Genomic DNA, 288,358 nt, shown 5'->3' on the forward strand with positions numbered 1-288,358 from the left:
CACAGGAACCACTTTGAAATTTGTACATTGACAAAGAAGGGCTTGCTATTCATAAATCCACTGAAATGGAATTCACATGGATTGAATTAAGGCAGAAACATTAGTAAACGTCATTTCAATAAACTAGGGAAATTGAGGTGTAAGAACAATGTCCCAGAACAACAGTTGGTAACAGCTTAGTTGCTAAACTCAAGTCTATTAACTCTAAGCACAGAATGCTGATACATTGTTAATATGCACAAAAAAATGTTTTTTTTTTTTGAAATAGGTGTGGTAGTGCAACTTGAAATCCCAGGACTCAGGAGGTAGATACAAAAGGATCACCCACATGTGTGTTGAAAACCTGGTCTATACAGTGAGTTCTCAGATATCTGAGGGCTACATAGTTAGGCCTTGTCTCAAAACGATTTTAAAAATGTTATTTTAAAGCTGCCTGAAAGTGATTTTATTGAAAATACACTTAAAATTTCTTTGTGGTTGGTTGTAGGTTGATGCTATAAAGTAATCTCACACTAGCTCAGAACTGAGTATAATAAAGGGTTCTTTATTTAGGGGAAGACTCACAGATCACAGTACTCTGAACAAGTGGGTACCAAATACAGCAGCTGAGAAAGAGAGAGAGAGAGAGAGAGAGAGAGAGAGAGAGAGAGAGAGAGAGAGAACAAGCATTAAGGCTGCATTTATAGTATAAGAGACCACGCGGGCTGATACCTTAAAGGCTATTTGTTGAAGGAGTTCCCACAGCACCTCCCCCTTTTGTCTAAATAAGAGTTCTATGCCTAAAACAAAATTATATGCAATAAGAACAAATATCAAATATAAAAATTAGAATTACAACCAGCATAAACAATATCAAGCAAGGAACATGCCAAATGTTTCAATAACTATCTTATCCTAAGGAGTCTAAGTCTTGTATTAGAAATGGCTTGACCAAGTCATGAGAGAAAAATAACTATGACTATTTATTCTTCAACCCTAACAAAGACCTGAGAAGGGAAATAATATTACTTGAGTAAACAAGAAATACAACCAAACAACTTCCAAAAATGTGCAATAAATGACAGAGACAACAGGATACCTGAGCAATTACCCAAAGTCTCATTTGCAATGCTGTAGCAACCAACTTTGACTAAGGCCTAGAGTAACTGACAGACCATTTTCAGAGGCAGGAAAATTTTCTAAATCATCTTACCCTGTCTTAGCAAGGTTTGGCAGTCTTTCTTCTTGTATCCTGCTTGTCCTGTCCAGAGACCATGCATTTTGTCAGTGGTCGAGGCATGGGCAGTTCTTTGCCCAAGGCCAGGTTGCCCAAGAAGAAAACAAGCTCCAAGTAGAGTGTCTTTGGTGCCCAACATTCTCATGGGAATAGTAAATGGTCATTGTTTGGAGTTCTAAAAGATCAAAGTGTCAGCCAGTTTAGTTTTGGATAGAAAGTCCTGTTTTTCGCTGGTGTACTCTTTGCCGCCTTTAGCTATTGTAGTTTGGTTGATAAATTGTCTAGTCATCCTACCAAAGGTCATCCTCTGCCCTACAACTCCTGAATCTCTCTGCACTTGATCCCTTGGCTAGGTTAGTGCCAGTAAAGTCAGTACTTACAAGGGAACATTGCCTAGCAGGAAGGCTGCTGTCTCTGCTTTATCAGTTTGTAACTCTTTTGAATATCACTCTTATTGATTTGGCTCTTTCCAGAGTCAAATTCTCTAGGAGGCTGCAAATGATTCTCCTGCAGCCTGTGGCTTTGACCATGCCTGCTGCCTATTCAGAATCACCCTGTGCCTTCTTTCGCTCTTGGAGTGCTAGCTTAGCCTTGTGTCCACACCTCTCTCTAGTCTTGCCCTTACCTGGCAAATTCTCCTCATAGGGGCCTTCTTTGCATTTCCTGAGAGCACCCCTTTCCCTCTTACTCCTGCTTACAGTGCTCCTTCTGCCTTTGTATCAACATGAGATTATCCCGTGGGCCCCATCTCCATCCCCACTTAGTAGATAAGCTTTTTCTGACTGACTGTGCTGGGAAAATTCTAAAACACCTATCTCACAACCTAGTTATTCAGTGGAACCAAGACAGTTGCTCCCATAAATCGTGAGGTTTTACACAGGTAATTAAAGTTCTACCTAATCCTTATGTCCTGACCTAACCAGGAAAACCTAAATAGAATTGAACTCTTCTGAAAGAAAAAAAACAAAAAGCCCTTTGAAAGATATTGAGGGCAAGGGAGATTGTGGGTGCTGTCTTGGATGTTGGAGAATGAAATGCAGCAGAGATTGTGGATGGCCTCGAAGAGTGGATCACAGCCTGCAGAAGTATCTCAAGCACGAGTCTCTGTGTTGCTGAAGTAAAACACTGTGTGTTGGTGGCTTACACAGAGGACACTGGCTTTCTCACATCTCTGGGGAGGAGCACATTAGAGATGATGGTTTATGATGTGTCCTTTCTTTGCTCACATAGGGAGATGCTCTCTTCTATCCTTGTATCGTCTCCAATTATGTCACAGTAGGATCGTTTTCTTATTATTTCATTAAGCTGCAATTATCTCCACGAAGCATTTCCTTACAATCTCGGCATATGAATTTAAGAGAAATTAAATTAAATTCAAAACCATAATGTCCAGCAAGGACACAGATTCAGGATTTTGGCAAGAAGAGGATTATTTTTTCCCAACAATCAGAATTTTGGAATGGACTCCCCAGCACCGTTGCCTCCATACAAGAAGTGTTAATTTAGAAATGTAATGTAAATTCTGAGTTTCTGGGGGAAGAATTCACTTCTACTCTTGTCTATCTGACCTACAGGACCTTGAGAGAATAACAAGATGCTGCTGAAGCTGCTGAGCTTTATACTAAGTATGAGAAAACTCCTCTACCCAGGGGCTAGCTCAGATTCCTCTCTGAGTCACAACAAAAATCATGTGAGATTTTTTTGATACTCTCATTCAGTTTGTAATTGCATATTATTCGATGGACTCAATGGTGCTGGCCAAAAATTCATAGCTACTGGGATGTCAGAATGTGTTGAATTAGAACTGTTGTGGGCATAATTTTTATATGAACTCATCCTGGATTTAGAATATGACTTAGTGCAATAACTGGAATCCTCATAACCACAGGGAGCACACAGACATGCAGAAAAAAGGTGTGATAAAAAAGACATGTCTCTAGAGAGGGTTCTTTTGGAGAAAGTTCAGAGGATACATCTTTGGTGGAATCTTGGTTTTAGATAGTGGCTCTCTAGAATTATGACAGAATGACTTTCTGTTGTTTTATGACAACAGTTTCCAAATTTCTTAAATCATGACGTCCCTAGGAAATTTAATACTGGCTTTTGTTGTCTGTCCGTTTCTCTGTTTTTGGATTCTTTCTGTCAAACCACTGGACCCAAGGATGTGTTTATCTTAGCTCATGATGCTGTCTCCAAGGTTGTTAAATGTGTGACATAAAGTCAATTCTTTAGAAATGACTTTTTTTTTCCGAGATAAGGGTCTCTATGTGTAGCATGGCCTGCCCTAGAACTTGCTCTGTAGACCAAGCTGGTCTCATACTCACAGATCCACCTGTCTTTGCCTTCATATGAGCTCAAAGAGAGTGAATAGGCAAGTAGGGAGTCTGAGTGAGACTGACCTAGACCCTCTGCATATATGTTATGGTTGTATAGCTTTATCCTCTGTTGGACTCCTAACAGGGGAAACAGTGGCTGTCTCTAGCTCTTTTACTGACTTTTGGGACCCTACTCCTCATACTGGGTCACCTTGCCCTGCCTTAATACATGGGGAGATTCTTAGTCTTATTGCAACTTGATATACCATGTTCTGTCGATATTCATGGGAGAACTGCTCTTATCTATACAGAAACAGAGGAGGAATGGATTGCAGGGTAGGAACAGGGGTGGAGGGTGTTGGGAAGGGCTGGGAGGAAAAGAGGAAGGGGCAACTGTGGCCAAGATGTGAAATAAATAAACAAATTTATAAAAAAAAAACAAAAAGGGAAAAGAAATAAACAAATCATTGCCAATAAAAGCATGTTTTGATGAGCAAGAAAATGAGTGAGAGCTATGCTTTTGGCTTATTAAGAAATGGATATTTAAGGAGAATATGGCATTGGTGTAGTTTAAGGGCAGTTCACAGGCTGTGTGTTCAGAGACCCTAAACTTCTCACAGTCCTTTATCTTACACAGAAATAGCAGTGTTGCCTTTACCACACATCTTCTCCAGTGTAAGTTGTCATCAGTGTTTTTGATCTTGGCCATTCTTACAGGTGTAAGATGGAATCTCAGAGTTGTTTTGATTTGCATTTCTCTGATGACTAAGAATGTTGAGCATTTTTTTCAGTCATTTCCAGTCATTCAGTCTGTTGAAAGTTCTCTGTTTATGTCTTTACTCAATTTTTTTTTGTTCTTTTGATGACCAATTTCTTAATTTCTTTGTATATTTTGGAGATCAGAGCTCTGTCTGATGTGGGGTTGGTGAAGATCTTTTCCCACTCTATAGGCTGCTGTTTTGTCTTGTTGACCTTGTCATTTGCTTTACAGAAGCTTTTCAGTTTCAGGAGGTCCCATTTATTAATTGTTTCACTCAGTGTCTTTGATACTGGGGTTATATTTAGCTGCTGGGAGTGCAAGCTAGTACAACCCCTTTGAATATCAGTATAGTGATTTCTCCGAAAATTAGGAAACAGCCTTCCTCAAGATCCAGCAATATCACCATCACCTTTGGGTATATACCCAAAGGATACTCAGTAATACCACAAGGATATGTGCTCAACTATGTTCATAGCAGCATTGTTTGTCATAGCCAGAACCTGGAAACAACCTAAATGCCCCTTGACTGAAGAATGGATAAGGAAAATGTGGCACATTTACACAATGGAGTTCTGCACAGAAGAAAAAGTAACGACATCTTGAAATTTGCAGGCAAATACAGGGAGCTAGAAAACATCATATTGAATGAGGCAACTTAGACCCAGAAAGACAATTATCATATGTACTCACCCATTAGTGGTTTTTACACACAAAGCAAAGAAAACCAGCCTACAAATCACAATCCCAGAGAACCTAGAAAACAATGAGGACTCTAAGTGAGTCATACATGAATCTAATCTACATGGGAAGTAGAAAAAGACAAGATCTCCTGAGTAAATTGGAATCATGGGGACCATGGGAGAGGATTGAAGGGGAGGGGAGAGAAAGGGAAGGAAACAGAGAAAAACTTATAGCTCAATAAAATCAATTTTAAAAAAATGAAATAGCAATGTCTATTTGTTTCTTCTCAAGGTCAGACCAGATCTTAGTAAAAACATGACTTTAGTCATGTATATCTAAGGCGATATGTCTTATTATGAGAACCTGTAATATTAGCCAGGATATAGTCAGAATTCCAAGGCCCATTCATAAATAATGTGCAGAAAAGAAACTCTCTGCATGTACTGAATAAAGCATGGAGTAGAGGGAGGAGCTTGGACAAGAGGACGGACCAAACCAAGACAGAACCAGACATCTCGAACATGAGAATTACTCTCCGCAAGTTATCCTTTTGGAGGTCAGCTTTTGGGTAACCCAACTGCAATTATGTTTAGTATCTCAGAGTTGAAAACTACATTTTCCAGAACAATTAGCTGTTGGCGGAGACTGCTTGTTTGTTCCAGGCTTCTCCGACCACAAAATAATCACTCAGGAACTATATTATTTGCAGTACTGTTTGGCCAATAGCTTAAGCATATTTCTGGATAACTCTTTTTATCTTAAATTAACCCTATTCTATTAATCTGTGTATTGCCATGTGGCTGTGGCATACCGGCAAGGTTTCATCCACTGGCTGTCTCTAGAGGGGCTTTCTCTCTGACTCAGCCTACTCTCTCCTATCTGCTTGGAACTCCCGCCTTGCCCTATTCTGCTAAGCCACTGGCTGAAACAGATTTATTCATTAACCAATATAAGCAACACATAGACAGAAGGAGGTCCCACACCAATGAGCTGATTGGCTAACTCACGTCACATGCTTATGTGTAGGGTCTTATGATTGGTTTGTCTTTTGACTTATCGGAAGGTCCATAGATAAAGCTAGTGCTGGTTGGCTGGACATGGTATTGTACACCTTTAATCCCAGCACTAGGGAGATAGCTCAAGGCAGATCTCTGAGTTCAAGGCAAACCTGGTCTATAAGAGCTGGTTCCAGGACAGGCAGGATGGCAAAACAGGGAAAGGAAAATAGAAAGGAAAAGGAGGAAGAAAAGAGATTAGGTGTGTAGGGAGAACAACGTTGGCTTAAGCCATTTTCTTTTCCCCTTTTGGCTAGGATGAATCTAAATTGTAGTTTTCCCTTTTTTTGGAGTATAAACAATGTTGACTAGGTAAATTGAAGGAGAGAGTGGACCATGGTTAAATGTGGAGACTAATGGAGTACTTTGTCACAGCACATGGAGTGCCTCTGCCTAGCGAGGTTTTCCTCCTTCTCCTGGACCAGTTGCTGTTTGTGTTTAATCTGGAGCCGTCTTTACCATGCTTCTTAGACCCATCTCCTTGCTCTTTCTGGGTCTGCTTTCATGGTCGCTCTCAGTCTGGGTAAAACTACAAACATTTCTCACCATTGCTCTGAAAAAGTGGGGTCCTTGGAGAGAGAGGAGACATCTGTCAGGGGAGCATCTTTGTAGAATTGATTTGTAAGCTTGTGAGACCCTTCAAATTGCTTCTCCCAGGTCACAGAGCTTTGAGATGGTCTCTTTTATTCACCTTGTAAAGCACTCAAAACATGAAGGCACAGATGCTTGCCCTGTGTGCAGACAGCACCTGTCTGGAGCAGCCTATGGTATAAGCTGGGCTTTTGTGAGGCCCCAAGCATCAGCTGTCATTTTAAGCACCTCTTGCTCCTTGCTTTGGAAGATGTGATTTTTAAGCAAAGACCATGTCTCCAGGCACGGCTGAGCTAAGAATAAAGATCTTGAGAGACTGAGTTTCTCAGTGTTTCCTTGTTTATCCTGAACTAGCTCTTGGTTGACATTTCTGACTTTGCCCTGACATAATAGCTGGGCACCTTAGAGAAATTGCTGATCAAATGCAGTGGAGTTATTTGAGAATAATGCAGGGCCCTGCACATATGGACCTCCATATATAGATTCAACACCAGTCTAAGTCCAAATCCCTCCCTGTAAATGAGAGGATTTTGTGTGTCCACTCATGTGGTTGCCAATGCTGCACGGTGTCTTTAGTTTTATTACAATACCATCCCTTGTCTGCCTTGATAGAACTGTTTAGATTGTTAACCTGAAGATAGCAGCTGCCTTTTGTTTACAGGAATACTGCATTTTTATGGACAAATTGCTAAATCTCTCATGAAGATATGACATAATTACAAACCAGAGCTCTGAACATCCATTTACTTACAAACTTCCTTTTGCAAAAGGTGTTCTGATGATGTTCTCAGGGAAAACATGTAATATGGTTTAGGAGAGTTTGTGGAGGCAATGACAACAAAATATTTCTGAGAAAAGTAACAGAACTTAAGCTAAAGCCAGTGAAAATTGTATATCAGGATCTTTATAGGAAAGAGGAGTGGGAAAACCAATTCCATGGGAAGAATCACCTCAGTATAGAAAGTCAAAGAGCTCAGACATACTGAAGCCCCCCCCCCCCCGTGTGTGTGTGTGTGTGTGTGTGTGTGTGTATGCATATCTGTGTATTTGAGGGAAGGTATGGTTACAGAGCTGTAAAGATGCACAAGACAAATTCACAGTGCTTTGGGAGCCAGGCTAAAGAACTGGCATTTCCTTTTGTAAATGACGCAAACAAAATCTTAAATTATAACAGTAGAAAAATGCGAGAGGGGAAAGAATAAGAAGTAAAACTGAAATACTCATAGTACTAAAGCAAATCTGTCTTGAGTATAAAGAGAAAATGATGTCGGCAGAATTTGATGGTATTTGAAGGCATTAGTTGCAATGCACGGTGGAAAAGTATGCAGCCACTAAAAAGAATGAAGTCCTATCACTTGTAAGAATGTCGATGGATGGGATTGAGATAACTGCAAGTATTGATCACTTTTCTTATTGTTGCTAACCAATATCTGACAAGAATCAGCTAAGCAGAGGAAGGATTTATTTAAGCTTGCTGTTTGAGGGAACAGTTCACCATGACAGGGATGATGCTGCGACAGGGGCATGGCTCTATGTTCTTACATTTTAACAAATCAGGAAACTGAAAGCTGGGATACTATCGTTGTCTGGATTTCTCCTTTCGCCTTCCTATGGGATGGTGCTGCCCACATTCAGGGCATCTCTTTCCTGCTTCAGCTCATCCTCCCTGGAAATGCCCTCATGGACATAGCCAAATGTGTGCCTCACTGATGCCCTGCGGATTTCCCAACCCATTTGAGTTGACAGTGAAGATTCGCCAACACACTATGTTAAGTGAAACAGCCAGGTGCAGAAAGACAAGAACCATGTGACCTCACTCAACTGCAGAATATAAAAAAAAAAATGATGAGCTCATAGGAATAGAGTGTCAGGTGGGAAGCCCCAAATGGGGAGAGGTTGAATCTTACAGTTTGATAAGAATAAGCAGTTTTAGGACATAGGAGGGTGACTATGGATAATGACAATACACTGTGTATTTCAAAACACTGGTAGAGAAGATTTTGAATGTGTTCACTCAAAAGAAAAATGATGAATATTTGAGAAGATAACTATGTTTATCCCAACTTGAGCATTATACTCTGTGTTTATGTATTAAAACACCAAACAAAACTGCTACAGATATGCACAATTTTGGCTTTTTGTTTATTAGTTTAAAATAAATTAAATAGAACATAACCCAGAAGAAAGAAAACTGCAGGAAAAGGTTCTGATTTTTAGTGGATGCAGCCTCATACCTGGTCAAAGGAGAGAAAAACTCTGTGGCGTGCTTGGTCTTAACTGTTGTCATCTTTATCACCCTCTGTCCCCAAAGGCTCTGGGAACATGGCGGGAGAGAGGTCAGAAAGCATGTAAGAGCAAGAGGTTGGGAAGGAGTGCTGTGGAACAATGTCTTCTGGACATGGTACAGCAGATGCATTCATGGCCTCCCTTTAAAGGTGGTTGACTGAAAAAGACCTGCACACTGTTTAGCCCATCAACATTTTATCATTCAAGATGGAGTATAGAGAGCTAAGGTTGGCTGGGGGAAGAAATGTCACTCTCTTCAGTAGTGTAACCACTGATAGTTTTCCCATGCTAGAGAAAACAACATTTCTATCAGGTAACATTAGTTAAATTTAGCAGTATATGCACACACACACACATGCACGCACGCATGCGCACGCATGCACACTGTATAAAAGAAGGGAGAACAGTAAACCTGTTGGGAAGAATAAGGATTTTAGTAGAGGGGCATGTGATAGGATGATAAGGATGAAGGGCTAAAATTTCTTATAAATATGAAACTCTCAAAAGATGAAGTATGAACGATTGTGTTTTAATTTACAGGCATAGGTATATGCTTGTGCATGTCAAAGATGCTCACATACAATGGAGTGGCATAAATAAAGTGAGTTTGATTTTTTTCTATGATTTTTACTAAATTATATAACCCCTATTTTGTGTAGTAAGAATATATTGCTTAGTATTTGAAATTATCAAGTTTCCTTTTCAAAATATGCCTTAACATGGACATTATTTATGGAAATAACTAAAATCACCATTTCTCACCTTTTCTGCTATTACCTTCCCTCTCTCCCTCTCCCTTCTATTCTTCTCTTGCCCTGTTTATGACAGTTTGCTACACTGGATAAAATCCAAGAATTCTTGCACAAACAGCAGTTGTCATGAGGAAACTTTTATGGACAGAGATTATTGTTTCTCAAAACTCATTAAGGCTCTCTTTGGAGGGGAAAGTTGAACATGCCATTCAGGTCAGCTCTACCCAAATCTTCCTCACATAAATTTTCCTTTTTAACTGTGTTGATTATATGGGTAGTCAACTATTCTCAAATGTCTCATGGCTATATGTTCTCCCAACTTACCTTCAGAGTAGTTTTCCATATGCTGGCAGAATTTGGTCACATTTGCATTAATTTAAACAGAACCTGCACACTTGGTGTTATTATTATTTTAAACCCAGCTTCACTTTTGAGCTCCTTGTGGTCTTAGGAAATCAGAATGGGACATTTTAATTCCGTTGACAGCCTTTACTTTTTTTAGTTTCCCATAGCAGCCAGAGGAAAACTCTAGCTTCTAAAAGTTGCGTAAATATTTTACAGCGAAAACATGTTTTTCTATACCTTCTTTGATATCGCATATTTAAGGTTTTTGTTTTTGCTGTTTCTTCTTTCTGCAAAAGAGCAAGGGAATCTAAGATGGGAAGAAACACTGAGAGCCGCTGTACTCCTTGGGCTGACTCAAGAAAAGCACACCATCTTACTGTGCAGTTGCTTTCTCTTCTGTAAATGGAGAAGTTTATTTGCGTAAATTCTCTCTGGTTGTTTTGGGAGAATTAAGTAGCCAATGTCTGGAAGCAACATGAGCAGATCTGAAAATGAGGCTCTGTGAATCTGTGATTTTTCTTTCTCAGAAGGATTTATTGCTTCTGCATTGGCGTTTGCGTGTGTTGTGTACACGGCTAGGAGTGACGCGCGTGTCTTGAGGTGGGAATTTGTGGACGTAACGAACACATATGCAGTGCTTACTATGTGCCAGGCTCCAGTCTCAGCTCTTGACAGACTTTAACTCATTTAATCCTTGTGCTAACCCTATTGGAATAGATGCTCTTATTACTTTCATTTTATAAGGCCCCAAGGGATGGCTAAGTAATTCACCCCAAATACTACAATCACTAAATAAAAGAGCCAAAATTTAAAGTAGGCTTTCTGTGTCTAGGTCCTGTGATCATTTGCATGAGTTTCTAGATCCTAAATGAGAGTCGTTCCTATTTTGTATTCCTGTGTCGGATTTGCTTTAATCCCAGCCTTACTCACAGTGCTTACTGCTCAATTGCTAGACCAATGTTTAGCCTACTGAAGAAATGGATACCGATGAATCATTGGTAGGTGATTCTCCCTCCCCAGTCCCTTCAGTGAAATACAATAAAGCCTCTGTGTCACATTTTCTTGTCTCTATGAAATACAGGTTGAGAACGACCAGGAGAGGCGTTCTTTTACATCCAAAGGATTGTCATTTTAGCACACAGAGATGCACACTGAGGAAAGCTTCTAAATAGACAGATGTTGTCTTAAGAATTTAAAATCTATGACATTAGTAGATTCCCCACAGTGTTAATAGACAAGATGTGATCTTTCCCATGGTCTTATCTCAAGTCTTGGACTTCATGGATATGAGCTTGGCTATATGTGTCACTCATGATTGATCTAAGTTAGTGCGAGAGAGCTGAAGTTCTATATAAGAGGAATCAATTCCATAAATGACACTTTGTTATCTATCACAAATGTTTGGATGGTCATGTTTTGTTTAATTAATTAATTAATTAATTAAGTTTCTGATATCAAGTAATGCAAATGCTAAGTATCTATGTTTTTTATCCAGCAAGGGGAAAATCTCAAATTATCTATCATATGATCAATCAAGCCATTTCATTTCTTCCAAATACATGCCTAAAATTAAATATCATCCACCTTAAAATTGTCTGAAAAGTTCTGAAGAAAAGAGTCTCCTTGAGATAACTGCCGTCTATAAGAGCAATAAGACAGCATCTCTCCAGAACTGACTGAAGCAGGAAGGGTAGACTTAGAATTTTGGTGACTCTTTGCAAGGGAAATTATTCTTTAATAAACTCTCCTGAACATTCAATAATTAATTTTACCATCCATTTAAGGAATAAGTACTATTATCTTGCAACCCAAAGGTAAGTATAGGACAGTGTCAAATTTGCAAAGTAGTTGTTGAAATTGGGCAGAATAATTAAGGATGAGAATACTGATATCAAAAACAAGACCCAGAAGAGAGGGGGTAGGAGGCAGTCTAAAACTTTCTTCTTGGTAATGGGCCATTCTTCCTATTTTCATTTTTAAAGACTTAGACAATTATGAAACATGTCTAGTTAAATTTATATATTTTCCTTCCTTATTTTTTTTTTTTTTTTTTTTTTTTTTTTTTTTTTTTTTTTTTTTTTGGTTTTTCGAGACAGGGTTTCTCTGTGGCTTTGGAGCCTGTCCTGGAACTAGCTCTTGTAGACCAGGCTGGTCTCGAACTCACAGAGATCCGCCTGCCTCTGCCTCCCGAGTGCTGGAATTAAAGGCGTGCACCACCACCGCCCGGCTCCTTCCTTATTTTTTGCTGGTATATCTGGTTTGTACAGGTCACTTAGTGTATCAAACCCAAACTTGGTGGAATGAGAGGCTGGTGTGCAGTCCGGCTGTGGCAGAAGCCTGGGGAGCATTGCCTTTACAGATGAGAGTTCATGTCTTCTCAACCCCCCTCTCTCTCTGGACCTTTTCCTGAAGTTCAACAGCACATTTATGTCATGAGTTCCAATCTGTGGGCAGGGTAGCGCTTCTGATCCCAGTTTCTTGGATGTCAGTCCTATATTTGCTTGCTTCTTTATCACTTCTTTGTTCTTTTAAAAACTGGATCCCTTCTGAACAACCTGTGTTACTACTGCCCTATTTAAACCATGTAGAAGATTCTGTTTTCCTTAATGGAATGTAAACTTAATAAAGACTCACAGAAAGTTAATATTCCTTAGAGCTCCATAACATAACCTAGAAGCCATTCTACTAGCAAGTACTCAAAGAAGGGCTTTATACCAGTTAGTTGATGACTGCGTGAAAGATTTTACTAAAGCCAGAAACTGTGTTTGTTATATACACACTATGGTTATTTTTAGCTTTAAAACAATTTTTTTTTTACTATATCCTTATCTGAGCAGAAACAAATACTTTTGAAAAGATCTAAAACCCCCAATTAACAGGAAGAAAGACCCTTCTAACCATTCTAAACAAGGCAGGAAGGAAAGTGAAAGATTCAGAACTGTAGAAGAAGTTTGAAACAACTAGGAAGTTGCCACATGCTTACAAACTTCTAAAGCTTATCCTGAAACATCCCTGAAGAAAGTAAACTTGAATCCTACAGCAGATGCTGTGGTCTGCTACCAGTACTTTATGCTTGCAGAAAGTCTTGTTTTATCTTCTGGAAGGTTAAAAGAAATCTCAGAAAATAATTAAATTTATTACTAATCAGCTTGGAGAGAGAGGTGAAGTTGGCACCGCTGCCAGCCATTCATTACCTTTGTAGATTTCTCAAGTCTGAAGGTGTTGAAGATGATGGAGTTATGATTACAGAACAGAACTCAGAGACTGGAGAGCATTGCACCTCAAGTGCTTACAATGACATCTAAGATGCAGTAATCATGAAGGAAATGTAAAATTTCACAACTGTGGTTGGTGTGATCAGGGTCCAGGCGTCCTGTACTCCAGTGAGTAATATGCTTCTGATAATGATAGCAACTACAAACTGAATACTGCACACATCTGTTCACTTGGCCCCTTTTCTTTCCTTTTTCTTGCCTTTCAACTTTCCCAACATCCCTTTCCCTCTCCTCCCTTCCTTTCCCCTCTATTTCTTTCTCCTGTTTCTATTTCTCATCTCCTTACCCTTCCCTTTATCCATACCCCCTTCCTTCTCTTTCCATTTTCCCTCTCTCCCTCCATCCTTTGCTCCATCCTCTTCTTACCTCCCATTCCATCTCTCCATTCCTCTTTCCTTCCTCCCCTTTCCCCTTTTCTTTCCTCTCCTTCTTCCCCGTTTTCTCTCTTCTTTCTTCCCACTCACTGTCCTTCCTCCCTGATTATTTCTTCCTCCCAACCACTCTTCCTCCCAATCCTCCCTCTTTCCCTTACATTCTCTTGCCATTTTCTCTTCTATCTTCCTTCTCTCCTGTATTATTTTCTTTTTCTCCTTTTTATTGGTACTCTTATTACTATACTTATTGACAGTAGATTTTTCCATACAGTATAGTCCGATTATAGTTTGCCTTCCCCAACTCTTCCCACTTTCCTAATCACACAAATCTATATAATTTTTCTCTCACACATTAGAATACAAACAGATATCTAAATCTCCACCTCTCTATTTCTCTTCCCTCCCCATGCATTTGCTTTCAATCTCTACCAGTTTCTCCCATTCCCACTAGTCTTATGAGTGTGTTTCCTTCACTTATCATGGTTTGCCTAAAATGCACGTTTCCGTTTCCTTACTTTCTGTTTTTGAATAATTCAAACCTTTCTTTTTTTCATATGTCTCATTTAAAAAGTGAACCAAGTAAATATTTTACTTCTTTGAAAACAGTACCTCTTGAACAAATTATTGATTCAGGTAATTACTTTAATTGGATGTTTTAATTTGCAAGGGAATATTAAACAATGCTTTCCTTTTTCCTTCCATTGTGGTCAAACATCGATTGCTTCTGGGGAGAGAGAAAAAGAGGGATGTTAAGACAAAATTAAGCAGCAGCTTAACTTGACTTCTGTAGTTTTGCCTTCCTTAAATGTCATGCAAGGTTGATCAACACAGAGGTCTCTGGGTGCAGTGCCCCAGGCAAGTAAAACTGCTGAGCAAAGACTCAGTAGAAACGAACTTGGATAGTAGTCATATCCAAACACATTGCTGGTGGAACTGCTCCCCTACAGAATGAAGGTGGTTACTTCTTTGGGATTTATGATGGCAGAATTCCTGCATCTACTAAGTTGGTACCATTACAGTGATATCTTTTAATCTTCTAATCAATATGTGTGAGCAAATGAGATTTTAAGCATGAATGGAGAGGAGCTGGTCAAGAAAACTTTGAATATATTTCAAATGCTTGTGCTTGACAAGGATGGATGTGTTATGCATTTATGCACATAATATTTATCATGCGCCTCCAAAGTAATGTGGGAAAAACTTAACTTGTAAACAGGAAATGTCTAAGAGAGGATATGTTTGATGAAGCTAGTTTGTGGAAAGTCAGTATTGCTTTTCTGTTACATGTTTAATCACTTTTATGTAACTTTTTACGACTCATAATCATTGCTATTACAATATAAACAAAAGCTAAATCTAAATGAGATTTCACAGGGAGATGCCTTCTATTTGGTACCCACTTTCCTTAGGGATGTTATACATGACTTCCCATGCAAATATGCAGATGTTTGTCTGGGTAACAACTACTAGGGCTGATGTCATTGCCAGGGCATCATTGTCACACAGCTGAGGTCCCTCACTTCCTTATGATTTCATCAGAATTAGTAATGAGATAGTGACCGAAGAAGGTGGCTGCAAAGCTGCCATTGGCAGGAGCACCTGAGCCTGGATCCCACCGCATACCTGACATGTCAGTCGCTGCTCATGGCATGCTTTCACCTAGCCTATCAGTTTGCAACTGGAGACCACATTTCACTTTTGAAAAGCCGTTTGCATGTTTCACAGTAGTCTGCGTTTGTAGAATACATAGTTGTTGATGAAGTTCACCCAAATCATAACTCCTTTAGATTTCACAATAACCTTGGGATATGGCAGAAGGAAGAAGTTAAAGAATAGGCCTTAAGGGTCCTTCCCAGATTTCACAAGGAAGAGGCTACTTGGTTTCCTAGTAAGGTTTTAGTAAAACCCAGGACTTCTGATTCATTTTCTTTGCAAGAAGTCATGGGCCAGTACAAAAGACCTTATTTAAAGCACCTTTATTTACTAGGCCTACAATATCTGCCCAAAACAAATTATGGGAAGAAAGATGTACTGTAGCTCATGTTTTTTTTCAGTGCTCAGTCCATCATAGTGGGGAAGGCATGGCTGAGTGTCTCAGTTCGTGGTAGAGGGAACATTTGGTGGAGATCATTTAAAACATGATGAACCAGGGAACAGAGGAAGTGAGTGAAACCGGAGCCAGGGGCCAGGCACTACGTTCACAGACTGGCCTTCGATGACCTCCTTTCTCCAGCTAGGCCCCATTTCCCACAGGGTCCTCAGCTTACAAAAATAGTGGCCCTCGTAGGGACACAACTATTCAAAGCACGAGTCTATGGGTCATTTGAGGTTCAAACCATGAAATATCCACAAGTCTTGTAGAATTATGCAAAGAAAGGAGAATATGAGAAGTTGTGATATATACAGCCCACAGGATAGTAAAAGGCTAAGTATGAAGTGGGGCGGTGTGTCCTTTTCTTCGCTACATCATTCCAGTTCCATGAAACACATCTAAAAGACACCAGCAGGGAGAGCGGCACTGAGTTGACTTAGAACTGGGTCACACACCTGTTATTCTAAATATAAGCAACTTCGCAACCCAAACTCCTGGCAATCACTAAAAGTTAAGCAAGTGAACACTGGGGCCAGTGCCTGCTGCAGCCTGGCCCAGAGCTTCCCAAATGCAACAGGCCAAGGAGGCCTTGGGTATTTGGCACTGCATGATGTGGTCACAGTGACCTCTCTCAGTGCAGATTTTGACTGCGATCCTTCTTATCCATATTGTTATTTTTAAGTGTGCTTAGTTTGCTCCCCTGGTTCAGCCTGTACCCAGCTTGTTGAGCGTTCCAGGTCCTCTTGGTTCATGGATGTGCAACTAGCTTGAATTTCTGTGTTTGGAAAAAAACTTTCCCTGAGGGAAATTGTTACGCTTCAGAACACTAAATCTATGTTTTGATTATCCGTAGGGAAAGCAGTATTATTCTAAACTCCAGAGTTCCTGGATATCAGCACACAACTCTTTCTTGGTAATTCACATACTTCTTTCTATCTTTTTCTCAGAGGGAAATAGACTCTTGGGAAGCTCTTGGAGCATTCCATACTACCTTTTACAGGTGACATGCTGCAGATGGTATCAATGCACACGACATAGGGTAGAGCTTTCATAGCACACATGGTAATCCTGAGCCAGTCTGGGGGAATTGGTTGATCTGGCTGGCCAAAGTTCTTCAAAGAGAGGAGATAGTGATCGTGAATTCTTAATGCACTATTTCTAGATGCCAAGAATTGACAGGGATATTTCTTAATTCTCTTTTGAAATAGCTACTAAGTCTTTTTTATGCAATAGAGAAAGATTGGAATATTGAGACTTTTTATTTTCCAGAAACTTTGCAAAGAAAATGAAAATTTTATGTAACGGCACACGGTGAGAGAATTAAGCTAGCCTTGAGAGCAAACTTATATACGGCTCTGCTCCACAGTAACCAGGCAATTCGGTGAAACTTCACTAATAATATTCTATAATGTGCAGAAATATCTTTGAGCTTTGGTGAAAAATTCTATTTAAGAACTATGATGTGCTAAATATTGTGTACATGCACACATATAGCACATGTATATGTATGTGTGTGCACGTGGATACTCTTACAGGCATACACATGTGGCATAGAGCTCGGAAATTAATTTTGGGTGTCTTCCTCAATCCCTTTCGTTACTAAGTTATAAAAATTTTTAACTTTTATTCTTTAAGTTTTGGGCCCTTTTCTGTGTTGGGAGCTTTGGCTTTTTTTTCTTTACTTATAAGGTTTTGTTGGTTTGTTATTCATTTTAAGTTGCTTCCCGATTCACAACTGGAAAAATTTTATCTCTCTGTGGACTCAAAAGGTGACCCCAGAGTGAAGCTATAATGAAGCCTTTCCTTTATTTTCTGTACAAATATACCAAAATAAGCCAGGAAACTTGCCCCATAATGTGAATCTAGGGCCTATATTGAGGGGAAAAAGTGGTAGTGAGAGTTGAGAATAGTCGTATCAGTCCCCTTTCCTGTTTATATGATGAAATTTCCCAAGCAGAGCAACTTCAGCGAGGTAGAGTTTGTTCTGCTGCATAGGTCTAGGATGCATTCCATCATGGTGGGGAAGTTTAGCAAGCAGGAGCTCAGGGCAGATGCTCACTCTGCCTCCAGTCAGAGAGCACAGAGGGATGCATGCCGGTGCTCAGCTAGCTGCCTCTTTTGTGTGCAGTCCAGAAGCCAAGTCCAGGAAAGGGCAATGCCCACTTTTAGGGTGAAGCTTCCTATCTCCATCTAGATCATCTCTCAAAGACTGTATCACAGCTTCTCTTCTAGGTGAGTCCAGATCTTGTCAAATGTGCAGTCAACTGTATCTATCACAGTAGTCAAATGAGGAGACCGTAGAGAAAAAAAGACTGGGAGACAGGGAGGTTCAGAATAGAGGATATAGCTGATGATCAGGGAATGGATATCTAGTGAGATATGTATCATCAAAATGTACAACTCCTCTGAACACCCCCAAGAAAGCAGACATAGGTATTGGCAAGTTCATGGTAATCAATTAACACTGATTGGCAGAGAAGCACATGAACTCATGGTAGAGATGGAGACTACAGAAGGATTCTCACTCCCTACAGCTCTGAGTATATCTGCTAGTAGGAGACTAGATGCTATGTACCAGTGGATCACTTCCTTCAGCAACCTCCATGGCTTCTTAGTGACAAGCTGATAACTACTTTGGGCCTCCTCTGTTTGGAGAGCCAGGGGATAAACCTAACGGGTACAACAGCCCTTCTGGAAGACGTTCACCTTTCTCACCCTTGGAACCTCACTCAGGACCACGTGTGAAGAGTGTAGGAAAAGGACATAGATTTTCATATAGCAAAGCACTCAGTCAGGGCACCCATATCCCAAAGGTGCAGGAATGGGCTTGTGACCATGGATCTATTGATGATATTGAGTACCACTCCCAAGAGGTAGTCCAATCAGATATTAGAATCTCTCATTGAAGGCAGCCTCAAAAAGGTGGCCATGATTTGTAAGATGAGATGCTATCTTTTATAACTCCATGTGTCCTGTATCAGAGACTATGTGGGGTTGCGCCTCTAGGAAGATGAACACATTGACCTGTAGTCCTATGAGGGAAATAGAGGCTGTCCCATTTGTCATTCCTTTCTATGACCTAGTAAGATTTTGCATACTGTCTTAATTTGGGTTTCGATTCCTGTGAAGAGACATCACAACCAGACAACTCTAATAAAGGAAAGCATTTAATTGGGGTGGCTCACTTACAGTTCAGAGGTTTAGTCCATTATCATCATTGTGAGATATGGTAGCATTCGGCAGACATGGTACTAGAGTGGTTGCTGAGAATCCTAAATCTTTCAGGCAACAGAAAGTTGACTGAGATACTTGGTGGTATCCTGAGCATAAGAAACCTCAAATCCTGCCCCGACAGTAATACACTCACTCCAACAAAGCCAAGCCCTCTAATAGTGCCACATCTTATGAGATTATGGGGTCCAGATACATTAAAACTGCCACCTAGAAGTTCCATTCTTCAAGGATGTCCATTCCCTATTGCTAGATGTACAATCATGTATCTTGAACTAAATCTAAACTAACTCTATAGGTTCTCAGGGGGCCTTAGACTGCATACCAGAGACCAGGAGGTAAGAAAAGGTGCTTCTGTCATGGCTGTCATGAGGAGGCAGAAATGAAGCTTTTTAACAATGTTGAAAGAAAAAATGTGTCTGTCGTTCAATTAATTCACTTGGGTGCACATTGGTGCCTTCCCCCTTTTTAAATTAAAACCACGAACAGACCTGTTCAGCACTCAGAGTCAGAATGAGAGGATGATATAAAGGTTTAGGTCTCACCTCCAGGTGCGCCATTAAGGTAACCTAAGGAAATACAGCAGATGATGAAAGAGATTTTTATATTGGTAACAAGTACCCAAAGTATGTGAGTTGGGTGTTTTGGTACATACCCAAGTCCCAGAGTAGAGATGAAGGATGCAGGTTATCCAACCAACCTCTTCCTTCTAAGTTCATCATAAGGGAGATATTAGGCAAACTAAATAAACAGGTCTCTAGACTTAGGATGGGAGTATCTCTAACAAATTAATGTTGGCAACTATTAAATTATATTACTTATGTTATACTTTGAGAGAAGGGATGGGTCCAGTGTAGTGGCAGAAACTCCCCAGCTACCACCCTTGGAAGCCTTCCCCAGTATTCAAGAGGTGGATTATTCTATTCTTATTGTTCCTGGCCAGTCATGGAGTAGGGCAGGTAGCCTTGAGCTGGGACTTTTCTACCTCACAGGAAGTTCCTTTGCCTTCTTTGCTCTGGAGCTCATCTTTAGTCTGGCAAGGACTTTATCTTTGCTATTCTGCACTCTTGCGTCTCCAGTCCAGTCTTCTCTTCCTTCTCCTTACTGTTCTCCAAGTGTCAGGTTAGCAATGAAGACAGGACAGCCCCTGGCCTCAGTACTCCCTGCCCATCCCTTACCCTACAGAGCTATTTTTCCTAATACTTCTACCATCTTTGCACCTTTGAGACCAGATGTGACACTAGATTAAACCTTGGTTTTAAAAGTCTGGTGTAACTTCTGCTACCCCTTATTCTGGTCTCCTACCCCATTTCTACCTGGTGTCATGAGCAGCTGCAAGCAGGAGGAACCTCAGGTATATAACCTGAGCACTGAGACAGAGCCCACAGTGCTAACTGCTCAGTCCTTGGTATTCTGTCTTTATGTTATTTTGCTGGAGGGCCACAAAGAGCATTGTATGCTTGGGTCATCCAGCTGTGTAAGCTGATTGTCTCACAAACCTAGAGGCTTGTGTAACACAAAGGTTATCATTAGGGATTTTTTTTCCTGAGGCTTTGAGAGAGAATGGACTCCAACCAAGTGTTACTCCTGGCTTCTAGCAATTGTTTGGGTGGTAAAATGCTTTACTCCAAACCTTGACTGCCTGTTCAGATGTCATTGTGTCCAACTTTTCCATTTTCATAAGGACACAAGTCATATTGAATTAGCATCCATCCTCATGACCTCTTTGTAAGTTAACAGCTGATATCTTCAATGAAATATCATATGCAGAGGTACTTTGGGCTAGGGTTTCAATACATGAATTTCACTGGAGGTTGGTGAACACAATTATTTCTTTCCAGTGCAACCAGTATCTTTAAGTTTCAAAGAGACTTCATCTTCTTGGATCCTACAAAATCATTCAGTGTTCCTGTCTCTGGACAGCTCCTTCTAGGCTTTGTTAAAAAAAAAATGTATCTCAGAGTATCGCTTTATCTTTGAAAAATAATTAATGAAGGCATTTCTCAGGGAGGCTTGATTGGTCTAGCCTTGTTCATTATTTCTAATCAATTCTCATAGCCAATGAAGAACAGGGCCTTTACATAGTTGGAGTTAATGCTTGAGATTCTCTAACGACATTATCTGTGCCCAACAAGGGCAGCCCAGAGTTCAGTCTAACCTGGCTAATTTTTACAGGACAAACTTCATTCTTAGCTTTCCTACTCATTCTGTGGTCACAAAGGGCTTCTTCTGGTTATGGCTTATCTGTGACTTGAAAATCAAAATATAGTAATAAGAGAAACACCAGCAAAGTTTTAGTAAATTTTTAAAACTTGATAATTTAACATCATTCTTAATTTCAACCTACTTTTCTTTTCTTTTCCTTTGAAGAGGTAAATATTTAACACATACTGATGTGGCATTCCCTTCTGTTCATGTGTTGCTTTTGTTGGTTAATGAATAAAGAATCTACATTGGCCTGTGATAGGATAGAGTAGAGCTAGGTGGGGAAAACTAAACTGAATGCTGGGAGAAAGAAGGCAGAGTCAGGGAGAAGCCCATGTAGCCCCACCAAAGACAGATGCCAGAACTTTACCCGGCAAGCCACAGCCACGTGGCAATACACAGATTAATAGAAATGGGTTAAATTAAGATGTAAGAATTAGCCAATAAGAAGCTAGAGCTAATGGGCCAAGCAGGGATTTAATTAATATAGTTTATGTATGGTTATTTTGGGAGTCTGGGTAGCCAGGAATACACAAGCTGACTCCTACTAACAACATAGAGCTTTTGTTAATAGTCATGACTGAAATGGCATTTCTTACATTGTCCCACTCATGGTTGGTTGTTTATGTCTGGGATGGGCTAACTGTATCCTTCTGCCCCAAAACTGATCTGAAATCTAACTTTTAGTAGGTCAGAATGTAAATGTATTTTAGGGATAAGGTCTTCATTGGGATGGTTTAATTGAAATGATATTTTAATGGTGGGCTTAAATCGGAGTGACTGGGGTTTGCATAAGAAAAGATCTCATCTTAGACTTTCTTACCAAGTAAACAGGACAAAACAAAGAACCAAACAAAGCACACAAGGAAACCCTTGGAGAGCAGAAAGAATGTTCATTACTTTAACTGTAACCATGGATGTATGCATAGGTCCAGACTCATTTAGCTATACACATTAATCATGATGCTTTTAACATATTAATCGTGCTTCAAAATGATTAGTTAAAATAAAGGGCACCAGCTACACAAAAGGAAGGCCACATGATGACACAGGGAGAGTTGGGCATCCATCAATTAAAAGGAGGCACCTCAGGAAAAAAAAAAAAAAAACTATTCTTGCAGTCTCCTGTTTGCAATGTTCAGGTTTTAGGACCAAATAAGGATAAATTTCTGTCATTAAAGCCATTCAGTCTATGTACCTGTGTTATATAAAGGCTAGCAAATTAACACAATATTGGTGTTTATGCTTTACGTTTTTAAGGTAATTGGAATCATTGTATTTTTTCCTTCAGAAAATGTAGCTGGTTGAAATACTTCTAAGACTTTCAATGTTTGATAATATCTTTCTGTTTCTCTTCCCTCAAATTCAATAAATCTCTCATTTCACAGCCTTTTTTTTCATCAAAACTCTGTGAACATTGCTTCATTGCCTCCTGTCATTTTGTGTTATGAAAAGAATATTAATATAACATGAAGGCTTTATCTTGCAGATAATCTCTTTATTTTTCTGCCTTCATCTTGTAGATTTTTGTTCCCTTTATCTTTGAAATACAAATATATTGTATTTGTTGGTATACTCCAGATAAATAGAATCAGTAGTGTGTGCCTATGTGTGTGTGTGAGAGAGAGTGGGGAGTGGGGAGGTGGAGGGAGAGAGGGAGGGATGGAGGGACGGAGGGAAGGAGAGAGAGAGAGAGAGAGAGAGAGAGAGAGAGAGAGAGAGAGAGAGAGAGAGAGAGAGGATGGAAACTGGCTCATATGCTCATATGGTTACAAGGTCCACAATCTGGATAACAAAGAGGCTTGTAGAGTTATTCAATCCATGTCCAAAGATTTGAGAACCATAGACTGGTGTTCATGTCAGAATACAAAAGCCCCAAAACCAGGAATACCAGTGTCTGAGGCCAGGAGAACATAGATGTCTCAGTCGAGGCGAGGGTGGGGGCAGTACCAACGAACTGGTTAGTACCTACCCACATTGAGTAAGACTATCTGCTTTCCTCAGTTACAGAAAGTGCTATTTTCTCCCAGAAACACTGTCATTCCTTTGGAAATCATGTATTACTAGCTACCAGGGCAATGTTTATGTCATCAAGCTGACATAACCTTGACCACCCTGAACATAATAAGAATATATGATTCTTATTCATTCTGTCTTCTACCGAGAGTCCCTTTGAAACTTCCCACTTGTGTGCCATTCGAGATGTTTGCTTATGACTTTGAATGTTGCTTCTCTCTTCCTCCTTTTGAAACTGCTATCATGGTTATTACTGTCCCAAAATATCTTTTCCAAATCTTTTTCTTTCTCATAATTTTTATATTCTTAGTCTTATTTCACACATACTGATCAATCTCTGTAGCATGTTTTGCTTCAGTAGACAAGAGTTCCAGATGATTCTAATGAAAGATTCACTGTTTTCCTTGTAATTCTAAGTGTGGACATTCGTTTTCTGTCCAGATCATTGATGGTTGTTTCTTAGTGCTACCCTGCAGCTCATCTCTCTAACTTTTTGCTACATATTTACCCTGTTATTGCAAGAAGTTTCGTTTGTAGTGAAGCTGAGAGATAATTTAGCCCATTTCTTGGTCTATTTGCAAAATTATTTTCTCTTTCACTTTCTCATCCCCAAATCATCTTTACTGGTGCAAGTCTGTTTAACATTAAAAGTCCTCGTGAATTTTAAGATACTTTGTGGTACCCTCTTAGCCACTTCAGGCTCATGGGAGAGGAAAGGACGCTTCTACATTGGTTCTGTATTTACTGATTGAGGATGCAGGGCAGGGTAGAGGAGAGTGGAGCATGCTGCCAGTCTGCCAAGGAGTTTGTTCTGCTTTATTTTCCTTCTTTACTGAGACAGTTGAAGCATATTCTGCCACAGCTCTGGTCATTGGGAAGCATAGCTCTAGTGCCTGAGCTAACAATCACCTCATTGAACAACTATTTTAAAGGGAATCTCTATTTGTGTTTTAAGTTTTGCACTCATAGAATACTACCTTTTCCCAACAGTGCACAACTGTGACTTACTAATAACCTTTTCTTCTCTAAATTCTATGTTCAACATAGTCTGCCCCCTCCTCTTATCTGTGAGAGAGGCTGAGAAGTCCACCACTGTTGTTTTTGTTTGTATTACAGCGTGTTAAAGCATCACACGTTGGTATGGTGGCTAGACATCTCTCTGGCTTCCATTTCTCACACAGGATCCTTTCAATTTTGCATTCCTTGCACTGTTCAAACACAAGCCCAATCTCTCTGTAACTCTGTGACAAATCTTTCCCAAACTTTATGTTTGTGAAAATATTTACAGCAAGAGTCACTTTCTCTTTACTAATAACAAGACTAAGAAATACATCTCATCACTATAATACTATTAGCCATATTGATAGCATTTATGGCGAGATGAGAAGGACTTACTGTGTGGTTTCAGATGTATCTGATTTAATTCCATGAAGTCCATTACCATCTGCGAACCCTCAAGGAACCCAGCAAGAGTCTCAGAGTCTCAGCATTGCCAGAATTAATACAGAATTATTATCCCTTTCAGTATACTACTAAGAATTTAATAACTGTATTTATACAACACACTGCATTTACTGTTCAAATATATGTGTGTGTGTGTGTGTGTGTGTCCTTCTGTGAATTTATATATTATATGTAATAGAAACTCATATATAGTGCTCTAAACACAATATAAGACTACATTTAGGTGCTGCGTGAACTATATGATTACCCACATCTCAAGAAAATCATCCTACTATAAGTCACACATGCATTTAATACACACAACCTGGCAAACACCAGAGCTCAGCAGCACAGTTCACTATTGAGCATGTTAGACTTAAAGATGGGAGGACAAGCCGCACTCCCAATCTCCGTTGGGAACTCTCTGTACATTGCTAGCCAAGAGAAATACTGGAACTTAAAATATGCTTTGTGAGTTTTTTTATCTGAAGCATAGGAAGCACATTTGGCTTTTGGTATGTACATTGAAAATAAAAGGAGCGAAACAGTGCAGCTGTTGAGTGATGGAGCCAAAAAATGAGCTAAGATGGGCTGATTTGGTTTGTAAACACCTGCTTGCTGCCTCTCTCATGACATCAGCCACCAAACACTGTGTGTGTGCGTCTTTCAAATGTTAAATGTTCCCAATGACAAAGGAGTTACTAGTATGCTTTTGTATAATCATAAACATGCACCCAGAATGTATTAAAAAAACATGCCAGCCGGGCAGTGGTGGCGCACGCCTTTAATCCCAGCACTCGGGAGGCAGAGGCAGGCGGATCTCTGTGAGTTCGAGGCCAGCCTGGTCTACAAGAGCTAGTTCCAGGACAGGCTCTAAAAAAGCTGCAGAGAAACCCTGTCTCGAAAAACCAAAAAAAAAAAAAAAAAAAAGAAAGAAAGAAAGAAAAAAAACCCTGCAATTACGATAGATACAAATTTAAAATAGTTTCTTGGGCATGAGCATGTCTATTAAAGAAATCATAGTTCAAATTAGAAGGAATACTAGAAACCAGCTTTGGGGAGAGAAAGAAATAGCCAGTAAACTTGTGGCTTTGGGTTTTTTATGTGTCTTTCTCCATAAAGACAACGAGAAAGAGTATAACGTGTTGCTACTATTAGTTTTCAAATGTTGCCTAGGAATGGAACATTGATTTTCTTCAGTGGCTTACTATTTCTTTCACTTAGTGCAAGTTCATTGCTTGATATTTATTATAGGCCAAATTCTCTTGAAAATAGTTTTTCATAGTACTTCTTTTCTCTCTTTCTATTTACTTCTCTGTCTTTCCTTCTTCATTCTAATTCTTCTTTTTGATATTTCCTTGTGTGCTGTTATTCTTAGGACTGTTGGGGTGCTTTCTTTAATCCATTTGGCTATAAAATTAATAGGTAATAATTTGTATTTTTGCATCTCATAACTTTTTCTTAGCTTACAAATTTTTTTCTTAGAGGGTATTTGCTTTGAAGTTTTCATTGCTTTAAAATTATTTTTGTCAGTGCTGTTATTGTGAAGTTTCTAGTAAATATAAGTATGTGCATTTTGGTACAGCCTAATCATGAAGCAAAAGAAAGCATTTCAAAATTTGACCCAAAATTGTACTCCTTGAAATGCTCCTAGAGAGTTAATCATGACATGCCAACAATTTTAGTAGTAAACTGCAATAATGTTTATCAAATGGTTGCTGACAGTATAAATTTCACACAGCGGTATGACAGATTACGGTACCTTACAATGAAATGCTAATTCATAGCCATAATTATTGACATGTGAAACATGGAAAAGAAGGAGTATATGTAGAAACACAACTTCTGTGGAAAAGATAAATATGTTTATATGTAGACAAGTCACATGCATGTATCAAAGTGTTGGTAGTGCATTTTTTTAGTGTTTTGTAATGTATCAAATCCAGAACTTTGTACATGCTTACTAAACATTCTACCATTGACCTACACCCCAGCCCAGTCATTCTTAAAGATGTGGCTACTAAATAATATGCTACCATATTAAAATATAATGCTTTATTAATGTTTGAGAATTTCATACGGTATATTCTGATTATTTTCATCCCCACTGTAGCACCTTCCAGATCCACCTTCACATCTCCACCTTTTTCCAACTTCTTGTCCTCTTTTTTTAATTTTTGTTAACCCACTGAGTCCCATTTGCATTTCCAACACACTCATGCATGTGGAGAGTGATCAACCTACCAGGGGCCTCACCCTTGACTAGAATTAACTTTCTCTCCCAGAAGTCATCGCCTGTTGATAGGCTCCTCATTAAGGGGGAGACTTGCAAGCTGCTCTTCTACTGAAGTGTTGACTGGCTTTATCTTGTTCAGGCGACCACAGTGGCTGTTGAGTTCATGTGTGCATCAGACCCGTTATCTCTGTAAGACACTATTTCCCATCAATCCTCTCTGACCTCTGGCTCTTCATATTTTTTCTAGCCCCTCTTCTGAGATGATTGCTGAGACTGGAGGGATTAGGGTGTGATTAGATGCCCCACTGTAGGTGAGCGTTACCCTACACTACTACGGGTTAAGCTATAGTTTTAAATTCACAGAAAAATTATCAGGATGGTATGTTAATTCTCATATATGCCATCTCAGAAGTGACACCTTATTATGGAGTGTTCTGATTCACAAATCGTCTCTCCAATCATTTGGCTCTTTTTTTGAGCTGTTTCTTTAATAAAGTCCCAGTTATTTCTTATGGACTTGGATTTGAGCTTTGCTAAGCACTCCTCCTTAGACCATTTGCACCTTGAACTCATATTATCCCAGACGCTGTTATCCTGGTGGTTAGGGATGAAAACTTGGAGAATTTACCTTATAATTTTATCATGAAACCTCAGCTTTTCAGCTGATTCCTGTCTGTTGTCTGAGATATTACCAAGGATTTTTTAAGTCCTCTCCCTTCCATCCCAAGGTGAGACAGGAAAAAGCTAGTGAGAGGCATGCGGGCTCAAGAGGAAGAGATGTGTCCTTCCTAGCTGGGCTAATGTGTTCATCATGTGACTGAATGTTTGTTTCTGAGTAAAATCACCCTATTACTTCCTCCTCTGGTTCTTGGCAGCACTGTTATGCTCTCCTTCTGAGTCCACATAAATGAAATCATTGGACGTTTTGTGCCTGGTTTACTTCACTTAGTAAAATGTCCTATCCTTCAGGTTGATCTAAATTGTCATGAACAGTGGGTTTTCCTTCTTTGTTAGTAGTTGAATTGTACACATTTTTGTACAGATAGTTGTGTGTGTGCCCACATGTGAACATGTGTGTGTGTGTGTGTGTGTGTGTGTTTATGGTATCATGGGTTGTTAGTGTAGCTCCTGTATATAGCACTTGTCAGCATGTGTCAACAATTCTCTTTGATCCCTAGTGCTACCAAAAATGTATATTGTATCTCACAATTTCTTTATCATTGACCCACTGAGAAATCCTTAGATTATCTCTATAGTGAATATAATTATAATAAATTTGGGGCAGATATTCTCACAAGATATTGATTTGACTTCCTTTAGAATATTCAGAAAGGGGCATCATAGGTCATGGGTAGTTCTAGCTTTGACTTTTTGGTCAGCTCTATGCTGTTTTCCATGATGAATATAATAATATGTATCACTACTAAAAGTATTCTCTTTCCTTTTATCTAATACATTTAATAAAAATCCCAAGACAAATATTTGGGTTCAACCTGAAGACAGAAAGCAAAGCAACCAGCCACTGGCTCTTACCTCTACCTTAGTCCAATAATGGAGATCCTGCCTCCAGGAATCCTCAGAATGAGACTGAGCCTAAAACCTGTCTCCTCCCATTTTATATTCCTCTCTAGTGCTAGGATTAAAGGTGTGCACCACTACCACCTGGTTTCCATAGCAGACTAGTGCCCCTCCTGGGATTAAAGGTGTGTGCCAATACTGCCTGGTGTGTATGGCTGATCAGTGGGGCTGTTTTACTCTCTGATCTTCAGGCAATCATTATTTATTAAAGTACAAATGAAATATCACTACACTTTTCATTATCAATAATCCCAGTTATCTCTTGTCTTTTTTACTAATATCCCTCTGAAATTATACAAAGTAGCTTCATATTGTGGTTTTGATTTAGATTTCTTTGCTCAGTATGATGCTTAACACCTTTGCATATACCCATTGGTTACTTGTGTGTCTTCTTCAAAATAATTCATTTATTTTGCTAATTCTAAGATTGAGTTATTTTATATTTCTATAGAGTTAAGTGAGTTCTTTATGTAGTTTAGATACTAACCTGTTATCAAATGTGTTATTTGCAAATATTTTCTCCAATTATGTAGATTGACATTTTAATTCATTAATTTTTTTGTGAAAAATTTGGGACAAGAGAGTAGGAGGTGGGTTAACCAAAACTAAAGATACATGAAGAAGCCTAGGAAACCTCCTACTTTAAACTGAGCTTCTTTCAAAGTGAAGATGAACATCTGATACAATCCTCCTGGACCCTTACATGTGTGTCCTAAGAAGACTTGCTATTCAAAGGTCATTTATTGAGTTTGTGTGCAAAAGATACTGCTAGGTTGATACAATGCAGAGTCATGGATGAGGAACGGATATTCAGCTTGTATCGGATTTTTGAATATTTAGTGGTCGATAAATGTACTCAATATTTTACATATTTTACATACCAAGAGTATGACACATCCCATGAGTAACCCAGTCGTCAGATGTTCCCCATTTCCCCCTCCTTGTCCTCTCCAGTTAAAAAAGCAATCAGGGGTGAGTATAGAAATCCTACTTAACAGGTGCTAGAAAGAGTGGAGGACTGGCTTATTTAGAACATAGAACATTTCACATACGAGTCTTCTTCTTTTCTCTTCTCCTCCATTCCTCTTGTCTCTTTTCATCTTTCTTTCCATAAAGTGCCTGGTTCCCTCTAAATCCATCGCAGGGACATTTCCTGCCCTCAAACACTTCCAAGTTACAAGTCCATCATCCCTTTAATATATGCAGAATTTGCCTCTCTGAACTTATTTCAGTGCTCAGCAAAATTCCCTCTGGTTAGTAGCATCCAACTTCCTTGAAATGTATTGGAAGATTAAATAGATTTAATAATTCAAAAGGAGCTTTATTAAAATGATTAAATGTTGTTAATAATTAATGTATTAACAAAAATTAACATTTTCTGATAATAGGCCTGGCCTAGAAATGACACACTGTAAAGTCCCATCATATACATCAAACCATGGAACTATGTAGGACTTGTTTTCTAGATGATAAAAAACAAGTTAGCTCAAAGACAGTGCAAGTAAGGGCCTGTTGCAGGAATCTTCCTGTTGTGACTTCTAGGTAGACGCATCATTGGCGCTCTAGATTCGAGGCAGATAATCACTTTCAGGGTATTCAGAGTCCCCTTCATACTTTCTGATGGCCACTGGAAATAAGTTTTCTGGATGTCACAAGGGTAGTAGAGAATTACTGAATACCTTGAAGGCATTTAAAGTTAGAATGAATAGGACAACATGGGGAAGGTTTTCTTACCATTGGTTTCTCTTTTTTTTTTTACATTTTCATCATAAATTCTTAAGTTTCCTTTTCTCCCTTTGCTGAAATCTAATGTTATGACCCTGAAAGACTATCCCATAGCACCCACTTATGTAATTTTACATCGATTAGTGTTAAGAACTAGCAATTTCAACACTCTTTAGAACTAACGATTAAGTAGATATTATCATTATTACTATTATCATGTTAAATGCAGCTCAACTCAAAATTTCCCAGAAATTTTGTCTTGCCTCAAATGATAAGCTACTACACACTGGTTTCCAATAGATTTTTGTAATCTTTGAGAAACTATGGATGGTTTTGGCCAAGATTCTTTTACACATTAGCTACACATTCTTTAATTTCATTTTCATACCCAGAACATTTGAGATCATCAATATTTTTGTTTATTTAATATTAACCTACCTTTGATCAGGGAACTAACAGTATGGTGATGGAGATATTGGCCCAAGAAATTCTATTCACTTAATCAGAATAAACAAATGGTTCTATGGTGTGAAGAAATAACATCTGCTATTGGAGAACTCCTCCCATAAGTGTAGTTATTGTGGGGACCTCCTCGCTCTCATTTTGGGAAAACCAATGACAAGTTTATAGTCCCAAAAATTATTAAAAGGCTGGGTGGTGATGGTGCATGCCTTTAATCCCAACACTCTGGAGGCAGAGAAAGAGGCAGGCAGATCTCTGTGAGCTCGAAGCCAATCTGCTCTACAAGAGCTAGTTCCAGGACAGGCTTCAAAGCTACAGATAAACCTTGTCCTGAAAAAAAATTATTAAAAGAACATAGGTTAGATTCAGATAAATGACTGAAAATGAGCCACCCTTCAAAACTGTTCCTTTTCCGAAGTCCCGAGCTGTGTTGGATAATCACAAGGAGAGTACATAGTCCTACCCATGAAGCAAGGGCTAGAGTTACGAAAAGCCAAACCAACCCAAACCACATAGAGGCTATGGCAATAGTTGCTTTGCTGAATCCCCTGTCTATGGATATTCTCCATGAGTGTTTCCATTCAGGAGGCTTATTGGTCTACCACACATTTAATTTAGAAGAAATTATTCTCTTACTTTCCTAGATTCAATAAGATTATTTTTCATAGAGACACGACTGTTAAAAATATATTTAAGACAGATCTTTCCCCACACTTTTTGTGAACAACCCTAATGTATGATCTCACTACGTGTGAGGGGAAGAGTCGTCTCTATTTTAAGAAATAAGTATTTGAAAACTTATCTCATCCATCTGATGATCGCAACATGAGTAGCAGCTACATTTTGTGTATGTTTTTGAATAGATAGAGTCTATTGCTAAACCATCATGGTTGCTTTTATAATGGTCCATTTTATTAAATGAATTGAAGCATGTTGGAACATTTTTTGCACATTTTTATTCAAATAATTGATTAATTTGTAGTGAGGGGCTGTGGGCCAGCCTGCTTTTCATCCTGCCCAGCTCCCGGCCACCAGCTAGCTTATGCCCCGAAATAACATCACACAAATTGTATTCTTTTAAACACTGCCTGGCCCATTAATTTCAGACTCTTATTCACATCTTGCTTTAACCCATTTCTAATAATCTGTGTAGCACCACGAAGTGGTGTCCTACCGGAAAGATTCTAGCATACGTCCATCTTGGGCTGGAGCTTCATCGCGTCTGGCTTCTCTCTCTCTCTCAGGAGAGGCATGGTGGTCTGACTGAGCCATCTACCTCACTTCCTTCTTCCTGTTCTGTCTACTCCACCCACCTAAGGGCTGGCCAAGGCAGTTATTTTATTAATTATCCAATGAAATCATCAGATAGATAGAAGACACACCTACATCATTAATTTATTAATATCTAGAGGTAGGAAAATTTTAAATTACAGAACAGAGTGTTAGATCAGCCGGGCGGTGGTGACACACGCCTTTAATCCCAGCACTCAGGAGGCAGAGGCAGGTGGATCTCTGTGAGTTTGAGACCAGCCTGGTCTACAAGAGCTAGTTCCAGGACAGGTTCCAAAGCCACAGAGAAACCCTGTTTCGGAAAAAAAAAAAAAAAAAAAAAAAAAAACAGAGTGTTAGATCAATAAGAACTCCCTGGGTCAACGTAAGGGCCATTGAGATATCAGTGTTAACAGGGTCTGCAGATTACTGAGGTGCCACCGGTGTTAGCAGGTAAGTGGTACATTGGCATGTTGGTCCTTTTTTTTCACTACATGGGTGATTGTGGCACCAAGGCGTCTGTAAAACTGGAGTCTTTGTTGGAAGTCTCTCAAGGAAGATGCTGAAATAATGGATAAAGATAGGTCACCATCTTCCCTCCCAGGGTCAGACCACAGAAGGACAAGGAGAAAGAAAACTGGAATGTTCTAGCCTAGGCAGCCACTGGCTGTGCACTCTTCACATGGTATTCAGTTCAACTTTTGTCCGTGCTAATGCAGGGAACTGGACTGACTCAGTTGCTCATATTCTCTGTGAATAGGGTATCGTGTCCATGAGTCATGCTTCCTTTTGTTTCTCTCTCTTCCTTCCTTCTCCACCTTTGTGTGTGTAGTATATGTGCACATTTGTGTGTTGGTGTGCATGCCACACACTCAAAGAGAGGCCAGAGGTGACGTCAGGTGTCCTTCTCCAGCATTCCTCACTTAGTTCCCTTGAGACAGGGAACTTGGAACTGTGTTCGTGTCCAGAGAGCACTTGTCGTCTTCCTCTTCCCCCTTTCCAAATCCGGAAATCGCAGGTATACATAGACACAGTCTGAATTTTATGTTGGTGTTGGAGATTGAACTCAGGTTCTTGTGTCTGAACAGCGAGCATTTTGCTGACTGAACTATTTGCCTCTGCTACTAGAAATGTTGTAGAATTATTAACTTTCTTGTCAGTAATAATGTGCATATTCTCTGCGACTTTGTGCTAGACTTCTTATGGATTAACTAGAAAGAATCACAATCCATAAAGCTGAAAGTATGAGTATGTTCAAATGGATTTTTCAGAATGGTGTTTCAACTTCTTCCCTTTTAAGTATGGGAGAGATTCTAAATAAATTAACATGCAAACGAAACAAAAATAGTCCCTTTAAAGACAACAGAGATAAGAATGTATCACCTAAGGGTACATTTTTGACACAACTTTTCCTTGGGATTAATGTGAGGGTCAATGAGGAAGCTTTTGTAGGTGATCACGTCAAAGTCAAGGCAGAAATAATCACAAAACCTGTCACTAACTTGTGCCTTATTTGTTTGTTCTTCAATCGTATTAGGAAGCCAATGGGATCTGACTTTTAGATTATACAGTAACTTTACACCAACTTTTAGGTCCCCATTCATAACTTTTAGATCCCCGCTCATAACCCAACCACTCCTTCCAACAAGTTTGAGGCCGTGCGAGGTTCTTTCCTTTCGACAACTTGCTGAAGTCAGCGGCCACCTTTGCCAGAATGCTTGAATTAAGCAGCTCCACAGAAGAGAGCTGCGAAAGATTCATCAATCACAGGATATCTATTATTGGAATGAAAACACCTCCTAACTGTGGCATAGATTTGCATTGATTGCTCTGGGCTGTGACACCCTGCGTGCATTCTGATTTTAGATAGGGAGCTTGTACGTTTGGACTGACATCTTTTCATCCTTTCTTTCTGTGTTGCAGAGCCACAGGGTGTTAGGTGGCATTCAAATACGTTAGTTGACCTGGCTTGGTGTGCAGTCATTGAACTTAATAAAATGGCCAACAGTTTCCTTGACAATTAGAAACTGGTGTGCTTGATCTGGCAAAAGCATTTTATGCTAATTCAATGTCTGAGACAAGATGAGAGATACTTGTCATATTAAAATATACTGTTTAGGAACAAAGAAGGACAATGTCTTAGATCAGTATATTTAGGGTGAATGATCATGATGATATTTACCATGTCTTAACAATTATCTGTTTTATTGCTGTTCTTACAGGGATGGGAGCCAACCTGTATCCTGGCATAGACAAATAAGGACAGTTATTCTAAAGATGGTCTTATGATTTGCTTGTTCTTCACTATGACATACATTCCAAAGTTCGTTGGGGAGCTCTGAATCACATAAATAGTAATTACTGATAATAGACAGTATTTATGGACTACTTATCACAATGTTTGATTTTTGATGCTTATTTTAAATCACTGACTCTTTTCCGCAATTTACAATATCACTATTTCTCGTATGTAAAGTTATGTTTAGGATGAGCCTAATTTGTCTGTATTAATGTGATCAGTTTGAAAATGTCTTTTACAAGTAGAAATAAGTTATTCACAACTTGTCAGGCTCACCTAAGAAGGTTGGAAAATGGGAAGCAGACACTTAGACTTATTAATTTGAATGTAAAGATGTTTTTGATTCTAAGATGCCCTTCAGTGCACCTCCCATTTACTCTTCATTTTTACTGAGGCTCTTCTTGCCTTGAGTGTCTCATCCTTTTATTATTATGATGATGATGGTTATCATTATTATTATTATTATCATCCTCATGATATCATCATTATGATCATACCACATTGTCAGTTTTGAGGCATGTTGGTTAAATGGTCCCTACTTGAGATTTGTGTGGTATTTTTTCTCATCATACGTGGGTAGTGTGTTTTTAGGTCAAAATCTACAAGTGCCATTCCCATTACTTCAGACCAAGGACACACACATTCAGTACCACATGTCTGTACTGATAATCATTTTGATCTCATGTATGAAATGTTTTTTCTTTCTTTTTCTATTTTTTTTTTAGAATTCTCTGTGGAAAACTACACTTTCTTTTACTTCTTTGCAAGCTTCTTTCTTAGATGGAAATCAGCATCCTGAGCTCATGCATAAGGAGGGGAGACCTATGCTTTTCTTCTTTAGCAACAGATTCACAAATCATTTCAAATTCTGCTTGATGATTTTATCCCCTAGTTACTGATTCCTTTATATGTTAGCAACAGTATAGAGACATTTACATGTATTGTACATTCTGGGTTTTCATCCTGTATTATATCTCTTAATGGTTGCTTATCTTTCATACTAGAGCCACTCACAGCTTCTTCAGTTGGCCCTGTATGTCTTTGAGATACACGTAATATTTTGCATGCATATGACTACTTAGCACCAGTATTATTCTGATTTTCATTACTGAAATAAAATATCTGATATCAGATACTTTATAGAGAAAAATGACTTGTTTTGGTGAAAAGTTCTATTTGAGGGCTGAAGCTGATGAAAGCTTTTTTACCATCAAAGTTAGAAGGGTTTGAACATCATGAGACATGAAATAAGGATCTTGTGTGTATGCATGCACATGTATGTGCTGTGGTCTTTCTCTTCTTACAAAGTCACTATAATTCCATCATGACTTTATTGTTGTCATTTTGATGCTCACTGGATTTAACTAGGACGAGCTGTATGATAATGAATTTGGAACTACTCATGAGTCTGGTGGAATCCTCTGTAGGTATGCAACTGAAGGCAATGGTCCTAGCATTTTGGCAGAGAGGGGTAGAGCCCTGTAAGTTCCTGCCTCAATGGTGCTTGACTGTTGATTGGGCTAGTCTGGTATAGACCAATTGCAGACAGCCACATTGCTCTAAGGTCATGATTGCATTGACTGTGTCATACACTTAATCCCTTTTCCCAAGCCACGCTTTCCAATGAAAGGTCAAACAAAATGTAGAGACCTTAGAAAGTGGGAAGGGGAAGTTAGACAACAGTAAGAAGAAGTCAGAGCATGGTCTGAACATTGACCTGTGTGAGCAGAACCTTATCTCTTAGCACTTTTAAACTTCCAAGTCTGGCTATGTGTGATAGAGATAAAGGAGCATGGTCTCAGGGCATCAACCAGAGATCACTGTTGATGGGCTCCTTTGAGCAGTCTATTAAAAATAAAACCTACCAGAAGATGGGCAACTTCTTAACTTTCTTTCCAAATAATTTCTTTTCAATAGTATAGAGAGAGTGCTAACCTGGGTGGAACAGAAGAGCCCTGAATTAGCAGTATCAGTTTGGGTGGGTAATGGATACCGCTCCCTGTGAAGGGGAAGACTTCATAGCCGGGGAAGCATCATTTTCTATTTTAAAACTTCACGGGAATATCCATCAGGCAGTTTGACAGGTAAATTAAGTAGGGTTGCAGCTTCCAAGGAACTTGACTCATATCCCTACCAGGCAGCAACAAATTACAGCCCGTACCACCCACTCGGGTGTCCCCTTCAGGAGCTAAAATGGCCCTCAAACCAACTTCCGAGCCAAGTCATTGAGAGCCACCCACAGCTGCTGCCACTTCTCCAGGAGGTGGCTATTCCTGGAGCAGGCAAGCTTTTTTTCTTACACAATCCACCAAAAAAGCCATTCATTCATTCCTATTGCTTGGTAGAAAGCTGGGGTACTTACAATGGATAATTTGGTCTGTACAGACCATGACATTGAAGTGAATGGTTTCCTTTTAGGGACAGAGACATGAAATGGTTGACTTTGTACTTACTTGTACTATAATTGGAGAAAAAATGGCTCCGGTTAAAGGGCATGGGGTTGAGGATGAGAACTACAGAGGTTATCTTACTATACAGAAACACTCTGTAACCTGCAGGAAAGAACTAAGTAAATTAACTTACATCAGATAATTACTAGAACATAAATTATATCTGTGTACCTGAGCTACATTGGTAACTTGTATCTCTCTATACAAGAAATAAAATTCTTATATCCATGTACACATTTTAATGTGCTATGGGTGAGTTTAATTAGATTGCTATCTAATATATATAATATAGATACAATCTTGCCTGTTCTTTTTTTTTTTAAATAAGTCTAGCCCCCAATCTAAGCACCATAGTCAGATGTAAGTCCTTCCAGCTCTCTGTGACCAGGCTGATTTCACAGGTGAGTGGATTGATAGTTAGGATGTTTCTTCTTCTCTCTTGTGTTCTCAGTTGATATTGAATGTCACCTATGTGCCAGACCCTCTCCAGGGACCCCTCCATGGAGCTGAGGACATTTCTACTGTGCATCAATGTTAAGACAATCTTTCTGTTCATCTAACACCCTAACACCCTCCTGGTGGAGTTGCATCTCATGTTGAAGGAGCCTTATTAGTTATAATAGGAATGTATCTCTTAAAGCTGAGAGATTCTTAGCTAATGATCCAGGGTATTAAGACAAAAACATAAATATAGACAATAACTCTTGGGATGAGTCTTTGCAACTCCTTAGTAAACTTAAAGTATTTCCAAAAGGCCTTCAAACATCAATAATCAATATTAATATCGATTAAATAAAAGTTAGTGTATTGTTTTTCTCCCAAAAATAACTGGAAGCTAAGATTAGATTTACAAACAAGTTCCAAATGCATATATTTTCTAAATACTCGTTGCTCAGTGTTCCCTGACATGAACAGCCCACATTACTGAGATACATTTGTCAAAACTGACACATTACCAGTGGTGTGTTACCAACAAAAACCTCTAGACTTTGTTTTGTCTTCTTCTGGCATTTTCACCAACGGACTACCCGCCTTTACGTTGTTACTCTGCTGTCTTGTCAAGGACTATGAATTAATCAATTTGGTTTTTGGTGAATGCGACATCCAACTTGATATGTTTTGGGGAAAGGGGCAGTACTTTGCTATTACCCATGGCATCAGATTTAGACCAGCACTGTACAAGGTCGCTCTCTCTAATATGTCCAGCAGGGTGATGATCCCCTACCGCTAGTCTCAGAATCACCCTGCCAGCTTCTTTCATTCTGTATACCGTTTTCTTGCTATCATCCCTCTGCACCCCTTTTTTAAAAATATGTTTTATTATCTTTTTATTGATTTTTATTGAGTTCTACATTTTTCTCTGTTCCCCTCCTTGCTTCTCCCTGTTCCCTTCAACCCTCTCCCAAGGTCTCCATGCTCCCAATTTACTCGGGAGATCTTGACAATTTACTCGGGAGATCTTGTCCTTTTTTGAACTCATCTTTTCTTATCCTAATGGTAAAAGACAATTTTTTTCTAGAAATGTTTTCTAACATTCCACATTGGGTCAATACCTGTGTTCACTTCTCATAGCTTCACAGGTTTGCCTTCTCTACTATGTCAATATGAGTTTTTTTCATTTTTGAGATAGATTTATTGATATATATCTTCTTTTTTAGACACTATCTCCATCTAGGAAGGGGCAAATACTCTTTGTACCTTCCAATCTCACTCTGTGCCATGAGGGTATTGTTAATTATCTTTCAAATAATTGAATGATTACATATCCCTGACATTATAGATCTATTTAACACATGCCTTATTCTCTGCCTTGCAAGGGTGGTTTGCTTAGCCAGCATCCTTTCTCCTGAGTCCTTTGCTAGGCATTTGCCCCATTTTAATGTAAAGAACTAAACTTTAGTCTGTGAAAATCGCAACAGTTGGATGTGCAGTTGCTCAAGAGTGATGTCTTCTCATTTCTCTTTCCTCTCTTCTTCAGTTGAGGCCTGCAAACACTAGAATCAACCAGAACTATTCCAACAATTGCAGAGGACAAGGTACATGAGCAGAGAAAAGACTCAGGGGAAAAGAAGCTAGAGTACTTGTACACTAAATAAAAAAAATAAGGCAGATGGAATACAGTCCATAGAGCAATTAAAATTTATAGAAAATTGAAATTGAAGGAATGTTTCCTGGTACTCATTCTCTGGCTCTTCATTGGCGCTGGGTCTGTTATTGTCTGTAATACAGTGGACTGGCAAATGAGGGCAAAGTTGTGATAGACTTTGCTAGGAACTGTGTCAGTATTCAAGCAAAGCACCGATGTCCAAAGTTCCTCAGTGTTTAAGAATTATCTATGAAGAGTTTGACTTTAGAGTACTTACATTAATTCCTGTTGGAAAATTCAAAATTAGTCCAAACTTGTGTTCAGCAGAGGTTTTAATTAGCATTTTAAAAAACATAGCTGTATTTTAAGAGAAAGAAGCTTATAGAAAAATCCACACGCGTTCAAGACTTACTTTGAAACCTTGACATCTCCTAGGCCACCACCAGGGATAAGCCCCAATCCCCGTCTGTCAGGCTTTTAATCGGAGGATCCAGCACTGAACTGGAGGATCCCTTTCTTGGGTTCTTGAGAATCTGGAGGTAGCATGAGGTCCAGACTGGAGACGGAGTACTGGTGGCTGTGGTCATCAGAGCCCAGCTCCCCTGCCAGTCTCTGTGCGGAAGTTACAGAGCAGACTATCTTTCAGTATTAGAGAAAACAGCAATGCCTACTGGCTGTCTTTTGCTTTCTAGAACATTTGAATATATCCTATACATTCAGGTCCTAAAGCCCCTTGTCATGTAACTGAAATATTCCTCCTTGCATGTACATGCCTCTCAGCAAGGCTGAGTGATCCGCAGTGATCCCATTATGGAAAGAACTTCTTGGGCCATTATAGTAACTGTACAGAGTTACAGGGAGAGGCGTGTTGTTAACCTTCATGTTCATATTCATCCCTCCTATTTGGATTCTTTTGTCAGACCCCGCCACTGCTCTGTACTTTGTGACTCACTCTCCACCATATCCCATACTTAATCTAGCACACCCGACAAAGTTTTGGCTCCAGCGGATCCTCTTCAGAGTGAACGAACACATTTCCTCACAGATATAGGGAAAAATCTACAGAGTGCGCGGCATGGGTGCGTGCGAACAGGAGTCCAGGGATAGACAACCATGTTGGTGGAGTGACCGCTCAGACTGGGTTTCTGTCTCTTGTTTAGATGGAAACTGGGCTTTCAATACTCCAACCATGCTTTCTTCCTTCTTGTAGACAGAGAACGAGAGCTGCTGTGGAAAGAGGTTTGTGAAGAGAATGCATATGTCAAGGTCTAAAATATGCAGCGCCACGAGTCATGAGGATTGACACACCGACAGGATCTATGCAAATGAATTAGTGATCAAAGATAAACTTGTTAGGAACGCAGCCTTCCCCTGGCACCGCTCTATACATTCTTGAGATCCTCGCTGCATTATTCATGGAGAGGAAGTGTTCACGGGGCTCGGTGTTCACATATATTTTTATAGCCTACAATAGTCTTTGGGGTATCTTTTTAACGTATTCTTAAGGGCATGGTTTAGAACATTTTGTGATAAGACAATTTGACATACAGCATTTAAAGCGATGAGTTAAGGACTCAGACTGCTTTTTTTTTTTTTTTTTTTTTTTTTTTTTTTTTTTTTTTTTTTTTTTTTTTTTTTGGTTTTTGCGTTTCAAATTCAAGGGTGGACTCATGAGAGCAGCTCTCCAAGCCTTAATTTTCAGTGATCAGTACTTAAGTCATATAACTGTAAGCAATGCTAAACAGAAATCTGTGTTTATATATTTATGTACAGTTATAAATTTTATGCACATTCATATTTATATATTTATGATTTATATACATATAAAGATATATGTGCGTGTATATATATATATATATATATATATATATATATACACGCACATATACTGATTTACGGATATGTCCCTATAATATATCTGGCTAGACTGTATGTGTGTGTGTGTGTGTGTGTGTATGATATATACATACATCCTATCTCTATGATATGCATATAAGACTCATGAGATCGACAGGATCTACCAAAGTAGAACCATGTCAGCGGGAGTGTTAAGCACGAATAATACAAACTCAGAGACAGAAAGTGGAATTCAACCTCAAGATCAGAAAAGCAAAAGAGCCAGCCACTGGCTCCTACCTCTACCTCCGTCCAAAATGGCGATCTTGCCTCCAGAATTCTCAGAATGAGACTGAGAGCTGTCTGCTTCCATTTTATAATCTTTTCTAGTTCTGGGACTAAGGGTGTGCACCACTACTGCCTGGTTTCTAGTGTGGCTACTGGGATTAAAAGTGTGTGTCATTGCTGCCTGTTCTGTAAGGCTGTCCAGCGTGGTGTTTTTCTTTTCTGATCTCCAGGCAAGCTTCATTTATTAAAATTCAAATGAAATGCCCCTGCAGGAGTGCACACTAGAGAGATCCCACATGGACAGCTACAAGACTCTTCATGTCCTACTCAGTATCAGCCCACCAAAATGAGAGCCACCAGCCCCACACACCATGCCTCAACACAGCACTTCTTCATTCTCAATCTCAAGAAACCTTTGGTAAATGATTTAGGCTGGAATAAGAAGCATGTTCTCCTTTGGCAGTTTTCTCTGATATGTCTGTGGGTCAGTTGGAGAGAGAGGGGGGGAGAGAGAGAGAGAGACAGAGACAGAGACACAGAGAGAGATTCGTATATATCAGTAATAAGCAAAGAAAAAGAATCCATTAATTTGAAAGGTGGAAAAGGGGTTTATGGGAGAGGTTGGAGGGTTGAAAGGAAAGGGAGAAAGATTGTAATTATATTTGATTTTTAAAAATTCTTTAAAAAGAGTGAAATAGGAAGGAGTTTTTGATACTAGTGTTTATCTTCTGTATTAGTCAGGGTTCTCTAGAATGACAGAACTTACAGAATGACTATCTCTATATAAACAAAGGGAATTATCAAATGTGTACCAGGCTTTTTCTTTTGGGCAACTCACCAGCTCCCAAATCATGACACAGAGACTTATTATTAGTTATGAATGTTTGGCCTAGCTTAGGCTACTTTCTGGCTAGTTCTTTTAGTTTGAATTAATTTGTTTATCTTTATCTACCTTTTGCCTCAGGACTTTTTTCTCAACCTTTTCTTTCTGAATCACTTACTTTCACTATTTCTTGTGTCTATCTGTCCTGCTGCTGCCTGGTTTCTGGCCTTGGGCAAGTTCTTTTTTCTTTCCCATTCTCCTCTCTTTCTTCTCTTCCTAGATTTCTCCTCCTTATTCTCTCTGCCTGCCAGATCTGCCAATCCGTCTCCTACCTAGCTATTGGCTGCTCATCTCTTTATTAAACCAATCAGGTAACTTAGGCAGGCGAAGTGAAACAGCAGCAGCATAAACAAATGTAACACATCTTTATATAGTTAAAATAATATTCCACAACAAGAATGACTTATAGCCTGTGGTCCTAATCCAACAATGGCTATCGATGAATGAGAAGTTTACAAATTCAGAAGTTGCTCTGTCCATGAGGCTGGATGACTCAGCTGGTCTTCAGTATACAATGGAATCTCTAAGTAGGTTCTCATACCAGCAAAGTACTGGACTGGTTAGGGAGGTGAGAGCAAGCAGACAAAGAACAAAATCTTCCTTTTTCCGTGTCCTTTATATAGACTTCAAGCAGAAGGCATGGCCCAGATAAGATGTGGATTCTCCTAGTTCAAATAAAGTGGATTAAAGGTGTGTCTTACCACCTCTTAGATCTGGATTAGAAGTAGATTTTCCTACTTCGAATTAGTCACACCTTACAGGTGTGCCCTCCATTTTTGGGGTTTTATTTAATTCCAGATGTACTCATCAACCAAGAATATCCACCACACCCACCTTATGTGTGTTTGCTATATTACAACATTTTACACAGGTTTACTTACATGAAAGGTTTTCTTAAAGTTCCTTAGTATATATTTATTTATTCAGGGGTGTGTGTGTGTGTGTGTGTGTGTGTGTGTGTGTGTGTGTGTGTTAAGACTGGGCCTCATTGTGTGGCCTCGACTGGCCTGAATCGTGGTATTTGGACCGGTGTGTCTTCCAACTAACAGAAGTCCACCCATCGAGAGTACTGTGATTAAAAGCTTGTGCCACAGCACCTAGCCATTGTTGTCTTTTACAATACTCCAGACTTGGCTCAGCACCTGGCAGGAGTTCAGCATGTGAGCAATAACCTGTAATAAGTGTCATGTTATATCAGCAGGCACTGACACCTCTCCCAAAACAGGTGGTTTGTCTCCCTCTGAATTCTGAGAAAGCCATGGGTCTTATTTTATACAATGAAATTCTTTTACAGAAGACTCTTCTAGAAACTTGAAGGAGTTCTTTCATGTTTTTGTATCTCCTCTACCTCAGTTGTCCCATCCAAAAGTCACACTGAATCAGCTGATAGTGGCCAATTGACCCTCAGACATACTAGAGAAAACCGCCGAAGGAGAATGTGCTGTTTATGACAGCCAAAATCATCTACCTAAAGGCTTCTTCAGATTTATGATGAGCAAGTGCTGCGTTAAGTCACAGAGCCCTGGGGCTGGTGGCTGTCATTATGGAGGGTGTTACACTATACCATAGCTGAGAGTGAGTATCCTCTGAAGAGTCTCATAAACACCTAAGAGGATCTCTCTAGCACGCACTACCGCTCAAATGGTTCTGATTTGGTAGACGCTGCCTGACTCACCAGCTTTGTGACTTTCCCCTGTTTACTCCAGTCAGTCTCCCCAGCAACTGAACTTATGCTTTACAAATCGACTGTGCCATTTCAGTCTTGAGATTTCATCTATTTTTTATTCTTTTAAAGGAAAGTGCCCTTGTTGTCACTACAAATAAAGTTTCTCGTCTTATTTTGGTTCTCATTTTAGAAACATCACCTTGGAAAATGTATTTAGTGGCACTAAGGGAAGGCTAGTTGACACCTCTTTGGGTACCCATGATACTCTGGCCCCATTTTTTGTGATACTTACAGCTGCTGTTTATTTATATTATTACAGCTGGCTTTGTTTCTTGGGCTCATGTTCTTAGAGGCCTGAGAACGTGTCTGTGTTTTGTGAGCTAATGTGTCCCTAACAGGAAGCGTTATATCTGGTTTATCATATGCTCAGTCAACAGCTGTCATTGAAGTGAATGTGGATGTTGGGTTCATGGGCGAATCTGGAAGCCATGGTAATGTGAGGACCAGATGCTCCAGAACCAAGAAGAGTATAGGCAGAAAGCTGACTCTGAGGGGCATCTGTACCACGGCCATTCTTTGCAGATGAACCTCCCTGTCTGTGGACAGGGAGAATTTAGGGAAAAATAAACCAGTAGTATCAGCTAGTCCAGGGCATGCAGCATACTGGTGGAGCCTGTGTTGGATGAGAAGGGTCCCCTGGACCCCTATGCACATCTGCCTTAGAATTCAATCCTTTGGAAGTATTCTTCAGATTACCACACATTTTTGTCTCCCACAGAATTTGGGCTAGCAAAGTGTTTTTTCTTTCGACTTTCTGGTGGAATTTCCCCTTTATAACTTTTAAGGAAGTGTCTTCCCCAGAATCTGTGAAATGCACTTGTGGCAACTTGCAGCGCCTTTGGTGGCTTTCCCTGCGGTGCCCTCCCTCTGACCTCTTTCCTCACACATTCCACTGGGTTTGTGCAGAATCTGCATGGCTGCAATGAATACAAGTTGAAGGGGAAGTTAAATCCATCTAACTTTTAAAACCCAGGGGAGATTTACCATCCTGTGTCCTTTGGGAAGCACACTGTTCACACAGTCAGCAAACTGTAGGTTGGTCTATAGCTGGTATTCAGCATAAAGCACATTGTCTCACTGACAGGCTAAGTTTATATCATAATGCTGAAATAGTAACATAAATATATATCCGTGCTGGTCTTGACAAACGTATGCACTGGAAGAGTTACCATCAGGTTTTGAGTTAGCAGTTACTTGCCCATATGTTGCCAATGGCAGTTTTTCTAAAATATAATTATTTGGCACTTGGTGCTGCAATTTTTTTTTAAAAAAAACTACAAAGTAACATGCTTAATACTGATAGCCCTTGATTTCTGGTATGCATTATTGAGAGGAAAAAAGAAACCTGTCTTTTTCTTCTTTTCAAGCATTTGCTTTCATTGTTTTAAAGTATGTATATGTGTTTATAATATGGGTATGCGCACATGAGTGCAGTTAGCTGGAGAGGGTAGAGGCACTGATGCCCTAGAGCTGGACTTACAGAGTACTAGGAGCCATTGGGTATCAGTTCTGGATATAGAACTCGGGGTCTCTGAAAAGAGCTGTAAATGCTCTTACTCAGTGAGTCATCTCCACGGCCTCAAGGGCCTGCCTGTCAATAAACTATCCAATCAGTTTTATTAGAATCCTGCTCAACAAGTCTTCCAGGCTACAGGAACACAAACATCATTCTTTACTTTCTGATTTCTCACAGAAAGCATGACATGGACAAAGGTTTCGGATCTCCAGATGTGCAGAATTCCTTCCTCAGCTTTGTGTCCACATTTCCTTGTCTCTTAAGCATGGTGTCTCCAGGTTCTTCCCGCAGGACTGGATCCCTATTCTGATATATTTTTTCATGTCTCCATAACAAATGAAAAGGTTGTTAACATTTATCCCCATTAAAAAGAGCTGTCCAGGATAGAGCTGTCCCTGCTGGTGTGAGTGCAGGAGAGCTGTCTCTGAAGATTCCAGAGTGGGAGAGCTAACCCCAAAGTCTGTTGAATCATGGTGACATGGGTAAAGGAGAGATAACCCTGCTTGCTCCTCAACCTACTCCTTGCCACCCACTGCATGTGGGAGATTCTGGTCCCATGGTCTCACGAGTGGGAGAGATGACCCTGTCTCTCACTGGCTACAGCACTCAGGAGAGTGGGTCCTGCACCTAGCCTGGGCAGCACTCAGGAGAGTGGGCTCTGCACCTAGCCTAGGCACTCAGGAGAGTGGGCCCTGCACCTAGCCTGGGCAGCACTCAGGAGAGTGGGCTCTGCACCTAGCCTGGGCACTCAGGAGAGTGGGCCCTGCACCTAGCCTGGGCAGCATAGTAGAACCTACCCTATTGATGGAGGTACAGGTGATTGGGTGCAAGAATGTGCATGGGAGATCTGGCCCCACCCCTTCACCTGCCATATGCTGGAGTGGGTGAGGGAGAGAGATGACCCCTCCCTATTTCCCCACCCCTTACTGCCTGTATTGGGTAGGATAGTTTGGGAGAATTGACACTGTCTCCCCACCCACAATGATAGCTGCACTCAAAGGAGACGACCCTGTACCTCCTGGATGGTGCACTAGAGCTGGCCCTATTGGCATGGGTGCAGGTGAACAGAGCCTGCGGGTGTGAGGAGAGCTGACCCTGCCCCTTCCCTCTTACACCATGGGATGATAAGGGGAAGGAAAATATGCCCCCTTCTCACCCCTCTCACCACCAGAGGCAAGCAGTAGAACAGACTTCTGCAGCATAAGACACTGAGCTGGCCCTGCCCCTCACCAAGTGCAACAATCTGGAGAACAGGCCCTGCACCTCACCTGGGCAAAAGGTTAGAGCTGGCCCCGGTGCCGTGAGTGTGGATGAGCTGGCCCTGGTGCTGTGAGTGTGAGTCAGCTGGACCCTGGGGCATGAGAGCAGGAGAACTGGCCATGCTCCTTGCTGTCTGCAGCAGTGGCTGATCTACCTGGGGCAATGCTCAAGAGCTTGCCTGGGTAGTGATGACGAGAAAGCTGGTAGGCTGGACCAACCCAGCTACCACCCAGGCCTAGAACCAGGACTATGAGGTACCCACTGCTGGAGCACGGGTCCAGCTACAGGATCTCCATGACATGGGGATTACAATGGGATATCCAGCAAGAGTCCCAGTGAGGTTCCAGTATTGAGGGTGTAACAAAAGCCAGAGACCTCGAACTAAACCAGTGTTTCATTGCAATGAACAATTACAAGTAAATATGTATGGACTAAAGTGTACCTATGCAACTCACTGAGTCACACTACAGCTTCCAAGCTGAGATTTTATTTATTGTTTGTTTGTTTGTTTTTTATTGGTTTTATTTATTTTTTATTTTTTAATTTTTTTAATTAAAAATTTCCACCTCCTCCCATTTCCCTCCCCTACTCCCCTCCCCCTCCTTCTCCAGTCCAAAGAGCAGTCAGGGTTCCCTGCCCTGTGGGAAGTTCAAGGTCCTCCCCCCTCCATCCAGGTCTAGGAAGGTGAGCATCCAAACAGACTAGGCTCCCACAAAGCCAGTTCATGCAGTAGAATCAAAACCCAGTGCCATTGTCCTTGGCTTCTCAGTCAGCCCTCATTGTCAGCCACGTTCAGAGAGTCCTGTTTACTTTCGAATTTTGTTTTGGAGTGAGGTTGCAAGGCCAGAAGAGGTTTTAAGTGAATAAACTGAGAAGATTGGAATTGGATACATGATGTGAAATCCACAAAGAATCAATAAACATTAGGAACAATGAAAACTGAGCTGTTAAGAAAGAGGAATTACCTCTCTGAATGGAGCATCTTCCAGTTTGGTGGTAGGATTGCTTCATCTTAAAATGTTTGCTGTCTTCTAGCTGGTGTGTGTCCAAGCTCTTTGAGGGGCAGTGGTGCAACAGAATAGATAGACGTGGCGGCCATCCAGGGCTGCTCCGCTGGACACCACACCATGGGCTGCATACCATGCAATAATATTCTCTTAGTCCTTCTCACCCTTTTGGCATCCCCTCTATGAAAGCCTCACCAGAAGCATAGTTTCATGAGCCTCATCTCTCCTTTACATTAAGTCTTAACTTGCCTTTTCCCAAACAGCTGAGGCCTTTTTGTGCAAACCGAGCCTTTGGCACCAATCGTTAATATCCAAGGGCTTCTGAAATCCCTCTCCCAATTCTTCTGACTGTTTGCCTCAGGTCAAGTACTTGCAGTTGTGGTTTTGCAATTGTTAATAGAAATGGTGCTGAAATAAGGTGTAGATATCTGGTTATACACCGGGACTATATAGGCTAGCATAGGGGCAGTATATATTTTAGTATGGTTTCCATCTTCAGACGTAGCAAGAGATTTAAAGTCACCATCTAAAGGACTCACGGGTGCCTGTATCAACAGCTTCCTAGTCTGCCTTTCCAGTCTAATAGCCTGTAGCCCCCCATTTATTTCCCTATCTAATCTCTACTATTTCATCTACAAATTGCAGAGTGCTTTTCTTTATGTTTATTCATGGTGCTCCCACGCTGAAACGCATTTTCTGTTCTCTACTTATTAAAATTCGTTCAAATGACAGGACCCAGGGCAGAAGTCTTCAGGAGATATGAGCAAGCACTCCCATATGTCTTATTCAGAAGCCGTGATTTCCTTCTTTCTAGTCCACAGACATTGCTCACATTTCTAAAAGGTAATCAGTCTCATCATTTGCTGTTACTTGTGCTGTGTATACATGTATATATAAAATAAACAAGTGCATATGTGCATATAATATTTACTTGTCTCATATTCCTTTATATAATGATAGATTCCTGCAAGGCCTTGAAAATAGGAGTCTTTCCATCTATATAATAAGACTAGATATTTTGTGGTTGGAAATCGGATGCATTATTTTGTGTAACACCAAATTATTTATTGAGCTGGGGAAATGTATTAGTTGTTGAATCGTCTCAAGAATGAGATTTTGCATTTGATCCTCCAGGGCACACATACAAATCTAGGGTGTGTGTATACCCTAGGTGACGACAGTGCTGGGGAGGTTGAGACAAGGTGGATCCATGGTGTTTGCTGGCCAGCCAGCTTAGGGTGCTTGTGAGTGCTCGACCAATAAGAAAATACAAGAGAAACAACAAAGACCCACTTTATCTTCTCTCAAGTCACACATTTCATCATGTTACTAAAATACAAAGTGACTACAGCATCTTTGCATAATTGAAAAGATACTAAAGCAATTAAAGAAAATCACTGACATTTTACATAGCATGGGAATCTATTCATTTATACATGCTATTAAAATTACACTACAACTGGGTCATAACATACGTGTTTAGTAACAACCTTTCCGTGCTTCAAAACATCTGAGAATATCTCGGTTAGAAACTACATTAATATCAATTAATATTAAGATATTAAAATTCCACATCAATAAATTCTGATTTTCAAACTATTATTATTAGTTTAATGGTATTTCAACAGCATGCTGTCATGTATTTTATAAATCTCTCACCATTAGTAACCATGCATACTGTGATGAAGATGCCTAACTGTCATTAATGCTTTATGATTTAAATATATTTGCATGTTAATCCTAATATCCCTTTAAAATGGTTTTTAAAAAGTAGAATGGAAAAGAAAAGGTATGAACATTTGAGTTTTTATGGGAGTTGTTTATTTGTCTGGGAGAACACTTGCATGCCTACCAGCATTTTTTGATGGAAACTTTTGGTTTTGTTTTTAACATTTCTAACACTGAATATTTTGTTTTCATTTTCACTACTGTTAAGCTGAAAGGCAAATATTTGTTCCTGATTATTTCAATGAGAATTTGATTGTCCATGTGGTCTGATGCCTTTCTGTTCAATTAATGTGCAGTCTGTTCTGTAAAAGGCTTGTTTGCAGTCACCATTCAAAGCCTTTTTAGTTTGTGTAAGTTATTTGTGTTGCCATATCACTGAATATTGAATACATATTTCATGTGCTTTACACAGGTCAATGCCTTCTTTGATATTTCCTGTGTTCTTACAGTTTAAAATGTTTTAAAATAAATATGCAAGCCGTTTATACACTCTGACTTTGATATAATGAATATAAATTCTTTCTCATCTCATTTTGAGATTAAGAAATAGAAATTTATATTGCTTAAGTTAATATGCAGACTAGTTTTTCTGAATACTTCGGAGTCTTTTTGAAGGATTTTTGGTAGAGAATAATGTTAAGAAACCACTTTATGTTTCTCTCACTTGACTAGCCTTCACAACTTCAGAACATTTCCCCTCATTTTGAAATGCCTTTTAGTGCAAAAGATTTAATGATTTATACCGTGGCATCTATTAGTATTTTACTTTGCAGTTTAAATTCTTAATTAAAATTGTTGCTACAAAACTATTCTACTTTATGAAAAATATTTTTGTTTTGTTAACAACAATTCAAGAGACTGTATGAGCAAGAAATGCACATTTTTTTTTTTGTTTGCTAAATCTCTTTTTTTTCCAGGCAGGTTTTCTCTGTAGCTTTTTAGAGCCTGTCCTGGAACTAGCTCTTGTAGACCTCGAACTCACAGAGATCCGCCTGCCTCTGCCTCCCGAGTGCTGGGATTAAAGGCGTGCGCCACCACCACCCGGCTCTGCTAAATCTCTTAAATCCTATTTTTTATTGTTAACTTATTTATTTATTGAGACAGGGTCTCATGTACCCTGGTCTGGTCTCAAGCACATGGCCTTGAACTCCTGATCTTCCTGCCCTCTCTCAAAGTGTTGGGACTTTAGGTGTGTGTCATCCAGCCAAGCCACGGCTTATACACATCTCCTAAATGTTGCTACTGTCAGCCCAGAGTGATCAGTAAATATTTATATGTTAGTGGATGGGTAACTGTGACGTTATTAGGAGCCAATGAATCCTTGAGAGGGACTGGAAATCAGCCTGTGTTTGTCTATGACATTCGCCATTCTGTTAGAACAGCACATCCACTACAGAACAACACACTCTTTTATGGTCAAGGAGATGACTCAGTTGGTAATGTGTTGACTATAGGAGCATGAAGATCAGACTTTAATCCTCCAAACCCGTGTAAAAATCCAGAGGTAGAAAGGTGGGTTTACATTCCCATCACAGGAGGAATTGGCCGTAGATCCCTAGAGCTGGCTGACTAGGTAGATTAGCCTAAATCAATGGCCTCTAGGTTGAGTGAGAGACCGTTTCCTCAAAAAATATAATGGAATGGGGTTGAAGAGGTCATCTGATGTTCACCTCTGTCCTCTATGCGTACATATGTGCACATGTACATGAACATGCATGTAGTCATACACACAAAATCTATACATCATAAAAATAACACAAAACATTACTAACAGTTTAGAAGGTATCAAGATGCCTTACCTATCTGCACACCGTTCTCTTTAGGCTTCTTTGTGATGGGTAACTCTTTTTGGTGACAACAGGTTTAAATAGAAGACGGAAATACTGGGTGGGAATATATTATGTAACTAAAATAAAATATAGGATCCCACATAGTCTAGTATTAGCATACATTTTCTGGAACAAATATTGATCATGAACATTGGTAATTCTTGATTTTAATGGCCAGCTAAGGAATTTAAATGTTTTATTAAAAATTCCTTATACATAATATATTTTCATAACATTCTTTCCCCTTATCCAACTCCTCCCACATTTTTTCCCACCTCCCTACACACACAATTTATTCTTTCTTTATATCTCTCTTAAAAACCAAAGGTTAAAATAAAGAGTACCAATAAGACAAAAAAATATACAAACTAAACAGTTGGTACACAAACAACCAAGCACACACACACACACACACACACACAAACACTAACTAAAAAAGCCTATTTTCTTTGAGTTACTCCTGGGTTTTGGGCTGCCACGTAGCATGGTTGATACATTCTTGGTTGATATACTTCATTGTAGAAAACTGATTTCCCTTTCCCATCAGGTAAAAATTTCAAATAGCTTATTGGTTAGAGTGAGGCTTTATGCTTGTTCCCTCTTCTCAGTGCTGATTCTTTGTCTGTTTTCAACTTGTTCAGAATCCTGTGTTTGCTGCCAGAGTCTCCGTGTGATGTGTGTGTGTGAGCTCTGTTGTGTATAGAAGATGCTGCTTCCTGTTATCACCTCTGACTCGTACAATCTTTCTGCCTCCTTGTCCACTTTGATCCCTGCACCTCAAGCGGAGGGGCTTGATAGAGACGTTCCTTTTAAGCAATGCCTGGAAACTTTTCTTAGCAAATATCTCTCAAAATTTCGAAGTCAGTGCTCTATCACAAAGCTGCACACCCAGCTGTATTTCTCAGAAAAAAACCCACAAAACTATAGACTGCTAAGTTCCCTGTTAGAATGTCAGCATGTATTATTCATAATATGTCCAAATATAACAATAAATTCATATTTGTTTGATGTCTGGTCTGAGTGTGATCTATGGTGTCCATATTTGTTTGAATGTTTCAGCAAAGTCTGCTTTCTCCAGTCAGCATCTAGTCACCATCTGTGACCAACACAAGCCAGAAATGTAATGCTTAAGGAGCCAGGTTTCAGGGAAGGGTGTATTCCCATCTTGTTTGCACACCACAGAAAGATTAACAGCCACAGGAAGAATAATGACATCAGCATGAGAAATCATTTTGTCCACAGAAGGCTGGACTTGCCGTTCATCAGCTCAGTACATATGATTTCTAAGCATCAGCCCCCACGATTTCCTGATTAGCAATATCAATTGCTTCTCCCTGTTTGGAAAACCTTGATTAAATGATACCCCCTTCTGGTTACTTTATCAAGTCTAGCTACCATGGATTATTGGCAGCTTTGTGTTAACTGAGTGCCGGTGTTTCTTTGGCAAACTGCCAGGCAGATGGGAAAGCAGCTGTTTCTTAAGATGGGAAAACAGAATTGCCAATTGATACAGTCTTGATGGCTCTTGCGAGATGACAGATCATTAGCTGACCCTGAAATCGTTTTGTTGCGTGGTATCTCTTTGGAGTCTCACAGACTGAAAATTAGATGGTGGAGGTCATTGATTGCTTCATACAAAACCTTCACAGCTTGAAGTAAGGAAGTGTGCTGTGGAGTCCGCAGACCTGTCTGGGGGAGGAAGTGAGTGATTTCAGCCTGTTCCTCACAGAACTGGACTGCTCAGGTGACAGAGCCACAGAACTTACATGGGACTTGATGTTCTGCTTTGCCGAGCTGAAATCACATCAAGAGTCCACTGAACATACTGTTCATCAAGGACTGTACACAACACAGTGACTGATTCTTACTTAAAAATGTGAAGACATTCCAATTCATGTCTAAAGAGATTTAAAACAGATCACAATCATTTTTTGACTATGGTAATAAAAAATATCTCACTTGTGTTTTTTGCTCCCTTTTCAAAATATCATTAATTTCCCCTCTTTCTCACCTCTAACTACCTTTCAATTTGAACCTGGAGATAGATAGTTGAGCAGTATGTTGAGAGAAAAAAAAAACAAGGCCAATGAATATTATTTAATTATGAAATTAGTATTTGTACTTAGTGAGTTTTTAAAAAAGTGTGTAATGTTGACTGTGTAGGTAAGATGTTTGGATCTTTGAGGATTTGGGAGAGGGAATGAATATGATTAAAATACATTGTGCAAAATTCTCAAAGAATGAATATTACACTGAAAAAATATTTATTTTTCCTTATATATAACTTTGGCACTTCCCTTCACTTTAAAAAGAACATTTTATTACTGCATATTAGTTATACATAATGATGGGTTTTATTATGACATTTCATATGTTTTAAGTAATGTATTTCAGTCACATTCATCCAAACATAGCAATGGGAAAATGTCATATGATAACTGAATGAAGGTGGAAAATACGCATAATTATTTAGAGCACCCTAAACTGTATGGTTTAGTAGAACTAAATGTATCAGTATTATCATATACCTATACTGTGGGATAATGCTCTTTTATACTGTAAAGATTTGTCACTCATATTGGTTTAATACAATGATGATTGGCCAGTAGCAAGGCAGAAAGTAAAGATGGGGCAACCAGAAGAGAAGAATTCTGGGGAGAGAAAAGGAAGAGTCAGAGTCACAAGCCAGAAGTCGAGGAAGCAAGATGAGAATGCCTCAAGAATAAAAAGTACCAAGCCACATGGCTAAACATAGATAAGAATTATGGGTTAATTTAAGTTGTAAGAGCTAGTTAATAATAAGCCTGTGCTAATAGGCCAAACAGTTTATAATTAATATAAGCCTCTGTGTGTTTCTTTGGGGCTGGATGTCTGTGGGATTGAGCAAAACAGAAACTTCTGTATACAAATATAATCTTAAGAACTTTTTTAATTTACAAAACTCAAAACTCCTTATCCATTCAAACAACTTCTTTCCCTTCTCTCTGCAGATTCTTGCAACCACCATTTCACTTTAAATTGTTGAACCTTTGCTTTCTTAGACATGTCGTGTAAGTGGAAACTCAGGATACTTTTCATTTCAGCTTGGCATTTTCATTTGTAACTGTGTTCTCAGGGACCATACATGCTGGAGCATTTGTGAATTTCCTTCCTTTTCTAAGCTTCAGGAACATTCCATTGTGTACATAACATATTTTGTTTATGATTTGACACTTGGTTTATATCTTTTGCATACTTAAAATGATTTTACATTGTATGATGCTGGCATTGTTGTGTTGTAGGAATTATTTATAAGTTCTTGATAGTAACCATTTATATGTAATTTGCAATTTTTTTTATTATTCCTCATGTTCCTTTGTCCCATTGTGTATCATGTACTTTGATATATAAAAAATTAACTTTGGTGTAACCTAATTCATATACATTTATTTTAGTTGTTTAATACAAGAAATCATTGCAAACCTACTGTTATGCATGATTCTCAATATTTTCTTCTAAGTTTCATGGTTTTAACTCTTTGATCCATATTTCAGTTAGTTTCATACATCATACACATTAAAGGTTCACATTACTTTTGCATCTGTGTATCCATTCCCTCACCATTTGTCAAAACATTTGTCTCTTCTCATTACATATGTTGACTATTCTATCAGGGAAAGCATCATTGGGATTTTAAAAGGTGCTGAGTCTCTATCATCAGCATTTGTTTGTTTCACTTATAACCTGGGGGAGAAACTTTGTGAATCTTAGAACTTCCTGAGTTATAGGAGTTTCCTTACACTGTCTGAGTCTAAGGAGCCTCTCTATTCTTCCCATGAGGGAATGTTTCATTCTAAAGAAAATGGGTTAGACTCTCAGAAGATCAAGCTTATTATTTCTACCCCTTAGATGGAAGGGGGTGCATAAGTCTCACAAGACTCAAAAGGCCCACCCACTCACTTTGTGAATGTAATCAATAAACAATGAAGAATTATTTGAGACTCTTTGGTGGTATTGGTGCCCAAACATTCATTACATTGGGGACTCTTCAGGGGTGGAACTTTTCTTGAGTTGTTCCTATTATGAATGAGACTATTTTCAGCTCTTTAAAGACAACTGGAAAAATAATGAAAGAATGAGAGTGTCACAATACAGAAGTTATCCTGTGTGGGTGAAAATGGACAGGCTCAGAAGCTATAGACTGTTGGGTAGAATCTTTAGTGCAGAGGTGAGCTTTCTCCCAACAAGTTATTTTGCCCAGCAAGGCCCCTGATACTTCTACATACGCAGAATAAAAGCTATTTTCACTACTGCTGTTTGCATGCCAGAACTGTATATTGATGGAAACACTTCATAGTTTGGTTTCAGAACATGGAGTGATCAGACTGGAACTAACCACAAAGCCCCCTCACTAATGGCTATTGTTTGTAATGCAGCGAAGTGCTACGACGATTTTTGGGACACACGTGTTCACAAAAGTCCTTTGTGGCTATGACCCCATGTGTAATGTGCTACTAGCATGACAGGCAAAATATACTTACTGATGTATATCTTGTATGTATATCAGTGGCACCATTGATACCGGTGAAAACATTTTTCAGCCAAGAGTATTGTAAGCCAGGGCAAATGCTGTGGATGAGGTCATGGGCCACAGTAGGGAAGCTACTATTTTGTTTTATCAAATGAATATTATATGTCTGTTAAATTATATTCTAAGCATTTGTGTGGTTTTATTTTTTGAGATTATAATATAATTAAAACATTTTCCCTGTAACCTATATTTCTGCTCTCCTTCAAATTCATTGCTCCTTTTCTCACTGACTGTTATTGTATGCATATGTGTATACTAGAACGTTCCTAATATATGGCCTCTTTCGTGTTCATGTTACGCGTATGTACATTTTCAGGGATGTTTGGTGTTGACCAACCAATTAGTGAGCTCTTCACAGGGGGAAGATCACCTTTCTTGCTTCCAGACTTCCTCAGTTGTCTACAGTTCTTTATGAATTGAGGTCTTGTGGGCTTTCCACCATCCCTTCGGCAAGTCCACTGGAGTCCCTGCTGTTTAGCTCAGGTTTGGGTAATCATGTTGGTGAGACCTTATGAGTGTAGCTTCTGGTATTACCAGGAGACACAATCCCACAGTTACTCCTTAATTCTCTGGCTCTGACAATCCTTGAACATTCTTTTTCACCATGTTCCCTGAGCCTTAGGTACCAGGGTATTTTATTGATGTATCCGCTGTGACTGGACACCACAATTCTGCATTTTGGTTGGTTGTGGTTTTCTGTAGTGGTCTCTGTCTGTTGAAAAGAAAATTGTCCTTGACAAAGCTTCAGCTTTGGACAATGCTTATATTTGTGTTTATAGCTGTATATTTCTGCTACTCTCAGCCATGGTTTCAGCAAAGAAAAATTTTTTTCTTGCAGTGGGCAATAGTTACTGAGGATATTCATAACTGCTTAACATGGTGGGAATAAATAACTGTTTCTGTGGCCTATACTGTTATTGTGGCTCAGCGAGCCACTGCTTAACCAACTGGATGGAAAGAAGTCATATACCTTTTAAAGCTCATGGCAGAAAAAAGAACATTGCAGAAAAGGAGACTGAAAATTGTAGACGCTGGAGTGGAGGGGAGAAGTTTGTATAGCTGCTCCTTCTGAATAAGAAATGATCATCGGGATCTTAAATTAGAACAGCTGTGATCACTTGCGTGAGACCCTGAAGATACCGGAGCTATTACCCCCTATTGTGGGGGAAGGGAAAATTAAGAAGGCTGTCAGGGTCCCGCAGCTCCCATAGGTGACATGAATGGTAAATGATGAGTGGCTTCTGAAACTCAGTGGTGGAGCTGGGAATCTTGAGTGCTGGAATTTGTCTCTATCATCCTTGCCATGGTGAAGATTTTTTCAGTATGTAGTTGCCTATAAGTTGCCCAGGAGATTTCCTTGTGGTATAGTTTACCTTTTGAGTTATTCTTGCTCCTGTAAGAATTTCCAATAAACCCACCGGTATACCATGCTGAACTTGGATGAAACCTTCTTTTTGGCCTCTGCTTCTCTCTCTCTCTAACTGTGATGAATAGAAACACACATCTCCTTAGCTCTCCTAGGAAAAGTCAAGTAGCAGCTTTCTTGCAGAGAGAATTTGTATCAGAGAGTGGGGGTGACCAGATAGCAATACTTCTAGGTGTATGGTTGGCTGTTGATTCGTTTGTTTGATTGTTTTTTTCTGTTGGGAAGTTGATTAAGGGAGATAAATCTGTGGCAAACTGCTTGGCAATGATAGCATATGTGTGCCAGGGGAAGAATGTGATACGTGGTATAGAATTTATAATCTAGGATGATTAGAAATTCAGATACTAAATTTCACACACTGGCTCCATTCCAGCACTCCTGAATGTGAGTCTGAATCCGAATAGCATCGTTAAAGAGAAAAGAACAGCAAAACTGTGAAATGTACAATTAATGAACTCCCCAAATACAGGAATGAAAACTGTCTCTAAATGAAATAGATAAAGGCTTTCTAAATGAAATTCTATCTCGTACTCTGAAAGTCATGAGTCCAGAAGGCCTCCTACACCAAATATGCTTGGGATTTTCTTAGCAAATGTGTATCACATCAGACAAAAATAGTTACATGTAAAACAAATGGGTAAAAAATAGAAATGAACAGATGGTACGTAAGGGTAATAATATCCAATTGTATCATATTATACATGAGCTATTATTGCATCTCAGGGCAGCCTCTGGCCAAACATCTGAACATAGTAGAAGAAAGTCTTACCCTGCCAATTTTCTTTCTTTGAGAAAACTGCAAGCCAGAGAAACAACTTATCATCCAGTGTGATATAGAACACCTACTCCCACAACACATTTCTTAGTCATCCTATGGAAAGTGTAAACAACCTGTTAGTACTTGTTCAGATTGCAGCGTCCAAGCACTGCTGCCGTGGTCTCAAAACACACAGAGCTGACCATTGCAGGGACTTCTGAGAAATGCATGAGCAACGCTCTCACTTCTCCAGTCGTTGGGGAAGCTAGAGATGTTTGGATCATCTACTGCAGTGTGGGTTGATGGTATCTTTCCGAATTCACTGGAGACAGTGTTGGGACTGGCTTAAAACTTTTCTTTCCCTCTCAGATGTTCTCTCTGAATCTGAAATAGATGTGTCATCTGCAGTCACTTAGCAGTCTTTAAAACGCACTTCTGTTAAGATTTCACACCATGATTTTGCATTTAGCTGTGCCCTTTCTTCAATGTGATACCAATAGCAGAGATATACCACTTGAATATCAAATTGCTTTCACTATCTCCAGAACATCTCAGTCAGCATAGGACAGTATTGGTCAAAAGATCCCCACATTCTTGAGGGAGTGTTGAAATTCCCATGCATAAAATGTGGTTTACATTAATAAAGCATTTGAGGACACTGGCTGTTTACAGATGAATCCAGTGCCAATAAGGCCTGAACGATACAATTTGTGGGATTGCAGTTAAAGAATTTGTCTAAATAGCACCATTGATCTTTAAGGCACAGAAAATACTTTGTTCAAAAGTGTATTGTGCTTTGAGGGATGATCCATTAGATAGCAGAAGTGTTTTCTCATCCTGAATTGAGACTATGAAAGATGTCTCTAGACTGTATTAGTCAGGGTTCTCTAAAGTCACAGAATTTATGGAATGAATCTCTCTCTCTCTCTCTCTCTCTCTCTCTCTCTCTGTATGTATAAATATATGTATATGTATATTTGTGTTTAATATATATATATATATATATATATATATATATATATATATATATATATATATAATTTATTGGAGTGACTTACAGGCTGCAGTCCAGCTAATCCAACAATGACTAACTGCAAACATAAAGTCCAAGAATCTAGTAGTTGTTGAGTCCCACAAGGCTGGATGTCTCAGCTAATCTTCTGCATATTCTGGTATCCTGAAGAAATAGGCTCCAAAGCCAGCAAAGGAATAGATGTGCTAGCAAGGTGAGGGCAAGCAGGCAAAGAGCAAAACTTCCTTCTTCTATGTCCTCATATAGACTTCCAGAAGAAGGTATGGCCCATATTAAAGGTATGCCTTCCTGCCTTAAAATCTGGATTAAAGTCCTGAGTCTTCCAGCCTTAAGTTCATATCAAAAGTGTGTGTCTTCCTACCTAGAAGAGGATTTACCTACTTCAAACCAAGTAGAAAATCTGTCATATGTGTGTTCTTCATTTCTGGATTGTAGTTCATTTCAGATATAGTCAAGTTGACAACCAAGAACAGCCATCACAAAGACTGTTTCAAACAGCACTTGAGGAAAAACATCACCATTGACTGAAATGTAGCTGTTAAAGATCCATCTTTTGTCTTCAAAGAGTTGTCTGATAAGCATAGAAGAAAAGAGTATGTATATTAGGCATTAACCCATTAATGGTGGGAGCAGAGAGTAAGTGTTGATTATAATGGCCTCTCATATAGCAGGGTTTAGTATACTAAATGTCTCTAGGCATTTTTTTTCATTTGTAACAATATCTTACTTCACTCTTAGTTTTTCTTAATTTTTTGTTTATTTTTTCTAAGTAATTCTAAATTTAGAATTCTAAGTTGGTGCTTATGTCAACAATTCTTTGGAAACTGTGATGTCAAATACCCAGCAGTAAAGAAGTAATTGGAACCCTGTATGCTGTGTAGAAACCACAGGTAATTGTTGGTTCACTGACTTTGCCTCATTATGATTAAGCACCATTCATCTAAAGAACATTCCAGAGAATTTATTCGGAAGATATTATCCTTTCATTTCTCTTATTAGAGGACAGAAATTCTCTTCTGTATTTACAATGAAAACTGCAAGAGAATGCCTCATCGTCCTTAACAGTTATGACTGAGAGACAGTCCTGACTTCCTGGAAATGAAGCTAGGAGAAGCAGGTGGATTTATGGTAGCTCAAAAAGATTTGACTCAAAATTGTAAAATAAATAGAGAACGTCTTTCCACGTGCCAACCTTCACAATAGTATGAGAGTGTATCACTAAATTTAAAACTATAAACATATTCTAGGCATAGGCACTCTTATTCTTCATCATAAGGTGTAGGAGGCTGGGGCAGGAAAATATTTGGATTTGGAGCCTGTATGGGTTATGTAGTGATATCCAGAAAAGCTACAAAATGGTTCTTGTCTCAAAAAACAAAACAAAACAAAAACAAACATAGAATTATGAACATATTTAAAATGTACTGCGATCTTAGAGTTTAAAACTAAAAATACTTGGCTCATAATTAAGTGATGCAATCCATGACAACATGGATCAACGTGGCAGCCAATGTTACTTTGTTGATGCCCTTTTTTCTTACTAGACTTGTTTCCAGGTCCAAGTGTTTGATAATTACATGTATGTAACTACCAACCAATAATCTCCAATATTTTCCTTGTTTGTTTGATCTTGAGATGGTATCTCAGGTATCTTAGTTGGCCTCATGCTTTTTTGGCAGCTATGGATGGCCTTAAGCTCCTGATACTCCTGCTTCCACAGTTGCTTGTCACCATGCTCAGCTTAGTCCTGGTACTTCTTGTTGCAAATAACAGGTTTTCATCAAAACAACAAGGGTTGTCTTGTTGCTACATAGTGTTTTTGTTGCTATTGGTTTTTCTGTCTCTAGGGAGTGGGAGAGAGAAAGGAAAATAAATTTTCTTATATTTTGAATAATAAAATTTATTTGAGATTCTTTTATGAGTGAAATCTACCTCCCATTGACTTCTACAGGAACAGATAACATGTCAGCTATAATAAAGTCACCCTTCAGCCAAAAACTATTGCCCAGGGATCCATGTAACTATGATTCCTTCTCACTGATATTGTGACCACAAATGTGAAAATGTATCCATCCAATTAGCCTGTAGACAAGCCCGTTCAGCATTTTCTTAATTAGTGATTGAGGTGTATAAGAAAGCAGGGTGAACGAGCCATGAGGAACAAGCCCGTAAGCCACACCCCTCCTGGACCTCTGCTTTAGTTTCTTGCTCCAGGTTCCTGACTTGAATTCTGTCCTAACTTCCTCTGATAATGATAGTCTGTGATGTGGACGTGTAAGCAAAATAAATCCTTTCCTCTCCAAGGTACGTATGCTCATGTTGTTTATCACAGCAATAGAAACCTATATCATTATAGAACTTTCTTGAAAAGAGCTATGTTAGAGAATATGGCTGTGTCCTAAGAATCAAGTGACTCCTCCAAGTCACTTTTCTATGAACTGATTGTAGGTGAATACAGTTGGCTCGGTGGCTGTCATCATCATCTGTAAGTTGACTTTAAAAGAAAGAAAAAGGTATTGGTTCAGTTTTTAAGCAGTATGGAAGCAGGAAGCACAGACTTATAGTCAATGGGTATAAGCAATGCTTTCCCATGCCAGAGCGCAGGAAGCCAGGAACTTAGAGAACAGGGTCCTCCTTAGGTGCGCTATGGCTCCTTGCATTGAGGTAATGTGCCTGAACACACCATATTCCTCCCCTAGGGCTGATTCTTTTCTGAGAGACATGAAGGGAGATTTGCATTTCTCTCAGAATGCATTTGACATACTAAGGAGGAGGAAGGAGTGCACTTGATTTTGTTTCTTTGGGTAGAAAATAAAAACGGAGCAAAGAATGAAAGTGAAAGAGATTCTCCTATAAAAATTAGCAGTGGTGAAGATAATTATAAACTCATAACTATATAGAATACATTTTACTAAGAGCTTTAGGTTTCCGCTGAACCTAAGAATAACCCCATAGACCTTCTTCTTTGATTTGCCTCAGTATTCTGAAGAATGCTGAGTTCAGTATGCTGAATTTCTCCAGCTGTAGTATTAATCTCACACACATGTTCATAGTCTCATGGGGTACAAAGTTCTATTCCATTGAGGAACTTCCTCTTCATGGTTTCCTGTGTATGGCAAAGAAAGGATTCGCCTGACAATCAGCATATAGAGTGGCTCTGATGGAAGGGTATCCATTCTTTCTTCCAGTTACTTTGGGTTTGGGAACAGTTTTATTTATGTCATGTATTTTTAGACACAAAAATAGTTGATGAGGCATTACATGCAAGCCACACTGGATCATTTATTAGAAGAAATGTTTTCTGTAGTGATTGAAGTTAGAAGTACAGGTGAGAGTAGAAATAAGTTGATCTGAGTATCTAATTCCCTGAGATATTAGATGATTTTTGGAAAGAAGTTCTTCAGACATGTTCATTAGGTCATTGAGAAAAGCTCTATATTTAACAATTAAAAAAAAATTACCTCTCTGTCCTGCCTGGAGGCCAGAGTCTGACCCCTTTGGGTGGATGGCCTTAGTACAGGAGCAGGACACCTGAATACACTAGAGAAGGCTTGGGAAGGCAGGGACATGAGAAACAAAGACAAGCCTGCAGCGGGAGCTGAGCTCCCAAGGTTCTGATGAGGAGCAGAAGGAGGGAGAACATGAGAAAGAAAGTCAGGACCGTGAGGGGTGCATTCACCCATGGAGATGGTGGGACAGAACTAATGGGAGATCACCAACTCCAGTTGGAATGGGACTGATGGAACATGCGACCAAACCGGACTCTCTGAATGTGGCCGATGGTGGAAGCTGCTGAGAAGCCAAGGACAATGGCGCTGGGCTTTGATTCTTCTGCATGGACGGGCTCTGTGGGAGCCTTCTCAGCTTGGTTGATCACCTTCCTGGACCTGGGGGGGAGTTGGGAGGACCTTGGTCTTAACATAGAGTAGGGAACCCCGATGGCTCCTTGGCCTGGAGAGGAAGGGAGGGGGGGTATGAGTGGAGGGGAGGGGAGAGAAGGGGGAGGAGGAGGGGAGGAGATGGAAATTTTTAAATATAAAAAAAAAACCATTAAAAAAATTTACCTCCTTAGGGAACCTTGAGAATTTTAACACACCAACCTTACCCACAACTTTGCAAGATTGAGATAGAGCAGAGTTTCTCAGCGCTCCAGGCACAAGTCCTGTTAGATCTGAGGAGGATTGCTAACTTCTGTAGGGTGGGAGTGAAGAAAGCTTGAAAGTGCTTCTTAGTTTTTTATTTTCTATTTTTTTCACTTATTGAGCTAGTGCATGACTTGTTTACTATGCTATGATGTATTCCTTTGCCATCAACAAAAGTTTCACGCAGCAACAGGGAAAGGTGTCTCAGATATGCACTTGATTTTGATTTGCTCTCACTTTTTCTCGGGTGTTTCTCCTTTGTTTTGGACCTCAAGATGAACTAAACTAAATACATAAAAATATGGTTCAGCATAGATAAGACAGTAAGTATATGTGATTTAAGCTTCACTACATCAAAGAGAAACACTACAAACAACAAAATAAATATAAATCAATCTGCTTTGGATAACAAGGAACTAACATTTCTCTGATAATTGTTCAAGAATTCTTAATCCTTATCACTGAGTGATAGGTGGATTAGGACTGAAAGTTCCCAACAGAAAAACCCAATTAAAAAAAAACTTTAGGCTTATGAATTGAATAATAATTCATGTAACTGATATATTCCTCATTAAATTCCACCACCAATGCCAGACTGAATAAGTTTTAGTGTTATGAAATAAAAAATAATTTAACTGATTAAATCATAATTCATATAAAAGGTTCTAATATCAATACCCCGTTGAATATATTTTGGTTTTATGCAAAATTATATAATATTTATGTCATTAATTTATGATAATTTATATAATCAAAATAAAGATGGTTTCATCATTTGTTCTTATTGCTAACTTATTAAATTAATAGACTTTATTAGACCAGAAGTTCTAAATACAGAATTTCCATAACACTGTTTGTTCCAAGTTTTTTTACCAAGTAAATAAATTTAAAATGTAAAAGAGAACACTGAAATATACATAAGAAATTGAAAAATACACACTATATCTGATAGAGTGTGAGTGATGGTTTTCTTTCTTCAGAGTGATTTGATAAATATTCTCTGGAGTTATACTAATAATGTATGCATTTCATATGAAAAAGTCAGAGTAAAACAGTAGCTACGTAGTTACGTGGAAATAAGTCGAAAGGCAAGAGGCTCAAGAAACACTGTGGCACTTGAGACAGAAAGGAAGAAAGCACTGGATAAGAGGTCAAGAGAAGACTATTATAAATGACATTGTCGTGGAGGGAGCTGTGCTTTCTTTTCTACATTATATAAAGGTCATTTGTACTTTTAGATGTATGTTGTTATCCCCTTAAGGGCACTGGCAGATTACTTACTTGGTATCAAATATCTAAGCATTCATAACTTTGCCATTTATATTTATTTCGACTCTCTGGAAAATGACTTCTATGATGACTTATTAAACACACTTTATTAGATAACGAGTGACTGCAGAGGAAGTAAGATCAAAGATGAAGTGGCTATCATTTCATGGTTTGTGATTTTTTCCATAGTGACTTAGTCGCGTCTTTGTTTTCTACTTTGTGTGTCTGTCCATTTGTTCTAATATTTTTGTTTCACTCTGCAAAGAAGTGATTTGTTCCAGCTTGTTTTGAGTTGAGTTAATGTAGAAGTTGATGGACTATGGCCATTGGGAAGGACTCTCTTGCTGCCCATATTTCACTTGTCTTGGTTAGTATAGCTACCTTACCATTTCCTGTTGGGACTGAATTTGTCTCAAAGAAATTAAATATTTACCTCCTCTTCAAATCCCTTCAGAAGCAATATCTGGAATGAAGGTCAGTAGTTTATTTTCTTTTCAAATACCCAATTATTTCTATTTTATTCATAAACATTCTTAAAATGGAATTTTAGAAGACATAATGAATGCATTGTGGTTATGTAAGGGATACAGATGCACCAGTGGAACAGCTTATTGACCATTTCTTATCTCATGGCTTCCTTGGGTCAGACGTTCAGGCAGTGTAGCCTAGTGGATCTGCTGCTTAGAGTCTCACAGGATAACTACATTTATCTGTGGGGACTCTAGAGTGGACTCCCTCTTAGCCTAATTTTGTCAGTCAGTTGAGTTGAATTTTTGGTGCTTGTGGCTGCAAGACTGAGGTTCCTCTTTTCCGGTTGGCTATACGCTGGAGATCATTCTCAGCCTTAAGCCATCTGCATTCAAAAGGCTAGTGATTCCCCCTTCTAGTCAGCAAGGCAAGCCCAGAAGTCTTCACACTTAATGTTTCTGATTCCCCCTCCCTCACGTCTGCCTCCTCTCTCCCTCCTCTACAACAGCATATCACTTCTGACTCAAGCAGACAAGTTTTCTGCTTATAGAGAATGAGATGATCAGATTGGGATAGTAATGCCTCCCTGTCTTAAGATTCACGATCATCTTAATTACATTATCAAAGTCTTTCTATAAATTGAGGAGATAGCTCGGTGAGTAAGTGTGTTTGTTGCACAAGTGCATGAGTCTGAGCTCAAATCTTTGCTACCCACGTAAAAAGCCTTGCAGGATCAATGGTGCCTATGCTTTAGCATTGATGGAGGTCAGAGATAGGCAGATCCATTCTCAGAGGGCCTAGTCAAAAGGGCCAAGCTTCAATGCAGTGAGAGACCCTGTAGAATGAGAGAGCAGGGCACTTGATGTCTGCCTCTGGCTACCATGCACACATTGGCACATACATACATGCACACACTGGCACATACATACACACACCAGAACACATGTGTATACCCACAGTGGCATACCTTTTAGACATTCCAAATACACACACACACACACACACATACACACACACATGCACACACACACACATACACCTTCTTGCAGTTCCTAGGTTAATCATATGTGCCATATAATTACATAAACAACGGGGCCATAGTTTGGAATCTGACTGAATGTGAACCATTTATATGTGCAGAAAATTGTTGCTCTTTCCTGATTCTCATATTTATTAATTTAACAATTTTCCCTGGAAATCCAATTTATTCTTTGCCCTGTGCTAATCCAGAAAGTAAATGCACAGTGATAAGATTAGATCCATTTTATCAGGAAAATATTCCCTAACTAAGAGGAATGCAAACTTGGACTGTGGACAAGGAACTGAGACATTTATTTTATTTGATTGTAATTAATTTTAATTTTAGTAGTGACATATCTTTAGTAGCTAGCATATTGATAGCCTAGATACATATTATTTTGCTAATTACCAAAGTACTTATTGATCATATGGTGCTAAGGAGATAAAAACAGCTGCTATTTTATAGTTTACGGTGTAGTATAGAGTATTCAGAATTTCTACAAAACTGTCAGATTGTAAATTACTGGGTCTTACCAAATGGGTTTTTGTCTCAGTGTTTAACATTGCCATCATTTCTAAAAGCAGGTGTAAACCTTAGAAATTAAAGGAGTATAACTGCATTTACTTTTTATTTTTTTTTTATTTTTTGTGTTTTGAGACAGGGTTTATCTGTAGCTTTGGAACCTGTCCTGGAACTCACTCTGTAGACCAAACTGACCTCATACTCATAGAGAACCTCCTGTCTCTGCCTCCTGAGTGCCAAGGCCTATGGAATTTGGCCTAATTGAACACCCCAGTTTCAGTGGATAATCCCTAATTAATTTATTTTTTGAATGTTGGTTTTTCACTTGGACCATGACCAACTTCTTTGCTAAGTAGCCATACACCTTAATATCACTGTCTTTACCTGCGTGTAGGATTTTGCTTTGTCATAGCTTGTTAAAGTTGTCATCACAAAGCAACCTGTAGTATTTAAGACTGTATAGCTTAGAACCTGAAAAAGCCTAGATGCCTCTCAACCGAAGAATGGATAAGGAAAATGTGGCACATTTACACAATGGAGTACTACACAGCAGAAAAAAATGACATCTTGAAATTTGCAGGCAAATGGGTGGATCTAGAAAACATACTGAGTGACATAACCTAGACTAAGAAAGACAAATATATGTACTCACTCATAAGAGGCTGTTAGACAAAGCCTACAATTCACAATCCCAGAGAACCTAGGCAACAACAAAGAGGACCCTAGAGAATCATACATGGATCCAAAGTACACGGGAAGTAGAAAAAGACAAGATCTCCTGAGTAACATGGGAGCATGGGGACCATGGAAGAAGGGAGGAGAGAGGAAGAGAGGGGAGCAGAGAAAAATATATAACTTAATAAAAAACAAAAATGTAATGATAAAAAGAACACAAAAGTGCTTATACAGGGATATTCAATGTGCAATCATCACCAAAATAAGGAACAGTTGTATATTAAAAAAGACTGTATGCTTAAACCATGGAAATTTATTTTCACATGGTCTTGAAGATGTACCAATAAGACTGACTTCCTCAGACATCTCTTTCACCTTAAAATAGACCCTTTCTCTGAGTTCACATGGCATTCATTCTTCCATCTGCTTACATCCCTAGTGGTTCAGAAACATTTATCTATCAATATTTTGCTATCAGAAAGATACCACTCATATTAGGGACTATCCTACTAGCTTCTTGTGAATAACCTCTAAGGGATTCATTTATCAATGTGGTTGCATTTTGAAGTACTGGGAGTTAGGAGTTCAATAGATCAACTGGGAAGAAACTATATCAGTTCATATCAAGTATTAAGTCTAGTGCAGTGCTTTCTAAACTTGCTCAAAATTAGAATCCCTAATTCCTAGCTACCATATAAGAGCATCCTTGAGTCATTGAGTAGGTTTGGAGTATGGACTGGGAATTAAAGAGTTTTAGAGATACCCAGATGGATCAAAAAGGTGATCAATCAGTTTAGGAACTGTTGCTCTAATATACATCCTAGCCAGATTGGCACATGTGCACCATTTATCACTTGTCCACGGCATGGTGTGTATATCTACAGATATTCTAAATGCTAATCTACTTTAAATTAAATTTCTACTTGTCCCACTCCTTGATTTTGAGGATTTTTCATGAAGTAAGATGAGGTTGGGCAAGAACTAATTCTTCCATTAGTTCCATGTACCTCAGGGTGGAGCAGGATTGCTCTGGCTGTGCATTGTTGAGGAGGCTGCACTGACATAGTCTAGACTATATATATATGTGTGTGTGTGTGTGTGTGTGTGTGTGTGTCTTTATATATATGCATATACTAATACTAATACATATATATGTGCACTAATATATTAGTGCATATGTATTAATATATAATATGTATAAATACATTATATATATTTTTATGTGAAATGTCATACTGTTAATTTAAATGAATTGCAAAAGCTTCATGTTATTGATCTTTTGTATGTAACATGAGGGTCCTGCTTGTCGGGGTTTCTCTCCCACCCAATACCCCACAGCCGGCAAGCCCCAAAGAAAATCACACAGAGATCTCTATAAGTTATATAGCTGATTGGCCCATTAGCTCAGGCTACATATTAGCTCTTGTAGCTTATATTAACCCATTGTTCTTATCTATGCTAGCCACATGGTTCAGTACCTTTCTCAGCAGGGCAGCTCACATCTTGCTTCTTCAGAGTCTATGTAGAACTGGGAGGAATCAACTTCCTCCTTCCCAGAATCCTCCTGTTCTCATTGCATCATTTCTACTCCCTGTCTGGTTTTCCCACCTATACTTCTTGCCTGGTCAATCAGTGTTAATTTAACACATGATTGACAGATTACAGACAATTCTCCCATACCATTTGTATGCTGCACTTTTACATGGGAATGGCGATGGAGACTCAGATAAAAACACGAAAGTTACAGGCATTGAAATATAAAGACAATTATTAGAATCATGGCGTGATTTGGATTCTTAGTGCCCCTTTAAAATATAAAGAGTTTAAATACTTTAGTGTATGGTGTAAGGTCCAAGGACAGGGTGCCTGCTACCCCTCAATTCCTGCCAACAGTATCTAGAATCCCTATGTCACAACAGCCCAATGAAAAAACTGCTTTTTACCTTGATCATACACATACTTTGATCATGTTGTAAAGTCCTTTTTCTCCCTTAATGGTTATTTTATTTAAACACCTTTGAGGTTTTAGGGTCTCTCCGACACTCCCATATTATTTATGCTCTTTCCTTAGAGCTTTTAAAAATATGCTTATGTTGCTCAAAAGATCAAAGCTGTCGTCTACCACCCCTCACCTCTAGGTTCATTTATTTTCAGCTCAGCATTATGTTTTTAATGCTCATGGGAATTCCTCCCAGACCTGGGATTACATTAGAGGATTATAATGTCTGGATGACTAGGGTCAAATGTTTTCAGGATTCGTGTTTGTAATAATCAAAAATTTGTATGTGGAAGCACATTGATGACTATTAGGAGTTGGGGCTCCAAATAGGTGATGTATGGTTTCAACACACTGATAAAAAAAAAATCACTATTACTAGGACGGCTGTCTGTGAACTAAGAACCAGCCCTCCTCTGACATTGAATCTGAGGGTGCACTTGATTGTGCACTTCCCACTCTGTAGAACCATGAGCAGTAAGTTTCTGCTGTTGGTGAACCACACAGCCCATGGGCTTATGGCATCCTGGACTAAGAAATCCAGAAGACTACAATCATTTTAAAATCTATATATCTGTCTGTCTATCTATCTATCTATCTATCGATCTATCTATCTATCATCTATCTATATCTTTTTGCATATTATTTGTTTTCATGTGAAGGGTCTATTTGTGTTATATTGCTAGTTTAAATAAAATATAGAAACTTTATTTTATTGGCCTTTCTAATAAGTTTCATAAATATAAGCATATATATACATATATGTATATACATTTAAAATCAGATAGTGCTGCAATTTGTTTCTACAAACATCAAACTTAATTCAGAAACCTCAAGAGAACTGAAAAATACATTTAAATAGAGCACACATGCACATTCATGTACGTTACCCAAAGTAAGGCATTTATCTTTATTCAGACTTTCATATTGGCATTAAGTAAATATGTTTTATTTGCAGTTAGATTATTTATGAACTTATTTTTTCCCAGTGTTTTAGGAGACAATCTGTGGAAGTGGTAATAAATCATGAGAAGAATTGTGAAATTCTCAGTGCATTTAAACCTCCTCATTCTAAGCTGTGATTTATTACCATGGGAACTTGATGGCATCGTTTGTTTGCTTCATGTTATTAGCTGTTTTATTCATGTTTGTCCTTCTGCTTGGCTGCACTGTCTTTGACACTGGTTTCCTTGGTGAAGAAGGCTCCTCATAGGAAAAAAAATGTAAAGAGGCAGTAACACAAATAGAAACTCTTCATATGTCTCATAAAAAATGCCTTGTGTGCATGTATGAAAACATTTTAGGTGACAACTTTTTTGTTCCATGAAAATTAAATAAATGCATCATAGATGCTGGGTTCTCATGAAGGCTTTGTTGACATTTGGGCTAGGACCTTCATTCCAGAGAGGATGGTCTGATGTATTGCACAATGTTAGGTGACAACCCTATTTCTACTAAGAGACACCGGTGGTATGTCCTACCATACTAAAACTGTTGCAACAAGCAAACTGTTTACATATTTTTTAAGTGTCTCCTGGGGACAAGGTGTATGCCCTGACCAAGAGCTGCTGCTGTAAACATGGGGCATCTGAAATTTGTTCTTCTCTCTCTCTTCTCTAACATTTCCCTTGTCTCTGTGATGGACTGGTACACATAACTGAAATGTATTCCTATCTTTGCTACCACCATTCAGTTCTAGATAGATATTCCATTTTTGATTCTTCTCTTCAGTAAACAGTTTTCACTATCTGGACATGGACATCACTCTCAGTTAAAGATGTGCTCATTCACCAAGCAGGCCATCCTCACCAGTGAAGAACAATGCTTAGCTACAGCTCCTAAATCAACTGGCCAGTTTTGGAGACAGAAAAAAGACAGTATCCTACCATCTGAGCAAACTTGTTCTTTTGAGAGACAGTCTCCTAACACAGCCAGTTGTGTAACTTGCTTCTTCTGTGGGTTTTGGGGGAGCAGTGCAAGCCTGCTGAAACTATGTGGATTACTTGTCATCAGAATGAAAAGAAAATAAAGGAATATAACAGAAAAAGGGGCAATTTGTTGGAAAAAAATTTGAAAAAATAAGTTAATTAGCATATGGTGTAAGGGTAGATGGGGTCTAGATCTTTTTGATTCCATGGGAAGAAAACATGTTAACTTTACATCTTAATGCATATTTGCTAAATAGGTACATGAATGGGTATATGGATGAATTAGGTACAAAGCTAGAGTCTGGTTATGATTTTTTTCTAATAATTAACCTCAATGCTTTAAACCTCTGATAGTGAAGTTAAATTTGATACTATATCATCTATCTCTCTATCTCTCTATCTCTCTCTCTCTCTCTATCTATCTATCATCTATCTATCTATCTATCTATCTATCTATCTATCTATCTATCTATCTATCTATCTATCTATCATCTCTCTCTCTATCTATCTATCATCTATCTATCATCTATCTATCATCTATCTATCTATCTATCTATCTATATCTATTTATCTATCATCTATCTATCTATCATCTATCTATCATCTATCTATCTATCATCTATCTATCTATCTATCTATCTATCTATCTATCTATGTATCTATGTACATTCCCTGGGTGTATTTGGAGGTAGAAAACATAATTTAGAGCATTATTAAAATACATGATGGGTAGTAATCACCATTGTTTGGGAAAGCAAAGAAAAAATTAGACTGGAATGAGTGATAGTGATATAGCTCCTTGGCTTGCTTGCTTAGGTGACAGGAGCCTGTTAGTGGAATGAGTCCTTCCTCATTACACAGGGCAGCAGTGAAATCCTTAATATTATTCCTGTCCTAATCAGGACTGGCTTGGACATGAGCAGGTGGGAACTTAGTGGTATCTGTGATGGACACCTAGAAGCTGCAGACCTTATACTTCAGAGCACAGTTAACCATTTAAAGTTGTAGAGGCAGGTGCTTAGAGATCGTAAATTGGACAATGCAGTGGCTTAAAAGAGAAATGTCCCCCACAGCTTCATTTAAACCCCCAATCCCAGTTGGTGGCATTATTTGGGAGAGGTTTAGCTGGTGGAACCTTGCTGGAGGAAGGCACATCACTGGGGGCTGATTTGAGAGCTCATAGTCTTCCCTCTCTGCTTCATGCTTATGGCTCAAGATACATACTCTCAGTATTCTGCTACAGCCCCCACGCCACTCCGTTGACCTGCCTCCCTACCAAGATGGATTCTTATTCCTTTGGATTGAAGTCCAAACAAAGTGTATGTTATCTCGGGAACAGAAAAGTGACTCCTACAGGAAGTGAATGTGAAGGGCAAACTTCAATGTTTTCCATGTTCTGGAAATATTCTTAATGAATGCTTAATCTCCTTAGCGTCCACTGCCTAGTACAGTTAGAACTGAGTATGTAGTTGACACACTCAGCCTCGTGTTAGAACTAGTCAGTAACTATTATCTGCTCTTGTTTCTGAATGATGTTCTACAATGTTGATTAGTTAAGCTCCTTTTCTCATGTAACTCCAAGCTCTACCTGTATTAGCATCGACTGAGAGTCCTTTTGCTCAGTTTGGATAGAAATCATGAGAAGGCAAAACGCAGCTCCCTTTGGTGCAGCCAGCAGTTCTCAGTGCTAGCTGTTCTCAGCAGCAGCTTGCCCTGCTAGAAGCTCTCAGTGTTACTAGCTGTCTCTGCCAGCAGCTCAGCCTGCTCCTTTAAGATGGAAATCACAACTAGGCAAACTAAAAACACCAGAGTGAGGTTATATAGGGGTTTGTGCCTCAAGGTAAAGAAGGCAGTATAAAAGACAGGGTTCCTACTGTCTTTTTAGGTTCCGCCCCACACACTCTAGAATATGCATTGTTGGCATCCTCTTTTACAGGATTAATAGAATGAATAATGATGCCTGAAATGGAGACTCTTTTCCTGACACTTCCACACAGGAAGTCCATCATTATACCAAAAGCTCTCATATTATTTAGTCTGAGGCTATCCCATCATTTAGACCCTCTCTCAGGTGATGCAACAAGTTGACCTCAATTGTGCTGTCCTTTGGAGCAGTCAGTGCTAATTAATTGTCACGTAGAGGATCACTAAACAAACATCACCCTTTGCTGTACATAGGTCTTGCTCTTTAAAAGTGAAACAAAGTTTTAAAGATTTTATTTTTTTTTTATGCTATGTGTATGGGTATTTTGCCTGCATGTAAATCTGGGTACCATGTGTGTGCAGTGACTTTAGAGAAAAGAAGAAGGTGTCAGATCTCCTTGGACTGGAGTTATGAATGGTTGGCTTTTGCCGTGGGTGTGCTCTTATATGGCTATGGTTTGGGAAGCCAACAGGAAGTATGGGAGCCTATTGTGTCCCACGCAATAGTAACAGAGGAGGCCAGCAATATATATTGTTTCAGCGATGTCAGAAGACATGTTATATGTATTCCCAGACTTGATCTAGTTTTACAATAAGACAAAATAGCTATATCTACAAATGATTTTATGGTCTATAGTGCAAGTTCCGTCCAAAAAGGCTGGACAGTCACTCATTAGCATATGAATGCTGTTGTTGTAAGAGGTTGCTTGTTGATTCCTGGCTGCTTAGCCACGAAATAATCACACAGAAACTATTAGTTAAATCACTGCTTGGCCCATTAGCTCTAGCTTCTTATTGGCTAACTCTTACATCTTAATTTAACCCATTTCTAGTCATCTGTGTATTGCCATGTGGCTGTGGCTTACCAGGTAAAGTTCCAGCATCTGTCTCTGGCGGGGCTACATGGCTTCTCTCTCTCTCTCTCTCTCTCTCTCTTTTTTTGTTTTTGTTTTTCGAGACAGGGTTTCCCTGTAGTTTCTAGAATGGCTTCTCTTTATTCCTCCTTTCTTCTCCAAACATTCAGTTTAGCTTTCCCTGCCTAGCTCTATCCTTTTGCCCCATCACAGGCCAAGACAGTTTCTTTATTAACCAATGGTATGCACAGCATACAGAGAGGAATCCCACATCATGCAGTAAGCTTCTTGACTGGATAGCAAAGATGCTAGGAACCTGGATGTGGTAGAGATTGAGAATGCCAGAGCATGTGTTTATCAAAGTGAAAAGAACAGATAATCCTGGTTAGACTCAGCAGGATTCAAAACAAAGCAAAAAGACATAGGTGTGGGAAAGGAAACTACAAAAGGAGAGGGTGAATAACAAGGATAAAATGGTGAAACAGAAATCTAGAAAGTATGGGGGTCTTAGAATGTGTGTGTGTGCATGTGTGTGTGTGTGTGTGTGTGTGTGTGTATAGACAGATATAAATATAAACAAATTCCCTGAAAGTTATTAGAAAAAAAGAAATGTTTTCCTCAAACCAACCTTTTTGGACTTCAAATGAGTTTGAATTTCATCTTCTCCAGAAGAGTGGCAATACAGAGCGACATCAAATGCAAAGCCAAACTTTTCACTTCATTGTTAACTTGTGAACCAATTATGCAGCCTTAAGGACATAGTTTCTTGCGTCAGAAATGACTAGTGTTTCTCTGTCAACCAGTAGGATCAGATGGCCTTCAATTAGCTTCCCATCTCCAAAACAGTAAGGCCTCTTCATCTCATGACTTCATAAGCAAAATGGCTCAAGTCCTAAATTGTGTCATACCCAGCCACAGTTCTTCTTCCGTACCATCAAATCCTCCTTTTAGTATATAAAGATATTAGATTACAGACTCCAAAGTTCTTTTAAAAATTAATCTACCCTTTGAGAATTTCATCTTCCATTAAAACAGTAAACTCTGGCCACGCTCACCCCCTCACCATCTCAGCCTTCTCCTGCTCACCAGCCCTCCCTCCTCCAAGTCCTCTCTCCATATTCATAATTTTCTGTTTTGTTGTTGGTTTTGCTTTGTGGTCTTTTGGGTTTGACCAGGTTGTGTGGGCATGGGTCTGGAACTGTCTACCCCAAAGTGGGTATACCAATGGCTATATCCCTGAAGACAATTTTTTCTCATATAGCTGTCCTCAAATCCTAATATGTGACACTTTCTATGACTGAACATTTTAATGATTCAGTTGGGTACCTGTGTAGATAGCTATATCTGCTGTGAGTTGATCATTGCCATTCCATACCTATATGGTAGGGCCATGTAGCCCTGCTTTCTGCCTTCTGGCTCTTGCATTCCTTTGGCTTCCTCTTTTGTGATATTCCCTAAGCCTTGCAAAGGATCACATGGGCACTTAACAGCCGCTTGTTCTTGGGACCTTGCCCAGCCCTGTGTCCTTTCTTTAACCTCCATTCACTGTAAAAGGAAGCTTCTTTGCTTAAGGCTATGGACAACGCCAGTCCTGGATCCCTATCGCCTGTTGCTGGTCTCTGCTGCAATGTAGACACTGGTATTCTTTATTATTGCCTTTCCATCATTCTGATACCAGTAGCAGATTTTATAGTTGAGACAGGCTTTCAACTTCAGTCCAGGACACTGAGGCACATATTAGCACAGTTTCCATTTTATAGAGGCAGTTTTCTAAGAGCTCTTCTTGTACATTTTTTAACAACTACATAAGAGGATATGAAAATATCCACAGATTATAAGATGTCCAAGAGAGACAAGTAGGCTCAAGATTGCATTAATAGTTTGTTTACTCTGTATACCTTTGCCTCAAATGTAAGATATTTTTATAGATGGAAATTTAGGCATATCTGCTGTGAAAAATTTTAAGATCTAACCTCTATAAAGATTTGCAAATTATCATATAGAAATGTATTCAAAGTGGACATTACATATGTTTTACCTTGTTCATTTATTTATTTGAGAATCCACAGAAATATTTTTATAATCTATATCATTGGTGTGTGTGTGTGTGTGTGTGTGTGTGTGTGTGTGTGTGTTATTCAGGTGTATGTGCACATGTGTAGAGTCTTGATGTTGTGACACTTGGTGTCTTCATTCCTCACCATATGATTTTTAAACCTTACCTTGTTAATATGTACGTGTGTGTGTGTGTGTGTGTGTGTGTGTGTGTGTGCGTGTGCCTGCATGTATGTATGTGCATCATGTATATGCAGTGCTCCCGAATGCCAGAAGTTGTCACCAGATGACCCATAACTAGAGTGACAGATTGTGGTAAGCCACTCTTTTGGGGTTTGGGGAACAATTCATCAGACCTCTGTGAAGAGCAGCAAGTGCCTTTAATTGCTGAACTACCTCTCCAGATCTCCCACCTTATTTTCTAATTTCTTTTCTGTTTTTTGAGATTATAATTACATAATTGCTTCCTTCTTCCTCTCTCCAAAATCTTCTGTATACCCTTGCTTGTTTACTTTCAAATTTATGGTCTTTTTTTTAATTAATCATTGTTATGTGCAACTATGTACACATAAACACAATGTACTCAGTCTGTATAATATTACTTATGTTTATATGTTTTCAGGGCTGTCTATTTGGTATTGGTTAACAATTGTTCTGCTCTTCTCTCAGCATTTCCTAGTTACCTGTTGTTCTCTGGTGGGGTTATCTTTGAGACAGAGATTCTCACTGAACCTGGAGCTCAGCGGCTAGAATGGTCCTTCAACAAGCCCTAAGGATCTTCCTGCCTCCATCTCCCGCCCTCTACTCCCTAAGCCCAGGGTTACAGGCCTGTTTTTGTTATACCCAGATTTGTACAGGGGTTCTATAGATCTGAATTCAGATTCCTGTGCTTGTGTGGCTAGTGCATTACCAATTAAACCACCTCAGCATCTCTAATCCACACTATTTTCAGACAAATTGAAGAGGTGTTATTTTATTCTTTTTCTTCTGATTTCACTAGCAACTAAACTTCTTTTTTAAAAATGAGGTCACGAGCAGACAAAAGCTCTGTGTGTGTGTGTTTCCCAACAGCTCCAATTTGAATTCTTGTGGAGACCACTTGTAAAAGTTAGGTTTTAGCTCTGTCATGTTCAACCTCAATTTATTAGCTAGCAAATATCTTTTTGTTGGCTAAGCCTCTAGTAGCCAGTTCCTATAACCCTCTATTTTGTTACTCCCATCCATCTACTTATTTGTTCATCTGATCTTAGAAGAAATATTCTGCAGTCATTAGATTTTCTTAGCATCTATGATGAGAGGTTTAATGATCTAATTGTTTGCTGTCATTTGAGGGGGAAGCTGTTCACAAACTGAAAGCCTCTTGTCACCAAGTGTGATTTTTTTTTTTTTTTTAAAAGAGTAAAGCAAAGGGCTGGAGAGATGGCTCAGTCGTTAAAGGCTAGACTCACAACAGAAACAAAGCAAAAAAAAAATACAACCTGAGTACTGAAACGTACAAATCAATAGCATCTCTCTGGGCTTCTGTAAAGGTAGAAAAAGGAAATATCAGTTTGCTATATTCTCAGAAAACGTGGCTTAGCTCAGATTTACTTACCATTCAGTTTTGAGTGTACACTCAACACAGCAGATAAGTTTGTTTATTGTTTTGTGTTCCTAAAATTCTCATTTGCATCTGTTTGCCTGTTTAATATACAATCAGTGACCAAATGCATACCGGTCTTTGCTGGTTCACGTACTGCGGAAGGTCTCATGACAAATATACTGTTTAGCTGAGATGTTTTGTTATCTCCTTAAGAGAATGCCGTTTGAGAGAAAGGAGGCAAAGTGGGAGTGTGCTTTTCAGAATTAGCTCTTAGAAGGCTAAATTCTCTGCCCAGTATCAGTACAGCCACAGGCATATACTATCTGAGACAATGGTGTCATGTGCTTGGGTATGATTTGTTGACTAAGAAAGAAATGGTTTCCACTAAGAAGACTCATTCACATCATAAGAAAGTGCGAGATAGTTTAAAGTTGAGAAGCTTTTCATTCATTAGAGAAAATGCAAAACTTATAATGTAGGTAAAGCCATTTTCCTTGTAAAGTCTTTCTAGAAACATAGTTTTTGGTGCTCCAGCTTTTGGAGAGCTTCGGGTGTTCCTTGACTTCTAATATATAACCTCTTCTACCTCTTTGTATAATCATTTTTCCTATGTGTTCTTTTCTGTCCAAATTTTAATCAATTAAAATTCTCTCTGTCTGTCTGTCTGTCTGTCTGTCTGTCTGTCTGTCTCTCTCTCTCTCTCTCTCTCTCTCTCTCTCTCTCTCTTTCTCTGTCTCTCTTTCTCTCTCTCTCTTTCACCAGATCCCACACTCCCTAATGATATCCTCACAACCTGATCATATCTGCAAAGAATATTTTTTTTTCAAATAAGGTGAATACAGTAATAGGCATGGCAGCTAAGGACAAAAGCTTCTTTTGGAGGATAGAATTCAATCTATAAGAGTGAGTGGAGAAGAAAGGGGGGTCAAAGAGAAGAAACAAAGGAGAGAAGGTAAAAGATAGGATGAAACTTGTTAGATTTCATAATTAGAATTTGTTTAATAACTTAGTGTCAGTAGACTTAATGATGGGGTCATAAGCCGACCACATGAAGTTTTGAAAAGTGAATTTATAAGTGACACTTTCAAGAAGAAGGAACAATGACGAGAGAGGCCATAAAGCTGTGTACATGTATAAGCGAGGCCTATGTGGATGATATTTATGCATGTGTAAAGCACTCCTAGTTCTGTATGCACTGAAACAGCCTTCTCTGTTTCTTCTAGTCTTTTGAACATTCCTGTCCTTCCTCGTTCTTAGGAGGATGAGAATCTCTTGATGTAGTGATAATAAGGTGATCTTTTGAGAAGTTAACTATTGGACAGGAAGGATTATAGGGGCATATGGATGTCTCAAGATCAAAAACCAGTCTTCTGGAATAATAATAAATGTGGTGAAGCAGACCCTTTGCCCTATTGCGTGCTGATGAAACAAGACTTTCTCTGTGGTGAATAAGACCTACTGCCTTACTTGCTTTTCTCAGTGTTGGACGGCACACTAGCTGCATAGAGATGGCTAGGGGTCGCATGTAATAATATACCACACAGGATAATAATTCACACTGTCTACTTCTAAGAGAAGTCACCAACAGCTCAGGTCCTGTTCTTTAAAATTGTTGTGCTTGATTTGTACTGCTTATGCCTTGTGAAACTAAAGTAATTGACATAGTTAAGAGATGAACAGTTTTTTTCTGGGCATGGCAGGTCACATCTTTAATCTCTGCAGTCTTGCAAGCTGAGGTGGGAGTATTAGCATATGGCTGAGATCATTATCTATTATTTAAAACTATTAAAGTAGGTCCCATGGGAAACTCAAAGTCAACAGAATCTTAAGGTTTTAGCACAGGGACTTGACCCTTCGTCTCCACCTCACTCCTTTAACCCCATTCTCAATTTCCTCGGGTCCTGTTGTCATTTTGCAAAGTGAGCAGGTTAGATCAGTAACCTCTGGGCACCCTACCAACTCTCTCTTTTCTTGTTTCTCCTTCAGTCAGTCTATGTCTATTCAGATGAATACAATGCACCAGAATTTATTGTTTCTCTGGCTTTATGAAAGGAGTCTTTGGAGCAAGAAGAAAGAATGGCTTTGACAATGGTGAGAATACATCTGGGTACTGGCAGGGGCAATGGCTCCAGCTGCGCACTCTTGATCTGTGTCAGGCTTTCAGAGACTTTTAGGAGAAACCTACATGATTAATTGAAGCAAATAACTTTGAATTTTATATTGCGTTTAAGTATGTATATGTGTAGCTCACTGCTTCTCAGCTGCCCTCAGCTTCTTTAGCCGAAGGATTTTGCTTAGCCTCAGAATTCATGTTGTGCATTGAATCTGAAGCAGGACACAAGTTAAAGCCTGAAAGACCTCGAATAAGAGGGGGGAATTCCAGCCATTCCCCTTCATTCCTACTTCTTTTGTTCCTGAAAGACTTCTTAGATGTCCTTTGAGCCCAGGCTTGATTCCTAAGTGGTTGTTGAAATTGCCTCATTTTTATGCTTCTGCAATGCTCAAAACAAAGCAAAACAAACACAGCCCCCTCCCCAATTTCTCAAATGAAGTGCTATACCAACAGTATGAAAAGCAGGTTATTTTAGAGAGTCAAATAGCAATTCTCTCTTCAGATAATAAGCTTACCACATCAATTTTCCCAAGTGACAATAAACATACAAAATGACTTCCTTCCTCCAATTTTAAAGTTAAGAGTGCTTGCTAAAGAATAGGTTATATGATATGAAAAATATATGCTGCCTACAAAGTGAAGTGGTGTTTACTTCAGTTCATCATAACATTATGGAGGAAAGATAGATAGCATTATAATTCAGCTGGGACAGCTAAGTCTCCAGTTGAGACAGGAGACAAACAGCTTCTTGGGGCCATAGTAAATTCTTAGCATTCTTTTACATCGCCAGCCAATGAGCACCATAGGTCACTTCCAGATAGTGTAAGCATCTTAACATGGTTTTCATGCTCCAATTTACTCTTATGAATCAAGATAAATCAGCCAGATTTTCTTGTTGCATGACAATGATAAACATCTCCTTAACATCTCCTTAATATCACACTGTGTATATATTTTCATGTAAATATTCATTTTGCCCTAGGAAATCACTGAGAAGAGGGTATTGTAATTTTCACTTCCAGGATGGGAGTTAAAGCTCAGATCTCTAATGTCATAAGATTGGGGTACACTTAGATCTCCAGTTTTTAGAGTCATGTTGCCTTCATATAGAGAGAGGCACCCAAAATAAAGACTTTGGTGTGAGCAAAAAAATAGAATCCACGACAATTTAGAAACTTAAATATTACATGCTTATTGAATGCTTACTATGTTTATATATAGAGAGATAACATTGAGCAAAATGCTAAAATTCCCTCTTTATGTAATAGAAATGGACAGAGAGGGAAAGACATACATAATAAATCCAATAAGCAAATTATATGATATAAAAAACAGTGATCACTGTGAGAAGAAAATAAAAATGTTGGCTGACAAGCTGGGTTTTTTTTTTCTTCTTCTATTTTGACATGTATTCTTGTTGAGTAGCCCAAGCAGCACTCAAATTCCTGGGCTCAAACAACCACCATGCCTCGGCCTCTTATAGCAGGAAATAGGGACACAGTTCCCTATGCTATGTGGGACTATTGTTTTAAAAGTGCCTCTCCGGGAAGAACTTGTTCATCATGCGACATTTTGAAAATTATTTCATACAAAGCAATGAGATGAAAAGTTGAGGGTAGAGTGTAATTCAGAGCATGGCTGGGAAGGGAACAGAATGGGACTCTATGAGAGCTGTGTAGGTCGTGACATATAATGTAGAGACAAAAGGATGAGCCACGCCCATGGAGCTGATTGGCAGAGTCTGGAGAGGAGGCCAATTCTGGACCAGTTCCTGGGCTTGAAACCGTCACAGCGAAACACTGGAGGGACAAGACTTTTCCATTGTCTTGGAGGACATATTGGCCCTTCAACATGCCATGTCGGAAGAGAGATGACCCTGACTTTATTTCTCCTAATGTCATTTTTGTCCCTTTCACTCTGTTATGTTTTCCTCCCAATTCCCGTTTCATAGAGAAAGATTAAAGCCTTAAGAAAGCCCAGGAAGTTGAGTTCAGTCCGATCTGATCCTGAACACCATCTCTTCCCTCCCCCCAACTTGCCCCCTACAGTTTACTCACTGCTCACATGAAAAGATGAGGAGTTTCTTCATGAGCATGAATATTCAGTATTCAACATTGCTTATCACTTTATATTCATGTAGCACAGTGATCTTTGAAATTTTTATAACTAGTAAAGTTTGTAAACTATGTAAGTTTGCAGCATAAGCAACTGATTTCACTAGATATTTGATAAGTTTAAGCTTCGAAGGATACAATCAAAAACTTTTTAGCTCTTCGTTTTGACCTAATGAAGTATATTGTTTAACTGAAAAATTGGCTACAGTGGTCAATTTGCTTATGAGCCATGTGACTATAACCTATGAGAAGAAATGAGATTAACCCGTTTGTCTTCAGTCAGTTTGAACCATATGGAGGGAAGTCTTTAAATATTTTTCTATAATATTTTGAAATAGTATTGAATGAAAAAAAACCCTTCTATTTCTGCTCACTTTTACCTCCAAAAGGCATATATCATATTAACCTAGCCTGCCGTCAGCAGTGGTCTCACGGGGAATCACCCAGCAGGCTTATGCTACGCTTCGGAAATGCTGCAGTGAATACCTGACTTTAAAACTGTGCAGATGGCGTAACCTTTTGGCTGGCCTGACTTAAAAGAAAATATATATGTTTTAGCTAAAGCTGAAAGCCAGTTTTTCTCATCTCATCTCAGACTTTTCAACTCACTCCAACACTTCAACTACTTGCTGCTCTAGAAATAAGCATAAAGATTACGGTCTGATTCATAAATATCCGAAGAATTTAATTCTGAGCTTAAGTTACGTATAGAGGAGAAGGGATGCTTTTGAAATTGAGAATTTATGTAATTTTAGGAATCCACATTCTTCCAGAAAATCTAAGTGGAAACTTTCAGTAACTCATCAATGATATGTTAGCAGGCACATAGGTCTACTATGTATCAATTCAGTAAGTCTGTTTGTGACTAAAGAGCAAGAAGCATGTCTTTCCACGTATAATATGAGAGCCATATTAGACTTGGATGAAAAAAAGTTAGAGAGGATAAGAATCAATTAGAAAGATGTTAATTCCCACTGTCTCTATAGAGGTGACTACTTTTGTCCTTTGTCATTATTCAGTCCCTAGCCCAAATATCCTCCTAATGTAGTCTCAAAGATTCTTAAATACGGTTAGATTTAAATGTGGCATTCATACAAAAGAGTTACATTCTCTGCCTACTGCAGAGCAATACATTTACATTTTTATTTCATTATTTATACACTTATAAGTGTATTTACTTGTATATTTAACATTCTATTTACTTATCTCTTATTATTTACAATTTTCCTAGATTTGAATTCATTCAGTTATATAAGCAGGTAGTGGGGTCGTGCTGGTTTCAAGCTGACAAAACTGTCCCTTATTTATCTCAGGTTCCTCAGGAATTTATTTTGTTGTAGGGTTGAAAGCTCCCTGACCTGGAACTCGCTTCATTCCTGGGCAGACTAAGAAGATGGTAACCCAGCTCTTTGGCCTGAATCTCTCTCCCATTCTCTAATCATTTTGTTTCTGTAACTATTTTCTATGGAGCACCTCCTGAAGAATCACCTTTCAAACATATAATCATTTTCAGTGTTTACTATTTAAGAATATAAAGGTTTTTTTTTTTTTTACCTAGGTTTTTGAACTGGAGATGAACAGATCGTGGTACACTGTTATTAGTAGATGATAGTGACAATCGATTGCTCCTTAATGCTCCCTCTGTTCAATTTGATTTTATTTCTTGGGGTTAGAATCTAGAATGCACAGCAATTTAAAATGAATCTCAAAGAATATGCTTATTTCCCTCTTAGCAGTGACTGCTGAATTCCAAGAGCCAAGAGTCACAGACTACACTTTGAGGAAGGGGGAAACATTTTGAAGTGTATGTGTGTGTGTGTGTGTGTGTGTGTGTGTGTGTGTGTGTGTGTGTTATGTGTGCTTCTTCCAGGGAAAATATTCATGGATTTCTATTAGATTCCAAAGCAAAATAGTGAGAGCAAGATAGTGACGAGCTATTTAGTACAATGCTTGGAACACTTAGTAAGTGATCCCACCTAGGATTGTATCATTACAATTTGGTTTACATTACATATCTTCCACTTCCTCCACTAAATGCTGGACAACCTTTGAACTGGCCAACAAATTTGAGTTTAGGATTTGGGGGTGTAATCCAGGGAGTCAGAAGTTGCCAAGAGCCATAGTCCAATTTCCAAGTACTAGAAAAACAGAAGTAAAAATAAGAGAACTAATTAAAAGAAAAAATGTTTGCTTCTAAGATATGGGAATTATGCATTTGAGAGGGCATTTACATGACAGTATTGTCAGAAATGATTAATATTAATGCTACTGTGAACAGATGTGAAAGTGTGCTGGAGGATAAGCAGTTACACAGAAAATAGAAATGATTTCTTACTCTAACTATGGGATCAGGTCATATAAATAAAAATTGATCCCAATCAAATACACATAAAAATTATTCCATTATAATAATATGAGAGGGCATATGTGTAAGGGCAATCTGAACGATTACATAAGATAAAATCAATGGAAAATTGAGAAGTAAATCACAGCTAGAAACAGAACATGGTCCTTAGGTCTGAAAAATGGACTGCGGATATGAAATAGAACATTAGAGGCTCAACATTTTATGTGGCAGCCATTCATAGGTAAAAAGAGGCAGCTGTGACAGTATATAACGTGTTGTAATTTCATGTATGTCTTATCTACCCTTATATTCTTATGGAGTAATGTATACTCCAAGCTTATGGTGTTAAAACAGTCTGAGAGAGGTTTTATTAACCCTTTTGCTCTTCTGTCACAAAAAGAGGCATAAATGGTGTTATCTCTGAAGACCTGGTTCCACGGCGAGCACTGAATCTGATGATATTGGACTTTTCAGCCTTGAAAAGTTTCTGCTGTTTATAAATCACTAGTCTTTGGTCGAATGTAGGGATACAGAAGCAAGAAAGACATGTGGCTAGGGACAAAGTCATTTGGAGATTGGGCAAGAGGCAAAACATTTTTTTCTCATTCAGCAACAAGCTTCAGGGCTGAGCATACTACACTCTGAAGACTTGACACAACTCATGAGACTGGGACTTCTAAAATCACCTGTGTTTTGCTAATCTAAGAAAATGCTTGGCAATCATGCCACAATCTTCCAGTTGGCTTATAATTATGAGTTACATAATGCCTCTTCAAAATTTCACAGTATTAGGAAACATCTAGACTTGACGTTTTCAGCAACGGTTGCCTCTTGCTCCAAAAAGGACGTCTATGCCGCTGCCATGAGGGAGAATTTAAATTTCTGAGACCAAATTGGCCAATCTGCTGAATCCAAACTTGCCTGTGTCGTTCCTTCCTTCTCAATTGTGCTTTCCTTTGGATCTCGGTTTGGATCTCGGGAATACCGGATCTTGACAGACTTATCTTCATTCTTTGTCTTTCTGCTTGAGCAGTCTCTTCTCAGCTGAGCCTACCCTTCTTGTCCTAAAATCTCCCATTTATTTAAATCCACTTCTACGCTCAACCTGAGCTACTTAGCTTCCCTTCCTTCCATAGTTAGGGTTACCAAGTGCTGCCTCCTCACTATCTTGGCTTTTCTTCACCCAAGCTTCCATGCTAATGCCAGTCATGATCGCCACACTGCAAAGTCCTAAGGGCATTTCTTTGTTAGCTCACTCAATCCCATTGGTTAAAGTATCTTAAAAACAGTAGCTTGCTTTGATTCTGATGACATCAGAAACTACAGACAATTGTTCACGTGACTGATAACTCCCTGTCAGTCTCTTCTGTTGACTACTTGTCTACTTGTTTCCCATTCAGTCTCCAAACATTATCTTTTTATCATTGGCCCTTATCATTGGCCCTTCTTTGTTTTTTTTGTTTTTTTTTTTTTTTGGTTTTTCGAGACAGGGTTTCTCTGTGGCTTTTGGAGCCTGTCCTGGAACTAGCTCTTGTAGACCAGGCTGGTCTCAAACTCACAGAGATCTGCCTGCCTCTGCCTCCCGAGTGCTGGGATTAAAGGCGTGCGCCACCACCGCCCAGCTCATTGGCCCTTCTCGATGTTGGTTCTAGTACCTCTCCTAATCTCTCAATTAGACCAATGTGTTAAATATCTTATGTAGTGAATGGAGCAGTGGGTTGTGTTCCTGCCTGGCTCCTGGCAGCCTGGCTAGCTTATGCCCCGAAATAACAACACACAAACTATATTCATTTAAACACTGCCTGGCCCATTAGTTTCAACCTCTTATTATTTAATCCTCACATCTTGCTTTAACCCATATTTAGTAATGTGTGTAGCACCATGAGGTGGTGTCTTACCAGGAAAGATTCAGCATGCCTGACCTGGTGGCTGGCTCCATGGCGTCTGTGTCAGAGAGGAGAGGCATGGCATCTGCTTGAGGCATCTGTCTCACTCCCAGGATTCTGTTCTGTCTACTCCACCCACCTAAGGGTTGGCCTATCAAATGATCCAAGGCAGTTTCTTTATTAACCAATGAAATCAATACAAACAGAAGACTCTCCCACATCAATCTTAGAAGAATCTCAGAGTCAACATCTTCAGAATCAATCTAATTCTCTTTGTCTATCAGCCTATTGTTTTTTTAATGATTTGTAATCTCAATAAGTGATACCATCAGCCAGCGTTATGTTCAGTATAGCAAGCTGGTTATCACCCCAGATGCCTTATTGTTCTTCCTATCTACCCTTAGTTATTCATTATTCTTTCAAAGAACTTTGTTAATATTACTTCTGTCTCCAAGGAAGTCAGGACCGTGAGGGGTGCATTCACCCATTGAGACGGTGGGACAGAACTAACAGGAGACCACCAAGTCCAGTTGGAATGGGACTGATGGAACAGGGGACCAAACCAGACTCTCTGAATGTGGCTGACAGTGGAGGAGAATTGAGAAACCAAGGACAACAGCGATGGGCTTGGACTCTTCAGCATGGACGGGCTCACTGTGAGCCTTGTCAGTTTGGTTGCTCACCTTCCTGGACTTAGGGAGAGTTGGGGGGACCTTGGACTTAACATAGTGAAGGGAACCCTGATGGCTCTTTGGCCTGGAGAGGGAGGGAATGGGGGTATAAGTGGAAGGGAGGGGAGGGGAGGGGGAGGAAGAAGGAGGAGATGGAAATCTTTAATAAAAAATGAGAAAAAAAGAAAAAAAGAAAAAAATATTACTTCTGTCTTAATTATAGTTTACTATTGCTGTGAGGAGACACCATGGCCACAGCAAACCATATAAGAAAAGCGTTTAAGTGTAAATTTAATTTGCACTTCAGAGGTCCAGTTCATCATGCCAGGGAGCAAGGTAGCATTCAGTCAGGCATAGTGCTGGAGAAATAGACAAGGGTCCTACATCTTGCAGGTAACAGGAAGTCAACTGACTATCATATTAAAGAAAGCTTGAGAAACAGAAACCTCCGAGCCCACCTCACAGTGACACACATCCTCCAATAGACCATACCTACTCCAGCAAGGCTACACTCCTATTAGCATTACTGCCTTTGGGGGCCATTTTCTTTTCAACCACTACGACTCCATACTTAGCCTATATTAGCGGTGACGAGCTCTAGATTTCTTCTTACACACCATTGCTTTAAAGCATTCACAGTTATTTTTATAAATATATTATTATCCATTTCTTTTCTAGTATCAATCAGTTGTCTCTCGTCATTCCTAAAACAACCTCCAAATGTCCTTAACATAAACTACAAGCCTTAAACTTAACATCTTTGTTCCTTACCTTTAAACCTTCTTACTTACTATTTTCAACCCCCTTCTCTGGTGTAGTAAGTAACCTTGGTCGACTTTAAGTTTCTCAGTTACCTGTGGCTCTTCATATTCAAAGCCTCATACCTACTGCACCTGCCCTGCACAGGCAGGTATTTATTAGTTTTGAACCTGTTCTACTAACCTGACTATGGTGTCTCTCCTTTCTCAGTTTAGCCATTTCCTTCGAACCACCTAGTCTCACTGTATTTCTTTTGCATAATATTTTAAACCATCGCTTTATATGCAATTACTTGTTTAATTAAAGACTATGTTGCCAGCAGAATGAGACAATGCATTATCCTAGTCACAGCTGGAACAGTTGTTATTTGTTAAATGAAGGAAGATACTCCATTTAAATTTCTTCTTTGTAGTCACTTATTTTTCTTGTTACAAAAAATAATAACCCTGAAAATGAATATAACAGGATTACCACTGGTAAAAATCTATTCATGAAGCAGAATAAGGAATTCCCAGCTCTTTGCAACTATTGATGAAGCTTATTTTTGACACACATATGTATTTGGATCTATCACAGCTTATTTACAGTTTTTTCAAATACTGCAAACAGCATTCAAAACAAACAGTGTGGTGCCTCTATGATTTTGAAAATCTCATAAATAATCAAATAACACCAGCAAATAGCTTAAATACCAAATGTGTAGAAATACAGAAAATATAGAAAGAATTTACAAGAGTAAATTACAAAAGAGTGACCAGGAATAAAGCAAGCAACAATGTGCCATGATATTCCCTTTAGGATCTAAGAATAGAGTAAAGCCATTAAGATCTAAGAATAGAGTCAACATCAGGGTTGTCAACATCAAGGGTCAAAGAAGTACTGGGATATAGGAAAAGGTCAAATATGACACAGTTAAGCAAGACTGGAATGATGTGGAATTTCCCTCTGTATGCTATGATTACCATTAAAGAATAAAGAAACCGCTTTGGACTTATAGCAAGGCAGAACTTAGGTAGGCAGGGAAAGCTAAGGTGTATGCTAGGAGAAAGAAGAGCAAAGTCAGAGAGATGCCAACCAAAGTCAGAGAGTAGCCCAACCAGAGAGAGATGCAGGAAATTTAGCCAGTAAGCCATAGCCATGTAGTGATACACAGATTATTAGAAATGGCTTAAATTAATATGTAAGAGTTAGCCAATAAAAAGCTAGAGCTAATGGGACAAGCAGTGATTTAATTAATACAGTGTTTGTGTGATTATTTTGGGTCTAAGCTAGCCAGGCGACCGGGAACCAACAAGCGGCTCCTTCCATCAAACTGGTGCCCAATGTGGGGCATGAACCCACAACCCTAAGATTAAAAGTCTCATAATCTACTGACTGAGCTAACCGAGCAACCAGGAACCAATAAGTGGCTCCTTTGACACTGGAAGGTACCTGACAGTGATGGCTATAGGAGATACTCTTCCCTTCACCTACATTACTGTTTCTCACTGTCTAATCCTGAACTGATGTCTGATGTTGATAGAGCTCAACAAAGAACAGAGAGAGGAGAATAGAATTCAATGGAGGAAGTAACTTCATTGAATGTTTTGTACATGCCCTAAAGATAGCTAGTTCCTTATCTCACATGTCTTTTGCTTCATTTTCTGTTCCAGATAGCCTTAATAGTACAATTCAATATCAATATTTTTTAATGTTAAAATTGCAACTTATAAAATGTGACTTTTCCCATGGAAACCTTTTTTGGATCACCATGTAAATGGGATATAGGAAGGATTGTCTGTGACTATTTTGAAGATATGACCAGTATGGAACCAGCATCACCAAAGCCAATAGGAAGTCACCCTTGCATCTGCGATATCACATGTATGATGCTTATAAACATTTTAAGATAAAATGAAATTAATTTGGATGACATAAGATGGTGACTGGAAAGAAATAAACAGATAGACAACTATCAATAAAAAATTTTAACTAGAGTATAAAATTTCACCTCAGAGCTTACTCAAACATGGGAAATCAAAGAAAATTAAATTTTAATTAATTTGAAGATAGATCACTGGAATTGTTGCCAATAATAATACCTGGATATTTATTCAAAAAAGCAATAATAATGATGGATAGCCTAGAGTGTTAAGTCATATAATAACCTGCATTGACTTCTAATGACAATAAAAAGTGGAATGTTTATAAACAAAGGTACCTCAACCCTATAATTCTTTTTAAATAAATGTGCATATCTATCTGTCTATATATCTATCATTTATCTGTCTATGAATATATATGTGAATTATATATGTATATTTATTTCCTGGCATTTATTTTCCTCAAAACACTTAGTCTTTTTTAAATGTCAATGATTTATTTGACAGAGTGATAGCAATTCTGAAAGAAGTCATGATCCTTGCATTTTAATAGTGTTAACGTGCCCATTTCAGCCAGAATTATTCATTTTGACATAGCTCTTTCTGAAAGTATTTTTTTAGACTTTTACTCAGTAGGCATATACATAATTCTTTGTCAATATCACACACAGATTCATCTCTTCACTAATGTAGTCAGATGCTGTGGTAAATAACCCATCTCTCTAAGGCTTTTTCCCTTTAAGTTAAAAATATCCTAGGCATTATTTATTTTTTGACACTTTTTTATTACTATTTTAGGAATGCTCTGTAGATATGTTTTCTCTTTCAATTTTCACATCTTAAATTCAATCCAATATAATAGGAGCTGAAAGGGCTAAGTAAACATGTTTTAGCACAATAATTTTCAAGCTCCCACTTCTGAGAATATCTGACATTTTGACACTGGATTTTAAACACTAGTTTTAATATGTTGAAGACTTGATGAAAACTTGAATAAACCTATTTTTGATACAACTGTCTTCCATTGGTGTTTTATATTGCATTTTTGTTCAAAGGAGTGATATAAACACCATTGAGGCCTTAGAGTCTAAGGGAATGCCTATATTTAGACTTGTGATGAGTTTTAAGGTAAATAATGCTTTGAAGTTGTTTAAATATTTTTATGATAAAATGCATCCTAAAATAAGTTCAAAAATTACTCAAAACCCATAAAAATTTAGCATTCTGTCTTTATAGTTCTGGGTTTTAATTTGGTAGAAATTCAAAAAAGAATTCTTAACTTAATAAATGGCTAGATGGCAATAGCTTGTTACACTAAAATATTCTCCACCAAAAGAAAATTAATGAAAGCTAAAAGAAATGGAAGAACAGAATCAGAGCCATAAAAATAGAAAGGGAGGGAGGAAGACAGAAAAAGAAAGACAGACATAGAAAGAGACAGAGGGACAAAAAAACAGAGACAGAGAGACACACACCGAGAAAGACACTATGAATTATAACCCCCAATTATAGCTCACACCAAAAAGAGATCAGTGATAGGGCAGTAATTAACATTCCAATCTGCTAGAGACTTTCTCTGATTCCTTAATTGGCCACACCTGTCAGTAGACAGGCATGGCAGGTGACACTGACCTGGGTCATGTATGAGCTGAGCATGATAAAAGACAGGAACAAAGTCCTCCCTCATTGCCTTGGCACATGCCTCCCTCAATATCACCATGGTTTTGCATCTGTTTACAGAGGAGTATGTTAAGGGGGGGAAAGAAAGAAGTCTGAAGTTAGGGCCAAGCATGAATGGGAGGTGTGGCACCAGGAACAATTTCTCTGCTCAGATATCAGCTCAACATTTGCTCAGGGCAGGTGTTCTAAAAGCTTTGGCTTACAGGGCATTTTTCCAGTCCTTGCTGGAATTGGAGAAGTTGCCAAAAATACGACAAGAGTAAGAAGTAGGCTGTCCGGACAGTTGATCAACTGCTCTCTGTGCAGTGATAACCAAGCCATTCGTACTCCTGAAGCCTTCCCTCCCTGTTCTGTGAAGTACATGGGTTCCAATGAGATAATATGAACAAGAGGGCTTCCAAGACGATCAAGAAAGCAGAGGCATAGACTGTAGTGTTCAAAAGGAATTCATAGTCAATTTGAGAGCATTTATCAAAAATATTGAAAAAGCCAAGAAGCCCATGTTCAGTAGAAAGTGAATTAAACCATTTGAGCTGCCGAATATTCTCTATTCCCATATGTGATAGGTTTTTCTGTACTTTAAAAGTTGGTTTGTACTATAGGTCTTAAACACAAGAAGTATCTGTAATACTTAGCAACAATGCCCTGAACACATTCTTCAAGACTGAGCTCGTGCTGGTGACAGTCTGGTCACTATGAAGGAAGAAGTTAGAAACATGTAGAACCTTTATGTGTCCACATTGGTGTGGAACAGGATGACAACAATGAAAGCCTTTGGGTCAGCTGTGACACTCATTCCTTCTGCACACTGGAGAAGATTTTCACCAGCTCATCTGTCATCTGTGCATTTGACATTTAAGGAGCATCTGTTATACCAAACATATCCTGGGAACCAAATGCAAGCCCTACCACAGTCTCCTGGAATTCTGATGCCAGTTGCAGGCAGGCAGGAAATAGGTAATATAAGATTACACCATATTCGCAATGGTAAGGTATAAATGTACCCATTTAAAAGTGACTATCACAGCATTAGTTATGGTGAGGGAGTCAGAACTTATAAACTTGCAAATGTCCTGGTTGTATTAACAAAAGTTCAGCATGGGATCATACGTTATTTAAGAATCCTCATCTTTCATCTTCTCATTTATAAAGTGGGAACAAATTTGACAATTTTTCTCAAAAGTTTGTTGGGAGGATTATATGTGGTAGTCTCCATAAAGCATTTAGCAGATAGGTAGGCACAAAGAAAATGCTTGATTAGAGTCATTATTATAAATTCTTGTTATTAATTATTTTGACTCTTATCTTGGTGAAGACAAAAAGCAGAACAACACCCTGGGACTAAATGATGGTGTAACTTTCTTCTTTGGAACTTTGTGAATGACTCAAAGGAGAATATCAATCGAGTTGTAGTAACAGATTTATACCTTAGTTTTGCATGCACCCAACACACACACACACACACATGCACAGAGAGAGAGAGAGAGAGAGAGAGAGAGAGAGAGAGAGAGAGAGAGAGACAGAGACAGAGACAGAGACAGACAGAGAGACGGAGAGAGAGAGAGAGAGAGAGAGAGAGAGAGAGAGAGAGAGAGAGAGAGAGAGAGAGAGAGAGACTAAAGAAAGCAACTTAAAAAATGTCTGTTTAAACCACAACTTCCCCAAGGTCACCAAGAGGAAGGGGACCCTATCCTTCTATCCAAGAAGCACAGACCCTATTAGGACAGACACTATGATCTCAGCACCTCTTGTTCCCCATCATACAGTGACACAACAGCCCCAGCAGATGCCATTTCCTCCTCAGGCTTGTATAGTAGAATCCGGACTCTTCTCTGAGCTCATTTAAATAGCATTCATCATTAGCAGAGACTTTGTTTTGTCAAAAATTCCAAGGAAACATTTGTGGTGGTTTGAAAGAAAATGGACCCCAAAGGGAGTGGCACGATTAGGAGGTGTGACCTTGTTGGAGTAGACATGTTTTTGTTGGAGAAAGTGTGTCACCGTGAAGGTAGGCTTGGAAGTCTCATGCATGCTCAGGTCACTCCCAGTGAGACAGACCTGTTGCTTGTAAATCATTATGTAGAGCTCTCGGTTTCCCTTCCAGCACCGTGTCTGCCTGCACGCTGCCATGTCGAACTATGATGGTAACGGACTGAACCTCTGAACTTGAAGTAAAAATCAAATGTTTTCTTTTATAAGAGTTACCGGGGTCATGGTGTCTCTTCACAGCAATAAAAACCCCAAGATGACATTTTTTTTTAAACAATTTATTTCTTCCTGAAGAAAACTTTGTAGAAAACAACAGATCCTTTGCTTGCTGTCATAAATCTCCATGTTCTACAGTTTCTCCAGAAAGTTCCATGAGATTAACCTACTTGCTGCCAGTGGATCAGGCAAACCCTACCACTGGAAACAATTTCTCCAGTCACTTAACCGTACTGCATGGAGAAACCCTGGAATCCTTCTGAATCCACAGTGGGCATTGATGTACCAGGCTGCAAATGTGAAAGTACCCAAGGTTTAGGGGTGCTCAAAAGGTAAGGATGACCCTTGCCTATTTATGCTTCCCATACTCCTAGTCCCAGCTCTAATCACATAGCTACTGTACCAGCCCAGCCTACAAGTGCAGCTCTCAACTCTAATCAAAAAAACTTCCTTGGTAACAGATGAGCATCATCTCAGGGGTCCACAATTGGTCAAAATGCAGAAAATAAGCAACGACAGGGGATGCAGTGTATATATAACAAACTCTCTACACCCAAGGTGCGGAGAAGAATATCTACAGAAGGGACCAGAAAAAAATTGTAAGAGTTCCAGAAACAGGATGCCTGCTGCTGGATAGCTACTGACTAAATATATGATCCTATATTTTAACAAATAAAATTAAATAAGTAAACATAAGGTATTTCCATGTACCCTGTAAACTTCTTCTGCTAGTAGATTGTTTTATAATGTGAAGCTATTTTTTCGTTCTGAGACTCCTGGGTAGTTTGTAGGATTTCTGTTTGTATCAGTGCTGGATACAACCCAGGGCCTTCCGCAAGTGAGACAAGTACACCACCGGCAAGCTGAGGCCACAGTGGCCTCTAGGTTTTGATTTGAATGCTAGCAACACGTTTTCAGGGATCTCTAGGCCTCTAGGTTTATCTCAGGGAGACATTTTCTAGGGATTTCACCCCCCGCCAGTGTGTGTGTGTGTGTGTGTGTGTGTGTGAGATGTGTGCAGGCATGAGCGCATTCACACTATCATGCATACAAATAGGGGCATATCTAAACGCTTAGAAGTCAAAGGGTCCAAGGACAGACAACCTTGGGTATTGGTCCTTGCCTTCTTGTTTCAGACCGAATGAATCTCTGTCCTGTTTTTCTGTTTCATATAGCAGGCTAGCTCACCTGCTAACTTTGAGGCATTCTTCTGTCTCTTCCTCCCACCTATGCTCTGGAGATGCTCATGGTAAGCATTAGGTAGAATTGCATACTGAAGATTTGAATTCAGGTCTTCATACTTGTGTGAAAAAAATTTTACCCACTGAGCTATTTCCCAAGCTGCTTAATTTTTATTTTAAGTTTCCTAACGACCTTTTATTTTTAAGGAAATTTTTTTGCTCTACTTTTTAAAAAATTTGCAAAAAGGAACTAAGTATGTGCATCCCATATCTTCTATTGAGGAAGCATACCCCAAGCTTAGCACATGGAGTGAACATGTTCTCAATGGTAATTTGGTAAATGCATTAGCCATGGTATTTACCTTTTACAGATGAAGTATGGAGAACTTTTTATGGCCAGCCTGTGTTGTGTCTCTGACACATTTATTTTCAATTGATTGAATATTAGATATTAGATGTTCAATTTACATCTTTCTGCTGCAATGTGTGATGCCTGGGCTGACCTCAGAGAAGTATGCCATAATTGTTTAACCTGTATTGTGTGCCCTTTTTGCTAGGTAAATGTCAGAATGTAAATTGGCCACATTTTAAAATCCTGCAAGCTATTTTCCCAGTTGCTTGGTACTAGGTTTGTTTATGCTGGTTTTAAAGCAATGTCAGGCATTAACAAAATGTTCTCTGCTGTAATAAGTACAAACAAGGCAAAGAGAATATTGCTTTATACTTTGTAAGTTTCAAGCTGTGTCACGATGAATGCAACCAGAAAAACAGAAGCATATTTCTTAACGGGGCTTTAATTTTTTTTTTTACAAAACAACTTTTATTTCTTATTTCTCATTCAGTTAATAAGTACTGTTGAAAGTCTAACCAATACACAACAGAATTACCTCTAATGTTTGCAAGATTTTATTTCAAGAATGAGATAATAGACCAGGAAGGCTGTATTCTAGCTTATACCTTCCACTATGAGCAGGAAACATCTGGCAAATAGCAAAGCAGACTTTCAGTTTCTCTAACTGGAGAATGACAGAATAATAACTATGTTAGATACAGGCTACCGGAATTAAAAGAAAGAAGCTGTGGAAATTGTTTCATAAATGCTACAGCCTTAAGAGATCATGGAACAGCACTACATATCAGTAAGCCTTGCAGCACATATGAAATTGACATACTTTGTATAACACCACACAGCTTCACAAGTTTTGAGGGTGGCTATGGGTAATAAACATGCTTACAACTTCAAATATTGTTGTTTTATGCATTTCAAAGGGCACCAAAATAGAGCTTTGCTACTGGAGTTTGCTCACTTTTATCATTTTATATGTTGATTTGATGTGATTACATAGTAAGACATACTTCTTTTAAAATAAAAATGTCAGTCTATAATAATGAAGCCACAAATGAGAAGCATCTATACTCAGACAGTCATTCCCATACTTTCCCAGCGCCAAACTCTAGACGTCTCAATGAACTTCTGTACAGTTGGAATGACTGTGATGAAGCCTGGGAGGTTTGCTTAGGGTTTTATACTTTTACTGTCAACCACATATATGTGTTTACCATGAAATGAACAGGCAGTTTACAAAAGGAGAAGCACAAATAGCTAATAACTGTTTTTTATAAAATGTCGGTGTTCTTAGTCAACAGGGAAAAGGAAGTTTAGATTACTCCAGTGAGAATGGTAGTCATCTGGTATCAGACAGCAAATACTGGAGAGGATGTAGGGAAAGAAGAACCACTGGCTTGTTCTTTAGGAATATTCTGGGTCATTTGTGACCCACATAGACTCACATTACAGAATTACAGAATCAATTGCTGCAACTGCTTTGAGTTTTTTAAATTTTTTTTTGTATATTTTAGATGGGTTTTGTTGGAGTAGACTTGTGAAACTATGTTACATAAACATGCAATTATTTAATTCTAACTCGTGTTAGGTCCACCGTTTAAGGACTGCCAAATTTCCTCTCTTGTAATTATAACCATAACAAGTATTAATTTGTTTGAAGTAAAGACTCCACTGTCTCAGAATGATAGTTTTTAAGTTTGCCGTGCACACTATATGTGCATTAGCTTTTAAAGGTGAAATTTACATGTATATAAACATGTATAGCTCTCTATGAGACACTTTCAGTTCCTAAAATCAAGTTGGCAGTTCTGTCCTTCAATATGTTTCAGGAACTGGAAGGGAAAGTTTCAATGAAAAACTTCTTCATACTTTCAAATAGCTTGAATTTCTTTGTGTGTGAATGCTCTGTAATTAAGTAATTTCTGGCATAAAGGAAAAAGTGTTATATGTAAATATATAATTCTGCCACCATAGCTAGCAGACATGTTATCATTACAAGTTTTTACATTTTTGAAGAAGGTAATAAATATCCCTAAGAAGCACTGGACTTGTTTACTGTCCAAGTTTAGCTGGGAAAGAGGAAAAACACAGAAGCTCTAGGGTTGAGTCTTTGTGGGATGGCCCTTGCTGTTTTTCCTTGGCTTCTAGAAACAGATTCACGGACATGAGGCTTCTCTTATATCCACCACAATTCTTATTATCATACGATGAAGGGATGTTGTATACAGTGCGGTGATTTCCAAGTTGACTTTGGGTTTCGAAGGTAATTTTATTTTCATTGGATAATTTTTTATTATCTATTTAATTAGAAGTATGGGGTATATTAAATTTATGATAGTTCATATTGATTCTTTTTTCTTCTCTCCATGCTGCTTGCTTGAAAGTTATCTTATTTAGCTACCTATGTTCATCTTTGCTAAGCTACTTGTATTTTTTTTGAGATTACAATACACAGCATTATAATATACAACATTCCTATATACCCCTCCCCACTCTCCTTCAAATTCAAGGCTTCTTTTTCCACTAACTGTTATTGCATACAAGTATGTATATACATATATACATACATATATATTCACAAATATAATCTTTTAGTCTATATAATGTTACCAGCATGTATGTTTTCAGGGTTGACCATTTGGCATTAGACAACCAATTGGCGTGCTCTTTCCTTGGGAGCACCATCTCCATTGCTCCCAGCTTTCCTAAGTTGCCTGTAGTTATTTGTGTAGGGATGGAGCCTTCTGGGCTTTACCCCATTCATTTGTTATGTCCTATTTATTCTTAATTTGTTATGGTATCTTAGCATTGGATCTTCAAACACAACTCACATACTGAGGGAGAAGAAACTTGTAGCCCAGAGTTGAGAGCTATATTTTTATCATTCATTCTTCTTTTAAATTAATTAATTAAGTTATTTATTTTATATTCCACCTGCAGTTTTCCCTCCCTGATCTCCTCCCAGTTCCTCCCAACCAATCTGTTCCAATTCCTCTTTGGCTTCTATTCAGCAAAGGGCAGGTCTCCCATTGATGTCAACAATGCATGGTGTATCAAGCTGCAGTAAGACTTGGGGCATCTCTATGTATTAAGGCTGGGCAAGGTGACCCAGTATGAATGGTAAGGTCTCAAAAGTTAGCAAGGGAGTCAGAGGACTTTACCATTATTTCTTTAGGCTTTGTTTTGTTATAGTACTGGATAAGCCTCTCATAGAAGAACTTCTTAGGGTAAATTAAAAACTTTGTTTCTCAGCAAATAAAAATTGATGTGAAGCACCTTAGAAGTGTATGTTGAACCATGATCAATAGACCATTTTAAATTTAGAATCTGGGTGACTTGATTAGCTGTCTTTTTCCCATCAAAGCCCAGTTTTGTCTCTGTACTTAGTTTTTCTTAGAAGAAATTAATTGCAATCTTTGAAAATCTTATAATCATGTGATAAACAGATTCAATTTAGCATTGTATCTGAAAACTATGAATAAGGTTTAAAAAATTGCCAGCAGAACACTTGTACAATTGTGTGTTTCCCATTAGCTCATAATGAATTCTCTTAATTATGCATGTAAATGATTTGCATGCAGAGAAAATATTTGTGTTTGAATTGGGGCTAGTTTTCTTCATAGCTTTGCTGTTTTATACTCATAAAAGACTACACTTAATTCATTTAATTTAGATGATTTCAGACATTGTCCTTATAAGTAATATTAACTTTATTTGCATCGCAAATGACCACATAATCTCATTTATAAATTTCAAGACTAGCGACCCAAAGGTCGTAAAACCCAAACAGATGTTCAACATGAAAAATGTTTACAGTATCACTGAATCTAATGTTTAGTCTCTAAACATTTTTCATAGCAACATTTTTTTCCTTGTAAGAATAAAAACTCATTTTTGTGTGTGGCTCACTTAGACAGCAATTCTCATACTGTAAAATCTAGAAGAAACAGAAGAGTATCTTAAGATAATTATCTGGACTTCCATACATAGATAAATGGAGCCAAGAAGAATAAAATTACTCACTGCTCTTTTGCTTTTCAAGATTTATTTGTGTTTATTTTACATGTGTGTTTTGTCTATATGCATATGTATGTACTGTGTGTGCAGTGCCCAAGGTGATGAGAAGAAAGTATCAATCAGGTCCTATGGAAGTGGAGTTACAGATGGCTGTGAGTGGATATATGGGTGCTAGGAATAAAACCTAGGTCCTCTGCAAATGCTTTTGACTACTAAGATATCTCACAAGGCCCTGTGCACCAGTCTTAAATATAAATATGTGCCTATTAATAAAAAAATCAAATAAGTAGTGAAGTCATACCAAAGAAGGAGAATGTAAACTTTGGTTTTCAGTTGCCTCTGCTTAGCCTTTGAGAGTTTTTTACACCATTGATAGGAAGGGAAGGGAAGGGAAGGAAATGTCTAATGGACATGACATTGAAGATTGGAAAGGACATACATAAGGGTTTTTTTCCCCAATTTTACAAGCTTATTTAAAAGATACCAATGTAAGCAATAATAATAATAATACTGAGAGTCTTACATCTTGCAGGCAACAGGAAGTCAGCTGAGAGAACTGAGGGTGGTATCCTGAACTTAGGAGACCTCAAAGCCTGCCTCACAGTGACACACTTTCTCCAACAAAGCCACACCTCCTCATAGTGCTACTCCCTATGAGAATATAGCGGCCAATTATATTCAAAATACCACATTCTACTCCCTGGCCCCTATAAGCTTGTAACAATATCATAATATAAAATTTATTTAGTCCAACTTCAAAAGTCCCCAATTGTCTGTCATAGTGTCAACAATATTTTAAAGGCCAAACTTCAAAGTCTCTTCTAAGACTCATGCAATCTCTTAACTGTAATCCCCCATAAAATCAAAACACAAATCACATACTTCCAATATAAAGTGGCACAAGATATACATTACTGTCCCAAAACACAGGGAAGGATACATAGCAAAGAAATATTGGCCCAAACGGAGATCGAAACCCAGCTGGGAAGGCAGAAGTTCATACCAGGGACTAGAGTATTGCTGTGATAGGCCTGATCATGTTTTTGTTTGGAGTTATATGGACTTTAAGAGTTTGTGTTAAGAAAGCAATGGAATGCTTTACATGCCTTTTAATGGGCCATTCTAGTGGGAGCATGAAAATCAGTGGTACTGAATGTGATTTGATAAACCACGCATCAAGAGGTTTCAGAGGAGAAGAATCTCAGTATGCTACCCAGAGCCTGATCTAGTGATATGTTAGTGAAGAGAGTCTTTCCTTTAGTTTGTGTCTGAGGTATCTGCCTGAGGCTAAAGTGAAGAGTCTTGGATTAATTTCGCACGCAGAGGAACTCTCAAAACAACCTAGTATAGACTCTGCTGTGTGATTATTAGTTGTGACTCTAATGAAGATTTCTAATGAAAAGGAGCAAGATGAGCAGGGTAAATTACAAAATGTAAATTTCGAGGAAGAAAAGAGCACCAGGAAATGGAATGGAACTAAGTCTTGTGTTCAAGGAGATAAATATATTAAGAAATTGAGTAAAGGGAGTGGTGACTTCAGGGCAAGATCCCACCCAGCTAAGTTTCCAACTTGTGAAAAGGAATTAAGGAAAAGCTTATAGGAGAGGGTAGTGGTACATACAAAGGGAAATCCCACATCTTAGACACTTGAAATAAAAAACAAATTAAGTTTTTAAGACACATGAAATATATTCTAATAAACAAGTACCCTGAAAATGTTCATAGATGTGCTTAGATAACAAAACGTTTTAAATCACTACACATTATGAGACATGAATTCATTTTTGTAAAACTGACAAAATAAAGAACCTTTGTTTAGTGTAAGCAACTTGACTCCTTTTCAATTTTTGCTAATTTCTATTTTCAGTACTAAATAGATATACATTATTTGAATAAGAAAACAAGGTGGCCAAGTGTTAATTTAGTGTAGCAGAGTTGTGGGAGAAATGCCAGTTTTGTGTTGTAGATGAAAGGCGAACATGAAGGTCGCCGCACTGAAAATGCTTCTTAAAGCATTATTTATGCAAATCCGCCGGACCATGCACTGAACCTTGCCCTGTGCATGTAAGGACCTCATCTTTTAGTGGTCCATGAGGTCTTCCTCAAGTTTGGAAGATTATTACAACGATGTCAAATACTGGGACTATTTATTTTATAGAGAAAAGCATAGTGAAAATGAACGAATAAATAAATAAATAAATAAATAAATTTCATCCTAAATATGAATAGTTCTGACATGCTGGAAGAAACTGCATTTGTTTCCTTTTTAGTTTTTTTCTTAAGGATTAATCCAATCAGCAAGCATTTATAATAACTTGAAAATAAGCCATGTAATTCTAGAGGAAAAGCCCCTTCTAAAGTCCATCTGAATATGTGCAGTTTACCTCAGCAAGTCTGCAAATGTCTATGTGCTCCAAAAGAAATCATTTCTTCTATTTAGGATTTCAAACAATTTTTAAAAATATTCAGTTATTGCCCATGAAAATTTAAATTTCTTTTAAGGACTTGCCACTGCTTTTTGAGTCTGCATTTTAAAGACTGAAACTTCAGGGTCTGCCTTTGTTTCTGCCAATGGTGCATTTGTCAGAATTCCCCACACTTTGGATGCTTACAGTAGAATTGATTGACTTCAGGTACCTGGTTACGTTGTGCTCTTTTGTGTCTATACCTTAGTACAAGTTCTTCCTTGTGTCTAAAACATCCAGTCCCCTCTGGCTATCTCCTACTCAAATTTAAGTTCTTGGATAAAACATCCCATTTCTTCTGGAAATTACACTGTATTGGATAAAATCCATGAACACACACAGCAGCACCACCACCATCATCAACAACAACCATATAAACAACAACAAAAACAAACAAATGAACAAATAAAAAAAGCCCCATCCTTCTGGGTAGAGAGCAGGACTCCAGTCTAGCATTCCTGGTGAAATTATATAGTCTTCACTTAGCGAAGTATGGAAAGTAAACATTGACTCATAGCTCCAGAGATCATAGGCCCTGGAACATCCTGTTGTTTTGCTGAGTGTCTGTGCTGTCAAACTGCCTTCATATATTTATTATTATGCTCATAGATTAGTGCAATTTTCAACCTTGGTTAGAGAAACTTATTACAGCAGGCGGTGGTTAATACAGACACTCATAACTGCTCGGAGAGCTCAGAATAAGAAACTATGGAGTATTTACTCCTAAGTGGTACGTCTAAACCACCCCTTTCCCCAAGGTTCAGGGAATATTTCCAAAGAAGGGGCTAAGGGGAATTTAATAGGTACCAGACAGTAAGAAGAAGTGCTATGCAACATTGTCTTCTAGATGTGACATGACTGATCCACGCGTGAACTCACAGCAGCTGTGTTTATCTACACAAGGTCTGAACACCATCAAGCCAGTCACCATTCCAGCCTAGGTGGGAAAGAGTCTCATAGAGCTGCACACAATCGAGCCAGGCACCATTCCAGCATGGGCAGAAGAGGGTCTCATAGGTCTCACCTCAAACTGAGGGGTTACCAAGAGTTAATGGCTGCTAAGGGGAAGCGAGTCACTTTTCTTCATGTAGGCACTGGTCAGTTGCCCATGTTCTAGTAACACCAAGCTCATGCCCATGAGTGCAATCCTAATTAAACTCTGGAGGGTCATAATGTTTAAAAAGACTTGAAAGTGAGAGGGGGGTTGGCTGGGAAGGAGAAATGGCAGTTCAGTGAGTGCGAGGAGGGAACGGACAATGAACGTGATCAAAATGCAATATATATGTGTGGATTTCAGCTCAAAAGAACAAAGGAAGTAATCAAAAATGCACCTTGAAAATGTAGTCATGGATAGGATGTTGACCCTTTCAAAATGTTATCCTGCTTTCAAGACAGGCATTAAACTCTTTCCTCAATGTAAAGTATGAGAAAGACTGGGTGACTTGGAGTTGAGATTCGGATATTTGGGTCTTGTGTTAGCAATGTAAGTAATCTGTTATGAGTTTTTCAACAATTTACCACTTCTTCAGCTTTTCTCTTTTAAAAATGGGGCCAATAAAAAATATTTTCACAGTCTTTTCACACATTAAGGAAGAGCTAAGGAATGTATAAAGAGAGAGGTTTTGAATAATAAAAAGAAACAAGTAGTACACGACTGCTTTTAGGTATGGTGGAGGGGGTGGCTTATTGTAGATATGAGGGAGAGCACAGCCAAAAGCAGAGACATCTGGGAGAGTGCAATGTGTACATGACCCTGAGCTGGGTCACGTGAGGAGAAGTGGGAAGGGGTGAGCTAGGAGGCCAGGAGAGCAAGAGGCCAGAAAAGTAAAGGGTAATGGGGACCTGTGTAGCCAAAATGGCTGGATTATACAGGGAAGAGATGCAGAGAAAGGGCAGCCCAGCCCCTGGGTTGGAGAGCTCGTGAGAGAGGGAAGGGTATGCCAGCCAAACTCAGTAACAAGTAGGGACTGAGGAATGCTGGGAGAACCTGAGGCCAGGGCTATTTTGTTATGTTTAGTAGCCAGATCTGTTAGCCATTGTCCCAGGTTTGAGACCTAAAAATTTTTAGGTGAGAAAGAGCTACAATGGAGATCACTTATTTTGCTGATCATATGTTCCGTAAAAATTTTCTCCAGCCACATTTGGTGGCATTGGTGTTGATGCTGGTGTTGCTGATGCTGGTGTTGATGCTGGTGTTGCTGATGCTGGTGTTGATGCTGGTTTGGCTTGGTTCACACAGCCACAGCTTTATCAGTGTCTCTCAGCAGGCAACACCAAATGGATGAAGAAGTTAAGTTAAAAAAAAAAAAACTCACCTTGAATAAACAAACACATTGTGGTGTATTCTGAGACCCTAATCCCACATGAGGTTCTGCCCCTCCCGTCATTTCTGATTCTTATTCTATGAGAACACAGCATTCAAATCCCATTGCAAGCACACTTACTTAAGAATTCAGCGACCAGATGTCCTAGAAAGATGTCTCTAAGGCTGTTTCACTCTCCATTGGATAGCACTGAGCTTTCATATCATGAAAACAAAAGTCATAATTTGGCAGAGAATAAGGCCCAATATCATTTTGAAATAGACTTTTAAAAAGGGTGACTTATTTTGAAAATCTATTCAGAAAACCATGACGTTTGACGAATTAAAACCCCGAGCTTCCCCCCAAAAGGAAGCTTCAACACTGTCTCTCTGCTGATTGTCAAACACTCTCTTTAAGTAAGGTGTGCTGGGCTCATTGATTTGCACACGTTCTCCAGTTCCTGTCATCTGAGAGTCTGTCTTACAACTGGAATGTGTATATGGTCTGACAGGACCCATCTGCTGTGGGGATAGCTAAGTGCCCCATGCTTAGCTGGTAAAACTCAGTTAAATCTTTGGTTTCTTATGTGATAGAATTTAAATTATTTATAGCGGTTATGGCTCATTGACTATCAGAGAGGTTTTTTTTTTATGACACAAGGATTCCCTGTCACCATTTTCCAGATTATGAATAAATGCAAAACAAGATGACACTTGCTTCTTATTAACATGAACTTTCTGATTTTGTGATCCTAATTAGTTGGACTATGGTCCCCTCATTAATTATTTATTTATTCACCTTCCTTTCCCACTTCATTTTCGAAAGGATTTGTGATGTTGCCATTTCATTAAGACAAGTGTAAGAGCAACCATATGAAAAATGTCAAGTCTTCAGAAATTGGCGACCTTGAAACAATTGCCTTGGAACTTCATAGACCTAAACTAAAACCATGTCAAACTACAGTTCTATAACACAGGAACTGGGTCGGAAGTCAGATGGTGGGTGCCACCTGGGTTGCCATGGCTGATCCGTATGCCAACTCTTCTTGTGTCATTTATGGGTATTCATGCCTCTATATCACTTTGCTAAATATATATTCATTTGGAGCCTACTGTGTGATGGTCATTCTTCTAAATATTGGGGGGGGGGCACAAAATCAGAGATGGTGACTTTCTGCATAATTTACATACGAATGGGATGACTCAAACAGTAAGTATGCCAAAAATATTCCCAGGGACTCATGAAAGAGAAATGTAAAGGTAGAGTCTCAGCTCTGAACAAAGGATACCAGCAGAGAAGGAGGAGAAAGAGGGAGAGAAAACACTACCTCTGTTCTGTGTTTCTTGTTAAATATTTTTCAATGTAAAAATTGAAGTTATGATTTTATGCAAATAATAGACACCGGGATTCTAGTGTTATGGTTTCAGGGCCAACCAACTTTTTCTCTCCTGTAAAGCAATCACTATTCTCAGTGACAGCACTGGCACCTTCTTTACGTAACATTTTAATTTTAGTCACTGATTTGTATGAGGACAAAATAGAGCTGTATAATGCTAATTAAATTTGTATTCTATATCACTTGATTTTCACAGACTATGAGACAAATGTAATGTTTTATTTTGAGAGAGCATAGAATGCCAGGATACGGTGCACACGTTTTAAGCGGACAATTTAGTACACTTTCATAAAGTAGATGCACCTCTCTGAGTCTATTTTATAGAAAGAAGATTATCAGTTCCCCAAAAGTGCCTTGGTACCAGATGCATTCACTACCTCCTTTCTAAAGCAACCAAGTTTTCTCAGGAATTTCATCATATCTAAAGAATGCCCATAAAGTGACCCTCCCAGGAATGCACATTCATTCATGTACATCTATTTTTCATTGCCATGTGATGAATTTTGTCCATATTTTGGCATGAAGCAGAAGTTTGAAGTAGCTCATTTTTGCATAACTTTCCAAGTGTGCAAATCATGATGCATTTGTCTTTTCTATTGTGAGTGGGTATTTGGATTGCTTGCAGTTTGAAAAAAAAATGAATAAAGACCCAGAGGTGATCTGCTTCGAGGATTATTGTGCATGTATTTATTTCAGTGGAAAATATTCTGCAGTGGAGTTGATGAATTGTAAGACAGACATATATTCAGTCTCACTAGATGATAACAGAAACACTTCTACCAGTTGAGATTTTAACAGAGACACCAAACTGCTGTGAATGACATACACCAGAGACTTAGCAGGGATTAGACTGACTTGTTGACCCTTGACGCTGGTAGAGGATGCTGTCACTGTGGCTAACACAAAATCTCAGATCACTGGAAGTTAACTGTACAAGAAAATAAAGGGTTATTTATTTATTTTTTTTCTGATCTTTTACCCCATTTTGGTTACACAGGAATTCACTGTGTAACCCTGGCTGTTCTGAAACTCACTTTCTAAACCAGACTGGCCTTGAACTCACAGAGATTCCTCTGCTCCCCCAACCCACCCACCAAGCACTGGGATTAAAGAAGTCCATAGCCTCTCTAGGGTTTATAATTGAATTCCCTTTTCCTGTTCCTCCCTTCAAATCATCCCATACACTCTTCCCCTTCCCTTAATGGTCAGTGGCTTCTTTTGTCACTAATTGTTACTTCATGGATATTACACTGAGGAAAAGGTAAACACACACACAAAAGAGACACTTTTTGAGGTTCATCATCTCCAGTCTTGATGCCACAGTGGGAAACTCTTTTCTTTCTTTCTTTCTTTCTTTCTTTCTCTCTCTCTCTCTCTCTCTCTCTCTCTCTCTCTCTCTCTCTCTCTCTCTCTCTCTCTCTCTCTCTCTCTCTCTCTCCTCCTCCTCCTTCCTTCCTTCCTCCCTATACTTTTATTTTGCCATGTTTTAGACCAAGCCCTAGTAAAAGTAAAGTTTAGGTTGAAAACTGAAAACTGGTGTGAAAGACTCTCCACATCTTACAAAGTATGCGTTTTCTTGCTGATATTAAGAAAGAATCATAAACAGATGAAGCACTAAGTGAGGAGGGTATCCGGGACTTACTGCTGCCTTGATCTCTCTCTCTCTCTCTCTCTCTCTCTCTCTCTCTCTCTCTCTCTCTCTCTCTCTCTCTCTCTCCCTCCCTATATACATACATATGTGTGTTATATACATATATGTGAATGTATACATATATATTCTTTTAAGCTCATGTCTTTGAAAAGGAAAAACATCATAATACGATATTCTATTCCACACCTAAGAATAATATGAATATCTTTTATGTATTTGGGGTTTGGGGCTTATATTGCTTACTCCCATATCTGAGTCACTCTCATGTTTTAAAATCTTATGTTAATATACTTTCTATAAGTATACTCTATGTTATATGGTAGAAAAATGGAAAGTGGAAAGAAAAAGATATTGCACATCTAAATACTCAAATAGAGAAAATATTCAGTACTGCTTTCATGATAGGCAAAATGAAGATTATTTTGTCTGCCCCTTCTCCCTCAAAATTAGTCATTAAGCTACTCAAAAAGTTGGCCAGAACTGTCCTGTCTCAAACCATTCTATCCAAAGAAGAAGATTATTCAGGGGGCAAGTTGATAGTATAGTAAATTTTGGTATGGCATTTTCCCCCTTTCTATTCTCACACATATATCTAGGATTTCTGCAGTAATTCTTAGTTTCTGTTCACCTTGTCTAATCAGTAAGAAATAACAAATATAAGGGATTGCAAATGCAATGATGCCCTGATGTGGGCTAGATTACGACACTGGACTAAAGATAGGAAATATAACTGTATTTTGCTTATGTCAGAGGGCCATTATATAGAGCAAGAAAGGGGTAAGGAGGGGAGAGGATATCAAATTGAGGATGCTAAAAGATTTGTTGTCTTGTTCCTGTAATGATTCACCTGGACAGGTACTTGTGATTTGATTTCACTACCTAATTAAATTTATAGCAATGTACAATCATTTTCTGAGTCCCACATGCCTTCTGCAAAGTTCAAAGAGTGTATTGAATGTGGACATGGTAGGGTCAGGATTACCCTGTTGTGTCTAAAAATCCAGGAAAATGATAGCTGGTTGTTGTTTCTTTTGTGGTTGTAAGGATATTTTCATGCAGATATTGAAATGTTGCTTCATCCTCCTCTTAGGCATGAAGATTTCTATGAAGTACATAGAAAACTCACCACATTCTCTTATTCCCTAGAAATATCAATGGAATGTGGTGAGTTTTCTATGTACTCACTTATGCCTTATAGAAATGACTACGTGCTTCTTTCCAAATTCTATATTTTTGTTATTTAAATTTTGTGTGCTTTCTAAGACCTCCAGTATAACACTGACTTAACAAAGTGATCTTAGACATTATCGCATTCATAATCTTATTTACAAGCTTTGTAACAGATTCTCTTTATCCTGCCAACAAAACTTCTTACTCTAGTCATTATTGGCTATTATTTTTAAGTTAATGGATTTTATTTGCTTTTCCTGAAAATATGGAAGTAATTATGTGATTTTAATTTTTTTCCTAAAATGTAATGAATCACATTTATTGATTTAACTATCTCAGTTACCTTAACTTTCTTAAAGAGATCTAATATTGAAAACACATTGTTTTCATTTTACTTACAATTATTTAAATTATCATGTTTAAACATTTGTTTGAATTTTTGAGAGCAATGGTTTTAAGGGTCTTCTGTGATCTGCAGGCTACAGATAGCCCAAGTCATAAAGTGAGAGAGAACTCCAAACAAGATTCAGTACAATTAAATTGCTAAATAACGGTGCTAATCACAGTGTTTTCAGAAAATGTTATATGTAAAAGCAAACCTTATAAATATCATTTAGTCAAGGTATACATTTGTGAGACTTTATCGGTTAGAACTGCTGTATCATCTTTGGGAGTTTTGCTCTCATACATAGGCTCTCAAAACTCTAAATATTCTGTCTGCTGTCTTCCACTTTTGTTTTTTCTCTTTCCAAATTCACTTACACATATATGCACACATACACACATATGCACACATACGCACACATACACACACATACGCACGCATGTAGAAGGAAGCGGTGGGCTGTGTCCCGCCACTCGGCTAGCTTTGCCCAAAATAATTACATGGAAACTGTATTCTTTTAAAACACTGCCTGGCCCATAGTTTCAGCCTCTTATTGGCTAATTCTTACATCTTCCTTTAACCCATATTTAGTAATCTGTGTAGCACCATAAGGTGTGGCTTACCAGGAGAGATCTTAACCTGCGTCCATCTCGGAGAGGAGAAGCATGGAGACTCACTATGGCGACTGCCTGAATCGTCTCCCCTCTCTTTCCCAGAATTCTGTTCTGTCTACTCCACCTACCTAATTTTCTGTCTCTTAAAGGGCCAAGGCAGTTTTCTTTATTAATTAAGCAATGAAAGTAACATAGACAGATAACTCTCCTCCATCACACGCATACACACACATACACACACATGAAACCACTTGCTACTTCAGAATATTCTAAAACCATTTTATTTAAGCTTCTTAAAGCTAGGCAAACTCCTCTTCCTGACCTCTTAGGTGCCCTTTCTTATGACAGCCAACATCCCCCTTGGGCATTTGTGGGATCTACTTCCTCCTTCCTTGCAGGAAGCCTTTGTACTAGAGAGCACTTCCCTAGCCAGTACACTTTCCCTTTTAAAAGGCCATCATATAGACCCAGAGCCAAGCATCCTGCTTTTCTGTTGCCTACAGCCTCTTTCTTCTATATGTACCCGTGTAAAAAAAAAAGAAAAATTATCATATTATAGACTTTTATCTTCAAGCATTTGGCTCATGAATGAACAAATAAGTGAATGAATTTACAAGTGTCAGTGGTCACCTAATTTCTCAGAAATACTTGTTAATTATTGTTTCCCATGTATCTAACTCCTACCCTGTTGGTCTAACTGTGGAGAAAGAAGAGCTTGATATCTTCATACTTACCTTCTTTCTGTAGCACTCACTATAGAAAGTGTTGATAGATTTCTATCACACCTTGGGATACATGCTCACTGTGCCCATGGTAACTTCGAGACAATAATTTACCATATTTTAAGCTTCTGTTGTTTGTCTGTGGTACATGAAGTTTATAATGCCTGCTTTATATGCAATACGCTTGAAAATGAAGTACTATTGTAGATATTAAAACAATTTATGCAGCATCATGTGTAATATATGTCTTTTGTTTATGCCCAACACTGTACTTCACAGCCAGTCTATTTGTACACAGGACACTAAATATAAGATTAAAATGGCAGCCTGTGTACAAATGGAGCATCCATCTACCAAAGTGATTTCTAGGGCTGAAGAAATACTTGTAATTTATGAGATACACTTGTGATCATCATGAATGTTAAGCAGAGTGAATACACCAGGTGGCATGACTTTGATTTTTAATTATAGGTCAACTCAGCTTAAATCTACAGTACGGCACCAAGGCAGTGAACGAACTTTTGAATGTCAGTTTAACTTTCAGAGAGTGGGCATGCAACTCCAAGTAAATGCTTGCTTCCTAGAGCCTTGTTTTCTTATCTTGGCTGACACAATCTAATTATTAAAAGATGTATTATTGCTGTATTTGTGCATGTCTGATGTATGTGTGTGAGTATGGGGCACATGTGTGTCATGATGCACATCTGGAGGTCAGAGGACAATTTTAGGAGTCAGTTCTCTCCTTCCGCTATGGGTTCCAAGGAGGACTGAGTGTGGGATACCAGGCTTTATTCCACAAATGCTCCTGCTCCTCCCTCCTTCTCTCTCTCTCTCTCTCTCTCTCTCTCTCTCCTCTCTCTCCTCTCTCTCTCTCTCTCTCTCTCTCTCTCTCTGTCTTTCTCTCTCTTTCTCTGTCTCTCTCTCTTTTTTCTTTCCTTCCTTCCTTTTTTCCTTCCTTCCTATTCTTCTTTTCTTTTTTCTCTTTTTTTTTTTTTGGTGAAGTGTCTCAGTCTCACTGAGCCTCACAAGATTTTTAGTCAGCATTAAGCCTGCAAAGCTCTAGATTTCATGCTACCATTCATTTATGGGGGCTGGGAACCTAGAAATTATTCTCGCCAGAATCATCATTTGCAATTTTCTAATAAAAAACAGTGTGAATGGAAGAGAATGAGAGAGACTTTAGTCATCCACGGCTTCTGCTGTTCAGTTTTCACACCGCTCTAGTTTTTAAACAATACACCAGTGTACTATACTCACCTACCTGGGTCCTCGGGAAGTTAGTGTAAGAACGACCTGATTTCTGCTGCCTCTTTTTGTGCCTCTCAGCACAGAATCTTCATGTCTCTTGCACACCATCGCCCTCTGTTTGGGTGTCTCCTTTGACTCCAGAAATCTGCTCAAAAATAGAAAGGAAAGTTAGGCAGAGTTTTGACGATCAAGAGGAAAAGTACATATTTCTGATGCATGGTGCATTCAGAAATGATACGGGATGATACTAAGTATGGGACGGGGATTTGTGGTGGAGGGAACATAAGAACAGAAAGGAAGATGGGGCTGAGTCTGTAGGATAGCACATTTAACTTCTACGGATGCTATGTCTGTTCTGTCTAGATAGAACATGACTGGGAAGAAAACTGAAGGGCCAAACAGCATGCTATATTTAGGATAGCGCCTTCACCTACTGCCATGGGCTTCCTTACCAGTTCAACATCCTCAGAGGCTATTGCTTCTTACCTAATAGTCTCCTGAGCTTTCATAGATTCCCTGTCAGTTAGGACCGGCTGACCGATAAGATATGCTCAGCTAGGTGACAATCAGATTCTAGATCTTTATAGAAAATACCTGCAGCTGTCCTACTCATGAAATACTGTCATAACCAAAATTCATGATGTGTGTCTTCAGTCTTCAGGTCTCTAAAAGTAATGCAGATACTCTACAGATTTGGACTTCTAGTTAAAGGGTCAACATGAAATAATTGAGGCGGTGAAGTATTTCTCCCAATAAAAAATAATGTATCTGTTGCTCAAATTCTAATTGGTCTTGATAATAAAAACCTAGAGTCAGATAGTAGAAGGTGAATGCCGAAAGAGCAGAGAAGCAGAGCAGTCATCAGCCACTAGTTCTTACGGCTACAAAATCCTCAGGCTGAATGGGGCATCCTTTCTCTCTAAGTCCTTAGCCTGAATGCCGTCTCTATGAAACCTCAGACTGAATCCTGAGTTCCTGTCTCCTCCCGTCTTATATTCATCTCTCTGCCCAGGCATATCACTTCCCTTCTCTACCTCTCCAGTGTGGGATTAAAGGTGTGAGCCACCACCACGTGGCTCATTTCTCTTTTAGACTGATTCACGCATAGCGTAGGGCAACTTTGAATTCACAGAGATGGGTCTACCAGTGTTGGGATTAAAGGGGTGAACCACCATTGCCTGGCCTCTAGGACTAACTAATATGGTTGGCTCCTCACTCTGACCTTCGGGAAAGCTTTGTTTGTTAGATCACAAGCAAAATATGACCACATGTGTTCATAGTAGTTCTTTACTATGTATATGCTGACCCTTGAGCCCTAAGCACTCCTATTGCTCTTATCACAGAGGTGATGTCATATTCTTCCTAAGTCCCCTTCTTAGGTCAACAGGTTGGGACCACCAAACTAATTTTAATTTCTCTGACAAAAATAGACCATATGCTTTCAGAAGGGCAGACAGAGGAATAGCGGGGAACTGAATACGAAACAATGATTTGGCAGATTTCACACTGCTTTGAAAGTGCACCGACCTTATCAGGTGTGCCAAGGGCACGCTGCTTTCCCATTAGAAAAGAAGAGCAACACTATTCTTATGTTACATGTGTGTGGCAAGACCAGTTATTAAAACCTAAGAAAATGCTTGCTTCAGTCAGGATGGCAGAAGCAAACGCCTGCATTTGGAAAACTTCCCTGAGGGAAGCCAGTCGTGTTAAAATAAGAAACTCATTGGATGCTAAACTTGTATTCAATAGGAGGTGTTTATTTGCAGAATGATGCTCTATGTCGTGTGGTTCACAAGCTTGAACCAGAAAGAGAAGCCCCAATTTTATTTTTAATTTCTTTGTAAAATACCTTCTGTGTCGTAGCTGTTCGGTTAATTGGTGTTTGTGACTTTGGTTGTTAGTTTTAAAGGAAAAATTAATTAATTTGCTGATTCTTTGTCTTTTATTCAGTTCATTGAATGGCTTTTCTGGTATATTATTACTTCATGTTCTTGATTATTAAGTCCTTTGTTATAATTACTTGTTTCTAGTGTTTAATTTGGCACTTGGCATTAACTTGCTAATATGTAGAGTAATTTGGAGGTAGTGCTTTTGAAAATTACTCAACTTTGATAACAAAATTGAGAATAAGATGTTTGAGTCTGTAATTTTTACTTCGCACATTTCATTATTTTTCAGGGAGAATACCCTCCTATTTTTACTGACTGTGACTGCACACGCACACGAATGGCTTCACTTTGATGCTATAAGAATTCCTTAAATTTTCTGTGATTCTGTGAAGGAATTATATAATTTCAGGAGCCGCATTTATTAATTTTATTTATTTGCTTGGAGTTGAAATGCTTATAATAAACTTAAGTAAACCAATTAAGAGGCCCATGAAGTAAAATCTCTTAGACTTGGATATAAAGGCAAAACTTGAAATTCTGAGAATTGAGCATTAGTTTTGATGATATTGGCTTGTAGATCATTTGTGTGAATGGCTGAGGGCCAATGACATTAACATCACAGGCAAACTTCCTTTACCTGTGAAAGACTTGGAGTTGAACAAGAATGTATAGAAAGTCTTAGGATCTCAAGGTACACAGAGAAATCTAGAACCAATGATTTTCCCAGGAGAATCTGAAGATTCAGAAAAAAACAAAATGAACATCAACAACAACAAAACAGCCAGAGAAGTTTTTTCTCTACAAGGGAGACAGAAATCAATTCCATTCTATATTGCACAGTAGTCCCACCCCAGGCAAATTTGAACAGCAATAGTTGAATCCTGGGCTTACTGTATGTCAGGTACTTTAAATATCCTAGCTCTTTAAATCCTCATACTAATCTTCAAGGCAGGTTTGCCATTATCCCTGTTGAAGGTGGTCAAGTCAGAGCTCAACGATATTATGTGACCAAGGCTAGAAGGTGAGGAAGGAGAAGAAACAGCCAGATAACCTGCCCCAGAGTCTTGTGTGCTCCTGTGCATCTGTGGGAATGAGGCTGATTACAACCCCCAACCCTTGATAGAACCTACCCAGCTTTAGATGTATCTTAGTCTGGAAACCCAGAAGTGTTTACATTTCTAGTGCTTATTCTAGATCCCTCCAGACCCAGTTAGCTTAGTTCTCTGAGGAACAAAAGAAAGAGAAAGAACAGATAGCAAAAACATGTGTGCAGAAGAAGCTAAACAGAAAGAAGAGGGCTTTGTCAATGGTGGGGAGGGGGCGTGCATTTCCAAATAATAAACCTGAGGAAATCCAGAAAGAGTTCTGCTACGCATTTCCCATATCCTAGGATAATGGCACCCCATCATCTCAGCTAGGGTGGCTTACAGTCAACCCTGCTGATACTTTGGAACATTTATGGGCTATGCATGATGACCTGGTCCTGTGGGCTGTTGACCACTATTTCTGACTTTCCTTCACATGTTAACAGCAGCTCTGTTTTGTAACATCCCCAAATATGGCTTAGCATCCTCTGGTGGGCAACCAACAATCATATTGTTGTAACCTAGGTAGTCTGAATGTTTTTTTAACTTAAGTAATATTAATAAAATTCCTATGAACACCTTTGTTTAAAGGAATGAAGCCTTGAAGGATAAAACAATCTGGATGCTAACATGTTGACATTATATAACTTCCAGAAATAATTTCATAGGGATATATTTAGACAGAATGGAAGTAACTTTTCATACCAGAAATTAGGGTTTATAGAGATTTAAGGAAATAGTAGTAAATATATTGATTTTTATCAATTTCCAAAATATTAGCATTATGACTAATGATGTGACTGATAAATCACTAGATAAAGGGATCATTTAAAATTGTCTTAATCAAATCTTAACTTAGTAAAGCAGTGAGCACGCAGGCTGGCCAGGTAGGAAGGGAAAGTATAACATTTGATATTTACACTAAATATCATCTCTCTTGTGATTGCCTGTGATGAAGGGGTTCATTGTTGGGGGAACTCTCAGTTCCCATTTGTGAAATCCAGGCCTCCTGAACTATGATCCCACTAGCCATTTATATTTCAACTATAAAGCTGTTTCTTCCCATTTCACTCTTCTCAGCTACATTTTGACTGTGAACAAAAAAAAAGGACTACCTTTATGATATCAGAGTAAGTATCATACTTGGTCTAGTGTCTAAGAAAAGAATATTTTGTGCATGTTTGAGACCATCACTGTTGAACACACCCGATGCCGTTATGTGCCTGATAGCCACTGGACTATGTCAGTTTGGAGGAAGCCTTACAGTCCCACTCTTTTCTGGTTGTCTGTCTTGTCTTCTCGCTGCACACGCTGCAGCAAGGACAGGGTTCTTCTATCCCTTGCTCAGTTTTGGTTCCCCAAGGTCTAACATGGTAATTGACAAATAAGAGGCTCTTAATAAACACATTTGTTAAATGAGGAAATAGAGTAGTGGATTGGACAGATACCAAGCTATTGAAATACTGGAAAATTTCAAAATGAGTTTCATATGCAGCATGACCAGTTGACAACCAAGCAGAGTATACAGCCTCTTGAGTAGAAAGCAGCCACAGACAGAACTGGGCAAGATTGCCAGAAGAGCCGGCTTGCTGTTAGCTTCCTGATCCTCTGAAGTAATTAAACTTTGCCAAGTCTTAATGTCCATATATGTAAAACAGTTATGCTGAGGGGCTTGATCTCGTAGGATTGTTCTGGGCATTCCTTAAAATAATGCAGAAAATTAAGTAAATGGTGCTTGGGTCCAAAGAGGTGCTCAGTAATTCTGAGTAAGGAGAGAAGGGTAGGTTTTTGTAATCCTACCTGCCCACCTCTGCCTACAGAGAAAGATGTGTGGGCTAGTCCCAGGTGCTTAGAAAGATTATCAAACCGATAGTGAATCCAGCAAGTCCATGATGTTTCTAACCTCTAACATACATATCTCCTCCCTGCTACTTTCTTCCTTTGTTTTATATGTGCAAGGGTGGAGCATGTGATCTGGACCAAGCAGGCCACCTTTATATCTGTGATTGGTTACATTACAAGACAGAGTCTCATCCACAGGCCAGAAAATCTGGTCCATATAAAACAAGACAGAAATAGTCATTTGATGTCACCCCGGTTGGGCAGATATGAAGTTTGAAAAGACTCTAAGAAACTAGAGATGACAATTTAAAATAGTTGATCAGTAGCTATTAACTATGGATGAAGAATATGAGCAATATCAATAGACTGTTATTTTTATCTGGTGACTATTAGCAAAATACTTCTACATGCCTGTGGAAGTTTATTGGGATCCTTAATAGGCTTTAGGTCTTTAAAAAATATTTTTTAATAATAATGGGTTTACAGAGCTCTGCGCTCTAAATTTGGTTGTTAATTGCTTTGTCATATAACAGAGAGATAAAAATAAATTGAAGAATTTCCTTAGAGTCAATCATCCATCATCCCCTTATAAGTGGGAGACAGATGACTCATTTTGGTTCATTTTGCTGATTGGCTGTTGTGGATAATTGCTTTTTGATTGGTTTGTGAAAATTGGAATGTGAGATTCTAAGGTGAGATTTATAACATAGGAAAAATTTTTATTAAGCCTTAAACAACAACAAAAAATGTGTTTATAAAATGAATTTTAATTATGTTCCACTGGGGTAAAACCACATTCATATTTCATGATTAAATATTAACTGCTTAGAATTATGAAATTTCTAATGATTAAATATTCATGGTTTTCTGAAAACAATAAAACTACAAAAAAATAGGGAGGTAGGACGCAGAAGAGTATTCTTTGTTGTTGTTTGTTCTAACTGCCCACTCCTCCATTCAAAATCACAACTAAATTCCATAATAATAATAACAATTGATGAGCTTCCTGTGCTATATATTTGTTTATTGGTCTTTGCTTAATGGTCATTCCATCCCTATGGGAAGAATATCATTACTCCTCTCCCTCAATAGATTAGATGTCATGTCACAGAGTCCTTGAATAATCTGTTTAGACTCAAAGCTGGATTTTCCAGGTCTATCTGGGTCAGTAGCCATTAGATTAACTATTGGATGTCATGATTCCAAACTCACATTCATTAACAAGGACAACCAGAATTTGAATTAAAGACAGAAAATCATGCTTTGTGCGATTATTATTTTTTTAAGTCAGAACTTAAAGGAGAAGACAAAGAAGAGAGGAGAGCAGACTCTGACTTATGTTGTACATGTCTCCATGAAGCATATCTTGGGAAATTCCCCTGACATACTGGAATGTAGGCTGTTTCTTGACATTGAGAAGGTTGCATCTTTTTTATTGATTTTTATTGAGCTCTACATTCATTTTTCTCTGCTCCCCTCCCTGCCTCTCTCCTCCCCTTCAATCCCATGCTCCCAATTTACTCAGGAGATCTTGTCTTTTTCTACTTCCCATGCAGATTAGATCCATGTGTGTCTCTCTTAGGGTCCTCATTGTTGTGTAGGTTCTCTGGGGGTTGTGATTGGGCTGGTTTTCTTTACTTTATGTTTAAAAACCACCTGTGAGTGAGTACATGTGATAATTGTCTTTCTGTGTCTGGGTTACCTCACTCAAAATGATGTTTTCTAGCTCCATCCATTTGCATGCAAAATTCAAGATGTCATTATGTTTTTTCCTTCTGCGTCATACTCCACTGTGTAAATGTACCACATTTTCCTTATCCATTCTTCGGTCAAGGGGCATTTAGGTTGCATCTTAAACCAATTCCCTGTGAGTGTGCACTTTAACTGGGGAATCCCAGCTGTCTTAATTAGGGTTTCTACTTCTGTGAAGAGGCGCCATGAATATGGCAACTCTTATAGAGGAAAACATTTAATTTAGGTGGCTCATTTACAGTTTCCATGGTTCAATCCATTATCATCACGGAAGTGAGCATGACTGCATGCAGGCAGACATGGTACTGGAGAAGTAGCTCGACGTCCTACATCTTGGAGGCAACAGGAAATGGTCTGTCTGTCACATGGAGGGAAGCTTGAACAAAAGAGACCTGAAAGCCCACCCCCACAGTGGCAGGCTTCCTCCAACAGGCTACACCCACTTCAACAACTCCACACCTCCTAATAGTGCCATTCTCTATGAGCTTATGAGGGCCAATTACATTCAAACTACCACATCAACTTTTATGCATAACTAAATGGAAAAAAAATGAAAAAAAATGTTAAGGTGCACTCTCTTCTGCTTTACCCAATTCACTTGTCCCTCATAACCTCCATTTGGGGAATTGTTTTTCAACTTATTCATCACTCATGCTAGAATCTCCTTCACTGCTTGTTCATTGAGGCTCCTGTATATGCCCACTGTCTTGCATTCCAAATCTACCAGGTCTGGAGGGAAGCTTGTTCTTGAGCTCCTTTCCTTCTAAATGACCTTGCTTTGGCCTATAGGACCTCAGGGAAGGGCTAGGCAGTGTGAGTCTTCTTCAGTTACCACCCTCATTCCAAAGAAGTTATTTTTCTCTCTAGTGTCCCTCAAGTGAGAAAAAAATCCCCAAGATAAATATTTTATCTACAGTTTCCATACTAGTCGGCAATTCTTGCTTCATGGTACTATGAAGCCAATCAGAGATGTTTGCATACTCATCCTTCTAGAATGGCAAGGCAGATGAGTAGTCAGCTGTTTGAATGATGAAGAAAAATATAGAGGTAGGGAGATGCTCAAGTGCTGATTCAAGTTCTTGCCTCGCAGTGTAAGAAACTGGGTTTGCATCCCCAGAGTCCATGTAAAAGTGGACACTGTAGTGAGTGTCTGTCGTCCAGAGCTTCTCCATTGAGATAAGGTATGGAAGACAGGAGAAGCGCATGATGCTTCTCACCTAGCATTCACAGCGGTGACCAGCCAGAGACGCTGGCACAATGACATAGAACGTATGTGTTCCCACACACGTAGACACTCCCATGTCTACATCCACGCATCATACATGCACACATATGCAAGAAAATAGAAGATTATCATAGCAAACTAGAAATGAAGATGAAAACTATAAACATTTTTTCATGGTTTCAAATGAAAGTTCAATATTTTTTTAAGGAAGAGAACCCAGTGTGTTTCTGAATAATACATAATTTAGTTAATAATTCTATTTGGAATTCCCAATTTGATTACTTTTTTGATTTTCTCAATTTCTGCCTCATTTCCTTCCTCTAATTTTTAAAAATTGACTGGTTATCAACATTCTTAAAACAAATTTGAAGGACCCTTTCAAACTCTTCTCATCGTTCTTCTGAAACCTCCAAAATGTTTTGCCATCCCAGTACCTTTGCAGTTCTCTGTCTTTTCCTTGGCCCCTTCTCCATCCCACATTCACTAATACTGTTGTGTACTCAGCTGGGAGCAGAAACCTTTGCTTCCACTTCTCCTGGGAAGAAATGAAAGGCCAGGAGTACATTTTAGTTTTGAGTAAATACACTTCCTGGACTTCAAATTCTGTTACGTCTTTCAGTATTCTTTAGGTGGCGAAACTGCCAAACTGTTAGGACAAATGGAATTATGATTGCTGGAAAAGACAGAAGGGAGAAGGAGCTATTATGAAGTACATACTGCTCTTTCTTTAGAAAGGGTCAGCCACAGAATTGTGCTAGCTTTCACTCATTCTAGAGTACTAGGGACTCTTCTAGGATGGTGAAGGAAGCTAGCCACTCACCAGTGCTTCTCCCTTTGAGACACAAGACACCCCTGACAGCTGAGTATCTTAGTTTGAGTTATAGTTGCTCATTTATACTTGCGAGAGCTTTGATTTATTATATGTCAACAACAAAAAGAAAGAAAAGAAAAGAAACTTGTAGAATTAAACTTAGCAATAGGTAAGTTCATTGACCTAGGATGAGATTTGAGGGTTTGTAGAGGCTTGTATTTGTTCTAGTCATCTCTGTCTAACCTCCCATACTTAGGAGCACAGCTCTGGTTAACTGTCCCCTTCTTCCACCTGAATTACAAGTTTCTAATGGATGGCTTTGAATGCTATGAAAATGCCAAGGGCACCATTTTATTTTGCAAGGAAAAACGATGTGATTCCTTTGCTGAGGCCTCAGCATGGTTTCTATGGAAGGTAAACATAAGACCAGTGACCGGTACTGAAGTGACTAATACACTTTCAAGTATTCCTGGCTCAGATTTGCTCCTGGAAGATGTAGCCTCATTAGGATGGAATCCCAAGAATTTACATATCTGAAGTGCCTCTGAAGAGGTTAAAAAAAGACACAGGAGGAAACAAACTTGGAGCAGAGATATGACCCTTTAGAAAGCCCTTTTTATGGATCTCCTGACTTGCTGACCCCTTAACTTGTACTGTTTTTAGCCTGCCTGTTAACCTTGCCTCAGCCTTTCAATAGCACCTGAGATAGAAGGTTATAAATGAGAGCACCCACCACCTCATAATAAGTAGGTCTTGGGAACCCAGGTGACAAATGGCAGTCTCACGTTGACACAATTGTGAATGTACTCATTTAAAATTCCATCTCTCGTTTAAACTCTGTGCATTTGGTGCTTTTTGAACAACACTTTCTCATGACAGAGTCTAAATCTGAATAATTAGTGCTCTAAATAAAACAAGGTTTTTGCATGAGGCAGAATTGTTCTCTTAGTCTTTGACCACAACTATTAGCATATTATTAGCTGGATATTTGAGCATATTTAAATAAAGAATTTTTATTTGCATATATCATAGTATTTATTGTACATACGTTTATCAGCACTCATTTATACAACCGTATGCAACACACCAAAGCACAGAAAGTACTGTGAAATAAACTAGTGCTATTCTCTTTAGCTTTAAAAACTGACAACACCTGAGCTCCTGCGAGCACATATTTATTCTTACCGTTTCACCTTGGACACAAGAGTTACCTTGGATAACCTGTTCCAGAGTTTTATAACCTGCTTTCCAAATTGTACAAATTACTCCAAAGTGCAAACCACAATGGACGTGGTCCAGGCTCGCATTCTTGGCTGTGCCACACAATGTCTTGGTGGCTTGCCAAGTTTCTTCATTGTTCAGAGTAGTTTATAAATATGTCCAGGTATGCCAGGATTGAGTACTGGTAAGAAGGTGCTCTCCTTTATAGTTATTGTTGGCAGCTACTAAGATAGTTGGAAAGGAAGAGATCAGTATCACTTGAATATTGTATCTCTGTCCAGGGCATTTCTTATTATCCTAAGCATATAATTAATCTGTAGCATGGCATCTCCATCGGAAATATATCTCTGTAAAGTAAAGGAATGAACCAAGACTTATGGGGACTTTTTGGTAGGTAACATTGTTACTGTCGATTTTTATTCTTACTTGGGTAAATCTTTACAAGCCTCATTGGCTTCATTACAGTGTCTTTGAAGAAAATCATTTGGAATTTCAGGAGACCCCATGGCATTTAAACACATTGAAAGGATACAAATAACATGCTCTTTAGGGTCATCATCTATTTTAACTTTAGTACAATATTGAATCAGGAGAGCAGGACAAGTACTTCCTTTCACCACATTGGGGAATATGGAAAGGCTTCTGTTTGAGGAGATCAGTATCTACTTACATAAATCATCATGCTAGAAGAAAAGCAGTTTAAGAAAATATTAACCAGGGCACTGATGGAGTATGCCTTTAATCCCAGCACATGGGAGGCACAGGCAGGTGGATCGCTGTGAGTTCAAGGCCAGCCTGGTCTACAAAGTGAGTTCCAGGATAGCTAGAGCTGCTACGCAGAGAAACCCAGTCTTGAAAAACAAACAAAAAAAGAAAGAAAGAAAAAGAAAGAAAGAAAGAAAGGAAAAGAAAAAATGAAAGAAAGAAAGTTGGTCATTAAAAGCTATTAAAAGAAGGACAAAACAGGAATTCAACTATCACCACAATTATTTAGCAATTTTCCAATCCACTAGAAAGGAAGATAGCAGAGGAAGGTATAAAGATGGCAGGAAATGGAGGAAAATTATCATTTTAATAGTTTGATTGTTTAAGTATAAATTAAAAGATAACCAACTACATGTTATAGTGATGTTAGAAGTACTGAATTCTGAGAGAATGTAATAAAAACTTGTGTGTAAATCTATGTTTTATTCCATTTGAAAACATCCATTTGAAGTAGAGTAGAAACACATTCAAAGCATCTAACATAGCAGCAAGAAACGCATGAGACGTTGACAAGTAAAATTCTAAAAATGTCCCTGAAAAACATAAAATTTGACTTAAAACAGAAAATAGTATGTTAATTTCTTGAATAGACACATAAATTCATTTATAACAAAATACAAAGTTTTTTAACAATAAAATAAGAATTTTTGTTTCTTTCCTAATGCCTGAACAAATGATTGAGAAGCTAATCTGGAAAAGCTTAACATCTGAAGAAGGTGAATAGCTGAGGGGGCACAGAATGCTTTTGAAGAGCAGCATGAGTAGCTAGGCCAGATGGGGCTACTTGCAGTCCCAGGCTGAGCATGAGAACTGAAACTTTGAGAGCAATTACAAAGGTGCAAGATCTTGTCAAAGAAAGGAAGAAGGGATGATGGAGGAGGGTCATCTGTCTATGTGTTACTTTCATTGGTTAATAAAGAAACTGCCTTGTCCCTTTAATAGGACAGAAAATGAGGTAGGCGGAATGGAGTAGACAGAACAGAATTGTGGGAGAAGGAATGCTGAGTCAGGCAGATGCTTCAGGCAGTCTCCATGTCTCTCCTTTCCGAGACAGATGCAGGTTAAGATCTCTCCTGGTAACTGACCATCTTGTGGTGCTACATAGATTATTAAATATGGGTTAAAGCAAGATGTGAGAATTAGCCAATAAGAGGCTGAAACTTATGGGCCAGGCAGTGTTTAAATGAATACAATTTTCATGTAATTATTCTGGGGTTAAGCTAGCTGGGTGGCTGGACACAGCCAGCTATTCCTTTTACAAAGGGAAAGAAAAGAAAAGGAAGAAAGAAATGAAGGGAGGGATGGGGAGAGAGAGAAAGAGAGAGACAAAGAATCAGAGAGACAAAGAGTGAGACAGAGAGGGAGGAAGACTAAGAAAGAAATGGCAACAAGGAGGGGAGAGAGGGACAGGGAAAAGGAGAAAGTCGAGCAATGTTATAAAAAGAATGTAGTTCTAGAATAAATACAAGGAGCTAAAACTTAAAGTGAATTTTGTACTACTATTCTATACCCTGAATACTTATTCACCAAATCCCATGTCACAGGCCTAGTTCCTATTTCCTATTCACCCACAGCAATTATCTTGTTGTTAGATAAGCAAATAATAATCACTGGAAAACTTGTAGTTCTTTTTTTTTTTTTTTTTGGTTTTTGAAGACAGGGTTTCTCTGCAGCTTTAGAGCCTGTCCTGGAGCTAGCTCTTGTAGACCAGGCTGGTCTCGAACTCACAGAGATCCACCTGCCTCTGCCTCCTGAGTGCTGGGATTAAAGGCGTGCGCCAGCACAGCCCGGCTAAACTTGTAGTTCTTGCTACCCTATTCAAGGACCTATTTTTCTTGACATGAATAACCCGTGACATCAATGTAAATATACACCACTCTTATATCTCAAAAATATTAATTCATTAGCCACCATCTACTGAAAAGTCCCTTTATCTCACTATTAATTTATGACCTAGGTTTTTTACGTATTTTTAGAGCAATATACAAAGGTAACATGTTTGTAGACAAATGAGACTGTAGCACACCTTTATTCTAACTGGATGCTATCCTTCTGGTTTTCATCATTGCTAATCTGATGGTCTAAAATTTGATCTAATTCTTTACATTTTATTTTTAATAGTGATTTTAAAAGGCTGACTTTTACTTAAGAATCTCTTGTATTTTCCTTTGTGATATGGGTTTGTTTGTTTTCTAAGAAACTGACTTTGAAAAATATAATTATAGACTATGGGTATTGAGTTTCTGTTTTCCAGGAATGTTGCAACTATTTTTCTGTAATTTTGTTTATATCTAGCAAAATTTGTTTATATCTAGCAAAATATTAATTCTGTGAGGTCAGGCCCATCAGTCTGCCCCCGGTGTCTGACATGTTCAGAGAAGCCTTCTATATTCTCTCCTTGGGCTTTGGAGGATGCCTTCTAAAGTTAGCTGATTCCTCTGGAGCTGTCAGGACTTTGTTCTAGACATATGAGGGGTAAAATAAAGCAGAGTAATTTGCCCACTGGGACTGTTATTTCTGACCAGAAAGTAATTTTTCTAGTAATTCCAACTTAAGGATTGTTCTTATCATATTGTTCATGACATGTCACATTGCACCACACCTACAAATGGAAAGAGATGTTGTGGAGGGGAATATTTTAATTAGCCAAGCTGCCATTTTGATATAAAGTATGGTTTCAGCCAATGAGGAAGACTTTCTGGGTGTGGTGGATGTAAATAGCCACAGAGAGCCGTAATTTACTCAAGAAATTACCTTGAACTAGAAATTTCCTTGAACTAGAAATTTCTTAAGCTTGCTGGCAGTCTTTAGATTTTTATCATCTATTATCTTTCCAGAAAATGCCTTTGACTTATTTATATACAGTCTTGTGTTTGCTGGGTTCAGCTTATTAGCTAAGCGATTAAGGGTAAAGAAAAGCTTTTCTTTCCCTGTCCCTATTTTTGAAAGCCAACTATTTCAGGTAATGGTCCACGGTGGTTTGCAGCCCTACTTGGCCGTACTCGCTGAAGTGAAACAAACAGACTGCAAGCATACAGCCCTCCCCTGGGAAGGTGTGTCACACAGCCAGCACACAGCCATCACGAGTCCTAACCACAGTCTCGGGAACAATGATGACACTGTCAACAGGAGGTCAAGAAGGAAGCTGGAGAGGCTCTGAAGTCTGAGCTGAGCTAAGACTGAAAGCAGACACACATGTTCATCCCAATCACTCTCCCTCTTTCCGTCTCAAAAAAAAAGGAAAAGAAGATAGATAAAGAAAACCCTTTGTGAAATGTGTCAACATTTGGTTCCATAAAATATCCTGTCACCTTCTAAGAATTTTCCATCTTGCTATTTGATAAGGGACAAGTTTCACATTGCACAGGTGGCCCATTCCACTAGAAATAGTTTCCAGAGTCTACTCAGTATCAGCTCTCATAGGAAGCCTGCAGTGTTCCACCACATTAAAGGTGTGCATTCCTGGCCATCCGGACCCCACCGTCGCGTGCTCACTGGGGTTGGCCAGCCTGTGTGCTGCCTGCCTATTCAAGGTGAGGCATCCTCCTGCTTAGGATCATAGGATTCATACTCTGCATGCTTGTAATGACACTGCAGAGCACACAAGAGGAATTCTAAATACAACCTATAACTCCGTGCAGAGGACCCAAGCCTGCTGGTTTCTCATTTTCCCTGAGCTGATTAGGGTTGAAGTAAGTGACAATTCTTCAAACATTTAATGTCTACTATGTAGCCTTACTTGCCACAGTGAAATAAAACTGATGTCTTTTTTTAAAAAGATTTATTTATTTATTTATTATGCATACAACATTCTGCCTCGATGTATGCCCTCACGCCAGAGAAGGGCACCAGATCTCAGTACAGATGGTTGTGAGCCACCATGTGGTTGCTGGGAATTGAACTCAGGACCTCCGGAAGAGCAGTCAGTGCTCTTAACCTCTGAGCCATCTCTCCAGCCCCTAAAACTGATGTCTTGCACTTTTAGTCTATATTTTCTTTTCTCTATATTACATTGGAAATATTTAAATATTCAAAGACACAGGTTATAGTTCTATATATATATGTGTGTGTGTGTGTGTGTGTGTGTGTGTGTGTGTGTGTGTATTTCCAGTAATATTTTCTAATGAAGATATATTGCATTTATTTACTTAGATTTTAGTCTTATGCATGATTGGGAAAACATTTTGATTTAGAGAGCTTCTAGATTTTGAATTTCACTTTCTACTTATCCATGATAATGTTGATAAACACACTGGACATTTTAATATTGATTTGTGTCAGGTGTCATGGTAAATATGTTAGACTAGTGGTTTCTTTGGAAACTCTTATGTTTCTTTGGAAACATACTTATGCCATAGATAGATAGTCATGCTTCTATTTCCTTATTTCGAATCACATGATAGTTTTCTAACTTCCACTTTTTTGTTTTGCCTAGAGCTTTGAGAGCACTGTTGAATCAGATTACTGCTAAATGTCCTTTGCCTATTCTCAATATCAAGAAGAGTATTTGAAATATTTTATTAATGAATGTGATATTTGCTTAAGTTTTAAAATAGACATTCTTTATTAGATTCAGGATGACCCATTACTTTCTAACATCCATATATTTAAAAATAATCTAATCAGCTTTTTAAAGTCTTTCTTAGATTTGACTTTGTAGTCAAGATCATCAGGCATACTTTGGGATTTAGAGAATAAGGGATTTAGACAATTAAATATATAGATGAAAGATTTGTGTTTTCAGATTGCAAAGGTCAATTGATTGGTTTGCATGGTGATTTTAAGAACTACACCACATGATATATCGCTGTGAAATTTGACAGTGTCAGCAATAGAGATCTTAAGTATTTACAAAGGAGGAAAGCAAACAGACAAAGGAAGAAATATATTTAAGTTCAGAGATAATAAACCTTGAGATTTCTCAAGAGAACCACAGTAAATATTAATGCGAAATATAAAATAAATTCCTTTAAACTCCTTAATGAAAACTATTATTTGCTATAATGTTGATTTCTGACAAATATCAAGAAGGTGTATGGGTAAAATAGATATTATTGAAAACTTTAGACAACCAAGTTTCCAAAAATTCATTCAATTCCCTGAGTCCTTGCCTGCCATTTTTCTATCTCCCATTATGCATTTCCCTTTCTTTTTTCCAAAATTATTTATTTGATACCTCATATGCATAATTCTTTTGTCAAAAAACAGTTTATCATGAATTATAAAAAAAATTAAAGTACTTGAAAGCCAAAAAGCCTTATTAGTGTAGTCTATGTATTCAAATACATTTCAATATATACGATCTAAACAACCTCAGAAAAAAATGAATCCATACATTAATAGTTAACATCATTGATTACTAGGGAAGTGCAAATTAAAATCACGTATAATATTACCTCTTACAAGGAAGAATAAGTGTTAAAGAAATGACCAGAGGTGAGTGTTGTTGGCACGGAGAAAGAGGAATTGCATTGCATTATGAGACAGTGCTTGCCAGTCTGATTTGCTTTCATTTGAAATCTGCTATGTGCCAGTTGCACACAGTACTAGTATTTTTCTATCACTGGAGGAAAGGATTTATTTGCCTTACATGTCTCCATCTCGGTCCACTGCTGATGAAAATTAAGACAGGGACTCACTCAAGCAGGAACTTGGAGTCAGGAACTGAAGCCGAGGCCATGGGGGAGCACTACATATTAGTCAGCTCTCCATGGCTGGTAGCTTTCATTGTATACAACCCAGAACCACCTTCCCAGGGGTGGCACTGCCTACAATGGTTGGGCCTTCCCACAACAAGAGTTTATTTAGAAAATGTCACTCCAGTCTTGATTACAGGCCAATGTGTAGGAGGAATCTTCTCAACTAAGTCAATGAAGTTTCCCTCTTCCCCCATGATTCGGCCAAGTTGACAAAAGCTAATCAGCACAAGATGATAGAAAATAGCTCTTGATCTGATCTCCTTACCTTTTCCACCCAACATTATGTCTTGATTTTCTTCTTTGTCTATGTAAACCTTACACAGCTGTGGTGGTCTCTGCAAAGAGCTGTGCAGTGTGAGCATGCCTCGCCATTTAATACCTAAAATGAACATGTTCAATACATGAAGCACCCTGGCAGGGATTGCTCACCTTCATTTCCATGGAAACACTCTCCCCAGCCACATTCAGAAAACTTGCACCTCTCTTCTCTGTATTAATTTGAAAGCTCATTTCGGCAGCAATATTCTCGGGTTAAAAATAAAATGAGTGAAGCCACCCTTTTAAAAGTGATAAATGGGGCACTGGAAAGATGGTCCTGTGGGTAAGAATGCTTCCTGCATAAGCCTAGCAACCCAAATTCAATCTCTGGATCTATGGAGAAGTTTCGAGAACAAACGCCACAGAGTTATCCTCTGTCCTCCTCCACACATGTGCTGTGGGCATAGATGCTCACCCGCATACATTACACACACTCATGCAAGGATAGCAACAATAATTTAATTGAAACATCTTAAGTTATAAATGGGGCCTGTGAGATAGCTCAGTGATTTAAGGGGCTCAGAAAGGTGACCACCTAAGTTCCATCTCTAGAACGAATATGAAGAAGGAATAAAAAACCTTACTCCCAAACCTTGTTCTCTGACCTCTGCCATGTACCCTGATATGTGTGACCATATACTTATTCAAACACACACACACACACACACACACGATGTTAAATGGTTCATTTCTAAAAACGCTTACTGAGTTGACATCATTGTGCAGTAAAAATTTAGCATGCATGTTCACCTTCCATCCCCTGAAATTTATATACCTTTGGATTATCTTCAAATGTTACACATGGTCCTTATTCATATATCTCTGTGTTTTATGCTAAAGAGTCTTTGACATTTTAACAGGTCAAAGGAATGATTGCCTTTTGTGCTTATAACTTTAAAAGAGGCTCAGAGGACTTCGAATTATCTTTTTAAATAGTCATCTCACCTCTGGGCAGAGAAACCCCTAATCCTCAGAGGAAAAACATTTGCAGAAATTTCAACCAACAAGCAATGAGGTCAGAGTGGAAAGTGTTTGGCAATGATAAGAACTTAGTGTTTGTAATTACAGTCATACAGCTTTAAGTTTGTGAAAATGTCATGTTGTCTTGATTAGTATAGTATGATTATTCTCTTTGGCTAAGTAACTTCAATTTTACATAAAGCAGGAGCCATGGTTGAGGGACACGCATCCTTGGCTTAATTGCGTGTTCTGATTATCTTCATCGGGACTTAACACATTTTTTTGAAGGTAATGCAAACAAGAGACAAAATCACTTAAACCTGGAATGGATCCCACACTGCTCACTGACCTGAAACAACTTCCTAGGAAATTCTTACTTAGGTCACATAGTCCTTATTTATTCTTTAGCCCTTGATGACCCAAAACCTTTCGGCAATTCTCATCCTTCTAAATCAAACAATATCTTGTGCAGTTTGGAGCCTTTAAGAGTCTTACAGGAATTTAACCAGAGAGGACAGATAGAGAAGGGTACCCGAGGGGAGGGGAGGAATACATAAAAATTACCTTGAATTATTCTGGAGTGAAATAGAACATGTTTGAAATGGAAAGATTGCTTCCCTGATCAGTAAATTTTATGTCCTATCTGAAGACTTGTTGAGTTCACATTGACATGAAAACAATTCAGTTTACAAGCACCAAGGTCAGGTAAAGAGATATAGCATAAAAGGTACTTTATGAATCCTTCATTCCCAAAATGAGTGTGCAGTTAAAATTAGGTTAATACAAACGTTAATGTCAGGGTAGCAGAGAAGACTGGAGAAGCACTATAGAATGACATCTTGTGCCCTGGCATTAACTGATAGAATCTAGTTTCAAGTAGCTTTGGCAATGCATTTTTTTAAATAATGATGCCCCTACAGATTTTCCTCTATGTACTCTTATGTTTCTCTGCCACTGTGGAGGTCTCCAAGACTGTGTTTGGGTCTTCATCTAATTCCACACTATATGGCAGCCTTAAATATAGAAAGACAAACTTTAAGTATTGCTCGGGTCCTCTTTGAGTCTTAGTCTCTGACTTATACTAACCCATAGTTGGAAAGATGTAGAATTTAACTTGCTCAAGTTGTGTCCAATGAAGTTGGGCCTGATCAGTTTTTATCTGGGAATCTTCTCAAAGCTCTTCTTTGTATCCCAAATGTTCCTATGTCTGTCTCTCTTTAATTGCCATGTTCCAGATTCTATAACATAAAACAAAGATACAACGTAAGCAAGAGATTATGATTATAGTGCAAAAAAATGTAAAAATAAATGAGCAACTAGGGAATGTAGAATAAGGTCCACTAAGCTAGAAGAAGGGTAAGATGTTAAAATGTACATTCAATGAGGCTCTGTAGTGATCATCTTGGTTTTGGTGCGTGTGGGAAAGCCTGGGTACTGAAGGAGATGCTTTTTAAGTAAACAACTAGAGAAGAAAGTAGGTGAGTAGAATGGCTCTAGGCTACTGCTATCTGACTTAAGGAGTGAGTGGGTGGGGGCCAGTAGGCAGTCAGTCTGGAACTCTGGGAAGGTATTAGGCTTGAAAGGTTAATCTGAACTTTATTAGTATGCGAGCTTAACTCAGTAGAAAAGACCAGTATTAGTATGCAGTATTAGTATTAGACCAGCATTAGTATTAAACCAGTATTAGTATGCAGGTCTAATTAAGAAAAAAAAAAAAAAAACCAAGAGGATCTGGGAGGTGAGTGGTCCTGAGGGAATATTAACATTTGCAGATAGCCCCCAAACAATGGGGTGTTCCTGGGAGACCCAGAAAAACTGTTGCAGTAAGGAAGGAATGCTGATGGTGGAGGTAGGTACCACCTGCCTGTACAAATACAGGTAGGGTATTAAGATGACGGTGAAGGAGATGAGTGGCGGCACTGTCTGTACAGGGTGGGGGGGGAATCAGCCCTCTCTTGGGTGGGCCGACCAAGCTACAGTTCTTGCTTGACACAGTGCTGGTAGGGATGAGGTCAGAGACCATGTTCCTCTTTATTTCTTCTTGTAGCATCATTTCAAATTCATTTTGACATTTCCTTCTTCAGTGAGAACCCAAATAGTCTACGAAAGGCTGAAAGACAGAAGCATCAAGACCTTCTTTCAGTTGTGATTATCTTGGGCTCCTAGCCAAAATGACTCGTCCAGACCCCACCGCTCCTAAGGACATATTTAATGGCTGCCTTCTCTTTGTTAAGATACCGTTTGTTTCCAAGGGATGGGGCAGACGTGACTCCCTCGACATGGCTTGATGACACTGGAAAAATCACTGCTCTTTCTTCTGTGCTCTCAGTATTTTGTATATAAATTAAAAAGCTCTCTGAAAGGTTCTAACCACAGAAAGATTGCATTCAATGGTAGTTTCAAGTCTGTGCACTTAGATCAAGGCACCGTCTTGTTTACCTTCATATCCCAGACATCCCCTACTGAGTATTTGCTCCTTACTTTGAACTGAAAGTTTTTTATATTTGAAAATCTAGACCTAGTTTTTCCAGAGAGGAAAGTACATTTTCATTGGAAAATAAAATCGATAGAACAGTCAAAGTAACTTTTTTTCTTTTTTTTTTTTTCCATCATGAAGATTGTTGCCTACAGGCATGCTGCAGTTTGAGCATGCTCCATATATTGTAGCTCTGGGTTTCTGTTAGTGAAACACGTGGCTACTACTGGTTTCTGGTGTGTAGAGCAGAGATTAGAGATTTAGACTAAAAAAAATAGCATTTTTGACAATAGTCTGTGAGTAGTAGTCCAGAATATTTACAGAGATCTTGGGTCTCCCAGTAAATTACATTTGCTTTGGATAGACAGCTTACACCATACAGCAGATAAGTAATATGTAACAAGCAACAATTGTGTGACATAAAATCTTCACTTTCAAAAACACACTGGAAGTGAACAAGTCATAAAATTTTGCACTGAAGGAAAGAAATTCTAAGTTTGGGACTAAGTGAAAATGATCTTTCCTCCCAGTATTCAGCCTTTTCAGAAAACATCCTTTTATATATCTATGATGCCAGGCAGGAAAGATATAGATTTGGTATTTCAGGCAGGTTGCTGTCAGTGTAATGCTGGAATTACAATATGCTTTTTTCCATGGTAGAGAAATATGAGAGATGGATCGGTGTTCAGATCTCACACGAGTTCTCCAGATCATAAATAAAATAAAATCTGAGTATCAATTGCAAATCAGTACTTCATGTTACCTTACAGAAACTGTAAATGTTTCGTATTTTCACCTGGAAAACGTACTGTTTCTTATGTGTGGCTATTGATGCTGGGCAGGAGAGTGGGTAAAAATGAGACTGGGAAGTGCCGAGAGGGGGAGAAATGAGTCGGGCCCTAACTGGTTTAATCTTTCCTTTGCTGTAAACCTCTGTCAGCAGACAGAGTTAATATAAAAAGCATGGGATGCATCAGGTACCTACTCATAACTCAACATGGTTTTATAGGACTTAGGATGGTGTATTTGTAGATTCAGAGTGTGTGTGTGTGTGTGTGTGTGTGTGTGTGTGTGTGTGTGAGACGTGTTAGAGGGAAATAAAATGCTCACATTTTCTCATGGGTTTCAGAGGAAATGAATGCCACTAAAAAAATGAATCTTCTATGTTAGGGTCATGATCAGGAACTTTCATGGGTGCTCCCTGCCATTAATACCCTAAGCTAACAACCATTTTTTATAAAGTTGAATCTTTTTTTTTTTTTTAGGCTAACAGTGAAACCTTGCATGTATCTGTTAACAACAGAAAAATGATACCTTGGCATTTAAAAAATAATCCATTGAGGGTTTTCCATGAATAAATGATTTTTCCCTTTTGTGTCTAAATTCCTTGCCAACATATTTGGGACTGGACACCTGGGGTGCTCGCTCCTTCCTTGGGCTCGGGAGCCCTCATTTCACATACTGTTGACCCAATAAATTCCATCTGGGATAGTTCAGAACCCACATCCGGCCAAAGTCGGGGAGGAAAAAGCTTGGTGTTGGCACCCACAGCTTTGCTTCCCGCTCCACTGACCCCCTCCACCCGTCTTTGCAGGGCCTCTATGAAGCTTCATGGGGCAAATTTGACCTCCTCCGCCTCTCTCGCTGCATCTCAGATCAATTTCAGCCCGTGAGGTTTACTGGGAATTTTAATCTTCTGGTACCATTCCCACATTGTTACACTTTATCCATGTCTTGGTTGGGACAGGAGTAGTTTTGTCTCAGATTACAGCGCTCAAGAAAGGCCTGCTGTCTTCCTGGCCTACAGATACCACGTGTTGTGGTGAGGCATGTGAGCCTGACCTCAGTCATCCTAAGACACTCAGGGCCTGTGACTTAGGACTTGTAGAAGCTATTTTCTCTTTAACGTCTAGCCTCTTTATAATTGCCATTTCTTCGGATGGCTTTGGGAGTTTCTCTGTGGTTGTGTATTTTATAAACACCTCGCTTGGCGAGGACTTTATGAACTTTTCTCACTTGCAAAGAACACCTCCTCCGCTTGTGCTAGTTGTTATGATTCAAATTTAGGTATGCTCTGTGGGGGTAAAGCTGCCACTGGATACAATGTAGAATAATCTGTGCACAAGTTTCGTGGACGTCACCTCTATTCCTACTGGGCACACGATTCTGCTGACATTTTGCAAGTCAGCGAAGACTTCTCCAGCACTGGGTTGGAGTTACATGGGTAACTTTGCTCTAAATTCCCCCCTTTAATGGAAAAAAAAGTGTGGATGGAAAGCGGTAGGGCATAAATCTTCCAAGTTGCTTTTCTGTGGCCAGCCAGAACATCCCCCAAATGAAGACTGCTTACTGCTGGCAGAGGCGTTCCCTCCATTCTGATGTCAACAAGCAGAGCCTGGCCAGAGCGATGTTAGAAGGGAAAAGGGGAGCAGCCAGCTGTTAATCCAGTTGTGACTTTACTTTGGGGTTCATTTCTTCAAACGGCAAAGCTGCGGGCTGTTGTGTGATGGAGTGCTTTTGTCTCCGCAGACCTTATCCTTTTGTACGGCGCGCTATTGTTCTTGGCAGAGGACCAAACCTCACATCTTCTGGTCACAGAATTCCTTTCTGCCTACTCCAGCGGAGACTGAGGCCTTTGGGTAACATGAGCCGCCTCAAGTTCCCAGCAGACAGCACATTAAAGTGAAGTCTGTTGGCCAGATGCAGGGACAGGTGTTATTCTCCTTTGATTTACACCTGCCCCCATTTATTTGTCCTGAGAATTCCTCTCACAGACTGGCTCACAAACACTCAAGGAAGTGGGGTGAGTTTTGTAGGTGGTGGGCCTGGGATGAAATGTTTCAGGGGTCCTGGAGTTTATCTCCACGTCAACTTTCATACGTAGCACACTTCAAGAAAAATATTTGTTGCTGTTCCGTTGGGTCTGTATTAAGGAGCAAGGAAAGACAATAGTATACCTTACTGATACATGATACCACACGTTTCCCAGCTGAAATTCCCCTTACCCTCTGCAGAAGGCTGCCTTGTGCTTCTTCCTGAGAAACTAGAAGCGTAAAGTCAGTGCTGCGAGAGCTGGGGCTCCTTTATCCATTTAAACAAAACCACAAAAATCTGAGCTGGCTTCATCCTCTCAAGTTTAATGTTGGTAGTCCTAATCCAGAAACATTTTTATAGCTCCATTATATAGATGAAAGAGGGTCAAATATCACAGCCTTTACTGACACGTCTACTAGTCTTTCAAATATGAGTTTGAAGAGGCTTATGATTTTAATTACGAAACCAGATTGCTGGCTGATGGTGTGCCCAAGATATGGCCTCCCTTGTAAAAAGCATGGTAGTCCATTCTTGTCTCACCTGCTTGGCAACTAGAAATTGCATGATGTTTGTTCCTCTTCTTGATCTGAAATTTAGCTACAAAATTCCTTTTTGAGTTGCCTTAGCAAATTTTCCCAAGCTTTATGGTCAACCCTTTGGACTTGCTTACCGCAACTTAATTCTCTATCCCGCCCATCCTTCTCCTACCCATAAGTCTCCACATGCGGCCTTTTAAGTATCTACCCCCGACAAGAGCTTTCTCTCTGGGACATCTGTTCAATGGCTCTTCTTCTGCTTTCTTCTTAGTATTTCATGGAAGAGTCCATGATTCTACCAACTCTGAAGGGCAAGGAAGAGTCTTCCGATCTACCCCTGCAGTGCTACGGCAACATTTCACATTCTCAGCGAAAGATGATGAAATTTTTCCAACCTGGGAGATTTCCTCTCATACTTGGCTTGGTGCAATCACTATATAAAAGGTTGATCTCATCGCTTCACGATGGTGTCCCTTTTGCAGGATAGTTGACTGGCAGGATTTGGAATGGATAAGAATGTCGTTCGGAGTTGGGTGTGGTCATTCACATCTATAATCCTAAGCAGCGTCTTAGGCTAAGGTAGAATGATTGCCATGGATTGGGGACTAGTCTGGGCTAAATAGTGGATAAAAGAGCTACACTCAAAGCACTGTCCGAAAAAAATATATAAATAAAAAAATTAAAGACCCTGAATTTGGTCTCCAGTACCTCACCCCTTCTCTCTTACACACACAAAGAAAGGGAGGAAGAGAGAGGGAGAGAGAGAGAGAGAGAGAGAGAGAGAGAGAGAGAGAGAGAGAGAGAGAGAGAGAGGGAAAGAGATAGGGAGGGAGGGAGGGAGGGAGGGAGGGAGGGAGGGAAAGAGTTTCTGTTTGAGAATATTTTTTATTAAAATCATTAGTACAGAATATATTATTTTTGGTTTAGGTAATATATAACTAAATCTTGGCAAAACTAGCAGACTATGAGATAACACTCCTTCATGAGGTTATGAATTATGTTTTCTAAGATACTTGGGTGGGTCACAAGCCAAATGAGAGACTAGATGGCTCACTTTCTAGCGTTCACAGAGATTGGTTCTTAAGACGAATGGTGGACTTCCTTCAAGAATGTAATGCTCTTGGCATCCTTGGAGACTGTCATTTGTCTTTTCTTCGGGTAAGAAATCAAATGAGTCACCACTGTGTCTCTGGTGGTCTTTTGAAAATTGCTAGATCATAACCAGGCTTGACTATTTCGTGCCATCCCAACCTGTTCTGTCTTCCAGCTATGAATAGTACTAAGCATGTATAGTAGTCTTTGTTTTTTGGGCCTCCATGCCTTTGCATGGGTCCTGTAGATGCTGCTGTTTTCCTTTCCTCATCTATCAGTGCCTACTTTCCTCTGAACCCTGTAGTAAAGCATCACCAACCCTCACTAAACAAAGTGTATACTGACTGACAGTGGTTGTCAATCTGACAAGATCTACGATCACCTAAACGACAAAGCTTCGGGCATGTCTGATGGGGATTCTCTAGACTGAGTTAACAGAGGTGGGAATGCCCATGCCAAAGGTGGGCAACACCATTTTATGAGCCAGGCACCTAGACTGAACAAAAGGGAGAATGAGCTAGGCACCAATATTTGTAAGCTGTTTCTTGATTTCAGCTTCCATGTGACCAGCTGCCTCGAGCCCCTGCTGCCTTGACTTCTCCACTCTGCTGGACTGAAATTTGAAAACCAAAATAAGCCCTTCCTTCCTTATGTTGCCTCTGTCCAGTATTTTGTCACAGCTATAGTAAGCAATGAGGAGCTTTATCCTTCCTTCTGCCTTAGCCTCTTGCTCTTCTACCTTACATAAGACATAAGGTCTTTATTCTGATCCTTGGTTGCTTTGTGGTTCTTGTTTAAAGCATAGACCATGAGTTCCCCAGGGGTGAACTGGTGTGCAAATTGATACGTTTGTTCACACCTCTCCATGCACTCAGGCAGAATCTCAGACACATTCATAGCACATGCTTGCTTAATGTTCCCTAAATAAGTGAGTAAATACAGCTGTGGTTTTCATGGTTCTTGAAAGTTTTGGGAGAAGGGAAACATCTTTATGGCTAATGAAAGGGACCCTGAAAGATAGCCACAGAGAAATCATCTGAACCTCAGTTGTTCCTTCTCTCAGAGGGGCTTATCTTTCTTTCAACTCTGTCTTCCTCATCTATTTCTTTGTCTGGAGTTCTTGTAGGATGTCATCAACTACCATTCAGAAGTTGGTGATTGTGTGGCGTTGTATCTAGTGTTTCATAAATGAAGAACCACTTCAACATAAAATTGAGTCTTGTTGACTGAGGTCTTTGTCCCGCCAAGTCCCGCAGTCATTCAGCCCCAAAGAAACACAAAGAGGTCTACATTAATTATAAACTGATTGACTTATTAACTCAGGCTTCTTATTAACTCTTATAATTTATATTAGCCCATAATACTTGCCTGTGTTAGCCACGTGGCTTGGTACTTTTTTTTGGGGGGGGGGGTGAGGCAGTCACATTTTGCTTTCTCTGTGTATGGATGACAACTGCAGACTGAGTCTTTCCTCTTCCCAGAATTCTCGTAGCCCTGCCTCTACTTCCTGCCTGGTTGCCCTGCCTCTACTTCCTGCCAGACTACTGGCCAATCATCATTTATTTAAAATACAAGTGACAGGGTACAGACCATTGTCCCACAGCAGAGCCTGGTGTACTGGTGTCCTGTAGACAGGATCAAAGAGCAAGGCATTTTCCTTAATATGTAGAAAATTGTTACTATGACTTCCAGTTTTCTTGCAGTTGTGTGTTTTCTTTCATCCATCCTCTATCTTCCTCCTCCATTCACCTTACATATATATAGGCAGACAGCTATATGGAAAGTTCTAGGCACATTTTAGCATCCTCAAAACAACCATAGAAAAGAACCATTTATCAAATCCCTTCTTTTCAGGGCAGAGGCAGAGCCTCAGAGAGGTTAAGTAACACCCAAAGAATACACAGCTAAGAGACAAAGTTAGAATCTGAGCTCAGTCATTTAGAATCTGGAGTCTGTGCTCATAACTACTATGATAAAACCTTGTGTCTTTGAAAGTTGGCTGTAATGGTATGAAGGGAGAGTATTTTTAGGAATGAGAACTGGGCAGCTGATTCAATGGATCCTTGGAGCTGTTCCTTACAAGGACAAGGAAACATAATAGTCACTTCTCTTCTAGTTTCACATCCTATTCAACCCTTGGATGCTCATGCAATTTGTACCTCACATAAAATGACTGAAAAGGTCCTACAGAAATGACGGGGCTTTCTGACTCAGCAGAAACCACTCCACTTAGGCCTGTGAGGGGAGCTGTAGCAATTGGCCTGAAAGCCCAAAGGAGCTTAGGTCTAGATGTACTTATTCATGAACCTAATTTTACTATTTCTTTCTTGCTTATAGTTTAAAAAAAACTAGAAAATTATATATATATATATATATATATATATATATATATATATACAGACATATATATTCACTTTCTTGTTCTTGGAGAAATCAAGGCTCATAAAACCCATATGATACATCAGAGAGATTGGGAATCACCACAGATGAAAGTGGTGCTCTATTGTGATAGTCTCAGAGAAGAAAACCTGTCAGGGTGAAACCCAGTAACCCCTCATTTCTGACCCACGTCTATTGAAGTGTTCACATTCAAGGGTGCCATACTCTGTAAAATACCGAGTCCTGAAGGGTACCTCTGTCTCACGGGGCGTCTGGAATGAGATTCAATAGAAATTTTCATTCCACTTGAATGGAAGACATAAAAGGGCGTGTTTTATGGAACTCAAAAGCCTGGCAAAGATGGATTGATTATGTGTGTGAATGCTTGGGAATGAGTATCTCTCCTCCTGCAGGTTTATTACAAAGGTCCTGGAAGTTACTACACCACTACTTGCTTTTAAATATAGTTGTAAAATTATGGTGTAAAGAGCCCTCAAATCAAACATCCATGGAAACCCTTATGTACTTCAGGTTGTTTTTATGTCCAGTTGTCTCTCTACCTAAATCCTATCTAGCTAATACATGTCTAGGAGATATGATTATGTCTTGTTTGATTAAAATATTGGAATTTTTCTTTTCTTTGTTAATTTATGTGTTTCTAAAGATAACTATTCGCTATGTTGCTTATGTGGAAGTTACTATGGTCCTTAGAATATGATTGTTACATCTGTGATGTGAAATGAGTCCATTTCTGAGTCCTAAAATATTTCATTTACTGAGATTCTTTGACACCATAGTGTGACTAAATGAACCACCCTTTGTAGATGGTGGGTAGCTGGCTTCCCAAAGTTGTATTTCTTACAGTGATTCAGATTTTATTTTTATTGGGAGAAATCTTTATGATGATCAAATTTACCGCTTTGCTGGTTAAGAAATTGTATCTGAACTGTCTTCAAAATTCCTTTTATTCCCCACTCATCAGTGAATAAAAGGCGTTTATTCTATGACTCTCCAGTGTGGGGTCCTTCCACTGTTAACCAGCTCAACATTTCAGGAAGATTGGATTCCTACAATTCCATCCTAATGCCCCATTTTCCTCCTTTCTGCTCTCCATTGCAATGAAGAACAGCTGGCCACCATCCTCTGCGATAATAACCTTTGTGAAGTTCAAGCCCAAATGGTTTTGGACATGGTACTTAGGAAACCATGCTCTTCCGAGTGATGCAGCCTGTTTGGTATTTCCCCTGTACAAAGCTAGATTCCTTATAGACAGCTCGTCCAACAGCTATCAACTTTTAGCCCTGTTTAGTATAATTCAGGCATTTTCTGCCTCATCTGTTCAGGAATGTCTTCCTAGGAGGTTTCACAATAAAATTTATTGTGTCTAATTTATGACATCCAATGTAATTAGAATGGAATGCTTTTCTGTTAGGATTTGCACTGAGAGCACTTAGTTGCTAAAGCGAGGGTCTGCTTTTCTTACAGCGGTTAAATTCTGAAGTTCCTGAATGCCAATTTGGTAGACAGAATACTTTTCAGTGACGCAAACAAGAGGGAAGTACCTGGTGGTGGAGGTGGTTTCTTTTGTCTAGAGCCTTAACTGGGAGTCAAGAGAAATCTATGGCTTCCCAAGGGACGGTGATCTTCCTAAATGGGTGGGGTCTCAACCTTCCTAGTTCTGCAATGCTTTAATACAGTTCCTCGTGTTGTGATGACCCCCAACCATAAAATTATTTTCGTTGGCACTTCATAACTGTAATTTTGCTACTGTAACGAATGGCAATACAAATGTCTATTTTCTGATGGTGAAAGAGTCATTCGACCTCCTCAAGTTGTCGTGACTCATGGGTTGAGAGCTGTCCTAAATCATAGCTCCACCCACTCGCGCGCACCCGCTCCCCCCCTCCCCCCAAAAAAAATGTCCACCAAGGAATTGACTCTGTCTCTTCGGTAAACTTTTTTGTTAACAGCAGTGTAACCAAAGGGCTGAAAGTTCTTAAAATTTGCTTTCTTTAGGGGAAAACAATGTTGTTTTCAGAGGTTTTTGTTATGGAGGCGGGAGGGATTTTCAACTGAGCCTACAAACTGAGAAGCTGAGTTTAGATGGGGATGCCAGATATTTCTTGGCTGAACTTTCTTGCTTGAATGGGGCTACAGCTTGCCCCTCCTAACCTCTCCACAGCCCCCAGGCAGCTTGGTGCCCCACCTCCTCTCTTGGACCCTATGGGAAAGCTGTTCTCCTGCTAACTCTTGAGTTCAAGCAGCTGTTCATCCCCTGCTTCATGCACCGGTAATTGCACAAATTCCAGCCACGGAACTGTTCCTAGCAGACAACAAGTTGTTTTTCACATCTTCCACGCATTCTGTTCTTGTTTTAATAAAGGGCACCTTTCATCACGCAGCAAGGGAATTCTCTATTTTACATCCGTTCCCAGCTCCCTAGAAGGGCTCCGTGGGACTGCCCAAAGGTGGAGGCAGACTTAAGAGGGTGTAACTAACCTGATATGAATAGTAGGTCAGTCGGGAGACAAAGCGAGCCCGTTGCCTTCTGCACCGAGAAGTGGTGAAAGGACATTTTTTAAAATGTGGAACTGGGAAAAAAAAAATCAAAAGTACAAATTGAACTCTGCTTTCATGAGCCAAACGCAATGTGCTCTCGAAGGAATTTTGAAACCAGTGTCTGAAGAGGTTTTCATTTATCTTAGTTCGGTCTTTCAGAGCACGTAAATTTTCCACTTTGATGTCTGAGATTGAATGGGGGCCCAAGTGATAACTGGCATCCTTCCCCCCATGCTAAGTTCTTGGCTCAGATCAAACATAAGCTTGTTCACATTATGCTTTTATTTCAGGACAGAATAGATCAGCCTGGAACCACTCCCCTCATGTCTCTGTAAATGATTCTGGGAGTCAATCTACGATGATCATTCTTAAGAAAAAGTTTTCCCCATTTAATGCGATATTTCACTGAACATTGATAAAATAAATGAATGGTTGAACAGCAGTTGTGACTGAGAACGTCAAGTCAAATTCCTGTGTAGAAATGGAAGGATGATTTTTATATAGTGTGCATAACTAATTTCATCAAAAAGCTAGTCATATGATTTTATTTATACTTTAACTCAAAATTCAAGGAATTGACAGGATAAAAATAATATAATTGTAAACTGAATTTGCCCTACCAAAATTCTAAAAATTGATACAATTAACTTTAGATAACCTTATTATACATACATACATACATACATACATACATACATACATACATATAAATTGATACTAAAATGGACACATATCTTGTAGGGACAGTAGCTTGAGTACCCATGCTACATCTCTGTTCCACTAACGATAACAAACATAGTAGAAATTGCCTATCCTCTTCTTAGTTCCTTCTTGTTTAGTCTTCTCCAGTTCTGTGGCTTTTCTTTTTCTCTAGATAGCTCTCTGGGCACCTAGAACATCAGAATAAATAAATATATGGTAGGCAAATTTAAACTTAGAGCAGAATAATTTCTAACGGTTGTGATGTTTTGACAGACAAATAGATTTTGCTAAGAGCCACATGGTCTCAATAGCAGCCAAGCACCGCCCCTTGGGAATCTTGGGAATCTCCCTAAGTGACACATCACTTTGAAACATGGCTGTATTGCACCCTTCTGAGAATGTGGGTCTGAGTTTTAACCTCTAGCAAATCACTATTGCTTAGTTAATTCAAAAATCATACTTAATATTTTTGATTTTTAGCTTACATACGTTTGTGGTCATGTGCAGCACAGCCTGTGGGCGGACGTCAGAGGGCAACTTCAGGGAGTCCTGAAGTTCGCTTCTTCCAGTATTTGTGTCTGCTGGGACAAATGGGGGTAGAATTCAGGTAGGCTTGATGTCAAGCGCCTTTACCAGCAAGCCACCTCGCCAGCCTCATATTTAATACCCTAAGCAAGACACGAGATCTAACTGTTTAAACTAATAAGCTCTAACGTGTGTGTCTGCCTTATCTCACACTTTATTGCCTCAGAGGGTTGGAGTAGTAGCTTTAGGAAAAATTTGTACTTAAAGATCCAAATAATTTTTCTATCTACTGGATCACCAACAATATAATTAAGATCTGGCGAATGACAAAAGACATAGTGATATGATAATTGTTTGAACTGTTTTATTGTATGCATTCATTCAGGAAATACTATTGGAACATTCCTATGTGCTAAGCATTTTCTAGAGACTAAGGACTCAGTGAAACAGATATGTAAGCTGCAGTTTTGTAGACTACAACAGATAAAATCCATTAGTTAAAAAAGGCTAAGCCATAGAAGGAACTAAAGATACAGAATGTGAGGACAGGATTAGCGTTTTAATGGCAGGGTATCAGAAAAGACCCCACGAATGGTGATCTTTTAGACATGCCTGAAGGAAGCGATAGGAAAGAAATGTGGATTTATGGGGGAAAACAATCCAGACAAAAGGCACAGCAAGTGCACAGCGATGAGACAAGTCCAGTTATTTCAGAATACTGAGGGGACCACATGACCGGCAAACAAAAGTATAACGGGGCATAGACTAAGATATATGATTAAAGATATGAAGGATGTCTGATCCAGCAACACTATCGTCTCTTATAACTATTGTATTTTTTTCTTTGAGATTTTAGTACAGGGCTTTCCTTCCCAGAGCCGGGCTGTTCATTTCTCTGAGGTATACTGACCTCTGAAACCACTTCTTTGCTTGCCTTTTTTTCTACACAGAGGCTCCAATGCAATAGCCATCTTGATAAGCCATTTGTGAGTTTTTGAAAAGGGAGATTACAGAACCCTGCATACCTTTTAATGCAGGTCTTTTATCACGCCTATATTTACTGCTCTGTTGTGCCTCGACTCAGGGGAATTAAGGAGGGATGGAGGGAAGACTCTAAGCAGAGAAGTAAGGCCATCCATTGTGTGTTTTAAAAGAATCTTTTCGGCTGCAATATGAGAATACACCAGGGTTTCTCAGGAAGTTGACGTTTGGGGCTTGGTAACTATTATGGTAGAAGGATTTTCTTATAAGATGTTTGTGAGACCCTGGCTCCCATTTCATAAAGCAATTGTACCATCCCACCCCCTACTGTCTAGTGTGGACAGCCATGGCCAAACTTAAGCAAGCTTCTGATGGCTGAGGACCAGAGAAGGTAGCAGCAGACAGATCTAGGGAGAAGAAGTCTTAGGATGTTGTTTTCCCTGGAATCAGAGGGTGAAACTGAAAGAACGCTCTTTTCAGCTCTCAAATCCACAGTGTGGGTCTGACCCACACGACTGGAGTCTCTGTTAGAAGGATCTTCTTTTTTGAAGAATCTGAACTCCCCAAAGGCATGCTCTAAGATACTTACTACCACTCAAAACAAACATTACCCAGTGCTCTAGAAACAAGATATGCCTGCTCATGACACCGTCCATGTGGTCATTCTTTAAGGACCGAATCAAAACCATGCAGTTCTTTCCCTATGGTTTTCTTTTCCAATCTCATAACTCGTGTGTGTGTGTGTGTGTGTGTGTGTGTGTGTGTGTGTGTGTGTGTCTTATTTTGCATCTAGGTGACTTCCCTGTAACCTGAAGCATGTTCTTTCTATACAAACTTCAGCATTTCAAGTCAACCTGACTGGTGACAGTAACATCTCAGAGACCCATTTAAAATCCCCACAGGCGTATGCTTGTCTAGAACATGCATACCTTGAGTGTAGATATTTGCTAGTATATGGGGGAAGGTCATGGTTGAGGTTCCCTGGAAAACAGCCTTTTACCCCAAATACAATAGACATGGAGTCGGATGGGCATTTTGTTCAAGAAGCCACATCTTGATTTCAGCAATGGAGGGACGAAGGCACTACATAGAACATGAAGCGCCGTTTCTGGAGAACAGACTTTGCGACTCCTTCAAGGATTTTGTTTGAGTGATGAAAGGTTTATCAACACGGGGTCACCAAGTTGCCTTTGGTCTGAGTGATCCATACGAGCTGCTAGGTAATTACTAGCTGTGATTCCACCAATAGACTGGGGATGGAAAAGAAGAGGTAGATCACCAAATCCTGAAGAGGCAGCTCCAAGGAGGCAAACCCAGATTCCCTTCAAACAGGACCCTATGCTACTGGGCCTGAGCCCATACTCATCATGGGTAATTTGGTGGTGACAGGTCCTGCCTCGTCTCACGTGCTATCTCAGCCCTGCTTTGAAGATGGCCACGCGGACTGTGGAAGGATGACCGTGGCTTTCCTCCTCAGAGCCTGGTTGCTTGTCTTTAGGCGTCCCTGGAACCAGAAGCCTATGCTGTGTTCGACTTTTCCTAAACAGTGGCTCCAATCCATGAGATCTGCTCAGTCACCTCTCAGAAGTAGGTGGCGGTGCATGTGTCAAAGCAGTGTCAGGGGAAGAAGTAATTATACCCAACTGAAATGTTGTCACCATTCGGAGCAGGGGCGTGTGACAGGAAGTGACTTGCACAGACTAGGATGCCATTAAAATGTCATTTTACCTTACTGATAGTAGTTACTCACTTGTATTTTAACTTTTTGAAAGGTATTTTTTTTTTCGAGACAGGGTTTCTCTGCAGCTTTTTTAGAGCCTGTCCTGGAACTAGCTCTTGTAGACCAGGCTGGCCTTGAACTCACAGAGATCCGCCTGCCTCTGCCTCCCGAGTGCTGGGATTAAAGGTGTGCGCCACCACTGCCCGGCTCGAAAGGTATTTTGTTTGCTTTTGAAGACAAGGTCTACTGTGCAGCCTCACCTGGCCTGGAACTCTCTGTATAGACCATACTGGCCCACAGAGGTCTACCCTGGTCCATTTTAACATTTTATTCTCTGGAAGTATTCTCATCTTACTCTAAATGAAAAATTCAAGAAGTCCACAAATTAGTTACTAACTTCTGATCTTATAGCCACTTTTTAATCACTATTTAGAAAATAGAGTTTCCTCTTCGTGGTAGTAACCAGAATTGACGTTTTGTGAGAGCAAATATCAAACCTTCCCCTTTCTCAGCAGGGACTTGCTTTTGACTAGGAATCTGAAACAGAAAGTGGACGCTGAGAATGGCTTTCAGGAGTGTTATCTGATTTTCACTGTTTTGCAGTATGACCCTTCCTCTCTTTTCTATGATCCAGTCACTAGCAACATCTGTTCATCTGAACCCAACGGCTGGGGAGACTAAAGTATGACTCAGGGTGAATCTTTTCATCTGCCTTAGGGCTTTCCAGGTTTGACGCCATGGAGGCTGACATTTGGCTCAAGTCATTTGTGAGACTTGGGAGAGGACCCCACTCCTGCATTCCCTTGGTCTAGCAGGTACCTCTAACCCTGACGGGAGCCTGCAATCTTGGATGCTGGGTTTACAGTGTCTGCTTGCATCTACCTGGACTTAATAGAAGGACTTAAGGGTTGCAATTTATTGCCTTCCCATTGCTCCTATGAGACCCATATACTTCCTGCAGGTTCTTCAGGGAAAATGCTCCAGTTTCCCTCTGACCTCATGCTGCTGCTCTTCTCCCTTGGCCATGCATCAAGCTGAGCATCCATTTCTTGTAGGTTTCAAGGCCATCTGAGTGATTATGTGTTCATACAGACAGCCATCAGATCAGACGAGTGCTCTGAGAGCAGAGAGAAGAGAAGAGTTGCTTCTTTGGGTCAGAAGTCAGCAGTTGTCACCATAAGGGTCTTCACAAGAATCCTTTTATCTCCTTGTGTTCAATATCTATTTCATAGGTCAAAGTCAGGAAAACAAACATCTCTGTTTAAGCCCCATGAAAATGTTGAAGGAATACAAAATGAATGGGTGAGTAGAGTCATAATAATATATTTTGAATTTTTAAAAATAATTGGCACCCATCCTTTTATACTTTGAATATCACAGAAATTCCCATCCTAGGAACTCACAAAGTTGTCAGTTATTCATTATTAGAGAAACCATTGCAAGTGCATTTGAATTGAAGGGTTAATTGTCATTTTCAAAGTCAAAGGTCATAAGTTTTTCTCACTTTCCCCTAAAGACAAAGGCTTGAATCGGCATAATTGTTATCTTTAGTCTGGAATGAATGAGTTAGATGACCTGAAAATTTCAGTTTTACTAAATAGCCCACGTTACTTATATATGAAAGGAAATATGACTTATAAGACTTAAAAAGTAACAATAACCAAACACATTAGACAAAGTCAAAATGTCTGACCATGATTGCAGGAGACAGACAGCATAACTACCTTAAAGTACCCAAGAGGGATGGGCTTCCTTTCCCCAATCTGTTTCCTCTTTGGGAATATATACGTATATGTGCATGTGCAAATATAGATTTTGATATATGGATTAGAACTGGAAATAGTATTTGTCATAAGAAAGACTAGGGAAACAGAATTAGAAGGAGGAACTGAAGACGTGGAATCAGAATGCAATTCATGAGCGTGTGGATTTATACAGGCTTAATATATTCTATCATATTAAAACCATAGTCCAGCACGCGGCACAGTAGCCACAGTAAATGCTCAAAAAAGCATTTGTTAAATGAAAGAAGGAAAAAACAAAAGAAGAGGAAAGGAACCGAAAGAGAACAAGAGAGAACGGAGCGACATGGAAGGAAGGAGCCGGTCTTGTCGGCTCTTAGGCTGCTGTAATAAACACCATGAGCAAAAGCGACTTGCAGAAGGAAGGGCTTATTTGACATACGGGTCATAGGGCATCGCTGAGCAAAAACAGAACAGTAGCTCAAGGCAGGAACCAAAGCCAGAGCGCTGGAGGAGGGCTATGTGCTACCGCACGTCCACGCTCTTCTGTAGCCCGCTTTCTTATACAGTTCAGGCCCACTTGTCCATGGGTAACACTGCCCACAGTGGCCTAGGGCTTCCCCAACAGTACCCAGTCATGAAAATGTCCCAGAGATTTGCCCCTCATTGAGAGTTCCTCAGGTAACTCTGAGAGGAGCAAGTGAACAGCTTAAGCAGCTGTGACAGGGAGCACATAAAACTGGTGTGCTTCCGCTAGCGAGGTTCGCAGGAATGTGTCTGAATTGTTGACCTTGCTCAATAAAAGAAACACGGAGAATTCCATAAGCAGTATTGTTGAATGATCATCCTGAGTTATCATTTATAAATACACAGGTTCATAAATAGCATCACTATAAATCTTAGAGAGAGAGAAACATTTTAAACAACTATGTCTTACTCCTGTAAAATGTGCTATGGTCGAGAATAACAGAAAGAGAATGCCGTGCCTCAGGCTACTCCAAGCTGATGAAGACATGAACCTTAGCCTCCGGCTGGTCAGTAGTAATAGTAACACTCCTCTTTTGGCTTTTACTTTATGCTGACAAGGCGCCCTGTTTGTTCTTTCCAAGAGAATATGAAAAATTAAAATACTCTACAATTATTTCAGACAAATATTGTTTCTCTTTAATGGACTTTCAGAAAATGAGAACCAAGATGCACATATGATACAGTACCATGAGGACCAAAAATAGAGGTGCTCTCCTAATACCAGTATCACTTCTTTTGGAGGGAGCCAAGAATCTGGTGGCTTTCAGTGTCTTACTATGTTGCCATATGAGCAGAACCTTACTGATTTTGAACTTTTTTAAATTTTATCTGAACTACAATGCCATCTTTAAAATTCTTGCAGATATTTCTATTTTTATTGGTTTTGAATAGAATTTTATTATATTCCTATTGGACTCAGAATCTATGAATGGAACCTGTAGACTGTGTGAGCCAAAGGCTCTATGATTCCATTACCAGTAACTATACACCTCCAGCCTATAACCCAGCTTCAGTATAAACAAAATATTGCCAGTGAGAAGGTCACACTGGAATAACATTGACCAAAAAATATAAAAAAGTAATAAAGCATATTATTAAGAAGTGAAGTATTTGGAATTCTCATATACTAAGCAGAGGTAATTAGATAATATGTTATCTTCTGTTCCAGAATTTCTGAAAATGCCCAGGGCCATGTAGTCTCTTCTGCTCCTGTAGACTGATTGATCTTTCAAAGGACTGCGTCAGGCTGCCATGGCAGTCACCTGAACACCTTTGCAATAACTGTGAAATGAATCCCCTGAAGCACCTCTGCTAGGATCTCTCATTCGCTAGGCCCAGAGTCTCACCTTCAGGTGCCCTTGGAAATACAAACCCAATCCTAAGCTGAGGCCTGGCGGTTCATCCCAACTCTTGGTCACAGCATTTTCATGGCTGTTCTTTAGTTTGAGCTGTGTTCATGTCTGACCACACAATTTTATATCCTGTATAAATACATTTTAAAAAATTGTAGAAAATGCCTGTTCAGATGAGGAACAGAAATATCAAGGAGCATGTTGTAGCTTTGTAGGGTCAAATGTCTTTCATATATTTTCAAAGTCACTGTATTTATTAAAATGCTTGAGTTTATTCTCAGTGCTGTCTTAATTATCAAGGACTCACATGACATTTTTTCCTCCTGAAATCTAGATTTGATGTAGTTTTTCAGTGTTAATTTTTAGTTAATATATGTATACTTATTGATGATGTACAATAGTATAATTTGATGCATATATTCAATGTCTAATGATCAAAGTGGGGTCAAGAGCATTTCTAAGTCTTAAGTATTATCATTTTTCTCAGAGGAAACCTCTAAGGTCATCTGGTTCTTTTGAAAAATTCAATTTTGACCTATTTGGTAACCAGAGTTTCTTTCTGATGCAGCCATCTTTCCTGGCATACCACTCCCAGGCCACTGCAACAGTCTTCTTGACTGTCACACACTTCGCCTTGATAGTCTCTTATGTCAGTAGATTATGTGCCTGCGAGTCAGCATGTGTGAGCACCTTAGGTCCTTGTTTCAAATCTTTCAGAGTGTCCATTGTCCTTTGATAGAATCCAGTTTTTAACATGTTTTAATATGGGTTATTTCAATATGTGTTTCATCTCCTTTCTCCCAAGGGATTGACTCCTAGAGCCTCCCTCTCCTCATAGTGCGTACTCTTCCACATTGGTTTGTTTCTTCAGCTTTTCCAACTCTCCATGCAGCCTTTGATGTAGTCTTCCTTCTTCTATGACACTGCCCTCCCCGCTCTTTTGGCAAACTCACATTTGTCTTTTATGTGGAAATTTCTTGACTAGCCCACACCACATAGCTGCACAGTACAAGCTTCTGAGACACCTTTGGTTTTGTCTTAATAGCAATTTATTAAAAACCAAATGGCATGTGTTCAGATACCGTTTTTTCTCCTCGGGGAATCTATTAAGCTAGAGACTAGTCCTTTTGGTTTCATCCACGCAACCCCAGTGCTCTCTCTGCGCTTGGCAAACTTTAGGTGTATAGGACAAATTTGTTACATGAAACAAAATTAACAAATGTGCAGCATCATTTATTTTTATAGCGCTGAGGATGCAGTCGATGCCTTCTCCATCAGTGATAGAGTAAATGGGTTTAATTTTTGAGTGATTTGCGACCATCAGCCAATTCGGCTTTTCAGCTAAAAAAGAAAAAAAAGTGTTCACAAATTACCAGCTTTCAATCTCAAACAGTTACTGGGATGAGCTGTTTTTTTTTTTTTTCTTCATGTTTGGGGTTTGGTTGTCTCTGGGAATGGAAGAGGACTGGAGTTTTGAAAGTAGGAGGAGTCTATGATGTGCTCCTGTGACGGCAGACAGACCTGAAGTGAGGCTGGCTAGTGAGTGTGTCTGAGAGGGAGGCAAAGGCTGAAAGACCTAGCTAGACCCAGATAGACACAGAAAGCAGCTGCAGCCAGATCCAGTAAGGGAGCCCGAGATTCGGGGTTAATAGTGTGGCTGAGACTGCCTAGCAGACAAAGACAAAAAGGCCAGACAACATTTAGTGGGTCTGCTGTTGAGAACATTTGTCATAGCGATATGAACCTAGCAGGAATAATAACGGGGATCTGCGCCCTCTGTGACCTCTTTGAGCTGTCAGGGTCGGGGTCAGACCATGGCAGGGAATCTGTGCTATAAATGGTAAAGCTGGCTCCTCTTTTGTTGTGCCCAGAGACTGGGATCAACATCAGCTCATGTGGTGGAACTCTGGTCCCAGGCTAATTCCTCTGATTCAGCCTTCATGGTTAGAAGAGCTTCTGCTCCTACTGTGGTATAACCTGTGGGCTGGAAACAAGCCTTGTGTATATAACTTACACGGCATCGTGGATCGATGGTGTGATTCATCACTGTAGGACGCTTGTAGAATTGAGTGTTGTGGATACTTGTCTGTTACCATGGCCCATGGCAATGTGCAAAACTGCAAGTCTTCATTTTTAGGCATGTAACCCCTTCCCTCACACAACTGGCTCATCAATAATCATGGTTTGTCTTTCTTCCTACACACAAAATCAACTCATTTCTGGACTTTATGAAGTTAACTACAGTGATATCACCACATTTAGGCCATAAAATGTAGACTGCACCGTGTGGATGCTGTTACCAGATCTGCAAATTCTCAGGCCTTCTTCCACCTCTCCTACTTATCAATTGGGGATGGGAGACCTAGTAGTGAAGTTTAAGGCCTTAAAGTTGAAGAACATCATTGTCAGAATGACCACACAAAGATAAGTCCCCTGCTGATACTCATTAGACTCAATACCAGCAAAAAATAAAACAGCAGTTTATTAAGCCACACACATTCCACGGTTGCATTTCCCAGTAGTTTAGGTCTCATAGCCAAACCAAAAAGTGTATAAAGAGCCATGGAGTCAACGGAGAGCAGGAAAGTCGACAGAACATAAAACACACGAGCAGTTACTATTCAACCCCAAACAAAACACACGAGCAGTTACTATTCAACCCCAAACAATTGTGTCAATTTCTCATTTTGACCTCTGATTTCCCAGTTATATAATTAGGATACCTGCTGGGCCATTGTAGCTTGAACTGGTTGGAATTTAGTGGTCAGATGCTCTTCACCTCACACTGTCAGCTCCCAGCATCTCGCCTCTTCTCACGGAATCCCAAAGAGATTCAATAGTAGAATATATTGACGCTCCTGCACGAACTTGTTCAGTCTGTAAGACAACCTATCTACTCTGCCCTTCTTTTCCGAAATGTGGAGGCTGCAGAAATCAGTACTCTTTACTTATAAGGTACATTGGTGCACGGTTGTAACCCTAGAACTTAGAGATAGACCAGGCTAGCGGGAGCCTGGTGGGCTACATTGGAAAATTCTATCTGAAGAAATAAATGGATAATTAGAAAAGTTGTGATCGGTCTTTAGGATATTGAAGGTCTAAATGCTTCAGTAAACAACCCAAATAGTATATACAGTAATGAAAATACACAGAGAAGAAGCTGTCCAGTCTCCCTGAAGAGTGTCTTTAGCTGGGTCCTGAGAAACCTAAAGAGAATGAGAGATATTTGACCCAAGTATAGAATAGCCTCCATGTGTGCCTGGTCTTGCAATAACCTTTCAGACCTGAGAGAGAGAGAGAGAGAGAGAGAGAGAGAGAGAGAGAGAGAGAGAGAGAGAGAGAGAGAGAGAGAGAGAGAACAAAGGAATTGTGAAACCTGACATCATTTTCAGGGAATGGAAAATTGTTCGGGAGGCTGGAGCTTAAAATACAAATAGTGATGAAAGCATCAGAGACGCTGTGGCCTCCAGGTCACCTGCTCGGCTCTTCCACTGAGCCTTTCTTCCTCTTAATCTCTGCCAGCCATTTCAATAGACATACCTCAGGGTTGTCATCACAAGCCATGTGCCACTTCTGCCATCGCTACTACAAGCAATTTATCTCTAATTACTACCTCCAGTCCTCCCAGCTCGTATACCCAAGAGCTTTGATCCCAGTAAATTTTCACCTTCATTAAGACCTAAAGCTGAATGCTCCCTTCTCTCATCATTAATCTCCTCTGACACATTCTCACTTCCCAACTTCCCAGCTTAGAGTTTACGATCTATTTTTGGGCCTTGGTACCCGCTCCATTTTATATAGTTACATACCTTCCCCAGTGAGTACATATTAATTAATATGCAAATTATAGTTACTTTTCCTGTGCCCTTGAAGTTCAAGCATGTCACTTCATTCAATATTTCCCAAATCTGGAGATTTTGCTTGAGGCTTCTAGGTTTCTCCTCTTCTGTATCTCATCAATTAATAGGGCTATGCACTCCATTTTAAAGGCATATTTTGAATCTAGAATCTCTCATTCTTCACAGTGACTACTGATATTCATTTCACCATTCCCATCTGCTTTACACATCCACCTCATGATTTTTATTACCATTTCATCCAAATGCTCACAATATCTTCCCAGAAAGCCAATTAAGTTGTGGTGGTTTCCTGCTTGACACATCTAAGTTAATTCTACTCAAAATAAAGTTCTAAAGTCCTGAGCAACATTTGCCAGGCTCTCAGCTCTTCTGTTCCTGTGTGCCTCTCTGCAGCCCTGATTAGTCTTTCAGCTTCTTCACGTCAGTCTCATCCCTGTTTCTTTCTTTTCCTCTAATTCACCACAGTTTTCCCTTTGAAATGTTTTCTTCACTAAGAGTGCTTTTCCCTAGGCTCTTGGCTCCTTGTCTTTGCTCAGATGTCAAGATAAATGCCACATTCTGTTTAATATTTTCCACGACTCTAAACCCCATTATCAAGTAGTTAATATAAATTATACCCTTCTATTTTTATATTGTAACATAGAACTTACCTGTTTTTAATATCTGCTTACTTTCTTTATCCCACTGCCTTAGAACAGAAGTTCTATTCCTATTCGTGTCAGAAATGCTTCTGTCTTTTGCTTTCCACATCCTTGCTATCTAGAATATTACCTGCTGATTCTCAATAAATATTTGCTGAATAAATACATGAAATTGGGTCAGTGAAATTTTTTTTTTTTTTTTTTTTTTTTTTTTTTTGCTCAGCTGACAGTGGAGATCTAACACTAGCCTGAGGAATTTGAACTTCATCCTGTAGAAGATGAGAGTTCAAAAGATCTGTATTCCAGCCTGTGACATGATAAGGGTTGCATTTTGAAAAGTTACTCTGGCTGCTGACTGGAAGATAGATTGCGGACGTTGAAGCTGTGGGCATCATAGCTGGTTGGGAAATGATAATACGATGCTAGACAGAAGACTATACAATGGCAGCATCACTGGAAAGAGAAAGAGTAAGATTGCGTAACAAGAAAGGAAAAAGCTACAGTATATACTATTTGTGATAATAAAGGCAGAGAAAGAAGGTAGAGCAAACCCAAGGTTTATGCTTGAGTAATTATGGAAAGAGGAATGCCACGTGATAAGGTCTGAGGGCACATGTTATTGGTTTGACCTGAACAGCTTGACTCAAAAAATAATTCAACTCACGTGGTTGGCAGTGACAAGAAATAGTTAGATATATGGATTGGGGGCTGATAAACTAGGTATGACTAGATAGATGTGACTGTTTGTGAGTCATTTGTGCATAATTCATAGTGAAAGGCTGAAATGGTCAGCGAGAAAGAGTAAGACCTTGATCAGAGAAGCATGAGTCAGAACCACTGATGATACTTGTCAAAATTAAACACAATCTCCCTCTCTCAACACTGTCACACAAACATATAATGAACCAGCATTGCTCTGTATGCGGGGATATTCAGTGTATTGGGCCTAAAGTACTCTTAAGAACCGCTAAATGGTCAATGAAACATAAGGACTGAAACAAAACCTTGGGGTAGAAAAGAGGTCCAAGTGAGAAGACTTGGGAAGGAAATGAAACCATGCTGCTGCAAGAGTTGAACATGAAGCTCATCTGAGAGAGTATATGATGAGAGAGCAGGAGACCCTGGATTTCATCCCCACCACTGCATAAGCCAAGAATGGTGCTGAATTTCTGCAGTACTAAAGCAGAGGCTACGGAGGCAGGAGGATCACCAGTTCAAAACCCATACTTGGCTACATAATGAATTTAGCAATAACAACGGATAACTACAGTGGGTAGAAGCAAAACAAAAAACAAGGAAATGTCTCTAATGCTGTGTACCATGAGTGAGTTGAGAGGATATGCTGGTGGCCAATGTGGCATAATACATCCAGCGGTACAGAGAGGAATCACTCCTGAATCGTGACAATTGGGTGCCTGTTTTTGTCTCTGCTAGATGTCATGAGGAAGTTGTTAACTAGGAAAAGTAATAATCATGAATGACATCTTCACAGTGGTGCACATTTGTTTTGGTCCTGTGTTTTCATAGTTGTTATCTCACCACATCCCGTGCTTCATTTTTCCATCCATCCATCCATCCATCCATCCATCCATCATCCATCCATCCTTCCATCCATCCATCCATCCATCCTTCCATCCATTCATATATCCATCATCCATCCATCCATCCATCCATCCATCCATCCATCATCCATCCATCCTTCCATCCATCACCCATCCATCCATCCATCCTTCCTTCCATCCATCCATCCATCCATCCATCCTTCCATCCATCATCCATCCATCCATCCATCCATTCATATATCCATCATCCATCCATCCATCCATCCTTCCATCCATCCATCCATCCTTCCATCCATCATCCATCCATCCATCATCCATCCATCCATCCATCCTTCCATCCATCCATCCATCCATCATCCATCCATCCATCCATCATCCATCCATCCATCCATCCATCCATCCATCCATCATCCATCCATTCTTCCATCCATCATCCATCCATCCATCCATCCATCCATCCATCATCCATCCATCCATCCATCCATATCATCCATCCATCCATCCATCCATCCATCCATCTATCAGATATTTCCAAATATGTGACACACATGATGGGAACAGAAGATGAAATCTTGCACTGATTGATAATTTTCTAAGTATGTCTTTTGTATTGGATATCTTTAATCTTGATGCAACAAAATACAACTTTAGGAAGAGAGAGTTTATTTTGGGCTACACTGTGAAAGATATAATCCCCCACAGTGAAACATTTTGTAGTGTGATTTCTTTACACTTTAATCCTAACCATTAGGATGCATAGGCAACAAGGTCAAGCTATTGCTTTGAATTTCAAAGTGCTGGGTAAAAGTTTCCAGTCTATCTTATAAAGACTGTTAAAATCCCTTGATAATAAGATTACACTGAATTTTGCCCTAGTATTTTGAAAGATGATCGTTGGTCAAGTTTATGAATCAGAATACTTCTAAGTTTTTATAAAAAGTATATATTTGTGATAGCTCATTTAATATAATACATTGAAAATTAATAAGTAGATCACACTCTCAAAGTATGCTGTTTTTGTTCTTTTAAGTAGATGCCCATATCTGGAATGATGGAAATCATGAGAACTATCTAAACTCAGAGAACTTATACAGAATATTAAGTCTGGAGAGCAGATCAGAACACAGATATTACTTAATGTCCAAAGATTTGTTTTGTGGCCTTTTTTTTCTTTAGCAGATGGAGTTCTGGAAGAAAGGTATGAATGCTACCCTTGGGCCTGGAATGATCTTAGAACTAATTAACTTTTTCTAGAAATCAGCCTCCTGAAGGTCAGGCATAGAGCTACTATTTTCCTTCAAGAGCCCACTGGGCAGTGAATCCTGCCTGGTGTTTTGCTGTAGGAGGAGGCAGAAGCCTTTAGTGGTATAAGAAGGTAAATGCTCACGGAGTGTGGTGAGGAGACTGGCAAATGCTAGTTATGGTTCTGCAGGTGGTTAAGGCAGAGGCCTTGGTGAGATTGGAGTGTAAAACCTCCTTCAACTTCCCCTTATTTTTAATTAGTGTCAACTAACATGTAATATCTTAAATCCTTTTCATGAAAAATAAGAATGAAACAGCAACAAGAAAATCATATATTGCTTATTAAGGGATGTTTTAAGTATGGCGATAATTTGATAAGCAACTTCTCTGTTTTTTATTATTCTGGGTTTTTAATTATGATATGAAAGCCTGTTTTTTTCTTTTGAAGACTTTTTTTTTTTCTGTCTCTTTCCTTAGAGCCACGGTGGTGTGCTGAGGATAATAGGATTCTTTTGAAATAAATACAGACAGCTTTTGGGGGAATGAATGCAAGCTAAGGTGTATATTAAAATTTGACAAGCATTGTATCAAATTTTGCTGTGTATTCTGACCAGAATACTTATAGTCAGGAGATTTTCTGTGCCATACGTGGAGCCAAATTTCATGATTTTCCCCACCTGTTTGGAGTGTGATTATAGAGTTGTGGAACAGGTCTGTCAAATTTCATTTTGCTACAAAGCACTGACTTCACTTGGGCGGACTTGGTCACTAAAAGCAGGATGAAGCCTGGAAAGTCTGTCTTCATTCTGTGTTTCTTCTCTGGCTACAGGAAAGGGGATGTTATTTCCCTCATTCTTCCTTTCCTTTATTTTCTTTTCTATTTTCTTTCTGTTTGGCTCTCTCTCTATTTTTCTTTGTATATAAACTGGGTTACACAAAGACATTTTCATACAAGTATTTAACATACTTTGAACATATGTGCCTGTATGTATGTAATCTAGGAACAACAGGTGAGAGAAGATGTGTGACATTTGTCTTTTAGAGACATAATTTGTCCCATAAATTTTCCTCTAGGTGCATTCACTTTCTTCCAAATGGCATGACTTTATTTTTTTCTTACTCTGAAAAAAAAATTCCACGGTGTATGTAATCTCACAGTTTGTCTATCTGCTCCTCGTTGACAGACACCTAAGGTAGCCCCATAACTTAGTGACCACAAACAATATTGAGACCAACATTGTTGCACAACTATCTTTGCATAATGTTGGTGTCTTCCATGTTAAATACCCAGAAGTGGGTCATTTGGAAAGTCTGTTGCTAGTCTTTGAGGAACTGCCATACTGACTAGCATGGTAGCCAGACGAGTTTACACTTCTACCAAGCAGTGTAGAGGGTTCTCTTCTCCCGATATCCTCACTTGTACATTTTCTGTTTTCTTGACTGCCTTTCTGACCGGGCTTATGTGAAATCTCGAGGCCGTTTTTTAACTGGCTTTTCTCTAATGGCTGGTGATTTTGAACATGTTTTCTGGCCATTTGTTCATGAGCTTCTGAGAATTACCTGCTCATTTCATTAGGCCATTTACTGATTTGGTTGTTTGAGTTTTGTTTTGGGAATATGTATATTCATTTTTTTAATCATATCCATATTCTGAATAATAGCCACTCGACAGATGTATTGCCAGCAAAGATTTTTCTCCCATCATGTAGGTTGCCTGCCTGCTTACTTGATTAAATATATCCTTTGCTGTGCAGAAGCTTTGCGATTTCCCAGGTCACATTTTTCTTAATTATTACTTATTGTTATTATTATTGATTATCTCTTAAGTCATTAGAGTTTTACTTAAAATTCTTTCATTGTGTCTCGATATTGAAGTATTTTCCTTACTTTTTCTTCTAATTGTTGCAGAGTTTGGGCACTTACATATGGTCTTTGATCCATTTGGAGGGTTATTTATTTGTTTTTGTTTGTTTGTTTTCTGCCAAATAAGAGAAAGCAATCTACTTTCATTTTCCAGTTACCATTTATTGACACGACTATCATTATTCCACTACATGAATTTGGTGCTTTGTCAAAATTCAAGTGGTTGTAGATGAGAGGTTTCCATTGATCTATGTATCTGTTTTTGAGGCAGTACTAGGCTGCTCTTGTTCCTATAATACTGCAGTATAACTTAAAATTGAATATGTTGATACACCTGAGTATTAATTTCAAGATAGCTTTGTCTAATCATGTCTTTGTTCTTTATTTTTATGTAAAAAAAATGGCACTGGGGTTCTGAAGGGGAAAGCACTAATCTTAGATTGCTTTTAGTGGCCGTAGCCATTTTCACAGCAGCAATCCTGCCAGTGCAAGAGTGTGAGAGCTTTTGTCTTCTATATTTTCCTTTAGTGCCCTTCCTTCCTTCCTTCCTTCCTTCCTTCCTTCCTTCCTTCCTTCCTTCCTTCCTTCCTTCCTTCCTTCCTCTTTTTGTTTTTGTTTCGTTGCTGTTATTGTTTTGAGACAGGGTCTAATGTAGTCAAGTTGGCTGAGGACCAGTACAGAGCTCAGAATTTTTGGCTCCTTCAGCTTCCAACTCTGAAAAGGCTGGCTTGACAAGGTGTGCCTTCACCACCTTCTCTTAGGCAATGCTGGAGACTGAATCCAGGACCTCTGGTATGCTAAGCTAGTCCTCTGACTGCTGAGATACATCTCCAGCTTTTTGGTGTTCTTGATTTTTATTTATATATATACACACATATATGACATTATATATACATGTATATATATACTTTGAAATTATAATAATAAATGACATTATAATATAATTGCATCATTTCCCCTTTCTTTTTCCTCCATCCATAACTCTCCCATATACCCCTTCTTTGTTCTCTCTCAAATTCATTTCCTCTTTTATTCCACTATTGTTAAATATATATGTTTAGTTTGTATACTGTCATTTGTATAAATATTTTTAGAGCTGACATTTAACACTAGATAGCCATGTTGTGTGTTTTCCATGGGGAAGAATATTTCTTCTGCTCTCAACACTATTTTTTTTTGTGTGTGTGTTATCAAAGTCTTTCACTTCCTTGGTTAAGTTTATTCCTAAGATTCTTTTCAAAGAAATTGTGAATAAGTTTGTTTCCCTTATTCATTTCTCAGTTGATTTGTTATTTGCTATAGGAAGGGCTACTGATGTTTGCATATTAATTTTGTGTCTTGCAAATTTTCTGATGGGGTTTATTAGATCTAAGAGTTTTCTAACAGTATCTTCAGGCTTTCAGGATTAGAATCATAGTATCTTCAAATAAGGTACTTTGAGTTATTCATTTGCAATTTGAGTATCCTTTACATTGTTTTCTTCTCTTATTGATCAAGACTCAGAGGATACTAGATAACGGGGGAGAAAGTAGACACTTATATTCCTGATTATAGCAGAAATACTTTGAGTTTCCCCTCCCCACTTATCACACTATTAGCTATAGGTCAAGACTTATGGAGGGTGATAGTTCTGGGAAGAAAAAGTACAGTATCTTATTAAAGAAGTTATTCTGCCTTTCTTGTTAGCATGGCTTAAAATGAATCTGCTATCCTTGGGGTGGTACCTCCTTCCTGAGAGTTGTTTCCCAGTCAAGGATTGATCCTGTGTAGCTGTAATGTTAAGCTTCTGCCAAGACCAGAGATTCTAGTCACTTGATAAGCCTTTACTGCTTCCCTAACAACAGAATGCCACCTTGACCCTCAGTACTTATGTATACTATTTACCCTTTATTTACATTGAAAGCTAGTGCCAATACTCCATAGTCAAACATGTGAGTAATAATCTCATTGATTTTCCCCCTTTTCCCAATATAACCACACTGAATAAATCTCTTTTACCCTTCCCATCTCTTTACTTGGAGTGCCAAGGGCAAGTGTCTAGCTTGTTTTGGCTGCTGAGCCAAGATTTTGCCTTAAAAGTCCACTAACAGTTGGCCAAAGGAAAGTTCAACCCCAAACTAAGGCTAAATCACACATAATTGTGCTGAAGAACTGCTAAAGTCATCATGCCTGGAAGAATAGACAACTGATACTGTAACATTTGATTTTTAGCTGTCATGCCTAATCACAACTTAATGGTATATACGCATGTGGGGTGATGTCAGTGGAATTGTTTCAACTGTTTTAGAATGTGGAAAACACCCACGACATACATAATAAAATGTGGAGTGTTTCCACTGGACACTAACCCTTTAGCTTGCCCACTTGTTTGACATTATAGGCAAAGTCAGCCTTAAGTGAATTTCAGTTACTCAATAGAAAGAAAAGCAATTGTTCTTGTATACCAGATTTTATCTTCTTTTATGGATGAGTCATTTGAAAATTATCTTCCTGTGATAATTAAAATTCAGAATCAATTTAACAGTTTTACTTTCTGAATCAACTGAAGTTATTTGTTCATTTTTCTTTTCAAAAATCATGTTAGAATAGAATAGTGTATTAGCAAGGATTCTCTAGTATTGTAAGGAGTCTGCTTGTTTGTCCTGGCCAACAAGAACTGAAATAACCACACAGAAACTATATTAACTAAAACACTGTTTAGCCCATTAGCTCTAGCTTCTTATTGGATAACTCTTATTTAATTTAACCCATTTCTATTAATTTGTATATTGCCACATGACAGTGGCTTAGCAGCAAAGATTCTAACTGGCATCTGTCTCAGGCAGAGGATCCAAGGCAGTTTCTTTATTCATTAACCAATACAAGCAACACATATTCAGAAGGACCTATCACACCACTCTAGAGTAACAGAACTTGTAGAATTAATCTATCTATCTATCTATCTATCTATCTATCTATCTATCTATCTATCTATCTATCTCTATCTATCATCTATCTATCTATCATCTATCTATCTATCTATCTATCTATCTATCTATCTATCTATCTTCTCTATCATCTATCTATCTATCTATCTATCTATCTATCTATCTATCTATCTATCTATCTATCTATCATCTATCTATCTATCTATCTATCATCTATCTATCATCTATCTATCTATCTATCATCTATCTATCTCTGTCTCTATCTCTATCATCTATCTATCTATCCATATATATATACATATATATATATATATATATATATATATATAAAGATGATTTACTAGAATGACTTATAGGTTATGGTCCTTGTTATTCTTCTTTCTACCTTTTTACAGGTCTGGATCTTACCTGTTAAGAGCCAGTATACTACAGCTGTATTTAATCCAGCCCTCAACTGTTCAGAGATCTGGGGAATGTGATATTTAAATATTTAATTATTAAAATCTTTTCATAGCAAAAAGTTACAGGTTGGCTCCTAGCAGCAGCTCTCTATTCCCTCCAAAGAAGAAAGACGCGCGCAGAACAACGTCCTGCAGTTTGCTTCGACTGCCGAGTGCTGACCATTAGGCAAAACTGCCTTTCATCCAAAGACCTCCAGACATGGACAGAATCACTGGAATCGACAAGCCTAGCTTCTCAGGTCAAGGTAGGCCTGTCTTCCTACAGATTTCTTAGCCCACAGAGTCTTCTGGAACCTGACAGGACTGCGCTAAATAACAAAGGTCAAACACAACCTTCAGCGACCATGGAGGACCCAAAAAGAGTAGCTCTGGGTGCCAACCAAGTAAGTTCTCTGTCATTTTTTAATCAGTAACTCAAGTAAAACCTTATCCTTCTCAAAGATCTCTGGCAGTTTGATAGCTAAGAGGTTTACCCAGATTACCTCACCAAACAAATTTCAAATCAATTTTATCTCTTATGCTACAGTCATTATGTGTCTAAAACTTCTGTTTTCACAAATTCAAGGAGTTCTTGTGAGTTCCAGGGAGCCAAATTAAGGAATCCATCTTAAACAGGTCAGATACCCGCTCAATTCCCTGGTCCAAAAAATTTTTTTTCCTTAATTTAACTTTGTTCTTTGTTCTGCCAATACCTTAGAGACACCAGACATTTCCATGCCACAGACACCGGTCAGAAGCAAAGAGACCAGCTATGCCAGGATGTGACCGGCACCCAGCCTTCTCTCGTGTCCCCCCCCCCAAAGACAACGCCCACAATCAGCCGGAAGCAGTCTTGAGAATTCGCCGCCCCATTTCCTTCAAACTGTGATGTCTAATTTTTGCTTTTTATTGTAAGAAATACCCGGGAATGTTATTCTTTTGGTCCCCGCCCCTTTCCACGCCCACTCCCAGTGACCTCTGGTCTCTTGGAGTCATCCTGAATCTTCTCTCTTCCCTCTCTCTCTTCTCACTGCCCCCCTTTTGCGTGTGCACACGCGCCCCCCTCTCTCTCTCCCTCTCCCCCTCTCTCCTTTAATAAAGCTTTATGTCTATTTTCTGTGTCTGTGTCGTTAACCCGCTGCTGCACCGCCTGTTCACCCGCCGCCCTGGTCACATGTGTTCTGCAGGTCTCCGCGCAGCTATGCGCAGCTGCCCAGCTACTAAGTCTTTAAGAATAAAAGTCCTGCTAATCCAGCAATGGCTGGCTGTGAACAGGAAGTCCAAGAACCCAGTATTTACTCAGTGCACAAGACTGAATGTTTCAGTTGGCTTTCAGTATATTCTGAAATCCTAATGGAATAGGCTGTAATGTCAGTGAAGGAATGGACTTGCTAGGCAGGCAAAGAACCAAAGCTTGCATCTCCCATGTCCCCATAAAGGCTTCCAGCCAAATACATTGTCCAAATTAAAGGAGTGTCTTCCTATCTCAAAGTTCTGGATTAGAAGTAGATCTTGCTATTTTAAATTAAGCAACTATCCCTCACAGGTGTGACCTCCATTTTTAGCTCTAGATATAGTCAAGTTGACAGCCAAGAATAGCCATCACAGGAAGTATAAATTGATTAACTTTAGGCATTCTTAGCTGTACAAAATAGTTATCCAATAATAGAGTAAGATATTTTTAAAAAATTTAGTGGTTGTCAATGTTTTAAATCTGTGACACACAAGAGAATGAATTCAAACTTAGAATGTGTATTCAGAATGAACTAAAGTAGTGGGATTATCTAGAATACATTAGATATTACTAGAGAATGTTTAGTGTCTGGGAGAAACATAATGCCATGTGAGTTTTTCTGTATAAATTCAAGATGGAACTTACTTTGAATAAATGTTTGATCAAATGACAAGATACTATTTTATTGGTGACTGTAGGAGCGAACCATGAGAAACAGGCCACCCAAAGGAAGTCCTTCCAACCATTATCTCCTCCCAGTGTAGGACTCAACCATGATAAGTTTAATGGAGGCCTGAGTGTTGGATGAGGGGCTCTTGTTGGTTCCCGGATGCCTGGCTAGCTTAGACCCAAATAATTACACAGAAACTATATCAATCAAATCACTGCTTGGCCCTTTAGCTCTAGCTTCTTATTGGCTAACTCTTACATATTAATTAACCCATCTCCGTTAATCTGTGCATCACCACAAGGTTGTGGCCTACTAGCAAAGTTTCAGCACATCTGCCTCCAGTGGTGGCTCCATGGCTTCTCTCTGACTCTGCCCTTCTTCCTCAAAGCATTCAGCTGAGCCAAATTGTGCCCTGCTATAGGTCCAAAGCAGTTTCTTTATTCATTACTGGTAATCACAGCACACAAAGGGGACTCCTACATTAGTTGAGTCTCAGTAGTTTACCCTGAAGCAATACCTAATCGCAGGAAGGACCACAAACTGAGACTGCCCAAGCACCACCCAGGAACAGACCATCCAAAGGAAATTCCTAACATTCCAACCATTTTACATAGGATCACCTCCCTGCACACATTCACCAGGACATCCCTACACAAATGTTAGACAATCAGGGGTCCTGAACTTTAGAAATCCCTCACCCCCACCTTTACTACTATGAAAACCCAACTCTAACTGAGCTTGGGGCTCTCCGACTATTCCAATACATCGGACACACGAAGAGATCGAGTTTGCAAACTTGTATAAAATAAAGGCTCTTTGCTTTTACATATGGGACTCGGTCTCCTTGTTGGTTTTTGGGGGGACTTTGCGGATCTGGGCATAGCAGTGGCAGCTCCATTTATTATGACATTTAGGAAACATAGCTTGGTGGTATGTTTGGGGACAGCAAATGCAGTCTACCTTAAATAGAATCATTGGCAATAGTTTTACAAACAAAATTTTCTGAATGGTTCTTTCTGTCTTCTCCTTTCAGGGATAGAGAAGGAACCCTTACAAACCTTTGCCTCTGAAGCAATGCCACAGTGGTAAACAAGTGTAGAATTCAAATTTCAAGAGATTTATAGCTTATGGCTTAACGAAAGAAAAGAAAAGAAAACAAATTGCTTTGAAATCCACAAACAGAACAATCTCCTCCCTAAGTTAAATTTACCTTTGAATTTAAAAACAGAAAAGGCCAGACAGAGCCCGACTGAACATCCAATCAAAGAAGTTAATGTTTTACAAGCTGTGAAGCCCACATTCCTGGCATTCCTTTCTGAATACACAAGACCCTTGAGACACCTTTGTGTAGCCTCCAACCTTTCATGAATTTCTAATAAAACACAGATTTCTTTCAAGCACACCCTCTAATATTTGCATATAAACAGGTCATAGTCCCAGATGTACGTCCTGAGTCTGTAGAGACAACTGGGAGAGATTTGTATTCACTTTCATATTTGAAAAGACAAGAAATAGATTTCCAGCTATTCTTAGAGCCAAATTTACCATGTTTAAAAAAGCACACATTTTTCAATCTGTTAGGTGAGGAGCTTGAAAAGATTCTGTATGAAATAATTGACAAGCTAAGGGAGGGGGGAAATCTCTTTGCTTTTGTATTCCATGTCCTAATGTAAAAGAGCAACAACTGCTTTAGATTATGATGTCCATAAAAAAACCCTAGTTGATTATATTGAAATTTAATTTAATAAAACTATCATTAACATACAGCTCAGAGATACGACACTTCATAGTAGTTCTCAAATACTTGATGAAAACAGCTACAAAGGCATAAAATTATATAAAAAAGTGAACTACAGGATTGAGCTCAACTAAACAGAACCACATAAAGCAATAGAAGTTAGCAGGAGAGAATCAGTGTCGGCCACAGAGCTAAAGAAAATGTGGATGTGGCAGTCTGAATAAGAGCAGACAGGGAGGTGGGGTTCATAGAGCACTGGAATAAAGCAAATAGACATTCTGAGTAACAACAAACGTGTAAATAAATAGCTGAACCCCTCTAGGGGCCTATAACTCAAGCAGAGTAGATGTTTCATGCAATTCAGTAAAAAGACAAACACCGCATATAAACTTTATGTTGACCATACAGAATTCACAGAGTGCAATAGTCATTTTCTATTCCACCATGCCTTCTTTGTTGGGAAATTTCTTTCCCTGCTCGGCTTGTATCTTGGACTGGGTGATGGCTGTGTTCCTCGGGAAACCCACAGATCCTCAAAAGGACAGATAGACATTGATCCAGAAATTAGAATTTAGTATGTGAAACTTCAAACCTGATTTAGAATTACCTCCACGAGAGGTGAAGTGGTCTTCATCACTGCCTCCTGTCCTCTGGCTTCCTGAGCCTCAACTCTGACTCTGAGCAGCATTTGGCAGTCAGGTGGGGACTAGAGCCAAAGCGATGAACAGTTGTAGGTAGTCCTTGACTCTCCTAAATTGGGCCTGCTAGACATTTCAAGCTCCTTTTGCCTTATGTGACTCTAGTCCAGTGATTCAGACCTTCTCATGGACCATGTGATTTGATGCAACCAAGATGGCTACCACATTTCACTTCATCCTTAGGACTGTATCGCTTTCACAGAGTCTTCTAGGGGTCCCACGATTCCTTAGTTGGTCATAACCTATAATTATTGGGGACCTAGAGGACTTCCCTTACCTTAGAAATGATTATAAAGGGAACAAAATATGGCTATTTTTTTTGCTTGTTTTGATATAGGATCTCAGTAGAGAGCCCTTTGTGTGGAAAGTCCTTCTGTCTATGTGTTGCTTTTATTGGTTAATGAATAAATGTTTCAGCCAGTGGCTTAGTGGCCTCCTACTACAGACAAGTGGTCTCCCACTACAAGCCCTGACTGCCCTTTAACTCAGAATGTCCCCTAAGTTGGACACAAAAATATGGCTAGCCTCCTGCTTCTGCTAGGATTTTAAGAATGTGCCATCACATTCCACTAAAGCCTGTTGCTTAACTTTTCTCCCTAAGCCTGTTTTTTAGTTCCAACATAGCTCATAGGAAGGTTCTTAGACCTATGCTGAGTCTGTATTAAGGGTAAGATATGTATATATATATATATATATATATATATATATATATATATATATATATATATATATATAATATGTATATATATGTATATGCATATGCACATGTACATGTATATGTATATGTATACACACAGACACACAGACACACACAGACACACACACAGACACACACACAGAAACAGACACAGACACACACAAACACACACACACACACACACACACACACACACACACACACACACACACACATATATATATATATATAGTTTGTCACAACCAGAACCTGGAAACAACTTAAATGCCCCTCAACTGAAGAATGAATAAGGAAATTGTGGTACATTTACACAATGGAGTACTACACAGCAGTGAAAAAAAATGAAATATTGAAATTTGCAGACAAATGGATGAAGCTAGAAAACATTATATTGAGTGAGGTAATCCAGACTCAGAAAGACAAATATTATATGTACTCACTCACAACATAAAGCAAAGAAAGCCAGCCTACAATTCACAATCCCAGAGTTCCTAGAAAACAATGAGGATCCTAAGAGAGACATACATGGATCTAATTTACATGGGAAGTAGAAAAGGACAAGATCTCCTGAGTAAATTGGGAGCATGGGGACCATGGGAGGAAGGAAGGAGATCAGAGAAAAAAGTATGGCTCAGAAAAGTCAATTTAAAAAAAGAATGAAAAATGAAAAAATCAAAAACAAGCAAACAAACTTAAAATGCATCAGCTAGTGAATTCTATTAGAGATCAATTGTTCTGAAACATACTGACCAAGTCATAAAAGGTGGTATAAGGATGGATGTGTGTCTTCATTTCATAACAAGAGGTAGAGGCAGATGCTGCAGTATAGTATTTGTGAAGTAGTCGTGAGTGTGAGTGGTATTTTATAATATTTGCTAAAACTGCACTGTGATCTGCGCACATATGTGATTCCTATTGGTGGCCTTCAGACGAACTGTGAATACTCTTGCGGTTTGCTGTATAAGTTCCTGGTTAGGTAAAGAACTACATTTTAGAGAAATGGGGAAATGAAGGCTTCTAAATTTCATCTGGCATCGCAGGCGATGTGTTTCCACGCTGTCACTGCCAGTCTCGCTTCAGTACCTGAAGCTGATCACTCGGTCCAGTACTGGAAACTGGGAGCTGATCTCTGGGGAGAGTCGGTGTGCATTTTATTCAGGGTAAGAGTGACTCTTCTCTTCCCTCTGAATGCCACCCATCCCTTTTTTTCCCTTCTTGGACCTTCATAGCCTGTTTACAAAGCTCAATTCAGGCTGCCTAGCTCCTTCCAGTGCTTGGGGCCAAGCTGCTCAAAAAATATTACCATTTCACACTGCAGCTCTGCTTTTCCTTTTATTTCCTCTGCCCACGTGGTCACTCGTGAGCATTGCATGCAACCTTGGACACAGCAGAAAGGAGTCTATCGGGAACACCGTTCCTTTGGTCTAGGAAGATGGTGCTGGCCCCCAAAGTAAAACACATCCTTTCCAATTGGAAATGTGGGTAGCCTCACGGGATTTCTACTTTACCTGTTCAGCAGTGTGAGATGACCCGGGGAAAGACTTAATAAGAACATGTCAAGCCTAGAGTAAGCAGAAATAAATGATGAATGGACCACTAGGCAATCCTCTAGTCTCTCAGTCCGGCTGCGCACTTTGCATTAGATTCTGTTGGGTTTTGGGGGGGTTAAAGATCGTCCAGGATTCCCAAGTCGTTTCAGCCTGGGGCTATTACCTCGAGTAATTGAGACTGATGAAAGGTCTTGGTATTTTTACAGCTTAGCTGGGACATGCCATCTATCACTGTGCTTCTGTCAAAGAAAATATCATACAGTTCATTGGCAAAGGTTTGATCCCCAGCTTTCTTGCTCTGACTGCCTAAAGTACATGAGCTTGCATTTCCCTATAAAGTTCACATGTAACTGCTTGGTGCTAGAACGAGAGCTTTCAGGTAAAGGCAAATGTTTCAGGATCATTAGGAAATTAATTATGGTAAATGATTGGCATGTTGCTACCACAGATGAAGTGTTTTATCCTTACCATCATGCTTATTTGAATACAGCACAGATTCCCCCAGAATTAATGTCTGCTTGTCTTCTACAGGGGGAAAACTGATCCAGGAACTCCCTGCCTCGGGGAAAGACAATGCTATAGAGGAGATTTTCTTCTGTTAGTTCTGCTTGAAGCGTTGGTAACTTCTGAGTTCTTTTAGAGCTAGTATCTTAGTCATTAGGTCTCTGAAACATTTTTGTGAAGTTAGCAAATACTTTATTCTTTTTGGAATAATGGAGAAAATTAGCAATGAAAATAAATTTTTTTCAATAGAGAAAATAAACATTAAAACTGACAAATTTTGTTCAAACAAGAATTAAGAGGAATTTAGGCTGTCAAATTCTTATACATTGGGCGACCAAAATATAAAGAAATGAAGACTATCTGAATTAAGCCTCACCAAGAATTCCCTTAAACTTTAAAAGCTCGTGAAAAGGAAAAATATGGCAATAAGAGTAGCAATAAAATTAAGGGTGTATTTAAAAGAAAAAAATGCTATCACTAGACCATAGAGTGAATTCCTTGGGAAAATTTAATAAATATCATAAAATTTGTTGCATAGAAAAAGATATAAGTAAAAATATCTAATCTAATAACCAGATGTTCAATATTACATGAATGTGAATAGCACCTGTTATGGTGATGAACATGAATAGGCTACTGACTGTGGGAATTAATCCAACAGAGACCAACAAAGCTCGTGGGAAGCCTGAGTAAGGAAAAATAAATAATATTGAGAATAATTTAAATTTTGGAGAAGAGTTCCACACATTATCTGTGTGGAACGGGCCTCAGTATATTGCAGCCAGGGAAACAAAGAAATAGCAATAGACTCATCGAAAGGGGTTGGAGGACAGTTTTGAGTTCCGCATTTATCTCTACATAACCATGGTCACCACATAGAATATTAACAGTGTCAAGGCAGCCCAAGCCAGCAATGCTGTCAACAGTGTGTTTGCTGCTCAGCAGAGGTCTCAATAGCTAGCCTCCGAGGGCTCTCTCTTCTCCCACCCTTTTGTTCCAGATTCCCTAGGTCAGATCTATAAATAACTTATAGACCTCTGATAAAAAGAAAGACATTTTAATATTGGTATCATGGGATTGAATTACTAAATTAGGAAGATCAAGAAATATTTAAAAAGAAAAGACATATATTTCCATAATCTGTATTCTCTATCTGATGGTCAGGAGTGAAAATTTTAATATATAAAGGAAACAGTAGATAGGATAGATACCAAATTTGATACAACTAAAAAAAAATTTTTAGAATTGGTAAGGAGGAACTCTCATGAAGGAACAGCAAATGATAAGAAAGTAAAATAAATAAACCTATATAATATGTAGAAGGATCAGTATACAATAATGGGAGTCTCAAAAAAGAAGGAAAGAATAGAAAATTATTTTTTAAAAAGAGTTTTATTCAAAAAATTATAAAAGACATATATACATTAATTTTTTCTTAGAATATCAAGTAACATAGGTTGATACATCTACATATTTTAATATTATTTATTTTTTGTGTGTGTGTAGGTGAGAGGATATACTCTGAGAGTTGGTCCTCCTACTAATGTGGATCCCAGTCAAATAACTCAGGTCCTAAGGGTTGGTGGCATGCTCCTGAATCCACCGATCCATCTTGTTGGCCCAACAAACATATATAGAGCATGGAGTACCTACTGGCAGTTGATTGCTGCTGAAGGTGATTCACTGTTTGTTAGGAATTTTTATTCCAGGGAAGAAGGGACATTGATAATTTGCCCTTGTTCCAGTGAACAACCACACACATAGGGACATTTGGATCTTAGCGCTGTGGGTCATAATGAAAAAAATAGAAAAGATATGAAATTGGGAGAAAGATAAGTGATATATTGGAGAGGCCCATGAGTACTGGAGGGAGAGACTGAAGGATTTATGTCATTAAGACCCATTGTTCACATTCAGGAAATATCTTTTTAAAAATATCCTTTAAATGGAGCATGTAAATGCTTGGTACCAATTTAGTTACTTAAACAAAGGTCCAAGAATTATCCCGATGGAATATTATAATATTATGTATTTGAGAGTCCCAGCCTCTCCATTGGCACACCATGATGGTAAACATAAAAAAGAAACAATAGCAAAGACCTTCTTCAGAAATAGAAGTCAACTATTTGTGTGGAGGCACACAGACTGAATTTAAAGCACTAAGTGTATTCCAGGACGTGTTACCAAACATCATCAGGATACTGTACAATTGAGAGGATCTAATGAATTAAAACTGAGGCCAGAGGATCCTCATCTCCTTGACAAAAGGATAAGAAAACAAATGGAACTTAGCTAGAGCCTGGGTCTATGCCATTGTTATAATTCCACACTAGGAGAGGCAGAGAAACAGGCACCACCTGACAGCTAGCACTTCACTCAGGATGCCCACTGGTTCTAGGAGTCAAGCAACATCTTTCTCAGCGTTTATATGGGACAGGTTCAGAGAGCCTGTAAAAATCCTTACCCTGCACAACCATCCTGCTTCAAACCATTATTTAGTTTCAGTAAAACAGTTAAAGATTGTTAAGATGGAAGAGTGGAAGTGAGTATGTGGAAATAGAAAGGGATGAAAAACTTTAATTCAACGTTGGTTACAGCCTAATTCTGTGTATTGAAACACAGAAAATAGCCTAGTGCATTCTTGCACATCACTGAGAGCTGGGAGATTAATGCCCTGCAAGGAAAATGAAGTGAGTAGAATGTGTGACATTACCTTTAAAAGCACACCAAAATAACCAGTGATAAATAACTTAATAGGAATCAGTTTAAAAGAAGTCATCATTGCAAACAAACGCTCACTATATGGAAGGCTCTTTAGCTAGGCAGTTTGCTTTTCTGAGCTGGAGAACAGTCACTGTCAATGAACACAAACCAACCAGAGTTGCTCACAAAAGCTTTGCTACTCGGGACCAGTAATTTTCAGTGGAAGAGTCTTGTACACTAAGATATATTTAGTAGCATCTCTCTATGGTCCTTGTTATCCTTCCTCCAATTGTAACAAACAGAAATGCCTTTACAAGTTGTCTGAAGTCTACATGTATATCCCAATACCAAATAAATAAACAAACAAATAAATAAATAAGGTAAATGGATAATAATATTTAAACCAATTAGTTTGAAGACATGGGAATGAAAGGAGAAATTTCAACAGAAGGTAGCAGTTTTCCTTCTCATCAGAAAATTGTAGAATTAGAAGAAGAGAACAGAGAAGAGGACAGTGGAATCCATAAGGTTCTTAGGCAGAAAAACATTTACAGGTAAGAATGAATGTCATACTGAACTAAAATGCAGATCACTGTATATATAGTAATAGTTAAGACAGAAAGCATTGATTGCTTTAAAAGGCTTTACAGCGCTAAACAGTATTCTTCTCATCAAGAGTTTTCAGATCCACAGGGACCACAAAAACAAAATTCTAACTACTAATAGCCACTAACTAGAGTAGAAATATACATTTGTCTCTCACTCACAAAGTAGAGAGGTATAAATCTCCTGCTTTCTTAAAGCAAATAATAAAAAGGAAAAAGAAAGAGGAGGCAAACACAGATGTGACAACCTACACTCAATAAGTGGTTAAAATACTTCATCTTTACTAATTTTGTGTGTGGTCTTCAAGAAATTCTAGAACATAATAGTCCAGAAATAAGATTTTTGTTTGTTTGCTTGCTTTTATTAGCATCATTAAAACAAACAGCTTAAAAAAGTTTGGGAAAATAGAAATACTATGAATTTAATTTTACTAGCATTATATGAGCACATTGTATGTATAAATTAGAGGAAAGCCCAAAGAAAAATATGAATTTTATCATGTAATAGGAGAAATAAATTAAATAGTATTATAAAATATGCAGGGAGATAGGGAGTAGAAACAATTACAAGCAGAAAACTTGTCATAAACTTATAAGGATGTTTTCTATATATTAGTAACTAGTAAACATTTAAATACATTACACTGTAGTAAAGGACAAAGCCTGGTGGATTTGATTAAAATAATAAACTGGACTTGATGGCTGTTAGTGGTGTCTTTGAAAAGACACAGGGACATCAGTGCCAGAATTACTATTGAATGTTCATTTGCAAGTCTTTCATTTATTTATTAATTCATTTATTTTGATTTTTCAAGAAAAGTTTTCTTTTTTTAGTGTGTAATATTTTAAATACTTTATTTTCTTTTCTTCTTTTTTTAAAAAATTTCCTCCTCCTCCCCTCCTCATGTTTCCATCCCTCTCCTCCTCCCTCTCCAGTCCTAAGAGCAGGCAGGGTTCCTTGCCCTGCGGGAAGTCCAAGGTCCTCCCCACTCCATCCAGGTCTAGGAAGGTGAATATCCAAACAGACTAGGCTCCCCCAAAGCCAGAACATTCAGTAGAATCAAAACCCAGTGCCATTCTCCTTGGCTTCTCACTCAGCCCTCATTGACAGCCACATTCAGAGAGTCCAGTTTGATCACATGCTCCATCAGTCCCAGTCCAGCTGGCCTTGGTGAGCTCCCATTAGATTGGCCCCACCGTCTCAGTGGGTGGGCGCACCCCTCGAGGTTCTGACTTCCTTGCTCATGTTCTCCCTCCTTCTGCATCTCATTTGGACCTTGGGAGCTCAGTCCAGTGCTCCAATGTGTGTCTCTGTCTCTATCTCCCTCCATTGCCAGATGAAGTTTCTATGGTGATATGCAAGATATTCATCAGTGTGGCTATGGGATAAGGCCAGTTCAGGCACCCTCTCCTCTGTTGCCCAAGGAACAAGCTGGGGACATCTCATTGGACACCTGGGAACCCCTCTAGAGTCAAGTATCTTGCCAGTCCTAAAATGGCTCCCTTAATTATCTACCTCCCTGCTCCCATATCTACCCTTCCTCCATCCCAACCATCCCATTTCCCCAAGCTCTCCCCATCCTCCCCTTCTCCCTTCCCTCTCCCATCTCCCCTTACCCCCATGCCACCCCACCCCTGTCCTCCTAACTTTTGCCTGGCAATCTTGTCTACTTCTAATATCCAGGAGGATAACTATATGTTTTTCTTTGGGTTCACCTTCTTATTTAGCTTCTCTATGATTACAAATTATAGGCTTAATTCTGGAGAGGTTAGGGATACAAGGATCATACCTAAATATAATAAAAGCAATATATAGCAAGCCAACAGCTAATATCAAATTAAATGGAGAGAAACTCAAAGCCATTCCACTAAAATCATACTGAACTTGATAGAAGAGAAAGTGGGAAGTAGTCTATAACACATGGGCATAGGAGACCACTTCCTACATAGAACCCCAGTTACACAGACAATAAGGGCAACATTGAATAAATGGGACCTCCTGAAACTGAGAAGCTTCTATAAAGCAAAGGACACTGTCATTAAGACAAAAAGGCAACCTACTGACTGGGAGAAGCTCTTCACCAATCCCACATCAGACAAAGGTCTGATCTCCAAAATATATAAAGAACTCAAGAAACTAGACTTTAAAATTCTAATTAAACCAATTAAAAAATGGGGCACAGAACCGAACAACAGAAGTTCAAATGGTCAAAAGACACTTAAGGTCATGCTCAACCTCCTTGGCAATCAGGGAAATGCAAATCAAAACAACTTTGAGATACCATCTTACACCTGTCAGATGGCTAAAATTAAAAACAACAATGAGAGCCTTTGTTGGAGAGGGTGCGGAATAAGGGGAACACTCATCCACTGCTGGTGGGAATGCAAACTTGTGCAACCACTTTGGAGAGCAGTGTGGCGGTTTCTCAGGAAATTCGGGATCAACCTACCCCAGGACCCAGCAATTCCACTCTTGGGAATATACCCAAGAGATGCCCTATCATATTACAAAAGCATTTGTTCAACTATGTTCATAGCAGCATTATTTGTAATAGCCACAACCTGGAAACAACCTAGATGCCCCTCAATGGAAGAATGGATAAAGTGTGGAATATATATGCATTAGAGTACTACTCAGCGGTAAAAAACAATGACATCTTGAATTTTGCATGCAAATGGATGGAAATAGAAAACACTATCCTGAGTGAGGTAACCCAGACTCAAAAAGATGACTATGGTATATACTCACCCATAAGTGGATTCTAGCCATAAGTAAAGGACAAGTTTTCTCTGTAGGTTGGAACTAGCTCTTATAGACCAGGCTAGCCTTGAACTTACAGAGATCCACCAGCCTCTGCCTTCTGAGTATTGGGGTTAAAGTCGTGCACCACCACTGCCCAGATTATTTATTTTTTTAAAAACAATCTTTTCACCGGGCGGCGGTGGCGCACACCTTTAATCCCAGCACTCGGGAGGCAGAGGCAGGCAGATCTCTGTGAGTTCGAGACCAGCCTGGTCTACAAGAGCTAGTTCCAGGACAGGCTCCAAAGCTACAGAGAAACCCTGTCTCAAAAAACCAAAAAAAAAAAAAAAAACAAAAACAAAAACAAAAACAAAAAAACAAAAAAAACCCAATCTTTTCTCATTTTTCATACTAATCCTAGTTCTCTCTCCCTCCCCTCCTCCCACTTCCCCTACCTTCCACTCACCCCACCCCATCCACTCATCAGAGAGGATAAGGCTTCCTATGCCCAGTCAACAAAGTCTGGCACATCATTTTGATGCAGGACCAAGGCCTTCCTCCTGTATATTTGGGATGAACAAAGGATCCCTCTATAGAGAATGGGCTCCAAAAATCCAGTATAATCACTAGACCTCACTGCCAGTGGCCGCACAGACTGCCCCAGTCACCCAACTGTCATACACATTCAGAGGGCCTAGTTTGGGCCTATGCAGATTCCCCCACTGCAAGTCTTGCATAGTAAATTAATATATATTAAATCATCATGTCCTCACTAGAGTGTTGAGAACAGATGCAACATATATTACAAGTGTCATTATATTTATTGATAATATAATTTCCTATGAAATAACTAAAAATGAATAAAACTAAACCCACAAAAATCATCAATTAATGAGAAAAACTAATTCATACTCTATTGTAAATTACTATTTAAACAATAAATTTTTTCCTAGGCATAGGCATAATAACTTTGAAGACATGGTATAAAACAATTTCATTTAATAAAACTGACATTTAAAGTGTACTTAGCATAAAGTATATTTCGCTCATACTGTGAGGTTACATAAATTCAATCAAAGAAAAGAAAATATTCAGTGTAAAATTTCTAAAGGCTTATAGATATGAAAAATGTGTTGTCTGAGGGTAATGCATAAATCTTAATTTTTGAAATTCCAATAAAGTAATACTTTTGAATATTATAAAAATTATTCTGGTAGAGTTGGGGGAGGCTGCTCGTTCTTTTCTGGCCTCTTAAACCCAAAATAATCACTCAAAAAACTATATTATTAGCAATACTTTTTGGACAATAGCTTAAGTGTACTGCTAGTTAGCTCTTACATTTTAAAGTAACCCATCTCTATTAATCTGTGCATCACCATGAGGTTGTGGCCTCCCGGCTTTAGTGGAGGCATCTATCTCTAGTGGAAGCTACATGGCTTCTCTCTGACTCCATTTACTCTCTCTCTCTCTCTCTCTATCTCTTTCAACCTGGCTTTACTCTTTTAAGTCATTGGCCAAAAAAGCTTCTTTATTAACCAATGGAAATAAAACGCATTTACAGCATATAACACCTCCCACATCATGGTAGGATCAAAAGAAAGCCTACTAAAATCTATTATAGGTTATAATAAAAGGAAGCTGATAGCAATGACAACAAGAATAGAGCTTAGAGTGGCCCCTTCCATTGTGACTGCAGTGGCCGGCCACTCTCTAATGATTCTGGCTGAGTTAATGTTCTTAGTGTTTTCTAAGACTACTTGAAACTTCTTTTCTTTCAGAGAAAAAATGTCCTTGGAAAGAATATTATCCATTATGACATCACAAAAACTAATAACTCTGAAAATTTCTGTGGATTTAGCTTTTATGTTTAGGTCTAACATCCATCTCTAGTCAGTGTGTGTATACAGTTTGAGTTTGGGATCAAAAACTGCTGTTGATTTGTACATCTAGTCTGCTCAGGATCATTTGGGGAAATGACTTTCTTTGCCCTCTTACATTATTTATCCTTTTATCGAAATTAGGTTGTTATACAGTATTAGTTTATTTCTGGGTTCTTCATTATTTTTTCTTTGATTAATTTATCATCTTTTTTTGCCAGCACTACACTCTCACTATAGTGAGTTTTTATAGAAGGCAGGATAAAAGACTTTAAAGTTAATTGCTATTTAAAATAAATGTATGAATCATGAAATGTATAGGATGTATATTCACATGATATAAATATGTCTTACAGTTTTTCCAGGAAAAATAAAATAGATAAAAGGCATTAGCAGATAAATCAGAGAGTATCGTAGCACACATGTGCAAAACATGCCCAATGACCACCTTGTGCACAATAAAAAGCAACTGAGGTACCACTTCATGTGTTTGCAAATGGCCTGAATTTTATGGGGGCTGTGTTAAATATTTATTAGTATATATAAATGTATACATAATAGCTAATCTTTTGAATAAATTGGTGTCATTCATCTTAACATGCTACTATAACTTTTATAGACAACTGGAAAAAACAAACAAACAAAGATTTATATTCTGTTCAGATTGTTGCCATCTTTTAGTCTCTTTTTCTGGTGAGGAAGAGTCATTTGTGCTAAAAAAAATACTCATTCAAATTTTTATAATTTTAAAAGATTATAAGATGTTCATTATAATTTTTATAAATTTATAATCTTCTAAAATGCTAGTATCAATTAATTTTAAAGAAAACCTAGATCAAGAAATAAAGTACCACAGGAATGATATTTTAGTAATTTCACGCTGCTGTAAAAAATTAGTTATGAACCAAATACCTTACAAGCAAAAGATGTTTTTCTTGGCTCTGGAATGTGGAAGCCAGATTAGAGAGCCAGCGTAGTAGAGGCATCTTCTGAGTTGCAGGCAGCTCTCTGTCTTCTCTGCCAGTCCCAGTTCCTGAGAAATCCATCTTCATGATTTCATCAGCTCACAACAACATTCACCTCCAAACATCATCACAGTGGACTTGGGGTTTCAACATGAGTTTGCAGGCAGCACAAATTTTAGCCTTTTACCAACGCCTCTCCTCAGAAAAACCTCTGAAACCTGGAATAGTAGTTCTTACTGCTTAAGGAATTAGACTGAAGGGCGGGCCTTGCAATCTAAACCTAAGCAAGGGAGAGTAGTTTTGTGTATGAAATCTTATCAATGTGAGATGCTTCTACTGTTCAGCATTATGTCTTTAGATGATTTTTCAAATAACCAGGCTATTCAGCCAACCAAAATTTTTATGTAAAGAGAAAAATAACAAAGAATTATGACCCATTCTTACTGTATTTTATGCGTTTGTACAGAAGAGGAGAATCCAGTGATGACCTGAGGACTCTTCACTTCAAGGTGATGGTTTCCTGAATTGAGAACCAGATGCCTAAAGTATAAGTATGTACATCTACACGCAGTCACTGTACATAGGACATTATGTAGTAACTTTGGAGATTCACCGATGAAGACTGAGGAAAACAAGCTTTCACTATAACTGTTTCCATGACAACCAGAATGAAGCTCCCCTGCAGCCCCAGGAGCTGCTTCTGAGATGTCACGCTTCCTTTAACAGCATCAGATCACTGGCTTAATTTGAAAATTTAGCCAAGAATAACACAGTACATACTGTTTGAAAGTATAGGGGAAAATATTTAACTATTGTTTCACCATTAAGCATTCATTGATGATGACATCACTAAAGTAAACAATTTCCCCTTCATTCTTGAATTATTTTAAATTCACTAACAGAGGATCTTTGTTAGATGGCCCAGATTTAGGCAAGTTGGTGACCTGGCCATATAAGTGACAGAACAAAAGATGTCTGATTAAATGTAAGCAGACTTCCTTGGAACCAAGTTGGATTCTATCCAGATACATCCATGTCTTAAACATTGAATTGAATATGCCTGTTTTGTAAGCAGATGTATGCACAATACAGTTATACAAATAAGAAAATAGTCTGAAGAAAAATTACCAGAAGTGATTCATGTGGGAAAAGTAAATGATTCTGCTTTAGCTCACCTCTTCCCCAAATTCCACAAGAGGAACTAAGGTGCAAAGCATAAGAGCATGGGATCATGAGAAGAAAACAGATTTTCCTTGTCTCTAATTCAAAAGGCAAAAGATTGTAATTTTAGTGATGTAATCGAAATGAGGACATCATGCACAGCAAGCAAGGGAGATGGTGGTTGAGCCCATACATTGTTTGAAAACATCCCCCAGAACACAGCTTTTTAAAAAATTCTCTAATGCAGAAAGAAGTCTACTGGGCAACCTCTCTTAGAGGGACTGGCTGTCAAATTGTCTCTCTCCAAGTCTCATGCACTAGGGTCCTGTGGTTCAAACAGAAAAGCTCCACTCCTAATATGGAAACTCCATAAATACCATTGCTTTAGGAAGGGTCATATGTTCATAGAGTTCTGAGATAACAGCCAGATCCAAAGGATCTGTCAACATTAATTTCTGATTTTGTTGTATTCTCACTTTGGTGGTGGACTTGTTCCTTCCTCCTTCATCTGATGGAGCACTGCAGTCCCAGTATTGCAGACAAGAGTCCCCTCCTGATTTGGTCATGCCATCTGTCTGGACACTGTATTTTACTCTGCTGTGAGTCCCATGTATCAGATGGAATTCAGCCCATTTATACTGCAGCAAAAAGTCTTTCATGGGATCCTCATGATCTGTGAGCATATGATCAGTCTAGGGATAATACATTATCCTAAATTCCCAAGAAGTGTTCATGTGGTAATGAAGATGCCACCCAACTCAAAGACAGAGTGTGCCATGAGCATCTTTTTTTTTTTTTTTTTTTTTTTTTTTTTTTTTTTTTTTTTTGGTCTTTCGAGACAGGGTTTCCCTGTAGTTTCTAGAGCCTGTCCTGGAACTAGCTCTTGTAGACCAGGCTGGCCTCGAACTCAGAGATCCGCCTGCCTCTGCCTCCCGAGTGCTGGGATTAAAGGCGTGTGCCACCACCGCCCGGCTCTGCCATGAGCATCTTAAGTGTATTTCCATGAGCACCAGTTGCAAAGACAGTCTGTCACTGGATCAACTCATGTTTGTTTTTTATTGCAAATGTTAATATACATTTAACAGTATGGCATAGTATGTTTGTTCAAAATCCAAACTGTAAGCCAAATGAGTGGAAGTCTATATAATTATTTGTCAAGATGTGGTTGGTTTGATAAACAGAATTTCTATTCTATATTTTTGTGAAATTTAATGCATCCATTTATTTATTTTGTTTATTTTGTGTGTATGCATGCTACAGTTGACATGGAGAAGTAAAAAGCAACTTTCTGGAGTCTGTTCTCTTCTTTCATCTTGGAGGTCCTGGGGGTTGATCATCATTCTAGATGGCAAGTGCTCCTACCTACTGACACATCTCACCTTCCATTACATCTACACAATTTTCATTATAATTTTTAAAACTGTACAGTGATATTCAAAGTCATTTTACACTATATTGGGAATTTAAAACACAAAATATGACATCTTCCATAATTTTTGTGAATTATTCATTCTGATATAGTGATGCCATTGTGTTTATGGAATTTGACAAGACTTTTGAAATAGTGTATTTAACATATATTAATTATAGAAACCTTATGCAGATTGACTGTCAGTTTATATGGAAAAATTTTGCTCATATACTTACTATCTCATGTTGCTACTGGGTACTAAGAGGTGTTTTTTGAACTTAAACATTTTTATTTCTCTAAATCTTTTAATGATTAGTGTACATTTTAATTTAATCAACTATGTTGAACTTGATCTCCTTTTACATCTTTTCCCCATCTCTTCTCTCCAATTATGTAGCCTAGCTGATTTACACTCCTTAAAATCATCCTGCCTCAGGCTCCCAAGTTTTGGGGTGATAGCTGTGAGCTAGGATTCCCTATGGAAAAATAGTAATTTTTTGCCTCTGCATTACTGAGTATAACAGTGCATGCTTAATAAAATTATTTGATTGACTCAGGAGCTGGTGACTCATGCCCTTAATTCCAGCACTCAGGAGGTAGAGGCAGTCAGATCTCTGTGAGTTCTAGGCCAGTCTGGTCTAGAGTGAGTTCCAGGATAGGTTTCAAGGATACACAGAGAAATCCTGTCTCCAAAAAAAAAAAAAAAAAAAAAAAAAAAAAAAAAAAAAAAAAAAAAAAACCAAAAAAAAAAAAAAAAAAAAAAAAAAAAAAAAAAAAAACCAAAAAAGAAATTATTTATGTGAGTCTTTATGATCAACTGGGAGGCCATAACCCTCATCATGTTTCAGTGTATTGTGTTGGGTACAGGTGAAGGATAATATGATAGTTTCATGTATGGCATACGTGATGGCTAAGAGTTATATAGACACCTAATTAAATCAGGCTCCTTTCTTCATCTTGATAATTTTAAAAGAAACACTTGAGGTACTGGAGAGATTGCTCAGTGGTTAAGTGCACTAGCTGCATTTCCCGAGATCCTATGTTCAATTCTCAACACCCACGTGGTGGCTCACAACCATCTGTAATGAGATCTGGTGCCCTCTTCTGATCTGTAGGCATACATGAAAATCTTTAAAAAAAAAAAAAAAAAGGAGCACTTGAATGGAGACTATCCAAGAGATGATAGCATTGTGTATCTCATATCCATTTCATGTCTAATATGCACCTAAACATATCAGAACACCACCTGACACACAGTAATTGCTCCTTCAATTGTCTTGATTATAAATGGATGCAGACGTGAAAATAAAGTCATCCCTCGGTATCCATGGGAATTGGATTTAGGAACTTCTGCAGTGCTTGAGTCCCTTATATCGAATGATGTAAGTAGTATTTGCAAGAAGCAGACACTAAATTCATTTTAATTAAAGTCAGGTCTAAAGTACTTTTACCCAATATTATATAAATGGCATGTAAATACTTGCTGTGTTTATTGTTTAGAGGATGGCAAAAGCATTAGCATATGTTAAGTGCAGATGCACTTTTTCAATTCCTTTCAATCCACAGTTGGCTGAGTTTTTGGATAAGAAGCTCCTAGACAAAGAGCACCATCTATATGGCTTAGGCGAGACTAGTTGCTCAGTTAATTCTGCTAGTTCTCCAGCATCACTGGGCAAGATGGAACCTCGCTCTCTCTCTTTCATATAGACTAATTAAGTGCTCACTGTGTATATTGATTGGCAGGACTGGTTTCTTGACTGGATCATCGACAATAAGAATGATCTACCCTTTCATTTCTCTTAGCATCAGGCCCAGCCTTTCTGGCTAAAAAAATGTATAATAAACGTTGTCCTGCTTTCATTGTGATTGAGTGGAAAGGGAATTCATTCTTTGACTTTCTCTGAATCAGATGCCCAATTGAATTGTGTATTTATAAACTATTTCTCACTGTGTGCAGGCTTTGCTATTTTATGGATTTTTCCCAGAAAAAAAATAATGCTACCTTTCACCACTTTCTCAGGGAATTCTGTGTCCCTAACCATATGACAATCATTCATAAGGAAACACATTTTTCTATGAACATCGTTTGCTATAAAAAAGATTCATTAATCCTTCATATTGACTTTGCATTATAATGATAAGTTCATGAGTGAGACATCAGCCTATTTTCATTCTTGCTTATATAGGTTCATTCAATGTCTGATACCCAAAGAAAATAAAGCTCCTGCTGTTTGTGTTTTATCTGTCCACAAAATTGCAAATATAACCAGTCAGATTCTTTTCACAATTACTTGGTTCTCAAATCAGCAATGACCAATCTTGCAAACCGAAGGATAGCCAATTACTATATCATGAGAATCAAATTGACCGCAACTCATTATTTGCCTGAAGGAGGGAACACAGATGTCATGTAAAGTTTTCTAACCATTTCCCCATCTCCATCCTGAGAAAGGAGTGCCAAAATGAAGCACATGGCAAAATAGAAGTTTGAATAATCTGTAGCATACACTGTATTTTAGTCATTTTCTAATTGAATGCATTTGATACTTGTTTACATATTTTAACCCACAGAAGCATGAAAAATTAGCACGATTTAAGTGGTCAAATATGCTATTTATTTTAATTATATGGTATTCAATAGAATAAAAATTAAGTTGATATGACAAAATGATTTTACAAAATATAAATCTATTTCCTGTCTTAATGGCATGGAGAAGGGAAGTGATTTTTTCATAAGTGAAATCCTACATAGAGGGTAGGCCAGCTCTTCCATTCTCAAAATTTCACTTCCAGTGATGCTCATTGTTCTCATTTCCATCTGACGCTAAGAAACGGGAGTGGTATTTCTAGAGCAAGCATATTTCAACCCTTGGAGGCAGAAGTTGAGAATTTAGCTTTTCCTCTTACCGCATTGACAGGGCCACACACACCTCATCACCCCAAACTAGAAGGTATCTCCCGGACAATCAGCTGTGCACCTCTGTATAAACTATTATTCCAGAAGATGTAGAATGGATTTTGATTAGGCAACTGACATTCACCAATGGCAATACAGAGTGGAAACTTAGACTCTGCATAAAAATCAGAGCACGCTATCTGCTTTGTTCACTTTGCAGAACCTAATGAATGGCACGTTCCTTGTCTTCCTTGAGTAGTGTAAATACAAAAGTGTCTCCTGGAGTGCTGTAAATACAGCTGTCTCCTTCTTCCAGACGAATGTGAAAGATGGGCAGTAACAGTAAATAGGTTTGTGCTTTTCCAGGACAGACCATGGAGGATGATGACCATGCAGAGATATGCAGGCCTCATTGGACCAGATAAGTGATCATGATTTGTCCAGGCAGAAGGTCTTATAAAGCCGAGCGGTGGTGGCGCATGCCTTTCATTCCAGCCCTCTGGAGGCAAAGGCAGGTGAATCTCTGTAACTTTGAGGCCAACCTGGTCTATAAAACAAATTTCGGAATAGCTAGGGTTGTTACACAGAGAAACCCTGTCTTGAAAACAAACAAAACAAAATAAAAAGTGAACCAAGTCCATGATACTGTGGAGTGAGGATAAAGGCTCGGGGCTATGATTTAGATGAAAATCTGTAGCTCTTGCAAATTGTGGCAAGGGCAGCTAGGGAGCTGAAATAAAGAACTGCAGCTTCAGGTAGAATGTTAATTATAGAAGATACTCCATGGCTGATACATGGCCACCAAGAGTAAAGCAAGGGTACATGGAATCAGGCTGAAAAGGAAGCCCAAGATTTGCAGAGAGGAGCAAAGAAAAGATGACTCAGGGAACCACGTAGGTTCTTGTTTATTATTCTTAGCTTCTTAATGAAGTATGGCAGGCTAAAGTAAGTTAAACCTATAGCTGTCATTGAAATGATCACCGCATAAGAGCTGTTAGGGTTCAAGGATCATAGCCATGTTATGATTTAAGATATGCTTGAATCATATTTGAAGGCACTTGAATATCATTAAATTATTAGCCATCTTAGCTGTTAGAATAAAATGGAACAAAACTTTAAACTCCCATGTTTTGAAGAATACACAAGTGCTTTTTAGATAGAAGGTAAAGAGTGTCAACTAAAAAAAGTCAAAGTCCAAAATATTTATGGAATGGAGAAATGGTTCAGTGGCTACAGCACCTGACACTCAAACCTGAGGGCAGGAATTGATTGCTGGCACTCACACAGAGAGCTGGGAGGGTGTGACCTCCTGCCTACAAAATCTGAGAGCCAGGGACTGGATCTCAGGGCAAGCTGGCTAGACTAAACCCATTAACAAGCTCCTAGTTTAGCAAGAGGGGCTGCTTCACCACAGTAGAGGGCAATCAAGGAACACAACCATCATCAACCTCTGACCAACATACATACACACACACACACACACTCACACAGAGAGAGAGAGAGAGAGAGAGAGAGACAGAGACAGAGACAGAGACAGAGACAGAGACAGAAACAAAAAGACGGGGAGTGGAGGGAGAGAGAGAAGAAAATGGGTGAAGTGTTTAAGAGCTTGTTATAAAAATTATTAAGGGGACACAGCCTCATCCAAGGGAGCTGATAAAGCCTGATGGTTGCATAATGTGATATGTTTAATAGCAACAGAACATGTCTAAAAGTAATTAAGATACACTTAATGTTGTATTTTCATTAACAGAATAGACAAATTAAAAAATAGGGGTTGGAGTGTAGAAGCAATTATGTCTATCAAATTGTATCAATTATTACTCTTCATACATGGACTTGACAGCAATTGCCTGCTAATCATACATGTAAAATTTAAATGCAAAATAGTTTTCATTGCACTTATTAATGTTGATTACAAATACTACTTGTTTATATCGGAGATTGTTGGATCTTGAAATTTTCTGTATTGAGGTTTAGGTCTCTGAAAAAAAATGTAACAACAAAGTAATATGACCCAAAAGTTGTTGATTGATCAAAGATCTATAAAACCCTAGACATGTAAAAGTGCAACAGGAAAATATAATCTTACACACATGTGCCTTATCATGTACTAAGTCCTCCTATGTGTTCTCTATTAGAACAAAATTTAGATTTGCAACCATCTTCTTAAATACCTATTGGCAAAGAAAGCATCAAAATGTTTCTGTTTGTATTTTAAACAGTTTTAGACTGTGTTTGCCTGTGTGGTCCAGGCTGGTTGCTCACTTTTGAGCTGAAGTGGTCCTTCTGTTTGAGCCTCCAAAGAAACCGGGATAATGTTTTTTTGGCTACCACTCCTGGTTTGTTCTGATAAAGACCTTCCCAGTTCACAGCCCTGGTAGACAGGCAGTTCTGATGATGGTTGCTTTGTTATCTTCACCCCTTGCTCCTCACACTTCCACTGTCTTTCTTCCTTTGAGAGTGGTTTAAATGTGATATGCTCCAAATAATAAAATCTATCATAACTGAAAGAGCAAATATAGATAAGGAAGGCTTCAGTTTGAGGGTTTCTCTCTTTCTGAAACACTTGCCATAAAGTAAATCAGCTACCAAGTTGTGTGGTATCAAATCAGCCCAGTGGTAATGCCTAAGTGAACATAGACAAGCGTCAATAGACAGAGGAATATTATGGCCTACAAATATCTGAAACATGATTCTCCCAGAAGCCTTGCTGATACCTGTGGAAGACCCTGAGTTAGGAAAAGAAAAACCCAGGCCCGTAGTCCAAGTCTACAGAACACTTAGTTAAAGTGTATCTGTCTTAAGCAATTAAGCTTAAAAAATGAATTTTTACATAAGCATATAATTAATGCATGTTTTCTCAGTCTACACTGATGGTTCTCAAACAGATCAAGGTAAGAAACCCTCTACTTTAAAAAAAATATGCAAGGTAAAGATGGTTGCTGTCAGGTCACCAAGATCTAGGGCAGTGATTCTTAACCTGTGGGCTGCGACCCCTTTGGGGGCATCAAGAAGCCCCTCCACAGGGGTTAAATAAAACCATTAGAAAACAAAGATACTTAAGTTATCATTCATAACAATAACAAAATTATACTTACGAAGTAACAATGTAAATAACTCTACATTTGGGGGGAATGTCACCACAACATGAAGAACTGTATTAAATGGTCACAACATTAGGTAAGTGAGAACTACTGATCTAAGGTAATCTATGGGTTGTAGCTGGAAGCAACTACCCAACCCTAGCTGTATTTCTAGTCCTATTTCACCTCCTCCTATCCGTGAGCGAGTGGCCATGTGATTAGTTCTCAACAAGAAAAAAATGTGCAACTCCGGTCTGGGAGTTAGGACAGAACGCTACACCCAACCCCTGCACACCACACACACACACACACACACACACACACACACACACACACACACACATGCACTTCCCATTCCTCCACCTCTGCCATCCATGCTGGCTTCTGAACAGCATCACTGTGTTGTGCTGACCCACTCCCATAGCTGAAATGCTTAATATAGGCTTTTATGAGCAGCTCATCTGTTCTGCACAAGAAATGAAGTCTTGGTATTTTGAGATTCTGTTGTTACAGTCACTAATATTACTGTTACTAATACAGTAATGTGCATAGCTTAGAACAGTGTACGGAGACAAACTCCTCTTATAAAGCATCCGCATAGCCAGCAACATCCAAAGGCCAAAGTCAAATGTTCTTTTATTTCAGAGGAGTATCTTCATTCTTCCAGATAGCATTACATCTAGGAAAGAAGGTAAAATATTAAATAGAGTTGGGGATACCATTAATTCAAGTGTTGTCCTGGTTCTTGCTTTTAAGTCTACTTTCCTACTACAGGGCATATGTTAATGAGTATAATGCTTGTACTTTATTACTCAGAGCTGGCAAGGATCAGAAGGGAGACTGCTGTGGGATAATGTTCTTGTATCCTGTAAAGACTTGTTACTCTCATTGGTTTAATAAAATGCTGATTGGCCAGTAGCCAGTCAGGAAGTATAGGTGGAGCAACCAGACTAGGAGAATTTGGGGAAGAGGAAAGACTCAGTCTGTAGTCACCATCCAGATGCAGAGACAAGATGAAAATGCCTCACTGAATAAAGTCCAAGCCACGTGGCTAAACATAGATAAGGATTATGGGTTAATTTAGGTTGTAAGAACTAGTTAAAAATAAACTTGAGCTAATAGGCCAACCAGTTTATAATTAATACAGGCCCCTGTGTATTTTGTTAGGAATGAACAACAACAGGAAAGAGAAGGACAGAAACTTTCACCTACAGAAGACAGGAATGGTTTTGAGGGCAAGAGATGTAAAACTTTGGAAAAAGGAAGAGAGAAGTCTTAAAATTAACTTTTTTATTTAAACCAATAACCAATTATCAGTTCTTTCCTCTTATCTAAAGTTTTTTTTTTTTTTTTTGGTTTATTTCTTTATGTTAGAAGGATTGGGCATTCCAGACTGTTTCTAGAAAACTTTAAGTTGGGTTTTAGCATGAAACTCAAACAAGAACTCTAAGAGGCATCTATTAACTCTTTAGGAATTTTCATCAAACTTTGACATTTACATGCTCTGACATTCTGGAGTTGAAACTATTTTAAAATAGTTTTTCTGAAACTATTTAAGCTTTATTGTTTGGAGCATTTTGATTTAATTCTGCTTTTTTCCCCCATTTTTACTACTTCCTTAAAAGGAGACCTTTATAAAAGCCATATGAAGAAAGTGTTTTGAGAAGTATACATGATGTGTTCGAACAACTTCTATAGTGTCTGCATTTTTTTGTTTTTTCAAGACAGGGTTTCTCTCTCTAACCTTGGCTGTCCTGGAACTCACTCTGTAGACCAGGCTGGCTGTGAACTCACAGAGATCCACCTGCCTCTGCTTCCTGATGCTGGGATTAAAGGTATGTACCACCTCTGCCTGGCCTGTCTGCCTCTTTGTAAAAATATAAGCTTGACTGAAACAGAAATTATGCCCTTTTCACATACCTAAAACCAAGTTCCTGGTGGGATATAATATAAGAATCTGATTGATTCTTACAGATAAGGAGCCAGAGCTGGAAATAAAGAAGTGGAAATGCTTCCTAGTAAATAAATTTTGGCAAACATAGTATTTTATGCAAAGGACCACAGCACTGTGAGAGACTTTAAAAAATAGTGAATTATTATTAAACAAAGTAAGAAAGTTAATCTTCTTTTTAAAAAGGATTTGGTTTATTTTTCATTATTTATTTGCATGCATGTCCATATATGCCTATGTGCATAGCATGCAGGTGTCCACAGGTATCAGAATAGAGTGTCAAATGCCCTGGAGTTAGAGGTATTATAGGAGCTTGTAAGCCATGTGATGTGGGTGCTGGGAACTGAACTCAGGTTCAAAATTAACTTTGGAATGGAAAGGATTTATTTTCAGGTTATAATCCATCACTGACTGAAGTTAGAGCTTGGACTCAATACTGGAACAACAAATAAAAGCTGCTTGCAGGCTATTATCTGGTTGTTTCACTGACCATGCTTAGTTAGCTTTCTTTTTTTTATTTTTATTATTAAAAATTTCCACCTCCTCCCCCCCTCCCATTTCACTCCCCCTTCCTTAACTCCCCTCCCCCTCCCTTGCCAGTCCAAGGAGCAGTCAAGGTCCCCTGCCCTGCGGGAAGTCCAAGGTCCAACCTACTCCATCTAGGTCCAGGAAGGTGCGCATCTAAACAGACTAGGATCCCCAAAAGCCAGTACATGCTGTAGGATCAAAACCCAGTGCCATCGTTCTTGGCTTCCTTAAACAGCTCAGGACTATCTGCCTAAGGATGGTAGCCCCTGCAGTAGCTTGGATCCCCATACACCAACTGAAGTCAAAACAATTCCTCACAGACATGTCCACAGACCAAACACACTTACTGAATTGAAGCTTTTGTTTTAGATGATTCCAGGCTGTAGCAAGTAGGCAGTTAATACATGATACGAGAGGCTCAGAGATGACAACTAGCAGAAAAAGAATGACAATGTCCACTGAACACACATCCAAAAGAGTCTTTTTGAAACACAAGCTACCAGCAATCCATGTCTAGATGTAGGGAGCAACATGCAACTCAGTTGGAAGGAAACACATCTCTTCTCATTTTTGACAAATTTTCACCATGGTTCAGATTGTCTAAGGCTGTGGCAGATTCAGTTTCTTGGCATCTTGTGACTTAGAGTTTGGGGATATCTTAAGGAAATGACACATTTGGTGGAGAAAAGGTATACACAGTGAGGTGACCACTGGCCATATCACAAACCATACCTCACATGATTGGCTAACGGGAAACTTCCAGAGAACCTGTCAGCAGAGGAGGCAAGGCTTAGGCACATGGGAAACACTCCAGAGAGAAGCAGAATAGCCAAGGCTGAGATCTCTGGTCATCTCAAGGCAAAGGAGTATGGTTTGTGATGGAACAAGGGCCAGCAACTAGGGGCCTGCAGGTGCTTAGAGTGTAGCAGGAATGTCTTGGCTAGTCCACAAACAATCCTCCAAGGAATGTCTTTCAGATGTGAACTGCTAATAACGGGATAGCACCTGAGATGATCAAGGCCTCCACCAATGTTCAACACCTTTACTTACCTTACCCCCAAACATCTGTGACTGACTCTGAAGAGACCAGCTTGAATGCTCAGTACCTGTGAGCCTATAAGCCAAGGCTGGCACCCTCACATGTTACTGCAGTATCGATGAAAATATGACTTCCTTTGTATTTACAATAACGAATCTTCATAGATCACATCTAATAACTCCAGAGCTGGCAAAGACCTTTGGTCTATGAATTGAGAATTCCTTCTCATTCCATAGTGAGCATCCTCGAGACAAAGAAAGATAATAATTTGTCCAAGACCAAACAGCTAACTAGTGGTGGAATCAGACTTTAAACCAAAGCTCTCTTCAAATAACTTTTTCCAATTTAACAAAAAATTAAAATACAGATGTTTTTGTTGATTAGAGGATCTGTCATTTCTGCCCTGAAAACATGCTAATGGTAATGCCCTCCTTCAAGACATGCACAAGAGTGCTGCCACACTGTTCTTGTGACTCTCATAAGACTACTTCTTTTTATAACATGATTTTATTTGATTTATTTTGAATATGAGCTGTTTTAATATTTTTCTACACTCTGTCTACAAAATATAGAATTAGAACCAGAATTATTAGAATGAATCTATTTCTTTTTCTCTTTTAAAATTATTCATCCTGTCTCTGGTTGTCTCGATCATTATTCTCATGAGTTCTAATGGAGGTGGTTACACTATTTTCCAAATTACATCCTTTCTGTTACTTTATCTAGAAGGGATAGAGGAAAACCAGTACCTTTGTAAGCCTTAGGCTGAAATGTAGGCTACTCATAGGCTGTTCTGTGCAGCACAACATTAGATGGAGCCTAGAGTATTTGTGGCCACAACTAGGAAGGGAAGGCCAGAAGATTAGCAATAATAACCCCAAATGACCCTGATATACCTGGTCCTGAGCCACATTCTTCTCAAGGTGAGCCTGGCTTTGCCCTGCCCTAGTTATCATGTGGGGAGGGAAATGTTCTCTGTGGTGTCAAGACTATTCTTAGGTCTGATTCAAAGGGAACATATGAGGTCACAGAAAGTAGGTTTGGATACAGGACACTGAATTCTAAATCTGTCACTAGCTGGAAGATATGGCCATTTAGCCCTTCCATACCTGCAACATTCTATGCTGTAGGGTACATCAATTTGATAAAAACTGACTCTATAACCTGTGCATATAGTCACATGATACATACAAAGACTACATGAACGTATATCTTGCATGAAACCGGAAACAGTCTGAAGTCCAGACATTTAAAATATTGCTTGTCTATGCTAAAACACAAATTCTCCGAATTTCCCACCACAGTTTCTTGACAAAGGGATTGTTTCTCAACATTTCCTCATTTTCTTAGTCCATTACACAGTCTTTAAATGAAGAATATATAAAAATCATTCTCTGTATTATATAGCAAGGAGAAATCAATTTCAGGTCTAAAGGTCATTATGAATTACCAATATAGATGAAATCCTTCATCTGTTTTTATAAGATAGGTAGGTTCAATATTCATTTCAAAGGCATGAAAAGATGGTTCAATGTTTAAGAGCACTTCCTGTTCTTGTAGGTATCTGACGCCACAGTTTCAGGCACCCTCATCAGGTGTCCTGCTTGCAGCTTTAACTCCTGCATCAAGAGACCTGACACACTTTCCTGGCTTTTACATGCCCCTCAATATGCAAATCCATCTACACACAAAAATTTAATATTTAAAAAAATTATTTCACAAAATTTATTGGAAATAATTAAACTTAAAGTCAATGTTGATACTATGTTAAGAAAGTCATTGACATGGCCATAGTCTGATGTTTAGAAAACCAGCTTTATAAGCATATACTTACTCGGTGCCAGACAGATAGTTGAGATAGTATTGTCACTAAAAGGCTGACTGTAGATTTATTAGTGATACAAGTGTGTGTGCATGTGCATCTCTCTCTCTCTCTCTCTCTCTCTCTCTCTCTCTCTCTCTCTCTCTCTTTCTCTCTCTCTCTCTCTCTCTCTCTTTGTGTGTGTGTTAAGGCAGGGTCTCACTGAACTCATGGAAGTCCTTCTGCCTCTGTTGTTCAACTGCTAGGATTACAGGCATGTGCCACCACATTGCCCATGGATTTTATAAACAAGATGCTAATTGAAAAACTGAGAAATACCTATTAAAAACAAGAAGTAATACTCAAGAGAAGACTGAATATAGGTAAAGACGCAATGCCTTAGCTCATCGAAACAGCTTGCGTTTGTCATGGAGAATAATCCAAAAAGATATCTGACATCAAATTCTGACATCTACACATACACATGGGCCCATATGCACACAAACATGGATATGTATCTACAAAGAGCACACACATACAAATGAATAAAGATTTAGGTTTTTTTCTTTTTTTCTTGCTTTTTTTTTTTTTGAGCTATCAGGAGTAACATTTCTCTTTATTATCCTGGTGGGAATTACCTAGATAGCAAGGGTTAGCATAGCTTGCTAATGGCAAGAGACAACCTAAGGAGGGGCTCATAAATGTCCAGTTTTCTTAGGGGTTCTGTTATCTAAGGTTCAACTTGGCTTATATGCCATTTGAAGAACCTTCTCAAATAAATCAACGAATAGTGGAATGAGGAAAACAACTCACTTCTTTTCCTCTCATGTGACTCTAGGAACTAAGTCAACTTACACCACATTGTCTTTAACAATTTTGTGTCTTTAGTTTCGTGAAAAATAACATGGAATGTACCAAATATGAAGCATGATAATCTAAAAACTCCAATGAATGGTGAATCTTCACTGTAACTAAAAATTTGTCAGATATTGTTTGTTTTATATCAGAGTTATTTTCCTCTAATTATAATTTAGTTTGGGCCTCTAGTCTTCTGTTGCAAGGAGAGCTGCTTGTTTATCTAGGCCGCCCGGCTAGCTTAGACACAAAATAATCACACAGAAATTGCATTAATTAAATCACTGCTTGGCTCATTAGCTCTAGCTTCTTATTGGCTAACTCTTATATTAATTTAACCCATTTCTATTAATCTGTATATCACCACTTATCAGTGGCAGTGGCTTACCAGCAAAGATTTGGCATGTCTGACTCTTGCAGCTCCATGGCATCTCTCTCTTTGCCTTCCTTCTCCCAGAATTCAGTCCAGTTTCCCCCGCCTACCTATGTTCTGCCCTATCAACAGGTCAAGACAGTTTCTTTATTCATTAACCCATAAAAGCAACACATAGACAGAAAGACCTCCCATACCATTCTCTTTTCTGTTTGAAAAAAAAGGAAGGCTTTAACTTTAACACAGTAAAATTATATATAACAAAACAGGTATCAAACAAGAATTACAGTTACAATATTTATATCTACTTTTTTTATCATAACTAAGGAAAACTATATCTATTTTTTAACTCCATCAAAGATTCCAGGAGCATATAATAATACCTACGTTAATAGGAAGTGCATTGTAAGCAACTTTCAAAACTATAGAATTGACCAAGACATCTCATTGCCTGGACAGTCACCCAAAGTTCTTCTGTATCATTGAAAAATCCATCTTCAGCCTACATGTCCATAGTATCCAGCAGACTTTTCCATGAAGCACGAAATTTCAAAGACAGTCCAGTCACTTTCTTCTGTATCCTTCAGACTGTCTCGCAGACTCTTTTATGAGGCAGGAACCCTGAAGAATCATCTCACTGTTTGGCGAGTTCTTCAGTCATTTCTCTGTGGGTCCCACATGTCCAGGCAAGAGCAGTTTCTTGCCCAAATGACTAACTCCAAAAGGAACCTCTTTGATACCCATCTTCCTCTTGAAGTAGCTTGGTGCTGCCAGGAACAGATGTGTCTCATTGTCATGAAAAGTTCTAAGTTCTTAAACATTTAAAATGCCATATTCTTAAGGTCTCTGAAAGATTTGAAGAATATCTATCTAACTGAAATATATCTCTATACATCTAGAAAAATGTAACTAACATGACTACAAGCCTAATATACATTACATTTTTAAATGAGCTGCACAATTACAATACCTTAATCAAGAGCAGAAATATACATATAGCAAGATAGCTTAAATTTGTATCAATAAACCAAGATCTATACCAGTGTAAATCTCTATAGCAGTCTTCCTTCATGTAATTCAGATCCTCATTCTAGAAGGTGACTCTGGTTGGAGTCTAACATTTTTATGCCAGCTATGGCTGACAAGAAGATGGTCAAATCAAGTTGATGAGGGTCACATTATCACTTTATTCAAATGGCAGAGGCTAGAAAGTACAGTGTTGCATATTTGATCAGGAAAAAAAATCAGACAAAGATCATAATCTTTTATAATCATACTCAGCATGTATGCATGCACTGGGCTTGAGTGTGAAAACACATTTATACTGTGCACCACAGTCAAAGTTAAAAACCAATGATGTGAGCCAATTGTCAGCATGCTGCTTCCTTGTGATTAGCTGATTTCTGAATCGATAGCAGAGTTTCTGCTTTGGAGAAATTTGGTAGCTATTCTTCAGGATTTTAGTCTCAAGGGACAAGTGGCAGTCCTGTTTCTTCCTTTGCATGAGTGGATATGGCATCAGAACTACTTCAGATTCTTAAAAAAAAAAAAACACTGTAGGAGTTGGAATGTGGAGGTGTTCTGGATTGTGACAAAGCTGGAAGAAAGAAGGAGTCTGGGTTCTTGACAACATCAGCATCCTGCCACATGAACTGGAATAAGTGTCTTTCTTTCAATGTCTTTTTGGATGGTAATGCAGATATGGGACCGGGGTGTTGTTTTACTTGGGGTTTCTACTTTTTGTAGCTGAAATTGTTCTAAGAGCTTTAATTACCATCTTTCATCCTGATGCAGACCTTGAGCCTGTGATGAAGTTATTCGTTACATGGCACAGTGGAAGATTACTATGTGTTTGGTTCTAAGTGTTAGGCACATCAATGTGAGAAAGAAATTCAAAGTCCCTAATCTTGAAAGTTCATAGCAATGGGTAAAAGACTTCAGTTAAATAAACAAATGCATGTGCATTAAGATTATTTCTCTGAAAAAAACCAACAAGAGAGTGACAAGACAGAGTGACATGTTCTAAACAGATGTTTCTTTACACAGAATGACTGCAATAACCTTTCTAAGGACGATGATACATGGAGGTGGAAGAGAAGTTATCTTGGGATAGTATGAGAAAGCTCACTATAGGAAAAGTGGTAATAAAATTGGTGGGTTGTTTTGCTAGAAGAGCATTGTCTTAGTTACTTTTCTATAGCTCTAAAAATACACTGCAACTCAGGCAACTCTTAAAAGACCAAGTATTTAGTTGGTGGCTTTGCAGTTTTGGAGAGTAGAGGGAGTTCATGGTCATCCTGGCAGGAAGATGGCAGGTGTGGAGCTAGAGAAGTAGCTGGGAACTTCATATCCTTAACTTAAGGCAGGAGAGAGAGAGAGAGAGAGAGAGAGAGAGAGAGAGAGAGAGAGAGAGAGAGAGAGAGAGAGAGAGGAGAGAGAGAGAGAGAGAGAGAGAGAGAGAGAGAGAGAGAGAGAGAGAGAGAGAGAGAGAGAGAGGAGTCTGTTACGGAATTTTTAAACATCAAACCCGAACCCAAGAGATGCAGTTTCTCGCACAAGGCCATATCTCTTCCAGAAAGGCCACACTTATTCTTAGAAGCTCACACAGCTCACTCTTTCCCAAACAGTTCCAGTAACTGGGGATGAAGCATCCAAACATATGAACCTACGGGGCATCTTCATTCAAACAAGTGTATCCACAGGGCTTTGCTCTGTTTGTTTGTCTTTTTTGACAACTTTTAAATACTGGGTTCTGAGAACTTTGAAAACACAACAAAACTTTTCAATTGATCCCTAAGAACACTGTTGTCTTTCATAGTGTATTTTTCAGACAGTAGCACTGATTTTTATCTTGCTATAAATGGCTCTGTTCACTGAGGAAACAGCTCCATACATACTAAAGGCTCCACATTCATTGAAAACATAAATTAATGCATGAAACTCTTGAGTATTTTATATACTTGATGATGACTGACAGTTTGAGAAAAACTTTTTTCCTCTACTTCTCTCCATATCAGTAGGTGACTTATTTTATCAGTTCACACTGCCAACTTCACACTGGACTCTACGATGACAATGATCAAATCTACTGTGGTTTCATATAGGATTATACTCCTCACGAAATTATGAAATCTTTCAATGCAGGTTATAGGTCTAATTCTATTTTACTCTACTGTATTTCAGAGGGTCAGGAAATGCTGAGGTCTCAATAAATCAAAATGAGAAAGAACAAAAATTTAACTCCCTCTAGACTTAACTAGTTTTGTATTGACATTATTAACTGAACCCCCTCTGTATTCAATCTTCTCTTTTCTGTAATTTTATCAACTTCCTACCTCTGTTTCCTGAAGCTCCTGCAATGTAACCACCATCTTCCTTGTTACCATTGCAAATGTGATAGGTATGGAAGTTTGAGACTTACCATTTATTAACCATTTAAACCTGAAAAATTTTCTTAATCTGTCGGTGTTATGACACAAGATGAGGAGAGAATTTTAAAATCTAAATAATTAAGATGAAGGACAACTGTCAGATATGATTAACTTATTCAAATTCTAACTTTATAACTTTATTATCCTGCTTCTTATTGTTTTCTTTCATTGTCAATTTTAAGCCAAAAGTCATGATAAAGTTTTCAACATAATCCTTAAGTGTCACGTGAATGAAAAACTAAAAATGTCTTGCCCAATCCCACAGCCTTTCTGTCCCAAAGAAAAACACAGGGGCTTATATTAATTATAAACTGTTTGACTTGTTAGCTCAGGCTTATTATTAACTAGTACTTACAACTTAAATTTACCCATAATTTTTTCTATCTTTAGCCATGTAGCTTGGTACTTTTTGTCAGTGAGGCATTTTCATCTTGCTTTCTCTGAGTCTTGCTGGTAACTATGTCTCTCTGCCATACCTCTTCCCAGAATTCTCCTAGTCTTGCCACCCTGCATATACTTCCTTACTGACAAATGAGCATTTTATTAAGCCAATATGAGTGAAATCTTTACTATGTACAAGAGCATTATCCCACAGCACTCTCCCTTTTTTCATTTCAAAACAAGAACTCTGAATCTAATCTCCTTTGTTTAGCTTTTTTCCTGACTATTATCCTTAACAGCTTGTAATTTACTCTAAACAAACACAAACATCAATAATCCCTTTATGGGCAGAATTTAGGTATAGTTTTCTAGGCCATTTCCTGCTGATTGTGGGTGCTGATAATCTTATGGGAACCCAGAGAAAATTTAGGAATATGGTCAACTCCTGACTGGACTTGTATTCTGTGTATTCTTGTATTCTAGATCATCTCAGCCAGCAGTCTTGAAGCTGATCTGGGTGTAGAATTTAGAGGAAACTGCAGCAGAGTTGCTCTAAAGCATTGGATCATCTGGGCCATCAGTTCCTATCAGATTTTTCTGGGGGTCTTCCTTGATCAAATCTTATTTTTCTTAACCAGAATATACGCACAGCCACTCATTTCCTGGGGGAACAAAAGCAAAACCTATTCTCCAAAGTAGCATATCTTTTGACTTTAATTTTGAAGTCAAGGCATTTTAAAAACATGTAAATTGTATTAATCCAGCAGCATTTTTATTCAAATGTCTTTTAGCAGCTGTTGCTCCTTCCTCAGCAGTCAAACAATTCAAAGACAAGACAATAACATACAGTATCCAGATTCTCTGTGTATTTTTCATCTTTATGTGTTCTTTTATTCTCTAGTTCTTTTATTTTTACTGTTAGTTTCAATTTTTGGTTTTCGGAGACAGGGTTTTTCTATGTATCTTTATCTATCCTGGAACTTACTCTGTAGACCAGGCTGGCCTTGAACTCACAGACATCCTCCTGCCTCTGCCTCCCAAGTACTGGGATTAAAGGCTTATGTCACCACACCTGGCTACTCTATTTTTAAGGACTTTCTCTGTCATTTTTCATTTCTCTCCCAAGCCTATGTATATTTTAAAAAACACTGTAAACTGTTTAGAATTTTTTTTAAAAAAATCTGAATCTGTCTTTACTGTATATCTCTATCTTTTTCTTACATGAGTCTTTACTCTGCTAAGCGAAATGGCTAGGATTAAAGCTGCGGCTTTAGTGGCTGACTCCATCCAATTCCTTAGCTTTTTGAAAGTCTAGCTTCATGACAGAGGTACTAGCAGGAGCCAGATTTATTCTCACAACTCTGTGGAGTTTCTTCGTTCATATAACCACCAAGAGAATGTCAGCTGCTCATAAGCACCATTTAAGTGTTTGGTGGCAGAGCCTCTTAAAAAAGATGCAAGGTTTTTGTCAGGAAGAGTCAGGAAACCTCTCTTAATGAGCTGCACATCTGCTCACTGCCAGCAAACAGAGCCTACAGGAGAAAAGACGGTTACCAAGAAGCTGCACTTGACTCTCTTCTTGTCTGTCTAGAATCTTTTCTTTTCTTTTGAATCTTTCTCAATCTTTATGTGAAAAATTTTGCCAAATGCTTGGATGCCGTTTGTATTTGGAAACTTCTGTCCTGCTCAGTCCCTCAGTCTTTCAGTCCCAAAGAAACACACAGAGGCTTATATGAATTATAAACTGCTTAAAGTACCAACTCAGGCTTATTATTAACTAGCACTTACAATTGAAATTAAGCCATAATTTTTGTCTGTGTTTAGCCATGCAACTTTTCTCAGTGAGGTATTCTCGTCTTGCTTCCTTTGCATCTTGCTGGTAACTGTGTCTCTCTGTCTTTCCTCTTCCCAGAATTCTCCTATTCTCATCGCCCCACCTATACTTTCTGCCTGGCTACTAGCCAATCAGCATTTTATTAAATCAATACAAGTGGCAAATCTTAACAGTGTACAAGTGATGGAGGAGAGTTATCTGTCTATGTTTCTTTCATTGGTTAATTAATAAAGAAAACTGCCTTGGCCCTTTAAGAACAGAAAATTAGGTAGGTGGAGTAGACAGAACAGAATTGTGGGAACAAGGAATTATCTGTCTATGTTTCTTTCATTGGTTAATTAATAAAGAAAACTGCCTTGGCCCTTTAAGAACAGAAAATTAGGTAGGTGGAGTAGACAGAACAGAATTGTGGGAACAAGGAAATAGAGTGGGGGAGACGCTTCAGGCAGTCGCCATAGTGAGTCTCCATGCTGCTCCTCTCCGAGATGGACGCAGGTTAAGATCTCTCCTGGTAAGGCACCCCTCGTAGTGCTATATAAATTACTAAATATGGGTTAAAGGAAGATGTGAGAATTAACCAATAAGAGGCTGAAACTATGGGCCAGGCAGTGTTTAAAAGAATACAGTTTCCGTGTAATTATTTCCGGGGGTAAAGCTAGCCCGGGCCGGGTGGCGGAACACAGCCCCGCCGCTTCACACTACATACAAGAGCATTATCAGTATTGGAAAATCAGTAGTACTCTGGTTCTGCCTAAGACCACATAGTCAATTTATCTCCTTGGGTGATAGATTAGTTCTGTCTCTGGGTGAGAGACCAAAACTGCACTTTCTGTCTGATTCTTACAAGAAATAAAAAGAAGATTTTAGTTTGTTTAAAAGGTGGTCCCATTTTTTTCAGATATGAACAGGAAGAATGCAATAGTACATATTAAAGACTCTTTAAGTACCTATTATTATATATTGAATATTTACCTAAATGGTGGTATGATGTTCTATTTATTATATCTTCCCAGAATAAATGATTCTGGGGAGCCTCATTTAAAAGCATACAAACAGGTTCCGAGTAACCAAGTAAGATTCAGGTGTCAGACTATGTGGGAGAGAGGTATAATAATCTCTTTACTCACTCCAAGGAGGTTTATCTTCATTGAAGTCTTGGGGAACAGCCACACCTTCAATAGATCAAAGAAAATATACCATAAGAAAAATGCTAAAGTTTTGTCAGGAACTGTGAAGGGTCTGAAGTATGCCTATATGCCAGTTGATGGGCAGTTGATGGGTTAGCCTTCTTTAGTCTCCTGCAGAAGACAGGGAAACTCTGCCTGTGAAGTAAGGGCAGATTATTATGTAAATAAAGAGCAGTGTCAAGAATATCAAATGTCAGAATTTTCTTTCTTGTGCTTAGCCGATTGTTTGTTTTTGTTTATTTTTTCCTGATTTCCCAGCAGACATGGTTGCAGGGAAATGGTTTTATTCTGGGGCTTAGGATGGGGGAACAGGCCTAGAGAGAAATATAAAGAGTCTCTGCTCTCTGTCTCTCTGTCATCTCTCTCTGTCTTTCTCTCTGTCTTTCTCTCTGTCTCTCTCTGTGTCTCTCCTCTCTCTCTCTCTCTCTCTCTCTCTCTCTCTCTCTCTCTCTCTCTCTCTCTCTCTCTTTCTCTCTCTCACACACACACACACACACACACACTTTGGAAACAAGACTGATAGTCCCTTCCTATTGTCTGGTCAGGAGGCTGGATATTTGGTTTGAGCTGATCAAGATTCTGTTGCCCAGTGTCTTAAGCTTCAACTTCCATATGGAGGTGCAGGAAACCCACTTGATGGCCTCACAAGCGGTGGTTTATATTACAGATAATCCTAGGTTGTTCCAGAGGGAAACTTTGTCTCTATTTTTTACAGACTGCTGATCCAAAACCTTGTAAACAATGATCTGGAGCAAAAACAATCAGTATTTCCACTGTGTGTGTGTGTGTGTGTGTGTGTGTGTGTGTGTGTGTGTGTGTGTAAACACAAGCACATTAAGTCTTGTGTTCAAACAAGGAAGGTTATGATATCTGAAGAAAGAACAGTTTAAACAACAAAGGTGGAGAGAGATGAAGGAGTGGAAAAGAAAGAGAGACTTGAGTTTTGTGTAGGAGGCTAGAATAGCAAAGAGAGCCATGTTTCACGGCTGGGGAGATGTCAATGGTTAGGAGCACTTGCTGTTCCTGCAAAAGACCCTGATCATTTCCCCAGCATCCACATGGTTACTCACTCACAGGTGTTAATAACTACAATTCCAGCAAATTTGAAGCCCCCTTCTGGCCTCCTGAAGCACCAGGACTACACAGGTACAAATATGCGTATACATGCAAAACTTATGCAGGCAAAATAAGTAGAAAATTTATTTAAACGTTAAATGAATCATGTTTCTGGAGCTGCAGAGGTAGCAGCTGTTAAGAGTTCTAGTCACCGTTACAGAGGATGTGAAGTAAGTTCCCAGCACCCACATCTCATGACTTACAACTGACCGTTACTATAGCTCCAGGAGATCTGACCTGCTGCTCTAGCCTCTGCGGACCACTGGAAACACATGCACATGCACAGAGATAGATAAACAATTAAAAGATTTTTTTTTTTGAAAAATATCATGTTTCTACTCAGTAAATAGAGTGGTGAATAAGAAAAGTGTCTGGCCACTGAATTTTGCTCCTATCATTAAACCTGCCAGCACTAAGTTACCATGGAAACAGGGCCAAGGCTAAGTTTCCTGAATGTCCATGACCAGAAATGCATACCTCAATGAAAAGATCTGAAGAATATGTGGGTCTATAGAGTTGCCTGGCAATTTAGTATTCTATGTACACCATTTTCAAATAAAATGATGAATGATAAGAAGGAATCAGAAAGTGCATAACATCAACATCAACAAGAGAAACATGTAATCATGAATGTTCTCCTGTTAAATTAGTGAACTTTAAGCAATCCTAGCAGAGAAAACAGAAGACTTATTAATATCTCCTCTGTCTCTCTGTGTGTGTGTCTCTCTCTCTCTCTCTTTCTCTCCCTCCCTTTCGCCACCTCTTCAATTCCCATGCCTTTTTTTTGTTTTTGTTTCCCCATGGGGGACAAAAGAACACAAAAACTAATTGACCTTCTGCCATATATGGTTTTTCTGAATTTGCTACATAGAAACGTAAATGCTTCCAGTTTTGTTTCATTGGTAAGATCCTTTTATCTCTGCTTGCTTTGCATTTTCTTATCTTTCTACTGCCCTGCGCCAAAAGCATTACATACACAGAGTAATACATACCAGGTGGTAACACACTAGGAGGCTGGATAAATTCTACCAGGCCCACTTTCTACACCTAGATATCCGTTTGCCTCCCGTAAAATCTGTGAAAGACAGCAGGACTCCAGGCTTATCTTTTGGGTGCGGCTAGCCCATGGCCCCTTACAGAGCAGAAGGATCTTTTATATTTAGAAGAGTTTCTTGGGTATTTTAAAAGTTGTAAGGTTTCCAGCAGTACTCTGAAGTCGAGTAGCTTTGAAGTATTTTGTCAAAAGCTATGGCATGGTGAGGGAGACAAAGCAATGACAGGCATTGATGAGCCACCAAAGAGTAATACTTGTCTGTATTTTTTCAACACTCCCAGAAGCTCCAGTTTGTTTGGAGACAGCCATGTAGACGATATGTATCCATGCATGTATTTATGTATGTATATATGTGTCTCTGTGTATTGCTTGTGTTGAGGGTTCCCACAGAGACCAGAAGGCAGGTGTTAGTGAGCGGATTGATGGGGTTACTGAGGGCAGAATCCTAGTTCCCCAAAATGGTAGCAAGTATACTTAATATATATGAGACACCTCCTGCCCTGAAATCTGGGTAGCTTTGAAAATTATAAAAATAGTAATATAATGAGAAGGTGTGTATAGATTAAGCATAGTATCCAAGAAGACATAGAAGAAAGTAAAGGAATTGTGTTATAGAGATAAAAATTTTTGTCAAAAGTGATTAAATATGGACACACTAGTTTTAATTTTTTTAATCAAGAGAAACTTTGTTTCTATAACCATTTTCATATTTTTTATGATTATTGGGTAAATAACTAAAAATAATATCTTCAGGGAGTAACCATTCCAACTAAGATGAACTGGAAATGGTGTTGTACTCTTGTATTTTCAGCATGTAGGAGGCTGAGGCAGGAGGATTTCATCCCCTGTCAGATTATCTTTACAAAAATATAAATACATAAATAAATCAATAGGAACAATTATAATTTTCTTCTAAGATAAAGTAAATTTTCTTATGAAAGAAAGTCTATTTTCTTCTAGGATAGAGTTTGAAGAGTAGCTAGAATCATTCTGTGCTTTACCAGCATTAGGCTTGAGGAAAAAAAGCATGCACATCATAAGTCTGAAATTAAATGTTGCTATGAGGGTGGATGATTAAAGTTGACAATACGGCCTCGTCCTATTGAGCAAGGCCTTTGCCCACCTTGCCTGTGGTACATCGGAATTTCACTTTTGCCAGACTTCTTTCTCTATACCAAGACTCCTCTAGAAGCTGGAGAATTGTATCACTGCAGTGGCAAGTGTGGAATTAAGAACTGCTCTCCGTGGGGAGAAATTAACTCTAAGACGTCAACAGTCCTTTCTCCCTTCTTGAATGTTCTGGAGTTAGTAAAACTCATCAAAATGAAAGAGGACCAGTCAAGGCACGATGTTTCTCAGAGAGAAAGAGAAGACCATTGTGGTCATGGACTGCATGTCTAACTCCTGTTAACTGTGCCCTGATGCAATGTCCAGCCAGGAAGCAGGAGGAAGAATTGTCACTTTGTTTCCTTGTTTGGCTGACTCAGATCTAGGAAGTGAAGGCTGTTTGAATTAGAGAGGGAAGCACCCGTGTACATTCCGAATGCAAGGACAAGATGGGTTAGGTTGTAAATATCATCCAGTTAATGGAAGAGAGATGTAGGCTTGGTTACTTTGGTGGATGGCCATCTCTCTCTTTCATTGTGCCTCCTATTTCTCATCTTGTCGTTCGTTCTCTGTTTCTGTTCTCCTATTCTTCCTTCCCACCCTTTGAAGAAAAGCTGCTCAAAATGTATGCAATCAATGATAACTATTAAATCAGAAATGCCAGTCTGCCCGAATTCTCAGTGTGAAGAGAGATGATGGTGTATGTATTGTGACTATCTCTCTTCTGTCTTTTCTGACACATGGCCTTCTCTTTCTTCTTTTATAGTAACACTGATGCATAATTTTTTGCAGAAAAATGCAAATAAAAAAAGAAAAATGTAATTCTGGGAACCTAGTTTTTAGAATTCCATTATGGATGTTACCAACTATATATACTTAGACCAACTATTCAAAGCCCCATTACTCATACTTACTTCATCAAATAGTGGAAAACTTAAGCAAGGCAACAGGAGTAAAGTCCTTACTGTGTAAGGCTACAGAAAGAAGTACTGCATGTCAAATTTTATTCTTATAATCATAACAGTTTCTAATGATGATTTTATTCTAAGCCTATGTTTTGTTGTAATTATAAGACAAATTTGGATTATTTTTGATCAGTTTCTACAATTGAATTGGCACACATATTATGGAGGTTGAAAAAAATAGCTTTGCAAATGTTGTCACATTCTTTAGAATAAGAAAAAGAAATTTATTTTGAAATTGACATGCTATAGTCACATTTCTTCCTTAAGACAAATGTCTGCAGTTTATAAATAAATCTGAAACCTCTTTTGTTGTCTTGTAGCTATAACAACCTGATAAACTAGAATATGTATCAGGAAACAGACATACCATAAATATGTTCAGTGTTTTCAAAGATGACAAGCTTAAATGGGAAAGCTGTGGATGAGACGAAACAAAGGAACTGTGCAGCGATTAAGATGGAAGGAACTATAAAACATTTGGATCTGATTCCATCTTGGCTCTATTCCACCCAAGTTCAATGCAGTGTACAGCCTGAAGTAAGTGATTCCTCTCTGTCTCCTTTATTCTTCTAAACTTCTTTGAACTTTTACGCTGCGGGCCACATATTTTTAAGGTATCAGATTTCAGAGCAATTAGTGATTTGCTTTTTCATTTGAGGTTAAAAAAACACGAGGGAGGAGAAATGAACAGGTTCAGACTATAGATTCTGCCAATAGCCGATCTTTCAATGTGTCAGAATATGGCATAGCAGTAAAGGGTGTTCTGCTGGCAGAATGTATTTTGATGGAGTAACTCTGAACAGGAAACATGCTTTTACACAACATTCCATATGGTATTTGCACAAAAAGTACTAACATTCAGAGTTGCAAACATGCCTATTAGGACATCAGAAGACCACATAAAGGGCTTGGAGATATGAATTCACTTGGTTGATTTTACAGATTGTGTGTGTGTGTGTGTGTGCACGCGTGTGTGCGCGCGCATGTGCACGCACACACTTATTTTGGGTATGCATATATGTGGAGGTGCCCTTTGAGGCCAGAGGAAGATGTTGGATTTCATGGAGTTGGAATTACCAGCCTTTGGAAGCTGATCACTATGGGTGATGAAAACCAAACCATAGTCCTCTGTAAGAGCATCAAACACTCTTAACTGTCGAGCTATGTCTCCATGAGTACTTTACTAATGAGTGTAGTTTTGTTTCTGATTAAAAGAAGCTATGGTTATCAGGTTAGTGACTCAGGCTGTACTCTCCATTCTTATCCCCAGTCTCACTGAAGCCTCTTATTTCCAATAAGAATGAAAACTGAGCTGGGCAATGGTAGTACATGCCTTTAATCCCAAACTTAGGGAGGCTGAGGCAGACAGAGCTCTGTGAGTTTGGGGTCAGCCTGGTCTACAGAGTGAGTTCCAAGACAGCAAGAGATTAAAAAAAGAATGTGAACTAGGCAAGCTTTTCAAAAACTTAGAAAATGCACTAATCTCAGGATATTACATTGCATATGAAAAACGAGTACTGTTTTAAGTCTGAAAGGAATTTTTTTTTAAGATGAAAGACAATTCAAAACACAGAAAGAATGCACAGGAACATGAGTAGATACCATGCCTATAGTAGAGATTTAATCTCCAACTTTTACAAATGTTCAGGAAATTTTTTTTAAGAAAACTGAAATGTTTCCAAATGATCCTGTTTCGTAATATTTTAAAACATCTTATTTGCTTAAAAGGAACCATTGACTTCTAAAATTATCTATTAATTATTTGAAAAAATATGGGTTGTTTATGGCACATATAAGCATCTATTCCAGCTTAAAGATTAAGCTAATCTTTAAGTGAAGTATAACAACTAGGAGCAAATAGAATTTAATGTTCTTGGTATTGATCCCCAGAAATCACTTGTAATATATTAACGTATCTATCAAACTTGTTGGAATAGTGACTAATTATGTGATAGCTACATGTGAAAATCTATTGTTGGTAGGAAAGAACTGACAAAATATAATAAATATCAACATAATAAAAATGTCTAGCATTGATGAGCTGCCATTAATTAATTGCTGACTTGTGTTTGGGGATTTATAGATATGAAATATGTGTGCACACATGCTTGTTTGTGTGTGTTAGAGTGAGTGCATGTGTGTACATGGGTGCATGAATGTGTGTGTGTTCAAGTGGGTGCATGTATGTACATGGGTGAATGAATATGTGTGTGTGTGTGTGTGTGTGTGTGTGTGTGTTTGGGTATGGATTAACTCCATAAGAAAGAGACTGAGCACAAAATAAGGTTTAAAATGTTTAGTTTACATTTTTTTGTGTGTTTTGTCTACTATATTTTTCTTTAATTTGGGACTGATAAATCAAACCTATAGACAAATTCATAATTTTTTCATAAATAAGTTTTCCTAAATAATATTGCATAAACTAACTTTCCTTTACTAAGTTTGGTAAAGCATTTTTTTATATAAAGTTTTATTGTTTGATAGGACTATTAAAATATTAAAAATTAAAAATAGAACAAATGCTATTCTTTTAACAGAAAGGAAAAATTATAAAGTGGTTTTTCTACAAACATAAGACTTACAGAACTGTGTATATTTAACTAAAATATTGTCTTATCTGATAACAAATCTATCCCCAGATTTTTCTATGATCCTCAAAGTCCCTACAGTCATTGAAAACTGTCATTTTCTATGAAAATGTGAATTTATCTAACCTCTTAAAGAAGAACATAATCAAATATCATAATTTTCAAACTTTCTTGGTATGATTAATTGGTGTGAGAAGTCCTTCTGTCTATGTGTTGCTTTTATTGGTTAATGAATAAATCTGTTTCAGCTAGTGGCTTAGCAGAATAGATCTAGGCAGGAAAACTAAACTGAATGCTGGGAGAAAGAAGGCAGAATCAGTGAGAAGCCATGTAGCCACCACTGGAGACAGACACCTGCGCTGCGTCTGTCCCAAACCTTCTGGTAGGGCCATGACCTCATGGTGATGCACAGATTAATGGAGGTGGGTTAGTTTAGGATATAAGAGTAAGCTGGAAATAACGCTTAAGCTATTAGCCAAGCAGTATTGCAATTAAGACAGATTTCTGTGTAATCATTTCGGGAGTCTGGGCGGCCAGGAAACAAACAAGCAGCCTCTGCCAACACTTAATAGTGCCCTGTTTCACAATTATTTCCAGGGTGCTAGGAATTGAACTCAGGCTTCATACATACTAAGAAAGGGTTTTGCCGTGGATGTATATTACAGCCCACTGTTTTTTCTCTTGTTTTCAACAAAGACACTTGCCTTCTAAGAAACTTGAATTGTACTTTCTCGGCCAAATATTGATAAAAACAGACCGGTCTCTCACATTTAGTAATTGCCATAACCCTGCTTCCATGCCCTCACCCCGTTTTTGCTGTAGAAAGCAGAAATCCTTGGCTATTATACCCATAGGAAAGCCTAATGCTTGCAACATATTTTTCTTCATCTATTTGTCAATTAACCTAATGAATTATTCTCCTGTAGGATTGTATTCTGTTTGTGAAAATACTTACCCATCTTCCTCATACAAGCACATACCATAAATTATGCAACAAATAGCATAGATTCTCTGGTTCACATAAAATTGATAGCTTTCTTTTATTATATTAGCATACTCTGTCAGTTTGTTATAAAAGGGCAAATGGCAGGGTTGGGACTAGAAATGGACATGGCAGGTCACCTGAAAACATACTGACGGTATATGAGACATTCTTTGTAATTAAAATACAGGGCAGGCTTAGCAAGACAAAGACCAGTTTCTCCCAAGCCACCACATTTACTCAGTCGTGTATTTGCTCATCTATATTATTTAAAATGAATATGGTGAATCAGGGTAAGATACAAAAAGCCTATCCCAAAGAAATGGGGCACAGCTTTCTGTTCAGGGCAAGCAAAGCGATACTCCGAGTGGGATGTTAATCGGGTTTACTTGTGCCTTCCAAGCTTAATTCTGTGCAGTTTCTTTATTACTCCATTGTTTGAAGCAAGATTTGTTCCCCCACTTTCACCCGCTTCCTTTCACCAAGTTACAGCTTAGGCAAGCAATTCCCAACCCCAGTTGCACAATATTCTAGGGGTTATTGTGATCTCAACGGCTGTTGTGAAATTCTCCAAGTGAAATTAACTGCCATGTGACTGAATTCTTCAAAGCACGATGTGTACCATTCAATGCACCTAAGAAGAGTCCGGGTGGACAAAGAGGGAGGGAATGAATCCAGAGGACGATTACAGGGTGTCAGAGCAGCAGGATGGGAGAGGCTGGCAGTGACTTCTACGTTTGTCCCACAGACATTTGCAGGCGAGGGCATGGGATGAAATGCCAAGCTTCGTCTCTGTAATTTATATTGCCACAACATTCCATGCTCGCCACATGCTTTGGTCATACGGAGCTTACAGGCACTTTTGTTCTCTCAGATGAGTTTCCAAAAGGCTTCCTGTCTGCAGACCTCTCACTGGGAGCAAATTTTGAAGCCTCCTAGTGAAACAGTTAGGATCTGAGTATGTTTACTTTAGAATATCGTCTCTGACTCCCATCCATTTCCTTTCATATTTAGAAGAAATGATGGTTTAAATTTGTCTTTTCCAACAACATGTTTGGGATACAGTGTAGAGAGTTCTCCTCACGCCTAAACTGGGGCAGAACTTCCCTCATAGAGCTATTGAAGAAAAAGATTTTAAATACCCTGGCAGATTGCTTTTGAATGGAAGAAACTCCACAGAGCTCAGCCCCTGATCTTCCCTAATTAGGATATCATAACTATAGCTGTCATCATAATTGAGCTTCTACTTCTACTAGGAAATGCCCTTTGCGGTTATTTAATTCAGTGTCCCCACTTCTAAGTCCGATGGCAATGAGAGTCAAATTTCACAGCCCTGCATTAGCTTCCAGGAACAACTGGTGACTTAGGTAAGATGAAATATTATTTGGTGGTCTGGACTCACTCTCCAGGCTTTTATGTCACTCCCCATCTCTCCGGTCTTCTCATTTTTTCAGGCTAGAATAGTTCCCAGTCTTTTATATCTTTTCCCTGCCTCTCTATTTTTCTATACTTTTATTTCAAAAACTTGTCCGAGTCTTAGAGCAAATGGATTCTGTGTTGTTCTAATAGTCCTTGGCTAATATAACCAAATTTAAAGTTTGGTATTTACTTTTCAAGCATTTTTTTTAACTTATTGCCTATGTGCACTGTGCCACAGTGTGTGTGTGTGTGTGTGTGTGTAAGAAGAAAACTTGTTAGAATAGGGTCTCCCCTTCCAATATGTAGATTCTTAGGATTGATCTCCAGTCCTCAGCCTTGGCAGCAAGTACACTTGTTCACTGAGCCATCTTGGTGGTTTGAATGAGAAGGATTCCCCAAAGGCTCATATATTTTATTGTTTGCTTCCAAGTTGATGGAAATATTTAGGAAGGATTAGGAGATGTGGCCTTCCTGGAGGACATATGTCACTGGATGAACTTTGGGATTTCAAAATGCTATACCAGATCCAGTCTTGCTCGCTCTTTTCTACCTCCTGCCCGTGGATCAGGAGTCTAAGATGAGGAGAGACTCTAAGATGCAAGCTCTTGGTTATTGCCTCAGCACCATACCTGCTTGCAAGCTGCCATGCTCCCTTCCATGATGGAAAGGGACTCACCGTGTGAAACTGTAGCAAGGCCCTGGTTAAATACTTTCCTTTATAAGCAGTCTTCACCATGGTGCCTCTGCAGAGCAACAGAATAGCCATGAAGACAGCAGTTTGGTGGCCTTTGGAATTTGTAGTCATAAAGCAGCTTCTATGCAGCTAACTAGTACAGGAACACCAGTGTGTGTTTCTATTTCACAGCCGGGAGCTGTAAACTTACAGACTCAAGACCATGATGGAGCTGACAAGCCAATTGGAGCTACCAGCACACCAGAAAGAAAATGAATAATAGAAGCCAGAAGGGTGCCATGACATCCCCTCTGTCTCTGGACTGCCTTATGTTGAAGTCATCTGTAAAAGAACTTAGGACAACAATTTTAAGGAGCATAGAGAAGACTCACACTGCAGGTGTAGACTGAAGTTTTGACCTCGAGTTACATAAGAAGATACCATGTCTCAAAACCTTTCTATGTCTCTAGGCTTCGGGTATTGGTTGGAGTGAGAGCCGCTCTGTAGGTATTGGTTGGAGTGTGAACAGTTCATGATTATGCTGTATTAAACTCGCTACTGACCTCATCTCAACACACCCTACCAGACACTAATGGCGTGAGAGTCTAAGAAATCTTAATTAGTACACAAAGCTCACTTTAGAGAGATCAAAAACATGCTCAGCAAGCAAATTCTTTTCAGAAGTATCACAATTTGTTTTCTTAGGCACAGTGATATAGCTCAGATACAGTAAAATCAAGTAAAAAACCACTCCAGCCACAGTCAAAAGCATGATATATAGAACATCATATATAAGACACATGCTCAGATCTATGAATTTGAAAAGTAAGGACTAATAAGAAAAGACTGAACAACTTTTGGACCAAGCCAAATAAAGAGTCTTATAAAATGTGGGCAATTTGCCTGGATATATTTTATGCAGTGAACTACCATGATCTTAAACTTTGTCTTTGCTTTTATAACAAGCGGTCATGTCAGTAAATAATGTGGAATAATGAGAAAACTATCGGACTTGATATTTACCTAGATGGAGAAACAGGTAATATCTGTTTTGAGAATTAATCTTTATGCAACACATCTTAAGATAGCACTTATTTATCTATACCCTTGAAATTTCCTCTTCTGGATTTCAGTATTCTCTACCTAGTGTTAACAAGCACTTTCTCTTGTTGTAAGATCATGTGACATGGAAAAGCATAAGCTACAGCATCAGGAATTCAGGTTAGATATTCCCCAAGTTTTTGATGAGTTGCTTCACTTCTTTGTACTTTTTTTTCTCTAATTTGTGAGATGAATATCTGACACCTACATTTTAGGGCCATTGTAATGCCAAAAAAATCATATTTGTATGGCTTCAGAGATCATGGCAACATCCAAATTATTATTACATTTAAAAAATCTGTGGAGGGGTTGGGGAGATGGCTGAGGCTAAGAGCACCGGCTGCTCTTCTCGAAATCCTGAGTTCAATTCCCAGCAACCACATGGTGGCTCACAACCATCCTGAATGAGATCTTTTGCCTTCTTATGGCCTGCAATACATTCAGGCAGGACAAAAAAAAAATAAGTTTTTAAAACAAAGTCTGTGGAACTAAGACATGCTAAATACAAGTTCCTACCTACTCAACTTCTCTAAAAATATTTGGATATGATTGATTCTGGTTTTCATGGTGGTGTGAAAGAGTCAGGCCAGGATCTATTGAACAAAAACTGCAGCATCTGTTAATTCATAACTTTATGTATCTTACATGGTATGATCTGTAGAGACTACAAGTTCCTTTGCTATCTTTGTTGAGCTCCTCTCTTCACCGAGCAAATGTTGTTGCTGTGACTAATCTGCTACACCTGCAAAGAAATGAAAAATTGTTCAAGAAATTTACTTTTAAATATTCTAAGCAACGTGTACATTAATTAAAACTATAAGTATATCCATAATAATTCTTCCAATTCAGAAACCCATTTAATATAAACATTGTATTGTACCTTTCATACGCCTTCAAGCACAATTAGGAAATGTTGCATAGCCATACTGTAACCAATGCTAATACTATAATCAATATCAAATTCTTACGCTTACTTAATTGAAGGTACTTTCAAAGTAGAAACACTATTCTAGAATAACTCACAGGAAGGGAAGCAAAGGCTGTCATTTATTTTTTTTCTGCTCTGTGTTTAAGCACTTATCTTGCTTTGGATCTACTATGTGTGGGCTCTAGTAGAGAAAAAAAATTGACTTTTGCCAGAATGCAAGCTCTTAACAACAAAACAGATTCAGTTATGGCTAAAACAGAACAAATCACATAGCAGGTACTTAATACATTTTGGTGGGAATACCCAAATTGAAGAACTGTGCTTTGGGTCACCTCAAATCTACTCATCCAAGAGACATCTGAATGGGCTTCAAAATGCTGTCATGGAAGGTGGCCCTCAGCCTGGTTGCTTATTCAAATGCCATCACAAACTTGGCCTCTGATCTTAAGAGCTACCTCATCTCCCTCCCTACACACTGAAGACTGGTCTATCTCCAAAAGTATACAGACATGACTCTCTTTAATAACTTGTTCTCAATTTTAGCTTACCAACCATTTATAAGCTTATATTTTTTATTGCGATTAATGTCTTTGTCTTGTGGTAGTAGCAGGAGAAACATGAGACACAAGCAAAACCATATATAGCAGAATGATGACTCCAGACTCCTTTGGATGGAATGTTTGAAGGTTTGGCATGGTGAGCAAGGAGTCCCTGCTGATTAACTCTGCCTCTGACTCACCACACGAATAACCACACATCAGATATTTGTCTTGGGCCAACCCTGGTTGACTCATAATCTTTGGTTTAACATGAAGATCGGAGATTTCTTTGATCTTCTTGTGAACATTTCAAAGAAGACAATACCCTGTGATCCAGTAGAGCCAACCTGACTGCCTCTCGGGATGGACTCAATCCCATTATCCTAAGTCCTTGGAGAAGAGGTATAAGAGCAAGAGGGCTGGAAATATCTCTTGAATGATGTTTCAGTGGTGAGGCTTGCAGAAGCTAGCAGAAGCTATAATAAATTATGTATCTCTTTGAAGAAAGAAGTACGTGCAAATATGATGTAGACATTACTAAGTAAATGACATTTGTCACAACCAAGTATGAGGAGTCAATGACTTCTGTTGTCATTATATAGCTACTTTCACCTGTGAATCTCTCTCTCCCTTTCTCCCTCCCCCCCCCTCTCTCTGTGTGTGTGTGTGTGTGTGTTTGGTGAATGTATGTGTATATATTCACACTGTCCATATGGAGGGCAGAAGTCAACATGTCCGTCCTCAGTCTCTCTTACTCTCCCCTGTATTTCTTGAGACAGGATCTCTTAATGAATCTTGCGCTCATGACATGATTCAATTACACTGGTTGCCCAGACAGACTCCTGCAATCTTCTTGTCTCTGCCTTTTGGTGCTGGTGCACAACCATGGTCAGCTTTTTATGTAAAACCAAACCTAGCACCATTTTACACATTTAACCAAGTCTTCCAGTCCTGGTTTCATGTGGACATAGATTCTTCCCAATAGAAACAGAACTGGACACAGTTTGAGGTAAAAGGGAAGAGACTGGTAGAGTGGGAAAGAGAAGCCAGATTTTGTAGTAACTAAACCTTATTTGTATGTGAGAGGACTCACGTGGCCTTTCTGACTTGTGCCACTGTAAACCAAAATGATTTGGGTTTTGTTATTCTCCGAGGTAAGTTCTTAGATACCGACAAGATTTCACCTGTCTCTACATTGTAGCTGTGGTTTTCAAGGAATACTAAAGAGCTCTCAAGAGGCCGTTGAATTCTGTCAGTACCACCCATGAGGAAATCAGTCCTTTCCTGAATGACATTTGGAAAGAGAACTTCACTGTCTACATACAGTAAACTCCAAGTAGCAAATAATGTGAGGAGATAAGGACAAAACATAACAAAATTTTATGAGATAGAATTGCTTGAGCGTAAATATGCTATTGATCATTTTATATGAATGCCTCCCACATAGCTAGTTTAAAAGTTACTTTCTATAACATAGAGTTTCCTTGGGGCCAATGACCAGTAGTTGTCCTTGAATGGAGGATATATATTTATCATTATATTATAAACATAGCTACATTGCATTGTCTAATTGCATGAAATTTGTCAAACATATTTCAAAGAATAGAAAATAGTAGTCATTTTCAATATTAATATCATATTTTAAGACAACTGGTATCTGACTCAGTAGAGGACCATAGTTTTTCCTTACCCATCAAATGATGCTAAGTTTAGACAAGCTCTAATGCTATTTTCAACTGTAAGCATATAAAAAATACCACCAGTGTGTGTTTCAGAAATATACCATATTACTAAGAACAATAACAGGTAACAGAGGTCTTCCTTAGGCTCAGGAATTTATATATTTTTATTTACCTATATAAACCATAAACCCTAGATTTTATTTGAAAATCAGATGTATTCAAATTTGAGCTAGAGTTATAAGAATATGTATATCAAAGGAATGCATGGGAAACTGGCTATAAATGCAGCTTTAAATTTAATGTGATTTGAGATGACAGACTCTGATGTCCAATGACTGATGTGTTTTCTGTGTCAACATGGTGTGGAAATAGGATAATTTTTCTATTGGGGAAAATGTACGTACTTCATAAAAAGAAGTATACAATGGTAATAACTTTCTGTTTCAACCACTGAGCCATTTGCTTTCAGAAGCTTTTATTTTTGCATGAGAAAAAGCACTGAATATTCTGCATCCCCTGACAGATCTCGGCAGCATCTGGCTATAAAGGCAATTAAAAGACCAACATAGTGTCTCATTGATAAAGTTATTCAACTAATAAACCATTGGGTAGTAGAAAGTAAGTTCTGTTTTGTTACTTCAACAACTTTCTTGAAGAATGACTGATGTACCCAGATCCTACCATATATACATTGGTGAATCTGCAGATACATTTACACTCATGGAAATCCTTTAAATAATCTAAATCATAACCTTTATTTCTATAGTTTTCTTACTCCCTTATCTCCTTCTATGAGTCCTTCTAACCTTCCTTCCTTTCTTCTGTCCCTTCCTTTCTGTCTTGTGATAGAATATTTTTTTAGAATTTATCATCTAACAATTCTTATATACACTATTTGACAAATATAGGTTAGAAATACAGACAGTAGAAGTGTAGAATATATTAATACTGCACAACCAAGACCTCTGTAGTATTTGACTAGTATCAATCCATTTATCACTTTCCTATGGGCACCAGCCTGCATTCTACATTTTAGAGGTTACAATTTTTAAATTCCCAAAATATTTGTCATGAAATTTTTACCATTTTCTGTGTTATTTCACTGAGTATACTCTCTTCCAGATTTGCTCACATTACTGAAAATAGTAGCATTTTTTAACCTTTTGACATAATATTTTTTCACGCTTACATACATTTTCTCTATCTGTTTATATATTATTGAACAATAAAGTCACTCCTACATTTTGCTCATTATGAGCGGTGCTGCTGAGGACATAGGAGGTCAAACAGTTCTTTGATACACTGATTTTCATTTCTTTTGGATATGGTAGTTATTGTTTGCTATTGGTATTAATTGCTGCATATTCTGCAAAAGAAAACCCTCCCTCCCTCCTTCCTCATTCTATCTAGTTTTGCAGCTTTGCTTTGTTTTTCAATCTCCTCCCTTTTCTTTAAAGGCTCATTTAGAAGATGAATGCAGTTATAGAACACAGCAGCTCATGAGAAACCAAAAGTAATCAAATTCTAAATCTTCCTGGAGTTGAATGAAATTTATAAAAATCAATCTTTCTAATAAATAAAGGATGCCACAAACAAGAAGTAGTGCATGGCTAAATTGACATTTACATTTGTGTCAATAGTAATTAATATGCAGAAATTAAAAAGACATGCTACATTTATCTGTGTCAGCATGAGGAGGAGGACTAAAAACGTAATGTTAATCATCTTTTTCTTTTACGCATAATGCAGGGAGAGACAAAATATTTTTTCATGTTTTGCTTAAGCATCTTTTCAGTTGATTATTGAGTCTCTATTTATGGATTAGGATCTTTTTATAAATGTGAGGTTTCAAAATATTACTTCTATGATTTAAATATACATCTGAATACATTAAGTGGCATTTGTGCTGCTAAATTACACAAGTGGAAAATAATAAATATACGCACAAACATGGATTCACGTCATTTCATTCATTACTCCATCAGATCACACATTCAATTTGTCTTCGCTCTCACTTCTCAGACACAGGTAATTCATTTTTATGATTGAAACATCCGTAATAAATACACTGAATATATGTTTATTTCCTTCTTATCTACAGTTGTTTTCTATGAACATTGGCTGACTTTACCAAGTAGTGCAAGAGTAATCTTTTTTCAAGACATATCTCTCAGATATATAAAGATGTTGTATATTTTGAGGAAAGTAATAGATACACTATGTCCAACTAAAGTTGGAAAGAATGTAAAAATGGAACAAAAATAGTCTTAATTGTACCAAATTTGTGATTACTAAATTAAATATTTGCAAGGAAAAAGTCAATGTCTAATTTTATATGAATAGTCCTAAATATAATATTCTGATCTTACTTTGAATCAAAGGCGATCACCTTTAGCTGAGTCCACTCTCTTACTTATGTTTCTTTTATATGTTTTCAATATTTTGAATGAGAAAATGCACTTAGGTTCTCAGGGCTCCCTTAATTATAAAGTATCAGATTTAACATGTTTTATACATGTGTGGTTTCCTATGACTCCTCATATGGATTCTGTCATTACAGGAGTCATGTAATGGGCACAAGTCAATTATCAGATTAACATGGAGAATGTTTTTTCTATTTATCAGTCATTCAGTCACTAGAAAATGCACTCACTTTTTTCTTAAATGCACTCTTAAAGATTTACGGGTAGCATTTACACAAAGTGTGTTTCTTCAAAATTCACCTGTAGGAGTAGCAATTTTTCCATTTTGACTGTACTTGGAGACAGTGTCAACTTAGTGAGACCATCAGAATACTCTGATTTGGCTGTGGTCTTAATAGGAAGGGACACCAGAGCTCTGTATGTTCAGTGTGTGGATCATGCAATCATAACACAAGTGGCAGACATGTATAACTCAAGATGATATATGAGACTCTCTGATCTTAGCTTATTTCCAGAGCTGCCAGAAGTTGAGGGGTTTTTGTTTGTTTATTTGTTTGTTTGTTTAAGATATTAGCACTTGGTATATTGGCATTGCCCGGTCATGCAACTGAGCACTGGCTGACCAACCCCCAGATCAAAACAAGCTAACTCTTCTACACACATTGGCACAACTCTTTCAATACCAGTGACCATTGTGTTGTTGGGCTCATTCAGTGAAACACCCATTTGAAATGTAGAGTTGAGTAAATGTTGGTAATTATATACAGTGGTTTTAATATCATAGTCAAAACACAAGAATATTTTTCACAAATCCTTGTAGTGTGATTTAATACACCACAAATCATAGCACTGTGCAATCATTAATTTGTTCCCTGTAGCAATGTATTTCTTTCCTAGTTATCACACATGTATGCATAGTACCAGATACTTATATATATCCACACATTATGTCTATCAGTTATATCGATGGATCAGTTGTACTTTATTTTCACTTAATCGAATTTGCAGTTCATCCGTTCTTATGACAACGTTTTGCCTTTTAGTTTGTTAATAACATTCTGCAGTAAAGCATCACCACATTTGTTTATTCATCTATCAGGTAATGGACATTTCAGTTGCTTTAGGTTTTGGCTCATAATTAATATTGTGAAGAAGATTTATGCAGAGATTTTTGCATGAGAATATGTTTTCAAAGCGGTTGAAGAAATTGGCTATGAGTGTACTTGCTGCTCCCATGAACAACATACTGCCTTGCTCGCTCCATATTCACTGTTACGACTACAGGGAGTGGAATGTGGTGGGCTGAACAGGAATGGCCCCCATAGACGCATGTGTTTAAATGATTCATTATTGCCTTGTTGGAGTAGGTGTAGCTTTGTTGGAGTAAGTGTGCCATTGTCACTTCCTGCTACCTGCAGATCTGCATACCACCATGCTTCCCACCATGACAATAGCTAATGGACTAAGATTCCTAAATATAAGACAACCCAAATTAAATTTCCTTATAAGAGTTGCTGTGATTGTGGTGTCTCTTCACAGCCATAAACCCTAAGACAGTAAGGAAATAGGATTCTACCTGGATCTGATCAGAATTGCCTTTGCAGAGATGGGACAATTTGGTTATTTTTGGCCTTGCTTTCCTATTTATTGTTATTTATTTGCCAATCTCCATTTCACACATTTGAGTGCTTCTGAGGTTTAGAGACTACAGCCCAGCTTTAGTCTCTAGTATATGTATGTATAGGAGCCGGACTTTTGCTATCCTGGGCAGTATCTTCCTCTTACTGTTATATTGTTTTCTCACCTTTACAAATCTGAGCCATTGTAAATAGACATAAACCCTCCTCCTCTTAAGTACCTTCCTTGCATCTAATGTTTGCCACCATTCTATTTGCCTTTGGTTTCATTGTAGATTCTCAGCTCTCAGAGCATTTTCTGGTAAAGAAAGGGCATACAAAAATATTACCCTATCACACACCCTGACCAACTTCCTGTTCCATCTAAAGATTCTAAAGACTATGTTCTGGTACTAAATATAGGGCACATTACATGGTGAAAGCGGGGGAAAGGGCTATGATTGGAGAGAATAGAGGTTATCTATGCAGTTCTCTGCTTCAAACGTTTAGACTCATGAGTCAATGAACAGAAAGCAGAGAGTAAAACATGCCTTTCCATTTTAATTGTTTAAAAGTTGAGTCCAAGGTCATAATTTTCTAGAGCCTGCGTATTGCCACAATCATGTTCATCTACCTTATAATTAGCATTTCTCTTCAAGTTACAAGGGCAGAGACGCTTAGTGGCACTTTTCCTTTTTATGACCCTGTTAACGCAGGAAGTACTCTGCAGACGTCATCTTGCATCATTATTAAGTCTGTTTCTCAGTGACAGTCTCACACTGCATCTAGCCTTGGACTTTGGGAGTCCCAAGGCAAAAGGGCAAGAAATGAAATTACGTCTTGGGTAACAATGTGGAATCACACCCTTCTCCCTGCAGAAGGGAAAGGCCTCCTGAATAAGGTAGGCTATTTCCTCTTGACACCTTTCTGTGTCAGCTTTCAAGACAAGAAGACAAATGTCTGAGTTGGTCAGATAGTTTGGTGCTTGTATCCGTTTCTCGGCTTCTGTCCACAGCAAAGTGTACATGTTAGCACTGAGAATAGGGTGAGAGTTCAGCACAGTTAGTTACCAAGACAGGATGAAGCTGGCTGGATGAAACAGTAGGCAGTGAGAAGAAAGCTGGTGTCAGGGACTAGAAAAGGACTTCATTCAGCAGCCATGGATTACTTACGGGGGAAAAAAAAACCACTAACTGAAAGAAAACAGAATAGGATGGTCAAGGGACCTGAACCTGCCAGAACAGAGAAGGACCACAAAACCAGAAAATTCATTGACACAACTTCTGCTAACAGAAATACCCATAAGAGTACATTCGATTTTATTTCCTTATATTCCCAGTTGACACAAATGGCTCCGCGCAGCCTGATTTTACTCTGAGAACTTGGCAAGCATCTCTTAGGAGTGTTTGCTGCATGATGCTTTAAAGCATCCTCATTTAGTAAAGTCATCCATTCTTGTTGGATTGTTTTATGTAAACATGCTTTCTGCTATAAAACTGCTTCAGAGACTATTCATGTACATAATTGGTTTGTATATCTTTACTGTGGGTAGTGTGCTGGGAGCATTCTGGGATTTCTCTTTTATTCCATGACCCAGTCATTTGGCTTCCAAAAATCCATATTTAGGATATATCTACATGCAGTTGTTTTTCAAGTAATGTTTGCAAGATAGAAAAATCCTAACCTCATTAATTAAAATGAGAGTATAGATAATAAGTAATGGCATATTCATATAATTACCCCCATGGAAGAATGAGAGCAATATATATGTATATTTCATATAGTCAATGTTAAAGCATATTTCAAAAGGATGTAAATGCTATTATACCATTTCAAAGGAATATTTATATAGGTATATACTTGAAATATTTGGAAAAATATAAAGTAGTATTTTAAGAAAGATTGTTGATTATTGAGAGCATTAAAAAGTTTACGTCTACCAGTAATTGGCTTTTCTGCTGTATACTATTTAATATCTGTTGACAGGGAGTTAGAAAGAGAGTTCTTCCAAAGTCTTTGTATAAATATTGTGTTTGTAATATGTCTCATAGTATTTGAGCCTGAAAGACCTCCCAAATTCTTGAATATGCAATCTTGGCTAGGTACATTTTGTATTTTAATATGACATTAAAATGACTGTCATTTTCTGAATATCATTTTGGTATTGAACATACCTAGAAAATATTAGCTTTCTTCATCTATTAATTAAATTATTAAACTCCTATTTATACTTATACCAGTTTGAAAAGTACACCATACACATTTTATGTATAAATTATATGTGCTTTTTGTTAGATATATACTATTACTAGTTATTTATTTATTTGTCTGAACTAATAGCTATTTATTTTCTTATACCTCTGTAAGCTAAAAAAATCAAAGATCAAGGAAATCAACACATTTCTTTTTTCTCTTGAAGTTTCTCCTTGGCTTGCAGATGCTGGTATCTCCTATTAATCAGGTGTTTAGGAATCGTGCCTCTTAGTGTTTTATGTTTAAAGACATGCAGCTTTGTATTTCAATGTAGGTATACATTATTAATGATCACCACAATCAAATCACTGATTCTATCCATTGCTTCATGGTCAATACTTCCCTTGATTCTCTGTGTAGATATGTATTACGGATACTTAAGAGCTACCTTTTTAGAAACTTCAGTTTATGAAGTATAGTACTGCCAACTATACCATGCTTCATGCTAGACCTCCAGCACTCTTAGAGCTTTGCCCACTTTCACACACATTGTGTCCATTTCCCCACACCCATTTTTCTGGCCACCACCATTCAGCTTTCTGCTTCCAAGACACAGACTGCTTTATTTTCCACCAGTAAATGGATGAAGCAAGTATAGTGAGTACCAATTCATCCTGAAGTTAGTAGCCAGAATAAATCCCTTAGCTACAGTCAAGAGGTTTTCTATTGATATTACTTCTTTTCTAGATATGTAGGTCTATCTTATGAAGCCCACAGACAAAAGTTCCATTTAGGAAAGAAGATAGTTTAGTTTCCCTTCATCTAGTAGATTTATACCTTATCTATTTTTTTAACATTTCTTCTAGCACTGACTTTGAGTGTAAAATTTTTTCATTAGTACTGATTATGGTGACATGAATCATTTTATATGACTTTAGTGGAAATATCTAAGTTGTATATTATGTTTTACGCAGTTGAATATAATCACTGATTAATTAATTTCAGAAATACTCTTTTAATGGATGTTCTTTTAGTCATTTCATTTGTGTATAAATTTTTAAATTATTACAAACTTCTAATACAAAGCCTCCAGGCAACCTTGGACACTAGAAAAAAAAATGAAACCCAAGAATATTAGGAATATATTAGGAATAGAAAAAGAGAGAAGAATCTCGGGTCAAAGGCCCAGAAAATATATTCAACAAAACCATAGAAGAAAAATTTTCCCAGCTTAAAGAAATCATGCCTATAAAGGTACAAGAAGCTTACAGAAAACCAAATAGTTTGGGCCAGAAATAAAATTCCCTTGCCTCAAAATAATCAAACACTAAACATACAAAAAAAAAAAAAAGAAAGAAAAACTATGGCACACGTGTAGATGTCAGGGCTGAAACAGGAGCTCTCCTTCTACCATATGGATTCTGTGGATCAAACCATGGTCTTTTTTGCTTATTGGCAAGTGCTTTTCGCTATCCCTTCAGCCCAATTTAGTGGCTTCTAGAAAATAATCTAAACTTCATGACTGTTTTATAGATAAACTCATCATGTCTCTTAAACAACAATTATAATAATTTAGTGAATTAATATACTTTTATCTTGAAAAATTTGTAAAATTTTAGCAATTTATCCTGTCAAGACTAAAAGGCAAATTTTTACTATGACTTGAAAATTCAAACAGGATTCAATTGCATCAGTTGTATATGCTCCAAACTAGTGGCTATGGTTTGAGAGCTGATGCATTCAAAGTTGGTTACTGGGTTGCAGCAATGGGAGGTGATGGAAATGTTGTAATATGGAGCCTTTTAAGAAGCCATTAAGTCACTGAAGATGTGCTGTTAACCAGACGGTGGGACTCTACTGCCCTGCTTTCAACCTGCTTCCTAGCTCAAGATACAAGCTACTTACCCTTCCCCTGCTCCTGCTATGATGTCTCCTTAACCAGAATCCAAAATAATGGGCAACTTGGTGTAGGACTTGAATTTTTAGAAACATGAGCCAAAATAAGTGCTCCTTAATTTATAAGTTAATTATTGCAGGTATCTTGTAATCAAAAGTCTACTAACGTTCTAGCTAAGTGTATTGATTTATTGGAACAAGTTCCACAAACTGCAGGGCTTACGCAATTGAATTTCGTTGTTTGACTCCTCAAGGGACTGGAAAACGGAGGCCGGTTTGTCAGTGTAATGCCTTGGCTGGGTGCTAGGAAGCATATGTCCTTGTTTCCAGCCCCAGCTTCTGGCAGTTTGTAGCCTCGTGGCAACAACATTTCTAGGCTCCCTGTTGCATTCTTCTTGTTTGTCTTTGCAGTCACATTTTACCATTTTACAAAGGTGTGAATCATTTTGGTCTAAAGCTCAGCCTGATTTCTCCATCTTAACTTGATATTCTGTATGTCAGTAATTCCAAATAGGGGGCATTTTAAGGGAGTGGACTAGTGTATATCTTTGTGGGGGGGAAGACATGATAACCCATTCACTTTCCATTTTAAAACATCGTTGTAGCAACTGAGATTTTATTTTCAAAGTATTACTGCTGACATGAATAACTTCTCAGGTAATCAGAAGTAAGTCGTGTTTCTGACAGTGTTCTGGGTAAAGGGTAATGTTTTATAAGTTCTTATTCTATGAAATTGTGTCTTCTTGGAAGTCAATGCATTAAAAAGCATAATTGAGTTATAACATATTTGAAAGCAACTGTTATCTGTTGTAAAACTATTTCTAGCTCAAGAGTTTAGAATATGCTCAAGCTTGTCATGTTTTGAAGAGATTAATGTGTATATTTAAAGCACCCTCATATATATATATACATATATATACATATATATTTCAGTAGTTGAAGACAAACATTTTCCTATTTAACTTCTTCCTTGCTATCTAATAGCAACTTCTGATGGCATATTATTTCCACTTCAAAAGGGGCTGTAATTGGCCAAAGTGTGATATAAATTTTTGTTAGATTATATCACCAGGAATATGAATGGAAAGGAAGAGGTGTCTATTTGAGATGGTTATGTTTTAAAGGTCTTGCTTTAATCTATGAAATAATATTGCTAATGGAATCATGAATGCTGATGTTTCCACTTTAAAAAGTATTCAGAAACATAGGTATTCTATTAAATCATTTATTTATAATTAGCAATGAATGTGGTCCCTTTTGGGACAGGTGGTACTTAAAAATATAGGAATGAATACAGTTATTAATTACCTGAACAGTGGACATTCTGATATGGATACCAAGTCAACAAATGACTGAACACACAAATGACCTTCAGAAAACGAGAAGCTGGAGGAGAATGGCAGAAAAGAGTTTAATTCAGTTGGAGATGTAGGCACTCGAAGCCAGCCCTTCCTCAAAATGTCAGGTCAAGTTTTTGGCAAGGATGAGTAAAAAATATTAAAATCTGTGAGCCTTTGAATCTACATGTACCACATAATGCCCTCCCCATTTTTATTCCCCTTAAGAGACATAGTTGCTGCCAAAGCGCCCTTCCTTTTCAATTCAACATGCATGTTTACCCACACATAGATATCTACACAAAACATTTTGAAAGAAGTGATCACTTTATTTTTATTTAGTCATACCACACTGATCTCCTGACATCCCAAATATCAGTATCTTGTGTGCTTGTAGCGATGTTTTTCCTAGAGAAATATGCAAACATTTGTATCAAGTGTGCTACTCATAACTGGCAGTGTAAGGTCGATTAGAAGTTGGAAAGAGAGGAAGATGACATTTGAAGTCAGCAGTGTTTCTAAGCATTTGCTCTTTATGACGATCAGTCCTGGATCATGGCCTCAGGCTACGTAATGCTGTACATCTGAAAGGACTTTCCAGATAGTTTTGCCTATCAGTACGTGGTGAAACAAATGGCAGAGACCAATGAAATAATTTGTACAAAGGCAGAGATAAATCACAGTCCATCCCATGAAGCAACAACTTGTGCTCAATCTCTGTAGACTTTTTCCTCCACTCTCAATAGAACATTGTGATCAGCCAAATACGATCTATGGGTTTCCTGGAGACATGACTGACCTAATTCACTGTCAGGATTCCCAGTTACAAAGCATGCACAGATAAATGGGAAGGTGACGATGCAACTCTCCAGAACATTACGGTCATGATATCATCACACTGGCAAAGATACAACTCTCAATACATCCTCATGCTTCTGGACAATTGTCCACAACATGTGTATGGATAATTTCTTCTTTCACATCTCTTAACCAAAACACTGGATTTGAATCTCTGGAGCATGAAATGAATTTACTTTTAACTCTAAAAAACTGTTTCCAACTTCATTCTCAGGTTCCAGAGGGTTCTCCATCGTTTTGTTTATACTCATCTGAATCCTTCTTCAAAGTTCTCCCCTGTGACTTCTGACGAAACTGCGGTATTGAAATAAAAGCCACAAGTCATTGCATTTGTATCACTTCTCTTAGCATAGAAACCTTCAGTTTTGAACCCAGCCAGATTCTACCACCAAGAGGCAGAGAGAGATGGATGCTGATGCTCTAGATGTCAAGGGCAGGTAATGGTGGGGCTTACTTTTAGGACTGCTCTTCCAGACTCATGGAAGCTAACCAACACAATCCTTCCCCAGCCTGCCAGAAGGTTAAACAACCCATCATGGATCTACCTGAAGGCTCATCTTTCAGGAAGTCCCAGATCTTAACTTGACAACTCACACCAGCTGTCTTACTAACCCTTTTTATCTTCTATCTTATTCAAACTCCTCAGCAATCCTACAGAACAGAACAATAATCCTTATTGCAGGTGAATAACTATGATACACGGTTATTATGGAAGAGTACACAGTCCGACATCGGAGCCTGAGACTAGGTCATCACGTGCATATATGGTCAGAACAATTAGTGGACAAGGAGGTCCAGGTCAGTCCAGAGGGATGGCATGTCTGAATGTGCATCTGGAGCCAAGCTCGTGGAGGATGAGGGAGGAGACAGGCTATGAACACACAGCTGTTAATTCATCCCAGCACTCTCCTAAAACAGTAGAACCAGAAGCAAACGTGGTTTCACAGGAATTATGTTTGGGCAACAAGAGAACAGAATGCAGAACTCAAGCCAGAGTTATCAAACAGGCCTAACTTCAGTGGAAAAGGATCCAAACCAAGTGAGAGAAACTGAATCCAAGGGAAACTTCTGAAGACAGATCCTAATCATGAAAGAGTAGGATTCTGGGTCTGCCCTATGGATGCAAAATTCAGATGATGTTGGACCAAATGAGCTGGACCTTTACTTTAGTCCCATATTCTTCCTCATGAGTACTGATGCTTTGAGGACCCTAGCATGTAAGGCTGAAGCAGTCCTTTATGTTTAACAAAGTAGATTCTAGGGAGATAGTGTGAACTTAGTGGATCATTTTCAAGGGGTAGAGAGTAAAGATCTTCATCACTGGTTCATGTGCTACACTGCCCATGAGCAGGCACCACACCCAAGTGCCTGAAAAATGGCAATATATAATCTCTTGATTCTGGAGGCCAGACATCTGAGGTGTTAGTTAGCAGGGATGGTTTCCCCTGCAGTTGTGGGATTATTCACTAGGCTCCTCTGTCTTCTCCATGTTCTCATACTGTCTTAACCTCTAGCTTTGTCTTCCTCTTGTTTTCATGTAAGGAGAGCAATCTTCTTCATTATAGCCTATACTAATAATCTCATTAATTATGATTTCTCCTTTCTTCAAATGTGATTAGCTTCTGCACTACTAGGGTTGGGACATGAGCATATGACTTCTAGAAGAAAACAATTGGGCTCATGACAACACCAAATGCAAATCTGCCAGTGAATGGCTGAAGAAACACACACACACACACACACACACACACGAGAGAGAGAGAGAGAGAGAGAGAGAGAGAGAGAGAGAGAGAGAGAGAGAGAGAGAGAGAGAGAGAGAGAGAGAGAGACAGGGGGATGCAGGGACAAGAAGAGAGAGAGAGAAGACTGCCTTTATTATGATTTCACAAACTCTAGAGACTGAAGTTCTAAAGTATATAAGTAGAAGTATTCATGAAATAATCCTATTATGGGCAAAACTCCCTAGTTCAAAGTCATTCATAGTCTAGCATCTTTAGACAAGATAGTTTCCAGTATAATTTAATATTAATTTCCAGGACAGAAAACTACAAGTTTTTTTTATAAAGATTTCCATCTCCTCCCCCTTCCCTCCCCTCCCTTCTACCCATACCCCCACTCCACCCCTCTCCAAGACAAAGAGCCATCAGGGTTCCCTTCACTATGTTAAGTCGAAGGTCTTCCCAGCTCCCCCTAAGTCCAGGAAGGTGAGCAACCAAACTGACAAGGCTCACAGTGAGCCCGTCCATGCTGTAGAGTTCATGTTCATTGCCGTTGTCCTTGGTTTCTCAGTCCTCCTCCACCGTCAGCCACATTCAGAGAGTCCAGTTTGGTCCCCTGTTCCATCAGTCCCATTCCAACTGGACTTGGTGGTCTCCCGTTAGATCTGTCCCACCGTCTCAATGGGTAAACGCACTCCTCACGGTCCTGACTTCCTTGCTCATGATCTCCCTCCTTTTGCTCCTCATCGGGACCTTGGGATCTCAGTCAGGTGCTCCTATGTGGGGCTCTGTCATTTTCTCCATCCAATGCCAGGTGAAGGTTCTATGGTGATATGCAAGATATTCATGCGTATGACAATAGGATCTGGACATTTCTGGCACCCTCTCCTCAGCTGCCCAAGGACCTAGCTGGGGGCGTCTTCCTGGACACCTGGAAACTACAAGTTTTTGAGATCATTTACTTTTCAACAAAAATCTTACAGAACCATGTTGAAACTATCTCTATTGGCTACTAAGCCAGATTCAGCAAGGCATGTAAATTTTAACAAACACAAATTTTAATTGTTTTCCCATCCTTGCCTTCTTCTATTCAGCAGGCAGAGAAGTAGAATGGAAAGCAAGGGCAACAGACGTGATTGACCTGAAAATTTCCTCATGTCTGTGACTGTGAGGTGTGGATGCTTCTTTGAGAGGTAGATATGGAAATTATTACCACTTTCAATCCTGCTTGATAACCTTTGATTCTAGAGCAGGAGTCAAAGCTTCTTGGGTAGGTGCCTGCCATTCATGCATGAGGATGAAGATTCAGATCCCCAGAGCACACTTAAATTTGAGGCAGGCATGACAGTTTCCTGTAGAAGGCAGAGGTCAGCCCCCCCCAAGAAAGTTGGCTAATAAGCTTGGCTGGATTAGAAAGTCCTGGGTTCAAGTGAGAGACCCGGCCTTGACGTATATGGTGAAGAGCAATTTATGAAGACAATCAGTGCCAACTTCTGTCCTCCACATGCCCATGTTCACACGCACCTTCACACAAATTTGCACATTTGTGCACACATGTAGTCACAGAGTACGCATCCCCAAACCAGATAGCAACAGCGGCCGAGTTTCAACTCTTTTCCCTTCCAGAAGAAGTATCATTTAGCGAACATAAAAGATTTAAAAAGAAAGAATCAACCTCTAGTGTTTGGTTCAGGACATAAAGTATCTCAAAACAAGTTTTGGAAAAATATTCTGCATTTGGCTTTATCGATTCTAAGTATATCTTAGCAGTGCTCTCTGAAGCATATGCTGAAGTGCACGTGATCTCAATGGGAATCCAATCCATATGTCTCTGATTCATTCACACTTAGCTCATCAAAATATTGTTTTGCAAGAGCTATCTAAAGTCCAAGAAAGCTTTGAAAAGCTCTTTTTCTTAGAAACAAGGAAGTTGGTTTTTTTGCCAAGTGTAAACAAACACATTCCCTTATTCCCTGTGCATCTTTGAATTTGAAATGGAGAAGACAGAAGGCTACAGAGCTCTGTAAACCTGTTCAAACAAAAACCCATCCTTTATAGGCACGGCACTAAAGTGAGCTCCTTTCTAATCTTCAAATTCAAGTGCCTTAAAGATAAATTTCTTTATAGCTGGTTTGTTTAAATTGTTAATAGTTTTCTCTTTGTAATTTAATTTTCGATGAACACTTTTAATCTAAATATTTTTAAAATGGCACTGCAATGATAAAATTATGCTTAAACATTGTCCCGATATCCATGTAGATTTCCTCCTAAACACTTAAATCAGGCTGTCCAAAATTATTCTGTGAAATATGTTTATCTTAGATAAAATAAAGACACATTAATATCAGAGCTGGTCCTAGCAGTCTTTTTTTTTTTTTTTTTTGGTTTTTCGAGACAGGGTTTCTCTGTAGCTTTAGAGCCTGTCCTGGAGCTAGCTCTTGTAGACCAGGCTAACCTCGAACTCACAGAGATCCGCCTGCCTCTGCCTCCCGAGTGCTGGGATTAAAGGCGTGCACCACCACCGCCTGGCTTGGTCCTAGCAGTCTTATCACTTACTACCACCACTGTGTGTGTGTGTGTGTGTGTGTGTGTACACGCATGTGCACACATCATTTATTCATATAGGTGTGTGTATATGCTAGGTGGCATGTGTAGAGTTCAGGCGACAATCCCTTTGACATGAGTTCTTTCTTTATATGGGTTCCAGGCATCCTCCATTCACATTGTCAGGCTGATGTAGCCAGCTCCTCTACTGACCGAACCATCATGTTGGTCCTCGTGTCATTATTGTTTTGATAAACTTGGGATTCCAGCTGAGAGGTACCCAGAGCTACCAGTCTACTCTAAGAATCGCTAATTGTGCATGGGCAACCTGCTCTTACTTGAGAATCCGAAACGCTGTCTTTGAGACACATCAATAATAGTTTCAAAGGAAGACAATCGTGTGTCTTTCCTCTTGCGTATTTATGATAAGCCTAAAAGTGATCCACTGGAATGTCTTAGCACCCTACCAAGACTGGTCAAGAGGATGGCAGCTCCACCCAGCTGCTGTCTACGAAGGTGATTAACTCCAGCAGCCAGGGTTAAGAGTGCCCGGTAAGCTTAAGAGCAGGCCAGCCTGGAGAGATGATCTAGGCTAAAACTATGAATAGAGGTAGTGAGCAAGGGAGGGGGCATGGAAGAGATTGCGAGGAGGAAAGGGGAGAAGTGACATAATTATGTTATAATCTCAGAGTATAAAATAAATAGTCTTTAAAGGGAAAAACAAAGAGTGAGTGTGGAGCCTAAATCGACAGGGGCAGATAAAAGCAAGGAAGCACGCATGCAAGTATGGAGTTTGAAAAGGTAGAAATTGAAGCTGAATTAAAGGGATAAGATGTAAGATTTTATCGATGAACAGTTCAGGGTATCAGCTGAGAGCTTTTTCCTGATATGTGGTGGGCTACCTGTTGGTGTGGGAGAATTGTCTGTATTCTGTCAATCATGTTTTAAATAAACACTGATTGGCCAGGCAGGAAGTATAGGTGGGTCAACCAGAAAGGAGCAATGAGAATAGGAGAATTCTGGGAAGCAGGAAGCTCCCATTCCTCCCACTCCCACGCAGACCATGGAAGAAGCAGCTTGTGACCTGTCCCACTGAGAAAGATACGGAGCCATGTGGCTAACGTAGATAAGAATAATGTGTTAATATAAGTTACAAGAGCTAATAAGTAACCTGAGCTAATGGGCCAATCAGTTTTATAACTTATGGAGATCTCTGTGTAATTTCCCTTGGGACTTGCTGGCTGTGGGAACCAGGCAAAACAGAAATCTCCAGAGCCAGACTTCATGCTACAACCTGTCATGTGAATTACCACAGCTTAAATCTCAGGATCATATTCCAGGTTCACTGTATTCTTATATTCTTATGGAAGCCAATTAAGTAAACTTATAATCCCTTTTCTCCTTGATTCCTGAGATTCTTCTATGCTGTATAGGGAAAGAGGTTTGAGGAAGAGAAATGGGGTACCACTCAACATCTAAGTCACATCTCAAAGCCAAACTTACCTCGGTTAAAGATTCTATCTAGGTGCTCTGCCTTGACATTGTAATCCTGCCACAAGTTCACAGCCAACCTGGGTTACAATGACTGATGTGGGCTATGCAGAGTTATAGAATGCCTCTTTTTCTTTAAAACCAAAAGAGTGAAGTTATTTAAGTATGGAACAATAATAATGAAATCAAGCTTTTATGCTGTTCACAAAACCCAAATTTGACAACTAATTCCATCTTTGTTACATATGACAAATACAGTATTAGGTTGTACAGATTCTCTTTTTCTAAAAAGGCATTATCTAGAGCAAATATTTCAAATTGTGCATGGTGAGAGAATTTTTAAAATATATCAGCCAAATGGAATTTAGTCCCCCTTCTCAATCTTTCTGGAGAAAACAAAATATTTCAAGAAAAGCAGCCCACAAAGACAACACAAGTCCATGACTAGGTTCATCTTTCCCACACAGTCAGGGAGCTTTATATAGGATGGGTTTCACAGATCTCAGAGGCTGTTTGATTCCCTATGATCCACCCACTGATTCCCCCTCTTTTACTGAGATTCTGCTTCAACGTTCATGCTACATCTGCCTATGTGGATTGCCCTGCAGTAGGTCCCCCCCCATCCAGAAAACTAAACTGAGAAAACATTCCTTCTTGTATGGACTGAAGCATGGTTAACTCTAACTACTATGTTTTCACCTGTATCGCAGATGTCTCTGGATTAAGCCAGATATCCCCTGAGCCCATAATCTAAGATCTTCATAAGAAAGTTTTAAATGTGATCTAATATATAATGGTTTCTGAGAATCCATGTTTGAAATCTTCAAGTTCTGTGACTCACCCACATTTGGCAATGTCAGGATAAGACTATGTGATTATGTTTTGATGCCTTCTTGAAAGGACTAGGGAAGACCTAGAGAGTTAGATATTGCTATTGCAGGGTTTATCTGCAAAGGGGGCTTACATCCGAGTCAGTGGGTTGAGCAGGGAACACTCATCTTCAATGTGCAGAGGCACTAGGCAAGGAGTAGTGAAAAAAAATCTCTTCTGGTGTCACCTGACCTTGACCCCTGAACCTGAATATCTTTAGTCTTTGGACTTTACAATGTACATGAAACCATCCCTAGATTCTCCAGCCTTTGCTCATAGGTTGAATTGTACCACTGGCTTACCCGATCTGAGGATGCTAGGCTTGGTCTAACCATATATACCATTGGCATGGAGAGTCTTCAGGTTGAAGACAATTTGCTGTGGCAACTGTCAGTGTCCATAGCTTCATGAGCCATCCCCAGTAATTAATGACTCCTCCTCTCTGTGTAGATTCTTACACATGTGTGTGTGTTTATATATGTGCTGTCTAGTTTTATGTCTGCTTGACACAATCTAGAGCAGCGGTTCTCAATATGTGGGGTCATGAAATAAGCATTTTCCAATGGTCTTAGGAATCCCCAACCATAAAGTTATTTTCATTGACACTTTATAACTGTAATTTTGCTACTGATCTGTATCTCAGTTCCTAAGACCATTGGAAATATGTGTTTTGCAGTGGTTACAACACACAGGTTGAGAACTGCTGATCTAGAGTCTTCTACAAGAAGACTTCAATCAAGAAAATGCTTCTAAAAGATCAAGAAAAGCCCGTAGAACATTTTTTTTAATTGACAATTGATGGGGTACTGTCCAACCCTTTGTAGGTGGTCTTGGATGTTATAAGAAAGCAGACTGAGCAAGCCAAGGAGAATAAACCAGAAAGCAGCACCCCTTCATGGCCTCTGCATCAATCTTGACTCTGGGTTCCTGCCTTGCTTGAGTTCCTATCCTGACATCCCTCAGTGAAGGATAATGACAATACTTTCTCCCTCCAAGTGCTTCTGGTCATGATGTTTCATCATATCAATAGAAACTCTAAATAATTATATATGTGTGTGTCATGGATATTTACATACACACATATGATATATGCATATCATTTATCTATATACATATACTGTATATACATATCATATACATATATGTGATAATATACATATATATATATGTCAATACACACATTGTTGTTATATTTTTGTGAAGAATCCTGGTTAATACTGTTCTGTCTGAGCCAACTTATAAGGCTCCTTTTATATTTGTATTACTACATAAGGTAGCACAAAGTTCAATTTGCTATCCCTTCTGCCAAAACTTTACTGAACCCAGGCTAAAATGAATGGCAGGGTATTAGTTGTGTCCTTGAATTATAGTGTGTCTTGACGTATCCTTCTAATCAACATCTTTTGGACAAGCTATAAATAGGTCAAAATGTTTTCATTTTCGCTTTGTCAAACTAATCGTATCTGACTCTTTTAATTTTGCAGAAATGTCAGATTAATGTTCTATGCAACATTATACACAAAACAGGGATTTGTTGAAGCCTGAGATTCCAGTAAATGCCATTTGTAATTGCCCACAAATAACTTAAAAATTGTTGTAATGCTTGTTTATTTCTTTTTTATTCTCAAACTAAACTCCAAGAATATTTTCCATTCAAGATTTGTAATATTTTAAATTTAAAAATAATTCTTTAGAAACTTTGGTTCTTGTTGATAGAATGATATTGACAATATTTTAAACCTGTATTTAAAAACATAACCAGATTTTCCCTATTATTTCATACATAAATATGTAGGTAGATGTACCCACATACATATATCTATATTATGTATCATCAAACTATTGACTGTTCCTTGGAGAAAGATGGTTTTGTTGTGGGAATTTCACATTGAAAAAATGTTTCTTGTGACAATAACTATATTGTTATTTCATCCAAGGACTATTGGCTCAAACAGCAGAGTGACCTTAGAAGTAATTTAGAATTGGTTTTACACTTTTTTTAAAATTTATAATTTATGACTAAATGCTTATATTGAACACATTTCTACCTTAGAGCCAAGAGTGTCACAGCAAAAACAGTTTTGAATGGAGCCAAAAGAAATACTTGAATAAAAGTTGAGATTATCCTAAAAAATTTTAGAACCAACAAGGGGGAAGGGTTTGAGAAATTTCGGTTTATACTTTAAAAAAGGATCCTCTCTTCCTCCCTCTCTGCTCTCCCTGCTCCGGCTTTGTTTTTGTATCCTAATTCTCTCCACATCTCCCCAGGAGGACAAAAAATGAGGAAAGGAGAAGTATTAAATAATCCTGCAGATGTTAAAAAAGAAACCAGAGTTTGCATTTTAGACAAGAACGCAAGTGCTTTAAACACACATATTTTAAGTCTGGATCCTTTCCAAAGAGTGAGGGATGATCACACACACACACACACACACACACACACACACACACACACACACTGTACATTATGATGATAAAGAAATAGTAATGATAAACTGCAGTCAGATTTAGAATTTTTACCTTTGACTTTAAATTTCCAGCTCAAAACTGAATTCCTTGGGCCTCTTTACAAACGAGAAAGCAGGAGGGCTTCGTTCATCTAAATTAAAATTGTGTTCCGTTAAATGCTGCTTTGATTTTTCAACTTCTCTGGAGGAGCAGATGTTTTGGATTCTTTTTGTTTCCCCAAAGATATTATTTTAAGTATTGTGTTTTATACAAGTCTTCAGTATGTGATTTAAATGTTAGACTATAAAATTACACTCACTTCTTTTCTCTGATTTCACAGAGCCTTGAGTTAAGAGGATGTACAGGAAAGAAGGGAGTGGTGGGGAGCCAGCTGGTGTTCTTAAAGGACCTAGAAAAGAAAGAAAGTTGAGGATGTTAGGATTGTGTTTAGAGAGAGCAGACTGAACATGCTATCCCCTTCTCCCCACCTCTTAAGAGACTTTAAGAGACTATTAACAATAAAAGGCATTTAGTCTATATGAATGGAGGAAAGAGACAGAGAAGAAATGTATTTGGATGCTAGGAAGCAGTTGGAACAGTGATTAAAGGCCAGGGAGAAAAGGATTCTAAATCAGGAGAAAAGAAAAGCCCTGAGAAGTCCCTGAGTCAGGGTGACATTAAAAACTATGTGAAGTAGTGGTTAGAAACAAATAACAGATTTGATCTCATTAGAAGTTTAGACTCCCTTCTGCTTCCCTGGTCCTGCCCATGATGGGAATGCTTGTGACTTTTGATTACTTATTGGCAGTTGCAGAAACTGTTCTCCGTTTTCAAAGATGCAGGAAGAACAAGGCTTACCTGAAGAATCCAAAGCATTCTCATAATTCAAGATCCTTCCCTGAACATGTCTGCAAAATATATTTGGCTGTGCAAGGTTACATGTTGGCAGGTTCTGAGAATAAGTCAATGGGCAGTTTTCAGAAGGATGGTCTTTTATTCCCAATACCACATGGAGTCAGTTCAGAAACTGTTGTTTAAAAGTTGTATGGGGACTGGAGAGATGACCCAGTGGGTGAAAGCGCTTGCTGAGAAAGTGAGACAAACTAAGTTCTGATCACCAGCAACCATTCACGAAGCCAGATGCAGTATCTCAAGCACTATATAATCTCAGTGTCTCCCTGCTGAGAGAAAGCATCTATATAATTCCAATGTACCCCTACTAGGAGATGGGAAATAGAGACGAGAGAATCATCAGAAGCTCTAAAGCCAGCTGTCTTAATTTACACAGAGGCAGAGACAAATAAGTGGGGGGGAGGCAAGTCATCAATGTTGACTTCTGAGCCGCATGCTAGCTTCATTGTACCCACCTGTCCTCAGTCACACACAAAGGCACCCTGCCTTAGTTGGGGTTTCTACTATGGTGATGAAACACTGTGACCAAAACAAACTTGGGGAGAAGGGGGTTTATGTCACTCACACGTCCATATATTTGTTCGCTATCGAATGCAGTTAGGATAAGAACTCAAATAGGGCAGGAACCTGGAGAAAGGAGGGGATGTAGAAGTCATGAAAATATGAAGCATGCTGCTTACTGGCTTGTTCCTGGAAACCTTCTCAGCTTGCTTTACCATAGCACTGAGGATTACCAGCTAGATGAACCATGGCAATAGGCTTAGTCCTCCCACCTCAGTCACTCATTAAGAATGTGCCTTTAGACATGCCTACAGCCTGATCTTATGAAGCCTAATCTTATGAAGGCTGTATCTCAGTTGAGGTTCCCTCCTCTCAGATGGCTCTAGTTTGTGGCATAAAACTAACCAGCATCTAGTAATATTTAAAAGGAATTTCACTTTATCTGAATATAGTGGAACATGCCCTTGGTCCCAACTACTCAAAAGGCTAAAAAGACCATTTAGGACAAGGAGTTCAAAATCTGCCCAAGCAACATAAAATAAATGGTATAGAGCAAGCAAGTCTTAGTATTTGCAAAGTCATGCAGGGTGATTGATTTATTGTGGAGGATAGTTGAGATGCATCCAAATGTAGAGAATGGATTACTGTGTTGGGCCACTAGACAGTGGAACATCTCCTTAAGCATCAGAAATACAGAGAGTACTGTACCTGGTGCAGGACGAATTCAGCTCAGGACATGAAAAGAGTCAGTAGCCAAGAGGACTTTGTAGCAGGAATGGCAGGGCTCCACTGGATTTACGGGTGTGGGAATGATTAGCCATGATACGTGCAGTGAGGTCAGAGCAAAGGATACTGGGAGAAGACTGGAGAGTGGACAAAGAGAAGATGAGAAATAAAGACTCAAGAGCAGAAAGTCCCACGGATCTTGATCTTGGACAATGCTCATGCATGTGGGAAGGATTGACTGGTGTGTGTGTGTGTGTGTGTGTGTGTGTGTGTGTACCCTTGTGTGTCTCTCTGTGTGGATGTGTCTATGTGACTGTGCAGGTGTCTATGTGTGTCTCTGTGCACATATGTGTCCTTGCATGTGTGTGTGTATTCACGTGTCTCTGTGTATGTGAGTGTGTGTGTACCTGTGTGTATCTGCATCTGTTTGTGTGTGTGTTTGAATTGTGTATGTGTGTGTGTTTTAGTAATGGCATGTTATTTATCTAAGAAAGAAAACAAGCTACCAAACAAGTTAGTGATAGCAATACGAGTTGTAACCAGAGATCACTCATCTTTCTAATTGGCTCTTTTTAGTTCTCATTGACGCTCTGAACTGTTTGAACCCATTTGTTTAAACTTTGTACATAAAGATTTTTTTCATTTTCTTTCTTTCCATTTACTAGAGTTTTATTAAAGCCAATCATCTTCTCCTGTCACATTTAAAAAGACACATACAACGGAAAAAGAATTTGTGTGAATTAATTCTTAAATACATGCAATGGAAAATAAAACTTCTCTTGATAGTCAGTTTCCATTATCTCTGTTTTTTGATATTTATTGTTTATTTTATGTCTGGACTGGAGTTTCCCCTCCCTTCTAGCCTCCTAGTTCATCCCCTTCCCCCATTCTACTCTTCCTTTGTTTCAGAAAAGGGCAGGCTTCCCATGGATATCAAAAATACATGGCATATCAAGCTGCAGTAAGACTATGTACCTTACCTTGTGCGAATGCTGGGCAAGGTGACCCAGTATGAGGAATAGGGTCCCAAAAGCCAGTTAATGAGTCAGAGACAACCCCTATGCCCACTGTTAGGAGTCCCACAAAAAGACAAAGCTACACAACTGTCCCATATATGCAGAGAGCCTAGGTCAGTCCTATGCAGTCTCCCTGGTTGTTGATTCAGTCTCTGTGAGCCTCTATCAGCCCAGGTTAGTTGATTTTGTGGATTTTCTTGTGATGTCCTGGACCGCTTTGGCTCTTACAATCCTTCCTCCCTCTCCTCAGCAGGATTCCCCAAGATAAGCCTAATACATGGCTGTAGGTCTCTGCGTCTGTTTCCATCAGATGCTGGATGAAGTCGCCATGAAGGCAACTGGGCTAGGAACCAATCTATGCGTGTGCATATTGTTAGGCATCATTACATTGACATCTTTTTCTCTCGTTGTGTTTGACTCCACCCTAGGTCTCTAGATTTCTAAGTCATCCAGCCTGTGAGTCCCGGTACACCAGGTAGTATCAAAGGCAGGCACACTCTCATGGCTTGGGTCCCAGGCTGGGCCTGTCATTGGTTGGTCACTCCAACAATCCCAATGCCATCCTTACCCCAGAACATCCCATAGGCAGGGCAGACTGTAGGTCAAAAGTTATATGGCTGAGTTGTTGTACCAGTCTCTCCACTGGGAGTCTTGCCTGGTCACAGAAGATGGCCAATTCAGGCTACATACCTGTTACTGCTAAAAGTTTTAGCTGGGTTCACACTTATAGATTCATGGGAGTTTTCCTTGGACCAGGTTTCTACTATGCCCTGAACTGCCCTCCCCACTTCCAGTAGCTCTTTCAGTAGTCTCTTCCTCCATCCCACCACCTGATCCCATCCTCACCTGCCCCAAGTCTGCCCACAAAATCTCTTCTATTTCCCCTTTCCAGGGAGCTCCAAGTGCCTCCCCTTTGAACCCATCTTGTTACCTACCCTCTCTGGGTCTATGGGATGTAACATAGTTATCTTTTATTTTGCCCCTAATATAAATTTGTGAGTTGAGTGCATACAGTGTTTGTCTTTCTGGGTCTGGGTTACCTCACTCAGGATGTTTTTTCTTCCCTAGTTCTGTCTATTTGCCTGTGAATTACAAGATGTCATTGTTTTTAACAGATGAATAATACTGCATTGTGTAAATACACCACATTTTCTTTCTCCATTCTTTAGTTGGGGGACACCTCAGTTGCTTCCAGGTTCTGACTAGTACAAATAAAGCTGCTATGAACATAGTTGAGCAAGTGTTCTTGTGGTATGATTGAGCTTCCTTTGGATATATGCACAAGAGTATTATTGCTGGGTCTTGAGGTAGATTGATTCCAAATTTTCTGCGAAACCGCCACATTGATTTTCAAAGTGGTTGTACAAGTTTGTACTCCCAACAGCAGTGGAGGAGTGTTCCCCTGACTACATGTCCTCTTCAGCATGACATGTCACTTTTGCTTTTGATCTTAGCCATCCTAACTGGTATCAGATGGAATCTCAGAGTTGTTTTGACAGAGGACTGACTTCATATATATATTAATATATAATATATATTAAGAAACTAGACAAAAAAAGAAAGCAAAAATCCAATTAAAAATGGGGTACAGATCTAAACACAGAATTTTCAACAGGATAATCTCAGATGGTCAAGAAACACTTAAAGAAATGTTCAACATACTTACCCATTGGGGAAATGCAAATCCACTGTCTTTTTTGAAATTAAATTTCCTACATAAGAACATATGCTGAATGCCACAAAATTTTACTTTGTTCTTATATTTAAAAAAGCAAGAAAAAGCCAGGGCTAGGGAGATGGTTCACTGTGTAAAAACACTTAGTATTCAAGCCTGGCAATCTGAGTTTCATCTCCAGAACCTACAAAAATCCAGATGTGTAGAAGGAGCTGTGGGCTGCATTCCTGCCACCCAGCTCCCAGTCACCTGGCTAGCTTATGCCCCGAAATGACAACACACAAATTGTATTCATTTAAATACTGCTTGGCCCATTATCTCTGGCCTCTTACTGGCTAACTCTCACATCTTGCTTAACCCATTTCTAATAATCTGTATAGCACCACAAGGTAGTGGCTTACCGGGAAAGATTCAGCATGTCTGACCTGGTGGCTGGCTTCATGGTGACTGACCCAGAGAGGAGAGGCATGGTGATTGCCTCACTTCCCTCTTCCTCCCAGCATTCTGTTATATCTACTTCACCCACCTAAGGGCTGGCCTATCAAATGGCCAAGGCAGTTTCGTTATTAACCAATGAAATCAACACAAAACAGAAGACCCTCCCACATCACAGATGTGGTAGCTCACATCTATAATCCTGATGTTCTTATGGCCAGAAGGGAGTTAGAGGGGAGAATTGCCTAGAAGGTCCCAGGACCATGAGCCTGGACTCAACAGAGTGGCAGAAACATAGAGAGACTCTCCCCCAGCAAGGCAGGAGATGAGAACTGACTCCTGGAAGGTGACCTCTGACCTCTATATGTACATACGTGCTCCATCATCTGCATGTCACACTTAGACTCACACATGGCACACAAAACATTAAAATATTAAAGGGATCAGAATGAAAGAAAGAAACTGATTTCTTCTTGTGGTTAGTTGCTGAGCTCTTACCACAGTGCCTGCTCTGGGTTGAGGTGAGAGCTTCCTGCTTCATTGACTTGGCTCTATGGTTTTGTCAACTGCTTCTGGGAACTGCTGTGAGCTAGAGGATGCATATTTCCTAACGACTTACATACATGATCCTTTGTGGATATGGACATTAACAAAATTTTTATTAAAGCCCAAACAAGCTAGTAAGAAATCAGACATACTACATAACAGTGAAATTTCCATTAAAAAGTATAGTTAAAATTCTGAGGGTCCAATTTAAACATGTCAGTCATTTATTTCCCAAACAGTGCACAAAATTATTACTAAATATATCTCACTAAAGAAGCCCAGTTCTAGCAGTAAGTGGGTGTGTATCATTTACTTGGTTTATTAGAGTATTTTTGAATCTCATATTTAAGCTATATTAGATTTTGACAAAAGATCATTCCTTTCTAAATTATTATCCATTTTTAAACAGAACAAAGCAAGCACACAATAACTGCTTGGCTAGCATTTTTCTTTTTACTACAGTTACTTCTATTCCCTGGGGGGAAACTGTCCTGATGTTTACAAGTGAGAAAGAATGGAGTTGGAGAGATGTCCCAGCAGTTAAGAGTATGTATTGCTCTCTCGAGTAACCAAAGTTTGGGTCAGCACCCACATCCCAATGATTCACAACCTCCTGTAATTCCAGCATCAGGGGATTCAAAGCCATCTTGGAGTCTCTGAGGGCACCTTCACAAACCTCTGACACATACACACATACACATAATTAAAAATTAGGATAAGCCTTTAAAATAAAAAGCATACTGACTTGCCCCAGGCAAAATAGCTGTCACTGCCTCCCTTGGAATATGTCTAAACAGCCATGTGCTCTGTAGGATGCATCCTTGAACATGTAATGCCTCTAAAAGACACAAACATCCCAGCTCTGATAAAAAACATCAGTCTTTACCATCAAGAGCTTGGTATCTAAATCCTACCATGCTACCAATGAGGGTCAAGGACATAAATTTTTGTTGCCTTCGAGCTCAAGCTTCTTAGCCACAATTAGAAAATCATCACTCATCACGAATAAATGAGTACCAGAATATTACCGTAGCTTCTTGAGCAAGTTAGTCTCTGTGTGAGGGAACTTTCTTAATTTTCTTCAAACCAGAAGACTATTGTTTATAGAGGAAAGTTGTGCATGGGAGGAGAGTTACATGGGCCCTTAACCTAGAGCCTTGAATGTTTTTAAGATTGATATTTTGTTATTGCCTCATGGAATTTTCTGTGCATTCATCTGCCAAATTCCATTTCAATATAAGGATGGGTTTTTTGCCTCATGGAATTTTCTGTGCATTCATCTGCCAAATTCCATTCCAATATAAGGTTGGGTTGGTTTTTTTTTCCGTTTTGCTGTTGTTTTTGTTTGTTTGTCTGCATTTTTGGAGTGTCAAGTCAGGATATTTTATATTCATATTTCCCAATCATCTTAAACATCATAATATTTACAGAATCAGATATGGTAGGTGCTGGAAAAACATATGCTTATTGGCTAAATAATTGAGCAAATGGATACATGAATGAGTGAAAACAATGTGAAGAGTGGTAGTATCTTGGGACCAATTGAGTCCTGGCCTTCAGCTGCTCTTCCAGCTAGAACTGGATTCTAGCACATAGAGAGCAGACGGGCGGGGGTGGGGGTGCGGCAATAGTAAATTTTGTTTTGGGGTAGACAATAAAAATAGTGGTAGACAAATTATAATACTTAAGAATGAATTTTACTTTAGGCATTTTAGGCATTCTAATTACTTTTTCATAGAACATTATATATATATATGTATATATATATATATAATACATATATATATCAGCCTTCATAACTATGTTATTTGATCTTCTTTTTGAGGGAATAATGTAGTTTTGTGTAGATAATAGGATATATACAACAAAGCTGAAGTTCATGACTGAGTATGATGGCAAGAGTCAGAAAACTTTTGACATAAGACTCACAAGGTCAGTCACCTAAATGTAAGTTCATTTATGCAGAGCTGCGATCTGACCTGGAGTCATAGGAGGTTTTGAGACAGGTGAGAAAATCCAGTAATTCAAACACTAAAAGGATGAGTTGGTTTTTGAAGTTCTAGCAAAAGAAAAAAAATACATTCAAGAAAGAGAAGATTTAGAACTCATAGGAGTCTTTGAAAATGGGGCATGTTAGATGAGAAGGGAAAGTTATGAAGGAACGAGAAGAGAACGAAAACAAGAGAGAGAAAATGAGAAGTAGTTGAGAAGACAATGCAGAGATCAGCAAACAAGAAAGCAAAGAAAGTGATTTCATAAGATACTGAGCATTCCAGACAGACTTCGGTAAGATGACCAAATAGCAACTGAGAAGTAGTAACACTTGGGCTTAAGGGCAGACAATATAAGAGGGCTCTTGCCCTATGTTGGCAGTTTTAAACTTATCTGGTTTGAAAGATGTTTTAGTTCAATTTAAAGCCAGTCCCTCGCACTTGCTAACTCTAGATGCTAAATGAAACTCCCAAACTTCTCTCTTACTTTTCCCCTCTCTGAAAAGTAAGGTTTATTACAGTAACTGCCTTGAGATTGCTGTGTGTATCAATGTGTGTTCACAGGACTTACAGTGATCACAGGCAATAGCTGACACTGTGTGTGTCATTGTAAACATTCACTAGACAATTTCATTAATGGATGGGTGTGTTGCTTGATTAAACAAGAGACTGCTGCCAACTGAATTGTTTCTATTAAGAATTCATATGTGGGGATCTTATCTCAAATAAGACAACATGTGAAAAAGGAGCTTTGGGAAGTAATTAGGCTTAAGCAATGTCATGAAGGTGACTAAGGAAAGTGACCAATGCTTTGTGAATAATGATCTTATTATTAATGAAGAATATGTATACCCAAACTTGCTTTCTCTTTCTTTTGCTCCGTCTGTGAGGACATTGTAAGAAGGCAGATGTCTACAAGTCATAAAGAGATCATTTAGTGAGGAAAAAAATAGTCTAACAATATCTTGATCATGGATTTTTGAGTCCTCAGAACAGAGTTAAATAAGTTTCAGTGTTAAACCACCCAAAGTACAGTATTTATTTTGGCTATCTAATCAGGGTACTGTTGGACTCAAATACTATGTTTTTTGTTATGAAGCTCTATGCTTATCAAAGGCAGAATGATAAATAACAAATGATAAGTGCCAAAAAGAAGAAAAAAGGAGAAGAGACTTCTGAGAAGTGATAAATCCAAGTAGTTTTTCATGGGCTTCCAGATTCTAGTTTTGATTTACAATTTGTTCTCGAGTTATCTTGACATTATCCACTGGATTCAGATTTTCTTATTTTCATTTGTGTATTTTTTTAGTTTTTATTCTTTGAAGCATTTATAAATGTATCTTTGTCATATATCACCACTTACTCCTTATGTCCAACTCCCCCAGTTCTCTCCCACAAAACGTATCCCTCCCAATCATGCCCTTTTTCTTTTCGTAATAACACACTGAGTCCAATTAGTGCCGCTGGTATATGGATGAATGGGAAGTCGTCTTCTCAGAAACGGTCAGTCTACCTATGACCATCCCATCTCCAAAGAAAATTGACTATCCCTCCATCTAAAGCTATCAAGTGCCAACAGCTTCTCAGCTAGGGATGTATAGTTTTTAGCAAAATCTCAATTGTTTGGTTTTACCAATAAAGACCCAGAAGCCAGATGCTGGGGTGAAAGCCTGCTAGCTCAGAAAGACAGAGAACTGGTTAGCTTAGCTTACCTTCCCCTTCTGCTGTCGTCCCTGAAAAGAATTCTTCTCCTACTTCATCTGAAACAAAAACCCAAACTCAGTGTCCCTCCCTTCTACTTCCTGTGTGTATCTCTATCCATGTTTCTGACCCCTCTTACTCTCTGTAGGTAGCTTTTTTCCCCATGTTCACTTCCTGTCAAGTGGTTGCTCACTCCACCTCTTCTTTTATGACTGACATTATTTCATCCTGTTCACAATATTCAAGCAGAAAGTTCTTAGACTAAAAGTGTGTGCTATGGCTGAGCTCTACCACAACTAGAGACAGGTTTTTCCAATAAATAACGAAATATTAGGATTCAGAGTGTGATCACATATTCTACAACTGGGGTCAGGAATTGGAAGTTCCTTCCTGATCCATGTTGTAACTTTTAACTGGCTTGACTTCTCAGTTGCCCTGTTTGTGTGTAACAAGCATGTATTTTCCAAGGACCATCATTTCATAGTACTTCTCTCTATATTTTGGTTCTTACAGACTTTCTGTTTCCCATCCAAGATGCTTGTCGAGCCATGGAACTCATATCTGGTACTCTAAGCATAGTCAAATATGTCAAGGGATATCATATTCCTTCAGAGAGAGCTTATTTTTTTCTAAATATATTAATTCATAAATTGGAAACAGTTTTTGTTTTAAAAATTCCTTTACTTTTCTTTGTCTTCTTTTGAATATGCACCTTTTATGTGCTTAGCAAGCAATACCATATTTTAAACTATAAAACGGACACATAACTCATGAAGTAGAAGCTTGTCTATCATCACAAAACTCTGCGTTTCATCTCCAGTGCCACATAAATGCATGTGCAGGTGTGAAACAACTCTGTAGTGCCCTGGGAAATAGAGGCAGAAAGATCAGGATTTTAAGGCCTATGTTGACTTTACAGTGATTTCAATACGGGATCTATCAGACATTATCTCAAAGAATGAATCAGATAAAATTGATCTCATAATATGAAACTCTTACTATAATTTTGAACTAGATTGTGATTATGAAAGCCTGACATTGGTACTTTGTGTCTTTTGTTTCTTAAAGCACAAAAGTCAATTGCTTCTATTGGTCAAGAATCCAACATTGTACCTCAGGTCTTTCTGAGAGAGGACAAAGAAACAACTATAATAAGGCATTGTGATTTTTATCACAAGACACAACGCAAATACAGGAATGATGTGATAGCATCAGGATGTAATATATTTCAGATGCTGCTGGTCTCTGAAAGAACACCAAGTACCAAATGAAACAAATGTGCAAGGGAGATGGATCTAAATTGAACATGAATAAAGGTTCATTTTCATTTTGTTTGTGTAAGAGTTGCATGGTTCTTTGATGTGTTGGGTAAAGATTCATATATATATATATATAACATATATATACATATATATATACATAACATATATGTATATATATGTTATGTATATATATATATGATATGCCCTTATTATAACTTAGAACAATAACACAGAAATACCACTAGGAGATTATTATACTGGGATAGCAGCCACAAAATCCTTGTTAGGTGATAATTCCATAGTGTTCAATATTATCCACATGTAGATCTGAGTGTAAAAAATACTGGTAGCTGGAGGTCACCGGCAGGAAAAGTCTCCTCACTCCACAACTTTGTAAGTCGTCCCTGGAAATATGTAACTTTATGTTATCTTTTAATTATAGACTATTGAGTGGTTCTGAGTTACCTAACAGCAGCACAGACAAAACGAAGACTTCGAGTTGATGGAGGAAACCCAGGCTTTAAACCTGTGCTTATATCTGCTATGTCGCTGGGCACTGAAATAAAGAGGGCTTTTTATTTCTTTGCAAGATCATGGACTGGAGAGTTGGCTCAGCTGGTAAATCGGTTGACTTCAGATTCACTGTAGCCCCCCCACCCCCCCAAAAAAATAGCGAGTGGCTATGAACATCTGCAAACTCAACAATGGAGAAACAAAGACAGGTACAATCTGGTGTTTGCTGACAAAGCCCCGGTTCTTAGTGAGAGATGCTGTCTGAAAAAAATCAACGTTGCTGACACACACGAGAAGGGGAGATGAACCCTGAGGTTGACCTCTGGATTGCACAGGCATTTGAACACAATTGTATGTGCACCCAAACATACTTGTACATGCATATGCATGGTAGGTGTGTAAATAGACATTTAAATAAAGAAATTATCAGAAATAAGGAAGGAAAGAAATGAGAAAGAAGGAAGGAAACATAGGCGGAAAATAGAATTATTTCTCCAATTTTCCCCCTAAGTTCTCATCACTGCCTTTGTGTATTGTACTGCTGTCAGCTTAGGCAATTTTATCTCCAGGTTTGCGATGGAGCAAAAACCAGCTACTTGGGGTTCTCCAAAAGCACCAGTGGTTGTATGAGTACAGCCTGCTAGCTGTGGCTTAGACAGAAATAACAACAATTTACATAAAGACCACAGCTGTTGAAATTAACACCATAGGATGGGCATGTTTCCCTGCATAGAGCAACTTCATTTCTTCATCTCCATCTCTGATATGATTTGGAAGCATAAAATTTACAAAGCTGATTTTTGCATGTAAGGGTGGCTCATAGGTCACAGGATGCCACCTGACATGGGCAATGCCATTTGTGTATATTTGTACAACAGTGTATAAAATTATCTTGCAGACCATATAAAATACATTATACACATATAACATATGGAACTATATAGTGTGACACATAAATAAAATTGTTTTTTTTTTGTTGTTGTTGTTTGTTGGTTTTTCGAGACAGGGTTTCTCTGTGGCTTTGGAGCCTGTCCTGGAACTAGCTCTTATAGACCAGGCTGGTCTCGAACTCACAGAGATCCGCCTGCCTCTGCCTCCCGAGTGCTGGGATTAAAGGCGTGCGCCACCACCGCCCGGCTGTAGAAACTGTTATTGTTAACAATAATAAAGAGAGAAATGAAGTGCCTTAGAAGCCGTTCAATTTTGCATGGACATATGAAGAGTTGTCATTCGGTATTGAAAAATGAGTAGTAGGAAAGACCATGTGGAGAAAGTTATGACAAGCAAAGGATTTGTCTTCAACCTAATGGCATTTGTATTATGGACAATCCTGCCTCAATGGTGCCTGGCTTCCTGAGACAACAGCACTTTGTAGTGTGGTTTCCTCCAACTGTGACCTCTGATTTATTGCTGTCATTCATAATATGTTGTAAATGACAATGAACTCTCAAGTTTGCATGCATCTGTCTGAATACTGTCTGAAAGGTATTTATTTATATGTGTATACACAATGCATTATCATATACATGTATGTATGTGTAACATTCACATAGAAAAGACTTTATGTTGCTTTAAACTGTGTCCTAACTTGCAAGTTTTCTTCATCTTATTCCTTTCATAGTTGGTTAATAATCATTTCAGGATTCACTGTATGGAATTTAAAATTCTTCAGCATGTTTCAGTTTGTGGGCACGCTTTCATTTCTTCTAACCTGCTGAATCTACTCTTGACCTGTTGTTAAAGAGGCACTGAGGATCAGGGACCTTGACAGGCATCAACTTGAAAGAGGCGGGGGAAGCATGAAACCATCTTGATGTCCCTTAATAAGGGATGAAGAGAAGAAATCCTAGGTAGAGCTGTTATTGTCTGGGTATTTTAGTTGCAGATTGCCAGTCTCTTTTCAGACAAGAACCTCCCATTGATCCATCCATCCATCCCTTGGCCTCTAGGCAGAACCACACCTCTGAAATTCCAGACAGGTGAGATGCTGCATCCACCAGGATGGCTCCAGGACAGAAGACTTGGCACACGTTCCCTAGCACTGGTATTCCCAGTGACTCAGCCTCAGTCCTAAGCAGCGATCATGTATAGCTTAATTAGCACCTTCCATACCGCAAGACGTTTTACTGTATTTCTCTCTGCTGTAGCCAATGGGAAGAACCTGACCCACAAATGATTTTATTATTTTAGACATAAAAAGGAAGACTCCAGGCACGCTGTAGTATAGTAATTATAGTAGTGGATTTTATAAACAAACAGAGATGAAGTACATAAAGCTAATTGAGTCTAGAGCATAGTCCACGCTGTTTAAAAATAAGTGAACTGCCATTGTGTGTAGTAGCAAATGTGATTGGAAGACACTAATAAGTGCATCTTAAGGACCCTGCAAAAGAACATAATTTAAAGAAGGAAAGTCAGGAAATCTAGAATTATTTATTGGAAAAATGTTTTTAAAAACTCAAGTTAAAACTTAGCCATCCTATAACTATCTATCTAGTATTTATCTCTCATCTGTCTGTATCTTCTATCTAGGTACCATCCATCTATCCATCTATATATCTTTCTATGTATGTATGTATGTATGTATGTATGTATCTATCTATCTATCTATCTATCTATCTATTATTTAGTCTATCTAGTATCTTTTCTGTGTGCCTGCATGTTTTTCTTTTTAAGGCAGTCTCACCTTTTCTGTTTCCCTGATCTCTAGCATTTGGTTCCATTCATTTATTTCTTAGTTATTCCTACTTTATCTTTCATTAGTCCACTTAGGTTTTTGTAAAAAAATGAGTGGAAAATTTTACCTTGTCCTTACTCCCCCATGAACATTGCAAACATTGGGATTTAAGCCTTTTTAAAATGCATGTAGGAGTATATCACTTTTCTTCTGATTTGAAATTAGTTTCCATTTGCTTTGCTGATTTTAAGCAAATGAAGACAATTTATATGATAGTGCATACTTTTTCTTATTGCTATATGAGTCTTCCTTGATATGGTGTTGTTCAGAAATTGTGCCTATTTTTTTAATTGGATTGTTTTGTCTTCTGGCCAGTGTGGTATGTAGTCCTTCAGTAATGTGACACTCAGGTTGAAAAAGTTTGTTATAGTCTAAAGATTAGGCCAGTCTCCATATATCTGTGGTCTAGGAACTCAGACCATTTTGGAGAGATAGGATTGCTTCAGGGGCCAGAGTTGTCTATCCCCTTTCCTCAGGTCATATAGGATTTGATAAAACTCAATAGGATAGCTCTATTTAAAATAGCTCAGTTGGCCAAGTGCTTGCTGCTAAACATGAGTGAGTATCTGGGTTCAATGGCCAGAACTCTCTTAAAAAAAGCCAGGCACAGTGATTTGTGTGTGTAAGTCTAGTGGTGGCAGTGGGAGACAGGAGGATTTATAGGCTTCTCTTGTCAGCTCCTTTAACCTAACTGATGAGCCATAAACCACTGAGAGGCTCTATCTCAGAAAGGATGGAGGCTATCCCACAGTATGGCATCTGAGGTTTGCTGTGGGACAATGGTTTGTGTCCTGACAATTATATTTTAAATAAAATGCTGATTGGCCAGTAGCTAGTCAGGAAGTATAGGCTGGACAACCAGACAGGAAGTAGAGGCAGGTCAATGAGAACAGGAGAATTCTGGGAAGAAGAAAGTCCTTTTCGGCAGTCCTGATCCGGCCACAGAAGAAGCAAGATATGACTGCCACGATGAATATGGCACAGAGTCACGTGGCTAGCATAGACAAGAATAATGGGTTAATATAAGTTATAAGAGTTAATAAGAAGCCTGAGCTAATGGGCCAATCAGTTTATAGTTAATGTAGACCTCTGTGTGATTTCTTTGGGACTTAACAACTGCAGGAACCAGGCAGGACAGAAAACTCAGTCAACAGAGGTTGTCTTGCTACCTCCACATGCATACATACATTCATACATACAACATACACACACAGAGAGACACACAGACACACACATGCATACACTCACATGTGAGCATGCACCTTATACAAGTTTCTCCTGAGGGTAGGCCTCATTATGAAAAAGAGAATGATAATAAAGAATCTGCTTTGGCCTGTGGCAGGGCAGAATATAGATAGGTAAGAATTCTAAGCAGTAATGGAGAAAGAAGGTGGGATCAGGCAGACTCAATGTAGTTGCTAAAAGAGATAGATGCCAGAATAGTACTGGTAAGCTATAGCTTTGTGGCAATATATAGATTAATAGAAATGGGTTAATTTAAGATATAAGAACTAGCTAGAAATATGCCTGAGGTAATGGCCAAAAAAGGTTGTATTTAATATGTTTCTATGTGATTATTCGAGTTTGGGCTTGCCGGAAAACAAAAGTACCGTCTCTGTTTACAGTCTTATCCACAAGTGGCATCATTCAGTGTTTTGCCAATATCTGTTTTGGTTGCTCTCTCTCCTCTCCTGACTCTTGCCCATCCTTGTGACCTTGAGTGTTCAGTTAGGATTCCATGAATGCTTCAACTTTCTCTTCTGTGCACAGAGCAACTGTTTGCTCTGATCTTAGTTCTCTGGCAGGTCTAAGGAGAACCTTGAGTTTTCACCATGTTCGACCCATTTTCCTCTTGTGTGGATAAAAATGATAGTTTCCATGATCATAGCATGACAGGCTGGAAGCTGGAAGCTGAAATGCTTATTTTAATATTCCTAATAACCAACCCATTTACTTCCCAGGAGACCTCATTAATAGTCTCCCAGCTGGGCAGTGGTGGCGCATGCCTTTAATCCCAGTATTCCAGAGGCAGAAGCAGGCAGAGCTCTGTAAATTCAAGGTCAACCTGGTCTACAAGAGTGAGTTCCAGTACAGTGGGGGCTGTTTCACAAAGAAACCTTGTATCAAGATATCATTGTTTTTTTTTTTTTTTACTGCTGAGTAGTACTCTAATGCATACATATTCCAAACTTTCTTTATCCATTTTTCCATTGAGGGGCATCTAGGTTGTTTCCAGGTTCTGGCTATTACAAATAATGCTGCTATGAACATAGTTGAACAAATGCTTTTTTAGTATGATAGGGCATCTCTTGGGTATATTCCCAAGAGTGGTATTGCTGGATCCTGGAGTAGGTTGATCCCAAATTTACTGAGAAACCGCCACACTGATTTCCAAAGTGGTTGCACAAGTTTGCATTCCCACCAGCAATGGATGACTGTTCCCCTTACTCCACATCCTCTCCAGCAAAGGCTATCATTGGTGTTTTTGATTTTAGCCATTCTGACAGGTGTAAGATGGTATCTCAAAGTTGTTTTGATTTCCGTTTCCCTGATAGCTAAGGAGGTTGAACATGACCTTAAGTGTCTTTTGGCCATTTGAACTTCTTCTGTTGAGAATTCTCTGTTCAGTTCAGTGCCTCATTTTTAATTGGGTTAATTCGCATGTTAAAGTCTAGTTTCTTGAGTTCTTTATATATTTTTGAGATCAGACCTTTGTCTGTTTGTGGGGTTGGTGAAGAGCTTCTCCCAGTCAGTAGGTTGCCTTTTTGTCTTAATGACAGTGTCCTTTGCTTTATAGAAGCTTCTCAGTTTTAGGAGGTTCCATTTATCCAATGTTGCCCTTAATGTCTGTGCTACTGCGGTTATACGTAAGAAGTGGTCTCCTGTGCTCATGTGTTGTAGAGTACTTCCCACTTTCTCTTCTATCAGGTTCAGTGAGTTCAGATTGATATTGAGATCTTTAATCCATCTGGACTTGAGTTTTGTGCATGGTGATAGATATGGATCTATTTTCATTCTTCTACAGGTTGACATCCAGTTATGCCAGCACCATTTGTTGAAGATGCTTTCTTTCTTCCATTGTACACTTTTAGCTCCTTTGTCAAAAATCAGGTGTACATAGGTTTGTGGGTTAAAATCCGGGTCTTCTATTTGATTCCATTGGTCAACATCTCTGTTTTTGTGCCAATACCAAGCTGTTTTCATTACTATAGCTCTGTAATAGAGTTTGAAGTCAGGGATGGCAAGGCCTCTGGAAGTTCCTTTATTATATAGGATTGTTTTGGCTATCCTAGGTTTTTTGTTTTTCCATATAAAGTTGATTATTATTCTCTCAAGGTCTGTGAAGAGTTTTGTTGGAATTTTGATGGGGATTGCATTGAATCTATAGATTGCTTTTGGTAGAATTGCCATTTTTACTAATCCAAGAGCAAGGGAGATCCTTCCATTTTCTGGTATCCTCTTCAATTTCTTTCTTCAAATACTTAAAGTTCTTGTCAAATAGATCTTTCACTTCTTTGGTTAGAGTTACCCCAAGATATTTTATGCTATTTGTGGCTATCGTGAAAGGTGATACTTCTCTGATTTCCCTCTCTGCTTCTTTATCCTTTGTGTATAGGAGGGCAACTAATTGTTTTGGAGTAGATCTTGTATCCTGCCACATTACTAAAGGTGTTTATCAGCTGTAGGAGTTCTTTGGTAGAGTTTTTGGGGTCGCTTATGTACACTATCATATCATCTGCAAATAACAAAAGTTTAACTTCTTCCTTTCCAATTCAAATCCCCTTGATTTCCATATGCTGTCTTATTGCTATTGCTAGAACTTCAAGCACTATATTGAAGAGTTGTAGAGAGAGTGGACAGCCTTGTCTTGTTCCTGATTTTAGTGGGATGGCTTTGAGTGTCTCTCCATTTAACTTAATGTTAGCTGTTGGCTTGCTGTATGTTGCTTTTATTATATTTAGGAATTAACTTTGTGTCCCTAATCTCTACAAGACCTTTATCATAAAGGGGTGTTGAATTTTGTCAAATGCTTTTTCAGCATTTAATCTGAATGATAAGTTTTTTTTTCCTTCAGTTTATTTATATAGTGGATTACATTGATAGATTTTTTCATATGTTGAACCAGCCCTGCCTCTTGGGGATGAAGCCTACTTGATCATAAGTGGAGCTGATCTAATGGGAGCTCACAAAGGCCAGCTGGACTGGGACTGATGGAGCATGTGATCAAACCGGACTCTCTGAACGTGGCAGACAAGGAGGGCTGACTGAGAAGCCAAGGACAATGGCACTGGGTTTTGATCCTACTGCATGTGTTGGCTGTAGAGGAGCCTAGTCTGTTTGGATGCTCACCTTCCTAGACCTGGATGGAGGGGGGAGGACCTTGGACTTCCCACAGGGCAGGGAACCCTGACTGCTTTTTGGAATGGAGAAGAAGGGGGAGGGGGGAGAGGGAGGGGGAGAGAAATGAGAGGAGGGGAGAAGGTAAAAATTTCTAATTAAAAATAAATAAATAAATGAAAAAAAACCCTGTCTCAACAAACAAACAAACAAACAAACAAAAAGTCTCCCAGTCATGCCTTCTATTTCAATTCTCTCACAAACCTTTCTAAAATGTGTTATTCTCTTGTCAAAAGTTATTGTGTTTCTCAATTACTGCAAGATAAACATTTTCAAATTTATTTGAATTATTAAAATTATTTTGTGATATATATAAGACTTAAAAAACAAACTGGATCATACTAACTCATATCTGTAGCTCCTTATGTGATTTTGAGAACTAAGCAGTTTCTTATTTAATCCATGCAATTTGTGCATAAAAAATAGATAAAATTTATATTAAAAATTATTTATAAGAAACTGTGAGATTTTGATATACATAAACTATATCCTGTTTTAAATTGAGTTACATATATATCTATATACTTTGCTTATAAAAGACTTTTCATTTGTATATGGCAAAACATATAATCTATTTTATTAAAATATGATTTTAGTATCTTTATCTATGATCATAAAAACATACTGTCTCATCACTGCCATGCATTTATCTTAACAATTAACACTGCCTAATGTTTAATAAGATCAAATCCTCAGAGTATCTCAAGATAATATGTATTTTCTGAATATAGTTTTATATTTTTAGTTCTTCATTAAATACATTGGAGCTACAAATCCACTCAGGGATATAGATTCTCTCAAAACACACATAAAATCACTCTAAAGCTAACAAGGAGACTAAATTAGGTAATTTGTGAGTTTATGGAAAAATCATAAGCACAACACAGTGAAAATAAGAGTATAAATGTATTAATCTCTAGTTCCGCTACCATTTCTGTGTTTCTATGACTGATCACTTGGGTTGCGGTGCCTCCTAGTTGAGTTGTATTTAAGAAACATTTACACTTCATTTAGACCCATGGAGATCGCTTGTGAACTGCGTGGAATGATGACATAATTATCTTTCTCGTTTGTTGGTTGTAAACTATTCTAAAGCTTCAACAACCATATTTTTGTCAATTCTAGTGTGTGCGTCAGCACTTCCTCTGTAAGCAGCTCATTTCTCTCTTCCTGAATCTCACAGTTTCACACTCCCTCACTGATTTCCTTAGTGAAGATCGGAAATACAATATCAAGAGCTCCGATACTCCCTTTCTTGGTTTGTGTTTGTAAAGGAAATAGCTACAGTGCTGAGTAGGAACTTGTCTTGAAATCACGACAAACTGAGTTAAGATCCTAGAGCCCTGTAAAGCTGGGCAGTATACAATACTCCTATAGTAAATGTGCTCTTACAGAGAGATAAGAGGGAAGGACAGGAGAACCCCTAGTTTCTCATGGAACAGCTAGCCTAGTGTATCCAGAAGAGAATAGTATCAACAGGCTGCCTTGAACACTACGGAAGGCAAGGACTGAGACTTGAGTTTGTCTTCTGATTTCTTAAGGCATTCCATGTCTAAGGAATGCAGGCGCAGGCGCACACGCACAAACACACACACAGACACACACATAGACATACACACACAGATACAGAGAAACACATACAAGTTTTTTTTAAAAAATGAATAATTAGAACTTGGCAAAAATATATTAAGTGAAAGGTTACAAAAAAGAAAAATAGGAATTCTTCAGTCTATTATCCCCAATTTATGTTTCTAACAACATCACTTCAAATCATTTGATGTGCTACAATGTTTATTATAAAAATGGTGAACTTGATGTTTTTCAGAATGTTTGTAAATATACACATTTATGTTTGTTGAAGCAATCATTGCCGGATTTTGAAAACTGACCTACATGAGAACAGAGATGAAGACACTATAGAGATACTTCAAATTTATTTCTGAGGTGATCTGAATTGTTACTTGAGGAGCTGGTGACACTCTTTTAGAAATTGAATTTCCATTTATTGATGGAGGGAATAAATTATCCAAGAGTTGATTATGTGGCACAACTACACTGACTTGTAGAAATAAAAGCGTGGCCAGAGCAAAATATTACACCTTCCCATGTATGACTCATTGGAAATCACACATTCTGGTGTGGTTAGATAGAGATCTCCATCTCTCCATAGCTCTATCTAATTTACATCCATAGAAATACCTTCATCTACACCTACATTTGTATCTACATCTATATATGACCTATATCTATCCCTAAATCTACATCTACTCTATATCTACATATATATAATCTCTATATCTTATTAATGGTTCTTAGATGATTGTTGAATAAGTAAACACTATGTATTACTCACCTTATTCCAATTTCCTAAATGCGTTTTGCGTGTTGACTCTAGATCATTAATGGGCAGATCTCTCTCTCTCTCTCTCTCTCTCTTTCTCTCTCTCTCTCTCTCTCTCTCTCTCTCTCTCTCTCTCTCTCTCTCTCTCTCTCTCTCTCTCTCTCTCTCTCTCTCTCCACAAACACATTTCCTTCCTCTTTATATAATATATATTTATCTATCTCTCTCCTCTTTCTATATGTACATATATACTTCAATACATCATATATATATATACATATATATGTGTGTGTGTGCATATATACAGATAAAGAAGAGGGAAAGAAAGATGGTTTTAGAGAGGAGTAGCAAACATCTATGACTATACTATAGGTAAAGTGAGGCTCTCAGCCTGTGTGTGTGTGTGTGTGTGTGTGTGTGTACATGTCTACTATCAAGACTTATGAGATAGTTAACTGATTTGAAAATGAAAAGTTTCACTTTGTAATGAAGTGGCATGATAATCCTAGTGATGAATGAAAATGTAGCTCAAGATGACTTTGATCTGAAGCAGTTGAAAGGGTTCATATTCAATGCACTCTCCATTCTTAGTGTGAACAAATGCATCTTTATATTAAGACAGACTCTTTCAAAGGCTTTGACATTGCTACTTTTAGCCAGTTGGTACAGCAGTGGCAAAACTGCAGATCACATCTCCCCAGGAGCTGTTTTAGACTCTTAGGGAAACAATGTAATCTGTCTACCTTACTAACTGCCCTTTCTCTTGCCCTGGCCCACACATACCACACAGTCAACCATCCATAAAGGTGAGTCAAAGTCTCCTGCATTTTACTGCACCAGGCCCTTTACCGAATCACCTACCCTTGCCATGTATGTACATAGAGGACAGCTGTGCTAATCTCATTGCTGATTCTTTGATGAGTATAAAATAGGCAAATGCCACGCATTGCTCACTGTATTTCAGTTTCTTAATGTGCTTTGTACATTGACTCTAGATCATTAGTAGGCAACTGTAAATACTATCATCCCGTTTCTCAGACTTGCAGCCTCCCGTCTCCAGATCTCAAGGAAGGCACCATTAATTTATTCTTCCACAAATGGGTAGACTGTCACACAGACAAGCTAAGGAAGTTTCACATAGGCCACACAAGACAGAAATAATGTTACCCAGGCATCGTGTTTAATGATTTCCCATCCTCGATCTTATAGCTGTCCTTGATATTGTTGGTACACAGTCTCCTAGTGCTTCAAATTTAACTTGTTAAAAGGCTTTGATTAGACTTCTGGTATACATACATACATACATACATACATACATACATACATACAAATATATATGAAGTCTATCAAAAGAAGTCTCTTGAATTTTTTCTATTTATTTTCAGTAATCCATGACTTGTCGTCGTTTCTAAATGTGTGTGTGTGTGTGTGTATGCGCTGTGAACATGTTTTCTCTTTGTGTCTCCATATCTGTTATGACGGCATTGATAAGCACTTGGAAAACTGCTTTCAGTATACATAAAAAAATCTAATAAACAACAGATTAAGAGTGCTAATGGCTGTCTACTCTTTCATAGCTTGAAGTCAGCTACAAGAACCTGAACACTGTCTTAGGACATTAGCACTTATAGTCAACTAAGTTCACCCAATACTTGCTCAAACTACCTGATAAACTTGCCTCAGAGGACCACAGACACATGCAATCTGAAGGAAAGTTTCTCACAAATTGGAATATAGATGTCTCCTCCAAAACTACATGATGAAAATTAGTACGATAATAGCATTAAGATCCAAACTAACTATGTTTTTTTTTTTTTAATTCATCAGTTGTTCCAAAATTTGCAAATTTAAATCTAGGTGAAAAACTTACCTGGATTTTTTTTTTATTTCAAAAACTTGAAATTTTTGTACCCATGAAATGTAGTAAAACGTATCTACAAATTATACTGTCTTCCTTATGCTTCACTGAGTATAAAATGAAGGAATCAAGAGGATGATGTGTTAAATAATCTAAAGTAGTGAAAATAAAATGACTGGGCAGTAGTGGCACGGGCCTATAATCCCAGCACTTGGGAGACAGAGGCAGGCAGATCTCTGTGAGTTCGAGACCAGCCTGGTCTACATATAGAGAGAGGACCAGGATAGGCTCCAAAGTTACAGAAAAATGGTGTCTTGAAAAAAAAAAAAAAAACAGGAAAAGAAGAAGGCTTTCCCACATTTATAAGTTTTAAAAAGTGGTACAAGGTTAACACACACACACAGAGAGAGATTATGGGTTAGCATGGAAGTAAAATAGCTAATTTATTAGATGTTCAGTGTTATGGCTATCCTTAAGGGGATATTCTTTGTATTTCAAAAATATGCAGGCTTTGTAATCACCTGTGCATTAGATTTGGTTATTCCCATGTTAAAGAAGAAATGGTGTGCTTGAAACAAAGGCGCAAGGAGCTGGAAGAGTTGGGATTTGACTCCAAACACAGTCACCCACGTCTTCTTTTTAAATACTTTTATTCTAGTTTCCTTTCTGAAGACTTCCGATATTATTAATTGTAGAAATGGACAGGGATTGTCCTATGCAAATGAGAGAGCATACGTGTTTGGAGTGTGCGGGTCTGGCTTACCTGTGCCATCACTTCTTTCCTACAAATGTAAGCACGCTGTTGTTTGTTGATTCGTTTGCCAGGAAGATCTCATAACTTTGAACTTGGGTGCCCTTGTCTTATTCATTCTGTTCTGGACTAATTTCTCTTCACTATGGCCTGGCCATGTTTCTCCTAAGTATGTGGTCTAAAACTGTCCAATGATGATACTGATATTTCTTGTGAGATAAGGCAAGAGACGTGTCTAAATGTGCCTTGTTGAGGCATCTTGATTATTGACACTGTGATTTTCATCATGATGAGTTTTCATCTTGATGAGAATAGAGCCAAATTAGACATGGCAGGAAATAGTAGAAGAGATTTCTTGCTTTTAAGGGTTAAGGAAGCATGGTAGTTATTTCAAAAGTAGTGACTTCCTTACCAGGGAAGCACGGTGATTTTATTGAGCAGCTACACATATTAACATAGGAATTTATTTCATGGGAACTAGCACTTTCCTGAGTTTGCTTGGTTGAGACCATAAGCCTAGAAGGCAAGATGACAGTCATGTTTAGCTCTAGCACACATATTCCCAAAGGTAAAATGGCAGAAAGGAAACTTTGGCCCATGTTTAGTTGTGTTATATAGATGTCAAATAGAAATGTGGTTGGGCATGTTCAAATTAGATGATAAATATGGCAGACAGGACTATTTTTAGATGTGCTCAGTTTGCATCATAATTATGGTAGACAGAAACACCTCTGGGATGCTTAGTGATCTATAAAGTTTTAAATGAAAAAAAAATGTTATGAATATTTTCTTTTGCTCCTGTAGAATTCTTGTTCAGTTCCCTTCAGAACCTTGGAGGTCTTTAGAGGCTATTGGACTCATACCTAATTGTAGTCAGATGATCAGTTTTCAGGTAAATTCTTGTCATGTGATCTGCTCTGGAACTTCTCATGTAGACCGGAATAGAGAGGCTTCATTCCTCTCTCCTCGGGGGAGAGAGCACGTGGAGACAAGGTCAGGTGTTCGGTTTTCAGCAAACAAACGTTTAATTGAAGTCAGAGTTTAGATTTTTGAGGCTCAATACCTTTAAGGTTCACATTTGTACAGCACAGAAGCAATGATATGAGATAGGGAAACCCAGCATTGCTATTTTATTTATGGTAAAGGATTTAATGAAAGGCTATATTACCATGCCTCAGGGAGTAACTAGGCAATTATGCAGCTTGCGCCTTGGTTGAAGATAAACATTTCTCCTTTCCTTCCTCTCCGCTGAGGCTAAACAATTTGCTATCAAAGCCTTGGATAGAGAATTCAAAGGACTTAGAAAAAAAGAAGGAACTGGTCAGGACCAGACGACAGCAATTTCAGCAGAGAGAAACAAGAATTGGTGACTCTAGCTGAGAAAACCAGAGGAGCTCATGGGAGACAATGCCACGCGATTCTCTCCCGTTTTGCATAGCTTCCTCTGTATTTCCTCATGCCAGATCGTTCTCTCCGTTTGCCCAGGATGGGAATTCATCCCAGGACTCATATTTCATACTTCTCTTAGGTAACAGAAGGTTCAATGGGCCCTTTAATTACCAAGCACAATTGTAATTTAGTTGTTACAATTATTCATTGAATGTGTTACTTTATATTGCTATATTTATTTAAGTGGAAGACTTCATTTCCTTTAGCTCAGGTTGGCAGATTGTTGGCCTTTTCAGTAAGTTAAGTTCCTTTTTCTCTTTAATCATCGCCTCCCCACCACCATCCTCACTGCAACTTTGGAAGATTCCAGGCTTAGTTCTGGAGGGTGAATAAAAGGTGAGATAGAGGTTAGAGAAGTTCATACCCAGATAGCTTCCTGGTCTGCGCTTTTGCAGGCTTTCAAATCCACATCTAGGGCTAGGAGCTCCCCTTAGATTTTTGACATCCTTCCACAAGTACTCACCTACATTTTGTGGGTGTGAAATTGTGTCTTTCTGTCTGAAGGTCCATCCATCCCACCTCTCATCATTTCATATCCATTGTCACTCAGTCTTAACGTTTTTCTAGATATTCTTTTTAGGGAGTCTTTGGTAGCTCTGTTTCTGCTGGGATGTGGTTTGAATATGAAGTGTCCAGCGAAGTCTCGTAGGCTTGGACACCTGGACCATCTTCAGCTTGTGGCACTGTGTTGAGAGGTTGTATAAATGCTGGGAAGCTGAACATTGCAGAAAGAAATAGAACACTTTGAATGGGTCTTTGAAGGTTATGCCTGACCCCTGGTTCTAGTCTCTCTCTTTCTTTCTCCTTCCTTCCATTTCCCCCTCTCCTTCCTGTTCCTTCCTGTCCACCAAGAAATCAAAAATCATGAATGTTCCCACCTCTGCAGTGATCTGCTTAAGCACAGTGAACCAAGTATTCATGAATAGAACTCACTGGAACATTTTAAAGAATCTTCTCAGCCCGTATTAATCACATTTCTCACTGCTGTATGAAACCCTCAACAAAAAAGCAATTATGGGCTTAAGGAAGGAAGTTTCTGTTGGCTCTGGCTGTGATGGTATAATCCACCATGGCTTCCTCTCTGCTGTAGGTAAAACATCTTCAGGCTGTAGAGGAAGGAGCATGAGGGTTATTGCTCCACTGAGGGAAGACCAGGAAGCAGGGAAAGAGGAAGCTGGATGGTTTGCATTTCCTTTTGCTCGGTCTAGCATTCTAGTACATGAGATGGCACTGCCTACATCCGAGGTAGATTTTTGCCCTAATTGTCAGTGCTCCATCTTTTAATTCTCATTTTTTAAGACTTAATTTTAACAGTATTGCGGGTGGTGGTGTATGTACACATGAGTTCAGGTGCTCTCAGAGGACATTAACCTGCTCAACATGGGTACTGGGGAGAGAATTTGGGTCCTCTAGAAGAGCAGCAAGCAAGCCCTCTTCACCTCAGAGCCATCTCTGTAGCCCTGGCCTAGGTGTTTCTTAGTCTACTGAAGTTGACACTTCGAATGAACCATCGTACTCCAGAAATTTATTTATGTAAGGGATTTTGTTACAACAATGTTAAACATAACCAACCGAGAAACATGAGGAAATGGAGAGGAGCTTGTTGCTGAAGCTAAATCTGACGATGTGATTCTTAGGTATTTAAATGTTAATTGTGGGAGACGCAGAAGAGTCTGGAGATACAGGATAAGAAGCCCTGGAGTCCTGCAAACAAAGCTTAAGGGGTGATTCTGATAGGTGCAAAAAAAAAAAAAAAATACAGTCAGTAGAGTCTTTGCTCATGAGGCTTTAGATGGAATTATTGAATTGAATATAAAGCCACTCATTTTATAGTTTTGTAGGGGCCGAAAAATGCAGGCCCATCTTCCACATTGTCTGGCGGTCAGAGAAGCTGAACAATTTAGAGGCACAATTTGCATATTGCACACAAGAAGTGGTTCTTGGCTCTTTTGAAGTAAAGTAAATTCGGCGCCATCCTGCAGTGCCAGGATATGTTAATGTAATTCTGCTTCTTCACATTGTAACTATGAGGTCACTTGGGGAAGAGGTGTTTTCAGCCCACTTTCCACTTGACCAAGTGGACTTAAATAAACTGTGACATGAGTCATTCCAGCCACCTAGGAAAAAGAATGTTAATGAAACTTTTTGTTACCTTCTCCCTCAGTTTATGTTGATATAAAAAGCTGTTTGAAAAATAAACGTGGGTGGTTTCAGGATTTGAATAATCCCTGAAACTCCCTCCCAATTCTGTCCTGTGAATTGTGTCTTTAATTTTCCCATGCCCCTACACTAGTAAGAAATGGTTTTGTCAGGGCTGTTCCCCAACATAGTTTGAGTGGGACTGAGTTTAAAAATAATGACTTAATAAACATGGTAGAAGAATTTACAAGAGAGCATAACATTCACGGTGTGACATGGTTAATGTTGGTTACCTTAAGCAAAGTTTGCTGTAAGAATTGGGAATAAGATGCAAAGTAAAATGATTTGAAGTACACTCAATCTGACCCTAAAGTGGAGGAGTTGGAAGCAGTAAATAAGAACAGTATTGTTGCTAGAGACTTGCATCGCCAAACAGAATGCAAGCACTTTGTACCAACACAGTAGAGAAGACATCTTGAGGCCATCTCAGGAGTGAGCCAGGACACATCCATAGCAGATGTGTTATGGACACATCATAGCTACAAGTTGCAAACTTATTCGAAAAATTTCCGAGAAGTTGACAGCCATTGAGGCATACGGTGGTCATACAAGACTGCCTAGGGGAGTGTGATCATAATTTTAACTGTTTAATACTCTAAGATCGTGGTAGACATGGCCCCACTGAAGACACGCCCCAGATAGGAAGACCTTGGCATAATCCCTGTGGTTCTAGTTTTACAGGGAAACAGAAAGTGAGCTTTACAGAACCCTGAACTATTCCCTTATGATGTTAAAGGCCTGACAGGGTGGTAAAGCAATGTGTCTCAGGGGAATTCTATGCAAGGAATCCCTAAGAAGGTAGGGTATGAGGCAATGAGGGTGAGGCCCAAGTCACAATGTTGGAGATACTTAGAATATGGAATGTCTGATAAGGAAAATTGGGAAGTAATCCAATGGGGGAAAACGTGAGTCAAATAAGCCCAAGCTTACTCCAAATAAAGTATTCTAAGGTTATTCTTTATTAAAAGGGAAGAACTCATGGAAAAGGAGCAGGGATCCAACTTCAAGGTGGGAAGTGAGGGGAAAAAAAGGCTTAGCTGGGCAGGCCGGTGGCTTTCTCTCGGTGCCCAAAAGTCAGACCCCAATCTGGTCCAGGCTCCCAAGGACTGGTTGTGGTGGTGCACTTAGGTAAGATTTGCTAAAGGGGGTTTCCCATCATCTAGTGTTTTTTTGTCTAAATAAGAGAGTTCCAAAACCAATTCAAAACTATATACATTAAGAACAGATATCAAGTATAAAAATTATAATTACAACCACCGTACATAATACTAATCAAGGAGCATATGCTAAATGTTTTAATAATCATTTTATCCTAAGGAGTCTAAGTTTTGTAAAAGAAATGGTTTGACTAGATCATAAGAGGAAGGTAACTATGACTATCTAATCTTCAACCCCATGAAAGACCTGAGAAGGGAGATAATATTACTTGAGTAGGAAGGAAGTGCAATCAAATAGCTTCCAAATTGTGCAGTAGACAACAGAGACAACTGGCTACCTAGGCAATCACCCAAAGTCTCATTTGCAGTGTTGAAGCAACCAAGTTTGACTAAGGCCTAGAGTAACGGAAAGACTATTTCCAGAGTCAGAAAAAAATTTCAAAACCATCTTACCCCGTCTTGGCAAGGTCTGGCAGTCTTTTTCCTTGTATTCTGCTTGTCCTGTCCAGAAATTGTGCACTTTATTGGTGGTCGAGGAATGGGCAGTTCTTTGCCCAAAGGCCAGTTGTGCCAAGAAGAAAACAAGCTCCAAGAGGAGTGTCTTCAGTGCTCAACATTCTCTTGGGAGTAGATCAGTGCTGCCAGGAGCTATTGTGTCTCCGGTCAACAGTGATATCAGAAATGAGATCAAGAGGAAGGCCACATGAGCCCTGGTTAGCCTCACAGTAGGAATGGGATAATCAAGACCTTTGGAGCTCACATCCCCTGTATAGCAAACGTGCATCCGTAGGACTTAAAGTTTGTCCTGTTGACTTTCAGTCTTGGCTTGTCCCACCTTTCCTCCTTTCAACCCCGCTTTTCCCCTTTGAATGAAAATATTTACATGGTATGTGGGAAGTATATGACTTACTTTTTTACTTTACAGGGGTTCTTAGAGCTAAGCATCTGTCTAGAGTTTCATAGAACAGATTGAACTTTGACTTTTGAAGACTTAGCAATTTTAGACCTTAAGGTCTCTTAAAGATAACATCAACACATCCTACATTATGAAATGGGCATGAGCCCTTTGAGGTGGAAGGAAATATAATGGCTTAAATATGAAAATTTCCTCTATGGTATGAGTGGTGGGTCCCTAGATGGTGGTGTTGCTTTGGATACTTATGGGAACTCTAGGAGGTAGGACCTAGCTTAAGGAAATAGATTATTATGATTAGATGTTTGGGGGTTATCTTGGCCCCTGATTCTTGTCTTCTCTCTCCTTCCTTTCTGTTGACCAAGTAGAAGAGTCCCTGCAACATATGCCTTCCATCATGATGGTTTTCATGGATGAAACAAATGACATACAGGAGACGAATTAAATCAATCTTTATGTAAGTTATTATATTAATTATGTTTCACAGAGACAATGGGAGTAACAAACACATGCGTGGTCTACTTGTGAATCATGAAAATCCTAAAGTGTTATTGTAGAATTCTTCATATCCAGTTTAAGGGTCTCTATTGCTTTCATAATGTCAATTTTTTCCACTTCTTCTAGATTAGGGTGTTCAAGTCCTTCTGCTGTAAGATCGCTAGGTTCTGGTGTTTTCATGTTGTTTTTCAGATTGTTGGAGGAATTCTTGCCTTGGCACGTGCCCATCTCTTCCTTCAAATGCTCTCCGATAGTTCTTCTGGTACAGGATTATGGCCCCTTGTTGGCCAGCGACCCCTCCAATGGATCTTCTGTTACAGGATAAGGGCTCCTTGTTGGGCAGGTTCCCCTTCGATGGGTCTTCTGTTAAAGGATATTGGCTCCTTGCTGGGCAGGTACCTCATGGACAAAAGGCCTAGCTTGACCCCAGCAAGCTGAGTGAAACAAAAGCTAGAATTCTTATCTCTAACAGCAAGTGTCAATGTTTTTGTCCTTCTGCTTATAATTAATGCTTATAAATTTTTGCCCATAGGGGTCTATTTTTCTCCCTCAGGCTCATGGCCGCTGATCACCCATCCCAAATCCCAGTCTTCTAGAACTCATCCCAAGTTCTGAGTGACTCTGTTGCAGTTAGTGTCTGCTGAAGTAAAGAAAGCTGAGAGAAAGGATGTGCTCTATGAGTTACGTAATACTCTATACAGGAAGCAAAGGGTTCCTTCTAATCATCCTAACTTCTGCCATCTTACATGAAGATTGCTGTCTGTCTCACAACAGGTCTATATTATAAAAAAAAACCTTCATTGACCATTCAAAATACCATTAGCTGCTAATTTGCTGAGTATAGATATTAATATCAAATGCAATTATAAATAAACAATTTCTTCTAAACAAAACAAAGGACTGAGAGAAATGTTTCTGAATCATTGGCTAGCATCTTAAGTGTCACTGAGTTCATCTAACCTCGGGAAAGATACAAATTCAAAATTCAAAGCACAGATTTTGCTGAACGCCTAGCACCTTAACTTTATAAATGTGCATGTTTATTAATTAAAACTGTCATACAGTAGGCCAAGGATGGTCTGAATTTGCTATGGAGTTCCTTAAACGGTTGCTATTCTTGCAGATTCTTAGTCACACATTAGAATTACGTATAAGGACTCCTGACTCACCCCTGCCTTTGCTGTCTCTGTGACAGTGTTCTTTGCAATATTCACTTTTGTTTAGCTTGCTTCACTTGTGGGCAGCAAAATCAGGAACAGCGGTCCAAAGCTGATATGGCTTTTCCTTAGAAGCAACAGCACACAATGTGGGAGAGTAGTTTTCTGTTTTTCATATCCCAAAGAGAAGAGTGAAAGCAGCGTAGAAACTGCCACCCCCCTGCTTCTGAGCGGAAGCTTGCTCCTGAGCATGAAAACGTACGAAGAAGCCACTAATCCTGTGCTTTCCATCCATCCCAATCAATGCCCATTTCTTGGGATTTGAATTCTGAAATGAAATTGATTCTTATGAGGGCAGCAGCAAGCCTAGTGGCGGTGGGTGGGTAGCGCTGAAATGTCGTCTGCATTTCTTCAGATTATTTGGATATAGAGATGCTCAGTGTAACCCAAGCGGTGTTTGTTGGCTGGAGTTTCTGGGTGCACTTCCTTAGATGAAACAGAACCAGTCGTGGGATCTCTGCTCTGTCTTTCTTATAGCTGAGTGTACCAACTTGTTACTAATCGTGGAACAACCCGTCACATTTACAAACCAAGAGAGTCGCAGTTCTCTTACTGAATGTTTCTGTCTGGCCAACAACTGCTTTGAGAATTCTTGTTGCGCAGAAGACTGAAAACTCTCATTTAAGTACTTTTAGATCTGCTATGATCTACGTGAGACATTGCTTGAGAAGGCTCATCATTTGTCTATGCTGTCTGTAAACAAGTCTCCATGACCTGTCTATGCTGTCTGTAAAGAAGGCTCCATGATCTGTCTACACTGTCTGTAAAGAAGGTTCTATCATCTGTTTATGCTGTCTGTAAAGAAAGCTTCGTGATCGGTCTATGCTGTCTGTAAAGAAGGCTCTATCATTTGTCTACACTGTCTGTAAGGAAGGCTCCATCATCTGTCTACACTGTCTGTAAAGAAGGCTCCATCATCTGTCTACACTGTCTGTAAAGAAGGGTCTATCATCTGTCTATGCTGTCTGTAGAAGTACCATCCTGGAAGCACTGTAAAGTGAAGAAGATAACAAGTGTAAAGCTGTCTTACTATGGTTCTCAAGTGTCACATTCATTTCATATAGTTCTATGGAGCAAAAGTGGATTATTTGACTGTAAAGAGGCATGCATCTTAATTTTTTTTTAAAATGGTATTATTTACTTGAGATCATCCTGATTCATGTTGGGTTTATCTTTTTATAATTACATATGTGATATACCAAGAATTTAAAATGGGAAAGTCTCTTTCAGCCGAAGTAAAGGGTCACAGTCAGTGACTGTCCTGATTGAACACATGAAAGCCACCTTACCCACAATTGGGTACCAGTAAATTCCTACTTTGAAATGAAAGAAATTCCTATTGAAATTTAGCAAGATGGACTACATGCTATCAATCCCTGCTAGTGCCCAATCAATGTCTTGTGCATGCCCTCTTCTTTTTTTTCCACAGTCTGATTATTATAAATTTTTCACGAATCTTTGTCTGGTTTCAGATTTCAGAGATTCACTAGGGAAATGTCAGGTATAGAATATGGTTTTTGTTAACTTGTGGTCAAAGGTTCTTGAAGATTTGTTCATCCAGCGTTTCCAATTAATAAGTGCTGTGTTTGGGACGGAGTGGCCATCTCACTAAACAAGTGTAGTGCGTTACTGAGAACGGTGATGAGGGAAGATGTCAGGTATCATGGGTAAAGACACCTGAAAGGTCCAGAGCTCGTTTTCCACCATTTGTTCTGCCTTTGTCTTACTTCATTCTTCTGAAAAAAGAAAAAGAAAAAGAAAGAAGAAAGACAGGCAGAAAGAAAGAAAGAAAGAAAGAAAGAAAGAAAGAAAGAAAGAAAGAAAGAAAGAAAGCCTAGCTCTATTTGCTATTTTATCTGTGCTATTCTCTTGTGATGAAATTTTAAGTTCTCCATTGGCCTCCAAGACACCACTGAAAGGACATTAACATCTGATTCTAGAGAGCACTACCAAGTTTCAAAAGCCCCTTGTGGAACCTGTTTTGTAGATGTTCAAGCTGTGAAGTCAAACGGGGCCCTCCACAAAGCTTAGTTTAAAGCTAACATCGGTAATATTTGAACAATGGGTTCAACATCTCATTTCACACTTAGCCCTGAGAATTTTGTCTCCAGCCTGAGTTCTCTGCCTGCCTCCCATTTAGTTGAAGTTGTAACCCCTTACGTGATAAGTGGAGCCATTGGGACTTGTCTTCTTGGGAACGTCTCTCAAAGGATGTCTTTATTTATTCTGAAATTATTTTATTAGAAACAATTCCTTGGGGTTTTGAATTTATATTGCTGTTTTATAATTGACATTATATTTTGCAATAAAAGATGGTTATACAGTGTCCTATTACTTAAAACTGCCTTCTACATGGAAGTAATCCTTTTATTTTATAAACAGACTCTCTTAATCTACATAGACCATATTTATCTTCTTTCCTCTGTGGATCAGAGTCATAATTAATTGTCATTCTAATTTAACATAAAGCAGCTTAACCAGTGCATCCAAGAAGATAAAAATAAAGGGAAAAATTTTCGTTGAGTCCCTTTTTTTAAGACTCATTATTGAGTAAACTGATATTAAACTTGGAATTTAAATGAGAAACTCTGAGAGGTTAAAAAATAACCGAAGTGCTAAAAAAATTGTGCTATCACAGACAGAAGGCTAACATGTGATTGTTACATATTGAGATAAATTGCAAGGTTCTATTTTCTTTCAAATGATGCTGAGTAAGATAGATTTGTTCTTTGGAAAACACACAGCATAAATCAATGGCTCTAATATTCTGCAGGTCCACAGTGGCTTTGATGGACCAATATTTTAACATATTCAAGGGATTAATACAGTTTAGTTCCCACGAAAGACTTTTGTTGACGTTAATTGTTTCAGTGGATAGTGGCTAATGGGAGGGTATGTTGAAATCATGTCAGCTATTTGAGAAACCACCTATTTTAACATGTCTCTTCTATCAAGACTCACTCCATGCCAATATGTAAAAGAATTAAACTAACGGTTTGAAGACATGTGCTACGGATAATTTTTAGGGAACAATGATTTTCTTCGATTCCAATGAAGTATTTTGCTTTTGTTTTGCATATTGTACTGTATAACTTTTCCAGTGTCTACTTTTAAGTTTATTGCCTTTCCCCCATTTTATCTGTTTGTAAGTTACCTTCATATATAGCAAGTTTTTATTTTTGTTCTTTATCGTTTTTCCGTGATTCCATGGAGCCACATATTTTTGGTTAGTTCTGAAAACTGTGTAGGACTTCATAACGCCTGTCTCCCACAAAGAAGGCAAAGGGCAGATGGTTTTCATCCCAGAGACCACATCTCCCTTTGTTTTCTGCTCAGCAGCTTCATGTTTTCTTTCATGTTCCAAACACATTAAATATTCCACATTACATCCTTACACCAAGCGAATGTATTGTTTTACTCTCTGTGAACTCTAATTGATTTCTGTGCCTGCCACTAAAAGGCATGTGTTAATCTTTCCAAGCCATGAAGCCTTTTGAAAATCTGATGAGAGCCATGCCTTCTTTCTCGGTTACAAACCCTGCTTACAATTTTAGGAGGTCCATGGGTCACTGAGGTTCTTTGTGACCAAATATTACTAATGTCTGGGAAAATCCATCATTTCCTATTTTATTGATTTTTGTTTTTATTGTTTCCAGTGTTGTTCGCTTTTATTTAGCAAACTTTAAATTCACTCTGCCAATTCCTTAAGCACACCTATTTAAAAAATTCTTTGCATTTTCAGCTTCTGTTTCTGATATTAATATCCATAAACTTGTTTATTGCAAGAAACATAAATTAAGCATATTCTCACATAGCCAAAAAGGAATGAATCTTTTAAAAAATGCATTTTAGAATGTTCAAAACCAAATGCTGTGGAATAATCCTCTTGTACACTGTAAAGAGTTGTCACTCAGATTGGTTTACTAAAATGATGGTCAGCCAGTAGCCAGGCAGGAAGTAGAGGTAGGTGACCAATGTAGGAGAATTATGGGAAAAGAAAGGACAGAGTCAGAGGAGTCGCCAACTAGATGCAGGGGGAGCAGGAGATGAATGGATTATGCTAATAAAGGGGCCGCCACACGGTAAAGCATAAATACAAATATGGGTTAATTTAAGTTTAGACTGATATAGTAACAAGCCTGAGCTATTGGTCAAGCATTAGAAATAAGAGAACAGATGTAGTGAATCAAATGGACTCTACAGACATCTATAGAACATTCCACCCAAACAAAAAAAAAATATACCTTCTTCTCAGCACCTCATGGAACCTTCTCTAAAATAGATCACATTCTTGGTAACAAAGCAAACATCCACAGATACAAAAAAATTGGAGTAATCCACTGTGTCTTATCAGGTCACCATGGAGTAAAGTGAGAATTCAGAAACAATACTACTCCCAGAAAGCATACAAACTCATGGAAACTGAACAGTCAACTACTGAGCCACCCCTGAGTCAAGGAAGAAATAAGGAAAGAAATTAAAACCCTCCTTGAATTCAACAACATATCCAAACACATGGGGCACCATGAAAGCAGTGCTAAGAGGAAAACTTCATAGCACTAAGTGCCCACATAAAGAAAAGGGAGAAAGCTCACATCAGCGACCTAACAGCACTCCTGAAAGCTCTAGAAAAAAAAGAAGCAGACTCACCCTCACCCTGGAGGAGTAGAAGACTGGAAATAATCAAGTTGAGGGCTGAAATCAACAAAATAGGAACACACAAAACCATAAAAAGAATCAATGAAACAATGAGCTAGTTCTTTGAGAAAACCAACAAAATTAACAAACCCTTATCCAAACTAATCAAAAGGCAGAGAGAACATCCAAATAAACAAAATCAGAAAATGAAAAGGGGGACATAACAATGGACACTGGCTAAATTCAGAGAATCATCAGGTCCTACTACAAACACCTGTACTCCACAAAATTGGAAAATATAAAAAAAATGGACAATTTTTTAGATAGATACCATCTACCAAAATTAAATTAAGGCCAGGTGAACAATTTAAATAGACCTATAAGCCGTGAGGAGATAGTAGCTGTCATCAAAAACCTCCCAACCAAAAAAAGCATTTATAATTTATATTAAGCTTCTGAGTCAATTTTTTGGGAAACAGGTGCTGTATTTGAGAACTTCTGGGTGGGAGAGAAACTTCTGACTATAACCAAATATGAAAAGAGTTTATCTTTTAGGATTTTATAATTGATAATCTTGCCATTGGTTAATATTAATTAGACATATTTTATATTCCAAGAGCTATGTTTTTGTTAATTTTCATCCTGTTTATTTTTCACTTCTTTCTTTTCTTTTTTATATTTTTATCATTCCCTACTTTTTAACTGATTAAACAATCCAAGTTGGCAAAGATCAATAACATACATAGCTAGAAAATTAAGAGAACTTGGCTTCAAACCTAGGTTTCTCAAGCTTTAGTGCAAGTAGCTTTCAATTTATTTCTTTGTTGTGACAGGGTTTTCCTCTGTAGGCCAGAATGACTTCAAAATCATGAGTCTCTTAAATCAGTCTTCCAACTAGTGTGATTGGTGGAGTGTGCCTCGTCCTCCAGCTATTAGAAAGCATGTGATCAATGAATGTCCTTACATATCTTAGTGTCTGATCTCTGACCTACAGTAGTAGTAAAACAGATCTTTGGTGAATTAGCTTATCCTTTCAGAGATGAGTGCTGTCAGCATAACCTTCTACTGATACACAGTAGGAAGGGAGAAAATGTGTATCATACCTAAGTGCTGTAGTGATTATGTGAACCTGGAATTATTTACCCTTTCTTTATGGCAGAGTTGGCATGTGAAATTTCTCATGAATTATATCTCAAACAAAACAGGAAGCAGTATAGCAAAAGCTGTTAGGCCTCAGGGACTTACAGGAGTGTATATGTGAGAGTACGATTGGCAGTCCAACACAGATAACACAAAAAAGTGTAGAAATCAGAATCAGAAAAGAAAAAAAATGCCGTAAAGAGTTCATCCTGATATCAGAGACTTCTGACTTCCATAAATGATTGCATTTATGTTAATAGCAGTCAGTGAAGTGAGATTTGCTTCAGAGGGTGGTGGGGGTGGGGGTGTGAGAATGGTGGGTGGCTAGGACAGAAGAATTGTATTGAGTAAAAACATGTTATCTTATCATTCCCTTGACTACATTTTTCAGAATGAGATATCAGTGGGGAACTCTGTTAGTCAGAGAGCTATACACCAATAAAAGCCATCCAGACTATACAGCCCTCTCCCTCTGTTTTATTATAGTTTAAACATCCTCCAGGCTTAGATTTCGCCCCTACTTTGCTTTCTCTCTAGTCTTTCCTTTTTGCTGGATTTTTTTAATTCTCTTTCACATTTATTTATGCTGACAATTCCTTCTTTAACCTTGTTTCTGTGTCTTATATTTGATATTCTTGATCTATATCTTCCTTCTCTCAATGATGGTATCCTTATTCATTGACCACTCCCTTTGTACCCTATTGGCCACTGCTGAGGTCAGCCCATTTTGCATCGTGTGTTTCTACAAGTACTTTTCTTTTCGCTCTGCTGCAGACTTCTAAAGGAGCTGGTCAACACCAGGGCCTCTTGGTCTTTGCCTGGACCTTCAAGAGTCAGAGGAACTTTAGAGAAGAGACTAGCCACGCAGATGCATGAGTTTGTACCTACTGTCCCCTGTGTCAGGAAAAGCTAGTACCGTTCCTACCCAGGAGTGGGAGCAGCTGAAATGTCCTAAAACAGCATTCTGTCAGTAATCAGGCAGAACTTGAAGAGAGAGGAAATGAGATATTCAGGGTTATATACTCAGGTATATGGACGATAAAAAGGAAGAAATGCAAGAATAAAAAAATGACAACCGCACATCGCCACAGGTACAAGTAGATGCTGCCTTCTTGGGACAGCTGGGATTCGTGCTGGCTTTCTTGTTTGTAGAAGGACAGGACTAGCTTAAGGTTAGGACCTTGACCCTCTAGGTTACATAGTCTGACCTTTCCATCTTGTTTTAGATTGGAACATGTTGCCGTACTTATGATTTGACTAGGACTCTAACCAATGTTGCATGCATACTTTCTCAATGTTTGAATGTGAAATTTGAGTGATTATCTTTGCACTAGAAATTAGACAAAATTTCTAATAAAATATTCTTAACCCCTTCTTCTAGTTGGTTACACATGATTTAAGGACAGTTATCTGGTTTTATGCCATTTTCAATTATGCGATTTTATACAATCTGGGTTTGGGCTTTTTTTTTTCCCCTTTATTTAATATATTTGAAGAGCTCTGCAGAGAGAAATTTAACTTTCTACTTGCTTGGGTTGTTCATTATTTTTCCATGTAATTCATATCAGTGGTGAGCCTCTTAGAAGTATTCCTCATTGCTGTCAAGGTGGAATTTGTACAGTTTCTTTGCCCCAAGGTCATTCCCCAACCCCCTTCCTTGAGCTGTGGGAAAGGTCAGAATGCTTGTGTCTTTCATTTTAATGTATGTCAGCCCATCTAGTAGGCTGCAGTATTTCCTCCAGGAGGTTTCCTCTCACTTGACCTCCTGAAGGGGAAAAACAAAACAAACAAAACAGAGAGCAGTAGTATAGAGTTGTTGCTGATGTTGCCAAGGAAACCAGAGAAGGAATGTTGGAGTATCTTGTTTCTCTCCAAATCCACAGGGTTGTAGCTTGTTTGAGGTTTTGATGTCCTCTTAATTCTTGCCACAGTTGCTTCATGGAAAAGTTTCTGGCTGAGCCAGAACTACCTGGAAGCCAACATCGAGGCCCATAGACTCAAGAAGCTCTGGCAGGGTTGATTTTTGCATCTTTCTCCAGAAACAGGCTAAGGGAAATTTTATTTTATGACAAATAAAGAAGAAAAAGAAAGAGAAGAGGGGAGAGGAGAAGAGAGGAGGGAAGAGGAGGGGAAGGAAAGAGAGGGCATGTTAGAAGGGGAGGGGAGAGAAGTAGGTGAGAAAAGAGAAGAAAAAAAAAGAATCTCTAAGGTTTCACCCCTAAATGTTGACTATTGATTACTTTTCTCCAGACACGCATCATGGCAGACTCTCTGAATATTTCATCCACAATAAATAAATGATTTTGTGTAGCAACATTATGAAAGGATTACATGCACATGGTCTGAGTACAGTAGGACCGCGATAGAGTGTAGAGGTTCTGAGTACAGTAGGACCGCGATAGAGTGTAGAGGTGTTTTAAGGGCCGAGGGGGATAGGACAGATTTCTGCTGCCTTCCAGTAGTTAGAAACAGTGTTTGATGGCATCTTATTTGGAATATATATATCCAAATATAAATGAAATCATGAAGAATCCTAAGCTGGTATCTGTTATTTTTTTTTTAAAGATATGGCGGGGGCGGTTGTCCCACCAAGGGCCATAGTCGGTACCAGGCTGGTGAGAGACAGACAGACATACCGTGCAGAGAGAGTTTGGGTAAAGAGTTTATTTAGTAGGTTTTGAAGGGAAGGAGAAGGAAAAGGGGGAAAGGGAGAAAATGGGGTGAAGAGAAGGAGGAGGTTGGGGGAGAGAGGGAAAGGCAGCAGCCACCTCCTTAGAAGATGTATGGGAAGAGAGCATAGGTTGGAAGAGGAGGAAGATAAGCTTGACTCAGAGGAAGGGTGGAGTAGTGGGGCTTATCTCTTAAAGGGACAGGGTACCCAGGCCAGCAGATCATAACAGTATCTCAAAGCAACAATTTATTTAAGTTTGAATTAAACATTTTGATCAGTAGATGCTATAAGATAATTACTAATTCCTTTTTAAAGAAAAAGTTTATCAAAAGGATAGGCATCCAAAAATTTCTGTTCAGCTTATTTAGACAGGAAAAACAATCTCTCGAAATTGTGTTTCTCTATCCCTTTCATAGGCACACATGCTGAGAGAGAGAGGAAAAGAGAGAGAGAGAGAGAGAGCTATCACAAATATATCTCTTCTATTTCTCTCACTCTTGAAATTGTTCAATTATACACATATAGACAGATAAATGTTTTTATTTCTATTTGGAAATCATGATTAACCAAAGGATACAACACATTTTTAATGTGATTAATTATTTGCAGGGATAAGAACGCAATTACAAATTAAAATTGTGATTGCTGTTTTTTGAGACAAATTGTTATTTTCTATAATTGTTTCTTACATATTATCTTTAGATTAACCTATTGTGTGTTGAGTATCATTTACAGAAATGATCTAATATGAGATGAATTTTTAATGTATAATTACACATTCACCTTTTTCTTTAGCCTATTGTTCATCTAATGGGACTAAGTATCATTTTATATTTTGTTTATTTAAGGATTAATAACATTTTCAGAAGGATCATAAGATATTTAACATCACAGTGTGTATTGTGTGCTTATGTAAGCAACTGTAGCTAAGTAAGATATTCTTTTAAGAATCTTTTTGGTAAGTATTGTAGCCCCTGAAAATAAATATACATGTAAATTTATGAGATACAGCTTATATTCTATTATTTTTAATTAGAAAATATAATAACTTACCTCTAATTTGCTTTCATCCTCCAATAATTGTCATCGAATAGTTAGAGCATATTTAAATGCTCCAGCAAAACTTCCTTTATTATTTAACCACTTCCTTTATTATTTAACACTTAGCGGATGTAGCACCTTCTTATGCAGGGTGAGAATGCCCAAAACAGGAAGCATGATGAGATCCATTGAGAGCCTCTCACTCTTCCTTGGTGGAAGCATGATCACCTCAGACATGCTTCTCTGTTCCTCTGCTCCGCACCTCCAGACCGCAGACTGCAGGAGTGCAATGAGGCAGCGGGCTCCAAAAGCTTTCAAGAGGCTTCCGGGAGGAAGAAACAGAATGCTCTGAGTTTCTATCAGCTCAAGGGCAAATCTGAGATGCCAGCCCCTGCATGGGACAGGGGTTGTGTCTTTGGGTTAGGCAAGCAAAGCCACATCAGCTGCAGGATTTTACCAAGAGTTGCTGCCCAAGCTGTCCTCTCCTATGGAGCCCGGATCTCTCTAATGAAAACATTTGGTCTCAGGTGACTTGTAAATAGAGAGCAGGAAGGTGGGGGTTCCCATGATGCTAATAGACTCGAAGCTTATGGCTTCATTCACAGGTAAGGTCAACGGTTCCTCTATCATGGGCCTATGGGAAGGCCACATTTCTGAACTCCAAAACTCCCTAAGGTGATTTCATTTCATCTCTCTTTGTGTACAATGAAATAATCATCGAATCATGAATAGGACTGTTGCTTTCTATTTTTTAATATCGAATACAGTTGGCGTTACGAAATCCATTCATTGAAGTTTCCATTTATGTTCTAATGACATGCTTCCAACTCTTGTTAATTTTAAAGTACGAAGCTTCTTACTAAGCGAGGTTGACAGAAACCTAAATAATTTTCCCGATTATCATCACTTTGCCAGTTTGGCATAAATTTGATGAGTTAAGGATTAAGATCTTTCCAGATACTTCAAATATCTAAAAAAGCTTTCAGAGAACCAGATACATAAATTCAGAATATGCTTGAGGTTTAGACCCAAATCTTCTCTTGACTTCATATGCATTATTAAAATTCTCATTTTTTTCTGACAGATAAACAATACAGAGATCTACAGTTACACAAATTTTAAAAAATTATTCTTTTATTTTTATGTGTGTATGTTGACATATGTATGTATGTGGGTGTGTGTACACATGATGTGTATGTGTTGCAGTGAGGAGGTAGTCATACATAGCAGGATTCATGTGTGGGTGTCAAAGAACATCTTTGTTGACCCAGTTCTCTCCTTCTGCCTTTATGTTCGCTTCTAGGGGTTGATTGAATTTTGTTTACCATGGTTCAGAGCAAGACCAGACCATTAAATGCACCTTTTATGTGTCCCAAAGATCTCTGAGCACTAATTTTAATTCAGTACAGTTTAATGCGTAGATTGCACTGCAAGTGTATTAAAAGGAAATTTTTTTATTTATGAAATAAGAAATAACCTCACAATTTGACAACAAGGCTGTTAATCATTATCTAACTAGATTTTTTTGTCTAGGGTTGTTCATTTATAATGCGGACTGTCTAATCTTTCACTCCTCTGATTCCTACATACTGGGTCTAAATTTAGGGAGCTATACCATCACATATGATGCCATTGTCCCAGAGTCTTACAGGAGTTTGGAACAGACTTAAGGACCTTTTCCCTTACTCTGCCCCTTAGAGCTCTACCCACATCCATTACCACAGTACTGGAAACCAAACCCAAGGAAATGAATGCAAAACACATGTTAATTTGTTTGTTTCAGGAAACTCTTCTTCCCTTAAAATACAAACCCTTGTGGTATGGAATAAGTATTCATCAAGAGGTTTGGGGGAAAATTAATAAAATTTGTTTTGATATCTTCATACATGAGTTCTCTAATTTATTTTTATCTTCCTTTTCCCCAAACCAACTCCTTCCTTGTCCCTTCTGCTCTCTAAAGTTCATGACCTCTTCTGTAACTATTATTGTTAGCCTGGACCCTTGCCTTTTCACACCCAGGCCCAGCTGGGAACCCTGTCACTTGAGGTTCTTGAACTTTACCCAGTCTCACAACTCTTAATGTCCCCATATCATACCAGTTACCAGTGAAGTAGCGTTACCTAATCTTCCAAGTCAATAATCAACATTGGACATCGGAAGGACAGATCTCCTCACTCCACCTGTCTAACATGAAAAGATCAACAACAACAACAAACCAAGTTGATAGGTGACAAACTGGGCCCCCAGATATGGTAGTGTTGCTGACAATGTCCTAAGATGATGGTCAGGCCTAACCAGGCCAAATTCTTATCACGTATGTAAGAAAACTCTTAATAAGTGATTAGAAACCTAAACTCAGAATTCCCCAGAAAGCTCAAGGGTTGGATTTTTGTTTTCAAGAAAGTTACTACTTCTCTTGTGGAGGTCAAAAACTGCAGGCCCATTTCTACCTTGTCTGCCAGTCAAAGAGTTTGAAGTTTTGACAAGTAGAGTTGTACGTCCTAACTCAGGAGGCGATTGCTTGCTTCTTTGGAAATTAAGAGAGTTCATTCTACTAAGTCCTGACAGGTGGTCAAGATATGAAAATGTACTCTGTTCCTTCTTTAGGAACTATAAGGTCACCTAGGGAAGGGCAGTCTTTAGAATACATGATCTAGTGCATCTTTGCTACTTAGACAACAGAATGCTAATGAATTGATGTCTCAGAGTAATAAAGCCATTGACTGTGTGAGTTATCCTTCATATCAGTTAATGATGGAAGAGGGTCTTCTATCAATCTGTTAATTTCATTGGTTAATAAAGACCATTTGATAGGCCAGCCCTTAGGTGGGTGGAGTAGACAGAACAGGATGCTGGGAGTGAGGCAGATGCCTCGGACAATTGCCATGCCTCTGCTCTCTGGGTCAGACGTGATGGAGCCAGCTGCCAGGTCAGACATGTTGAATCTTTCCTGGTAAGACACCACTCATGGTGTTATACAGATTATTAAATATGGGTTAAAGCAAAATGTGAGAATTATCCAATAAGAGGCTGAAACTAATGGGCCAGGCAGTGTTTAAAAGAATACAAATTGTGTGTTGTTATTTCAGGGCATAAGCTAGCCAGGCATCTGGGAGCTGGACGGGAATACAGACCGCTGTTCCCATCACTACAAGTTAATACAGTCTTTTGTTACTTTCTTCCCTGTTTATGTTTGGTATAAAAGCTATGGAAAAATAAATGTGGGTGAATTACAGAATTTCAGTAATCACTGAAATAGTCTCCCAGTATTATTCTATGCTTTCTGTGTTGTTATTTTATTCATCCATATTCTTTATGTATATTTCTTCAATTCCCATGCCCCTTTCCTGGCAAGAAGGATTTTTGTCGAGGCGGGCCTCGGCATACTCAAAAAAGCATCTCCTTCCCGATGAACTCAAACAGCCTGCACCAGCTGTTCTGGCCCATACACCACCTCCCACTGCTATCTGCCCTGATAAAACCAACAACTTCTCTACCCTCTTTGGTAACCTGGAAGCTTGTCTGACAATAAATTCTATCTATACATAGAATAGTCCAGTTCAATGCTTTTGCTGTGCTCTTTAACACAAACTTCACCTCAGCATAGGCAGGTTATAATCTCACATTAGACCCCAAAACAATAAAATAAACCCATACGCTCAGATCTAATTATAAGGATTTTAAATTTTATGGGACATCTTTTCTAGGCCTTTGCTTTTGTTGTATTTGATCCATTTACAGTTTGTTTTTAATCTTTGAGGAAACATCTGCTCCACATCACCAAATAAACCAAAGAATTGGCAAATACCCGCTCAAGTCATGTAATGAATTAATATTTGTGCCAGATTATTAAAAAAAAACCAAACAACAAAACCAGTATCAGTTTATAAGAAAAAAGTATCACAGCTGAAAGAATGAAAGGGAATTTTAAATTAGTATTTTGATTTAAAAGATCCACTAGTAGTAAACAATAGTAAAGATACATAGCACTGTTGGTCAGTAGAAACTACAAACCAAACCCTAAATGAGTTACCATTTCTTGCTGACTAGAATGACCACTATAAGACAATTGCAAATGGTAGTAAAAAAATTGGAACAATGAGATCTTGCGCATTCATTGTGGGTGAGAATGGAAAACAACGCAGCCTCTTTGGAATACAGTTTATCAGTTCTTGAAGAGTTTTGTATTCTGTAAGCAACAGCAGCTTCACTTTTAGGTCCTCACCGAAAAGAAATGAAAGCTTGTGTTCACGTAATCAGTTGTATGTGAATTTTCAGAGCCGCTTCGGTTGTGTTTGTTCAAAGAAGAAGGGACTTGAAGGTTTGCCAACTGCTAAATAAAGTTGTGGTATGTTCATATATTGGAAGATGATTTTGTAGGTGGCATTTTCTTTGGAGTGCTAACCAGCACCCAAATAAAAACATAGAAACTTATTAATTGTGAGTGCTTGGTCTTAGTTTAGCCTTGTCCCACTTGCTCTTTTAACTTAATTTGACCTATTTCTACTCATCTATATTTTGTCTCAGGACTTTTTACCTTTCTTTCATTCTTTATGTCCTGCTTTCCTACTTCCTCCATGTCTGTCTGGATGGCCCCTGGCATCTCTCTGTTGTCTCAATTTCTTTCTTTCCTGAGCCTAAATTCCTCCTCCTACTTACACTCCCTTCCGGGAAGTCTTGCCTATACCTTCCCCATGCTATTGGTCATTCAGCTTTTTATTAGACCAATCAGGTGCCTTAGGCAGGTGAGATCAAACAGCAACTCATCTTTGCATAAATAAACAAATGCAGCACATCTTTACATAGTTAAACAAATATTCTGTAACATAAACAAATACAACACATCTTTGCATAGCTAAATGAATATTCCACAACACTGTTTACCAATGAAGAAGACCAAAATGGGCACATCTGGAATCAGTGCTCCGAGAAAGAATTCAAACACTCACACTCACACATCATGTGGTTCTATTTATATTAAAAGTACAAAACTGACAAATAAATATAGAGATACAATTTAAATTAGTATTTGCTTAGGACTTGGGGGAAAGAAAGGATAGTAATTATAAAGGATGAGGGAGAAGGATGTTTAAATATAATTTCCATATTACAGCTCTGCAAATAATTTAGAATCACAGACTTGAACTACAAAATTTAATTTTTGTTATCTAATGATATATGAATCATATCACAATGGTTTTTAAATCTATGTGTGTCATTTGTAGGAGTAGACAAGTGCATTGATATGTTAAACATGCAATGACTAATTGCCCTTACATTGTTTCCTCAGTCACCTATTTCCTTTACTTTGACAATTAGACTCAGCCTCATTCTTGTCAAACTAAATGTTGTTCCCGAAATACAGACTTTTCAAACCTAAGGTCCATCATCATCTTGAATGTTCACACCGAAGAAAACTTGAATTTTGGAGCTATTGGATTAAGGTGAGATGTCCCTCTTGTGTATTATCATTCATGAGGATTTGACCACATAAAGTCTGTGTCAGTTGTAGTTTTTAACTATAATACAGTGGTAATTACTTCCTTTAAGCTGTTTTCAATAGTAATCAAAATTATTTAATTCTCATAGTAGTATGGGCTTATATGTAAAGGACCATCAGATGCACCCCCCCCCCCACTACTCACACACACACACACACACCAGATCCCTAAGAACAAAATGGATTTGGTTTTTTTTGTTTTTTTTTTTTTTTGTATTTTGTGAGGATGCTGTGCATCAGATAGAGAAAGGGGAGTTCTGAGCAAATGAAGACTCTCTGATGCAGACTGTTGGCTGCACAGGCTTTGTGGACTCCCCACTGTTGCTTCCTATTGGAGGCCTTGCAGAAAAACAAAATAAAAAAAAAAGCAAAAACAAAACAAAAAATTAGAAACATGGCTTCTTATTGACTTTCACTTTTCTGTACCAGGATGCATTCGTGGGCATGCTGACATTCTCTCCGAGTATGCAATGAGTTTCCACAGTGGCTGGATGACCAGTTTTTGGCTCTCCCTTCTCTGCATCCTTGGGATGCAATCTAAACTGCCCTGGAAGAAACCCCAGAGACGTCTCTCTGGAGTCTCCCTAAGCATCCAATCTGTGAAGGTGATCTCAGGACCAGAGGACCTTTCTGACAGAAGAACACTACTTCAGCTGACATCCTCTGGGAGACAGGTGTGTCATTTCAGTATTGAGGACTCAAGGACCCTGACCCTGAAATATGTGCCTATTTTAGGAGTAAAGGCACCCGCAAATTTCTGCTTACCCCCTACGAGAGGCTCCCTGTTCCTGCAGCCTCTGCATTCCTTTCCTGTCTAGACTCGGGGACCAAAGAGGGAAAGCCTAGATTCCAGTCTCTTCCTGGGAGCCCGCAGTCTCTAAGAATACAGGACATGGGCTAAAGCGATTTGTTTGCTTAATTTCTCCCACTTCAGGTAGGTCCGCTCTGTCATCATCATGGTGCTCTCTCTGTTTGCTAAAGAACTACCAGCTTCCAACAACACTCTCTTTCTTCCCACTGGAAACAGAAACACGTCCTCTGCAGGAATTTTCCACTTTGCAGTCCCTGCTTCCCTGGCCGTGGCCTCAGCACACCAGCACAGCCGGCAATGCTGTATTTATTTCCACTGCAGGTTGTCGGTTTTTTTTTCTTTTTTTTTTTTTTTGATCCAATACAATGAGTAGTATTCAGTCATTTTTAAAGCTCCCCCCCAGCCTCCTCCAACATCCTAGCTCTCCTTTTAAAATAATGCATCCTTCCAAACAATGCCAGGGACAGCCAAAAGCTTTTAAGGGACATTACGTTTAATTAATTATGTCACCATCATAGAATCATCAGCATTCTGTGTTACCCCTCCCCTCTACCCCGCTCGAATTCCCATTCTACCCCATAATTTTCCCATCCCCGATCCCTTTCTTGTCCTGTAAACACATTATAGACAAACTTCACGGTCCATATACTTTTCTTCCAGTTGTTTACCTTTGCAAATTATGTCCCTTGAACAATATCTACAAGCTATTCAACACAGCCTGACGCGACGATAAGAGCGGAGATAGATTGTTTATAATTTCCGCTGTAAACCCGGAACAGAGATTTCAAATGTGTTCCCTGCCCTGTCTGCTAGCATCAGCGGGCTGAGTCCCAGCTCAGCACCACTCCCCACTCTCAAATGCTAAGTGCAGAGCTGAGGGCCCAAAAGCCAGCCCAGGAAGATCTAGGAGCAATCCCAAGTCCCTAGTGAATGAAGGGAGACTGAGGCATTTTAGGGGAGATCAGCCGCGGCGTAAGTTATGGGGGAAATGATGCTCGCCTTCCCTGGTGCCAACTGTAGGACTCATGACACAAATGTCTGCAGTGCGCATCTCTGCGGAGCCAGCGACAAGCAGAAGGAGGAGGAGCCAGGCGGAGCCTCGCGCACCCCACCCCCCGGCCCCTTCTGGCCCGGTGGTAGCTTCTCAGACAGTCTGGTCTAGGGGTGTCACAGGAGCACAGGCGAGTGTCTCCAGCAGGAACTAGAATTCTGAAGATGTTGAGGAGGAAAGAAGAGGGGGGGTTGTTCAAGCTGGGAGGGCGGGCCCCAGGGGGCGTGTGCAACAAAGGAAGAAATAGATTGCGGCCTTGCGGGACAACTAGGGTATTTCTTTCAGGGGGCATTACTTCCACTTTTAGGCAGGAACAAGAGCTGGGAGGCAAACAGCAGCAGGGGCTGACAGCTCTGAGGTGATCAAAGGGGACAGAATGAATGTCTAGCTCCGCCAACTATTTATTACAAAGAGAGGGGCGCTCCTGGCCTTGCTGAAGGGGAGAGGGATTAAGATCAAATAGAAAAAGACCGGCCTGGGTCTGACTCCTTTATGTAGGAGAGGGAAACTGGTACGTATATTTTAATATATGGATATTTAAATGTACTTGGGTTTGAAGAACGGCTTTCAGTACAAGTTGCTCCTTCCCACGAGTAGCACACATACATACACACCACCCCTTGCTCCCAGCACCACCTGTGTGCTAGCCTTATGCCTATAGAGGAAATTCCACCTTTTCTTTCCAAATGTTACCATGCCTACTATCCCCTTACTGGGTGGGCTTGGACTGTCTTAGTATCGCATCCAGGATGGATGGTCCGGGACCAGAACATTCTTATCTAGAAATAGTTCCCAAGGGAGCACTAGCTAATTTTCTTGAATGGAGTTGACCTTAAGCATCAAGTTCACGAGCACACACTCCTTGGATTTAGGGAGCATTTGACTCTTCCTGGACAACATGGCAAGTTGTTAAAAAAAATGCTCTTCCATAGTTATTCAGGAGATGTCTCTGCAGAAGGCCGGCATGTATGTGTTTCCCACGTAACATACGGGCAGATCTTTACGTGTCTCACAAGCACCAGCATGGTAGTCATTCTCCCAATTAAGGCATAGGAAAGCAGACGGGAGTCTGCCAAGGCATTAGGTGCAGTTTCTCCAGCAAAGGTCATGTGATCTTAACATCTAGAAAGACAATACAGTTGTATAGAGAGTCTTGCATGAGATGGACACCACCTTTGTATGTGATGCTTTTATTTGGGCTACAAATCAGTGACACACACGTACGTGTATGCACACAGCATTGTCTGTCTTTTCCAACTAAAACTTTACAAGACAAAACAACCCAACATAACAAATGAACCAGCTTTTACCCACATTCAGTTTAGAACAAGGATGCACATCTTCCGACAAGATCTCACTTATTTTAAATTATTCCTTTCCTCATAAAGAGTGATGCTTATGCTATGATCATCTGTGCCCTGTAAGAGATTTTTGCGTGTATGTATGTATATGTGCAACCATGTAAGATTTAAACTTCATAATTCCAACCACAGCAATATACAGTTATATATATATATATGTATATATATATATATATTTGTGAATTGATATTTATGTGTTTATGAGACAAACACCTTTTTATAACATAAGGTATAAATTTAATTCATTGCATTGCTGCATAATATTTTATTATTTATTATAATTATTATTGATGCAGAACTAGGTTATTTCTAATTTTCTTTGATATTACAAGTAATATTGAAACTGATATTTTAGTTATTTTTACCCTACATATTGGTACTATATAAAAGCTAAATGCATTAGAATAGGCAAGCTAAAGGTACGGGTACATTATAACATTTTTAGTTTATAGATACCACCCAATTACTCTTCAGAAGGATCAAGATGCAACTTGCATGTAACTAGAGTATTTCATACACTCTCAAACAACATCTCAGTTTACAAATGAACTTCCAGGACTGGAAAGGTTGGTCAGTGGTTAAGAGTACTGACTGCTCTTCCAGAGGACCCAGGTTCAGTTCCTAGTACTCACAGGATGACCAACCAGCTTTTAACTCCTGTCCAGGGGATCTGGCACCCTCTTCTGGCTTCTGTGTGCACTGCATGCACATGGTACATAGCCGTACCTCCAGACACAGCCCATGTATACACAAAACAAAAACAAACAAACAAATCTCAAGATGATTAGAGATGCACTGCCATTTTTTTTCTGATAAAAAGAAGACTCAGATTTCTTCCCCTTTTTTCTGATTAATACTGAGTTAAACAAATCTTACTTATTGGCGATTTGTTTTTCTGTGACTTTTCTGTTCACCTGTTTGCCCCATTTCACATGGTAGAATGTTAGGTGGTGTGCCTCCCAGCTGCATTCCTCCCTTGGCTGCTTGTGTTCTGGGGGCTTTTTTTCTGGCAATTTCCCTCGGATGGTGAGAACCACTTGATCCAAGACAGGCTACTTCCCCAGAGTAGCAAGTGACTCAGTGATCAATTGGAATGTGTATACGTATTAGGGTGGAAAGCATTCTTACAATTTTATTTTTCCCACAGACCTTCTGAATTTGGATTTCTTTCCTCTACCGAGGAGGATAAGCGATTGCTACTAATATCTTTAAGCTTTTGCTTTTCATATTTTACGAGAGTATTCTATTACAGAATAAGTCCCATCCAGGTGGAGTGTAAAAGATAAAATGTCTAAAATTAAGAGTGTAAAATAATATATATATCTAAGATAAAAATACACAAGTATTTTGATAAAATTTTCACTGCATGTATTTTTGGAAAATTACTTCAATTAATTTAAACAGGTACTTTTACATTTTATTCCATACATTTTAAATGACAGCATACATAAAACACACATTTATTGTAAAATACTATATGCACACCTTACACATGCACATATATGTACACACATACATGTGTGTATGATTATATATACATGTTATACATGTCACAGACTAAGATTTTCATATATATTTTATACATATTGTTTTAATCGCTCTTTAAATTAAGTCTCTACCCAGAGCTGTCTAGATTACTTTGTTACAATAAATTTATACACAGTATAAGCTTATTTAAACAAATCTGAAGGCTTGCTGATATCATCGTTCCTAAAATCATCCACTACTCATGAATATTAAGAAGGCAAGAGAGTGGCCTTTCAGTGTGTTCTTTTCCACAATACAAAATCTTCTTTAAAATACAACTTTATTGAATGTCAATTTTAGTTCATCTATTATAGGTTTTCAATCAGGGTATCAGTAAGTTATATTACAACCCTATTCCTGGAACAAACGTGTTCAAGGCCTGAAGAGCTACCTCTTGCTATCTACAAAGTGCATTTTTGGTGTTGTTAATGTGGAACAGACAGATTTGGGGGTCAAGGTTTTGTTGTTGTTGTTGTTTAACTGTAATCTGAGCCCCCACCCCTGAGCCCATCAAACCTTGACCCCTCCTCCCCTGCGAAGGTCAAGGGAGCCTGCCAAACTTCGACCCCTCCCCACAAAAGGTCAAGACCACTCCCATAGGCTACTTAAACTGCTCCCCAGAAAATAAACACGTGGTCTTCCCTCTTTTCCTTAGGAAGTCATGTCGGCTTTCCATTCCTCCTCGGGCCACCCGAGAGCACATATGTCCAATTAAACCTGGATATCTTTTAATTTGGTTTGATTTGGTCTGATTGGAATTATTTGCATTGACAGAGAGGCTTGTTTTAGGAATATTCCTAACATTAACCTTCTGAAATGACATTATTATTATTATTTGAAAAAGCCTTCTGAAAAGACATTACTATTATTTGAAAAAAAAAAAAAGAACAGTAATCCAGACATAGTAGATGCATTCTTTCTTGTTTCTTTTTCAGAAATTGTAAAGGTAAAAATTCGACCACACTCTGCAGAGAGGATGCTAATCGACTTTCTGTCCCTATCTTCCCTGCAACTCCAGGCCTCACCCAGTATAGTTTCCTGGCCAGGGTCCACATGTATGGGTAAATGGTGGGAGTAACATGCGCCAGAGAGGCATGATGAACTGCTTATTCTATTCCTGGGCTTAGAACCCCTCAGGATGCTTCATGATGGAGCAGTGTTGTCAGACACTGCGATCTGCACAGAGCCTTCACCAGGTACACGTATCCTATTAGAGCATAAAATATACTCACTGTTCTCAAAGGACTGATAATCAGAGCAATGAAGTAGAATATGGAGCATGAAGGAATACGGTGGCAATTGGGGTAGAACTCCCAAAGAAAGGGGACACAAGAGACAGATCTTAAAAGTTGAATAGGCACTGTCTAAAGGAGTGAAGAAATCAGAGCATCCCAGAGGCTGATATTCACTGTGTTTACTTTAGTTCAGTCCCTGGCTTGATGCTACTTTGCTTAATCTTACAGAATCCCAATATGCTCTATTCTATCATTAAGCCTCATCATTTACATGGAAGGAACTGGCGATACGAGCTCAAGTACCTGCCTACTGCTATAATCTCTTCCAGACTTCCTCACCTGGGAAAATTCTGGACTCCAACTCCCCGACCCTGACTCCACCGACAGCACACATTCCTCACTGGGCCACATAGCCGTCATGATCCATGAAGAGGCAGGGCTCTGGATAGGGTCATTCGTAAGAGCCCCAGTGTCACAATAACAAAATGATTTTCTGTACAGACAGTTTGAAAATTAGGCTGAGAAGTTAAGTCCTACTCGGGTGCTACAGAGAATACCACCCAAGGTTTGAGAGCAGAAGAGCATCATAGTGGAGGCAGAATTTCAGAAGTACTGCCTGGGTGAGGGTGTAAAGATAGACAGGGGTTTGTGACCAGCTAGTCCTTTAGGAAGAAGTGGACAAAGCTCCTCATTAGAGTATGGATTATGAGAATAAAGTGACTTAGACTCCACAGAGATTTCCCTTGCAGGTAAAACAGAAGGAAGGCATATTTTAGAGACTCAAATAAGGATGCAAAATAGTGCTGTAGAATCACAATTGATAATAGTGTACATATATGACTTATTGATCATATTTCAAATACTATGACAGGTACAAGGTAAAACATAAAATCCCAACTGTGGTGGTCAAGCTGATAAGACCTAGAACCACAGACGGGAAAAGCCACTAGGCATGCTGTACCTGTGATCCAGATCAACTTCACCGAGGTGAGAAGACCCACCTTTACTGCGGGCGGCACCAGGCCAAGGGTCCTGGACCTAAAAGAAAGGGGGAAGCCAGCTAAAAAAGAAGTTTTATCTTTCCCTGGCTCTTGATTACACACCTTGCACCCTGCAACTGCTACCTGTGGCCTCCGCTCCACTACAGAGTAATTCCTTCAAGCCACGATGGAAAACAGAACTTTTGTTTCCTCAAGTTGTTTTTCCTCAGCCATTTTATCGCGGGAGCACGAAAGCTGACAGATAAACCCATTCGGTCATTGCTACCATTATAATACACATGATAGATGAGGTTATAGATTATGATACCACATTAGTAAATCAACGAACAGCTGACAAACAGGAGAGCAAAGAGTACACCCAGACAGCTTTGTTTTCCGTCTTTACATTCTGGTGTCCATTGCCCGAAATCAGTGTCCAAGCGATAATCCTGTTCTTAGTTTTGCCTTGCCAATGCCTGCGGTGTGGGGCCACATTCTGATATCTCTCCGTGCCTTCTCAGCTCTACTTTCTCTGCTTGGACCAGGGATCTTAGATGCTTCTCTGAAGACGTGTGCTGCTTTAGGGTGGGTGAGCCTACAGCTGTGTGAGTACAAGCAAGAGTGACTCAGCAGAAGAAACACAACAGACAATGTTTAACCAGATGGTTAGTGTCGTGTTAGACATGAGAAGACACCCACTTCAAAACCCGAAGTCCTTACTAAGGACGTGTGGATGGTTAACTGTGCGACATAGTTCAAATGCAGAGTTCTTAGTCACAGACCGCTAACCCATCTAAGGTGCTTTCAAACCTTTTAGGCTCATATTTTCTGGTACAATGACTGCTACCCATCTCGTAGGTGGCACCACTAATTGAAACCACATCACAGTGCAGATCAAAACAAGCCAGGCAGGTTTTGCTGCTGCAAACGCACCCAGCAGGATAGCCCCTTTGTTCCTCTTGAAATAAACTAGTTCAAAAAAGGCATTGGCTCCAGATCGTTATCCGATAATGTATGTGGCATCCCTTTCCCCTCTTCACCTTCCACTGTAATATTCTTGTGGGTAAATAAAGGAATTCGAGTTCTCCTGTACACTGCGTAATTGGGTTTACTATGCAGATCTGCCATTGCTAGGCATGGACGTTTTCTGCACTAATGGGGTCTGTACTCACAAGGTTTGCAGATCACCTGTGGACAGGTTCGTTAATTAACCGAGTTAGCAGCCTGTTTCATTCCACCAAAAGCCAGAGTAATTGAAATCAAGGTAGTTAGCACCACAGTAGCCAGCACTGCTGTCCCTTTATTTGGGTACTTATGTTCCTGAATGAGCGTGTTAATAGGCTCTGTGGCTGCTTCCCGTAATTGATGGCTTCTGATTCTATGCACTCTGCTATGTGTCTTCTTCCATGATCACATCTGTTCTAAAAGGAGAGAAATAGTCGGTGTCACCTTCTAGTCTTTGCCTTGAATCCAGTCTGTGAGCGGTTCAGGACAAAGTTAAAAAATTAAGTTAGGTCAATGTCCACCAGCATCCTATGATGTTATACTATCAATTTTCATCTTCATAGAATCATTTATAGTCTGTGGAGTGCCGTTAGTGCTATTTAGTAGTAACACACAGAGGTCTTTCTCTTCCTTTAGTTACCTCACCTGTAACCATAAGGACTCTGATTTGTGTCAGTGGGAAAGGACTGGACGACTTCAACTCACTGCTAAAGCAAATAAAATAGAAAAAGAAAATGAAGGCAGGAAAGAGAGAAAAAAGAAATTAGTTTTAATGTGAATTTTTATCATCTTCTATATCATCAACTACTACTATGGAAGGTAAATTTCCTAGCTGCGTCGCATAATTCCAGAATTAGAATGTGAACGCTAAACTGGTACAATAGCAATAATTCTGTTCCATTGACTAGGAGTATAATATATTTCTCAATTATCTGCAGTACCGTTGTGTAATGGCCCAGTAATCTTTCTCTTACTTACACGTTCCCAGATTTTCCTGGAATATACCCTTGTGATAGCAGCATAGTGTTGAAGCTGTACATTCAACTCCTTTCAATCTGTTCCTATATATTTTCTGCAACTAACATTTACTGATTTTTTTCTATTTTAATATCTGTCCAGACAAATTTCTAAACATGAGTTTCGCCAGTAATGAGTTTATTTATTGGGCATTTTTGCCACCTGCTATGTTCTTATTCCTACATACACAAAATGTTTCTGAGTGATTTTTTCTTGTTATTTATGATTGAAATGTGGATATGTTCATGTTTCTACTAAGAAGTATCTGAATTCTCTTTTTTGTGAGAAAGAATATTTGAAAGCATCCTAAAATTTTACCAATCTTAAATGTTCATTTTGTTCCGTGGGATTTATGCTCAATGTTGATATGTATTTACCTTTATTATATATTATATATACCTATTATTATATAATATATATTATATATACCTTTATGCATAGTATATTCATTGGAATATTTTGACAATGGACTAATCCTATTTTTATGAGCATCTTCTCTCTATAGTCTAGGAAATTTTCCTTTGTAAAGCTATTATATTTGCTGCTTCCCAACTGCAATTGTCTTTCTTGAAAGGTAAAGATGTAGTTTCAATGAATTTAAGTCTATGAAGACATCATAATTAGTCTTTCAGTGAAAGAGCAATGTTGACTGAGGTTTCTGTCCCACCAGGTCCCACATCTGTTTAGTTCCAAATAAACACGCAGAGGCCTACATTAATTATAAACTGATTGGCCTATTAGCTCAGACTTCTTATAAACTTTTATAACTTATATTAGCCCATAATTCTTTTCTGTGTTAGCCACATGGCTTGGTACCATTTTCAGCAAGACAGTCACATCTCACTTCCACTGTGTCTGGGTGATGACTGCAGACTGAGCTTTCTTCTTCCAAGAATTCTCCTGTTCTCATTGCCCTGCCTCTACTTCCTGCCTGGCTACTGACCAATCAACATTTTATTAAACAAGTAAAAGAAATAAGTCTTTATAGGGTAAAATCATTTTCCAACAGCACTCCCCCCCCCCTTTTTTTCCAAACAAGAACTCTGAATCAAATATCCCTTGTTTAACTTTCTTCCTGACCATTATCCACACAACTTATAACCAACACTTTAATCAAAGAAAAACATCCATAATTCAATTTGGGGAATGTAGGCAGTGTTTTCCATGATACTTCCTGCTGATTAGGGGTGCTAATAATCTTATAGGGTCCTTAAGAAAATTTATTATTATGGTCAAGTACTGACTGGAAAATTCTGTGAGGCTTGATCATCTCAGCTAGCAGTCTTGAAACTGTTCTGGATGTAGAATTCAGAGGAAACTCCAACAAAGGTCCTCTGAAATATTGGATCATCTTGACCATCTGCTCCTATTGGAGATTTTACAGGGGTTCTTCCTTGATCAAACCTGATTTTTCTTAGCCATGAATGAATCCACAGCCTTTTATTTTCAGTGGAAACAAAAGTAACATCTCTTCTCCAAAGTAACATACCTATTGATTTAAATTTTGAAATCAATGCATTTTCAAAATATGTATGTTTGATTAATCCAGCAACATTTATAATCAAATGTCTTTTAGCAGCTGTTTGTTCTTTCCTCAGTTATCAAACCATTTAAAAACAACAGAATAACATACAATATCCAGATTCTCTGTGTATTTTCATCTTTGTGTGGCTTTATTTTAAACTCTATTTCTTTTATTTTTAATTTTTGCTTTTTTTGAGATAAGGTTTCTCTGTGTATCTTTAACTGTTCTGAAACAAACTCTGTAGACCAGGTTGTCCTTGAACTCACAGAGATCTTCCTGATTCTGTCTCCCAAGTGCTGGTATTAAAGGTGTGTGCCACCACACCTTGAACTCAAAGAGATCTGCCTGTCTCTTCCTCCCAAGTGTTGGAATTAAAGGTGTGTACCACCATACCCAAATACTTCCTTTTTTCTTTTAAGAACTTTATCCTTTTTTTTTTCTCTTCGAAGCCTACATATATATTTTAAACACACTGTAAAGCATTTAGAGTTTTTTCTTTATCTGAATTTATATTTATTGTATATCTCGCTTTTTCTGACCATGTGAGTCTGTAATTTGCTAAGCAGTATGACTAGGATTAAAGCCATGGCTTTGATGGCTGGATCCACGCCTTTTCTTAGCTTTCCAAGAGTCTAGCCTTATGGCAGAGGTATTGGCCAGAACCATGTTTATTGCCATCTCTATTGAGTTTCAAGTTCCCTGCCACCACCAAGAAGCATGGTATTGGCTACTTATAAACACCATTTAAATGTTTGGTCGTGGGGCCTCTTAAAAGTTCTGCAAGGTTTTTGCTTCTAAAACTAAGTCAGGAAGCCTCTCTTAAATGAGGTGTACTTGCCTCTAGCAAACAGAGCATACCCGAGAAAATGCTACCAAGAAGCCAAGCTTAACTCTGTTCATTTTTGTCTAAAATTA

This window comes from Arvicola amphibius, chromosome 8, assembly GCF_903992535.2.
Source record: "Arvicola amphibius chromosome 8, mArvAmp1.2, whole genome shotgun sequence".
Lineage (NCBI taxonomy): Eukaryota > Metazoa > Chordata > Mammalia > Rodentia > Cricetidae > Arvicola > Arvicola amphibius.